Source organism: Kogia breviceps, chromosome 16, assembly GCF_026419965.1.
Source record: "Kogia breviceps isolate mKogBre1 chromosome 16, mKogBre1 haplotype 1, whole genome shotgun sequence".
Classification (NCBI taxonomy): domain Eukaryota; kingdom Metazoa; phylum Chordata; class Mammalia; order Artiodactyla; family Physeteridae; genus Kogia; species Kogia breviceps.
In genome coordinates this window covers 29,272,469-29,560,826 of record NC_081325.1, presented here as the reverse complement: position 1 = coordinate 29,560,826, position 288,358 = coordinate 29,272,469, and the positions used below count along the sequence as shown (strand labels likewise).

The 288,358-nt window shown below is 33.1% G+C and overlaps 1 protein-coding gene and 1 long non-coding RNA gene across 2 annotated transcripts; both read right to left on the bottom strand.

The window, feature by feature from the left end:
• Positions 1-49,777: 49,777 nt before the first annotated feature.
• On the bottom strand, positions 49,778-183,794 carry LOC136792758 (uncharacterized). The gene is made up of 3 exons (XR_010837109.1): positions 183,683-183,794; positions 144,355-144,476; positions 49,778-49,846 (listed from the first exon to the last, which is right to left on the bottom strand). It is a non-coding gene; the product is annotated as an uncharacterized lncRNA (long non-coding RNA).
• An 86,637-nt stretch (positions 183,795-270,431) lies between these two features.
• LOC131743214 (GTP-binding protein Rit1) lies at positions 270,432-273,629 on the bottom strand. The gene has a single exon (XM_059041754.2). The coding sequence runs from the start codon at positions 273,553-273,555 to the stop codon at positions 272,899-272,901; it is 657 nt and encodes a 218-aa protein (XP_058897737.2). The 5' UTR covers positions 273,556-273,629; the 3' UTR covers positions 270,432-272,898.
• Positions 273,630-288,358: the final 14,729 nt, after the last annotated feature.

Sequence of the window (288,358 nt, the reverse complement as noted above, 5' to 3'; positions counted from 1 at the left end):
GAAGGACACTATATAATAATGAAGGCATAAATCAAAGAAGAAAATGTAACAAGTGTAAATATTTCTGCACCCAACATAGGAGTATGTCAATATATAAGGCAAATACTAACAGCCATAAAAGGGGAAATTGACAGTAACACAATAATAGTCAGAGACTTTAACACCCCACTTACACGGTGGAGAGATCATCCAGACAGAAAATTAATAAGGAAACACAAGCCCTAAATAACACATTAGACCAGATAGACTTAATTGATATTTATAGGACATTCCATCCACAAACAACAGAAAACATTTTCTTCTCAAGTGCTCATGGAACATTCTCCAGGATAGATCACATCTGTGGTCACAAATCAAGTCTCAGTAAATTTAAGAAAATTGAAATCATATTAAGCATCTTTTCTGACCACAACACTATGAGATTAGAAATCAATAACTTGGGGAAAAAAACGTAAAAAACATAAACACATGGAGGCTAAACAATATGTTACTAAATAATCAATGGATCACTGAAAAAATCAAAGAGGAAGTAAAAAAGCACATAGACACAAATGAGAACAAAAGCATGAAAACCCAAAACCTATGGGATGCAGCAGAAGCAGTTCTAAGAGGAAAGTTTATAGCAATTAAATCTTACCTCAAGAAACAAACAAATTAAAAATCTTAAATAAAGAACCTAAATTTACACCTAAACCAACTGGAGAAAGAAGAACAAACAAAACCCAAAGTTAGTAGAAGGAAAGAAATCATAATGATCAGAGTAGAAATAAATGAAATAAAGATGAAGAAAACAATAGCAAAGATCAATGAAACTAAAACCTGGTTCTTTGATAAGATAAACGAAATTGATAAACCTTTAGCCAGACTCATCAAGAAAAAAATGGAGGGAACTCAAATCAAAAAAAAAAAAATTAGAAATGAAAAAGGAGAAGTTACAATGGACACCACAGAAATACAAAGGATCATGAGACTACTACAAGAAAATATATGCCAATAAAATAGACAATGTAAAAGAAGTGGACAAATTCTTAGCAAAATACAATCTTCCAAGACTGAACCAGGGAGAAATAGGAAATATAAACAGACCAATCACAAGTACTGAAGTTGAATCTGTGACTAAATTTTTTCCAACAAATAAAAATCCAGGACCAGATGGCTTCACAGGCGAATTCTAACAAATATTTAATGAAGAGCTAATACATATCCTTATGAAACTATTCTGAAAAATTTCAGAGAGAGGAACTCTTCCAAACTCATTCTAAGAGGCCACCATCATGCTGCTACCAAAACCAGACAAAGATATGACAAAAAAAGAAAATTATAAGCCAATATCACTGATGAACATAGATACAAACATCCTCAACAAAATACTAGCCAACAGAATCCAACCACACATTAAAAGGATCATATACCATGACAAACTGGGATTTATTCCAGGGATACAAGTATTCTTCAACATGTACAAATAAATTAATGTGATATACCATAGTAACAAATTGAAGAATAAAAACCATATGATCATCTCAAGATTATTATAAATGCAGAAGAAGTTTTTGACAAAATTCAACACACATTATGAAAAATATTCTCCAGAAATTTGGCATAGAGGGAACCAACTTCAACATATAAAGGACATATATTACAAACCCACAGGAAACATCATTCTCAAGGGTGAAAAAATGAAAACATTTCCTCTAAGATCTGGAACAAGACAAGGATTTCCACTCGTGCCACTATTATTCAACATAGTTTTGGGAGTCCCAGCCACAACAATCAGAGAAGAAAAATAAATAAAAAGAACCCAAATTGCAAACATTGAAGTAAAACTGTCACAGTTTGCAGATGGCATGGTACTATAAACAGAAAATCCTAAAGATGCTACCAGAAAACTACTAGAATGCATTAGTGAATTCAGTAAAGTTGCGGGATGCAAAATTAATACACAGAAATCTGTTGCATTCCTATACAATAACAAGGAAAGATCACAAAGATAAATTAAGGAAACCATCACATTTCCCATTGCAACAAAAAGAATAAAATACCTAGGAATAAACCTACCTAAGGAGGCAAAAGACTTGTATTCAGAAAACTAAAAGATACTGGTGAAAGAACTCAAAGACAACACAACAGATGGAGAGATATACCATGTTTTTAGATTAGAAGAATCAATATTGTGAAAATGACTATAATACCCAAAGCAATCTAGATTCAATGAAATACTTATCAAATTACCAATGAGATTTTTCACAGAATTGGAACAACAAATTTTATAATTTGTATGGAAACACAAAAGATTCCAAGTAGTTAAAGCAATCTTGAGAAAGAAAAATGGAGGTGGAGGAGTCAGGCTCCCTGACTTCAGACTATACTATAGGGCTACAGTAATCAAAACAGTATGGTACTGGCACAAAAACAGAAATATATGTCAATGGAACAGGATAGAAAGCCCAGAGATAAACCCATCCACCCATGATCACCTAATCTATGACAAAGGAGGCAAGAATGTAGAATAAAGACAGCCTCCTCAATAAGTGGTGTTGGAAAAACTGGACAGCTACATGGAAAGAATGAAACTGGAACACTCCCTAACACCATACACAAAAATAAACTCAAAATTGACTAAAGACCTACATGTAAGGCTGGACTCTATAAAACTCTTAGAGGAAAACATAGGCAGAACACTCTTTGACATAAATCACAGCAAGGTCTTGTTTTTGATCCACCTCCTAGAGTAATGAAAATTAAAACAAAACAAACAACAACAAAAACCAAATGGGACCTAATTAAACTCAATAGCTTTTGCAGAGCAAAGGAAACCATAAACAATAAAAAGATAACCCTCAGAATAGGAGAAATATTTGCAAACAAAGCAACCAACAAGGGATTAATCTCCAAAATGTTCAAACAGCTCATGCAACTCAATATTTAAAAACAAAAAACAAAAAACTAGTAACCCAATAAAAATATGGGCAGAAGATCTAAATGGATATTTCCCCCAAAGAAGACATACAACTGACCAAAAATCACATGAAAAGATGGTCAAGATCACTAATTATTAAGTAAATGCAAATCAAAACTACAATGAGATATCACCTCACACCAGTCAGAATGGCCATAATGAAAAATATCTACAAATAATAAATGCTAGAGAGGGTGTGGAGAAAATGGTACCCTCCTACACTGCTGGTGGGAATGTAAATTGGTACAGCCACTATGGAGAACAGTATGGAGGCTCCATAAAATCTAAAAATAGAACTAGCATGTGACCGAGCAATGCCATTCCTAGGCATGTACCTGGATAAAACCATAATTCAAAAAGATAAATTCACCCCAATGTTTATTGAAACACTATTTACATTAGCCAGGACATGAAAGCAACCTAAATGTCCATCAACAGAGGAATAGATAAAGAAGATGTGGTACAAATATACAATGGAGGGCTTCCCTGGTGGCGCAGTGGTTGAGATCCCACCTGCCAATGCAGGGAACATGGGCTTGTGCCCCGGTCCGGGAACATCCCACGTGCCACGGAGCAGCTAGGCCCGTGACCCATGGCCACTGACCCTGCGCGTCCAGAGCCGGTGCTCTGTAATGGGAGAGGCCACAACAGTAAGAGGCCTGCGTATCACAAACAAAACAAAACAAACCAACAAATATACAATGGAATATTACTCAGCCATGAGAAAGAACAGAATAATTCCACTTGCAGCACCATGGATGGACATAGAGATTGTCATACTGAATGAAGTAAGTCAGACAGAGAAAGACAAATATCATATGCTATTGCTTATGTGCAGAATCTAAGAAAACGGGTACAAATGAACTTATTTACAAAACAGAAGTAGAGTCATGGATGTAAAAAGCAAACTTAAGTTTACTAAGGGATATGCGTGGGAGGGATAAATTGGGAGTTTGGGATAGACATATACTAACCACTATATATAAAATAGATAACTAATAAGAACCTACTGTATAGCACAAGGAAGTCTACTTGATACTCTGTAATGGCTTATATGGGAAAATACTCTGAAAAATAGTGGGCATATGTATATGTATTAATGAGTCACTTTGCTATACACCTGAAACTAACACAACATTGTAAATCCACTGTACTACAATAAAAATTTTTAAAATTATATGTTTATGGCATGTTAGTGAGAATTGCAGATTTGTTTTTTTCAGCTACCTTACTCATTATACAGGTGAGATGATGATGATGATTTCAGTTAACTGTGACATAATAGTTGTACAAAAATCCACTATCTCACGTTAAGTGTGTCCAAGTTGCATGATGAATTGATGCAAAATCAAATATCCATCTTAGGATTTTTAATACTTGGAGTTCATTATACACAAAACTCTATAAACATATAATAAATGTTCATGACTTTGTTGGGTGGTGTGCTTTCTCTGTTTCCATCATGCTTTTTCAGTGGAGTCCTTGCCCAGCAAAGGATGAGAGCCGTTTTCACTAGTATAAGGAACAGAGCTTATCAGGTGAATGATCTCCAAATAGCTAGATATCTCCAAATTGCTAGACCTTATTGAGTCTAAAGAAAATGGCAGGTGAATAGAGACTCTTCGATTATGTAATATAACAATAATCATGTCACTTGAGCTGTGTCTTAGCTAAAATGTAAAATTACTAGTTTTGATAAGGTCAGTTCCTATATGGATTGATGCGGGTTACTAAGAAATCAATGGCACAAGAATTATTCAGCCAGTTAATGAATAATCAATGATGTTAGTCATGATATAGGACTTAAACCAGCTCTGTGTGAGATGGGAAATATTCCAACCTCAACAACATTAACATTCTACAATTGCAGTTTAAATTGACCAACATTTAAAATAACTGTCTAATATATCTGCCATCACTTATTTAATTTCCTCAAAGCATTTGACATAAAAAATTATACTGGATAATTTCAAAGTGTTAACAAGAGCCAGACATGATTCTATGTGCTTTACTGAGGACAAATCTATGAGGTAGGCAACATCAAGACTCCCATTTTCAAAAAGAGTTATATTTGGAATTTATCTATCTACATGTATTTCTTCTACTATAAAGCAATTGCTTTTCCATCAGGAAAATCTTAACTGGCAGATTTTATTTTGGCACATAATTTTTATCAATCTAATCTATTACTGAAAGATTCTTGTAAGTGTTTAGTTGAATTTTAGGGAAAAATAACTTTTCTGATCTCCAGGCATCTATCTGTGTAATATGTATCTCCTGGTTTAAAGGACATTAACATATATCAAAATAATCACACTTTATGGATATGGTAAAAATAACCATTTATGCAGATATAGAAGTAATAGCAATTATATTTTACATTTAAAAGCCTGGATTAATGGCTATCTGAATCTTACATATTTTGGAGTATAGTTATGCTTTAAAAACAGGAAGCATGTGATAACCTGGTCAAGTTTTCCCTAAGTCACTTACACATTTAACTTTAAAAAAAAGTGAAATTCTTTGTGCTGTGAATTGAATACCAGAAGATGTTACCAGAGCATAAATCAATAAAATTGGACAATTCAATGAGGAAATTCAGGGCAGCATCACTCTTTGCCCCCATGATCCAGGAAAAATGGTAAGAATCCATACCTAGAACACAGTTATAGATCAAACATTTCATACTCAAGCATTATATCTCTATTTATTATGTCAGACTATTTAAATTTAAATTATTTAAAGGTATATGTAAATTATTATTTTGATTCTATTTTCTTTAATTGTTTTCTTTATTTTTTTTTTTAAGTGAAGGATAAATTTGCAACATTTGTTACCAAACCAAACTCGGGTTCCCTTGCCCATGTGCAGTAAAGCCAATCTATGGACACTGAGTTATGGTGAAGGAAAGTGTAGCATTTGTTGCAGGGTGCCAAAGAGTCCAAGTGGCTAGTACTTAAGAGGTCTGAACCCCTCAAAGGTTTTCAGGAAAAGGTTTTTAAAAACAGGGTGAGGGAGGGGGAGTGTAGGGTATGTGATCAATTTGTGGACATTCTTCTGATTGGTTGGTGGCGAGGTAATTGGGAGTCAACATCATCAATCTTCTGGTTCCAAATGGTTTGTGGTCTATGTCCTTATGGGCAGCCTACATTTAATATCTTCCACCGTGGTAGGGGTTTGATATATGCCAAACAGCTCAAAGTATATGGCTCAGAATACTATCTATAGCCCTTGAGGAGAAACAAAAGGTCATTGACTGTTTAATGGTCAAAAACGTATTATTTATTCTTGCTTGACAGTTTTCTTTCCTTTCTGCATTTTCTCACTTCTCTGATTAAATTTACTCTGCAACTTGGGGAAGGCCTAGGAAGCTAAAGTTTTTCTGCAGAAAAAAGGCAGGCAGAGAATATTAGCATGGTGGTCTGTTGGGGAAAGCCCCATAGGGTCCTGCTTGGTTACACAGTTACCAAATTATGTGCCAAATTTCTAGTCAAGAAAATTTACTCTTACAAGTTTCAACTTATGAAAACCATAGTTTCCAGGTGAGAATAGAAGAGATGAAAGGGGATTTTTAGCGGGGCATTGTTTAGAATCATATTTACCAAATTAAATCAATAGTAATTTACTCAGCAAGAACCAAAAACATTTTAATTTCAAACAGTAAATTGCATTTTACTGGTGTGATTTTACTTGAGATGGTGAGGATATTTACCTGAAATTTAGTCAGTCTTATTTAGCCAAAACCAAGAGAAACCAAGAGAATCTACTTTAAATGTTTATTTTATAAGTATTTTTTAAAAGATCAGTGCAATTGTTACTGGTAGATTCAGAGATGTTTAATTGTATAGTGAAGTGCCTCCAGAAATGCATTTAGTCCTGCATGAAAACAATCTCTTCAGATACAAATACTGGATGCTATCATGGACCTTCTACCTGTAGAAAGATTTATTATTTCAATGGAATGTTTTAAAATTTAAATCTAAATTATCTCTTAACTAATTCAATAAAGTTCATGAAAATATAAAGATTATGACTAAAATAAAGGTACCATGTGTGACATGAAAAACTTAAAAATAAAATTTTTACTTTATACATATAGAGTTTTCTTTGAAGTTAGTACTGACAAACACATATAACAGCATTGCTTATTTACTTGAGTACTTGCTGCTGGACTAAAATAAACACAATTAATTAGGAAAACATTTTATAAATATTATCTTAATAATAAATAAATACTATTTGGGGATCATTCTGATGTTCATTAATCCACATTTTCACTTTTCTTTCATTAAAAATACACAGAATAGGAAGATCAAAAAAAAATCATTCCGTTATCAAAGTAATTAGTTTCACAATTTTTATGGCTTTAGTAAAGAAACACAGTAATTACATTGTGAAATTTCACTTCTGAAGGAGACATATTAATTTATAATTGCCTGTAATATTGATTTTAGAACTCCTGCATTCTGCACACACATTTATTTTTCTGTGAATATAATACATAGGGTAACATAGTTTGGACATAATACATTCTTTGTTCTCTAAAACCAGTTTATATTCAAGTAACAATTTAATTTTAAATCCAGCTTGCTAGCTAGCTATCATATATCCATCTACTACCTATCTGTATAACCCAATGGTTTTCTATTTGGATTCTACCTGAGGTATAAAACAAATTTTAAAAGTATAATATTTATGAAAAATTTATTATTGGTATTAATGCAAGATGGTATTCATGTACTTAAAATTCATAAGACAATATCCTTATAAGCATAAGCTAATATAAAATACACAAAAATATCTCTGGGTTCTCCTTTCCTGTTAATGGCCCCAAAGCACTTGTCTTCCACAAATAAAAGTATAATTTGAAAGATTTTTAAAATATATATTTGGGCTAGCAATAAGTAAGATGTAGACATTAAAAAGAATAAATACTATAATATCTATCAAAAATCAATAAGGATACTTAAAGTTTCAAACTTTCATGAATTTTTATAAGAATTGCATTGAAGTTTTAGCTACTCATTTATTCTATGTCTTTCACTGTCATGTAAGGAGAATGTTGATTTCTCCTGAAAATTGTTACATAAACAATCAGATGTTTTATAAATAGAGAATCTCCATTTACTGTTGAAAGATAGTGATGAATATTGGTCAATTCTAATATATTCATTTTACCTATTTTTCCTACATATTTCAGTTAGCATAAACATAGGAAGGAATCTTAAAAAAAACTTAGTTTAATATAGTGAATCTCTTAACTTCTAGTAAATAAATAATGATATACAGTGTAAGGTGTATTTATTTTGGACCAAAGCTGCTTCCCATTTTAATCATGTATCTTTTACAAAACCACTGTTCATTTGCAGTCTCCACTGTTTTCTGCAGCGTAAATTGAACCTCCTGCCAAAGCGAGTCAGCTTTCTTTAATGTAAAACCATGTGTATGCGTGCATGAGACAGAAAATCAGAACCCCTATGATAGGTATATTGTTTAATTAGTCTGGAGATTTTGATAAATCCCCAATACTTGGGATTCAAGAAACAACTGAAACTCTCATTATTTTGAAAAAGAATTCTTTTTACTTAGAGGCACTCTTTCATGATAGCTACTTATAAACTGCTGAAACTAGAATTAATAAGCAATATACTTGGCTGGAAAGAAGCACAGAAAAATAATTATTTTAGTTCATGGATATGTGAATTTTGGTATAAATATATAAAAGAAAGAAAATATCAGGCCTTGGGATATTGTACAATGTAATGCTTTCAGTTATCATTGTTTCCAAGGGGATGGAAACAGCAATTTCTGTGTATTAATTCAAATTAAAATGTCATAAAAAATCATGTATCCCAACAACAAACCAGTCAGATAGTACATAACATCATTGTTAGAACTTTTATTTAAGCATCTTCAACATACTTCATGAGCTACACGGCTGTTTTATTTATTTATTTATTTATTTATTTTAACATCTTTAGTAGAGTATAATTGCTATACAATGGTGTGTTAGTTTCTTTGTATAACAAAGTGAATCAGCTATACATCCTCCCTCTTGCATCTCACTCTCACTTTCCCTATCCCACACCTCTAGGTGGTCACAAAGCAGCAATCTGATCTCCCTGTGCTATGTGGCTGCTTCCCCTTATCTATTTTACATTTGCTAGTGTATATATGTCCATGCTACTCTCTCACTTCTTCCCAGCTTACCCTTCTCCCTACCCCTGGCCTCAAGTCCATTCTCTATGTCTGCATCTTTTTTCCTGTCCTGCCCCTAGGTTCTTCAGAAACAGTTTTGTTTTGTTTTTTTAAGGTTCCATATATATGTGTTAGCATACGGTATTTGTTTTTCTCTTTCTCACTTACTTCATTCTGTACGACAGTCCCTAGGTCCATCCACCTCACTACAAATAACTTAATTTCATTTCTTTTTATGGCTGAGTAATATTCCATTGGATATATATGTGCCACATCTTCTTTATCCATTTGTGTGTTGATGGACATTTAGGTTGCTTCCATGGCCTGGCTATTGTAAATAGTGTTGCAGTGAACATTGTGGTACCTGACTCTTTTTGAATTATGATTTCCTCAGTGTATATGCCCAGGAGTGGGATTGCTGGGTTGTATGGTAGTTCTAGTTTTAGTCTTCTGAGGAGCGTACATACTGTTTGCCATAGTGGCTGTATCAATTTACATTCCCACCAACAGTGCAAAATGTTTCCCTTTTCTCCACAGTCTCTCCAGCATTTATTGTTTGTAGATTTTTTGATGATGGCCATTCTGATTGGTGTGAGGTGATACCTCATTGTAGTTTTGATTTGCGTTTCTCTAATGATTAGTGATGTTGAGCATCCTTTCAACTGTTTATTGACAATCTGTATATCGTCTTTGGAGAAGTGTCTATTTAGGTCTTCTGCCCATTTGTGGATTAGGTGGTTTATTTTTTTGGTATTGAGCTACACAGCTGTATTAAAATAAGAAAGAACAAAAAATATAATTGAGTTATATAATTAAAAATAAAATAACACATGCTTTAACATAGCAGTGATCTTATGAGGGGATATCATGAAATTGTCAACAAACGCAGTAATTAGGTCTACTCTTAATTATGAGGGTACTCTGAGTTGTTTACTTAGGAAGACGTTTTTGCAGCAAACCATTAGAAACACATAATTCTTCACATTAAATGCTACCAAGGATTTTCCATTGATCATATTTTACATAAAATATTTTTAATTTTGTCACATTAATAAACATGTACATCAGCTTTAGTTCATAATTTACCCACAGGGAGTAATGTATATGGAATTTGCTGTAACATCCTAGCATATTTATACAGATTTTACTGATACCTCCCTGTTACTTAGTTGAAATGATGCTTTATTTTAAACACCACTGTTATATAAGTAATGCCATTTGGCTATGTAATTTTTCATATTTACTCTGTGAAATCAGGCCAGTACATGAATTTAGTGAATACCAAGCATTCTTGCACATCCAGCATTGAGTTTCACATGCTGATACCAATTACTGCATCCTGGACACCTAATAAGCAGAGTTAACTATACAGTCTACAGCCTCCACGATATTACATGCTAATACAGATACAAATACTTGATTTGAAAAAATGATACTGATTTTTAAGATTATATGTTTAATTTATACTTTGATGCATATTAAAGGGATAATTGAATTTTTAAAATTGGGGAAGGAAATGCAAATCAATAAAATATTCTGCTTTTAATTGAGATAGCATATACAAGAGCACAGACTCTGGAATCTCACTCCAAATTCTCTCTCACTTATAAGCTGTGGGTACTTTGGAAAGTTACTTAATCTATTTAGGACTCAGATTCTTTATCTGTACATTTAGATAAAAGAAGTAGTTACTGGGCTTCCCTGGTGATACAGTGGTTGAGAGTTCACCTGCCGATGCAGGGGACATCGGTTCATGTCCCAGTCCGGGAAGATCCCACATGTGGTAGAGCGGCTAGGCCCATGAGCCATGGCCACTGAGCCTGCACCTCTGGAGCATGTGCTCTGCAATGGGAGAGACCACGACAGTGAGAGGCCCGTGTACAAAAAAAAAAAAAAAAAAAGAAGAAGTAGTTACTTACATGTTATTATAAGTATAGATTCAGTTATTATTGGAAAAATATCAAGAATCTGGAGCATAATAAAGCTATATAGATTTTCATTAAATAAATAAATAAGATCAAGTTATATTTCAAAACAGGGATCATGCTTAATAAATTAAGAATAACCAATCTTTGGAATATTTCTGAGACATAAGTGGAATTGAGAAAAATCTATTTAAAAAGCAGATATGAGAAACATGCTTGGGGGAGGAGCTTCAAGACAACAGAGGAGTAAGATGTGGAGATCACCTTCTTCCCCACAAATACATCAGAAATACATCTACATGTGGAACAACTCCTACAGAACACCTATTGAATGCTGGCAGAAGACCTCAGACTTCCCGAAAGGTGAGAAACTCCCCATGTACCTGGGTAGGGCAAAAGAATAAAGAAGAAACAGAGACGAAAGAGTAGGGATGGGACCTGTACCAGTGGGAGGGAGTTGTGAAGGAGGAAATGTTTCCACACACTAGGAAGGCCCTTCATGTGTAGAGACTGTGGGTGGCAGAGGGTGGAAGCTTCAGAACCATGGAGGAGACTGCATCAACAGGGGTGCAGAGGGCAAGGTGCACAGAGGATTGGTACCAACCAGCACTCACCAGCCCGAGAGGGTTGTCTGCTCACCCACTGGGGCGAGTGGGGGCTGGGAGCTGAGGTTCTAGCTTCGGTCAGATACCAGGGAGAGGACTGGGGTTGGTTGCCTGAACACAGCCTGAGGGGGACTAGTGCACCACAGCTAGCTGGGAGGGAGTCTTGGATAATCTCTGGAGCTGCCAAAGAGGCAAGAGACTTTTTCTTGCCTCTTTGCTTCCTGGTGTGTGAGGAAAGGGGATTCAGAGCATTGCTTAAAGAAGCTCCAGATACCGCTGTGAGCCACGGATATCAGCACAGACCCCAGAGACAGGCATGAGATGCTAAGGCTGCTGCTGCCATAACCAACAAGCTTGTGTGCAAGCACAGGTCATTATCCACACCTCCCCTCCTGGGAGGCTGTGCAGCCCGCTACTGCCAGGGTACTGGGATCCAGGGACAATTTCCCTGGGAAAACACATGGGGCAGCTTCTGCTGCTGCAGGCTTCCTCACATAACATACCGCTTCCTCCCCCTGGCCTGAGTGAACCAGAGCCTCCTAATCAACTTCTACTTTAACCTCATCCTGTCTGAGTGAAGAACAGATGCTCTCAGGTGACCTACATTCAGAGGTGGAGCCAAATCCAAAGCTGAACCCCAGGTGCTGTGCAAACAAAGAAGAGAAAGAGAAATTTCTCCCAGCAGCCTCAGGAGCAATGGATAAAATCTCCAAAATAAACTTGATGTACCCTGCATCTGTGGAATACCTGAATAGACAAAAATTATCCCTAATTGAGGAGGAGGAATTTGGAGCCACTATATATATATATATATTTTTTTTTTTCTCTTTTTGTGAGTGTGTATGTCTATTTTTCTGTGTGTGATTTTGTTTACATAGCTTTACTTTTACCATTTATCCTAGGGTTCTTTCTGTCCAGTTTTTTTTTTTTTTTTTTTTTTTTTTTTTTTTAGTATAGCTTTTCATGGTTGTTATCATTGGTGGATATGTTTTTTGGTTTGGTTGCTCTCTTCTTTCTGTCTTTTTTTATTATTTAAATTTTTTTAAAATTTTAATTATTTATTTTAATAACTTTATTTTTTCTTCCATCTTTTGTTTGTTTGTTTCTCCCTTTGATTCTGAGCCATATGGATGATAGGCTCTCGGTTCCCCAGCCAGGCATCAGGGCTGTGCCTTTGACATGGGAAGCCAAGTTCAAGAAACTGGCCCACAAGAGACCTCCCAGCTCCACATAATATCAAATGGTGAAAATCCCCCAGAGATCTCTGTTTCAACACCAAGATCCAGATCCACTCAACAAACAGCAAGCTACAGTGCTGGAAACCCTATACCAAACAACTATCAAGACAGGAACACAACCCCACCCATTAGCAGAGAGGCTGCCTAAAATCAAAATAAGGCCACAGACACCCCAAAACACACCACCAGACATGGGCATGCCCACCAGAAAGAAAAGATCCAGCCTCATCCACCAGAACACAGGCACTAGTCCCCTTCACCAGGAAGCCTAAACAACCCACTGAGCCAGCCTTAGCCACTGGGGGCAGACACGAAAAACAACGGGAACTACAAACCTACAGCCTGCAAAAAGGAGACCACAAACACAGTACATTAAGCAAAATGAGAAGGCGGAGAAACACACAGCAGATGAAGGAGTAAGGTAAAAACCCACCAGACCTAACAAATGAAGTGGAAATAGGTAGCCTACCAGAAAAAGAATTCAGAATAATGATAGTAAAGATGATCCAAAATTTTGGAAAGAGAATGGAGAAAATACTAGAAATGTTTAACAAGGACCTAGAAGAATTAAAGAGCAAACAATGATGAACAAAATAATAAATGAAATTGAAAATTATCTAGAAGAGATCAGTAGAAGAATAACTGAGGCAGAAGAACGGATAATTGACCTGGATGATAAAATAGTAGAAATAACTACTGCAGAGCAGAATAAAGGAAAAAGAAGGGAAACAATTGAGGACATTCTCAGAGACCTCTGGGACAGCATTAAATGTATCAACATTTGAATTATATAGGACCCAGAAGAAGGACAGGAAAAGAAAGGGATTGAAAAATTATTTGAAGATATTATAGTCGAAAATGTCCCTAATATGGGAAATGAAATAGTTAACAAAGTCCAGGAATCACATAGAGTCACATACAGGATAAATCCAAAGAGAAACACACCAAGACGTATATTAATCAAACTATCAAAAATTAACTACAAAGAAAAATTATTTAAAGCAGCAAGGGAAAAACAACAAATTACACAGAAGGAAATCCCCATAAGGTTAACAGCTGATCTTTCAGCAGAAATTCTGCAAGCCAGAGGGAGGGGCAGGACATATTTAAAGTGATGAAGGGGGAAAACCTAGAACCAAGATTACTCTACCCAGCAAGGATCTCATTCAGATTTGACAGAGGAATTAAAATATTCACAGACAAGCAAAAGCTAAGACATTTCAGCACCAACAAATCAGCTATACAACAAATGCTAAAGGAACCTCTCTAGGCAGGAAAAACGAGAGAAGGAAAAAAACATACAATAACAAACCCTAAACAATTAAGAAAATGGGAATAGGAACTTACATATTAATAATTACCTTAAATGTAAATGGATTAAATGCTCCAACCAAAACACATAGACTGGCTGAATATATACAAAAACAAGACCTGTATATATGCTGTCTGCAAAAGACCCACTTCAGACTTAGGGACACATACAGACTGAAAGTGAGGGGATGGAAAAAGATATTCTAAGTGAATGGAAATCAAAAGAAAGCTGGTATAGCAATGCTCATATCAGACAAAGTAAACTTTAAAACAAAGGCTATTACAAGAGACAAAGAAGGACACTAGAAAATGATCAAAGGATAAAACCAAGAAGAAGACATAACAATTGTAAAAATTTATGCACTCAGTATAGGAACACCTCAATGCATAAGGCAAATACTAACAGCCATAAAGGGGGAAACTGACAGTAACACAATAATAGTAGGGGATTTTAACACCCCACTTTCACCAATGTACAGATCATCCAAAATGAAAATAAATAAGGAAACACAAGCATTAAATGATACATTAAACAAGATGGACTTAATGGATATTTATAGGATATAACATCCAAAAACAACAGAATACACTTTCTTCTCAAGTGTTTATGGAACATTCACCAGGATAGATCATATCTTGGGTCACAAATCAAACCTTGGTGAACTTAAGAAAATTGAAATTGTATCAAGTATCTTTTCTGACCACAGCGCTATGAGACTAGATATCAATTAAGGAAACAATTTGTAAAAAATACAAACACATGGAGGATAAACAATACACTACTTAATAACCAAGAGATCACTGAAGAAATCAAAGAGGAAATTAAAAATACCTAGAAACAAATGACAATGAAAACACGACAACTGAAAACCTATGGGATGCAGCAAAAGCAGTAATAAGAGGGAAGTTTGTAGCAATACAACCCTACCACAAGAAACAAGAAATATCTCAAATAAACAACATAACCTTAAACGTAAAGCAATTAGAGAAAGAAGAACAAAAAAGCCCCAAAGTTAGCAGGAAGAAACAAATCATATAGATCAGATCAGAAATAAATGAAAATGAAAGAAGGAAGCAACAGCAAAGATCAATAAAACTAAAAGCTGGTTCTTTGAGAAGATAAATAAAATTGATAAACTATTAGAAAGATTCCTCAAGAGAAAAAGGGTTAAGATTCAAATCAATAGATATAGAAATGAAAAAGGAGAAGTAACAAATGACACTGCAGAAAAACAAGGGATCATGACCAATAACTAATAGCAGCAATATGCCAATAAAACTGACAATCTGGAAGAAATAGACAAATTCTTTGAAATGCACAGCCTTCTGGTACTGATCCAGGAAGAAATAGAAAATATGAACAGACAAATCACAAGCACTGAAATTGAAACTGTGATTAAAAATCTTCCAACAAACAAAAGTCCAGGACCAGATGACTTAACAGGTGAATTCTCTCAAACACCTATCTTTCTCAAACTCTTCCAAAATATAGCAGAAGGAGGAACAGTCACAGACTTATTCTATGAGTCCACAATCACCCTGATACCAAAACAAGGCAAAGATGCCCCATGAAAGAAAACTACAGGCAAATATCACTGATGAACATACATGCAAAAATCCTCAACATAATGCTAGCAAACAGAATCCAACAGCACATTAAAAGGAGCATACACCATGATCAAGTGGGGTGTATCCTGGGAATGCAAGGATTCTTCAATATATGCAAATCAATCAGTGTGATACACCATATTAACAAATTGAAGGAGAAAGAAACATATGATCATCTCAAAAGATTCAGAGAAATCGTTTGACAAAAGTGAACACTAATTTATGATAAAAACCCTCAAGAAAGTAGGCATAGAGGGAATTTTCCTCAACATAATAAAGTCCATATATGACAAACCACAGCCAACATTGTCCTCAATAGTGAAAAACTGAAACCATTTCCATTAAGATCAGGAACAAGACAAGTCTGCCCACTCTCACCACTATTATTCAACCTAGTTTTGGAAGTTTTAGCCACAGCAATCAGAGACGAAAAAGAAATAAAAGGAATCCAAATCAGAAAAGAAGTAAGGCTGTGTCTGTGTGCAGATGACAGGAGAGTAAACATAGAGAATCCTAAAGATGCTCCCAGAAAACCACTAGAGCAAATCAATGAATTTGGTAAAGTAACAGGATACAAAATTAATGCACAGAAATCATTTGCATTCCTATACACTAGTGAAGAAAAATCTGAAAGTGAAATTAAGAAAACACTCCTATTTACCATTGCAACAAAAAGAAAAAAAAATATCTAGGAATAAACCTACCTGAGGAGACAAAAGACCTATATGCCAAAAATTATAAGACACTGATGAAAGAATTTAAAGATGATACAAACAGATGGAGAGATATACCATGTTCTTGGATTGGAAGAATCAACATTGTGAAAATGACTACACTCCCCAAAGCAATCTACAGATTCAATGCAATCCCTATCAATCTACCACTGGCATTTTTCACAGAACTAGAACAAAAAAATTTACAATTTTTATGGAAACACAAAAGACTCCAAATAGCCAAAGCAGTCTTGAGAAAGAAAAATGGAGCTTGAGGAATCAAGCTCTCTGAATTCAGACTAAACTAAAAATCTACAGTAATCAAGACAGTATGGCACTGGCACAAAAATAGAAATATGATCAATGGAACAGGATAGAAAGTCCAGAGATAAACCCGTGTACATACGGTCACATTATCTTTGATAAAGAAGGCAAGAATATATAGTGGAGGAAAGACAGCCTCTCTTCAATAAACGGTTCTGGGAAAACTGGACAGCTAAATGTAAAAGAATGAAATTAGAAAACTCTCTAACACCATAAACAAAAATAAACTCAAAATGGATTAAAGACATAAATATAAGTCCAGACACTATAAAACTCTTAGAAGAAAACCTAGGTAGAACACTCTATGACATATTTCACAGCAAGATCCTTTTTGAACCACTTCCTAGAGAAATTGAAATAAAAACAAAAATAAACAAATGGGACCTAATTTAAAAAGCTTTCCACAGCAAAGGAAACCATAAACAAGATGAAAATACAACCCTTAGAATGAGAGAAAGTATTTGTAAGTGAAACAACTGACAAATGATTAATCTCCAAAATTTACAAGCAGCTCATGCAGCTCAATATCAAAACAACAAACAACCCAATCCAAAAATGGGCAGAAGACTTAAATAGACATTTCTCTAAAGAAGATATACTGATTGCCAACAAACACATGAAAGACTGTCAACGTCACTCTACATTAGAGAAATGGAACCAAAACTATATTGAGATATCATCTCAAGCCAGTCAGAATGGCCATCATCAAAAAATCTATAAAAATAAATACTGGAGAGGGTGTGGAGCAAAAGGAACCCTCTTGCACTATTAGTGGGCACATAAATTGATACAGCCACTATGGATAACAATATGGAGGTTCCTTAAAAAACTAAAAATAGAAATACCATATGATTCAGCAATCCCACTACTGGGCATATACCCTAAGAAAACCATAATTCAAAAAGTTTCATGTACCACAATATTCATTGGAGCTCTATTTACAATAGCCAGGACATGGAAGCAACCTAAGTGTCCATCAACAGATGAATGGATATAGAAGAGGTGGCATATATATACAATGGAATATTAGTCAGCTATAAAAAGAAACGAAATTGAGGTTTTTGTAGTGAGATGGATGGACCTAGAGTCTGTCATACAGAGTGAAGTAAGTCAGAAAGAGAAAAACAAATACCATATGCTAACACATATATATGGAATCTCAAAAACAAAAACAAAAATTGGTCCTGAAAAACCTAAGGGCAAGACAGGAATAAAGATGGAGACCTACTTCAGAATGGACTTGAGGATATGGTTAGTGAGAAGTGTAAGCTGGGACAATGTGAGAAAGTGGCATGGACATATATGTACACTACCAAATGTAAAATAGACAGCTAGCAGGAAGCAGCTGCATAGCACAGGGAGATCAGCTCAGTGTTTTGTGACCACCTAGAGTGGTGGAATATGGAGGGTGGGAGGGAGGGAGATGCAAGAGGGAAGAGATATGGGGATATATGTATATGTATAACTTATTCACTTTGTTATAAAGCAGAAACTAATACACCATTGTAAAGCAATTATACTCCAATAAAGATGTTAAAAATAAATAAATAAATATCTATATAAATAAAAAGAAAGAAACATGCTTATGCAGGACATATAACAGAATAACTTACCAATGATACAAAAAACAACATGCAAAACAGTGCAAACCCATCTATCTTTTCTATTATTAAAATCTTTATCTACATACATATATAAGATATAGATCTTATTTGATAACAAATAAGCCATTTTACAATGACACATTAAAATAAAATTTAAGTTAGCTTTCCAAATTAACATATTCTTAATACGTCTGCTCATATTTCACTGTCAGCAGAGAGGGATTGCATATCTGTTTATATGAGATCAATGGAGAAGGCTTCCAAGCTATGTGAAATTAATTGCAGCATAATAATCCATACAAAAGGGAAGACACATGAAAAGGAGGATTACAGGCTAATGTGACCTGAAGAATAGAGTATGTTTTCCCCTGAAATATACTATATGTCAGACTATTGGTGAGAGGTAGCGGTGAACGTTTCCATTAAAAAAAAAAAAGAGAATATAAATATTAGATTCTGAAAACTAGCATATTTAAAACTTTGTCATAAAATCTAGCTCATTTTATAAAGCAGTTATATGTGTTGCTCTTAAGAAATTTTGTATAACACACTATGAACAAGGAAAGAAAATCAGAGAACCTATCTGGTATCAGTTTTTCTTAGTAAAATTTAAAATGTAGAATATCCTTAAGGCTATGCAGCATTTTAAAATAATGTGATGTTTTGATTATTAGTATATAAGGGCTCATAAAAATGGGTTATTCATAAATACTTTTATTTATTCAACCAAAAGATATTAATTACTGACAATATTTCATATAGTATCCTCCCATATTTCATACATACTGCTAGAATTTAAGAAACCTTAACTCTATAAAAATAACTATACTGTCAACAAAATGTGAACCAACATTGAGGTTAGCATTGTGTAGTGTTTCAGGAGCAGCATGCATGGAGGGAGTGGGCAAGTCTTATTAAATAGACTCCTGTATAAGAATAAGAGTCTTTCGGGCTTCCCTGGTGGCTCAGTGGTTGAGAATCCGCCTGCCGATGCAGGGGACATGGGTTCGTGCCCCGGTCTGGGAAGATCCCACATGCCGCGGAGCGGCTGGGCCCGTGAGCCATGGCCGCTGAGCCTGCGCGTCCGGAGCCTGTGCTCCGCAAGGGAGAGGCCACAACAGTGAGGCCCGCATACCACAAAAAAAAAAAAAAAAAAAAAAAAAAAAAAAGAGTCTTTCAATGAAGACAGTAAATTCAGTAAGGAAATCTTGTCATTTCTTTTTACTGTTGCATCCCCCAAATTTAGAATCGTTCTCAGCATATATTAGGGGCTCAAAAATTCTTTGACTGAAAAAATGAATGAAAAAAATGAATAAAGAAAGAAAAGTAATGGGAAAGTTGAGAAGTATATTTTACATAGACAGTATACCATGTTTAAATGTAAAGAACCTCCAAAGAATATCTTAGGATATTCAAGAAACGATTCATGATATAGTATAGCTTGAATTTAGATTACTGTTGAAGAAACAGATAAGATTGGAAAAGTGAATGAGGGTGACATCATGACTAAGATTTTCTATGCTTTGCAAGAGTCTGGATTCTGAATGATGGCATAATGATATTTTCACTTAAGAAAGAAAATGTATGAAGAAATAAAGAGCAAAATTGGGATCAGTTTCTCAGAATGTGATTGTATTTGGGACAGGACCTTAAAAGATATAAATAAGGTTACATGAAGTCCTATGAGTAGGCCCTAATCTAGTATAACATGTGTCCTTTTAGGAAGAGAGGAAGTGATACCAGGATGATAACAAACAAATAAAAGACCATGTGAGCATACAGTAAGCAGAAGGTCATCTGCAAGCCCATGACAGAGGCTCAAGAGAAACCAAACCTGCCAACACCTTGATCTTGGACTTCCAGCTTCCAGAACTTTGAGAAAATAACTGTTGTTTAAGTTACACAGCCTTTGATATTGTTATGGCAGCCCTAGAAAACTAATAAAAATTACATTTGATTATATCACAACACAAATTAGTGTAGATTGAAAGGAGAAAATGTCTGCTTTAAAAATATTTAGACATTTGACTGCTAAAATGGAAAAAAAAAGGTTAAGGAGCATGGATAATGGTATATAGGGAAAAATAGGAAAATATAGTATATCAGGGAAATATATGCTCTCCTCATATTTAATATTGAAAATGGATAAAAGAAAAATCGCCTATCTGTGCTTTGTAGAAGGGAAAAAATATGTCCAGTTGGATTTCACCACTGAGTCATTTCTGTTTTGAGGGATGCTGTGAAACAATCTCCTACTCTCTCCTCATTGAAGCAATTACCCTATGTGTTCTTCATTTACTTCTTTTGGCAATAGTAATAATTTCCACATTCAAAGACAAGTATGTCTATCAGAAAAAGATAGGCAAGATGGGCTGGTAATATCTGGCTATAACTCAATACTTTTTTTCAGTGGGGTAAAATACATAGTTGTAGAAAAGACAATATTTACTTGATTTCTTGATTATTGTCTCTTGTGTTTTGATGTTATAAATTTTTATTTGCCTCCATGATTGTCAGGTTGTAATAGGTTCTGAATGAGAAATCTGGGAAAACATAACATATTAATTAACACAGGTAATTATGTACCTCACTTCTTTATTACATTACTTCTGAAAAACTGATTATAAAACAGCCCTCAAAACACATGTAAACATGTTGGAATATTTTAGGGAATATATTATGCCCCCATTTTACCAAATTTTATAGATTTTGGCTTGTAGTCTGAACTTCCCTCATCCACAATCTTGCTTCTTGCCTCTGATTTATGAGTAAGGTGAACACTTGAGAAAACAATACTCAACTCACAGATCTGGTTATTTTACATACAAACTTCAGCATAGGGCCAGTTGCAAACTTACAAGACTAAATAACATATATCAATGGTGAGCAAAGCTTCAGGTGATGATCTCTTGATCTATGTATTTAGATATTCATGTATGCATGTATACATAATAAGCACACATCAGCAGGTACTTTGCGTACTCTTTTCAGTTCATATTACTTTTGCATTCTACCTTTATATTTAATAAATGAAAACATTATATTGAAATATTATATGTATACTGTAGAGTTATCTGCAAACATGAAAATTCTCATTATTGATTTTAGCTAAATATGGGAGCAATTGATAGTGATGTTTCAGATTGAAAGTTGACAATACAATAATCAAAAATATTCTGTAATTAATGTACTTATGTTTTTAATGAGTTTTAAAATTATACACATTTACTGTTAAGCTGATTTGCCTTTCATATGAAGTGTGGGAATATGATTCCTGAGTGTCAAGATAAAATGTTTGGAGCTATTCTTTCATGTGATTCTTCCCTTCCTTGTCAGAGTGTCTTTATCCTTATATTCATTCATTAATTCACTCATTCTCTCTTTGTCTCTCACTCACCCTTCCTCTCTCTCTTTCTTCTTGTCTCCCTTTCTCTCCTGTCCCCTCTGATGCTATTCACCTAATATCCTTTGTCCATTAAAAAAAAATAACAAATCAATATTCCTCATGGGAGACTACCCATGTGGATCAGAAAGGGAGAACAACTTCTCCCACAATTTTTCCTTTGGATGAAGAGGTTAGAACATGACACAAGTAGGCCAATAAGAATACTCCATTCCTCTGATGATGGTCAAACAAACTACTGCTCATTGCAAAGAAACCCACATGCTTCAAGTTGGACTAATTAGAGTCTGTTGTAGAAATTTTTGCCTGACGTATAGGAAAAGAGTGTCTCTTTCCATTACAGTGACTAAACTGGAAATCACACATATTAGCTTCCTATGGATGTTGTAACAAGTTCCCACTAATTCAGTGGCTTAAAACAGCACAGATTTATTATTGCATAGTTTTGGAGTTTATAAAGCCAAAATCAAGTTATTGGCAAGTCTGTGTTCTATATGGAGGCTTCAGGGAAAAATATGTTTCCTTGACCTTTTCAACTTCCAAAGGTCATTTGCATTCTTTGCCTCATGTCCTCTCCACCTTTTTGTTTCTGTCATCACATCCTTATGGGGATTCCCTTTTACACTATTTGTTGAATTTCCTTTATTGCTTGTAATATTTTTACTTTGTATTTAATTTTTGATAGTTTGATTAATATATGTCTTGGTGTGTTTCTCTTTGGATTTATCCTGTATGGGACTCTCTGTGCTTCCTGGATTGATTGACTATTTCCTTTCCCTTATTAAGGAAGGTTTCAACTATAATCTCATCAAATATTTTCTCAGTCCCTTTTTTTTTCTCTTCTTCTTCCATGACCCCTATAATTTGAATGTTGGTTCCTTTATTGTTGTCCCGGAGGTCTCTGATGCTTTCCTCAATTATTTTCATTCTTTTTTCTTTATTCTGCTCTTCAGTAGTTTATTTCCACTATATTATTTTCTAGGTCACTTATACGTTCTGCCTCAGTTATTCTGCTATTAATTCCTTCTAGAGAATTTTTAATTTCATTTATTGTGTTGTTCATTGTTCGCTCTTTAGTACTTCTAGGTCCTTGTTAAACATTTCTTGTCTTTTCTCCATTCTATTTCCAAGATTTTGGATCATCTTTACTATCATTACTTTGAATTATTTTTCAGGTAGACTGCCTATTTCCTCTTCCTTTGTTTAGTCTCGTGGGTTTTTACCTTGCTCCTTCATCTGCTGTGTATTTCTCTGTCTTCCCATTTTGCTTAACTTATTCTGTTTGGGGGTCTCCTTTTCCACAGGCTGCACATTCGTAGTTCCTGTTGTTTTTGATGTCTGGCCCCATTCAGTAAAGTTGGTTCAGTGGCTTGTGAAGGTTTCCTGGTGGAGGGGACTGGTGGCTGTGTTCTGGTGGGTGTGGCTAGGTCTTGTCTTTCTGGGGGACAAGGCTGTGTCTGTTGGTGTGTTTTGGGTTGTCTTTGAAATTAGTATGATTTTAGGCAGCCTCTCTGCTAATGGGTGGGGTTGTGTTCCTGTTTTCTAGTTGTTTGGCATAGAGCATCCAGCACTGGTGCTTGCTGGTGGAGTTGAGTCTTAGCATTGAGATGGAGATCTCTGGGAGAGCTCTTGCCAATTGATATTATGTTGGGCTGGAGGTCTCCGGTGGTCCAATATCCTGAACTTGGCTCTCTCACTTCAGAGGCTCAGGCCTGACACCAGGCCAGAGCTCAAAGACCCTGTCAGCCACACACGTTGGAATGACCCTTCACACCAGTCAGTAAGAATCTGTTTATGTGAAGGTCCCTTTCTTTTTTTTTTTTTTTTTTCTTAGTGCTTCATCTGGTTTCACTGGCTCACAAGGTGCTGTGTGTGCAGGGGCCTCACCCCCAGCCCTTTGACCAGAGTGCCTGATACAAAAGTCTAAATTGTTTTCTTAACTTTTAAACTTTAACATTTATTTTTATGTGTGGTTTTCAACTGTAAACTTAAAGAAAGGTCACCAAAAATTTTAAAAGTTGATTCTCAGTGGACAATATTTAACACATAAATATTGTATAACAGAAATATGGGTAATTCAATATTTTGAAGCTATTGGTCACTGGACATCCTCTCGCCATGAAGAATCGAATCTCCTCATCTCCAGCTACAGCCACTTATTCTGGCATCTGACAAGACAGGACTTTCACTTTTCTCCAAATGTGCTTGGGGTCTGCAGGTCTTGTAGGAGGTGGGAATAAATGAGCAAAGATTTGTCAGTATTGACTTCAGCACACTCAGGAGAAATACCAAATTTGGGTATTGAACTTTTCCTTACCTGTTGTCCCAACTCAGTGTTTGGGATCTACTCAATACTCTCTGGTTAAAAAATTCTAGAGGAGTATTTGAAGAGGTTATTGTCTGCCAGGAGGTAGTAGAGAAAATTTATCCCAATATTTAGTATTTACAGTTTATATGTAACTAACAGTGCCTGTTTATATTTGATCATTTTATATATGTCTATGTACTCCTATAGCAATTTATCATTTTCCAGTTTCATGTCTTATATTCTTAATCATATGGAAAATTAACGTAAATAATATTTATTCAAGTAATCAATTTGTATTTTATTTAATGTCTCCATAGTCTATTGTTAGGTTTTTTTCCTCCTCTATACCCCCTAATGTTAAGTGGTTTGAACTGTTCTTTCACATTTAAATTTGAAAAGATGAATTGTATTAATAAAAAATATCATCCTATATGGAAGAATAAACACTATTCTGGATCAATTTCTTTAAAGTTATGATATCTTTAAAGGTCAAATATGTCAATATTATATTTCAAACAGATTATTTTCCTTTTGTAAAATATTGAACATGGTTAAATTTAATACAATGTGTTACCAGTGTAAGTTAAATATTTCCACTTGATCCAATACTGAACTGATGGCCAAAATAAACACAGGAAAAATTTCCTACTTGGATAATGGTATCTATCTAACTGTCTATCTAATTATCTGTCTTTCAATAGTTCATATTCATGGACTTGGAAGGTGGAATACTCTTCACTTAACAATTGGCACATGAAAGTTTCCTGGTGTGTCCCTTTGGGTATCATATTTTAAGGATGACAACTGACATTTCTAACATAAATTATGGCCTTTCTTTTCATAGACAATCTCCGTTCAAAAAGGTGTTCTTTGTAAGTCTTCTCAATTTTTCTTTCTCCCTGATGATTAGGAAACCACATTTGAGGGACATCCATTAATTTATTTTCTATTCAGTAAATTCAAATTATAGATTCATGGAAACTTAGAGATGAAAGACTGCAAGGTCAAGCCTCTACACTAGACTAACCTCAAACTACTTACTTAATCTTTCTAAGGCTTAGCTTCTTCAAATATAAAATGAATAAAGTAATAGCTATATCCTAAAGGTGCTTGTGAGATATTTAATGAATGTGTCTTAGTGCCTAGGATAAAGTGTTAAGCATATTAAGTGCTCAACTCAAGTTATTTTCCTCTTTTGGTCAATCTCATTTATATAAGGCAATTGGTCTAACCTACTGCAGCAATGCCAAATGTGTCTATCTTGATTTTGAAGCTTCTAAGTGATGGTTAATGCAAACCATGTAAAAATACAACTAAATTAACCATTTAACAGGAAAACACTGTGTTTATATTTCGAGTAAGAGAGAAACTGCCTTGTCAGAGTTTAGTAGCATCTCAGAGATTGGAAAAGTAAATTTGATATAATTGTGAGGTTTCAGAGTCTGATTTAAGGTGTTTTATTTTTCAATCAAGGGGTTTGGTTGTGTAAGGATCATGATATGATGATTTAAAATTGGGGGAACATAAAAGTGAGGATTTTATTTGATGACTTCAAAACTTCTGGAAAGAAAACAATTGTCCAATGATGTCCTTTGTAGAGTTGAACAGTTTGATGTTCATTTTGGGGGAAGAGAAGAAGAATCATAGGAAGAAACACTAAAATTATTCTCAAAATTTCTTTTCTGAACAAAAGTTTCCTGAAATAATAAAGTGGAAAACCATTGTTGTATTAATGTAGACTGTAAAATATTTGCTTTTGGGGTACACCCTGATTAATATCAGTGAATACCTTTGAGGAAGGAATTAATTTATCAAGTTTGGGTCTAGTCAGCAGGTAGAAGCCAGTTGACTTTTGTGCCACAGATCTAATACCAGACATTGGAGGTCATTTATTTTTTGACCAAAATAACCCTAATTGGTTTGTTAAATAGTATTATAATGTTATAGTGCTACCCATTTAGAATGGTTCAGTACCAGGCAATTAACTTGTACTGTTGAGACCATTAGGTAGATCTAAAGTGAAAGAGAAGTTTGTCTTACTTGTGAGATCTGTGAAAATGAGACAGACTCCATATAGTCACCTTCTGTTCTCTCTTTCTCTTCCAAGTTTTATTTCTTAAAAGTTCAGTTACAAAAGTTAATTCCCATATAAGGTCCTCAAGTCATGTTTAACTGAAGAAAGAAATCTAGTTTTCTGTGGAAGATGTGATTTTTAGATTTTTAGACTTTGGGATGTCTGACCTGTTGTTGTGTTTGCCACCTACAAAGTCCTATATAGGTTGAATTCAGTTAACCAGGAAATTGACTGATTAATTACAAATAACTAGTATTAAGGGAAGCTGTGTTGTTCTCAGAAAAAAAAAAAAAAAAGTATGTGCACAAATCCAACAGTCATTTTGTTGTATGATTTACACAGTTCACAAGCCAATTGTAGCCAAGGATTGAACTCATATCTAAGGTTGGATAAAGAGGTAAAAGGCAATATTAAGAACAGAGACTTGCTTTATACCTATGAAAATGAACAAAAGAATGCAGATAAAATACAACAATCTGTTGTTTTCTTCACTGAAACTCCAGTGAAAGCTATTGAAGACAAACTGAAATTTAAATGTAGAAATCTCCATTCAGACATACAAAATTGGAGTTGGGCAGACAATGACAATCAGGTCTCAAGCACTTCTCTGCACCACTGAGAATTTCAACCTGCTTTAAACTGAATCAGACACCACAGGCAGTATTCAGAACACCTGCCAGCTGCAACCTTCTCATCTCAGGGTTTCCCTTTAAAACTATGCAAAAATTGCTGACCCCAACCAATACCTATGTAAAAAGCAACCTTACTTCTTGTCAGCTCCAATTATAATATTGATAACCAACTCATGTAACTAACTGTAACCTTGTGATTTTTGCTTTTTAAAGCCTCCCATGAGGAAACTTGCACAATCCTCTTAAATACACTCATCCACCAGAGAGCAAACAGCAGAAGCAAGAAGAACCACAATCCTGCATCCTGTGGAATAAAAACCACATTCACAGAAATATAGACAAGAGGAAAAGGCAGAGGGCTATGTACCAGATGAAGGAACAAGATAAAAATTACAGAAAAACAATTAAATGAAGTGCAGATAGGCAACCTTCCAGAAAATGAATTCAAAATAATGATAGTGAAGATCATCCAGGACCTTGGAAAAAGAATGGAGGCAAAGATCGAGAAGGTGCAAGAAATGTTTAACAAAGAACTAGAAGAATTAAAGAACAAACAGAGATGAACAATATAATAACTGAAATGAAAACTACACTAGAAAGAAGCAATAGCAGAATAACTGAGGCAGAAGAACGGAAAAGTGACCTGGAAGAGAGAATGGTGGAATTCATTGCTGTGGAACAGAATAAAGAAAAAAGACTGAAATGAAATGAAGACAGCCTAAGAGACCTCTGGGACAACATTAAATACAACAACATTCACATTATAGGGGTCCCAGAACGAGAAGAGACAGAGAAAGGACCCAAGAAAATATTTGAAGAGATTATAGTCAAAAACTTCACTAACATGGGAAAGGAAATAGCTACCCAAGCCCAGGAAATGCAGTGAGTCTTATACAGGATAAACCCAAGGAGAAACACGTTGAGACACATAGTAATCAAATTGGCAAAAATTAAAGTCAAAGAAAAATTATTGAAAGCAGCAAGGGTAAAACAACAAATAACATAGAAAGGAACTCCCATAAGGTTAACAGCTGATTTCTCAGAAGAAACTCTAAAAGAAAGAAGGAAGTGGCATGACATATTTAACATGATGAATGGGAAGAAGCTACAACCAAGAGTAGTCTACCCAGCAAGGATCTCATTCAGATTTGATGGAGAAATCAAAAGATTTACAGACAAGCAAAAGCTAAGAGAATTCAGCATCATCAAACCAGCTCTACAACAAATGCTAAAGGAACTCCTCTAAGTGGGAAACACAAGAGAAGAAAAGAACCTACAAAGAAAAAACAAAACAAAACAAAAAAATGCAAAACAATTAAGAAAATGGTAATAGGAACATAGATATCGATAATTACCTTGAACATGAATGGATTAAATGCTCCAACCAAAAGACACAGGCTTGATGAATGGATACAAAAAAAAAAAAAAAAAGACCCATATATATGCTGTCTACAAGAGAGCCACTTCAGACCTAGGGATACACACAGACTACAAGTGAGGGGATGGAAAAAGCTATTCCATGCAAATGGAAATCAAAAGAAAGCTAGAGTAACAATATTCATATCAGATAAAATAGATTTTAAAATAAGGAATGTTACAAGAGACAAGGAAGGACACAAGGACACAACATAATGATCAAGGGATCAATCCAAGAAGAAGATATAACAATTATAAATATATATCAACCTAACAAAAGAGCTCCTCAATACATAAGGCAACTGTTAACAGCTATAAAAGAGGAAATAGACAATAACACAATAATATTGGGGGACTTTAACAACTCACTTACACAAATGGACAGATCATCCAAAGAGAAAATTAATAAGGAAACACAAGCTTTAAATGACACAACAGACCAGAGAATTTTAATAGATATTGATAGGACATCCAATCCTAAAACAGCAGATTAAACCTTCTGCTCAAGTGAGCATGGAACATTCTCCATGATAGATGACATCTTGGGTCACAAATCAAGCCTCAGTAAATTTAAGATAATTGAAACCATATCAAGAGTCATTTCTGACCACGATGCTATGAGATTAGAAATCAGTTACAGGGAAAATAACATAAAAAACACAAACACATGGAGGCTAAAAAATACGTTACTAAATAACCAAGAGACCACTGAAGAAATCAAAGAGGAAATCAAAAGTACCTAGAGAAAAATGACAATGAAACATGATGATCCACAACCTATGGGAATCAGTAAAAGCAGGTCTAAGTGGGAAGTTTATAGCAGTACCAGCCTTCCTCAAGAAACAAGAACAATCTCAAGTAAAAAAAATCTAACCTTACACTTAAAGGAACTAGAGAAAGGAGAACAAACAAAACCCAAAGTTAGCAGAAGGAAAGAAATCATGAAAATCAGAGCAGAAATAAATGTAGTAGAAACAAACAAACAAACAAAAACAATAGCAAAGAGAATAAAACTAAAAGCTGGTTCTTTGAGAAGACAAACAAAATTGATAAACCACTAGTCAGACTCATCAAGAGAAAGAGGGAGAGGACTAACACCAATAAAATTAGAAATGAAAAAGGAGAAGTTCCAACAGACACTGCAGAAATACAAAGCATCCTAAGAGATTACCACAGACAACTCTATGCCAATAAAATGGACAACCTGGGAGAAAGGTTCAAATTCTTAGAAATGTATAGCCTTCCAAGACTGAACCAGGAAGAAATAGAACATATGAACAGACCAATCACAAGGAATAAAATTGAAATTGTGACTGAAAATCTTCCAACAAACAAAAGTCCAGGACCAGATGGCTTCACAGGAGAATTCTACCAAACATTTAGAGAAGAGTTAACACACATCCTTCTCAAACTCTTCCAAAACATTGCAGAGGAAGGAACACTCCCAAACCCATTCTATGAGGCCATCATCACCCTGATACCAAAACCAGTCAAAGATACTAAAAAAAAAAAAAAAAACAAAAAAACAAATTACAGACCAATATCACTGATGAATATACACGCAAAAATCCTCTACAAAATACTAGCAAACAGAATCCAACAACACATTAAAAGGATCATATACCATGATCAAGTGGGATTTATCTCAGGGTGGAAGGATTCTTCAATATATGCAAATCAATCAATGTGATACACAATATTAACAAGGTGAAGGATAAAAATCATATGATCATCTCAATAGATGAAGAAAAACCTTTTGAGAAGATTCAACACGAATTTATGATAAAAACTCTACAGAAAGTGGGTGTAGAGGGAACCTACCTCAATGTATTAAAGGCCATGTATGACAAACCCCCAGCAAACATCATTCTCAATGGTGAAAAACGGAAAGCATTGCCTCTAAGATCAGGAGCAAGACAATGATATCCACTCTCATCACTGTTATTCAACATAGTTTTGGAAGACCTAGCCACAGCAATCAGAGAAGAAAAAGAAATAAAAGGAATCCAAATTGGAAAAGAAGAAGTAAAGCTGTCACTGTTTGCAGATGACATGATACTCTACATAGAGAATCTTAAAGATGCCACCAGAATACTACTAGAGATAATCAATGAATTTGGTAAAGTTGCAGGATACAATATTAATGCACATAAATCTCTTGCATTCCTATACACTAATGATGAATAATCTGAAAGAGAAATTAAGGAAACACTCTCATTTATCATTGCAACAACAACAACAACAAAATACCTAGGAATAAACTGACCTAGGGAGACAAAAGACCTGTATGCAGAAAACTATAAGACACTGATGAAAGAAATTAAAGATGATACAAACAGATGGAGAGATGTACCATGTCTTTGGATTGGAAGAATCAACATTGTGAAAATAACTATACTACCCAAAGCAATCTACAGATTCAATGCCATCCCTGTCAAATTATCAATGACATTTTTTAGAGAACTAGAAAAAAATATCTTACAATTTGTATGGAGACACAAAGATCCTGAATAGCCAAAGCAGTCTTGAGGGGAAAAAACAGCTGGAGGAATCAGACTCCCTGATTTCAGACTATACTACATAGCTACAGTAATCAAGACAGTATGGTACTGGCACAAAAATAGAAATATAGATCAATGGAACAGGATAGAAAGCCCAGAGATAAACCCACGTACCTAGGGTTAAACTAATCTGTGACAAAGGTGGCAAAGATATACAATGAAGAACAGACAAGCTCTTCAATAAGTGGTGCTGGGAAAACTGGACAGCTACATGTAAAAGAATGAAATTAGAACACTCCCTAACACCATACACAGAAATAAACTCAAAATGGATTAGAGACCTAAATGAGAGACCCAACACTATAAAACTCTTAGAGGAAAACATAGGAAGAAGGCTCTGTGACATAAATTGCAAAAAGATCTTATTTGATCCATCCACTAGAGTAATGGAAATAAAAACAAAAATAAACTGAAACTTAAACCCTTTTGCAAAGCAAAGGAAACTACAAACAAGATGAAAAGACAACCCCCAGAATGGGAGAAAATATTTGCAAATGAATCAATACACAAAGGATTAATCTCCAAAAAATATAAATAGCTCGTGCAGCTCAATATTAAAACAACAACACAATCCAAAAATGGGCAGAAGACCTAAATAGACATTTCTCTAAAGAAGACATACAGATGGCAAAGAAGAACATGAAAAGCTGCTCAACATCACTAATTATTAGAGAAATGGAAATCAAAGCTACAATGAGGTATCACCTCACACCAGTTAGAATGGGCATCATCAGAAAATCTACAAACAACAAATTCTGGAGAGGGTGTGAAGAAATGGGAATCCTCTTGCTCTGTTGGTGGGAATGCAAATTTATTCAGCCACTATGGAGAACAGTATGGAAGTTCCTTAAAACACTAAAAATAGAATTATCATATGACCCAGCAATCCCACTACTGGGCATATACCCAGAGAAAAACATAATTCTAAAAGACACATGCACCCCAATGTTCATTGAAGCACTATTTACAATAACCAGGTCACAGAAGCAAACTAAATGCTCTTCGACAGATGAATGGGTAAAGAAGAATTGGTACATATATACAATGGAATATTACTCAGCCATAAATAGGAGCAAAATTGGGTCATTTGTAGAGACATGGATGAATGTGGAGTCTGTCATACAGAGTGAAGTAAGTCAGAAAGAGAAAAACAAGTATCATATATTAACGCATATATGTGGAACCTAGAAAAATGATACAGATGAACTGGTTTGCAGGGCAGAAATTGAGACACAGATGTAGAGAACAAACGTATGGACACCAAGGGGTTATGCCAAGGGGGTGGGGGGGTGATATGATGAATTGGGAGATAGGGATTGACATATATACACTAATATGTATAAAGTGGAAAACTAATAAGATCCTGCTGTATAAAAAAAGAAATAAAATAAAATTCAAATATTAAAAGGAAAAAAAAAAAAAGCCACCTGCATTTTGCAGGTGGAACACAATTCAGGTACATTGTGAATCTGTGTCTCCCAGGCTGCAGTCCTAACAAACTTCAAATAACACCTTTTTATTTCAATCAGGTCCCATTTCTGAAATTTTGGTTAACACCATCTACGTCTCAAGTCGTTATTGACTTGATCCATGTGTCTTGAGTGTAATCTTTCTCCTTACAAAGATCATATACTTCTGGAGTTTTCCAAATATTCCTCTTCTTGAAGTCTCTAGAAAGGATTATCTTCCAGTGGTTCAAGAATGCTATATATGCTTTTTAATTGGGATATATGGACCCCTTTCTATCAGAGTCCAAGGTCTGTATTTCTCTAATATCTTTGATACCTTTATGTTTCTAGAATAAGCCTCCAGGTATTGTTATGCGATATTTATTGTTTAAAAATTTGAGGAAAGCCTTCTCATAGCTATTGACGGCAGACCTGAGTACATTGATTTCTCTTGTAATTTTGGCAATGTATTCTTGCAATAATATGGTGTCTAGAATTGGAGATGCTACATCTAAACACATGTTTCTGCCTGTTACTATCACATAAAGGGAGAATTGATTGATGATACCCAGAAGGAGCTGATCTCATTGTCATTAATCCAATGGTAATACTTTAAATGCATAAAAGTTGGAGAATGTCTAAGATTTTTGCGACTTTCAGTTTCAGAATTACATTTGTTCTTTCTACTTTTCTCAAAATTTCAAAGCTTTGTAAAGTTTTTGTTAATTTCAATAAAATGAGCACCCCTGTCACTAGAGGGCACTTGAGGGACAGAATGAGTTTTCTTGTGTTGGTAAGACAAACTTGAGAAAGTGACATTTTTAAAATGTATTTTTAGTTATTTTTAATTTAATTTATTTTTGTCAAATAATTGTTATATTTTCAGGCAATAAAAAGATTCAATCTATTTTGAGAATATGAAAACAATGACAGACACATACACAAATGCTATTCAGGTATATGTAATTCATTTATAGGTAATCAAAGGATTACTTAGGTTTGGGTTCTTAAACCTTGTCCCTTACCTTTACAGTTTTACCAAAATTATGCTGGTGAAAGATGAGATATACACTATAGACACCATCAGAAATTTTTGTAAAGTTTTCCCATCAATGTTGATTGAATACAAAAGCTGCTTTTTCTTGTTGTAGTAAGAAATTTCATGTAGAGTTGCATGCTTCCATTTGTGGTACCATTGCTCCTAAGTGGTCATTTTTGGAGATTATTCTCATTCAATCTACATTCATATTTTCCTCAGTACCTTTTTCTCTGACTCTGGCATCAACTACTGGCATATTATGATAAACTTTTGAAGCTTTTTAAAGATTTAGTCTTTGGGCATATAACTAGGATATTAATGAGTGCAGTCTCTTTAGGAAAATGAGCATCATGCCATTTTCTGTAGGCTCCAGGTTATTCCTTTATGTCCATCTTGTAAGAACGCATTTGAGAGACAAAAGTTCATGTATCAACTACTCAGATGTGTTCAGGAACCCTCCTTATTTTTAAAAGAATTCCAAAATTATGGTCCACTCCCCAAAGTTTATCCATTATTATTGTTCACATAACTCTCTAATCTCTGGCTGAATGAACAGCTCTGGTGAGCACTTGGATTTCTGCCTTCTGGGTATATTTTGCCTCTCGCAGGAAGCCATATTCTGGGCGTGAAGTCAGATCTACAGAGGGACATTCATGATGTTTTTCTGGGCTCAATCTCAAAATACAGAAAATCAACCAAAAATATTAAGTCTGTATTCTAAAGGGTTTTCTAATAAATCTACCAGGAACATAGTTCATGAACAAGAGATTAGACAATTATGAATTTTCCCTTTTCCATGTAATGTAATAAAAGGAGCAGGGTTTGAAACCTTCCAGTGATTAATGGAAATGTGTGAGGGAGAAAAATAATTAAATTTCATAGCGTGTAAGCCTACTTGCTAAGAAATGTGTTTTTCAGTGAGCAACCATTTTAAAACATGATGGAATGATCTAGTTGAAAGGAGATGCTAAAATCAAATTGGCAGAAGCCTCTGATTATCTATCTGCTCTGGCTGTTACCTTTAGACAAAGCAGATGATATAGCTTGGGACATGGGCTCAGAGAGAAACTATAGTTAGCTATTGGTTTATGGTCATTCCAAAAATATTAATAAAGAACACTAAGGGCTTGTCTAAAGCTTTCATATATGAAGAGGTAGAAATGCTTATGATAATTAGATAAATCCATATCAAATGTTTGAAGATCTAATTTAACACACACACAGACAGACAGACAGACAGACAGACAGACACACGCACACACATACAAATCTTTCCCTCTTTAAGTTTCCAGGGCAAAGGCTCACCTAACAAGGATTTGATTAAGTCATATAGTGTGACGGTGATTTCAGAAATTTGGGATCCATTGCTGGTCGAATTCAATAAAATCAAGGAATTTCTTTTAATTGTCTTTTTGTTACTGGTCTGAGAAAGTTATGAGTGACTTGTACTCAGTCAGGAATAAGAGATCTATCTCCTTGGGATAAATTGTGATCCAAGTAATTAACTTTACTTAAGAAAACATTTAATTATCTTCAGAAATTTTATAACCTTTCTAAACTATAATAGTTAATAGATATGTGGAATCAGTCTTAGAATTTTCTTTATCTTTAAAACACAACAAGTAGTCATATAAATCTTGAATAAGAAAAACGTACTGTTTCCTTTAGGTATTGGTTGAGGATTTGTGAAAGTAGTAGAGTTCCTTACTAAATTCTTGGGTATTATCAATATGTTTTGTTGTTTGATTTTTTTCCAGGAGAAGGCAAACAAATATTACCTATATTGATCTAATTCTAAAGGGACACTAAAAAAAAGCAGTGCACCTGCGACTGCAAAATATGCAGAATTAGGAGGTACTGAGGGTAAAAAAAATCCCAGATTCATAATACAGTGAAATAAAATGAGCATGATATTTATTTACAGCTCCAAGCTTCCAAATAAACCTATATCCTTGTGTAGTGTATTTTAATAGGGAGGTTAGGAGTAGTATAAGAGTGAGTTAAGGTATGTTGTTGAGTCCTTTATTACTAGGATTTTAATGATTGAGTCTAGTCTAGTTTTGTTAGTTTGGCTAGAGGTTTAGGTGTTTCAGTGGGAACATAAATGAACTCAACTTTCAAGATCCAACCTATGAAAATAGATTTTTTTCCTCCACAAGAAGTCAGCACCTTGTTAAAGTCTTTAATTTGAACTTAGTTTAGGCACAAGAATACTGATAAGCCAGTGTTCAATACAGCCATTACTTCATTATGAAAAGAGGTGTCTTCAGAAATTTCAAGAAGACCACTAAGAGAGCACTTAAACTAGCAGTTCCATTTGCCCAGTAAAAAAATCTCATAATTAAGTTAGTGGATGTGGGCTCAGAAATAAGGAAGACTGTCTTGTGTAAAGGAGTGAGGTAACAGGTCTGGACTGGGACAAAGGGAATGTCTGAAGATTATGATTTTTAGAGGTACCCACTATCCCTATTAAAGCCCCACCTGTTTTTAATTTTAAGCAAAATGGCAACATAATGCTAAAATTCATATAGAAATGCAAAGGACCTAGAATAGCCAAAACTCTCTTAAAAAGGACAAATTGGGAGGACTCATCCTGCTTGAGTAGTATTGTCACCTTAACAATGTTAAGTCTAATCCATGGACATGGAATTTCTTTTATTTATTTAGGATATTCTGTCAGTTCCTTTCAGTGATATTTCATGGTTTTCAGTGTGTCTATTGTGCACTTTTTTGTTAAATGTATTTCTAGTATTTTATTCTTGTAGATGCTATTATAAATGAAATTGTTGTCTTAATTAGGTTTTTAGATTTTTCATTAGTGGATAGAAATACAATGAATTTTAAAGTTAATGTTATATCCTATCACATTGCTAAACTGGTTTGTTAGTTCTAATAAGTTTGACATATTCATTATGATTTTCTATATGTAATATCATTTAATCTACAAATAGAGCTAGTTTACTACTTTCTTTCCAATATGGACAGCTTCTACTCTTGGTCTTGCCTGATTGCCCTAGCTAAAACCTCCATTACTATCATTAAATAAAAGTGTGAGATAAGTTATCCTTGCCTGGTTCCTGATCTTGGGTGTAAAGCATTCCATCTTTCACCGTTAAGTTATGGCTTATTGGTAGTTGTTCTTTAACATATTGAAATAATTCCCTTCAACTCCTAGTTTAAGTGTTTTGTGGGGTTTTCTTGTTTGTTTTTTATTTTTGTTTTTACCATGAAAAGGTGTTGGCTTTTGTAAAATGTTTTCTCTGTGTCAATTGAGGTGATCATGTGTTACTTTTTTCCTTTATTCTATAAATGTGGTATATTACATTGATTGATTTTTTGATGTTAGATGAACCCTGAAATCCTGGAATAATTGCCACTTGGCCATGGTATATTCTCCTTTTTAATCATTGCTGGATTCAGGTTGCCAGCAATATGTTGATAAATTTTATGTATGCATTCATAAGAAATATTGCTCTGTAGTTTTCTTGTGTTTATCTAGTTTTGTTATCAGCATAATAATTGTCTCATAGAATGAGTAGGGAAGTGTTTCCTCCTCTTCTATATTTTGAAATAAAATTGTGAATGGTATTGATTCTTGAAATTTTTAATCAATATCACCATTGAAGTTATCTGATGTCAGAATTTGTCCTTGTTGAAATTTTTAAAGTTATTATTTCAATCATTTTACATGTTACAAATATATTCAGCCTATCTATTTCTTCTTGAGTCAGTTTTGGTACTTTGTGTCTACCTAGGAATTAGACTATTGCATCCATTTTATCTGATTTGTTAACACACAGATGTCCATAACATTATTTTATTATCCTTTTTTTATTTCTCTAAAACAAGTTATAATGTCTCCTCTTTCATTCCTGATTTTAGTAATTTGTATCTTCTCTTTTTCTATTGGTCCATCTAGGTAAATAGTTTTTATTTAATTTTTTTGACCTTTTCAAAAATACATTTTCTACTTTATTGATTTTCTAATTGTTACACTATTCTCTTTTAATAATTTTAATCTTTATTATTTTGTTTTACATTTAACTTTCTCATTTTCTAACTCTTGTGATTTAAAGGTTTATTATTGATTTTACGTCTTTCTTCTGTTTTTCAGTAAAAACACTTATGGCTATAAATTCCCCTGTAAGCACTACTTTTGCTGCATCTCATAAAGTTTGGTAGGTTGTGCTTTCGTTTTCTTTCATGTCACAATATTTCCTAGTTTCTCTTGCTATTTTTTCTTTGACCCTTGATTATTTAGGATATTGTTTTTAATTTTCACATATATGTAAGTTACCCAAATTTACCTCTGTTGTTGATTTTTTACTTATTTTCAATGTGATCATAACGCATAATATGTATGATTTTAACATTTCAATTTATTGAGGGTTGTTTTATGGTAGAGATTTTCCTAAGACTTCAAGTTCAGACAAAATATTGACTATACTCTGAATATAGTTATTTTAATAGATCTCCAAAAACTGTTAGTCCTCTCTCTTGCCTGCAGTGCTACTGGTTTTTGTTTATCACACCACTGAGCTGGGAAGGGAAAACGTATGGGAATAGTCCCAATTTAAAAATTACTGAACCAGCTGTCTTACTGAGGTTGTCATTTTATTTGATAGGTAATTTGATTAATTGCCAGAGTTCTGATATGTTTGATTTATAGTTATCTTGCCCATATTTTTGTCATAGCAAGTCCACTGAGATACTCACTCATCTGTTCTGGAAGTTGTTTTCTCAAGGTCGTCCTTATGTATATTAGGAAAATTATCCTTTTTGAGTTAAAGGAAACAAAAGGAAACTGAGGTGCTAAATTTTCTTAGTACCACCTTCACTGATCACTAAAATTTTATTTTACTTTAGCTAACACAAGAAACAAAAAAAAAAAATCAGTATCCTTTGTTATTGTACTTAGAGACCCTGTTCAGTGACTAGGGTGGGAAATTTATTTTTTGTTTTGTTCTAATCTGTAAAGACATCGTTTATCTGAGTTGTATTATGTTTTTGTTCTAAGACTCTTTCAAAATGTTTAAAATAAAAAAGTTAAAAAAATAAAATTAAAATAAATGGAAAGTTTTCAGTTTTTCAACGTTGGGTACAAAGTTAAAAAAAAAAAAATTAACAAAGTACTGGAGGTTTGCAATAGGATAATGTATGGTTCTAGTATTACGTTCCATATTAAATTTCTTACATCTGACTTAAAGACATTAGCAAAACTTGAGGAAAGATTTGGGGTCACATATATTTTAGGATCTACTCTTGCCTGTTGTCTACTTAAAATTGTGAGAGAGCTATTTCGAACGTCCTCCCAAAGATTCAACCTGTCCTTGCTTAGAGGACTGGATCATAGCAAAACTATTTCATAGGAAAGACTTTGGAGATATCCTCCAAATTACCATGTTTAATGTCTATAGTTTTCCCAAACATTTCTGATTTTCTGTTCAGTTTGGAGTCCTTTTAAGTCGCTCTGGAGCTTCTCATTCTGTATTTTCAATCCAATATTTTGCAGTTGAGATTTCCACTAACATTTGAATTAATTGTCATATATCTAACAGCCCTGGGTTATACATCCTTATAACTAATTTATATTCATCTGAAAATTTCTTTCGATTTTGTGTAAGTTTTGAAAAGTCTTTGATGGCTGTCAGTTCAGTGTAAGCCTAAATCTTAAAATGGTCCTTCCTTGTTCTAAGAATGATTTAACTTTAAGAAATAATTGGGTTTGGGTTTCTTTTTTTTTTTTTTACCAGGCCAAGAGGGAAGGATAGCAGTTCAGAGAGGATTAAGGGCAGAGAGAAATGATGGAGCAAAGAATTAGGGAAAAGTTAAGTAAGGTAAAAGCATTTAGCTTCTAGTTTTGAGGTAGATAATCTAAAAGAAGATAGTTTTAGGTTTATTTCAAATTTTTATTTAGTTCAGTCCAGGAATAGCTTAATGGAGTAATTTCTGGATCTGAATATTGTTAATGTGTTCTTATGCATATACAAATGTACAATTTTTTGTGTGTGTTTTTTTCCCCCTTTTTGTTCCAAGCAGGAGGTTCAAAGACTTGGTAAAAAAAAAAAAAAAAAAAAAAAAAAAAAAAAAAAAAAAAAAAATCCAAAAGAAATCAACCCTTCCCAACCAAAATATACAACAATCCTTTGATATTATTTATCAAGAAGTTGAACAGTTTCATATACATTTAAATGTTTTGTTTTGTTTTTTCCAGAAGTTCCTGGAAGAAAAAATAATGTTGCTTATAATTTGAATATTTCTGTTCAAATGATTTTAGGAATAAGAATGACATGTTGATGGATACAATGGAATAATAAAGTTACATTAAAGTGGACAGAAAATAAACTGTGTAGATATGAATGGTTTCAAGGTTTCAGTTCTCACTGGAAATATCCAGTGAACAGTTAAACATATAAATATATGCATTTTCCCCATAAACAAATACATTTTTTCATAAAAATAAAATAGAAAAGATTATTTTAGATAATTTAAGGAAATGGTTTAGGTAGCTTTGCTGTGTTCTATAACTTTTATCAGATAAGTGCTTTACTTGTAGAACTTTGAATTAAATAAATGTGAGACATAAACGTTTATTATGGTAATTTTATTGTAGTCATTCTGACTGTAAATGAAACTACTTATAGAATATATTGTTCAGTGCTATTTTGCAAGACAGTTGGTTAAACATAAAGATAAGTATGGTGTGAAAAGAGTTAATGGAGAGATAATAAGTAAGGTCCTCTTCAAAGATAGTATTGTAAAAATGAGTTCTTTTGAAGATTGCTACTCTTTTGCCGACTGACCTTCATGACACTGCTGATTGCATACATTTCTAAAAGTTTGAGACTACTCACATCTGCATGAACTGCAGGAACCAATGCACTATATATTTAGCTGTAAAATGAAATAAAGTATTTTGATATTCTTAGGGAATAAAACACCTGTAACATATTTCATCCTATCCAACACCACTCTAAGTTTCCACGTCTGTAAAATGCAGATAAAATAGTGCCTACTTAAGAGGATCTTTGCATTTAAGGACCTTAGGATAATGTCCGCCATTGTTAATTTCTTAGCTTTTACCTTTGTCATTGTCCAAATGAAAGGGATAATATCTTATGAAAACTTGTGTTATTATGAAGACTGTGGTTCCCATGGACCTTCTTAAGGAGGAGGGTCAAACTAATGTCTTTATAAGTTCATTGAGTGCAATTCTTACTCCTGGTTAACCTTAGAAATTTATGCATGGTTGACATTCATTCACCTAATTTGAGACTGTAAGAATATTTGATATAAACTAAAAGGAAAGCCAAATTCAAAGGTTTTCTTCAGTGGTTATTGTCCTTTTCTAATCTCTGAATCTGGGGATCTGTGCTGTGTCACACAATCTCTCTTGTTCTACAGTTCTTTTTTAAATGGAGCTTATAAACAACAAGTGTGGGCTAGCATCAGTTCCTATGTGCCCTTCACTCAGCCTCTCTCTTTCTCTCATTAGTATTTTTACCATCATCATCATTCTTAAACTTGCTGGATTTAAATGGCAACCTGCTTTGAGAATTTCACTTGTCCTTGCTTCAGTAATTGCTTGGTTTAAGTCTTAACTTCCTAGCCATCAACTTACACACACATCTACCAATAAATGGCACTCTTTACCAATAATATCTGACTTTTCATTCTTCAGCTTCTAAAGTTAAATTTACCAGAAGTAATGAGGAGTAAAAGAATAATCTGTGGACTTAATACTGGAAATCTTTAAGCTATCCTCACCTTCACAACTCAAGTGTTGTTATCTAAGTCAAGGAGAAAGTCATCTGAAACATTTCTTTGCCTTAATATTAGGACAATCTTGATATGTTGATGTTGTAATGTTGAAAGAGGAAGAAATATTTCTAGAAAGTAAGGCACTTGGAAGGATTTTGTTTCGAGGGAGAACGAAGTGAAAATCATTAAGAAGTGAGAACCTGCATATGATTCTCCATGGAGGTGTTATTGGTTTTTGGGTAGAATGATCCTTTACTAATTTGACTGTCCCATATTGCAGACCATTTAGTTTGTTCAGTCCCACCCCAGGTTAACAGTGACAGCTCTCTCCAGTCACTGTGACAACCAAAAATGCCCACATTTTTCCCTGGGATAAAGATAATTCCCAGTTTAAGAACTCCTGTTAAAGAATAATCGGAAAGTATTTACCAACTGAAATGGGGGTCTGAAAAGAGTGAAATAAGAGGAAGGATGAGTCTGGCTACTTGTTTATCCATTTTGTTTATCTTCTCAAATAATCAGCTTTTAGTTTTATTCATCTTTGCTATTGTTTTCTCTGTTTCTATTTCATTTATTTCTGCTCTGGTCTTTACGATTTCTTTCCTTCTGCTAACTTTGGGTTTTGTTTGTTCTTCTTTCTCTAGTTCCTTTAGGTGTAAGTTTAGATTGTTTTTTTGAGATTTTTCTTGTTTCTTGAGGTAAGCTTGTATAGCTACAAACTTCGCTCTTAAACCTGCTTTTGCTCCACCCCATAGGTTTTGGATCATCATGTTTTCATTGTCATTTGTCTGTAGGTATTTTTCGATTTCCTCTTTAATTTCTTCAGTGACCTTTTGGTTATTTAGCAACATATTATTTAGCCTCCATGTGTTTGTTTTTTGTTTTGTTTTGTTTTGTTTTGTTTTTTTACATTTTCTTCCCTGTAATTCATTTCTAATCTCTTATCGCTGTGGTCAGAAAAGATGCTTGATATGATTTCAATTTTCTTAAATTTACTGAGGCTTGATTTGTGACCTAAGATGTGATCTACCCTGTAGAATGTTCTGTACACACTTGAGAAGAAAATATAATCTGTTGGTTTTGGATGTAATGTCCTATAAATATCAGTTAAATCTATGTGGTCTATTGTGTCATTTAAAACTTATCTTTCCTTATTTATTTTCATTTTGGATGATCTGTCCATTGGTGTAAGTGAGGTGTTAAAGTCCCCCACTCTTACTGTGTTACTGTTGAATTCCTCTTTTAGAGCATAAGGCAACTGTTAGCAGTTGCCTTATGTACTGAGGTGCTCCTATGTTTAGATGCATATATATTTATAATTGTAGTATCTTCTTCTTGGATTGATCCCTTGGTCGTTATGTAGCGTCCTTGCTTGTCTCTTGTAACATTCTTTATTTTAAAGTCTATTTATCTGATATGAGTATTGCTACTCCAGATTTCTTTGGATTTCCATTTGCATGGAATATGTTTTTCCATACTCTCACTTTCAGTCTGTATGTGTCCCTAGGTCTGAAGTGGGTCTCTTGTGGACAGCATATATATGGGAGTTGTTTCTGTATCCATTCAGCAATCCTGTGTCTTTTGATTGGAGCATTTAATCCATTCACGTTTAAGGTAATTATCAATATTTATGTTCCTATGACCATTTTCCTAATTGTTTTTGGTTTCTTTTTGTAGTTCTTTTTCTTTTCTTGTGTTTCCTACTTAGATAAGTTTCTTTAGCATTTGTTGTAGGGCTGGTTTTTTGGTGCTGAATTATCTTAGCTTTTGCTTGTCTGTAAAGTTTTTTATTTCTCCATTGAATCTGAATGAGATCCTTTCTGGGTAGAGTAATCTTGGTTGCAGTTTCTTCCCTTTCATCACTTTAAATATATCATGACACTCCCTTCTGGCTTTTAGAGTTTCTGGTGAGAAATCAGCCATTAACCTTATGGGAGTTCCCTTGTAGATTATTTGTTGCTTTTCCCTGTTGCTTTCAATAATTTTGCTTTGTCTTTAATTTTTGCCAATTTTATTATTATGTGTCTCATCATGTTTCTCCTTGAGTTTATCCTGTATGGGACTCTCTGCACTTCCTGGACTTTGGTGGCTATTTCCTTTCCCATGTTAGGGAAGCTTTTGACTATAATCTCTTCAAATATTTTCTTGGGTCCTTCCTCTCTCTCTTCTCCTTCTGGGATGGCTCTAATGAGAATGTTGTCACATTTAATGTTGTCCCAGAAGTCTCTTAGGCTGTCTTCATTTCTTTTCATTCTTTTTTCTTTATTCTGTTCTGAGGCAGTGAGTTCCACCATTCTGTCCTCCATTTCACTTATCCATTCTTCTGCTTCAGTTATTCTGCTATTGATTCCTTCTAGTGTAGTTTTCATTTTAATTATTGTATTGTTCATCTCTGTTTCTTTGTTCTTTAACTCTTCTAGGTCTTTGTAAAACATTTCTTGCATCTTCTCAATCTTTGCCTCCATTCTTTTTCTGAGGCCCTGGATCATCTTTACTATCATTATTTTGAATTCTTTTTCTGGAAGATTTCTTGTCTCCACTTCATTCAGTTGTTTTTCTGAGTTTTTATCTTGTTCCTTTGTCTTGTAATTAGCCCTCTACCATTTCATCTTGTCTATCTTTCTGTGAATGTGGTTTTTGTTCCACAGGCTACAGGGTTGTAGTTCTTCTTCACTTCGTGTCTTTTTAATATGTTATCTATCCTTAATGGAGGGAAAAAAAAACAATGCATGATTAATGCCACCTTATAAATAAGAAAACTCTAAAAAGAAGGCTGTACCTGTAAAGAGATATCACTTATATTCTTAAAAATTTATCCATAAAAAATGTAAGCTTTTTAAGAAGTTTTATTTATTTATTTTATTTATTTTTGGTTGTGTTGTGTCTTTGTTGCTGGATGCTGGCTCTCCCCAGTTGCGGTGAGTGGGTGCCACTCTTCACTACACTGCACGTGCCTCTCTCATTGCAGAGCATGGCTTCTAGTTGCACGGGCTTCAGCAGTTGTGGCATGCAGGCTCAGTGGTTTTGGTGTATGTGTTTAGTTGTTCCACAGCATGTGGTATCTTCCTGGACCAGGGCTCGAACCCATGTCCCCTGCATTGGCAGGTGGACTCCCAACTACTGTCCCACCAAGGAAGCCTAGAAAAATGTAAACATTTTTAAACTATAAATGATAATATGAGACAGCCATAGATTCACTGCTCATACTTTAACCAAAGTTAACTATTTCGACAAAGTTGAAGAATGAGTAAGAGTTCACTAGGTATACAGAGAAAGGAAGGACACCTTAAGGAATGGCCCTGATGATTCACTGGTTTGTATAACACTCTTGCTCTGAGTAAAGATGGAAACTGTGACTTGTTTACAATCTATAAAACATAACAATGGTGAAAAGATGTCACTCCCTTGAGTACTTTTTATTGTTTAAGACTCCATCAAAGCAGAATAACAGAGAAACTCTTCTGTTGGCCTAGGAGAAGCAAGCTGCTATACCCTCTTTCCTTTTGGGAGTGTAATGGGAAATCAACTTAGAAATCAGTGTGCCATCCTTTCAGGAGTCTTTTAATGACCAAAAATATGTTGACATATTACATCATAATATTATAAATAATGAATAACAATGAATGCTTCTTGCATAACGTTTTATTTTTTGTCATCACTTTGAAACTATATTTATTGTGAATCTATGAATATGTGTTAAAATCAAGGCTGGAGAAGAAATAAAACAATGGCAACAGAAATAACAAAATGAGTGTACAGTGCTTGGTCTTGCAGCACATGATGTTCCTTCTATACAGAATATTCTTCCCCTGATCCTGAATGGCAGATTTACATTATTCATTCTTACAAAACATATATATTTTATTTTTTACTCAAAATTTCCTTAAATTTCTTCTTCTTGGCTCCTACCATCCCTTATTCTTTCATCATGATGTACTCTTAACAGTATCTGAGTTGTACTGAGTTGTGAATTTCTATAAGAATGTAAATTCCACAGGAGTAAAGACTGCATTTGTCATCATTGCTGTCCCAGTAGTACCTTAGACATGGTGGTCATTTAGGAATATTAGTTGAATGAGTAAAAACTATAAAAATATTGCTAAATTTCACTTGATGCTTGGGATAACTGTCTTATAAGTGGAAATAATAGGAAAAACTCACATGAATATCCCAATACCCAAATATAATTAAAATTGTTAAAGGAAAAAGTCTACTGGTGATAGAATATAATTCTGACATGAAAGTGAAGAAATCTAAGTTTTTTCAAAATACTAAATGTGAAAGAAAATATAAGGATAAATTATTTTGTGCCTGCTAAAACCTTCAATTTCATAGTTTAGAATGCTCTCTAGAGCCTTTAAAAATTCATTTTTTCATCTCCTATCTGCTGATATAGAAACAAACATGTATATAACTACTATATTAAATATATTTGTATTACACTATAACTGTTATATCAATTTAAGCATTTTATATTAGCTGTATTTATGACTATTAAATATCACTAGAAGTAATTTACTCAATTATTTCATAAAAAGGCAAAATAACACTTTATGATTGTGAATGAGAGATTTGGTGATTACTCTGAAATGTCAATGGGCATGGAACTAATCCATTTAAAGGGCCATCATACGAAACTAAACTATCTTGAAATGATTAAATTTTGATTATATCTGATTATTTTTATGTGTGTGTGAACACAAGAATAAAATTATTAATATTTTTTAAATTTTTTAAATTTTATTTTTAATTTTAATTTTCAATTTTAATTTAAAGTATTTTTCCTTTATGACAAACTTCCAATTATGTATCTAGTTTCCTTGAATACTTTCTTGTATGTAGCTGTCTCTTCAGACCCAATAAAAATATGTCCATAATAATAAAGGAATTGAGTTATATGAAAGCAACAAAAGGTGTCATCATATAATAAATATTTTGTTAGTATGTTCTTATGTTTAAATAATTAGCAAAGAAAATATAATTATATTAATTTCAGTTTAGTTTGTAATGATTTAGCCTTCTCTGGGTGTCCATAATCACCAAGAAATCAAGAAGCAAGATTGAGATCTAATATATTGAAAGAAAAAATTTTACATTATGCAATAACATTTTAACTTAAGCATGTGGTTGAATGTCTATATTTACTTATTGTATGACTGCATAGTTAGTAGAAATATTAGATTCAGTCAGGTTAGTTTGAACAATTAAATAACCAAAAGTCAATGATTCTACTTCTCATTTTGTTGTCTAATTATAAAACATTATATAAAATATTAGATATTGTATACTACTAATATATAATATTATAATAAATTTGAGAAGTAAATGACAGGCAGTTTTCATGAGTAATTCTTTACAATAATATCTATTCATTTCCTAATATAGGCAGTAAAACTCTTAATACCTCCATTCTCTGTTAAGTATTTTGATTATTTTACTGTCAAATCATTGAAATGCATTTTTAAATTAGATTTGATAATTAAATTGTAGATCAATATTCTTCATATGAGTAATTGTGACATCTTTGTTTCGGTTATTTCAAGATATAGCTCACTAGTTCCCAATGCACTCAAACTTCATGAATGAGTCAGCATAAGTTCAGCTGCACCTTTTATCAGCTTTGTTCTTGTCCATGCCATATTGAAAATATTTCCCAGTCATCCAAATCATAAATAAATGATGGCTAAAGATTTAATTTGTCTTGAGATTTCCAGCAAAGGGTAAAAGACATGTGTATCAGTTGGGTTCTATCGAACAAGTAGGATAAAAATTGGCATACAGAATTTTAAGTTCTGGTTAGGCAGTGGGCAAATCTATAGAGCAGACCAAGAGACTGGATATTCTGTGGCAAGAGTTGAAGCTGCAGCTAATGAACAGATTTCTTCTTCCTCAGAGAAACTTCAGTTTTTGCTCTAAAGGTCTTTCAAATGACTGGATGAGGCCCACTCACATTTTCATGGATAATCCCTTTTACCTAAAATCAACTAATTTTAGGTGATAATCACATTTACAAAATATCTTCACAGCGACACTTAGATTAGTGCTTAATTAAATACCTAGGTACTATAACCTAGGCAAGTTGATATATAAAACTAAGCATAATAATATATGAAAGAAAAACAGAACTTTTTCTTTCTCAGAACATATAGGATAAATAATTGGCTACCTATTTAGAATGTATTGGAGAAAAATTTTAGTGCAATCACCACATTTTTATTGCTTCAAAAATATAAAATTAATTAGGTTAATTTACATAAGGATAGTTTCACATTTTGCCATTATTAATGTACATAGATTTTTTAAAACTTCAGCTCAGTCATATGTAATGTATAGACATAAATGATGTATGTGCACTGTGAGCTTTTAGTTCTACATTTCTCAAAACAATCATTCATATTTCCAGTGATATTAAGATGAAATACCTTGATGTGTTATTTTGTGTTTGTGAAGAACAGTGAAACAAGATGGTATATGAAGGATGCTAATAATTATGTAACACTATTGAGATATAGTGCTATTAATGATGGGATGATAAAAAAGAACAGTATTTATCTATGTTGGTTGCAATAATACCAGTATTATTACTTTCAGAGTAGATGGATTATTTGTTTAAAGTTCAAAAACAGATTAAAGTGTTTTTAAAATTATTTTTTGAATAGGTTAGCCTTTAGAAACATTACAGCTGCCAAAATCAAATCATTAAAATTATCACCCAAAGCACTGGGAAATATTAAGTTCTCATGCAGGCAAATAATTTATGCAACAATTGTTTGAGAATAAGATTGATTTTAACTTTCAATTACTCAGTAAGTTATTGAAATTTTTTATAGATTATTTACTGGTTAATTTTTGAACCATTAGTTATCAGAAAGCATTTTAAGTAAAGTTAAACTGTCATAGCTCCACCAGAAAAAAACAAAAACAACAAAAACTATTGCTATTTTGTTACTTATGATAAGTTAATCAGATTGCATAGGGCAGGAATTTGGGGAAAAAAAGGTTATTTTGAAACTTATGGATCATTTATGGAATATAATACTTCCAGTAACAAAACATCTTCCAGTTAAAAAATAAATCATTTGTCTATGCAGGAAAAAGAAACAAAAATACCTTTAAATGTTAGAGTGTATTAAGCTTTCTAAATGATAATACTTAGGATTAACTTCAAGATGTCAAAACATGAACAGCTGCAAGAACAAAAGATTACCACACCCCTTCTGGGTCTGGCTGGCACCAAGAAGTCTGCAATAAACAGCCGCACCCCCTCCCCTTTTGGTATAAAAGAGCCTGAATTCTAAGTCAGGTAAGATGGCTCTTTGGGACACTAGTCCACCATCTTCTTGGCCATTGGTTTTCCAAATAAAGTCACTATGCCTTGCCCCAACACCTCATCTCTTGGTTTATTAGCCTGCTGTTGGATTAGCAGCACAAGCTTGTCAGGTAACAGTTCTGAAGAGTTACTCCTGGGAGGCGTCCTTCCCATTTCTGGCAACATGGGCATGAATACACACTCTCTTTAATAATTTAATTACTCCAGACTATATTCAGGGTACAAACAAATTAATAGTTTATAAACCTTCATTTTAAGTAACATGCATCAGGACACTTTGATTTTGTTCTTGAAAATAATAGTGCTGTTCATTATTTAACCTAAAAGATTTCCTTTTAATTTTATATTAAAAGAAGTTTTGTTTTGCCTTTCATACAACTGATAAAGAAAAGTTCTACAGTGTATTCATTTAGGTCAAGGAACAGTAACGTAGAATGAGTCTAATGTTCATTGAAGGTGACTGGGATGGAGTTTTAAGGAAATAAAAAATGTATACTTTTATATATAGCTCTATTTCTTCCCCTGGTGACAACTACACAGTGTAACCATAAATTACACTCCATTCACTTCTTCATTGCATAAGTAAAAAGCTGTGAGAATGTTCATTCAGTTGGGAAATCAAAATGACTTCATAACACCATAGTGAAATAGTGGGAAATGCTACATATTTGCTGTTTTGAAAATGTATTTAAATTTATGTATACATTTTCAGAAATATTCATCTCATTTCTCTATGCATTTAATAAAAGCAATTTATTTCAATATAAATCGTTTTTCTGTCATTCTGATATCCTCAGAAAATAGTTCAAATTTAATTGATGTACTATTATGGGAAACTGAGGCATCATGAGATCAACACTTGAGTTCAATTTTGCTTCTCCTATTTATTTTTATTTTTTTGGTAATGTATAGGAAAACAAATAACTTTCTGCCATTCTACGTTATTCGGTCCTGTTCAAATACACTTAAGCAGAAATCTATTTGAGAAAAGTCTAGGTGTCATCTTCATGTATGCTTTTATGTGTTAAGAATCTAGAATATAAAATCACCCAAATAAAGTTTAAGCAGTTTAGTTAACATATTTGAAAATAAACTCCTAATGTTTTTACTTAAAATCTACAGCACATAGTCTTTGTCATGTCTGTCAAGAGAAGGACTATTCTCCTGTTTTAAAGATTTTTTTAAAATTAAATTAAAAGATATATATATATATATATATATATATATATATATATATATATATGGCAATAAACCTTGACTCCTCTCACACTCCACATGTTATTATTCAGGAAACTGTGTTGACTATACCTTCAAAATACATCGAGAATCCAACCTCTTCCCACCACTTCATGGATAGTCACATATGTTCATCATTACATCTTTTAGAATCTGAAAGATATTAAGATGAACAAAATCTCACGTTAGGTAGTAGTGGGGCTCTGGATTTAAAAACAAGAAGTCTGGCAAGGATGGGGTGCAAAAGTAAAGTATAATTTCTATGATTATTCAGAAAATAAAGGGCATTCTCAAACATAAAATTTATTACTTTTTTGTTATTGGTATAACTTTAACTACAATGTAAAGTAAGATATAAAGTATTGGTATATTTTAAGTAACAAGACAGATGAAACTCAGAAAGAACTCTTCACATTTATATAAACACCTGACTAATTGACATTTGCTATGTGCTCAGTGTATATTGGTAGATAAATTTTTAATGAAAATTTTGTTAAACATCTATTGAATATATATAAACATGCACTAATATTGGCATTAAAGTGCTTTCACATAATGCATCTTCTGATAATTGCAAAATCCCTGTAAGTTTCCATTCTTTTTATTGTCCATAAAGAGGTTAACTTTTCTGCATGTACACATAATCCTCCATATGAAGGTTTGGCACTATTTTCTGGTGAAGGACCAGGTGGTATATATTTTTACTTTGCTTGTCATGCAGTCTTTGTTGCAACTACACAACTCTGGCATTGTAGAGACAACATACTCACAGAAAGTAAATGCAAATGAATGGGTGGGTCAGTGTTCCAAGGAAACTTTACTGAAATACGTGGTAGGCCAAATTTGGCCCATAGGTCCCAGTGGACTGATTATTCTATACTCTAAAGGATATGTCAATTCCAGTTATGCAGAAAGTGCTCCCCCAAACTTTATCACATTACATAATAAGTAATATTTACATTAGTTTAGTGGATGCATATAGTTTTACAAACCTGGAAGGAATTAGGAGTTTTTTTAAACAAGTTACAATTAATTTTTAATTAAATCAATAAGTATGAAAAAATACCAAATTTTTCTATCAGCCTTCTGATATATATATAAAATAATATATATTATAAGCATCTTTATATATAAGATTAATTGATGGAACTGAGTTTATAGTCCTTTAAATTTATTTCAATAGACATAAACATGCAATAGATTTATCAAAGAATCTATAAGTTGACCTATTTTCTATAATTCAGAAAAGCAAACAGATATACAAAAATATCAGATGAGTTTCTTCCATTGCATGTGTGGTTTAGAGGAAATATGATGCATTTTCATATGCTATGCTCAAGCCACACCTTTGTTCTATTTTTAAATACTAAGTAGAAAAATAGATATATAATTTTCTTGAAAATGAAAATTGATGGATGTTTTTAAATATTATTTTTCAATATATAATATTTTAAAATCACTCTATACTCTTGAATAGCTGTGTGTATTTCATATGTGTTTATTTATGTGTTTAATATGTTGTAACTAGGGGCTTGTATTTATGACAGCTATGTAGTTTTGATTATTAAGTATGTTATAAGCACCACATGTTGAAATGTAAAAAACAGACAGCTAAATTCAAAGGCTTATGGGTAGTGAAAAATAAACCAGCTGTTCATAAACCCTTGTGGCCATGGATTACTTACATGTATTTCAGTCCTTTACTTTTGGTATACTTTTGAAATGTACTGTATATGATTTGTATTGAAAATCTTGGGTGTTAGATTGATTTTATTCAAAGATTACAGTTCATCCAACTTCAAAATTGTTACCTTGGATATCTAAAGCTTCTAAAATTGCTTGCTAAGTTCTAAGAACAAGCTGTATAATCCCAGATCACACACTGTCTTCTGCATATTATTCAACAACAAAATTGGATAGAATATTGATAAATTGCTTCAAACTAAACATTTCAATGTACAATACAGATTTATAACATATTTAATTGTTAAAAAGCCTTAACCTTTAACAGTTGTTTTCTAATTTGACCTTTAAAATTCTTAACTTTAATAAAGTTTATGACACTGAAATTTCTTATTTATTAATTTCATAGTAAGTATTCATTAATTAACATAGTGCTACACCAGTAATTTAGATTCCAACTTTGATTTAAATTTGAATGTGGTTGAAAGATGAGAGTTTAAAAATATCTTAATGTAGTTTTATTCTAAAACGGTCAGACAAAGGGAAACTTGTTACACTCAAATTTTTCAATGTTTTGTCTAAAGTTTGCAGGATAAATATTCCCAACTCTTTTCATTAGAAACATGAGCAATGATGCTAGTTCTGCTGGTTAAAGGTAGATGCACAATACAGTTGATGTAAACATAGAGGTGAACAAGGAGAGCAATATTAATGTTCTTTTTATGTCAAGTTGTGTAAGGGAAATACAAGAATAGCAAACGAAAGGAATGAGGGAAGAAAATTGCCATGTAAGGTACTTTTCAGATTGTAGATGCTATATTTCTTATTTTTCTTTCTTTTTGTGAACTAATTAATTATTATTATGTATTGTTTAATATTTGTGAACTGAATTATGTAACCCCAAAATTAATATGTTATAGCCCTAACCCTTCCATATGACTGTGTTTGGAGATAGATGCTTTAAGGTGGTAATTAAGATTAAATGAAATCAAAACAGTAGGGTCCTACTCCAATAGGACTGGTGTCCTTATAAGAAGAGGAAGAAATACCAACAAGTGCATAACAAGAAATGGCCATTTGAGGACAGAGTGAGAAGATAGCTGTCTACAAGCCAAGGAGAGAGGCCTTACGAGAAACCAAACTTGCTGACACTTTGCTGTTGGACTTCTAGTTTCCAGAACTGTGAGAAAATAAATTTCTGTTGTTTAGGCCACTCAGTCTGTGGTTTGTTTTGGCAGCCCTGATAGACTAATACAATTGGTGAATAACATACATATGGAAAAGTAAGTTTTGCTTGATGAATTTTCATATAGAACTTAACCCATGAAACACTCCACACATTAAGATATATAAGTTTACCATAACCCCCAGAAACTCCATCAGACCTCCTTCCACTTACTACATCACCAATAGTAACCATTTGTATGCCTATTCTTGAAATATCCAAGTCATATATATGTGTGTATAAATATCAATATATATATATATGTGTGTATGTGTGTGTACTCCATATATATATATGGAATCAGTATACACTAAGTGCTATTTTATCTCTAACTTATTAACTCAACATTAAGATTCTGAAATTCATTTGATTTCTTGTTCATATTTACAGCTTACTCATTCTCATTGCTTTGTATTATCTGTTAGATGAATATAAATACATACATTTATTCATTTTACTGTTCATGAGCATTTGGGTAGTTTCCACTTTGGGAGTATTGCAAATAGTACTGCTATGAATATTCTTATATATCCTTAGAGGAACATATGCACACATTTATATCAGGTATATAACTGGAATTAAAATTACTGGGTTCATATATTCACAGTTAGGAGATGCTTCCTTGTCTTCCATATTGCTTCTACCAATTTGTACTCCCTCTAGCATCATATGAGAGCTCCCATGTTCCATACACCTGCCTGAACTTAGCATGGTCAAGACTTTTGATCTTTGCTATTTTGTGATTTTAATTTCCATTTTCTATAACCACTGAAGTTGAGAATCTTTTCTTATGTTTATTTATATGTTTCTTTTAAATAGGTTGAAAAATTTCATCCACTAAAGCTCTGATACAGACCTACTTTTGACTAGAATTATGGCATTTCTGCCTCATTTGTGACCATGAACAAAGCTGGAAGGGGAGACAGAGGTGGGAAGAATATAGTCATGTTATGTCAGAGTTTTACTGTAATGTTACTCTATTTCTTCTTAGGTCTTCTTCTGGTCCCACTAGTTTACATTTACTAGACATGATATTAGGTTTGCTTATAGAGAAATATATATATATTTGTCCCCACATATTGTATTTTAGATCTTATATTGCTGTGTCCACATAAGTGATTTCTAATTCTTCCAGGTCATCGTGCTACTAATATGTATAACCTTTATTGTATCAGTGTTTACATCAATGTTGCAGGATAATGTGGGAGGCAAGAACCACATCTAATAATTTAAAATTATGATTGTTTAATAAAAGGCAAAATTAAATATCCCATTGATGAATCTGAAATACTCCATAAAATCCAGCTTATCTTCTTTAGAGATATTTTTTATTTCATATCTTCATCATCTCATCTTGATTGGAATCATTTCCTTTCCAATAGATCTACCCTGAGTGTCTCTTCACCAGCAGGGTCTATCACATTTGATACTTGAGATCTTTTCTATGAAGAGCATTTTTTTTTTCACATTTTCCCTTGTCTCTATGTTGTCCAAAGGAATCTTCTTGGCTTCATACTTCCTCTGTAACTTCAGCTTGTGAAATCCACATTTTGCCTGACACCATCTACAGCCATGTCTTTGACATTGTGGAACTCCTTTTAGTATTTTTAATGCATCTTTAATTTTAAAATTTCTCTTAATTTGATTTAGTGGCACCTGGTTTTCTCATTGGTGTTCCTTCTACTGCTGTGACTTTTAAATTTTCAATATTGGACATTACCCAAGATTATATTTCGTGTTTCTTTCTTTTCTGTACCTGCAAGCTGTCTCTTGGCTCTCTCATCTGTTTTATGAATATAAATATTCCATCTATTTGAGAATATAAAAGTGGCTTCCAATTCAAGTTCTGACCTACACAGGTTCACATCTTTTGTTTGTGTGAAATGAAGCATTTTGTCAAATATATGGACGATGGAAACTGTCCATAGCACTAGGGTCATATCTAGCCATGGCATATAAAGCACACACATTTGTAGATCAACTACACTTGTAATAATTATAAATGTAAGAATTTAAAGCCAAATATGCTGGTGTCTTTTGCCACCTGACTCATTCAAAGAAAGTTAAGCTCCACAACTAAGTTCCATGTTTCTCTTTTGTGAAAATGGAGAAAATAACACTTAGTATAGGGTGATGGTATAATATAAATATGTGTTATTGCTAACATTGCAGAGTGGGAGCAGCAAATTCCTGAAAGTCAGGCTACAAGCACCATAAAAATACTTATTTTCTTTCTCTCTCCACCAACTTCAAAAATGCAAAAAAACACACCTGAGGGCTGCCTTATAGTCCAGTGAGAAGTTGGAAATAAATGGCCTTCATTTTCCCTACATCTTACGGAATTTATTGTTTAAAAAAATGCAAGGACTAGGGGTTGGACTGTTAGGTATATCTCAGAATGAATGCAAAAGTTGTCTTACATTCAGGCTGTGGCTCTGATTTGAGACACATTACAAGAATTACAGCATTATGTATTTCAGTATGCATTGTTTTAAGGACATTGTGGTTTTAATACATTTCTGAATACCTAGTGGAAGATTTATGTTTCTTTCTCATCATTTAATTTGAACTGATTTTAATCTTACACCTTTTAAATTTGAATGCACCTTATTTATAGAATTGTTATATTATGACAAATGATCTAGAAACTGTAAAACATCTTTTTTCTCTTTAAAAAAATTCTGTAGCTTAACTCTGACACATTTCATGATTGCTTGCCTAAAACTCTTTTTATTTTTAGATATTATAAGTATTGTTCTAAATTACAAAATTTTAAATCAAAAGTGATATAATAAAATGCATTTTATTCTTTATACACTTAATCTGTTGCTTTTGAAAAGAAGCATTCATTTTAATAAGCTAGCCTCCTAACTTGGAAGAAATGCTAAACATTTGAAGCCTGTTTTTTTTTTTTTGGGGGGGGGGATTGGGTTTTTTTGTTTGTCCATTTTGTTTATTTTTTGCTTTAATTTTGAAAGCTTCTCCCATATGCATGCTGAGATTTCAATCTTCTAAGTTAGCCAGGGACCTGAACTATCATTTATTGAAGCAAGATGGATGTTTATCTTTTCTGGGATGCACTTAATATGGCAGCAGTGCAAACAGTATAAGTGACCTCTCTCTGGGTGAAAGGGGCAAGTGTATACATAGATTAATGTACTTCTCTAGAGAGTGATCACGGGGCAGATTCTTATTAGTCAATTTATTAACTTGATTAAAGATGACTAATCATATTGCATTTTGAAGAACACTCTACGTTATTAATATGAGCCAAAGAAAACAGGAAAGCTAATTCACCTCAACTACTGAAATTGTGTGCAGAGAATTAGACACTTCTCATTGCCATGAATATGCACCAGCTAAGTATGGAAAAAGAACATAAACTTTTCACTGTTGTGATATACCTGGGTGCAAGTACAGATAAACCTTTGATCTTTAGGATGCATGGAATCTGCATTTAATTGATGGAAAATACACTTCTTCCAAAAATGTATTTTACAAAGTGATCGTAAAAGTTCTTGCTGAATGCAAAACAGATTTAGTAGATAATCTGGATTTTGTTGACTTTAGAAACATTGTGAGTTAAACAGAAATTATTCTAGCAGCATTAGATTTTAACATTATATTCTTTTGTGAATATATCTGTTGATATTGAAGTTTTTATTTTATACAGGAGAGATTAGATGTAACATGCTATGCTTGATTTGAAGCATAGTTATTTTTGCTGATAAGTACTTGCATAGAAAAACATGAGATGTATAAGATATAGATGCTTTAAATATAAAACTCTTCAAAAATAATATTTATTTTTTGTTAAATTTCTAACAAATTATGAGGTAAACCATTGTATTTCCAGAATGTTTTGTAGGTGTGGAATTAGGGCCATTATCTACAGGAAAATTGTTTAAAATCTGTGTTTTCTTAGAGTTCATATTGCTTTACTACTTAAGAGATTCAGAAAAAAATGTCTCATTTAAAAAGTATATGATTACTTGAAGAATTAAGGCAATGTAAGAAACTAACAGAATGGTATTTAAAAATCAGCCTAATTCTAACACTCAGAAATAACAATAGATGACATTAAATCAACCAGATATATTTTTATAAATTCATTCAGATTGACTAACAGAAATAATTTATAAAAATAAAATCATATTGTATATGCTATACTTACTTTAAAAACTGATAGACAGAGAAGACAGTTGGTGGAAGACAGCCTCAGCATCTTGAATGCATGCTTGCTGCCCTTCCTTGCCTACTGCAATCCTGAATCCTAGCATCACTTTGGATATGTCATCATTATGTGAACAAAGTCATGGGCTCAGCTCTAGACTGGAAGGAGACAATTGACACCTGATGACTAAACCAAGTGACCAGCTATGGAAAATCCTGAAGCAAGAATAAGGCAGCATTTTCTGTAGATGTTCAGGTCTTCAGACATAACAAAAAGAATGACTCTGGCCTGAGTGAATATCTGGAAGGACATGTTGATATCTGTACCCCAGTGACTGAAAAGCTGAGGACCAGGGTTATTCTTTCTACTCCTGCAGCTACTGCCAATGGGACTTTTCAGGTGAGGAGACAAAGGAACAAAGGCAACCATTTTCACTACTCTTTACAATTCCCAAAATATCAGTTCCAATGTGTGCACATGTTTATACATGTCTTATGATGCACATTTATGAGAGTTTATATGGGACATATATTTGGAAGTCAGTTACAGGTTCTTGGAGGGATCAGGATGGTAGAGTAGGAGGATTGGAAACTCACCTCCCCCCATAAACATATCAAAAATTCATCTACATGTGGAACAATTATCACTGAAAACTAACTAGACACTGACATAAATACTCCTGTATGACCAAGGATGTAGGAAAGATCCACATAGAATCAGGTAGGAAGAGAAATGATCAGGTCAGGCCCTGACACCCTGGGAGGGGATGTAGGTTAAAAGGGTGATTACATAGGCAGAGATCCTCCCTAGGGGATGAGCAGTTTGAGACACATATTGAGCACCAGAGTCCTGGGCCCTGACACAGCGAAGACAAGTCTCTGCTGGTTGGAGGGCCAGTGGGACTAATAAGAGGTTGTGGGAAGCCTGGACTCCACTCATGAGGTGCATCCACTTGCTGGTTTGCTCCTGAGACAGGGTGGATTGAAAACAGCAGGAGTGGCTGGTTAGTTTTCCATGACCACCCTGGTGTGCACATTAGTTTGCACCAAATGAACACTCCATCCCTGCTTGAGAGCTTGACCCTGAGATAGATGAGACTCACATGACTCAGAGCCAAATCAGCATCTGAGCAAGGCAGGAACAGCCATTGCTGGAAATAACACAGGCAGCTCATCAGAAGAAACCTCATTTCTGTCTTCAGCCAGATCACCACAACTTGCACCTCAACACATGCTGAGAGACCACCAAAGACCTACCTGCCCTACAACACTGCTCCACACTAGGATTGGGGGGAGAGCCCAGCTTTGAGAGACAGAGGAGACTTTGGCTGAAGATAGTGACTAAACAAGGTGGAGGCAGTCATTTTTAGTGCTTTCACAAGGAGAACATCAGAAGAAGTCTGGGTCTCTGACCCTGGATAGATGACAACAGCCCACAATCTGCCAAATATTGAGTACCCATGCCGACCCCTCTTGCTCTAGCACTGCTCCCCTCTGGAGTGGGGGTACTAGTGCTGGGATGAGGAAATGCACACACTTAAAGGAAAGAAAGCCAGCTTGGTCCCAAAACTCAAGGCTTTTGCTCCAGCACCTTGAGACCTGGACCCTGCCCCGAATAGGGTGTGGTGACAGTGACTGAGTAGAGGGAAAACCCTGGATCACATCTAGCTCTTGATTTAGTCCCTGCTTCTCTAGCTCCACCTCCTACTGAGGTGATAATTGAAGCACACCCTGAGGAAAGACATGAGCTGTTTTCATATCAAATCTAGCTCTCCCACCAAGGCACTGGGCACACACAGGCTGTACAGGGACACTTTCACTTAAGGACATCTGTTCAAGACTGCATTAGGTAACTGTTTCACCTAATTTCCTAGAGAAATGTAAAGCTAAGCAAAATAAGAAGACAGAAGAATTTGTCTCAATTGAAGGAGCAATAGAAAACTCCTGAGAAAACAACTAATGAAAAATAAATAAACAATTTACCAGATAAATTCAAAGCATTAGTAATAGAATGCTAACTGAATTAGAGAAAAAAAATAAACACTGGAAGAATTTTAACAAGGAAAATATAAAACAAAACAACTCAGAACTGGAGAAAAAAATAACTGAAAATGAAAAACATATTAGATGGAATTAATAGCAGACCAGATGATACAGAAAAACACATAAGTGGTCTGGAAGATAAAATAATGTAAATCACTGAATCAGAATAGCAAAGTGCAAAACAAATTTAAAAACATTTAAAGGATATTTGGGATAACAAGCATACCAACGTTCATATTATAGAGGTCCGAGAAGAAGAATAAGAGAGAAAGAAGGTGGTAGAAAATGTAGAGTAGGAGAGGTTCTCAAACAAGATGAACCGAAACAGACCCACAGCAAGACATATAATTAAGAAAGGCAAAGGTTAAGGAAAAAGAAAGAATTCTAAAGACAGCAAGAGAAAAATAGAGTCATATACAGGGAACCCCCATAAGGTTATCAGCTGAATTTTCTGCAGAAACTCTGCGGGCCATAATGGAGTGTCATGATATATTTAAATTTCTGAATGGGAAAAGTCTGCAATGTAAGATACTCTAAGCAGCAAGATTTTCATTTAGAATAGATGGAGAGATAAAGAATTTCTCAGACAGACCAAAACTAAAAGAATACATCAATACAAAACTGACCTGAAAAAAAAAAAATGTTAAAGGGTCTTCTCTAAGTGGAAAAGAAAATGCTGTAAGGAGAAGTATTTATAGGAAAGGAAACATCTCACTAGTAAAGGCAAATATATAGTAAAAGCTAAGGATCAACCACTTACATAACCTAGTATAATGATCAAAAGACAAAAAATTGTAAAATAACTATACTGTAATCAGAAAACTGATAACATGAAGTTGTAAAATATGACATCAAAAACACAAGCTAGTGGAAGGGAGTAAACAATGTAGATCATTTAAAATTCATTTGAACTTAAAGGACTACCTGTTTAAAACAAGTAGATATAGTTATAAGTCAAAGTATATGAACCCCATAACCACATATAAAAAAAAAAAAAAAAAAAAAAAAACTATGATAGACACCCAAAATCTAGAGAGAAAGAAACAGAAGTATACCACTAAATAAAATAATCGAATCACAAGGGGTAAAACAAAAAGAAGAGGAAAAGAACACAGTAGTACTTCAAAAACAATTAGAAAACAAGTAATAAAATGTAAATAAGCACATGCCTATCAATAATTCCTTTAAATGTTAATAGGCTAATTGTTCCAGTCAAAATATATAAGGTGGCTGATTGGTTTAAAAAAAACAGGACCCATCTATATGTTGCTTGTAAGAGACTCACTTCAGAGCTAAAGACACACACAGACTGAAAGTGAAGCAATAACAAAAGAGACTTCATGCAAATGAAAAGGAAAAGAAAGTGGGGGCAGCAATACTCATGTCAGACAAAATAGGTTTTAAAACAGTCTATAACAAAAGGTAAAGAAAGTCATTATATAATGATAAAGTGATCAACACAAGAAGATATTACACTCATTAATATCGATGCACCAAATACAGGAACACTTAATATATAAAGAAAATATTAAGAGAAATAGGAAGAACTTGACAATAATACAATAATAGTAAAGGATTTTAACACCTCACTTACATCAATGAACAGATCATCCAGACAGAAGATCATTAAGGCAAGAGTGGTCTTAAATGACACAATGGGTCAGTTGGACTTAATAAATATCTAGAGGACATTCCAACCAGAAACAATAGAATAGAACATTCTTTTCAGGTACACATGTTAGTTCACAAAACAAGTCTCAACAAATTTAGGAAGATAGAAATTACACACCAAACATTTTTTTCCATCACAATTATATGAAACTAGAGGTCAATTACAGGAAGAAAATGGGAAAAATACAAACATGTGGAGACTAAACAATGTGGTACTAAAAACCAAATAAGTCAATGAAGAAAACAAAGAGGAAATCAGAAAATACTGAGACAAATAAAAATGGAAAACACAACTTTCTAAAATCTATAGGATGCAGTAAAAAACAGTCCTAAGAGGGAAATTTATAGCTCTACAGGCATACCTGAAGAAACAGAAAAATCTCAAGTAAACAACCTAACCTGCCATCAAAAGGAATTGGAAAAAGAAGAACAAACAAAGCCCATAGTCAGCAGAAGGAAGGAAATATATATCTGAAGATAATGAAAACACTAATATAGGTACCCCAATGTTCATAGCAGCATTATTTATAGCAGCCAAGGTATGAAAGCAACCCAAATGTCTATAAACAGATGAATGGATAAAGAAAATTTAGTATATTTTTAAAAAGGAATATTACTCAGCTATAAAAAAAAGAAAACAAATGAAATTATGCCATTTACAGCAATGTGGATGAACTCAGATAGTATTATGCCTACCAAAATAAGTCAGATAGAGAGGCACAAATACTTTATGTTATCACCTATATGTGGAATCTAAAAAAAGAAAACAAACAGATATGATAAAACAAAACAGAAACAGGCTCACAGATATAGAAAACAAGCTAGTGGTTACCAGTGAGGAGAGGGAAGGGTGTGAGGGGTAAGATAGGTGTATCAGATTAAGAAGTACAAACTACTACATGTAAAATAAATAAGCAACAAGGATGTACAGTACAACACAGAGAAATATAGCCATTATTTTTAATACCTTTAAATGGAGTATAATTATAAAAATATTGAATCACTATGTTGTACACCTGAAACTAATACTGTATTGTAAATTAACTATACTTCATAAAAAAGAAGTGAATTACAGAGATCCCTATTTATCCTTCTAGTTATCCTATCCTAGTTACCCTCCTTCTTTTAAGGTAAAATCAGAATTCCTGATATTTAGCTGGACACATGGTCTCTCAGAATAAATGTATAGTTTAGCCTAATTTGTATCCATATGTAACTAAGTACTGGCCAATGAGAATGAGGCATTATATTGTATTGGTTAGTCAAAATATCTTAGACAAATCAGAAATCTTACCTAGTATTAAATTTTACCAATAATTTCAATTCATCAAGTGATCACAAGGAATCGTGAAAAAATGGTCCAGTACTTCCAATGGGATTCCTGGGCTCTTTCTCACTGAGTCAGACTTCCTCTGGTCCCAACTTAAATGTGAGGTATCAAGTGAAATGAGCATCTGCAGTATTTATGCAGAAGAGAGTAATCTCAATTGTAAAACATTTCCATTTTATATTAAGATAGTGATAGCTCTTCAGTGACATTTTCCAGGGAGACTTTCCCTGCAGATCCATAGAATTTATAATTGTTTCTTATAAACAATCTTAGACAATCTGCTAATTATCTCCTGCTAAATATGTCCTGTAGATACAAACTCTGCTGCTAGCAAATATCACTAGTTTACTTGCCAGGAAATCTGTGATTAGCATGCCTAAAAGGACATTAAAACTAGTCACCAGCCTTTTTTCTTTCCTTAAATGTAGATTTTATTCTTAACCTTTCTCTTCCAAGATATATAAGTAGAAAGAGTGTCTCTAACTTCTAGGCAGCATCTTTAACATTAGACAGCATTCTTCTTCCCTTAATTCAAATATAATGTGGATGTAGTGGATTGAAATCCAGCAGACATTTTGGCCTCTGATATGACCTTGGGAATAGAAATTTGCCAAGAAACAAGATTAAGGAGTCTTGTATCCTTGTAGATATGGAGTGGCTACTGGTACTAACATGCCTACTTCCAGACTTTTTCAAGATCAGGGAAAAGAAAACTTCTATCTTGTTTAACTCCTGTTATTTTGTATGTTTTGAAACTCTCATAAGGTGATTTGTGATAACTAAAATAATTGGAATCTAGAAGATTTCTGCACATGACAGAACTAAAAGTATGTGACATTAGAATCATAGCAGATGTGTCACATGTGTTAAGTACTCAAATATCGAAGGCTGACAATCTGATGATGCTTGTTATAAAATGGAAATCGTGTGATTCCATTTTCAGATAGAGTCAAAAGCAGCATTAAGAGAAATAGTTGAAACTTTAAAATGTTGGTCTTGTTCATCCATTTTTGCCATTTCTATTAAGGTCTTTCAAGAGAGAAGTACTCAGCAAGAATTAGCCAATCAGTCTTCAAGTAGGGATAGAAGGGAATGAAGCTTTGCTAAAGGAAGCATATTCAGTGGCTAATTACCACAAAATTTGGAGCCTTGACAGATTGGAAAAAAGAGTGTCTGTTTCCCAAACAATATTCTTATAATTTTTTTCTTGTAAATCAGAAGGCTTAACAGATAGTAAGATTAAATATTTATGACTGACTTGCAACTAGGTGTGGCCATACTATTAAATTTGTTCAAAATGTAATTTGATGTAATGCGTGCAATTTGGGGGAACTAATCTTGAATGAAAAGGACATTAAAATGTCTTTTCTTATTTCCTACTGGCTGAGTATAAATATAACAGCTAGAGCTCCAACAACAATTTGGAACCTAACATGGCCTTCAGGATAGGAGCTATATATGGTAGAGCATCATGGCTGAATAAGCCTGGCACTCTGACCAAGTAGAACATTCATGGCAGTCCTGGATTTCCATGCTTCCTGAATGAGAGAGATTAAGTTCTAATGAGAATGTTGGTGAGGATGTAAATTGTTTCAGCCACTATGGAAACAGTATGGAGGTTCCTTTAAAAAACTAAAAATAGAACTACTATATGATCCAGCAATTGCACTTCTGGGTATATATGCAGAAAAAAAAAAAAAAAAAAAAGAAAGAAAACTCTGCTTCGAAAAGATACATGCACTCCATTGTTCATAGCAGTACTGTTTACAATAACCAGGACATGGAATCAACTCAAGTATCCATCAAGAGATGACTGACTTTAGAAGATGTGGTATATATACACAATGAAATAGTACCATTTGCAGCAACATGGATGGACCTAGAGAATATAATGCTTAGTGAAATTAGTCAGAAAAATATAAATACTGTATGATAGCATATATATGTGGAATCTAAAAACTAATACAAATAATTCCATATTTAAAACATAAACAGACTCACAGATATAGCAAACAAGCTATGGTTATCACAGGGGAAAGGGAAGGGGGAAAGGACAAATTTGGAATATGGGATTAACAGATACAAATTACTCTACATAAAATAGATAAGCAATAAGAATTTACTGTATAGCACAGGAAGTTATACCCAGTATTCTGTAATGAACTATATTGTATTATAATCTGCTAAAAAATGAATAACTATGCTGTACACCTGTAAGTAACACAATATTGTAAATCAACTATACCTCAATAATAAAATAGACTTCTATAATTTGGTTTGCTTCTGATACTCATAATAAAAACCCAACTACGGAATAATTGTGAGAAGTAAAGTGCTAACAAAACATTGACATAAAGGAAGTCAAGGGACTATTAAGAGAAAGCAAAAAATAAAACATAGAAATACACACTTCATTTATATACATGGTAATTTTGGGTTAAAAAATCAAGATAGGGCTTCCCTGGTGGCACAGTGGTTGAGAATCCGCCTGCCGATGCAGGGGACGCGGGTTCGTGCCCTGGTCCGGGAAGATCCCACATGCCGCGGAGCGGCTGGGCCCGTGAACCATAGCCGCTGAGCCTGCGCGTCCGGAGCCTGTGCTCCGCAACGGGAGAGGTCACAACAGTGAGAGGCCCGCATATCACAAAAACAAAAACAAAACAAAAACAACAACAAAAAAATCAAGATAAAATAAGATAAAATTATATTTTAATGAAAGGTCTAATTTCTCCTCCTCAAAATTAAGTCATAAGCAAATGTACACTAAACAGTTAAACATTTAAGATTGGAATTATTTGAAATGCATGCTTTCCATCAGTATATTTGATTATGCAATCTGAAAAAAATGAAAACTTTTAAAAATCTGAGGGATAAATAAAATTATAAGAGATTTAAAACAAAGGGAAATTAGACATTTGGGGAGAAAAATAAGCACCACTTATTTTACACTGATTTTACACTGATGGTGTCTGCCGACCCCTGGGTATGCTGAGCTTTCATTTTCAAGGTTCCATAGGGTACATGTACATGGCTGCACAGGAGAAAATGTATAGTGCTCACTCAGGTTTGGAACACTAATTGGAAATTAATCAGAATTTAAGATCCAATGGGATTTACTCCTTGCAAAAAAAGATAAATTAGAAAAAAACATCCACAGTACAAGGCTAGAAGATGAGCCATTTCTGATCTCAATGGCTCTGTATGGATTAGTGCTGAAGAGAGCATCTTCCAGGACAATTTATAACCACAAGTCAGTCCTTACATAACTTTGTGTACTTAATCCATATTATCCTTATGTTGTGCTAAAAACATCTCATGGGGAGAATTTAAATGAAAAGATTCCTAGGTTAGTAGTGCTTCAAATGACTGGTAATACTGAATGCACAATCCTTCTGGAGGAAGACAGCTTCACCCCATTGTCAAAAATCACAAAATCAGCATGGCAGCAGGACATCCCACAAGAGAGTTAGGATATTATCAGACATGAAAATGAGTTCCATAAGGTTTTAGTTACATAGATCATCTGATAAAGATATAAAATATGCATGTCTAATATTTTTTAAAAAGTTAAAGAGTGGCTTTAAATATTGAGCAAGAAATTAGAGATAACAGTCATAATGAAAAATAGTACATTTAAAATTTTAGTAAACATTGTTGTAGTAATTGAAATAGAAAACTAATGGAAGAGTTAGAGAGTAGATGAAAGTCAGCAGAAGACAGAATTAGAGCATTAAAAGTTGATTCAAATAAATTTTCCAGAACACTTTATTAGGGTGAAACAAAGACATAGGTAACAATAAGATACTGACTCATTGATAACAGAATGGGAAGTCCAATATACATAATACTGATGTTCCATCAGAGATAATACAAATAATTAAAAAGAAAAAAATACCCATGTGGTAATGGATGAAAGTTCTCTAAAGCCTAAGGCACTATGAGTGTACCAAAGAAGTTCAATGAACTTCAAGCAGAATAAATTAAAAGAAAACCAAACCTGGACATTCATAACAGTAAAACTTCAAAAAACAAAGACGAAGACAAGCAGAAAGAAAAGAGGTAACTTATAGAGGAATAACAGTGGGATCCATGGGTAACTTCTCAGCATCAACAATAGCAGTGAAAAGACAGTAGAATAATAATGTCAGTGTCTTGAAAGAAAATAAACATCAAGTAACCTTATCCTGTTTATTTCTTTTTTTTTCTTTTTCTTTTTTTTTGGCGGTATGTGGGCCTCTCACTGTTGTGGCCTCTCCCACTGCGGAGCACAGGCTCCGGACGTGCAGGCCCAGCGGCCATGGCTCACGGGCCCAGCTGCTCCATGGCACGTGGGATCCTCCCAGACTGGGGCATGAACCTGTGTCACCTGCATCGGCAAGCAGGCCCTCAACCACTGCGCCACCAGGGAAGCCCTGTTTATTTCTATTTTTATTTTATGTTGATATTATAGGAATTATAGTAGAGTTTAATAAATTTAAATTTAATAAGATCATAATGTTTTATTCCTTTGGTGTATACAATGAATCATATTGATAAATTACTGGGTTGGTTTTTTTTTTTTTTTTTGCTATAATACATTGTAAGATTCAATTAGCTAAAATATAATTAGTACTTTTTCATAAATAATATGGCCTAAAGTTTCCTTTTCATTTATTTGTTTTCTTTATTCTTTCTCAAGTTTTGGAATTAAAGTGAAGTTGATGTTTTAGATGTTTTGAGATTTTCTCCTTTTGTTCTATGTCCTGGGGTGGATATGATAATGATTGTGCATAATGCAATAAAAAGATCATTTTTCCACTACTTAGCCAGATACAGTAAAATAGTTGTTCTTCAAATATGTTCTCTTGCCTACTTTGCACCTATTCTACATGCACTTTATACTCCAAATGCCCAAAATAATTCTATCATTAGTCCATGACTAGAATACCTGTGATATCTTGCTTTATTGCTAGTAAGGCTTGTATTTTAAAGAATCATTCCAAAGGCCATCTCTTTAATAGTATCTTCCCTAAACATTGCACCAAGATGCACGTATACAGCCCCAATAGCAAATAACATATCTTCCCATTAGTATACCCTATTGGAGTGATTTGTTTACATGTCTGTTCAATCCTCTAAGCATTAGTAACACTATTGGATTCCCTGTGGATTTTTGATTGAGAAAAACTCAGTAAATAGAACATAGCTTCAGACACCAGGAAGTCTAATATATTCTTTCATTACTGGGCTTCTGAGGTTATGAAACCAGAGATACAGAGAAGAATTGAGAAACACATTCTTGATTAACAGAAACTGACTACTTTTACAGCATCAACATTGTTTTTATTGCCCCATATACTTTGAATATCACTGAAATTGAAGTGTTTCTGAATTATGATATAGAAACTCATATCTTCGTACAAGTTCCGATGGACAAATTGCTAGAAGTGCTCATGGAATATGCCTTGGATATCCCAATAATGCTTCAAGTACCCTGGCTTAATAAGAGTTCTCAAAATTTGATCTCTGATCTCATAATATTTCTTATTGTGATATTTTTGTAAAGCTCGAATGTCAGCATTTTTATAATTATGTTTCAAAGTGTTCATTCTCCCAAGTGTTTGTGAAAATAAATATTAATACTTTCATTTGAATACATAAGTAGAAAAAACTGAATAAATGGAAAACATTTTATACCAGCTCTCAAAGCTGGTAGTATATTTCTTATGAAAAGCACATTGTAACATCTAATTTTTATTCATCCACATATTAACTAGGAAAACAAAGTGCATACTAAGAAATCTTTTTTCAAATATCAAATCGACTCAGTGTTTTCCTGCTTAACTTGATTAAAGAAGCAAAATTATTCTAAGTATATTATTTTTAGGGAAACACTTCTTTTAAGAATTAATTCACGTTTTAAAATTAAGTTTCACACAAAGTGCTTGTTTTTTCAGTATTCTATGCTAAACATGCAAGGATGGTGTTAACTCCATTACACTATGGAAAAAGCACCAACTCAATGATAAAGATTTGGAATCAAGTTTTTCTATTTACCACTGGAGTGGTCAAGGAAATATTACTTAATCCTTTGAATACAATTTCTTGACTTTTAAAATGTAGATAGTAATAATAACAAAAGCTAGAAAAAGACCTCAGAGGAAATAAGTATTGAGTAGATTATGATGCTACCCATCACATAATTTAAAACTAAAACTTATATATACTAATCAGAGAACACATGCTATCAGATCAGGAACACACACACACACACACACACAAAAACAAAACAAAACAAAAAAAACCTCATATCTTCTTTGTTCAAGTCTCATATACTCATTTTGGATAGGCAGTCATTTAAGAACATTTCATCAGGGTTATTTTTTATATTAATGTAAATCTTCACTACTAAGTAGGTAAAACTGGCTCTCTTACTTGATTTTCTAAAAAGATTGGGATTCTTGAGATTTTTAAGTGATGAATACTGAAAACAATTACAGACATGATTTATATATTTTCACACTAGTGAAAGGTGAAGTTTAAGAAAGTGGTTGTTAAAAAAAAAAAGATAGTGGTTGTTGTTTATATGTCAAATCTTAATGCTTAGAAATAAAAGGAATCCAAATAGGAAAAGAAGAAGTAAAGCTGTCACTGTTTGCAGATGAAATGATACTATACATAGAGAATACTAAGGATGCTACCAGAAAACTACTAGAGCTAATCAATGAATTTGGTAAAGTAGCAGGATACAAAATTAATGCACAGAAATCTCTTGCATTCTTATACACTAATGATGAAAAATCTGAGAGTGAAATTAAGAAAACACTCCCATTTACCATTGCAACAAGAAGAATAAAATATCTAGGAATAAACCTACCAAAGGAGACAAAAGACTTGCATGCAGAAAACTATAAGACACTGATGAAAGAAATTAAAGATGATACAAATAGGTGGAGAAATATACCATGTTCTTGGATTGGAAGAATCAACATTGTGAAAATGACTCTACTACCCAAAGCAATCTACAGATTCAATGCAATCCCTATCAAATTACCACTGGCATTTTTTACGGAACTAGAACAAAAAACTTCACAATTTGTATGGAAACAAAAGACCCTGAATAGCCAAAGCAATCTTGAGAACGAGAAATGGAGCTGGAGGAATCAGGCTCCCTGACTTCAGACTATACTACACGGCTAAAGTAATCGAGACAGTATGGTACTGGCACAAAAACAGAAATATAGATCAATGGAACAGGATAGAAAGCCCAGAGATAAACACACACACATATGGTCACCTTATCTTTGATAAAGGAGGCAAAGATATACAGTGGAGAAAAGACAGCCTCTTCAATAAGTGGTGCTGGGAAAACTGGACAGCTACATGTAAAAGCATGAAATTAGAACACTCCCTAACACCACATACAAAAATAAACTCAAAGTGGGTTAAGGACCTAAATGTAAGGCCAGACACTATCAAACTCTTAGAGGAAAACATAGGCAGAACACTCTATGACATCAATCACAGCAAGATCCTTTTTGACCCATCTCCTAGAGAAATGGAAATAAAAACAAAAATAAACAAATGGGATCTAATGAAACTTAAAAGCTTTTGCACAGCAAAGGATACCATAAACAAGACCAAAAGGCAAAACTCAGAATGGGAGAAAATATTTCAAATGAAGCAACTGACAAAGGATTAATATCCAAAATTTATAAGCAACACAGGCAGCTCAATAACAAAAAAACAAACAACCCAATCCAAAAATGGGCAGAAGAACTAAATAGACATTTCTCCAAAGAAGATATTCAGATTGCCAACAAACACATGAAAGAATGTTCAACATCATTAATCAATGAAATATGAAATGGCAAATGGAATTGCAAAATGTTGGCATTTCAGCTCTTTTCAAAAAATAAATATACAACCAGAGCATGTAAACTCACTGTCACTTCATATAGTAGCAATCTAGAATAAAGTGAAGATGAAACAGCTTTCCTGGCTGGAATGAAGATATCAACTGCATTAAATTAGATTTTTCACTACTTAAGGAAAGACAGTTTTTCCAGTACCTGAATTACCTGCCTCACATCACTTCATAAATTGGACTAAACATTATTGAATTCTGGGTTTTTTTTTTTTTTTATTCCCTTTGGTTGACACAAAGTTCAGTGCTGCATCTCTTCTTTAACTATGAGAGAAACTGTAATAACAGTATATAAGTAATGTAGAAATACAATGTTTCAAATTGCATTTGTATCCCCAATGTCTACTTCAGACTTGTTCCAAGAAAAGCACATATTTTGAAGAAGTTTTAAGGGGCTCTCTTTTGAATTGATAATAACTTATTTAATGACATAAACATTTCTCTTTTGAAAATAAGAGGAAAATAATTCTTCCTTGTTCTCTTTTCAGTATAATTGTCTAGAGAATGTTTGGTACTTATATTGATCACCTCAGTTTCTGCAGTGTTAGAATATATATTTTAACTGCAAGTACTTATATGTGTATATATACAAACATATATGTATATATCTATATCTATATCTATATCCTCTTACCATTAATCTTAATATTACCATGGTGATAGTTTCCTAAATGCAAGTTTATTTATCTGTATATAAGGTAAGGAGGTGAAAAGAAATTTCTACTGAAAATCCTCTTATTGTGATATCATTATATGTACACAGGGAAACAGTTGTAAATATGCCCACGATACACAGATAAATAGATTAATAAAAATGAGAATATGGCAGGAAGTAGGGTAAACTAGTAATTCAATATTTATATTTTCCTCTAAGCAATATAGGGAAAACAAAAATGAAGTGCTTAATAAATGTATTTTGAATAACAACAGGAATTTAAAAGTTCTATTATTGATGTATTATTAAATCAATTGTAACTTTAATAAAAATCATTTCAAAGGGAGATTTATTGAGCCCCTACTCTGAGCCAGTCTTATGTCATAGGAACTAAAAGAGTGTTTCATTATTTTAAACACTGTATTTTCGGAGTCTGCTAATCTAGTTGGAATATACAAGTAGTAGTTATTCTGTTGAATTGAATTTATAGTAAAATGGCTGTTAGTGAAATTAGACAGTTACTACTAAACTGTACTGATTTTGTTTTTGTTTTGCCATGAGTGCAATACTAACTTTACAATTCCATAAATTACACCTTTTATTATTTTTAAAAATAAATCTTTTAAATTTAAGTTAAAATTAATTCTAGGTTTTTAAGGATCTAACCAATTGATCTTAAGTCAGTTTTTTCTTTCCCTTACATTTGAATTTACCAAAGTAAAATCAAGTTACCTGAACATTCGACTGTATCGTTATTGGATTCTATAGAGTTTAAAAGAAGCTATTGGGTCTTCAAGGCATTTAATCAAAGCTACATTCCATTAGCTAGAATAATCAGAACTTGGGCTCATCTATTGAATCATTTTCATCATTTTATCAGATCATTCCCTTATGGAGATTGTTGATTTACTTACTCTTACACATTACACTTTAATGACAGAACATCAAACACTTAATCATTATATACCTAGTTATAAAACACATAAGAAAATGAGAAAATTTCCTTGTCTCATTAATGGGTATATGTAAATGCACACACACACACACACACACACATAATTTATTTCTGAGATTATAGATATTATTATTTTCAGTATCCAATCTTCAGCCCTGTATTTTCTCATAGCATGCACTGACACGTGATAATTTTTCAATAATGACTATAGCAATGATGGCAGTTACAATTTATAATGTAATGGCTATGTGTCAGACACTGATTAAGACTCAACATTAAGTACTATGTTTAAGTTAATTGTCATTAGGTATTGTGTATGGTAAATTTTTAAGATAATAAAGTAGTACATATTTATGGAATAACACTTAGAATAAACAGATTAGTAATAACAAACAAAATAAAATGCCACCATCTGGAAACAGCCACAGTAGAACTGTTTTCTGGGTTTTGTTTTGTTTTGTTGAGCATGTGGTGTGTGTAGTTGCCTTATTACCACATGGGCCAGATCTTTTTCTCAAGGTTTTCTCTTTTCTTAGGTATTATATTTTTGTTATGCTTTGTCAATCAAGGGGAAAAAATAGAAACTTGTTAGGTTTTCTTTTGTTATATATATAGATTATTGGCTTTTTGCATTATTTTCCCCTAATTTTCTATTCCTTTCTCCTACTAGTTATGTTGCCAGTGTCATGACTTCATGTATGGCTTTTGCAATGATATGTTGAAAAAAATCACCCTAGTGTCCAAAAGGATTGTACAAATTGTACATTCATTTAATAATTTATAGTTAGATACATATTGAATGATAATCATATGTAAGACACTGTTCAAATAAAAAAGGATCAAATAGTGATCATAATAGATATGGTCCCTCCAAATGTGGGGCTCACAGGTTGGTGGAGGAAGTGACATTATACATTTATAAATGACAATAAAACAGTCTTGAAGTCAGAAAAAAATATCAATTCTAGGAAGATACAACTCCAAACTATTTGATGATTTTCTTTGTTCAATCTTAGAAAGTATTTTTCAGCAAATTTTCCAGAGTTCATTTATAATTGCTAGTATATTTATGTTAATAAATATGGCCTTCCTAGTGAGAAAACAAAATGATATTTTAAAGAAACAGTAAATTACTCACCTGCTCCCACTTCCCTTCATTTTCCTACTCAAGGTTATATTTGAAAAGAATGCAAAGGAATAAGTACACATTCTTTATACAGTAAGTCCCCTACATATGAAGGAGTTCCATTCCAAGAGTGTGTCTGAAAGTCCAATTTGTTTGTAAGTCCAACAAAGTTACCTTAAGTACCCAACTATCACAATTGGCTATATAGTATTGTACTGTAATAGGTTTATAATACTTTTCACACAAATAATACATTAAAAAAACACAGAAAAATAAAGAAAAAAAATAATCTTACAGTACAGTACCTTGAAAAGTACAGTGGTACAGTACAACAGCTGGCATAAAGGGTCATATTCATATCTTTGAAGTTTCACAACTTGAAGGTTCATATGTAGGGGACTTACTGTATAGCTATTTGGGGAACTTGGCATAAAACTATGTTTGTTTTCTAATATTTCACTCCAGGATTAAGTTGACTTATTTGTTTCCTAGAAGAGCCATTACAAATTACTATAAACTGGATAGCTTTAAACAACAAAAACGTTTTCTTTCAGAGTACTGGATACTAGTAATCTGAAATCAAGGTGTCAGCACAGTCATCATGCTTCCACTGAAGGATGTAGGGAAGAAAACTTTCTTGCCTCTTCCTATTTGATGGTGCCACCAACAATCCTTGACATTCCTTGACAATTGCTGCATCACTTCAGTTTCTGCATTCATCCATCTTACCTGCATATTTCTCCAAATCTCCTTCTCCCTATGAAGACACAGTCATCTGATTTAGAGCCTACCTTAATCTAGTATGACCTCATTCTGACTTGCTTACATGTACAAAGATCTCCTTTCCAAATAAGGTCATATTCACGGGTTCCAGTGGACATGATTTTTGGAGGAGGTACTATTCAACTGAGTACATGAACCCACTTAGTCACCAGCAGAACTAGCAAACCATATTTTCTAATCGTATAAGAATGTAAGAACTCTATAAAAATAAGAGGAAGATGTTAAATTGTGTATGTCCATCTCAATGTAAATCCATCTCAATCTCTCCCATTAGAAAACATATTCCTTGTCCTTGGTAAGGAGTATAAAAGGGAGAAAGTGAAAGTACTTTCTCATTGCTGTCTTTGCTGAATATAATAGCCTGAGATGGGAAAATAAAGAGGAGAGAAGGGTTTAGCTTATAATACCCAATAGAAAATTGAGGAAAGAAAATAATTCAAATGGTCAAACAATATTCAAAAATATTAATAAGAACAACATAACAAACTTTGCTTGACTGACAGAGTAAGAAGAATCTTAATACAGTCATCTTCATTATTTGTTGATTACATATTTGTGAATTTACCTGTTCACTAAAATGTATTTGTAACCCTCATATTAGACCCATAATGCTTTTACAGTCATTGGAGGACATGCACAGACACCTGGAAAATTGGAGTACTCCAAGGTGCGCATTCTTCATTGAACAAGGTTTAATAAGGCGATGCCCTGCCTTTTTGTTTAAGTTCTCCTAGTATAAGCAAGTGTTGTTTTTTCAGTCTATTTAGCACCTTGTGTGGGGGGGGGACGGGGGCATTTTGTTCCTTTTTTTTTTTTTTTTTTTTTTTTGTCTGTGGTTTTGCTGTTGAAAATGGTCCTCAAATGTAGTACTGAAGTGATGTCTGATACTCCTAAGCTCACGACTTTGCCTCATGGAAAAAAATAAGTGTGGTTGGATAAGCTTAGTTCAGGCATGAGTTATAACACTGTTGACCATAAGTTCAATGTTAATGAATCAACAATGTATATGACGTTCTTAAACAGAAGTGCACAAGGTTATGTCTTGTATTTGTTGTTGTGATTGGAGCTTCACAGGAACCTAACCCTATATTTTCCCAGCAGCAGTACTTTAGTATTTGCTAATTTAGTGTTCACCGTGACTTTACAGAACATAATTATTGTGAACAGCAAGAACTGATTGTATCTAAAATAAGAACGTCTGGAGAAAAGGGACAGGCTTCCTGGTAGTAAGAAAGAAACTCAACCTGTTATGTGTCTAAAAAGATTCAGCAGTCCACCAAATGCTTGCAGGACTGCTTACAGAAATTGGTGTTTTATTTTACTTCCTTTCATTTGCTTGTCTGCTTTCTCTAATTTTTATTACATAAATATATATAGTATTTATCTAAATAAAATTAACAATATATAATATCTAATAGAATTTACTTAAATAAAATATTTAATTTAGGTGCCATATCAGTGTCTGTCAAACAGTGGTCATTTTAGAAAGATAACTTTTCAGGAATTCCCTGGAGGTCCAGTGGTTAAGACTCAGCATTTTCACTGTGGGTGCCAGGGTTCGATCCCTGGTTGGGGAAATAAGATTCCCGTATGCTGCACGGTGCAGCCAAAAAATAAAAAAGATAACTTATTTTTTATTCTCATTCTGTACAATAGCCCAGAATGAAATGAATTCAGTCAACAATGACGTAAGTGAGCTTGGAAGCAGATCTATTTTCAATCAAGCTATAAGATATTTTCAGCCTCGGCTGATGCCTTGATTGTAGCCTTGTGAGAAACACCACTTTAGAGGATCCAAGTAAACCATGCCCAGATTCCTAACCCACATAAACTAAGATAATAAATGTTGTTTGTTTAAGCACAAAGAATTGTAGTAATTTGTCATTAAGCAATTGCTAATACAAATAATATAAGAATGAATTGTTTGCTGGATTAAGCAATTATAATGCAATGCTAAGCTAATGCACATAGTTTAATAGGAAGTGCAGGAGCAAAGACCAAATAAAAGTGTACTGGAATATAAATGGTCAGTTAGGACACAGAGACAAGGAATAGGAGAATATTCTTTCAGTGGCTGTGAACTTCTGGAGAATGAGAGCAGTAGCACAAAGGAGCATGAGAGCTTAGAAAAAAGTAAGTAGAAGAGTCAATTATAAAGTTATAATGGGTCTTTTTTATACTTCCTTCTTATTAGCTAGTTCTTAATGAAAAACTCTTACTATAATTGTGTCCCATCTAGAGATATTATAATATTTTGGTAAATAAAGCATATAAGTAAAGAATAAGATAGTAATGAGAGAAATAAAACAAAAATAAAGTCTTAGAGAAAGCCAATACATATGTATGAATGTGTTTGTTTTTGACCATGTCCTTCAGCTAAATGAATATAAAGTTTCAAATACCTTAAGTCCAAAAAATAATGGGTACTATTTGAGTATTTTCATTAAAAGATGTAATTTTCTTTACTTTTACAATAGGAAAATTAGACAATTTTATCAGCGTTAATATTTGAACGTTAAAGGATAAACATTTACTAAAATTGTAAGAAAATGCTTTAACATCAAGAAAAAATTATTTTAACAGAAAATTTTAAGCAATGTGAAAGAGATAAATAGTTCATACATAAACGTTTGTGTATGCATCTTATATATGTAGTAGGCCACAGAAAGCTACAATGCTACACCAAATACAACATCATACTTAATATTAAATATATTGGCTTTTTAATATCTTATTTTTTTATTTATCCTGAGAAATCTTTTTAGAAAATAGAAATAAACTTTTGAAAAAAGGAATTAATTTAAAATAATTGTTAATACCATTACTTAAAAACAACCACTATGGTCCATGAAGATAGTTTTGAAGTGGCATAATATTAAATTCACAGAATAAAATATTTTATTTTTTCTACTTTTGTTAGAAAATAAACTGTGCCTAAATCAATTGTCCATATTTAAAGTTAGTTAGAGAGTTTCTGTTAAATTTATCAGACTCTTCTTGACATGGAAAAAAAAGACATTCTGTAATCTTATTCCATCATTCTATACGTAATTGAGTTACAAAGAAATCAAGTCATCTACACTTATCAAACTAACCTCTGAATCCCAAATTTGCTACTCATTAGGCCAGTGGCCTTGGGCAAGTTGTTTCATCCAAGAGTGTGCCTTCTATTTCCAAACATCATGCATCCCAGACTTTACTCAAGCATACTTCACAGTTATATCTCTGATGATTTCTAAAAGCCTTTAAACCCTAAAACTCTTAATTGTCACCTGAACAACGGTGACTGAAAGTTCTACAAGAATCTTAAATTTAATACCATCCAAACTGTAAGTTCCATCTTTTCAGCTTGAATCTCTACCTTCTCTCATGTCTCTTAAGGTAAGGACATGCCTTCCTTTAAGGCTTAAGACATCAGTTTTTAATAAGCCCGATCTATCAATTTCCTAATAATCTCTTTTGATTATATTATTAATAATTTTGATATTGAAATAGCTAATATTTAATGAACATTCTCTACATGTCAAAAACTATTCTAAGCAATATTGTATATGTAAGCATATATATATACTACATATATATTAATATGTATTACATTTAATTCTTGAAACAGCCTCATGAAGTATAAATTATTATACTTCATTTTATAGATGGAAAAAACAATGCATATAAAGTCTAAGTCATCTTCTCAAGATATACATCTAGTTAGTGAAAAAACAAGATTCAAATTTGGGCAGGATTTCTCTTCACAACTGGAAAACCAAGTAAGAACGCCTTATGCTGGTATACTAAAATGTATTGTTCTTTGTTAATTTTCACTTATTCCGAAATTCTATCAAATGAATTACCTATCACTTTCTGTATTAAATATACATTTTCTTTTATGTTTTTACCCATGCTTCCTTCACTTTTATCACTGATAGTCCTCCACTATATCTACATATTCAAATACTTAATGTCTTCTTCAGCCATGAATTGTTCTTATCCCCTTATCTTTCCCCTTCTCTGGAAGCTATAACTTTTCCTCTGGACTCATAACTCCTGCTGTAGTATATTGTATTAACTTGCATTGTAATAACTAAAATGCATGAGATACTAATTAACATATATTCTAATCACTATGCTCAACCTTCTGCATATGTTTGTTTATTTAATTCTCACCCTATATATTAGATACTATAAAAATTTCACAATTTGTTGCAGCTGGAATTTACTGCCCAAGAAACCTTGTTTAGCCTAAGGGCATGTGACAACAATGTGGATGACACAGCCATCCATAGTACCAAGTGCAGAGAGGAACTGACCAAATAAGGAAAGATGACAAAGAGAAGGAAAGAAGCTGCAAGGAGAACGTAAACTCTGAAAGGAGTGGGCTACTCCACTCATGCAGCCAAGAAAGGCCCTCTATCATGCCAGCTGGAGCCTAATCAAAGCCCTGAGGTTTCTTCTCAGTTTTCCTCAGATGTAGCGGTGAAGTGATTCAGATCCTGAAACCAACAACCATCAAGAAAGTCCTCTGGAAAATATTAACCAACTGGTGTACATGGACTTTGACCTGGTAGCGCCATAATGAAATTCTAATTTTGATAGTTGTATATTCAAGGCCAAAACTCTTCAAGAGTTTCCTTACTTCAAGTTCCATTTTAAAAAATATTAATTTTTAGTCACTTACCAGTAGTCCCTCCTTATATATTTAACTTTGTCATCTTAAAAAATGGTAAAATAATCATAAGCAGTTTATCTCTTTCAAATCCATGCCTTTTATTATGTATGGCAAAACTTTGTGGTATGTTTAGCCAAATGAAGATTTTAAAACATGAATATTTTGTGGGAAATAAAAATGCAAATAATACTTGAATCAAATTATGATTACTTCTAATGAATAAAGATTTTTTAAATGTTAAAAGTTGTTCATCTAGTTTGTATGTTGGCAATAAAAATGAATAATTTATATTTGCTGCTGAATTTCAATGTTTAGTGACTATAATAAATTACTATTAAATAATTCTCCATTTCTAATTTATAGTGACAGATAGAACATAGAATATAATTCATGTATTTTTATTCACTTATCTATGTATTTTGATTCTTCAAATTCATAATATTTTAAAATAATCAGAACAAAATATTAAATAATAGAAAATATCTTTAAAATATTTATTTTCATTTTATGCACAGAACTTGTTTAAACTTGGAAATTGTATGCATTTAACCCATTATGAAAGATGGGAATTTTTAAACTATTATTTTAAAATACACAGGCAGGCCTCAATTAAGAATAAGTAGGATTCTAAAGCAACTCAATTGTGTGAAAGTTACAGCATATGAACACATTATCTTTTTTATTTATTTATTTTTGCTGTACGCGGGCCTCTAACTGATTTGGCCTCTCCCGTTGCGGAGCACAGGCTCCGGACACACAGGCTCAGCGGCCATGGCTTACGGGCCCAGCCGCTCCGCGACATGTGGGATCTTCCCAGACCGGGTCACGAACCTGTATCCCCTGCATCGGCAGGCAGACTCTCAACCACTGCGCCACCAGGGAAGCCCGAACACATTATCTTATTAGCAGTCTCATACACAAGATTAACATTTTCTTGTTTTGCCCATCAAAGACTAGTTTTTTCAATAATGACCTTGAGTCATAGTTATGCAGAGTGCTTTGAAATCTAAATAACAAGAATGAGTTTATTTCTATGAAAAAATATATTCATAAATTCAGGAAGAATCATCATAAATTCAAACTCTTTAGGCTCCTTAATCAGCTCTCCCATCTGCCAAGCCCTAAAGCTTCTTTGCTGACCCTCTGTTCTAGGTTAGGCCTTGGCTAGTAAAGTCAGATACAGATATTTTGGAAGAAAATGCAGAATTTTGAATGTAGGAGAAGACTGACAGAGAAAGGAAATGTGAGTAGATGTTGTGACTAGATCTCTTCCATCTTTCTGAGAGTATCTCTTCCCTGACCTCTCTAATCACCTCCTTCCTCTTCCTTTCCACCCCTCCTCCCTAAGAATGACCACCAGAGTTTCCGTCGTGGTCACAGATATGCTCCTATTCATTTTAGAACTTTATTCAATGCAATTGTCATTGAGTTTTATTTAAAATTTCTTTCTGAATGCTATGTAATGGCCTTTAAAGTTTGTTTTATTTCATCTTCTATTTTAATAAATAGCAGAGGAAATAAAAATGGTGTATGCTTTTAACACGGATTTAATCAGAAAATCTGTATATACAAAGTTATCAACTGTCTTTGCAAAAAAAATGATTTAATGCAATTTTATTGAGCACACAAGCAATTCTGGGCATTTCCCTATGGGGGTTTTGGCTAATCTCAACTGTGCTCCACATGCCCTTCATCTGTCTTTGGGGACTAGTAGGCTAGTGCAGGGATATTCTTCTCATGGATTTTGCTGTAGCACAGGATAGAAATCCCAACTGCACATGTGCTTTTCTAGCCATTGGTCAACTTACTCTTACTAGCATTCAATAGGCTAAAGTCAGTCATTTGCAAAAGTCAAGGTCAAGATGTGGAAAAATATATTCAACATTTTAAATGGGACAAACTGTAAAGTCAAATAATAGACTGTAGTGGTATGGATGTGTAAAATAGTGAGATCATCAATGTAAACTACCACAGTCATTAGACACTAATTTTCTGGCATGTTGAAGAATTCTGAGATTTATGGATTAAAAAAATGTTTTGACCTAGTCATTCTGAAAAGTTTTAAGTTTCCTGGAAAATTTTCCAACTTACTTTTACTTAATTTCTCACACTCTCCAAACTCCAACTTATTTTCAATATAATATTTTCTGTAATATGATCTCTTTTTTACTAAGATATTCCACACATTGCTTCACATTGCCTTTAATGGGAGGCTCTGTTAAAATGCAGAGCAGAGATATATAGTGCAGATCAGATTGGGAAGAACTGATGGTGTTGTTGAGTTCAACTATGTCTCTACTGATTTTCTGCCATTTCCGATAGAGGGGTGCTGAAATCTCCAATTAGGACAGTAGATTCATCTATTACATCTTGAAGTTCTGTTCATTTTTGCCCTATGTAGTCTGGCACTTTGTTAGGTACACACACATTAAAGATGATTATGTCTCCTGGGAGAACTGACACTTGTATCATTATATAATGCCTTTCTTTCTCCCTGATAACTTTCCCTGCTTTGAAGTTTCCTCTGTCTGAAATTAAACTCTTGCTTTCTTTTGATTAGTGGTATATTTTTTTCCATACATTTACTGTTAATCTATATGTGTATGTTTTTATATTTCAAGTAAGCAGAGATATATATTTTAACAAAACATATTGAGTTAATATGGAAAAAAAAAATACCTAATCCTATTACACTAAAATTTCCCCTCTAGCCTTCAGTAGATTAAAAAAAAATTTCGGGGCTTCCCTGGTGGTGCAGTGGTTAAGAATCTGCCTGCCAATGCAGAGGACATGGGTTTGAGCCCTGGTCTGGGAAGATCCCACATGCCATGGAACGGCTAGGCCCGTGAGCCACAACTACTGAGCCTGCGCGTCTGGATCCTGTGCTCCACAACGGGAGAGGCCACGACAGTGAGAGGTCCGCGCACTGCGATGAAGAGTAGCCCCCGCTTTCCACAACTGGAGAAAGCCCTAGCACAGAAACGAAGTCCCAACACAGCCAAAAATAAATAAATAAATTTATAAAAAAAAAAAAAAAAATTTCAAGTGGAAAATGGACAATAATCTTTTTTCTTCTAACCACAGGGGAATCAATGAGAATTTGGAAAAAGATTGATTCTAAAAGATAACAAATATTCCTTCAATGAATGAGAAAGGAAGAAAGTGGTTGGAGAAATGATCAGATTGGTTTAAAAAGGCCAAATAGTGTAGAAACTTTGTTCTAGGTTTTGTACTAAAAATCTAGATGAACTTGTATTTAATTTTCTATATTGCAGTAAGCCTATGAATGGTTTTAAACAGAGTAATAACATACTAAGCTTACCGTTTGAAAGGAGAATACTGGCTGCTATTTTGAGAAAAGAATCTAATAAAGCAGTGGACATTCTGGAAAACCAGTCTGAAAGCTTGTGATTATGTCAGGAATTGTTGATAGTAAATGGACTTGGGTGATACTAAAGCACACAATATTCATGACACTTGTTAAAGAATGGTGAGACAGATCTTATTCAAGGGGTTACTATAGTGGGGTCTTCTAGTAGGGGTGATAGATTGGGCTCAACTCTGAACAAAACACGGACAAAAAGGGAAAACTGAGAATGTGTAGTCAAGGAAAAGTGTGGGGTGGGGTTTAGTGGATAGAACATTATTAAAAGGAAACATCAGGGTTGGGAGGAAAAATGATATCCTTTATTAGTCATTTGCTTTTTTTTTAGGGTAAGAAATAAAATTTATAGGATGTGGTCACCTAATTGGAATATTTTATATTAACTCCCATACAATCTAGGGCAGCTGCTGAAAGATGGAGTGCATGTTAAGAACACTGAATCTCATAAGCAGTAGTATACAACCTTATATCTTTAACATTTTATGGTCATATATATTTTTATGGATTAGATCATGATATTAAATAGCACATTCAGGAAATTTGCTGAAGGGATGCTTACTAAAATATGGTACATGTAACAGTAATTTCAAATGAATAATGGCTCTTATTCATGATGTGAAATATTAAATGTAAAAAAATTGTTATATAATCTGATTGCCTGAGGTATAGTGGCACATAAGATTGGTTCATGTCACTAGAGAAGGATCTAGTATTATTACACCTACTTGTTTTGTTAATCAGGTCAGCCTTGTTAAGGGGAAGTCAATGTTGGACCACCCATAATGTTTGTCCCTGCCAATACTGTCAATTGGTTCATGCATCCCCTATGTGAAAACTGGGTAGAGGATAAGTGGGTAGTTGACATCCACAGGCTTCTCCACAGCTGAAGCCTTTGTTAAGCATTCACACGGAACAATCATGCTTCTGGACTGTTTACTTAACTCTTCCACAAATTAACCATATGAACTCCAATATTATCCTTAGTAACTCACTTAAAATATATTCAAAACATTAGGCCCAAATGGTAGAGATCCTTATCTCCAGCTATTTCTTCTTTCTAATAAAGATGGCAATGTGATAATAATTAACATCTCAGTACAAAATGATTTCCTTTCTCTGCTATCATCTCATTTGAGCTTATATACCAAAATATTCCACTCATTTCTGGTCCTAGACAATTTTAAAGGTCTCTCTTTAAAATAAGCTCATTATATTTTTCTACATAAACTATATATGTATGCCCATGAAGCCATAAGTGTAGATTGAGGGAAGAGTGGTAGGGCAAGTATTTTAGGTTAATAAGTTATATGTTATACAACTTACCTGTGCCTTCAAAATCTGTTTGAATATGGTCACATCTATAATACTCAATAATGAATATTTCTGGGTATACCTGTCTTCAACAATCAGATAACATCAAGTCATAAGGACACTCAAGTGGTATGATCACCTGGAGTCTCAGAGTAAAGCATGCAGTTTCTATCAGAGCCCAGAAAAGCTAAGAGCCTCTTTTTTAGAAGATCCACCTTTTCTTTTGTCTCCTAAAGAGGTCGTGGTCCAAAATTATAGGGGAATCTACTTTGGATTTCCCATAAGATTTTATCACAGACTTAAAGAGAAGCCTACTTTTCCATATAATTGTCAGGGCCATTATGTATAATTGTGACAGTTGGATGCTCCCTAATTTTAGAGGCATCATTCACATTTTGATCAACTTTGAATGGTGTTCCTGGAATTGCACAGTGAAGGAAATTTTGTAGCCTGAACATTGTATCTGTTTTCTCAAGTGGTCAAGTAATAGAGATGTTTATGCCACAGTCTGGAACATCCTGACAACATTTATTGTTCTAATCCCTCATATAGGGAGAAACATTCTAGGTTTCCTAATATACAGTTCTGGGTAGCATACTCAAATGTTATGTATGTTGTGTCCAAATTCCTAAAGTAAGCAATTGGTATCTTTTACAATAATAAATGATTCTGAGGGCAGGACTTGGTTCTTTTCCTTGGAAATTTTATTTCAATATATCCTAAGATCACTAGACTTCCAGGAACATCACTGAATTGGGTAGCTTATCTTTTTTTGTTGTTTTTTTGGCTCATAACGGGATATTTTGTGTCATCTAGAATGTTGATTCTAGCTTCCCAAGTATTAGCAGAATGATGTTACAGTATAATTGACAGTGTGACATCCTATGGTATGGAAATAAGTTCTAGGTCACTTTGGACTAACTGGCCCATCAGGGCCTTGACTTTTTGGGCTTGGCGTGCACTTATGTCATTAGTAGGTGAAAGTTCACAGTTTCTGAGAGTCTTTGCATAATCAGATAGGTATAAAAAGACATTGAAGATAATGTCTACATACAAGTCAAGGGCTGTGTTAATTTCCTCAGTAAAAGTAGACAGCTGAATTAACAGGTGAAATTGAACTGATTTAGTTTATAACAAGCCTAGTGTATTTCTAAAAACCTGTCTCATCTATGTTCTGTTTAGTCAAACAGAAATTACAAGTTAATGAGATTGGAATCACCACCTTTCCTTGGTCTTCTTAAACTCAACAGTAATAATGTTTATGATGCATCCAAGAATATGTTTCCACTTTTAGTTTACTATTTTGGAAGAAGAGTACACTTCTAGTGGGTTTCATTAGGCTCTTCCTAACATAAATAGTGTTATTTGTGTGTAACTATTTCAAACATAAAGTCAGGAACCAGGGATTTAACAGCCCAAAATGGCAATTATGTGCTGGGTGAAAATTCCAATTATTACCTAATATCTATAAGTTCTGTATGACCAGTGGGCAAGAGTGTTGTCCTGCACCACAGAAATTAACATTAGCTGAGACCCAGTGTCCAATCCAATCAATTTCCCAAATGTTGGCTATTTCCCTTTCAGTGGTGAATAATGATCTTGATAAATGTTTGCTGGTGAATTTCAGTAGTGATAATAGAAATATTTATAGTTCATATTTGTATGTTATTTCTCAAGATTACCTGCCATTATCTTAATTCTAGACACTGTAAGTCCATGAAGTAACAGGTATAGAAATCAAAAGTAGGTATGGAAAAAATTGTCAGTGCTCTATTTGCCAAATTTAGTACAATTTTTGGTTATTAATAATAACAAAGAATCTATTTGGCAAAATATTAATCTCAGTTTTATAGGTTCCATGAAAAATTAGCCACCCTCAAAGATTCCTGTTTATCAACTCTGTCTGATTATTTCTCTAGTCCTATTCCTGTAATTTCTACTTTGAATCTGAGATACATATCAAATGTAACATTATCCCGCATCAGTAACACACCCCCTGGAGAATTGCCATTCCTGGTCTTTTTACAGATGCATTTCCTCTCCTCAATAGAGGTGTTCTCAATGCTTTGGTGAGGGGAATATTTTCTGGGCCTTCCTATTTTAGGGAATATTTTAGGATATCATACCTAACAATACAACCCTAAGTCCTTCATTTCCTTCCTCTACATATTCAAAAGAATTTCTAGATTGTCCACTAATGTTAGTGTGAATGACCTTGGAATCAATATTTCAGTAACCATCCAAGTAAATGATCATATCTATGCAAGCCAGCACAATAAACCCAGAATCTCTTTCAGTACACCCATATCTATAAGTTCATCTTCACTTAAAAATATGTTCTTCCTTCTTTTTCTTTATCTAGTACACTTAAAATACATTATCTCATATAGATCCCTGTTTAAAAATATGTAACAAAATCTTGTATTCTTCTTTTGAGTATAAGTTTTTTTCTCATGTGTTTTAATATGTAATTTTATGCATCTGCTGGAATTTGACTTTAGTTAGTGGTCTGAAGACAATAAGACAGCTCTTGAGTATGGAATATGGGAAGGATTAAATTCTTTCGTACAAAACTGCTTTGGTCAAATAATTTTAAGATTTTTGAATAGGATAGGGATAGTCATATCAGACAGGGGTAATGTCTCAGTTGGAAATATAGGTTGATTTGGAGTTTGGTTATTTGGTGTATTTTAAAGTGTCCAAATCTCTCAACATGCCCTTATACCTACATTCAGTGTTTTATTCTTTCCATATCAAAGCTCTATCACATTTGATGCATTGTCAGCTTTTTAATTCAACCTACATAAATTGAAAACCCTTAGAATCAAGCTTTTAGTTTGATATTCATCTATCTCAGATTAGAAGCAAAAAGAAATGAAAGACACTGAAAATCTTTGGTTGTCTGTATGAGTTTCGAACTGCGAATTTAGAACTGTGAGCTTGTTATGCATTGTCTTTAAGCTGTCCAGCAAAATAAAAAGTAACCAGCCCACCCTAGAGACTTGAATTCCTCATGCCCTTCACTCTGTTCTTTTTGAGAGGTGACTCAATCTCTCAAAGCCTTGTCATTAATAGACAATTCATTCTAGGTGACCACAGGTAATAATTTCATTAGCTGTTTGTCACTGAATGTCATGGGCTTCCAGAATCCCATATCTTAATCCAACCTGAATGTCCTCTGCCTTCAGCCACAAACAGATCAGAACAAATATCAGCTCTCTATAATGTTCCTAAAGTTTTCTTGCCAACAATTAACCCAGTTATTAATCTATGTATCAATCAATGATCTTAGTTGTAAATAACCAAAGCTTATGCAAGTATGATTAAACAAATGTTTATCAAACAATAGGTAACCCAAAATATTGTCAAACATTGAGGATGTACAGTCTACACTAAGATTCCAAAAATAATGCCTCCAAAAGTGAGAAGTTCCAGGATTTCAATTATACTGTAATTTCTGACAACTCTCTGTCAGGAAATTGACCCAGGGACCACCTCAATTGTCACTGTTGAGAGAGAGAGAGAATATGAGTGAAAATCATTCCTATAGAAAGGGTTCAAATTATGAAGAACAAAAATGATTGAAAAATGCTTATTATACTGGCAATCCTTGTTCAAATTTAAGCCTAAAACCTTTAAAAAGTTGCTTATGAGTACTGTATATGTTCGTTGGCCTTTTGGATTTTTCTATTTAGATTGATATGGTGGGGAACACACTTCTATATCAGAGGTTAGCTGTTACTATCGTCTGCAAGGGGAGTGAATGAAGAAGGGTTGGCAGGAATTATCTACTCTTTCATAGAGAGATCTTAATTTCATCCTTACTTTCTGCTCTGCTCAGTATTGCTCTCATTCTGTATTTGGTATTTCTAACTCCTAAATCTGTCTTGATCTGCAAGTCCCAAGGGCTCTCTTCCTGAGTGACTCTCCCTATATTCATAATTTTGGTAGCATTCATTCTTGCTATAACTATAGTGGGACTTTGAGGGCCTTGTGTGTTAACTCTGTAATCTTGACTCAAAGGAAAAAAATGGAGTTAAGAACCTAAAATTCAGCTGTGAAATTTAAAATGGCTTTACAAGGCAGAAAGACACAATGAAGAAAATCAAATCAATGATGGTCAATATGTTATTAAGTTACTCTGTATTCCAAGGTTTCATGTCTTATATCATCATCTTATTTTACATTTAACTTTTAAAACTTTCACAAGGATTAAACAATATAAATATTTCCATGTCTAAGATTAATTTTGTTCTTTTTGAGAAAATATGTTGTCACCATTTATGCTGCTCCTCCTACACTAAATTTGACCTCAATTGACCCTGGAATAAAATGGGATGGCCTGATGTTTAAGGTGAAAGAGATGAAATTAACCTGTGGCAATAAACATCAAGACAATGGTTGACTATCCACTATCAGGTCACCATTTTTAAGATTATCATTTATTAGATTACCATTTTTAAGATTATCAGTAATGTTTATAAGATTAAAAATCTTGTAAATTTCCCATATAATTGTATCATGAGTTTGTTCAATTAATAATTTTTAAACTCTTTACATTTCAAAGATTTATTTTCTTATTCATGACTCAAGTCATCTGTCTCTTCTTCATCCATTTTCTAAACTTATCCAATAAAAAGTATTTTTCCTTAATTTACTATGTTAAAATGCACAGCAGTTTCAGAGGTCTTTCTGAAAGTTACCCTTTCAAAATAATCATTTTTATGGCTGTCATCAAAAATCCACAAACAGTAATGCTGGAGAGGGTGTGGAGAGAAGGGAACCCTCCTACTCTGTTGATGGGAATGTAAACTGGTACAGCCACTATGGAAAACAGTAAGGAAGTTCCTTAAAAAACTAAAAATAGAGCTACCATATGACACTGCAATCTCACTCCTGGGCATATATCTGGAGAAAAATATGGTATGAAATATTACATGGACCCCAATGTTCATTGCACCACTGTTTACAATAGCCAAGATATGGAAGTAACCTAGATGTCCATCGACAGCAGAATGGATAAAGAAGATGTAGTATATAAATACAATGGAATATTACTCAGCCATTAAAAAGAAGGAAATAATGCCATTTGCAGCAACATGGATGGACCTAGAGATTGTCATACTGAATGAAGTAAGAGAGAGAGAAATATCATATGATATCCCTTATATGAGGAATCGAAAAAGAAATGACACAAATGAACTTATTTACAAAACAGAAACAGACTCATAGACTTAGAGAACAAACTTATGGTTACTAGGGGGGAAGAATGGGAGGAAGGGATAGTCAGGGTGTTTGGGATTGACATGTACACACTGCTGTATTTAACATGGATAACCAACAAGGACATATTGTATAGCACAAAGAGCCCTGCTCAACGTTATGTGGCAACCTGGATGGGAGGGGAGTTTGGGGAAGGATGGATACCTGTACATGAATGGCTGAGTCCCCTTGCTGTGCACCTGAAATTGTCACAACATTGTTAATCAGCTATACTCCAATATAAAATTAAAAGTTAAAAATAATTTTTATATATCTATATTTAGGAGCCACCTTATCTATGGAGGCATAGATAGATTTAATTTTATCAAGTTATCTATCAAACTATCATCTATTGAGCTACATATGCACACAAAATAGTATTTTCATATTTATATTATATTCACTATTTTTTTTTTTTTTTACAGTTATGCCTTTCCATGCTGTCTGGGTATCTCTGTAATAAAATACTTTTTAATGTTAAAAATATACCATCATAGTATGTATCATAGTACATCAGGCTTTCTTCTAAATCATTATCTATCACTATAATAAAATATTTTCTGATTAAGAAGTATTCTAATGGGAGATTTACTAATTAGTAAAAAATTTTCTCTCTATATATACTTTTCAACTTTAGAAAATGTTGAAATCATCAATGAACTCTAAAAGATGAAATGTGTTACTAAGAGCATTGTCCTCTAAACAAATGAATTTCTAATATCAGTAAATTACTTGTATTATTCAAATTAGTTATGATTTTTCTCCAAAGCCTGGACGAGGTACAAGGTACACGTGTGCCTTACTTTACCTTCAAAAGTGATTCATAGTAGACTGCCCTGGTGGTTCAGTGGTTCAGAATCTGCCTTCCAATGCAGGAGATGTGGGTTTGATCCCTGGTTAGGGAACTAAGATCCCTCATGGCATGGGGAAACTAACCCTGTGCACCACAACTACTGAGCCCACGCACTGTAGAACATGCGTGCCACAACTAGATAGCCCATGCACTGCAAATGCTGAGCCCATGCACTCTGGAGACCATGCACCACAACTAGAAAGCCTGCGTGCTGCCACTACTGAGCACGCGTGCTCTGGACCTCATGCACTACAACTAGAGAGAAACCCACATGCCACAATGAAGAGCCTGCACACTGCAACAAAAGATCCCACATGACGCAACAAAGATCCCACGTGCCACAACTGAGACCCAACACAGCCAAATAAATTTAAAAGACATAATTTTTTAAAGTGATTTCTAGTAGTATACTCAATTCTTCTAGGCGAAACTAATTTTTCTATCAGAATATAGATTTACTTGATTGTTTACATTTTGCTTCGGGCTTGATGTAGATGAGTTCACTGAGGGCTTTGGTAGAATGATTCCACCAATCTCACTTCTTTAAGCCCTTTCAATCACTGAAGATGTCTAGTTGTGTATCACCATTGGCACACATCTCTAGAACATTTAATGAAACAGATCCCTCATTTCTTCTTGAAGTACTGTCACCTTCCTTTTTCAAGAGATCAATTTCTTGCTTCTACCCTCTTGCCATAATGGTCATTCTTATTCTCTTACCTTGCTGGCTTAATTTTTTCTTACAGAATCTCTTAAATATTAATGTGCCTCAATATTCCATGTTCAATAACTTTCTCTTTCTATTTTTCACCTGGATGAGTGTTTGTATCCACTAGACTAGCTTATATTGCAACTTCTGAGCTGATAATTTGAAGTACTTATTGTAACTTCAGGCTTTGTTCTGTTTTTGAACCAGCTATTCAATGACTTACTAAACATCTCCACTGTGATGTCCAAGAAGCACCTCAATTCAACATGCTCAAAACTGAACTCTGAATACCTCTGCCACTGTCTGATTCTGTAATAGCTGAGTTTCTTGAGGCACAGTTTTCTAAGTTGTTAGACAACACTGTTGAAATTATTCAGACCCTCTCTCTCTGATTCTTTCATTCTAATGTGATGAGAAGAAGATATTGGCTAAAGAAAAACTTTTATTTTGTGACTTCACAAAAATTATTGATGTTCGGCAATGCTAAATTATTTCTAATAATATAAAGAAATATAAAGCTTTATAAGCACTATCCTGAAAAAAAATATATATATACATATAAACTCAACAAAAGAAAGGGCTCTTTACCAGATGTCTAAACTCAATAGTAATACATGGGAATCAAAGCAAAATAAAAGTGTGCCCAGTTTCACACCTTATAGTTCAGTCTTTCAGATAGGTGGAAAAGATACTCAAAATAAACTTTGAAAGAGTATGTAGAGCATAACTGCTTCCAATAATTACCATGGTGGCATGTGTGCGTGTACATGCATGTGTTAACGTGTTCTTCATAATCAATTAATAGCAAGCAAATTGTTGATTTTGTTTATACTCCCTAAGAAGAACATTATTTGTTTTTTCTATTTTGTATGGGAGAATGGCTCTTCATTTCTCTCTATAGTGTTTCCTTTTCTGTTTTTGCTCCTCAAAAATTGATTCATATGATTGTTTTGCAGTTCTTGAAGTTGACTCACAGTTCATTGCTATCTAATTACATGAGGAAATTTCTGACTACATTTGAAAAGAAGATATATCATAATAGAGCATGGTCAAGAATAACGACTAAAGAAATTGTTTATGGATGTGGAAATTTAAAATTTACATTTAACTGTTGTGTATAATATGGGTGACTTGAAATATGGGATATTTTTTCCAGCTTTTTCCAAACAATTGGGGTGACACTTTAGACTACAGTGATGCTCAGCTGTATTTCCTGTTGTGTAAACTCTACTAGCATAAATATCTGAGCATATTCTTTAAAACACTGACAAATACCTGTAGTGACAGGTAATATGTATGATATATTTAAGCCTTCTAGTAAATACTAATAAGGAACTCTAAGTAGGTGGACCTACAGTAGATGATGAGTTAATATTGATCTTTAAATTAAAAGTAGCTTAATATGAAATAGTCAATCTCATTGCAAATACATATAAATGATTGCTGAGGTTTTTAATGGGGTTAAGGAGAACTTAATCAGCTCAGGTGTCATGAACAGTGTTCTCTAATAGCATATCATTTCTAATAATGGAGTATTTTTATGTATAAATAACTTTCCAGTGTGAAATATAAATGACTATAACTGAAACATCAAGGAGGAGAGTAATGTATGTTTTGTATATTTAATAAACAGCAATATATTTTTCATAGCCATTTGACAGCTTAAGCTATAACATACCCTAATTAAGACTCTTTCTTACTTCAGGTGCTGGATGATTCATCCCTATTTTGAGAGAAAAGGTTTATAGTCTCTTACTTCTGGGGAATAAGCTTAAATTGAAAATGAAATGCTTTCTGCAATGATCTGTCACAAGGGCAAAGTACTTCAAAATTTCACCACTTGAATACCAATAGAACATTAAAATTAGGTTCTGGAGACATGTCAATACCAAATTTGTCAAAGCAAGTCTACAACAAAGTGTGTTTTTAATGTAATTTCCCTTTATCTCTATATATTCTTTTGCTTTTGAAAGCAGTTTGGGAAGATTTCCCTGCCTGTTACTTTAACAGTTACTACCAATATCTAAGACTGAACACACATGAAAATAAAGTGGTTACTTTGTTTTTGTTACTTGGAAGACATAAGGAACTATTTTATTATTATTTATATACCTTATTGAAAATGTTCTATGGGTGAGCAGAGGGGATCCATTTATATTTTAGTTTGGAACTGAGCTGATATGCTTTTATAGCTTTTTCACCTGGACTATCATTCCATTTGGTGAAAGATAAATAAAATTACAACAAACAAACTCTGGCCTAGTTTATTTGCTGACTAGCCACAAAAGTTTGGCTAAAATATGAATTCTCTTTCATTTAAGACAGGACTACTTAACATAGCAAGCAATTTTAGCAGTTAAGAAATAATTTGTTACTAGTTAATTGATGACTTTTTCTCTTCTTTTGAAATGATTATTTGGCTTCTTATTATAATACAAAATAAAAATTTGATATAAACTTTATAAGTGAATTTTGGTATTAATTTGTGTTAGAACCTGGAATATACATTCTTACTAGTTTTATTATAGCATAGATTCTTTTCATTTTTCAATCTATTCATTGAAAATCTATTCATTTTTCCAAATAAAATAATAAATTGTTCAAAACAAATTCAAATAGATTAGAACTCTTGTGCTATTTAAACTATTTTGTATATATTTATTTCATTTGCATAACAAGGATAAGTGGACATTTGACTTGAAGTTCAAATGTATGCTTTGTGTTTAAGTTGGGTGTCTGAAATAGAGTTTATCCCAACATGAATTCTTTCTTTTCTACAAAAAAGAAATGTGTTAGATTTAATAGACATTTAGTGGGTATTAGGATAAAATTATTACTTAAATCGCTTGATCTGCCAGGAGTTAATGGTAAATACTAAAAATACTTGTGTGACTTCTAATTCATCTTTATTCTCTCATCTTCATCAGCTGTAGACATAATTAAGGGAAAGCCTTTACAATATATTTTTCCACATAATTACAGAGTAAGTTTTAACAAGTTTTTTCTTAAAATTATATGTATTTACAATTGACCATTGAACAACATGGATTTGAACTGCACAGGCCCACTTATGCATGGATTTTTTTTCCCCACTAAATATGTATTACAATACTACTTTCTCCACGATTGGTTGGATCCACCATCATAGAACCACGGATACAGAGGACCAACTATGGAACTTGAATATCCATGGATTTTGGTATCCAGGAAGGTCCTGGAACTAATCCTCCCACAGATACAGAGGGAATACTGCAAAGTTATACTTGGATTTTTGATTGTGTGAATGTTGGCACCCCATCCCTGTATGGTTCAAGGGTTAACTCGTGTTTTTTTTTTTTTTTAATTGCTTATATTCTACTGATGTCAGCGTCTCATACCTCTGTTTAATATATTTTATCTTCAGTAGCAAAGGAGAATCATTTCTTATGGGAAATGAGAAAAAGTCTGAATATATAACTTCTTTTTCCTCTTAATTCATATCACACTACAGAATTTTAATAAAGTCTGGCTGCTTTATTAGTCATTATTAATGTTTTCATATAAGCAAGCTAAATACAGGTACCCTCTGCTTTTTGAAAGTTCCCTTTATGCAACTTCACTTTTGTAAAAAAAATTACATTAATATGTGTTTTCACAACCTGAAAGAAATCCAAAAAGGATATTTGCTTTTATGAAAAAAGGCAAAAATTGAAAATAGAGTTCAGCATTTGTTTTGCAGAGAGCAATTATAAAGGTAGCAGAGGTGTAGAGAGAGTGGCACTGCCAAGCTCATTCCTCGGGAATTACATTCAATATTTCAGCAACAAGTTCCCATGGTTTTAAACTGTGTCTGGGAGCATATGTCCTTTGTCTTTATTTATTTTGTGCATCCACTAGCAAGGTATGTCCTTTATGCAATTTTGGCTTATGAAAAGTTTCATAGGAAAGCACTACTTTCAGATAACAGGGGAAACCTGTACTAACTCTAAGCTACTTTATGCAACGTATCATTTATACCACCAACCAAGCCACAGCTCTGTTTTAGTATGAGTTGCTTTTATGCACATACATACACCATGATGAAATAAAGATGAATTTTACCCATAATAGAATCAAAAAAAGTAGCGAAGAAACATTCTTTGATTCATTTAATAGGTTTTTATCAAGTACCTAAGGTAAAAAGATATTGTGCTAAGTGTTATGAGTAATCAGGATAAAAGGAATGTACAGACTAACTTGGAATATGACAAGCTGGACTATTTGAACCAACTATTTCACTGAAAAGCAACGGATAAAAATACTATAGAATGAATTTCTAAAATATTCTTCACATGATTAAGAAAATGAGAAAATTTCCAACAAAATATTAAAAAAAAAATCCATACAGGAAACAGAGTAAAAATGATGTTTGTTGTCCAGACAGCATTAAATCTCCCCAAAGCTGGGAATTTTGACAACTTTGCAGGATGAAGAGAGATATCAATCAGCATGTGGAACCCATTAAAAGAAGAAGAGTCTAGAGTATATCATCGGCATATTTAGCTGGATCTCCAAGGGACTATACTTACAGGTTAAAGGTCAGAAATAAATCTGACTCTCATCCATATCCAGTGATTGTGAGAGAGGTGACATAGTCCTAGGCAAACAAAGGAAGAAAAGTTGTAAATATGAGCTAGCTCCCTCAAATATTTAAAAGGATAAATTCATAATAACAGGGTCTTCCTGGAAAAAATAAACTGGAAAAATCCTTTAACTCTGATAAGCCTAATAATCTCCTACCTTAGCTAGCCTAATAACGAGTTGGCTGAGCAGAAAATGTCAACGTTGAAGTGATACAGTCATCATTCCACAAGAGATTGACATCCTTAGAACTGGCAGGTTATTATACTAACCAGAATTTATAGAGTGAATACAAATCCTTTCTTGAATACATTATAAATAGAAAACTGAAAAAAGGTTGGTTACTTATCCTGGAACACTATCTATACTATTTCAATTTCAATAAAAATTCAAGTATCTGTTTTTTGGAGTAGAAATCAGCACGCTGATTCTAAAATGTATAGCAAAATACAGAAGACCATGAATAGCCAAGAAACTCTTGATAAATAATCTTAAGGTGAAACGACTAACTCTCCTGGAATTTTGGAGAATATTCTGAAAGATATCTTAGGAATTATCTTTCTAATACAAAAATCAAGTATTTGTGGAACTCATGAAAGACAGACAGACCAATAGATCTAGGTTCAGATCTAAAATACATTGGCTCTTAATGTATGACAAAAACTGAGCAGAACAGAGCAGAACAGAGTAGTGGGATAGAGAAAGAACAAATCTTTAAGTAGATGTTTCTAGGTTAATACATTAATTATGTAAAAAAAATTAAAGTGACAGTTTATGCATAAGATACAATAAAATCAAATCTGATGGCTTAGAAACTAAGTTTGAATAAACTGCAAAGCTTATCAAAACTACAATATGAGAATATTTTCATGGCCTTGAGGTAAAAATATATTAATTAAGAAACACAAAAAAATTTCTAACCATAGAGAAAAAAATTGATAGCTTGTAGTATGTTAATATAAGAAATTGCAGTTCATCAAGAAATACTGTTAAGAGAAAGAAAAGATGAGCATATGGAGACCACTGCAAACTGTTTGACTAGGATGTATAAAGTGATCTCTTACTGACAACTGTTAGAAAACCTGAAAATGATATTAAAAAATAATGCAAATGAAACATATTGAGTGAAAACATTACAGATTTGTCAAAATAACAAAGAAAAACAGGGATATAACCTAGAGGAAAAAGAAAATCTAGGGGAGTGAGTGGAACACACAGAGCTGCTTTTCCTCCAGAAATATTTGCACTATAAAAAAGACATTTGAGACTATAAGAAAATAAGAGAACTTTTGGGAGACTCAGCGTTAGAGAAGGTAAAATTATAGGCCAGGGTCCATCATCCTGGACAAATCCAAGACTGGGGAATGGGATTGGGATAGGGACATCAAATGGCTATACTATAAATGTAAGATATAATTTTAATATGTGCATTCAAAGAGTTTTAGCAATTTTGGAGTTGGGCAACTATCATGATAATCCAGAAAAATCATTCACAATATACATTCTCAAATATATTGAGATGATAATATGGTTATAAGAGAACTGTTGGCAAACCTTCCCAACAAAGGCATAGGTATAGGTAATGCATTTGTCACCCTCTAGCTGTCCTCAAGATGTTCTCATTAATCTTTGTCTTTTATTGCATTGATTTTGTTTTTTCTAGTTGTGTCGTTGCTGTTATAGTTGTTATTATTATTAATGTTCTCTTGTGTTCGCTGAGCTTTTTGGACCTAATATTTAACGTCATTTATTATTTTTGGAAAACTCTCACCCATTATTTTCTAAAATACTCTTCTACCACATTCTCTTCTTCTGGAATTCCAGTTACACATGTGCTACATCATTGGAAATGGTCCCACACCCCTTGGAAATTATGCCCTGTTTTGGGGGTTTTTTTGTTGTTGTTGATTCCTCACTTCTTTTTATTTTTGTTTTTTTTCAGTTATTTTAATTTCTATAGACTATTTTCAAGTTTACTGATTATTTCCTCAGTTATGTCTAGCAAAGGCATTCTTCATCTTTGTTACCAATTTTTTAACTTTTCATAGGACTTAAAATTTATATATACAAAAGACTGTGGAATTCATATTTAGATATTACATGCTATTTTTCATTTAACAAAATAGGAAAACAATTCTTGTTTCAAGAAACAGAATTGCTCTTTAAAAATTATAACTTATGAAGAATTTCTGGAAGGATGAAAACTAGGCTGAAAGTTTCTGAAATGAAGAGCAAAATCTTCCCAAGTATAAGAACACTAAAGAAAGAAATACCTTGATGGGATGGGGGCACAGAAGTCACCTATTTCCTTGTTAGGACATTTAATGGAAGCTGAAGGTGAATAGGGTCATAGGCTGAAGGGTAAGGCAACGTTGAAAAGTTGCACATGGACCATGTCTGCCCAACTAATACTGTGGGATAATCAGTGTTAGGGAAATTGTGTGCATCTGCAACTTCCCTGTTTTTACTTCCCTCTTCTGCCTCACAAAATCTATTATATATGCAAGTGAGCCGTGCTAGTGGTATGCGTCTGTGACCCCATTGTATGACAAATCTCACAAATATAATACTGAAGAAAATATCCAAATACAAAAACTATGTCTTCTTTTATATAAAATCAGATAAAACATCTATGCTTTTACAAGTCACAGTAGTGTTAATGCTAAAGGATAATGATTAGAAAGGATCAGAGGTGACATTTCTTCTGGTGCTGATAATGTCCTATTTTATGAGGATTCTGTTTATCTGCATTGATTCAGTTCACTGAGTTTCAAACTAATGACACTTAGGTGCATTTTCTGAAACTGTACTTCAGTATTTTTTTAAAAAACACACAAATGTATCATCATCAGGAACAGTTCATTGATTTATTCATTTCACACATATATATTCAATATAGATACATATTTATTCATTTCATATATATATAGCATTTTTATATTTCACACTAAGTGACAAAGTTAGATGACTTCAGATGAAAACAATTAATTTTGGATAAGTTTATAGAAATAATATGTCTAATAACTAAGTATAGTTATTTTAAATATATTATGTTTTCTGTAATAAATTTTTGAAGACAAATGTGTTATTTTGGCTTAAGATTGAACATTTTTTAGACTAGTAAGGTTATGTTAATGCCTAGTAGAGCTTCAGTGAGAAGGCTAGCTATTAGAGAGGTAGATCAAGTTGACATTAGGAATTTGAAACTGCTCTGAGCATTTATAAACTTAAGTCTTATTGAATGTCCTAATATTTATTATGTGGGAAAATGGTACATTTAATCAGTCAGTATACAGAAGAGAAGGGGCTCTTTGAAACACAGATTTCCTGTAGAGACTGGCATAACTCCGTACCATTTGCAGATCTATTTTGTAGTGTCTTTAATATGCATATTGAAGTTAAAGCACCAGTTTTGTCATCACATAAAAGTTTATGTTCTGTCAATCATTTGTTGGGCCACTCTATACCAGTTTTTTCTCACCTTTTTGGCATTAAGTTACATCATTTGTGAAGTAGTTATAGGAGTTAAAGAAACTGTTATTTATATAAAAACCTGAGTTATTTCAAGGGCTTCAAAATGGTAATTGTTTATCAAGCAGATCAGAAAACTTTAGAGCATTGGACATTATATGCTGTAACGGTTACATCTATAAAATTGAAATATTTGTATTTAAATAATCCTTATGATAATTGAGGAACTATTGAGGTGCTTTTTGTATCCATAACAGGAAATGATTCCAGTAATTATGACCAGAATATATATGTGGAATAGAACTATGCATTAACTATTATAAGCAGCCATTTAAAAAGAAAATGAGAGTAGTTATTTTATATAAATATATTATTCTTAACTTTTTGAAAAGAATAAAAATGTTTAGTTATAATTTATTCATTTAAAATTATTCAGTTTGGACAGTAAAAATACACATTTGTTTTCATCTATTTCTAAAATATTGACGAATGGATTGGATTAATTTGGTGTAATACAATATTCTTTGTTAAACATACTTCATTCACATTGAACAAATTTAGAATACTCTTTTTTAAAACAATACTTTGAGATACTATTACTAATGGTTAAAAGAATAAAGCAGTGGAAATGGCATATTAACCTTAAAAAACCTAAGCATTTTACTGAAATTAAATGTACACATGAACTAATTAATGAATATTTTATTCTATCTCAGGTTGTTATATAAAATCTGAAGTTACCTAATAAAATGGATAAGGGTTATTAACTTGTTTGCAAAGTTTCAGTAAAGTGTGGTTATAGATGAAAAGGAAATAAACAGGATTTAAGAAATCAGAGAAATATATTTAACTATTTACAAAAACAACTCCTTCCTAATTATCCTTTTTCATCTATAAAATGATTTACAAACTTTAGAACAGATTATAAGTAACATCTTTATTATTCCTTGTTAATATTAAATTTAGAAAGCATAAATTCAATGTACTGTGGTTGATTTATTTTAATAATACAAGTATAGCAGCAAGATTATATATTTGATTAGTAGAAATTAGTCATTAAAACAATATAAGATGAAAGTTCTAATATGACTGAAAATTCAGTTATTAAGGCATGTAAACAGTTCAGAATATCTTATTTACTCTGAAATGACACAATCATATTTTTCAAATATATTCATGAACTGGATGCTTAATTACCAAGAAGCTTCGCTTAGTGACTCTAGCCCTAATTTATTGATTGGAATCTCATAATGGTTTACTATCAGAAGTTGCTAAAATTATTTTTTAATATATACAAATAATCACTAATATATTTGTTTATATGGACTTTATCCCCTGATGATAAACCTGTTTTTTTTTTTTTTTTTTTTTTTTAGTCTGTCAAATTTCAACAACAGAATTAATTTAAAGCATGGTTCATCATAAATTGAAAATAAAATTTCTGGAGGAATAGAAGAGGGACAACCATTGAAGGGGATTCTTGATTTTTAAAATTTGCCATTCCTCTGGAGTCTTAAATGTTTTGACCTTCATGGTATGATAAAAATCCCATCTGTTTATCCAAATCTTTACTTGAAAGTGATGATTTAAAATAAATTTTTTTGTAGTTATTTATATTGGTTAGGAGATTTTATCATGTAATTTGATATTATAAGGGGATTGCTATCACAATGAAAGAGGGTTTTTTTAATTGTATGAAGATTTTAATATTTAAAATAGGTAGATGTTAGTAATTAAAGGAAGTATATTAAATTATTGAACACTGAATGTTATTTTATGTATACTTGTAACACTTGGGTTCCATTAAAATAAGCATTTGAAGTATGATTTGCTTGGATATAAAATTGTGGAAAATTAGGGAAATCCTAAGATACTTCAAATTTATTTAATGAAAGTGAAATTGCTTATGTATGTCTCATTAGTAGCTTTTTGACTTATAATAAAGACATTAAAGATATATAATAAAATGTTATTTTTTAAAAGCATAATTATCTATATTTTAAAAACTGGAACCAGCCTTTAATAAGGAGAGCTATACGCAAAAGTGTTTTTAAAATTTGCGAGAAAATCACTTATATCCTTTTTATTCAAACATTGGATTAATTTTTAATTTTATAAATTATCTTAGATAATGTCAGTTTCAACCATATGAATTTAGAATTGAGAGAATTATAATACAGAAAGATAGAACTAACTAGTGGTTCACTTGTGTTTGGAATCAAACTTTTGACTGAAGATTTCTGAAATTTCAGATTAGAGTAAGTTGAAACAAACTCAAGTTGAAAACAAGATAATGGATGAAAGTGAAAGCAAATTTCAGCTAAGAAAATGAATTATTCATCTATGCATTTATGGTATAAACTATTGAGTAATATGAAGTACAAATATGAATATGCCATATTCCAGAGAGTCAAGGACTTAAAATTCTAGTACAGAAGTTTAAATATTGCAGAAATAATTCTGATATAAAATATCACTCAATAGAAGACATATTTTTTGAGCCCTAATTTTGTTCCTGGAAATATGCTAGGCATGGTTTCTGTCTTAAGGAACAGAAACAGTGTGTGTTTTCAAAAGATAATATGTGTTTAAAATAGTGAATATTCATTCTCATGATACTGAAAAATTTCCACAGAAAATTTAGAATTTGAGCCAGAACTAAAAAAGATGTGAAATATGTATGAAGGAGGTAATAAATGGAATTCAAACCAGTCTTTAAGAATACTCCAAGCAAGTTTAAGGGATATGGAAAAAAGTCTAAGTGACATTTGAGAAATAAGTAGCAGTCTAGTTCAGTAGAAGACAGAGTATGCATCAAGGATATGAGCTGAAGAGAAGCTAAGGTTAGGCAGTGATGAGATCTTGGAAAATGCTGAATATGAGTCCCCAGTAATCTTGGGAGAGAAAGATAAACCTATAAATCAATGGAATATAGAGTCCTGAAATATGAAATGGAATAAAATGGAGAATGAAATATGAATGGAACGAAATAGAGAGTCCTGAAATATGAAATAACCCACACGTGTGGCAATAGATTTTCAGCAAGAGTACTATGGTATTTCATTGGAGGAAGGATGGTCTTTTCAAAAAGTAGTACTGGAAAAATGAGTATTTTTATACAAAAAGAAACAGAAGAAGAACAAATCTCTAATCATGTGTACACCACACACAAAATTTAACTCACAATAATGATAGACCTAAAGGTAAGAACTAAGTTATACAATTTGTAGGAAAAGAGAGGAAAAAAAAAATCTTGTGACCTTAGGTTAAGTAAGCTATTATAGGTAAAACACACAAAGGCAAAACCATACAAAAAAGAGAGAGAGATTATTGGACTTTATAAAAATTAAGCATGTGTGCTCTGTGAAAGACATTGTTAAGGGAAGGAGCAGACAAGGCAAAGATTAAAAGAAAATAGTTGCAAATCATATATCTAATTAAAAAGTTGTTTCTAGAATAAAAGACACTCAAAACCTGACAAGAAAAAATGAATTTAAAAATAGGCAAAACATTTTAATAGACACTGCATCAAAGAAGATAAATATGAACCAAGTAAAAATCTAAAAATATGCTCGGTATCATTTGTATTCAGGAAAATACAGATTAAAATCACAATAAAATGTCACTTCACACTTTAGAAAGTCTAAAATTAAGAAGGCTAACCATATCAAGTATCAGCCAAGATGTACACCAACTAGAATATTCATACACTGCTTCTGGGAATATAAAATTGGAAAATAGTTAATCAGTTTTATAAATTGTTAAGTGTACACTAAATTTTTCCATAACTATGTATTTACACAAGAGAAATTAAACTACAAGATCATAGAAACTCACACATAGAAATGTTCATTGGAGCTTTATCTGGATTAACAAAAACAATCCAAATGTACATCAACAGGTGAATGGACAAATAAATAATCATTTTATATACTTATGTAAAATATTTCTTTGCAATAGAAAGGAATGGCCTATTGGTATACACAATGACATGGGTGACTATCACAATATTTATGACACGTAAAAGAAACCACAGAGAAAAGAACACATACTGGACCATCGCATTTCTCTATATATAGAAAATGCAAACTAATTAGTAGTGACAGGAAAACGAATCTGTTTTTTTCCCCCTAGGGATGGGGGAATGAAAATATAGAGAGGCAGAGAAAAGGGGTTACAAGGGGCATGAGGAAACACGTTTTAGGGGATGCTATATTCCTTAACTTGATTTTGGTGATTTCTTGGGTGTATACATATATCAAAACTTATCAGATTATACACTTTAAGTATTTGCAGTTGATTGCATTTAAAATTCAAAAATTTGTTTTGAAAAAGATATAATTTATTAAAATGTTCCTGAAATATGTTAAGTGTTGAAATTACATACTCTGGCATAAAGTATACAGGAGATATTTTCCAGAATAGTTCATTGAATCAAACCTAGTAAATTTATTTAAAGAAAAGAAAGAATACTTTAGTTACTGTGTCAGAAAAAGGACAGATATTAGCAACAGTCTCTTGTGAGATAACCATGGAGCAGCATATATATCTTTATTTTTATGTCCAATATATTTTTATATTTTTTATCCAACTATGATGTCATTCAGATTTGGAAATTGTATACACAGATTTTTTTTTTCCTTGGTTTTGACAACAAACATTTATTTCTCACAGTTCTAGAGGCTGGGGAGTCCAAGATCAAGGGGGCAGAACTTGTGTGGTGAGAGCAGTTTCCTGGAGAGGTATTCTCTGGGTGAAGAGAAGAGAAAGCAAGCTATCAAGTATCTTTTCATAAGGACACTAATTCCATTTATGAGAGCTGCACCCTCCTGACTTAATTACTTCCTGAAGTAACAACACATAACTTCCAAATAACATCACATTGGGCATTGGGCTTCAACATATTAATTTTCAGGAAAAAGAAATATTCAGTCCATAGCAGGGTCTTATTTTTTAATCTACCAATGACAGTTTTTGAGTATTGGGTCTTACTCCATTTCCCCACAAGCCCTGTGGTTACTTTCACAACTGTTTTCCATAGTGGCTGCACCAATTTATATTACCACCTAGAAGTTCACAAGGATTTCCTTTTCTCCACATTTGAAGTAACACTCATTCTTTTGTCCTTTTGAGTACAGCCATCCTAACAGGTGTGAGGTGATATCCCACTGTGGCTTTGAATTTTTTTTTAACAACATTATTGTATCATAATTGCTTTACAATGGTGTGTTAGTTTCTGCTTAATAACAAAGTGAATCAGCTATACATATACATATATACCCATATCTCTTCCCTGTTCTGTCTCCCTCCCTCCCACCCTTCCTATCCCACCCCTCTAGGTGGTCACAAAGCACTGAGCTTATTTCCCTGTGCTATGTGGCTTCTTCCCACTAGCTATTTTATATTTTGTAATATATATAAATCCATGTCACTCTCTCAATTCTTCACAGCTTAACCTTCACCCTCCCTGTGTCCTCAAGTCCATTCTCTAGTAGGTCTGTGTCTTTATTCCCATCCTGCCCCTAAGTTCTTCATAATATATATATATATATATATGTATATATATATATATATATATACATATATATATATATTCTACATATATGTGTTAGCATATGGTATTTATTTTTCTCTTTCTGACTTACTTCACTCTGTATGACAGACTTTAGGTCCATCCACCTCACAACAAATAACTCAATATCATTTCTTTTTATGGCTGAGTAATATTCCATCATATATATGAGCCATATCTTCTTTATCTAGTCATCTGTTTATGGACACTTAGGTTGCTTCCACATCTTGGCAATTGTAAATAGTGCTGCAGTGAACATTGTGGTACATGTCTCTCTTTGAATTATGGTTTTCTTAGGGTATATGCCCAGTAGTGGGATTGCTGGGTCGTATGGTAGTTCTATTTGTAGTTTTAAGGAACCTCCATACTGTTCCTTATAATGGCTGTATCAACTTATATTCCCACTAACAGTGCAAGGGGCTTCCCTCTTCTCCGCACCCTCTCTAGCATGTACTGTTTGTAGATTTTTTGATCATGGCCATTCTGACTGGGGTGAGGTGACACCTCATTGTAGTTTTGATTTGCATTTCTCTAATAATTAATGATGTTGAGCATCCTTTCATGTGTTTGTTGATAATCTGTATATCTTCTTTGGAGAAATGGTTATTTAGGTCTTCTGCCCATTTTTGGATTGGATTATTTGTTTCTTTGATATTGTGCTGCATGAGCTGCTTGTATAATTTGGAGATTAATCCTTGGTCAGTTTCTTCATTTGCAAATATTTTCTCCCATTCTGTGGATTGTCTTTTTGTCTTGTTTATGGTTTCCTTTGCTGTGCAAAATATTTTAAGTTTCTGGGCTTCCCTGGTGGCACAGTGGTTGAGAATCCGCCTGACGATGCAGGAGACGTGGGTTCGTGCCCCAGTCCAGGAGGATCCCACATGCTACAGAGCGGCTGGGCCCATAAGCCATGGCCGCTGGGCCTGTGTGTCCAGAGTCTGTGCTCCGCAAAGGGAGAGGCCACAACAGTGAGAGGCCCACGTACCACTAAAAAAAAAAAAAAAAAAAAAAAAAAAAAAAAGATTTTAAGTTTCATTAGGTCCCATTTGTTTTTATTTCCATTAGTCAAGGAAGTGGATGAAAAAGGCTTTTGCTGTGATTTATGTCACAGAGTGTTCTGCCTGTGTTTTCCTCAAAGAGTTTTATAGCGTCTGGCCTTACATTTAGGTTATTAATCCATTTTGAGTTTATTTTTGTATATGGTGTGAGGGAGTGTGCTAATTTCATTCTTTTACATATAGCTGTCCAGTCTTCCCAGAAGCACTTATTGAAGAGGCTGTCGTTTCTCCATTGTATATTCTTGCCTCCTTTGTCAAAGACAAGGGGATCATATGTGAGTGGGTTTATCTCTGGGCTTTCTATCCTGTTCTATTGATTTATGTTTCTGTTTTGTGTAGTTTTGTAGTATGGTCTGAAGCCAGGGGGCCTGATTCCTCCAGCCCTGTTTTTATTGTCAAGATTGCTTTGGCTGTTTGGGGTCTTTTGTGTCTCCATACAAATTTTAAGATATTTTGTTCTCGTTCTGTGAAAAATGCCAGTGGTAGATGGATAAGGATTGCATTGAATCTGTAGATTGCTTTACATAGTATAGTCATTTTCACAATGTTGATTCTTCCAATCCAAGAACATGGTATATCTCTCCATCTGTTTGTATTGTCTTTAATTTCTTTCATCACTGTCTTATCATTTTCTTCATACTGGACTTTTGTCTCCTTAGGTAGGTTTATTCCTAGGTAGTTTACTCTTTTTGTTGCAATTGTAAATGGAAGTGTTTCCTTAATTTCTCTTTCAGATTTCTCATCATTAGTGTAAAGGGATGCAAGAGATTTCTGTGCAATAATTTCATATCTTGCTGCTTTACCAAATTCATTGATTAGCTCTAGTAGTTTTCTGGTAGAGACTTTAGAATTCTCTATGTATAGTATCATGCTGTCTGCAAACAGTGACAGCTTTATTCTTCTTTTCCGATTTGGATTCCTTTTATTTCTTTTACTTCGCTGACTGCTGTGGCTAAAACTTCCAAAACAATGTTGAATAACAGTGGTGAGAGTGGGCAACCTTGTATTATTCCTGATATTAGTGGAAATGGTTTCAGCTTATCACCATTGAAAATGATGTTTGCTGTGGGTTTATCATATATGGCCTTTATTATGTTGAGATAAGTTCTTTCTACGCCTACTTTCTGGAGGGCTTTTATCATAAATGGGTGTTGAATTTTGTCAAAAGCTTTTTCTGCATCTATTGAGATGATGATATGGTTTTTATTTTTCATTTCTGAAATATGGTGTATCAGATTGATTGATTTCCATATGTTGAAGAAACCTTGCATTCTTGGGATAAAATATACTTGATCATGGTATATGGTCCTTTTAATGTGCTGTTGGATTCTCTTGGCTAGTATTTTGTTGAGGGCTTTTGCATCTATGATCATAAGGGATAGTAGTCTGTAGTTTTCTTTCTTCATGACATCTTTGTCTGGTTTTGGAATCAGGGTGATGGTGGCTTCATCAAATGAGTTTGGGAGTGTTCCTCCCTCTGCTATGTTTTGGAAGAGTTTGAGAAGGATAGGTGTCAGTTCTTCTCTAAATGTTTGATAGACTTCACCTATGAAGCCATCTGTTCCTGGGCTTTTGCTTGTTGGATGGTTTTTAATCACAGTTTTAATGTCAGTGGTTGTGATTGGTCTGCTTATATTTTCTATTTCTTCCTGGTTCAGTCTTGGAAAGTTGTGCTTTTCTAAGAATTTGTCCATTTCTTACAGGTTTTCCATGTTATTGACATTGCTGCTTGTAGTAATCTCTCATGATCCTTTGTATTTCTGCAGTGTCTGTTGTTACTTCTCCTTTTTCATTTCTAATTCTGCTGATTTGAGTCTTCTCCCTTTTTTTTTCTTGATGAGTTTGGCTACTGGTTTGTCAGTTTTGTTTATCTTCTCAAAAACCAGATTTTAGTTTTATTGATCTTTGCCACTGTTTCCTTCATTTCTTTTTCATTTATTTCTGATCTAATCTTTATGATTTCTTTCCTTCTGCTAAATGTGGGTTTTTTTTTCTTCTTCTTTCTCTAATTGCTTTAGATGTAAGGTTAGGTTGTCTATTTGAGATGTTTCCTGAATCTTAAGGTAGGATTGTGTTGCTATAAACTTCCCCATTTGAATTGCTTTTGCTTCATCCAATAGGTTTTGGGTCATCGTATTATCATTGTCATTTGTTTCTGGGTATTTTTTGATCTCCCCTTTGATTTCTTCAGTGATCTCTTGGTTATTAAGTAGTGTACTGTTAAGCCTCCATGTGTTTTTATTATTCACAGATTTTTTCCTGTAATTGATAACTAGCCTCACAGCATTGTGGTTGGAAAAGATACTTGATACGATTTCAATTTTCTTAAATTTACCAAGGCTTGATTTGTGACCCAAGATATGATCTATCCTGGAGACTGTTCCATAAGCACTTGAGAAGAAAGTGTATTCTGTTGTTTTTGGATGGAATGTCTTATAAATATTAATTGAGTCCATCTTGTTTAATGTATCATTTAAAGCTTGTGTTTCCTTATGTATTTTCATTTTGGATGATCTGTCCATTGGTGAAAGTGGGGTTTTTAATTCCCCTACTATGATTGTGTTACTGTTGATTTCCCCTTTTATGGCTGTTAGTATTTGCCTTATGTATTGAGGTGCTCCTATGTTGGGCACATAAATATTTACAATTGTTGTATATTCTTCTTGGATTGATCCTTTCATCATTTTGTAGTGCCCTTTTTTGTCTCTTGTAATAGTCTTTATTTTAAGGTCTATTTTATCTGATATGAGTATTGCTACTCCAGCTTTCTTTTGATTTTCATTTGCATGGAATATATTTTTTGCATCCCCTCACTTTCAGTCTGTATGTGTCCCTAGGTCTGAAGTGGGTCTCTTGTAGACAGCATATATACGGGTCTTGTTTTTGTATCCATTCAGCCAGTCTATGTCTTTTGTTTGGAGCATTCATCCATTTACATTTAAGGTAGTTAGTTATATATATGTTCCTATTACCATTTTTTTAATTGTTTTGGGTTTGTTATTGCAGGTCTTTCCCTTCTCTTGTGTTTCCTGCCTATAGAAGTTCCTTTAGCATTTGTTTTAAAGCTGGTTTGGTGGTGTTGAATTCTCTTAGTTTTGCTTGTCTGTAAAGTTTTTAATTTCTCCATCAAATCTAAATGAGATCCTTGCTGGGTAGAGTAATCTTGGTTGTACGTTTTCCCCTTTCATCACCTTAAATATGTCCTGCCACTCCCTTCTTGCTTGCAGAGTTTCTGCTGAAAGATCAGCTCTTAACCTTATGGGGATTCCCTTGTATGTTATTTGTTGTTTTTCCCTTGCTGCTTTTAATATTTTTTCTTTGTATTTAATTTTTGATATTTTGATTAATATGTTCCTTGGCATGTTTCTCCTTGGATTTATCCTGTATTAGTCTCTCTGTGTTTCCTAGACTTGATTATTTCCTTTCCCATATTAGGGGAATTTTCAACCATAATCTTTTCAAATATTTTCTCAGTCCCTTTCTTTTTCTCCTCTTCTTCTGGGACCCCTATAATTCGAATGCTGGTACCTTTACTGTTGTCCCAGAGGTTTCTGAGACTGTCCTTTATTCTTTTCATTTTTTTCTTTATTCTTCTCTGCAGTAGTTATTTCTACTATTTTATATTTCAGGTCCCTTATCCATTCTTCTTCCTTAGTTATTCTGCTACTGATTCCTTCTAGAGAATTTTTAATTTCATTTATTGTGTTGTTCATCATTGTTTGTTTGCTCTTTATTTCTTCTAGTTCTTGTTAAACTACTCTTGTATTTTCTCCATTCTATTTCCAAGATTTTGCATCATCTTTACTGTCATTACTGTGAATTATTTTTCAGGTACACTGCCTATTTCCTCTTCATTTGTTTTGTCTGCTTGGTTTTTACTGTGCTCCTTCATCTGCTCTGTGTTTCTCTTTCTTCTCATTTTGCTTAACATATTGTGTTTTGGGGTCTCCTTTTCACAAGCTGACGGTTTGTAGTTCTTGTTGTTTTTTGGTGTCTGTCCCCAGTGGCTAAGTTTGGTTCATGTACTGTGTAGGCTTCCTGATGAATGGGACTAGTGCCTTTGTTCTGGTGGATGAGGCTGGATCTTGCCTTTCTGGTATGCAGATACATTTCCAGTAATGTGTTTTGGGGTGTCTGTGACCTTATTATGATTTTAGGCAGCTTTTCTGCTAGTGAGTGGGGTTGTGCTCCTGTCTTGCTAGGTATTTGACAAAGGGTGTACAGCACTGTAACTTGCTGGTTGTTGAGTGGAGCTGGGTCTCAGCATTGAGATGGAGATCTCTGGGAGATACTTGCTGTTTGATATTACATGGAGCTGGGAGATCTCTGATGGACCAATGTCCTGAACTCATCTCTCCCACCTCAGAGGCACAGGTGTGAAGCCCTGCCAGAGCACCAAGACCCTGTCATCCACATGTCTCAGAATAAAAGGGAGAAGTAAAGAAACAAGAAACATTAATAAATAAAATAAAATACGGTTATTAAAATTAAAAAATAATTATTAAAAATTAAAAAATAATAAAAGAAAGAAAGAAGACAGCCACCAAACCAAAAAAAAAACAAATTCACCAATGATAACAAGTGCTAAAAACTATACCAAAAAAAAAAAAAAAACCGACAGACAGAACCCCAGGACAAATGGTAAAAGTAACTCTGTACAGTCAAATATCACACTCAGTAGCATACACATACACACTCACAAAAAGAGAAAAAGGAAAAAAAAATATATTTTTTATTCTCACAAAATCGACCACCTCATTTTTGGGATGATTCATTGTCTCTTCAGGTATTCCACAGATGCAGGGTACATCAAGTTGACTGTGGAGATTTAATCCACTGCTCTTGAGGCTTCTGGGAGAGATTTCTTTTTCTCTTCTTTGTTCGCACAGCTCCTGGGGTTCAGCTTTGGTTTGGTCCTGGCTCTGTGTGTAGGTCACTTGAAGGCCTCTGTTCTTTGCTCAGAGAGCATGGTGTTGAAAGAGCAGCTGATGAGGGGGCTCTGGGACACTCAGGCTGGGGGAGAGAGGGGTATGGAAAGCGGAGCCAACCTGTGGTGGCAGAGGCCATCATGACCATTGCACCAGCCTGAGGCGTGCCATGTGTTCTCCCAGGAAGTTGTCCCTGGATCATGGGACCCTGGCAGTGGTGGGCTGCACAGGCTCCCAGGAAGGAATTTGTGGATAGTGACCTGTGCTTGCACACAGGCTTCTTGGTGGCTGCAGCAGCAGCCTTAGTGCCTCACACGCATATCTGTTGTCCGTGCTGTTAGCTGCATCTCACACCCGTCTCTGGAGCTTGTTTAGGTGGTGTTCTGAATCTCCTCTCCTCACGCACTGTGAAACAAAAAGGCAAGAAAAAGTCTCTTGCCTCTTTGGCAGTTCCATACTTTTTCCCAGGTTCCCTCCTGGCTAGCTCTGGTGTACTAGCCCCCTTCAGGCTTTGTTCATGGAGCCAACCCCAGTCCTTTCCCTGGAATCTGACCTCCGAAGCCAGAACCTCAGCTCCCAGCCCCCACCCATCCCAGCGGGTGAGCAGACAAGCCTTGGGCTGGTGAGTGCTGCTAGGTACTGATCCTCTGTGCGGGAACCTCTCCACTTTGCCCTCTGCACCCCTGTTGTTGAGCTCTCCTCCATGGCTCTGAAGATTCCCCCCTGTGCAACCCACCGTCTCCACCAGTGAAGGGGATTCCTTGTATGTGGAAACGTTTCCTTCTTCACAGCTCCCTCTCACTGGTGCAGGTCCCATCCCTATTCTTCTATCTCTGTTTTTTCTTTTTCTTTTGCCCTACCCATGTATGCCCTACCCAGGTATGCCTTTTAGGATGTCTGAGGTCTTCTGCCAGAGTTCAGTAGGTGCCCTGTAGGAGTTGTTCCACATGTGGATGTATTTCTGATGTATTTGTGGAGAGGAAGGTGATCTCCACGTCTTACTCGTCCACCATCTTGAAGATCGTCCCCTACACAGATATTTTAAAACTCAAGGAATATTTTCTCATGAATTTCTCTTTAGAAAAATGATCAGATGTATTAATTTAAGAGGTGATTTAATGTCATCTCAAAAATCTAATTATGAGCATTAATACAACTAAATGTACAAGTAAAACTTAAACAATGGAAATTATGTTATTAATCAGAATTTTAAGTATTGTATACCTTATCCATGCAGAAATTATATAACTAACAAGAAATGCAAAGATTATATAAAAAGAAAATAGGAAATCAGATAAATTCTCTGTCTCTTTGTTCTAAGTTAAGTCTTTGATTATATATAAAGTAATTTGGGGGTAAGTGCATTTTTACAACAAACTGAAAACTAAGAAGTTTTTAAAAATTGACTTGTACACAGATAGATGAGGGAAGTGAGAAGGGAAAAAACAGGATACCTACTAATTTAATAGTGACTCACTGCTTAATAATAAGAGATATTTTGAAAAAAACCCACCAGACTAAGGGTTTTATAGAAAGTTAAAATTTTTTAAATGGTGAGCACTACAACAAAAATGTAAGTATTTTTAAATATCAGAAAATTCACATACACACACAAACAAAAGAAAATGAATCCCATAGTAAAACATACTTAAAAATCTCATAAACAAATATAATAGAAAATACTGTTAATCCATACTGAAAAGAAAATAGATGTCAGAGAAAAATCCTAAATTTATGCTGTATTCAAGAGACAGACCTAAAATAAGAGATGTATTAAGATTAACAATTTAAGGGAGAGATAAACATATGGCAAGTAAATTCAAATTAAAAGAAAGCAGGTGTTGCTAATATGACCTCAGCCATTTTAGAATTTACATCCAAAGTATTAAATAAAACAGAGAAGAACCTTTATAATGCTAAAAGTTATACCTCATAATGAAGATGTAAATTTTAGGAATATCTATGCACAAAAACATAAAAGTACAGAAGCAAATTCTCTTTTAAAGAAATTATAAACCAGGAGAAAAAGAGAGACAAATATTCAGACAACAAAAAATTTATTTCTAAAATAAAATTAAAAATACAATAAACTATTTGGCCAAATCAAGTAAAAGAAGGAGTGAGAGATCGTGATTAACTCTCCCATCGTTGTCTGCCACTAAAGCTTTACATAAACCTAATTCGTGCTGTGCCTGTGCTTATGTATTTCATTCAGTCATCTAACAGGCTTTATGCCTCAAACACTTGAGGGTACAAAGGGAAGGACAGGACTCTTTCCCAAATATAAATACTGTCATGGCTAACTCTGCCACTAATTTCCATTTCATATAGTTGTTAGGCATAGACTCCCAGACGATCTTGCCAGGAGTGAGTTCAGTAACTACACAACCATGAAACTTGAGCTGGACATACAGGCCAAAGGAAAGCTTATGCTGTATCATATTGCTGTTAAATGATGGTCCCTATTCATACCAAGAAGGAGTGATGCACCCCAAATGCAAATGCAAGTCTTCACAGCCATGAGTCAGGTTCCCTTTCTTGAGTCTGAAATAAACACTCCTAGACACTTTTGTGATGCCTTACAGTGAATGGTGGATCTGCAGACTTGTTACTGATTCACTATTTATCAGTTTTCTTCTATGAACACTGTTCAGTGTTTGGTGTATATGCTGCTTGCATAATTTCTCTACAATACAGAGTGAATGTTCAATAATGAAAAAAAATATATATGGTAGAAGTAATGTCATACAAAAAAGAATCTGACACAAACTTCAATCAAGTCTATGCAAATTAATATGAAATATGGTTTAAGTTCCTTAAATAATTTCTAAAATCAAAATTCTCAAAAATGATGACTAGAGAGAAAATTTAGAGTAATTTCTTTTCCGTTGGAATTAAGAAAAGTGTCAAGTGTCAAAGAGTTTCTACATCTCTTTGACACTAGTTGGCAATAGTATCAAATGTGGTTACAAGGTAATTCCACCTAAGCTTTTTAAAAGACAAATGATGACAGTTATCTTAAAAAAAAAAAAAAAAAAAAAGAGAAAAGAAAAATGAAAACAATACAAGAACTTGTTAATATATTAATCAACAAGAGAATTCTACAATCAAATTCTTAAGTACTGTAGCAAACATCCTACATATTAACAAACATAAATTAGCAGTGCATTGAAAGAATTGGACATCAGGATTGATTAGGTTTTATTTAAGGGATACCAGCATGTTTCCATATTAGGAAAGCTACAAATACAGGCCATTATTTTAAAATCATAGAACAAATGTGATATGATTATCTCTTAATATACTAAAACATATTTTAAAAATCATTATAGCTCTTGGTTTTTAAATATCAACAATAATACAAATAAATGGTTATGTCTTTAAAAGATCAGATCTACTCCTGCTGGGTGTCACTTCTGCGAACAGAACAAGACCGAGTTTGTTTCAGAAGCAAAGGACAGTTGTATTCTTTGAGCAAAGAATGGAGTGTGAGGTCATGCTCTAAAGTACATGCTCTTCCCAGCAAGCCGTTGGCTGGGGAGCTTTATAGGGTTCTTGTCAGCAGAGAAGTAGAGCAGAGTCCTTGAAGGTTGGGCACAGTGTGTTGCATCCAGCACATCAGATCAAAGTATCAGGTGCAGCATCTCTGCACACGGCCCAGCATCACCATCCTGAATTGAGGTGTTATGTTCTACGCTTCACCACATGGCTCTCAAAGTTGGGGTGTTCGACACAGCAGTTCTGCACTGGGAACTTTAATCCAACATGTTACGTGCAAGACCTCTGCCCATGGGCCCCTAAAGTCAAGTGAAACTAGTCTAAGTACCAAAAAAGATGTTAGACCTTATCTTATCACCTAGATTCCATCTTATTTTTCCCAGGGACCCCGGTGGGCTTTGCAGGTGACATATTTATGTCACCAAAAGACAGCATTATGTTTAATGTGGAATTAAACATAATGTATATTTTTATATAAAGAGCTCTTAGAAAATTATAAATTAAAAAGAGCAGCAGGGCTTCCCTGGTGGCGCAGTGGTTGAGAATCCGCCTGCCGATGCAGGAGACACGGGTTCGTGCCCTGGTCCGGGAAGATCCCACATGCCGCGGAGCAACTAAGCCCGTGAGCCATGGCCGCTGAGCCTGTGCGTCCGGAGCCTGTGCTCTGCAACGGGAGAGGCCACAACAGTGAGAGGCCCGCATACCGCAAAAAAAAAAAAAAAAAAAAAAAAAAAAAAAAAAAAAAAAAAAAAAAAAAGAGCAGCATACCAACGAAAAGGAGCTAAAGAATAAAGAAATCACAGAATGGAATCAATAGATGGTGATAACCCACGCAAGCTATAGAGATAACTCCAACTCACAAATAGATAAATTATATGTGATTAGCCACAGTGAAATGGGATAAAATAATGAATATGTAATATTTAAAATTATATTTATTCATCATCACCCATTTCAACACTTCCTCCCCAAAGCCTGGTATAGATTTCCTAAGCCTTTATTGCCTTCTAAAATATTATATAATTTAAGATTTATTATATTTCCAGTTTGCTTTCTCAGAATGTAAGGTCCATGATGACAAGGTTTTTTTGTGTTTTTTTTTTTTTTTTTAATAGATCTTTATTGGAGTATAAGTGCTTCACAATACTGTGTTAGTTGCCTGCTTTGCTTACTAATATGATGCAATTGTTCAAAAAAATGTTTGCAAATTTAACTGAAAAATAATTAGGAGGCAAACAAAAATCTCATGATGATAAGGGAATCTATTTTCATTAAGATAAATGAAACTCTAGTGGGTTACATCGATGTGAATTCTTTCATAAAGTTATTTCACAAAAAAATTATGATCTATTCTGTAAGATGCAAATAGATGACCTAACAATAATAACTTTACCTTTAAATGTTATTATATGAGTCTCTGAAAAGGTATTTGAAAATAAAACATATTAATTGCATATTGTTTTATAAGCAAATATTAGTCACAATTTCTCTCTTGTGCAAGTTGGATTACCACACACAGAGAGAAAATTAAGGCATCATTCTTGCTGGTTTGAAACTTTCACATATTTATTTTATATTTTTCTACCCGTTCACCTCTAATTAGTTTAAAAAGCTGTACTTTTCATCTTCAAACATATCTTTGTTTCTCTTTTTAAAATTTCTGTTACTAGAATTATTAATACGTTTTATTGTTTCACACTTTGACTCATATAATAATTTTATATCCACTCTCTTTTCACAGTTTTCTCTTTATTAAATAGCAAATGCTTTTGTGCTAACAAAAAATAGCACTTTGTCTTGGAACTGTGGTATCCACATATTAAAAAATTACCCTTTTTCTAAATGAGATTCACAGAGAAATAGTCATATTTTATTTTCTACATTAATGCCTATAGAAAATGTGTGTTTTCGTCAGATGTGGTAGTATACTCAACTTTAGACAATGTTATTCATAAGAAAATCGTAGTAGTTTTATTTTTCTGCCATCCTAAAACTATTTTATAAAAAAGAGATTTATCTTTAAGAAATTTTTCAATATATCATTACTCAAAAAAATATTGCATATCACCATTTTTCCCGATGCCACATCATAATTCAACTAATACATAGTGTCTTTTAATTTTAAAACAGCTACAATTTATGTGTGTTCCAAATTAAGAAATGTTTTCAATTGTATTAAAAAAGAAATATTTTAATATTTTTGATAAAAGATAAAATGTTTATAGTAATGAAAACAAGGCATTGATGTATTAGATATTACTTTAAGTTTATTTAATGGTCATCATGGTAAAAGTTATTAAAATTAAATTTTATTTTGATTTTGCATAGCAATAATCAGGAAATTAAGAGAGATGATAAGATGAGGTTAATTTTCAAATTACTATTTTGGATAAATCAAAAGACTCATAACATTAATAGCATTTGAGAAGCAGATAACATAAATATAATTGTGATTGTAGAGAATGATGGGTATAGTTTAATTAATTCATGTAATTTCTTTATTTTATATTTCTCTGTAAGTCTCAACAGAGGACAACAACAGCATTTTACAAAATGTTAGCGGAAATCCACACAGCAGGTAACAGATGAAACCATTAATATTTTAAAATTAGAACTTAGAGCGATCACTCTCTACCAAAGCCTTTCTATGACAGAGAAGAGGAAATATGATTTATGCATTTGAAAGGCAAATGTAAATCAAATACTGACTTTCTGACATTGTATGCTGCTCAAACTTGACTTTATAATTTAAATAAAATCAATTGTTTGGAGGATATTTTTTAAACCATTATGTGTCAACTCATCCTCAGTACATTTAAATTTTGCATATCCAATGTTATTGGATATGCAAAGTCCAATAACAGTTTACTTGATTATATGGTTAAGGAATAAGAAAATTTGGTATTATCCATTGCCTTTTTTATCCACTTCTGTCAAATACTTTATTGTATTTAATTATTTAATTAATTGTTTTACAGAAGGTATCTGCTTTTCAAGAAATACTAACATAAACATACTGGGGAGATTTGAAACAAATATGAAGTTGAAATTAATAATGATCCAGGATTACTCCAATACCATAGAAATTCAAATTGAGATTACTTTGTTCGATCCTGAAAAATAAACAGTTTAGGGATGGTCTCTGAATGAATGGTTTTATGAACCATAAACTCTTAAATGTGACATTTTACATTAATTCATCAGCACACAAATAATACAAGCTTTTCAAAGTATATCATCATCATCACCATTACTATCATTTAGATATGTTAACATCAACTGAGGTTTGGAAATTAAAATGGAACATGAATGGGACACTATTTTTATAACAAAGAATTACATTCACCTCTGTCTCAAATGTTGCAATTTTAAAGAAACAGAAAACTTCTGTTTAGCTATTAGACTTAAATTAAAATATCCAAACCATAATACTAGTCTACTATCTGCTTTAAAGTTAATATATTAAATAGAATTCAGGCTAAGAGATTCTAAGATATATTAACATAAATAAGACAGAAATTTATTTCTCTCTCTTTTAATTATTCAAATGAGCTGATGGTTCAGACTGGTGGTTTGTTTTAGCTCCACTAGGTTTTTCAAAGGCCCAGGATTCTTTCCACCCCCTCTTTCCTTCTTCCCTCTCTCCCTCCTTTTTATTTCCTCCCTCCCTACTACCATCCTTCCTTTCTTCCTTCCTTCCTTCATTCTTTCCTTTTTTTTCCTTCACCATACACTCTTTAAAAACCAGGATAGTTTTCTAATTTGACTACCAAAACAAGGCCAGCTACAAGATTTTATTCCTGCTTACAGCAAGAAGGATAGAACCATTTCTTCTTAGCTAGTGATGTTTACATTGTACCCATCATTTCTGCTTATCTTTCATCAGTAATAACTGATTCATATGAACATATTTAGATACTAAGAAGACTTGGAAATCTATTTTCCATTGAATAGCTATGTGCCTAGTTAACACTATACAACTATGGAAGAAAGACAAAATGTATTTTGGAGACAGTGGCAGTTCACCACATTTAATTAAAAATGAAAATATTTTTTTCTTTTATTTTAAAGCTATATTATGATGATGGTAACAAACTTTAGTTGATTAAATTTAATTTTAATAACTCATAAATTCTGAACTTATTTATCAGTGTTTTGTCTATAGAGCATAAATATGTGAAATATGTATAGTTATATTTATCAAAGTAGTATGTATGTATTAGATAATACAGAAAACATCAAAGAGATTGCTGTTTAAATATTTCAAAACTAATGCCTGCTTAACTGGTGGAAATTTGTTTCTTCTCACAACATTAGATTTTTCAGCTATAATCATTTATTATAAATATCAAATTTTCATGAACACTGGCTTATATATTCATTCATTTTTCTACATTTAATAAAAACAGTGGTATTTTACATTTTATGTGTAATGTTGCCCTCATATGAATAAAATACTTCACATTGTAATTCTGTTTTGTTCACTCAATGTAATTAATATACCACTATACCAGTGATATATATATATATAATAAAATGATTAATAAGCCTATTTAAAAAATCATTCAATAAGAATTCTGCTTCCAGAAATTTTGAACAAACTTGTTTTGGAACTACTTATCTGATGATACCATCTAACAGAATTGAATAATATGTAGAAAACATCTATTTGAATCCATCAAATGCTATCAACCCAACAACAATTATAGAGCCAAAAGTCCTGGAAAGAAGGAAAACCCATTCCAAATGTCAGCATCACATTTGGCAATGCCTTTTCTCCTAAGGCATTTCAAAGTCTGTGGCTATGAGGATGCAACAATTGAGCAAAAAACAGTAACAGAAAGACTGAAAGGATAAGTACAACTTTCAGGAATATAATAATGTTGGATGACAAAAACTGAATTTCCGTGCCCAGGAAAGAAAAAAGCTTAAGTAGGCACCTTGGAATCTTAGTTTGGACTCTATCATAGAGGTTAGAGTAGATGACAAATAAAACAGGTCCCCAATTGACCACAGTCTGGTTTAAAATATGATCAAAATATGCTGAATTCAATTGGAGTAAACTATTCTGTTCCTTTTCTAACTTTTGTTTAGAAGTATTTCTTGAGGAATAGAGAATCACACAGAGCTGAAAATCATTCCTACATACTTTTTCATATTCAATATCTCACAGTAAATCAGAAATAATGAGGATATTAAAAAAATAACTAAAACCAACAGAAAAACAGAGACTGTAAAAACAAACTGAGGAGATACAGATATTGCCATTATCAAATGTCAGTACATTATCAAACTTAATTATACTTTGCTTAGTATGTTTAAAAATTAAAAAAAAATTGGTAAGGAATAAGAATTTAAAAATAAAACCTCATGACAATTCTAGAAATGAAATTTGAAAACTGAAATTAAGTACTTAGTCGTTAGTTTCAAGATCAAATTAGAAACAGCTCAAGAGAAAGCTAATGAGCTGGGAATAGGTTAGTAAAAACTAGTTAATTGAGTCATAGAACAGTAAAAGGACAGAAAATGTAGGAAATTATGTAAGAGATAATTTTTAAAAACTGAAAGAGCCAATGTATTTGCATCTAGAGTTCCAGTATGAGAGAATAGAGATGATGAAATAAAACCAAAATATTTAAAGTTAATGGATAGGCATTTCCAAAACTGTTAAAATAATTTATAACAGAAATTCAGGATAATCATAAAAACTACCCATAAGGATTTCTTACTAAAACTTAAAAATCAAAGTTATAGAGAACATTTTAAAATAAGTCAAAGGGAGGAAATTCGGGGCTATAAAACAGAAATCTCCAATAGAATTTAGAGTACCTAACAATATCTTAAAATAACTGAAAGATCATATATATATATATATATGATCTTTATATATATATAATATATAATATATATTAGAATATAATATATTATATATATTTATAAATATATATATTTATATAAATATATAAATTTAGAATTCTATATCCTATAGTAGTATATTTAATAATGAAAGTGAGAGAAGTATATTTCTTGGTAAGTATAGGAGTTTGTGGTAGGTCCATGCTCCTACTGCAACAATTAGAAAACAAGATTTACTTTAAAAATTATATTTTCTAAAGACAGTGAAAGAATGAAGATTATATAAACTAAAATAATAGAAAAGATGAGTCTTTTCTAGGCCAGCAAATAATCACTAGTTATTTTTTTCCTGGGAGAACTTTCTAATTCTGGGCATAGAAAAAAAAATTCAGGATTTTCCCAGTCAGAGAGATTTTACTGATAGATGGAGATATCAGTGGAGCTTTTGACGAGAAACAAGAGAATGCTAAAGCCCATGGACATTTTTCCCACAGAATTTATGCTGACATTCAGGATTATGTATAAACCAGGGGAAACTGAACTATAAATCTTGAAGAATTATAGTAAATATTCTGCAGTCTCTTGGTACATAAGAAAGTAACAGAGAAGGAAAAACCTGACTCCATGCTGGAACTATACCTTTAGCTCTAAACTTTGTGCTCTGTTACCTGTGCTTAGTCATGCTGGCTCTGCACCTTTGCCTCCTAAAACAGAAAAAGGAATGTTGCCTGTAGCCTGAAATATACATAGTAGCCTTTCTCAAGGCTATGCCTCCCAGGCTTGACATTTAAGGGCATAACACTTTTCATTTCTATAGAGATAAAAAGTTGCAGAACAGAAAATAACATTTGTCTTGTTGAATGTTTAAAGGAGCATCTTGACCAGGCCTACATGGACAGCTGCAAGGACAAAAAATTATTAAATCTCCTCTGGAGTCTGGCTGGCCCCTAGAAGTCGGTAACCACTAGCCACTCCCCTTCCCCTTTTAGTATAAAAGAAGCCTGAATTTTAACTCGGGTAAGATGATTCTTTGGGACACTTGTTTGACATCTTCAGGTCTGATGTCTTTCCAAATAAAGTTGGTATTTCTTGACCAAAACCTTGTCCCTCCATTTATTGGTCTGAACTGTGGGCAAGCAGTAGGAGCTTAGACTCAGTATCATTATTTGAGGAAGGGGATCTCTTCACAGCCTGTTTCCTCCTTAGACATTTGAAAATTTTTGAACTTCATACAATAGGAGGTTAAAGTTTAAATTTGAAATCTCTGATGTGTAAATGTATGCTCCTGAACTATTTTGCACTGATTTGTAAGGCACACAGTCTTGGAAGGTAAATGCTAAGGAGGAGAGACAAATAAGAGATGAACTGAATCTTACTAAAATTGCAACCTGATTCCAATCTAGCTCAGTCACCACATTGATTAATTTAGTTTTCCAAGTAAGAGCACAGATGGAGATTTTTGTGCAAGTGAGTAAGTGCTTTTCCTCTTTAATGAGGAAGTGCTTTTTGTATAAATCTATATCAGAATGCACAAAGAATGAGAGAGTAGAAAAGGTAAAGAGATAGTTTCAGGAGAGTCTGCTCTCAGCCTGTTGCCAAAGAGAGTTCTGTAACATAAATTGTATCACAATGATTATCCCAAATACAGGCTTGTCTGTAGTATCACCAAAGAAATTTGCCAATTTTCTCATGCTAAGATATTATGACCTGGGAAAGGTGATCATAATGTCTGGGACATTGCTGGAAGAACATCTACAGTTCATAATGTTTCAGGCAATTACATTGAAAACACCAAATACCTGGTAAGAAATCAACTAAATATTTGCAGGACATCTACAAAAAAAAAAAAAAAAAACAGCAGAAATGAACAAATAATTCTTATATAAATATAAAAAAATAGAAAGTTAAACAGAAATATGTTCAAACAAACAGCAAAAGTAAGAATTTGTCAACAGCAGACCCACTAGTTATTTATCTTTAGTTAGAAGAAAATTAATCTCAAACGGAATTATGGAGATACAGGAAAAAATAAGAATGTAATAAAAGTAATAAATTTGGGTAAATCTAAATAAAAATAAGATGTAATAAAAGGTTATTCATAATTTCCTATGACACGAACATTTACATATGCTCAAAATGTGTGAAAAATTATTGGAAAATCATGATGACAGCAACTATAAATAACATTCAAATGTATTACATGAAGAGTGGAAAAGGTACTAATTTATATTGAGCTTTAAGGTCAAGAATACAAAAAGAAATTTTTAGGATTTCCACTAAGATAATCATAAAATCTATAAGAGTATTGTGGTTATAGAGGGTGAAAAGGAATAATAAAATATGTCATATAGTAAATAAATAGTAAGATAATAGATTTTAAGCCCCAATATACCAACAATTACATTAACTGTAAATGGGATAAATATTCCAATTAAAAACAAATGGTCAGATTGGATTTCAAAACTAATGTTTATAAGGAATGACTGCTTTATATATAAGGATATAGAAAGTGCAGATAAATCTGTCAGAGAGGTCTTGTTAATATAGAAATGTTGGAGTAGTTTTTCACTGAGAGGTATAGTAGTTTGCTTTCTATGTCATAGTAAGTCAGTCTCTTAGTGAGAAGACAAAAATTTCAATTTGAGTGACAGCAGTAATGGATTCTTAATCTCTCCTTTCACTGAATTTAACTCTGGAAAGTATTTCTTTACATAGAATTACATGAACTGGATCTTTTTTCAAATAATATTAATTATATTGCATGGAGTGCTTTCTCTAATGAATGAATACAATCATCAAATATCATGCTATCTGCACTATAGTTTGGTTTCCTAAGAAATTCTGATATTTTGTCTCCACATTAAAAAAACAGCAATATAATTCTGGCTCTAAATAATAGAATCAGGCTTTTTGAGGCCAGATTTAATTTTTAAATTGAAATCAATTTTATTCTAATTAATATGTTTGAACAAATCACCTGAAAACAGAAAATGATATCTATTGACTTTCTCACATTTTGGAGAAAATAAGAACCATAGCTAATCTAGATGCTATTTGGAAAACTGTTCAAAGTATCAAGAAAAAAAAACAAACAAAAAAAACCCACAGAAGTTTAATGTTATGATCACTTTCTATGTATTGTTACCAATAGTACACTCCCAAATGGTAAAAGCTGGGACAAAATTATCTACTTTATGCCAAATTAGACTAAAACTCTTTGTGTTCAATCAATATTATTTGAAAGACTGAAGAAAATGGAAGGAAAGCATGGTCACTTATGGCCACATTTTTTTTTTCCAAAATGCTATGTATAAAAACAAAACCAGGGCTTCCCTGGTGGCGCAGTGGTTGAGAATCCGCCTGCCGATGCAGGAGACACGGGTTCGTGCCCTGGTCCGGGAAGATCCCACATGCCGCGGAGCAACTAAGCCCGTGAGCCATGGCCACTGGGCCTGCGTGTCCGGAGCCTGTGCTCCGCAACGGGAGAGGCCACAGCAGTGAGAGGCCCGCATACCGCAAAAAAAAAAAAAAAAAAAAAAAAAAAAAAAAAAAAAAAAAAACCAGTAGAATTTATAATAGTTAAAACATAGTGAGATTTTAATAAATGAATATTAAACTATGAGTTTTTAATTCCAAAACCCATGCTTTCATCCACCTACCACCATTCCCCTTCCTCATCCCCCAATATGGATTCTCTATTTTTAATTTGTAGGAGGGCAACATTAGTCAATTTGATTCATTAGAATGTGTCTCTCATTCTTAAGAGGGAAAATAATTTTAGATACATTGTAAACTATGTTGTACAATGAAAAGCAAAATATAAAACTCAGACATGTATTTAAGTCTCAGAGGTGCCATTTATAAGTTCTTAAGCAACTTTCAAGGCTGATTTCCTCATCTACATAATGGGTATAATCCTTTCTCCCCCAGAGGATTCTTGTGAAAATTAAACAGTGCAAGGCATCTATGAAGAACTTAGCCCAGAATAGGTAAGTATATGGTAAGCATTACTTCCCTTATGGTTTCCCTTATAGTTATTTTTTTGTTTCTCTTTTTACCCAAACACAGCTTTCTTGCATAAGTTCTTTACTTATTTAAAGTTTTTTTCTTGCTTTTTATTTGAAATTTGAATTACTTATGCCTATTTTAGCATTATTTCTTGTATAGTTTTATGGTCACATGGGTACTTGTGACCCAGTAGTTTTACCCTGCTTCTCTTGGGACTAACCAGTGTGAGGCTAAACCTGAATACAAATTCTTGAACACAAGGCCATGGTATAATCTTGATATTATTCCTTAAATCTACACTGTACCAAGGTTATTCATCAAATGAAAAACAAAAACAAAAACCGAACACATGGATATTTGACAGGATATGTCTGATTTCCAAATTCTTTATTAAAACAAAGTGGACAGTGATGACAATGAAGGGAGATAATAACTGTATACTTTCTTCAGGTTTTTGGAAATGTCATTACGGGATTTTTGTTTGTTTGTTTCTATAGGCTAAAAAATAGATGGAAGGTGGCCAATATGTAACAATCTTGAAGTCTACATTTCACTGTTTTTGTTATGATAAAATAATCATGTTGAATTCAATCTACCATTTCCATTCTAGTGTTTAATGAAAAATGCAAATCCTCTGGCCTGTAGCGTTTTAATCATACCCATATTCAAAAATGAAAAGCTGAAAGCATTTCCTCTAAGATCGGGAATAACACAAGGATGTCCACTTTTATTCAACATAGTTTTGGAAGTCTTAGCCATGGCAATCAGAGAACAAAGAGAAATAAAGGGAATGCACGTTGGAAAAGAGGATGTAAAACTGTCACTGTTTTCAGATGACATGATACTATACATAGAAAATCCTAAATATGCTACCAGAAAAGTACTAGGTCTCATCAATTAATTCTATAAAGTTGCAGGATACAAAATTGATACACAGAAGTCTGTTGCATTTCTATACACTAACAATGAAAGATCAGAAAGAGAAATTAAGAAAACAATAATTTACCATCACATCAAAAAGAATAAAATACCTAAGAATAAACCTACCTGAGGAAGCAAAAGACCTGTACCCCAAAAATTCAAGATGCTGGTGAAAGAAATTGAAGATGACAGAAACAGATGGAGGGATATATACCATGTTCTTGGATTGGAAGAATCAATATTGTCAAAATGACTATACTATCCAAGGAAATATACAGATTCAATGCAACCGCTATGAAATTAACAGTGGCATTTTTAACTGTATGGCAGTGGCACAAAAACAGACATATAGATCAATGGAACAGGATAGAAAGTCCAGAAATAAATCCTAGCACCTTTGGTTAATTAATCTATGACCAAGGAAGCAAGAACATACAATGGAGAAAAGACAGATTCTTCAATAAGTGGTGTTGGGGAAATTGGACAGCTACATTTTAGAACATTCTCTAACATTGTACACAAAAATAAACTCAAAATGGATTAAAAATAACACTGGATAATATAAAAATCTTAGAGGAAAACATAGGCAGAACACTCTGGATTAAACGCAGCAGTATCTTTTTGGATCCACCTTCTAGAGTAATAGAAATAAAAACAAAAATAAACAAATGGGACCTGATTAAACTTAAAAGCTTTTGCACAACGAAGGAAACCATAAACAACAAAAAACTAGAGCCCACAGAACGGGAGAAAGCATTTGCAAATAATATAGCCTCCATTTAAAGTTTCTGTTTCATTCTTGTCATCAGAACTGTGGTGTGCTTCTAATTTGTCCACTGCCAAAGTTGCTATATCACAGTAAAGGTTTTCATTCCACCCTTAAGCTGCCACAAGAAGCAGGGACTTAGCATTGGATCAACCAATCTTACCTTTTAAACTTCAAAAAAAATATGTAGCAACATCAACAACTTAACATTTTTTTGGTTTTCTGCAGATTTTATGAAATCTCTCTAGAGATATTATTGCTTTATCAAATACTTAAAATAAATAAATATATTAGTATATTTATTTTCATCACCTATCCAAATAAATTGGTAACCAGAAACAGAACTATAACAAATAACATACCTTATTATGTGAGAGTCTCTACTCTTTCATTGGGATCATAAATCACAATTTTCTTCAGAGGCAGTTATTAACTGGCAGCAGAGTGAAGTCTCACTATCAGTTACAGACCATAAAGTAATACTTTTAACCTACCTTGATGTACTCTAATATAAATATATCAGTTTACTCATTTATTAATTATTCATTTGATTGTTATTTATTGAAATCTACATTCAACAAGTTTTTGTTTTCTGAATACAATGGCAATATAAGCATTACTTTATATGCAACAAAAACAGTTCTCAAAAACTTAAGTAAAAAAGGCAAATAATGCCTTGTATAATTAGTTGCAATAGAGGCACTCAGATCTCTTTGATGTGTCTTTTATCCATACCATTTTTTGTATTGTTGCTTAATTTTCTTAAACGCATTTTCTCTAGATGAGGAGCTATTCAGCTAGCAGTTGCAGAAGATTTTCATGTTTAAGTATCACTATAAGTATAAGTTAAATTTGCAAATTGCAGAATGGACTCCGACTAGTTTAGCAGTAAATATAAATATCAAGAATAGTTTAGTTAATCTCCATAAGAGCCCTTCAGTTGGGCTTTGAAGCAGCCAGGTAGTGGCCAACCAAGGCGCCATTTCCTCCACTGCTGGTCATAGATATCAAAGCTTTCAAAGCTGATGTAAAGAATGAAGATCGGTATTTCTGCCATACCTACGACTGCTCTGCTACACTAAGGGCTAGAAAATAGCTTCTCTGTGGCAGAAGCATCCTCAAAGTGTTTGCTTTTGATTGACATCTCCCACGGATGAGCCTGGCTGACAAACCCCTAAACATATTTCTGTGACCTAATGCAAGTAAGGCTGGGGAAGTGAATTCCTAACTACAGCTTTTGGGAAAATGTTGTTTATTAGGCAAGAAATTATCCTAACACAAGATTCCAAACAAAGCATAATCCACATATTTATGGCCCTTCAAATGGCGAATGTTGATTATATCACCTGTGTAATCAATCTATCTCTGTGGCAAGAGAGTATTTGTGATTCACAGTCCTCAACACAACATGGTTTGTTCTAGTAGAAATTCTCCAAATGTCAAGATGCTATTGTTACATAAATATCACATATATAGATGTGGATATTTGCCAACTGAGGAAAAAATATGTATGTTCTTTCTTATTATCTATGTATAGATAATTATTAAATTATGTATTTTTTCTGGTGTAAGATGGCTATATTTAGGGTAAATAGGTTATGAAAAAGGAAAACAGAGAGCTCTAAATTCCCTGTCATTATTAAATATTATGTAAAACAGAGTTCTTAGCTTTTAAAGTTTACAGCAATGAAAAACTTATAATCACCACATTTAGGGAGCTTTCACTTAACTTTTCTTTTTTTGCCTGCACTTCACAGCATGCAGAACTTCCCTGACCAGGGAACAAACCAAAGCCCCCTATGGTGGAAAAGCAGAGCCTAACCACTGGACACCCAGGGAAGTCCTACTTAACTCTTCTTGATAATATTTGCTGTCAAGAGAAAACATAGCTATTTTGGCAGTGTAAGTAATATCTGTCAATGAAAATATGACAGAATTTCTTTATAAAAATTTTACCAAAATATGAAAAATTTTCTCTTTGTACTGATCATTATTGCAAATTCGAAATATCCTTTGTTGACATAAATTCTGCAAAATAAAAGCCACCTTGACCACTGAGATTCCACTGTTTTAAATGACCTTAAACAATTCTAATGAAGGTAGGATCCTGCTTTAAGTAAGGCTTAGAAGACTCACTAAGCTGTGCAAAGATGTTGATTGAAGGACTAATGAACTCCTTATCATCAAAGTTTCTCAATTAGTCTTTCTGAACACTTGATGGGGATGTTGTAGACATAAGGCAGATATCAGTTGGTGAGACTCAGATCGTTTCCGAATCTTAGAGTGACAAAATTTAACTACTTCATAGAGATGATCTGAAAGCTCTTTGAAAAAAGGCATGATAATTTACAAATTTAGATGCATTTGGTTTTTGTTCTTGTGATGCACAGCTTTAGACTAATGGTTTTACTGTGGTCTTAGAGACTTCTGTGCAAGTTCCAAGATATATATTTGTTTTTCATCATTAGTTATTGTCCTTTACTACACTATGTAGAAATAGTAACATCTTGACAATAGTAAAGCCAGCAGTGTAAATTTGGCTTTTGTCTTCTGAACCTAGAACCTTTAATTACAAAGACATTCTGAAACTTAAATGAATACTTCAACTATGCAAAGTTTTAAGCTTAACGTTTTACTTTCCAGATCTACTGTCATTAAAAAATTAAGATACTATCCCTCGAAGAAATATTTTTAGTAATTCATGGATACTTCCTTTATTACTTATATAAACGAGTATTAAAGAACTAAAGCCATTTAGTATGTTGGCAATTTTTTCTACTATTTCAAGGTAACAGAAGTTTCAAAGCAGCATGAAAATGGAAAATAACTAAAAGGAATGTTAATCATATTTTTACTAACCGCAATGTAGTCTCATTTCTGTTTGGTTTGAAAAATGAACAAAGATGTAATAAAGTTATTTTATCCAGATTATATATTTGATAATTTTAGCAAAAAAAGAATATTATGGTGGTTAAAATAATTATAAATACCAGTGATTTTTGAGAGCAAGGAATAATGTTATAGGAAAAAGTAATATGTAGTTTTTTGGTAAAAAGTGAACAATGAACTTACAGGTTTAAATGAAAAAATAGTTGAAGGCGTATATTTTAGGAGGGAATACAGAAAAATGTCTTAAATTTGGCCGAATAAAAAACTGTAAGACAGAAACTGGCAAATGAAAGGAGAAAAAAGTCAGAAGGCAGAAATACCACAAAGGAAACACCAATAAATATTTAAGGGAAAGTGGAGCAGTCATTCAGAGTTATCAATTGTTTATGCTGCCAGGGAACAAAAGAATCAACAAGAATGAATGAAATATTCAGGTATCTTTAACATCCTTTTTTTTAGAAAAGTATTTTCAGTGAGTTAAATATAATTTGCTAAATACAAGACAATATAGCATATTTACTAATTCACGCTGTAAATCAAATTCATTCAAAAGCTAGTTGCTATACAACTCTTTATACTATAAGAATATGGTTATTTTCCTCTAATACAGAACTCCAAATAATAAATTTCTTAAACTTTTAATATCTCTCTACTCATATGATTTAAGAAGAGTCAAAATTTAATTGATCTCTGTTACCTATTCATATTATACTTACTGGCAAGATTACAAAAGAGAATATTATGTCTCCATTAGAACAGAAAACACTGCTCCATCCCTCTTACAGAAAATAATGCCAAAGCTAGAGCAAATAAATCGAACTGAAGAAGGCTAAAATACTTCCTGATAAAGACAGGGAGAGGAGAACGGCTTAAAGATGGCGGAAGAGTAAGATGCGGAGATCTCCTTCCTCCTCACAGAGACATCAGAAATACATCTACACGTGGAACTTCTCCTATAGAACACGTACCGAATGCTGGCAGAAGACCTCAGACCTCCCAAAAGGCAAGAAACTCCCCACATACCTGGCTAGGGCAAAAGAAAAAAGAATAAACAGAGACAAAGAATAGGGACGGGACCTACACCAGTGGGAGGGAGCCGTGAAGGAGGAAATACTCCCACACACTAGAGGCCCCTTCGCGGGCGGAGACTGTGGAGGGCGGCAGAGGGGGAAGCTCCGGAGCCACGGAGGAGAGCACAGCCACAGGGTGCGGAGGGCAAAGCGGAGATATTCCCTCACAGAGGATCGGTGCCGACCGGCACTCACCAGCCCGAGAGGCTTGTCTGCTCCCCCGCCGGAGCGGGTGGGGGCCGGGAGCTGAGGCTCGGGCTTCAGTCGGATCCCAGGGAAAGGTCTGGAGTTGGCAGAGTGAAAACAGCCTGAAGGGGTTAGTACGCCACGGCTGGCCGGGAGGGAGTCCGGTTGAAGTCTGGAGCTGCCGAAGAGGCAAGAGACATTTTATTCCCTCTTTGCTTCCTGGGCACGAGGAGAGGGGATTAAGCGCACCGCCTAAAGGAGCCCCAGAAACGGGCGTGGAGCTGCCGAAGAGACAAGAGACTTTTTCTTGCCTCTTTGATTCTTCGGGCGTGAGGAGAGGGGATTAAGAGCACTGCATAAAGGAGCTCCAGAAACGGATGCGAGCCGTGGCTGTCGGCACAGACAGTAGAGACGGGTGTGGAACGCTAAGGTTGCTGCTACCGCCACCAAGAGGCCTGTGTGTGAGCACAAGTCACTCTCCACACCGGCCCTCCCGGGAGCCCGTGCAGCCCTCCAGTGCCGGGGTCCCGGGATTCAGGGACAGCTTCCCCAGGAGAACGCGTGGTGCAACTTGGGCCTGTGCAGTGTCCTGTCGGCCTCCGTAGCCGCGGACATGCCCCGCACCCGTGCCACTCCTTCCCCCCAGCCTGAGTGAGCTGGAGCCCCCGAATCAACTGCTCCTTTAACCTCCTCCTGTCTGAGCGAAGGGCAGACGCCCTCGGATGACCTACACGCAGAGGCGGCGCCAAGTCCAAAGCTGAACCCCAGCAGCTGTATGAACAAAGAGGAGAGGGGGAGGTCTCTCCCAGCAGCCTGAGAAGCAGCGGATTAAAGCTCCACAATCAACTTGAAGTGCCCTGCATCTGTGGAAAACCTGAATAGACAACCAATCATCCCAAGTTGAGGAGGTGGATTTTGGGAGCAAGATATACTATTATTTTCCCCTTTTTTCTTTTTGTGAGTGCGTATGTGTGTGCAGCTCTGTGAGATTTTGTCTGTATAGCTTTGCTTTCACCATTTGTCCTAGGGATAGACCGACCCGTTTTTCTGTTTTTTTTTTTTTTTTTTTTAATAGAAATTTTTCTTCTTAATAATTATTTTTTATTTTAATAACTATACTTTATCCTACTTTATTTTGTCTTCTCCCTTTCTTTCTTCCTTTCTTCCCTCCTTCCCTCCTTTCTTCCTTCCTTCCCCCCTTCCTCTCTTCCTTCCTCCCTTTCTTACTCTCCACCTTCCTTCCTTCCTTTCTTGCTTTCTTCCTTCCTTCATTTCATCCTTCCTTTCTTCCTTCCCTCCTTCCCTCCTTCCTTCCTTCCTTTTCTTTCCTTTCTATTTTTTCTCCCTTTTATTTTGAGCCGTGTGTATTAAAGGATCTTGGCGCCCCAGCCAGGCACCAGGGCTGTGTCTCTGAGGTGGGAGAACCAACCTCAAGACACTAGTCCACAAGAGACCTCTCAGCTCCACGCAATATCAAACGGCGAAAATCTCCCAGAGATCGCCATCTCAACACCAAGACCCAGCTTCACTCAAGGACCAGCAACAAACAGTGCTGGACACCCTATCCCCAAAAAAGAGCAAGACAGGTCTACAGCCCCATCCATTAGCAGAGAGGCTGCCTAAAATCATAATAAGGCTACCAACACCCCCAAACACACCACCAGATGTGGACCTCCCCACCAGAAAGACAAGATCCAGCCTCATCTACCAGAACAGAGGCACTAGTCCCCCCAACCAGGAAACCTACTCAACCCACTGAACCAACCTTAGCCACTGGGGACAGCCACCAAAAACAACAGGAACTACGAACCTGCAGCATGCAAAAAGGAGACCCCAAATACAGTAAGATAAGTGAAATGAGAAGACAGAAAAACACACAGCAGATGAAGGAGCAAGAAAAAAACACACCAGACCTAACAAATGAAGAGGAATAATAAGAATAATAAGAATAATAAGAATGATTCAGAATAATGATAGTAAAGATGATTCAAAATCTTGGAAATAGAGGAGACAAATTGCAAGAAACAGTTAACAAGGACCTAGAAGAAATAAAGAGGAAGCAAGCAACGATGAGCAACACAATAATTGCAATGAAAAATACTCTAGATGGGATCAATAGCAGAATAACTGAGGCAGAAGGACGGATAAGTGACCTGGAAGATAAAATAGTGGAAATAACTACTGCAGAGCATAAGAAAGAAAAAAGAATGAAAAGAACTGAAGACAGTCTCAGAGACCTCTGGGACAACATTAAACGCACCAACATTTGAATTATAGGGGTCCCAGAAGAAGAAGAGAAAAAGAAAGGGATTGAGAAAATATTTGAAGAGGTTATAGTTGAAAACTTCCCAAATATAGGAAAGGAAATAGTCAATCAAGTCCAGGAAGCACAGAGAGTCCCATACAGGATAAACCCAAGGAGAAACACGCCAAGACACATAATAATCAAACTGTCAAAAATTAAATACAAAGAAAACATATTAAAAGCAGCAAGGGAAAATAAACAAATAACACACAAAGGACTCCCCATAAGGTTAACATCTGATCTTTCAGCAGAAACTCTACAAGCCAGAAGGGAGTGGCAGGACATATTTAAAGTGATGAAGGAAAAAAACCTACAACCAAGATTACTCTACCCAGCAAGGATCTCATTCAGATTTGATGGAGAAATTAAAACCTTTACAGACAAGCAAAAGCGGAGAGAGTTCAGCACCACCAAACCAGCTTTACAACAAATGCTAAAGGAACTTCTCTAGGCAAGAAACATAAGAGAAGGAAAAGACCTACAAGAACAACCTGAAACAATTAAGTAAATGGTAATAGGAACATACATATCGATAATTACCTTAAATGTAAATGGATTAAATGCTCCCACCAAAAGACACAGACTGGCTGAATGGATACAAAAACAAGACCCATATATATGCTGTCTACAAGAGACCCACTTCAAACCTAGGGACCCATACAGACTGAAAGTAAAGGGATGGAAAAAGATATTCCATGCAAATGGAAATCAGAAGAAAGATGGAGTAGCAATTCTCATATCAGACAAAATAGACTTTAAAATAAAAACTATTACAAGAGACAAAGAAGGACACTACATAATGATCAAGGGATCGATCCATGAAGAAGATATAACAATTGTAAATATTTATGCACCCAACATAGGAGCACCTCAATACATAAGGCAAATACTAACAGCCTTAAAAGGGGAAATCGACAATAACACAATTATAGTAGGGGACTTTAACACCCCACTGTCACCAATGGACAGATCATCCAAAATGAAAATAAATAAGGAAACACAAGCTTTAAATGATACATTACAAAAAATGGACTTAATTGATATTTATAGGACATTCCATCCAAAAACAACAGAATACCCATTTTTCTCAACTGCTCATGGAACATTCTCCAGGATCGATCATATATTGGGTCACAAGTCTAGCCTTGCCAAATTTAAAAAAATTGAAAGCACATCAAGTATCTTTTCCAACCACAATGCTATGAGACTAGATATCAATTACAGGAAAAGATCTGTAAAAAATACAAACACATGGAGGCTAAACAATACACTACTTAATAACGAAGTGATCAATGAAGAAATCAAAGAGGAAATCAAAAAATACTTAGAAACAAATGACAATGGAGACACGACGACCCAAAGCCAATGGGATACAGCAAAAGCAATTCTAAGAGGCAAGTTTATAGCAATAGAATCATACATTAAGAAACAGGAAACATCTCGAATAAACAACCTAACTTTGCACTTAAAGCAATTAGAGAAAGAAGAACAAAAAAAAAAAGCCAAATTGAGCAGAAGGAAAGAAATCATGAAGATCAGATCAGAAATAAATGAAAAAGAAATGAAGGAAACAATAGCAAAGATCAATAAAACTAAAAGCTGGTTCTTTGAGAAGATAAATAAAATTGATAAACCAGTAGCCAGACTCATCAAGAAAAACAGGGAGAAGACTCAAATCAATAGAATTAGAAATGAAAAAGGAGATGTAACAACTGACTCTGCAGAAATACAAAAGATTATTAGAGATTACTACAAGCAACTCTATGCCAATAAAATTGACAACCTGGAAGAAATGGACAAATTCTTAGAAATGCAAAACCTGCCAAGACTGAACCAGGAAGAAATAGAAAATATGAACAGACCAATCACAAGCACTGAAATTGAAACTGTGATTAAAAATCTTCCAACAAACAAAAGCCCAGGACCAGATGGCTTCACAGGCGAATTCTATCAAACATTTAGAGAAGAGCTAACACCTATCCTTCTCAAACTCTTCCAACAGATAGCAGAGGGAGGAACACTCCCAAACTCATTCTATGAGGCCACCATCACCCTGATACCAAAAGCAGACAAAGACATCACAAAGAAATGAAACTATAGGCCAATATCACTGATGAACATAGATGCAAAAATCCTCAACAAAATACTAGCAAACAGAATCCAACAGCACATTAACAGGATCATATACCATGATCAAGTGGGGTTTATTCCAGGAATGCAAGGATTCTTCAATATACGCAAATCAATCAACGTGATACACCATATCAACAATCTGAAGCAGAAAAACCATATGATCATCTCAATAGATGCAGAGAAGGCTTTTGACAAAATTCAACACTCATTTATGATAAAAACCCTACAGAAAGTAGGCATACAGGGAACTTTCCTCAACATAATAAAGGCCATATATGACAAACCCACAGCTAGCATCGTTCTCAATGGTGAAAAACTGAAACCATTTCAACTAAGATCAGGAACAAGACAAGGTTGCCCACTCTCACCACTCTTATTCAACAAAGTTTTGGAAGTTCTAGCAACAGCAATCAGAGAAAAAAAAGAAATAAAAGGAATCCAAATTGGAAAAGAAGAAGTAAAGCTGTCACTGTTTGCAGATGACATGATACTATACATAGAGAAACCTAAGGATGCTACCAGAAAACTACTAGAGCTAATGAATGAATTTGTTAAAGTTGCAGGATACAAAATTAATGCACAGAAACCTCTGGCATTCTTATACACTAATGATGAAAAATCTGAGAGTGAAATTAAGAAAACACTCACATTTACCATTGCAACAAAAAGAATAAAATATCTAGGAATAAACCTACCTAAGGAGACAAAATACTTGTATGCAGAAAACTATAAGACACTGATGAAAGAAATTAAAGATGATACAAATAGGTGGAGAAATATACCATGTTCTTGGATTGGAAGAATCAACATTGTGAAAATGACTCTACTACCCAAAGCAATCTACAGATTCAATGCAATCCCTATCAAACTATCGCTGACATTTTTCACAGAACTAGAACAAAATGTTTCACAATTGGTATGGAAACCAAAAAGACCCCAATTAGCCAAAGCAAACTTGAGAAATAAAAAAGAAGCTGAAAGAATCAGGCCCCCTGGACTTCAGACTATATTACAAAGCTACAGCTATCAAGACAGTATGGTACTGGCACAAAACCAGAAATATACATCAATGGAACAGGATAGAAAGCCCAGAGATAAACCCACACACTTATGGTCACCTTATCTTTGATAAAGGAGACAAGAATATACAATGGGGAAAGAGAGCCTCTTCAATGAGTGCCGCTGGGAAGGTGGACAGCTACATGTAAAAGAATGCAATTAGAACACTCCCTAACACCATACACACACAAAAAAAAAAAACCCTCAAAATGTATTAAAGACCTAAATGTAAGTCCAGACACTATCAAACTCTTAGAGGAAAACATAGGCAGAACACTCTATGACATAAATCACAGCAAGATCCTTTTTGACCCACCTCCTAGAGAAATGGAAATAAAAACAAAAATAAACAAATAGGACCTAATGAAACTTGAAAGTTTTTTCACAGCAAAGGAAACCATAAAGAAGATGAAAAGACAACCTTCATAATGGGAGAAAATATTTGCAAATGAAGCAACTGACAAAGGATTAATCTCCAAAATTTATAAGCAACTCATGCAGCTCAATAACAAAAAAACAAACAACCCAATCCAAAAATGGGCAGAAGAACTAAATAGACATTTCTCCAAAGAAGATATACAGATTGCCAGCAAACACATGAAAGAATGCTCAACATCATTAATCATTAGAGAAATGCAAATCAAAACTACAATGAGATATCATCTCACACCAGTCAGATTGGCCATCATCAAAAACTCTAGAAACAATAAATGCTGGAGAGGGTGTGGAGAAAAGGGAACACTCTTGCACTGCTGGTGGGAATGTAAATTGATACAGCCACTATGGAGAACAGTAAAAAAACTAGTAAAAAACTAAAAATAGAACTACCATACGACCCTGCAATCCCACTACTGGGCATATACCCTGAGAAAACCATAATTCAAAAAGAGTCATGCACCAAAATGTTCATTGCAGCTCTATTTACAATACCCAGTACATGGAAGCAACCTAAGTGTCCATCAACAGATGAATGGATAAAGAAGGTGTGGCACATATATACAATGGAATATTACTCAGCTATAAAATGAAATGAAACTGAGTTATTTATAATGAGGTGGATAGACCTGGAGTCTGTCACACAGAGTGAAGTAAGTCAGAAGAGGAAAAAAAAAAATACTGTATGCTAACACATATATATGGACTCTAAGGGAAAAAAAAAATGTCATGAAGAGATTAGTGGTAGGACGGGAATAAAACACAGACTTACTAGAACATGGACTTGAGAATATGGGGAGGGGGAAGGGTAAGCTGTGATGAAGTGAGAGAGTGGCAGGGACATATATACACTATCAAATGTAAATTAGATAGCTAGTGGGAAGCTGCCACATAGCACAGGGAGATCACATCTGTGCTTTGTGACCACCTAGAGGGGTGGAATAGGGAGGGTGGGAGGGAGGCTGATGCAAGAGGGAAGATATATGGGAACATATGTATATGTATAACTGATTCACTTTGTTGTAAAGGAAAAACTAACACACTATTGTAAAACAGATATACTTCAATAAAGATGTTAAAAAAATTAAAAAAAAGACAGGGAGAAAAACGTGCTTCTAGGTCAATTCTCATCATCTTCTTCTATCTCCTTGCAAAACTGTGTAAATGAATCAAAGTGAAAAAAAATAATTTTGTACTTCACTTTAAACAAGCCTTGTAGTCAGAGAAAATCCTTACATTCTATCCATTATAGCCCTTAAGAGAGTATCACTAACAAGTAATGCAAAGTATTTAAAAACACAGTAAACAATGTGTTTTGGAAAACCTTCCCTTACCACTAATTTTAAATGTCATGACACTTTGGCTGTGATAGTATGATTATAAACATTTTCAAAAACTAAAAACAGGGGCTTCCCTGGTGGCGCAGCGGTTAAGAATCGGCCTGCCAATGCAGGGGACACGGGTTCGAGCCCTGGTCCGGGAAGATCCCACATGCCGCGGGGCAACTGGGCCCGTGAGCCACAACTACTGAGCCTGCGCGTCTGGAGCCTGAGCTCTGCAACAAGAGAGGCCGCGACAGTGAGAGGCCCGCGCACCGCGATGAAGAGTGGTCCCCGCTTGCCACAACTAGAGAAAGCCCTTGCACAGAAACGAAGACCCAACACAGCCAAAATAAATAAATAAATAAATAAATAAATTTATTAAAAAAAAAACAAAAAAAAAAACTAAAAACAAATGAACAGTTTTAATCCATTTATAAAACCTTATAATTTGTCCACATGTTTAAGAAGTCTTTGTGGTAGAGGACAAACATTGGGAGACAATTTTAAAGAAAATGATAACAAATATGTTCCTACATTTACATGTGCTCCTACATCCCCCTTCTCACACACCACCCCTGAGGCACACAAAACTTTTCTTGTCTTCTCATGGTTTAATCACATTCTGGTAGGATATAGAAACAAGGAAGCACCATAAACTGTAGGGCTTAACCTAACAAAGTTTGAGAGATGTATTTTGTTTCTGATGGACAGACTAGTTCCTAAATGACTAACAGTGATACAGATAATGAAAAGCAAATCAAATAAGTAGAATTCTTAAAAAAGAGAAAAAAACAATTAACTGAAATGAAATCAAGAGAGAAGAAACAAGAGAACAACAACAAAAAGGGGCAAAGCCAAAACTGTCAGTTTAATAATTACATAAAATCCTGCTGGACTGAACACTAAAAATCTCCGATTGAAAGCTCAATGTAATTAGAATAGATTTTTTTTAATTCTCCACTATTTTTTAGAGGTTTAAAATAATAATAATAGGGACTTCCCTGGTGGTCCAGTGGTTTAGAATTGGTTTTGCAATGCAGGGGATGCTGGTTTGATCCCCTGTCAGGGAACTAAGATCCCACATGCCATGGGGCAAATAGGCCCATGGGCCAAAACTACTGAGCCAATGTTCCACAACTAGAGAGGTTGCATGCCACAAATACAGAGCCCCTGCACAGTAACTACTGAGCTTGCATGGTCTGGAGCCTGTGGACCACAACTAGAGAGAGGTCTGTGCACCACAGCAAAGAGCCTGTGTGCTAAAACTAAGACCCGACACAGCCAAAAAATGAATAAATAAATAGATATAAAGAAAAAACTAAAATAGTAAAAAATAAAAATAATAATAACAATAATCAAAAAAAATTTCCATACGTACCTTCATTTTAACCATTGTCAGAGATCTTAGTTTTCAGATAGACACAGACTCTTAACCGGTATTGTAATACTTCTGAAGAAATATCTACAACACTTTTGTACAGCAGGCCTGCTGGTAATGAATTCTCTCAGTTTGTGTTTTTCTGGAACAGTCTTTATTTCTTATTCATTTTTGAAATATATTTTCCTATGGGTTAGCCTTTTGAGTGTATGTATGTCTGTGTTTCATTTTATATATTTCAATATTCTGTCTCATATTTTTAAAATGAGAAATATGCTATATTTCTTATCTTTGTTTTTCTCTGTGGAACATTCTTTTTTTATTGACTACAGCAAAGCTATTCATATTACATGGATTTTTAGCTGCTTGAATATAATATAGCTTCATGTGCTTTTGGGGGATATTTATTCTACCTGGGTCTCTGAGTTTCTTGAATTGTATTTTGAGGATTTTCATCACTATTGGAAAATCAGAACTGTTATTTCTTCCCATGTTTTCTGCTTTGTTTTTTAATTTTCTTTTCATTTTTTGTTTTGTTTCTTTTTTTGTTTGTTTTTTTGTTTTCTGTTGTTACATTTTTCCTTTAACATCTTTATTGGAGTATAATTGCTTTACAATGGTGTGTTAGTTTCTGCTTTATAAGAGAGTGAATCAGCTATACATATACATATATCCTCATATCTCCTCCCTATTACATCTCCCTCCCTCCTACCCTTCATATTCCACCCTACTAGGTGGTCACAAAACACTGAGCTGATCTCCCTGTGCTATGCAGCTGCTTCCCACTAGCTGTTACATTTGGTAGTGCATATATTTCAATTCCACTCTCTCACTTCATCCCAGGTTACCCTTCTCCCTCCCCGTGTCCTTAAGTCCATTCTCTATGTCTACGTCTTTATTCCTGTCCTGCCTCTAGGTTTTTCAGAACCACTTTTTTTTTTTTTTTGATTCCATATATATGTGTTAGGATACAGTATTTCTTGTTCTCTTTCTGACTTACTTCATCTCTATGACACAATCTAGGGCCATCCATTTCACTACAAATAACTCAATTTCGTTTCTTTTTATGTCTCAGTAATAATTCATTGTATATATGTGTCACATCTTTTTTATCCATTCATCTCTCGATGGACACTTAGGTTGCTTCCATGTCTTGGCTATCGTAAATAGAGCTGCAATGAACATTTTGGTGCATGACTCTTTTTGAATTATGGTTTTCTCAGGGTATATGCCCAGTAGTGGGATTGCAGGGTCGTATGGTAGTTCTATTTTTAGTTTTTTACTAGTTTTTTTACTGTTCTCCATAGTGGCTGTATCAATTTACATTCCCACCAGCAGTGCAAGAGTGTTCCCTTTTCTCCACACCCTCTCCAGCATTTATTGTTTCTAGAGTTTTTGATGATGGCCAATCTGACTGGTGTGAGATGATATCTCATTGTAGTTTTGATTTGCATTTCTCTAATGATTAATGATGTTGAGCATTCTTTCATGTGTTTGCTGGCAATCTGTATATCTTCTTTGGAGAAATGTCTATTTAGTTCTTCTGCCCATTTTTGGATTGGGTTGTTTTTTTTTTTGTTATTGAGCTGCATGAGTTGCTTATAAATTTTGGAGATTAATCCTTTGTCAGTTGCTTCATTTGCAAATATTTTCTCCCATTATGAAGGTTGTCTTTTCATCTTCTTTATGGTTTCCTTTGCTGTGAAAAAACTTTCAAGTTTCATTAGGTCCTATTTGTTTATTTTTGTTTTTATTTCCATTTCTCTAGGAGGTGGGTCAAAAAGGATCTTGCTGTGATTTATGTCATAGAGTGTTCTGCCTATGTTTTCCTCTAAGAGTTTGATAGTGTCTGGACTTACATTTAGGTCTTTAATACATTTTGAGGGTTTTTTTTTTTGTGTGTGTGTATGGTGTTAGGGAGTGTTCTAATTGCATTCTTTTACATGTAGCTGTCCACCTTCCCAGCGGCACTCATTGAAGAGGCTCTCTTTCCCCATTGTATATTCTTGTCTCCTTTATCAAAGATAAGGTGACCATAAGTGTGTGGGTTTATCTCTGGGCTTTCTATCCTGTTCCATTGATGTATATTTCTGGTTTTGTGCCAGTACCATACTGTCTTGATAGCTGTAGCTTTGTAATATAGTCTGAAGTCCAGGGGGCCTGATTCTTTCAGCTTCTTTTTTATTTCTCAAGTTTGCTTTGGCTAATTGGGGTCTTTTTGGTTTCCATACCAATTGTGAAACATTTTGTTCTAGTTCTGTGAAAAATGTCAGCGATAGTTTGATAGGGATTGCATTGAATCTGTAGATTGCTTTGGGTAGTAGAGTCATTTTCACAATGTTAATTCTTTCAATCCAAGAACATGGTATATCTCTCCATCTGTTTGTATCAGCTTCAATTTGTTCATCAGTCTTATAGTTTTCTGCATACAGTCCTTTGTCTCCTTACATAGGTTTATTCCCAGGTATTTTAAACTTTTGGTTGCAATGGTAAATGGGACTGTTTCCTCAATTTCACTTTCAGTTGTTTTGTCATTAGTGTATAGTAATGCAAGAGATTTCTGTGCATTAATTTTGTATCCTGCTACTTCACCAAATTCATTGTTTAGCTCTAGTAATTTTCTAGTAGCATCTTAGAATTCTCAATGTATAGTATGATGTCATCTGCAAACAGTGACAACTTTATTTCTTTTCCAATTTGGATTCCTTTTATTTCTTTTTCTTCTCTGATTGCTGTTGCTAAAACTTCCAAAACAATGTTGAATAAGAGTGGTGAGAGTGGGCAATCTTGTCTTGTTCCTGATCTTAGTTGAAATGGTTTCAGTTTCTCACCATTGAAGATGATGTTGGCTGTGAGTTTGTCACATATGGCCTTTATTATATTGAGGTAAGTTCCCTCTATGCCTATTTTCTGGAGATGTTTTATCTTAAATGGGTGTTGAATTTTGTTAAAAGCTTTTTCTGCATCTATTGAGATGATCATATGGTTTTTATTCTTCATTTTGTTGATATGGTGTATCACATTGATTGATTTGCATATATTGAAGAATCCTTGTATTCCCGGGATATACCCCACTTGATCATGTTGTATACTCCTTTAAATGTGCTGTTGGATTCTGTTTGCTAGTATTTTGTTGAAGATGTTTGTATCTATGTTCATCAGTGATATTGGCCTATAGTTTTCTTTCTCTGTGACGTCTTTGTCTGGTTTTAATATCAGGGTGATGGTGGCCTTGTAGAATGAGTTTGGGAGTGTTCCTCCCTCTGCTACAGTTTGAAGAGTTTGAGAAAAAGTTAGCAGAAGGACAGAAATCATAAGATCAGATCAGAAATAAATGAAAAAGAAATGAAAGAAACAATAGCAAAGATCAATAAAGCTAAAAAATGTTTCTTTGAGAAGTTAAACACAATTGATAAACCATTAGCCAGACCTATCAAGAAAAAAAGGGAGAACACTCAAATCAATAGAATTAGAAATGAAGAAGGAGAAGTATAACTGAAACTGCAGAAATACAAAGGATCATGAGAGATTACCACAAGCAACTCTATGCCAATAAAATGGGCAAACTGAAAGAAACTGACAAATTCCTAGAAAAGCACAACCTTCCAAGACTGAAGCAGGAAGAAATAGAAAATATAAACTGACCAATCACAAGCCCTTAAATTGAAACTGTGATTAAAAATCTTCCAACAAATAGAAGTCCAGGACCAGGTGGCTCCACAGTTGAATTTTAACAAAAATTTAGAGAAGAGCTAACATCTTTCTTTTTTTTTTCTGTTTTAAAAAAATAAAAATTAATAGATCTTTATTGGAGTATAATTGCTTCACAATGATGTGTTAGTTTCTGTTTCACAACAAAGTGAATCAGCTATATGCATACACATGTCCCCATATCCCCTCCATCTTGAGCCTCCCTCCAATCCTCCCTATCCTACCACTCTAGGTCATCTCAAAGCACCGAGCTGATCTCCCTTTGCTATGTGCTACATCCCACCTGTCAACTATTTTACATTCAGTAGTGTATGTATGTCAATGCTACTCTCACTTCCCCCCAGCTGATGACCTTATGGGGATTCCCTCATATGTTATTTTTTGTTTTTCCCTTGTTGCTTTTAATATGTTTTCTTTGAATTTAACTTTTGTTAGTTTGATTAATATATATCTTGATGTGTTTTTCCTAGGGTTTATCCTGTATAAGATTCTCTGTGCTTCCTGGACTTGGGTGACTATTTCCTTTCCCATGTTAGGACAGTTTTCAAGTATAATCTCTTCAAATATTTTTCAGACCATTTCCTTTTCTCTTTTTCTTCTGGGATCACTACAATTTGAATGGTGGTTTGTTTAGCATTGTCTCAGAGGTCTCTGAGATTGTCTTCAATTGCTTTCATTCTTTTTTCTTTATTCTGCTCTTTGGCAGTTATTTCCACCTTTTTGTCTTCCACCTTAATTATTCGTTCTTCTGCCTCAGATATTCTGTTATTAATTCCTTCTAGTGTATTTTTCATTTCAGTTATCATGTTGTTCATCTCTGTTTTTTAGTTCTTCTAGATCTTTGTTAAACATTTCTTGTATTTTCTCAATCTGTGCCTCCATCATATTTGTGAGATTCCAGATCATCTTTATTATCATTACTCTGCATTATTTTTCAGGTAGGTTGCCTATTTCCTCTTCATTTATTTGGTCTTGTAGGTTTATATTTGCTCCTTCATCTGTGACATAATTTTTGCCTTTTTTTTTTTTTTTTTTTTTTTTAATGCGGTATGCGGGCCTCTCACTGTTGTGGCCTCTCCCGTTGCAGAGCACAGGCTCCGGACGCACAGGCTCAGCGGCCATGGCTCACGGGCTTAGTTGCTCCGCGGCATGTGGGATCTTCCCGGACCAGGGCACGAACCCATGTCTCCTGCATCGGCAGGCGGATTCTCAACCACTGCGCCACCAGGGAAGCCCTTTTTTTTTTTTTTTTTTAATGAGTGAGCTTGTGTTCCTGTCTTACTGGTTGGTTGGCCTGAGGCTTCCAACACTGGAGTTTGTAGGCTATTGTGTAGAGATGGGTCTTGGTGCTGAGATGAGTAACTCCATGAGACCTCACTCTGATGAATATTCCCTGGGCTCTGAGGTTCTCTGTTAGTCCAGTAGTTCATATTTGGAGCTCCCACTGCAGGAACTTCAGCCTGACCCCACACTCGTGAACCAACATCCCACAAGCCATGTAGGGTGGCAAAAAAAAAAAAAAAAAAAAGAACAATAACAATGTGAAAAATAAAATTAGACTAGGAAACTAACAGATATGTTAGAAAGAATATAAAAATTAAAATATAGAGGAATCAACAAACAGAAAGTACATCAGTACCACAGTAATGAAAAAGAGTAGGAAGAAAAAGAAAAAAAAAATTGGGGAAAAGGCCTTGGCTGTGGAGGCCAGGGCCTAAGCAAGAGTGAGGTTTGGGCAGTCATGGTCACAGAGTGAATGCTCAGGACACACAGGGCTGTAAAAGTCCCTGCGGGCTGTGGGGGTTGGGGCTTAGGCTCAGAGAACAGAAGAGGCCCAGGCGTGCCCCCACCCCTGGTCTCAGAGGGAAGGGAACCTCACCTGAGAGCATAGCAGGCTTCCTGGGCTCAAGTGGGTGGGACAAACACCCTCTACTCTTTTCATGCTCCTCCTGGGTGGCCCCTCCTGCCAGCCTATCCCAATCTCCCCAGCCTGCCTCCTATGCACCCAGGATTCACATGGCCTGAATGGGGATTTGGAGGGGGGTACCTACTTGGTTGTTCAGCAGGCTCCCCGGCCCAAGTGAGCGGGACGATCGCACTCCACTCCTCTCCCACTCTTCCCAGAGAGTCACTCCCACCTGCCTCTCCTGAGCTCCCTTGCCTCAGGGGCGCCAATCCTGTCTGGCCTCCATTCTCCTCCCTTCCAGTCCCCCTATGTCCTACCTGTTCACTTTGGGGCTCCTCTTGTCTTCTTGGGCATCAGAGTCCTCCCAGCTCTGACCAGCATTTGCCCTAGTTGTGGGGAGACACTAACTTCGTGTTTTCCCACACTGCCATTGTGACTCGACCTCCTGTTTTTTTTTTCTTCCCTGTTTATGTTCTCCTCTTGGGATTCCAGTTTCATATATGATAGACCATTTGACATCATTATATCATTACTTGTTGGAATCTGTTCTCTCTCTCTCTCTTTTTGTTTTTTATCTCTCATTCCTTTTTGTGTTCCAATTTGAGTAATTGTTATTGTTCTATCATTAAGTTGACTTAGTTTTTCCACACTGTGTCAAGTCTACTGAGGAACTCCTTCAAAGACTTCTTTACCTCCATTACCAAGTTTTGTTTGTTTTGATTTTGGGGCATGTCCTTTGGACCCTTTCATACAGTTTCTTTTTTTTTTTTTTTTATTTCTCTGGATTTAATTTCTCTGTTACTTTCTGAAACATGCAGGTGTTCCTTTCTTTCTTTTTTCACACACATACACACACACACACACACACACACACACACACTGTATTTTATTTTTACAAGAGATAAATACACTGACACCAAGCACTGTACATGGATGATCACAACAAAAGCAACAATGATTGCAATTACCAAACACAAAACACACTCATACTATGTCATAATATTGACATTCAGTCCAGTAGTCCTCCACTGTAACAGGTCCTTTACTTTGCAGTGAAAATTGATTTGTATATTTTTTGCCTCTGAGTTCTTGTAGGATTCTTTTTTTTTTTTTCAAAAGAAAGTCACGAACATTATAATCATCCTCATCAGTTCACTCAGTCCCATGTAATTAATTTTTTTTATCTTGATCATTTGTTAGCACTTTTATGAATTCATCAGTTTTCCATTAGAGTTCTGAAAATGCTTATTTGTTCAGTATAGTCAGTTACCAGAAACCTGTACTTGTCAGTCTTTTCCATGAATTACTTGAAGATGAAACCCTTTTATAGGAACATTTTTGCAAAAGCATCAGAGTACACCCAGAACTGTCTGTAAATGACAAAAGACTTAAAAAAGATCATGGTTAATGATTTGATGAAAGTTCATAATAATGCAATTGACAAGGAAATTTAGTTATTTCTGAGATATACATTTTAAAATAATAACTAGAATTATGACTTATAACATTGTACCAGAATATATAAGATTTTTAGGAATTTCATGTAATGTCTGAAACATTTATATTAACATACAAATAACCCAAAGAAAGTTTAGTATTAGTTGTTTTTGTTTGTTTGTTTTTTTATACTGCAGGTTCTTATTAGTCATCAATTTAATACACATCAGTGTATACCTGTCAATCCCAATCGCCCAATTCAGCACACCACCATACACACCTCACCTCATATAGTTTTTTTCTTAAATTCCCCACCTGTTTTGTAAGGTGTAAACTTTTCCCACTAGATTTTATACACATGCGTTAGCCCACTTTCAGCCTTTAGAAATTTGTCAAACACATTAACTGGCTTCTTCTTACCTGTTTGTAAGGAGGCTTCCATTTTCTTCCCAGCCAAGGATGAGCCAGTGTTCATGCCCTCTCTTGCCTTGGATTTGTTACCAAAAGCTCGGCCTCTCTGTACACCAGTGCCAAATCAAATCCTGGAGACAGAATTTTGGGTGAAGTAGAAAAGGATAGCTTTATTGCTTTGCCAGGCAAAGGGGAACACACCAGGCTTCTGCCTCAAAAAACGATGTGTCCTAACCCCAGAGAATTTGATGAATGGTTTTATAACAGTCATTCAAACAGTGGGGTCTCTGACAAGAATAGCATATGAGCAGGGCTTGCACTCCCTTAATCTCAGGTGTTTGTCTCCTAATCTTGATGAGCTTCTCTGGTCCCTTAACCTAACCTCTGGTGGTTTCTTGGCTGCTCCTTCCTTGATTAGCAGCTGTTCATATCACCCTTTGAACTCAGAGAATGTCATGGAGGCTGGAGTCTTGCCTAAAAGAAATGTGGGACAGAAGGTCTTCTGTTCCCAGGATCCCCACATGTTTCATATTTCCTTAGATTTCAAGCTAGTTTGTTGTCTTCTGAACATCCTAGTGAACTCAAGAAAAATAATGATTTTTTAAATTATCACACTTATTCTTAGGCTGTTAGAAAAATCTCTTTACAGCTTTCTATTTCCTGGAGTGAAGCCAGAAGTCTCCTTCCTTAAATATTTTAATATGCTTTCTAATTTATAAAACCTAAGACTAAACATCATCTTTATCCTCTCAAATATTACAGGGACCTAAATATATTGGCTTCTGACATTTATATTTGCTCATGAGAAGTCTGTTTTATTTTTATCTTTTTTAGCTGTTTTCTTTTAAAATTTCTACTTTCTTTGGTGTTCTACTGTTTTACTATGATGTTAGGTTTCAGTTTTGATTGTTATGCTGTATACAATGATCAAATGTGGGGTTTTAATCTATATCTTTCATTAAATCACAATTTATTATTATTTTTTGGCCAGTTGACTAGATGTTTTCTAGTGTTCTTTCAATGCTGTGGATACTTTTTTAGGTTCAAAATTCCAGGTTACTAGCTTCATATACATAAAGGGGGACTATAAAAAGTTTCATGCTTTTATTAATCCAAAAGCCAAAGGTTCTATCCCTCTTGGACATCAACAATTCCAACATGCAGCTCTGAGGGCTAATTGTGATTTTAGCTAAAAATTATTACTGCTTTACACTTAATATTTTTACTTCCGTTTTTGATTTGGGAGAATTCAGGTTTATTTTAGCCAACTGTATATTAAAAGTTATTTAACCTTAATTTTGTATTTTTCTCTGATTTTTAAAACAGGAGAGGATGTTGGTCTTTTCAGTTAAGTAAATTTTCCAAACAGTAATCCTTTTGGATAAATTATTAATCTATGCAATTATGACTTTGATTTCTACTTTCCCAGAAGTTATCTGTGAGAATATATGTGTTTGTGTTTTCTATATTTATATATTTTTATGTTTGGTCCTTAATAGTAGTTTTTTAGTTGTACATATGTATTTCATCTTTCAATTTTTTTTCCAGAAAATTTGTGGCTTTTACTATTTTTGCTTTGAGTTTTTATTGGAGATGTAAGTATAGAAAGTTTGGAGTTATCTTTTGTTACCCAAAAGAAATGTGTTTTTTTAGGGATTTAATTATAATAATGCAATTTATTAAGATAATGGGCCCTGCTTTGGGGTTCCTGGATTGAATTCTTGTCTCACAACTTTGTGCTGTATGATGGTTTGCTTAGCCCTATTATTCCTCTGTTTGGGGGTATTAACTTTGAATTAACTTTTATTGCTGCCATAACAAATTATCACAAATTTAGTGACAACCAACACAAATATAGTACCTTATACTTCTTTAGGTCAGAAGTTGGACATGAATATAGTTGGCTAAAATTAAGATACTGGTAGGGCTGCTTTCCTTTCTGGAGGCTTTGTGAACATTAATTTACTTATCCATTTGGTTTATTGGAAGAATTCAGTTCCTTGCAGTTGTAAGACTGAGGTCCCCTCTTTCTTACTTGTTGTAAATTCAAGGCTATCCCCAGTTTGTAGATGCACCTACGTTTCTTGGTTCATGACCCTCTTCTTCCATCTTCAAGGCTAGCAAGGGCAAGTCTCTTCCTTCTAATGCCACATCTCTTTGATTATTCTTCCATCTTTTTCTGACAGCAGCCAAGAAAGGTTTCTGATTTTAAGGATTCATGTGATTAGATGATGACCACCCTGACAATCTAAGATAATCTCACCATTTCAAGATCTGTACCAATAATCACATCTTCAAAGCTCCTTTGCCATGTAAGGCAAGTTAGTCCAGGTTCCAGGAACTAAGATGTAAATATCTTTAGAGTACCATTGTTCTGCCTACTACAATCACTTTGCATGCTGATTCTCAGTTTTTAAAATTATTTTTTCAGAAACTTATGTTAGGTACATGTTTTCTCTTCAGTTCTGTCTCCCAGTTCCTTAAGCTCATTTTCATATTCTTTAATTCTATGTCTTTTGACAACACTCCTGCCACCACAAGGTGCTCTCAGAGTCCTGAAGAACTTGGCATATGGTCTTCACCAACTCACCAACTCCTGCACAGAAACTATCATAATATTCTTCACTTAAATGGTCCATTTTTATTCCAAAGGATTCACCTCAAGCACCACCTCATCCAAAGGGTCTTCAAACATGCTAATATATGTGTCATGGTCACATGTATTGTACCTTGTTTACTTTATTTGTTGTCTATAATTACTTAGACATCCTAGTGTAATGTAAGTTTTGAAAGCCAGAACCACTGTCCTAAACATCTCATGTTTACAAGCATATCAACACCATTACAGGCACTGAATGACAGCTTAATGATTGAATGAATGAATGCATTGGACAAATCAATAAATAAATCATCACATTCAGTGAATTTAATGGGATTCTAGAGTAAAAATAATGATAATTAAAATATGGCCAAAGTATTCTTAGCTTAGGTTGATTTTTAGCTACTTTGTTCCAAAGTTTGGACCTTTCCAAAAAAAGCATCTGTTATACGACATGATGATTTTACCTAATAAATGAATTTTCAGGAAATAATCTGATGAATTTTCATTAGTACCCAATAGAACTCTAAAGTCATATTAAATGTGATTGTAAATTCTGTTATTGTTGTTGTTTTAATAAACTTTCAGTAACAAATTAGGGAATAAATCATAAAAAGAGAGTTTCAAAATTAAGAGAATCATGGAAAAGTTAAATTTTTAGTTAGGAAGAAAAACAGATTGGGTTATTTATAAATATATGTTAAATACATCACTAATACTCATCCTTCGTTTATAAATTCACACCTTTCAATATGATAACCATATAAATGACAACTGCATTTAGACAAAACTTGGGACTATATATTCTTTCATTCTATCATCACTCTGCTAGTATATAGCTGAATGGTTGAATCAAGTTACATAGTCTAACTTAGTTACCTCATCCATACATTAAGAGGCTTCTCCTAGTTAACAGCTATATTCTCTATAATAGTAGAATTCTTTAATTTCTGCGAGGAGTGATTTTTTTTAATATGTCATATTTTATTCAAATGTCACTTTGATGTATTAAATGAGGAACAAGAGTGTGATTCATCTTTCAAGTAATATGTCAAACCATGACATTTCTAATGAATAAAAAAGAAACACTGTTCCGTCTTATATCCTGTTGATTGAGATTATATATGACTATATAAATAATGATAAATATATATATATATATAGTTTATCTAGACCATATGTTTATATCCAAATGATTAAAACATCCCAATTTTATGAAATTACAGCTAGCAAAAAAATATAAAATATGGTGATAATTCACTTTAGGAGATACAGACATTCTTTAAACCTCAAAATTTAGCCTGCATTTAAATGTATAAAAAAGTCAATAATTAGGAAATTTGTCTAACAATTAATTAAGGAAATTTTAATTTGCAGACATGTCTTACTGCTCTTTTTAATATTGCACAAGTACATTTCTATTATGTATTATTTTCAGTAACTAAAGTTATCATTTTCTATAATAATCTATGTTTACTTGATTTTAATTTTTAAGAGTTACTTTGAATGACTCTATTTTTTAATATGATTATGGGATGATTTGAAACTTATATTTAGTAATCCTTCATTTCTCACAGAAATATTAACTCTTTCTTGATATGACATTTTATTTGTTTCTTTCTATTCTAGAAATTCTGAAAACTCTGGGCCTTATCTACTAAAATAAGGCCAAATCAGCTAAGCCCTGAGTTATCTTACTTACCAGTTGAAATAATTCAATTGAAATAAGTCTAAACTGGATTAATTTAATTCAGTGTGTGTTTCTCTCCATGGGGGTGATTTTAAATCACATCCTGCAAGAAAATATGCTATTATGGATAGGAAATATGAAGTCTCAAGAGGGTCTTTCATTCCATTTCTAGTATGTAATAAAAGCAAATTCATGTAGATTTACAGGGCTTGAAAATGATATCTTTCAAAGTAAACTTGAGTGCTAATATGCAGGTCAAAATGATTGCCTTAGTGATTGTCTTCTTAACCTAAAGCTGCCTCATACTGTATTCCACATATATTTCATATATATTATTTATTCCAATAAAATTCCATATTTAGGAAGAAATAGCACATACCTGCATTAGATCTGCTACAGAAATATCAGGATTTTTTTTTGATAAATCAACTATACTTAAAGAAAAAAAAAAAAAGAGAAACAAGAACTCCTACCGTTTTTCTCAATTATTTGATGTTTCGTGGAAAGAAGATGTCTAAGGAACTAGTATCTACCTTTGTGTTGTTAGGTTCCTATGGCTGTTATTCCCTATCAGTATCTCTATTCCTATACTAGATAATCACTCTTAACTAAGTTATCTTCTTCAAACATCAGAAAATAAGGTATTCACACATATGTAGTGCTTTAAATGGGATAGTTTGAAGCTTCTATTTTTATTGAAAAAGTGTAAGTAGAAGAGTGCTGAAGATACTTCTGTTTCATTGTTAGAAATACCTGATATCTTAGAAATATGTTATTTATTTCTGTCCTCCAAATTTGCCACTGGCTATGATCCTACCTCTTACCCTAATTTTGGGGCATCTCTCCCATAATTTCTCTACAGTTGTTTTAAATTTTCAATTTGGAAAGGTTTTTCTCCTTTTTATACAGGGCAAGAATTATACCAAATATTTGAAAAAAGACAAATGAGGCAGAGTTCATCTCTTTTCTTCCAAAAGTAATAGACACTAAGGTCGGAAATGGTGCAAAAGCTAAATAGGAAAAAAATCTCACTACAATGAACTCTGCAGGGCACTTTGCATAATTTTAGAGTTCTTAAAAATATTACATAAGTGTCCAGCAATGTGTTGATTTCAACTGATACATTTATTGCACTGGATTAAATAAAGTATTCAGGTTTGGATTTTGTTTGCATTGAAAGAGGTGACTTCAGTGACAGTGTTTTCTTTAATGGTGTTTGCTCTTGGTAAAGGTTTTAAGTGGATTAAGGTAGTTAAAGGTCTTGGTGGAAGTGGTATGACCCTAGACTCTCAAATCAGAATGTCTGGGTTTGAATCCAGGCTTTGAAACAAGAACAGTTGCACCTCACTTAGCTTGGTGTGAGGATTAAATTAGTTCAGAAATTAAGCACTTAAGAACGGTGCCTAGCATAGAAGATACTGGTTTTTGTTGTTAATATTCTTTTTAAAATTTATTTATTTATTTTTGGCTGTGGTGGGTCTTCGGTGCTTCATGCTGGCTTTCTCTAGTTGTGGCAAGTGGGGACTACTCTTTGTTGTGTTGTACAGGCTTCTCATTGTGGTGGCTTCTCTTGTTGTGGAGCATGGGCTCTAGGTGCGTGGGCTTCAGTAGTTGTGGCTCACAGGCTCTAGAGTGCAGGTTCAGTAGTTGTGGTGCACAGGCTTAGTTGTTCCGAGGCATGTGGAATCTTCCCAGACCAGGGCTCAAACCTGTGCTCCCTGCATTGGCAGGTGGATTCTTAACTCTGCACCATCAAGGAAGTCCACTGTTAATATTCTTAAACATAGCAGTGACATGTTAAAAATATTTCACCACTGTCCTAAAATGTTTATATAAATAGCTCTAAACACACTACTCAAACTCAGAAATAAAGATTCTGTAACTTATTTTCATAGAACATATAAATGGTGGTAGGTGGTACTCCATTTAGTGAGGGGAAGAAAGGAAAGACTGTGGCTTAAACTACAAAAGAGGGGCTGAAAAGAGGGGCTTATAAATATGGAAAGACTGTATAGTGGGGGAGGGCAAGAAAAGCATGATGATGTGAATTACAAAAGTTAAACTTCCAATTATTGATTTAGAAAAGATGAACACTGTCACAAAGCAATGTTCACTCTTTGTTGTAAGATAATTCTTCATAGAAATTTTGTGTTTAAAATTTTCTTCACAGATTTGTATTTTGTCATATTCTCAATATTCCTGTTTTTTTTTTTCTTTGAGTAGTTGGTGCAGTCAAAAATAAAAATCAAAAAATCAACTATGACGGCAATGCAGAGTAATAATTGCCAAAATATTTACTCTTAAACCAATCATGTTGACTTAAGTATCTCCACTTTAAGAATAAAATACTATTACATTGTAAGAATGAAGGTACATTTTTCCAAAATTGCTTTAAACAATATATTTTCTTAAAATGCTCTTACCTCTCTGAATTGTGCTCAAATTGAAAGTTTCTATAGTATTTGACCATCTGACCAAATTTGAATGTAGAAAGAAGCATTACCCTTTTTTTCCCATACTTTAAGGTGGATTTGCTTTAATAAATAAATGAATAAAAACTGTAACATCAAAATCCACTCCATGGAAAGTAATGTCATTAGATCGTTATCACAGTTCTTTTTACTGTGCTAAATGAGCTGAACCTTTTTGAACAGAAAAGTCTGTGTTCTTTAATAGGGCAGAACTAGGAAGCTTCAGCCACTGCTTGTTGCCTCTACAGTGAGATGTCTTCACTGTGTTTTTTCGTGTCATTATAAGATATTTGGATTTGCTCTCACTTCAGCATCAGAAGTAGCCAGTTGGAACTAATTTGCCATATCGGTTTTATGGACTTAACTGCCTTGTTCAATATAATGTACCAAAATGGAAACTCCCTCAGTTTTACCTATTCTTTCTATTTGAATTGTGTACAATATTCGAATTACTTCATTGTTGTGGTTTTTTAAAGCACATACAGCCACTATGGAGAACAGTATGGAGGTTCCTTAAAAAACTACAAATAGAACTACCATATGACCCAGCAATCCCACTACTGGGCATATACCCTGAGAAAACCATAATTCAAAAAGAGTCATGCACCAAAATGTTTATTGCAGCTCTATTTACAATAGCCAGGACATGGAAGCAACCTAAGTGTCCATCAACAGATGAATGGATAAGGAAGATGTGGCACGTATATACAATGGAATATTACTCAGCCATAAAAAGAAATGAAACTGAGTTATTTGTAATGAGGTGGATAGACCTGGAATCTGTCATACAGAGTGAAGTAAGTCAGAAGGATAAAAACAAATACCGTATGCTAACACATATATATGGAATCTAAAAAAAAAAAAAAAAGTCATGAAGAGATTAGTGGTAGGATGGGAATAAAACACAGACCTACTAGAGCATGGATTTGAGGATATGGGGAGGGGGAAGGGTAAGCTGTGACGATGTGAGAGAGTGGCAGGGACATATACACACTACCAAATGTAAATTAGATAGCTAGTGGGAAGCTACAGCATAGCACAGGGAGATCACCTCTGTGCTTTGTGACCACCTAGAGGGGTGGGATAGGGAGGGTGTGAGGGAGGGTGACACAAGAGGGAAGAGTTATGGGAACATATGTATATGTATAACTGATTCATTTTGTTGTAAAGGAGAAACTAACATACTATTGTAAAACAGTTATACTCAAATAAAGATGTTAAAATAAATAAATAAACTAAAAAAAAAAAACACCAAAAAATAAAAAATAAAAAAAATAAAGCACATGTAATAAGAATATTCTAAAGTTCTACTTGAGCAGTTGGCATACGTTTAAACTCCACAATTGTTGAAGAATAAGCTCTGGGTCTCTGAAGCATCATGTTTAATTTTTGTCTCCATGATACAAATATAGTAATAGATTTGCCAATTCAACCAAAGGATCATCAAGTTTTGTATTGTTTTGTTTTGTTTTGTTTTTCAGTATTTACTTGCTTTACTAAGTTAAGTAAAATAGAGGAATGCTTTCACTGCCTCTATAAAATTGTCTTGATTTTAATGTAAGACTAAAAATATGTATTAATTATGTTTTATCTGGAACTGAACAGTCAGTAAACAACCTTAAAGTACATGATCATGCTGAAATGCTTGAAACTACCATACCTTACTATAGAGAACATGTTGTGATCGTACATTACACTAAATGTATTTTTGAATGCATTGAATTACTTGATTCTCCCATAATCACTGTAGGGCAGTACAGCAAGAATTATCTCCACTGTACAGAAAATTGAGGCTCAGACTTGTGACTTGACTTTACAGTGCATCAGAATAATCTAGAGAATAAAAATAAAAATACAAATGCCTGTCCAATCCTAAGATCAACTGAATGAGAATCTCTGTAGAAAAGTCCTGGGTTTGCACCTTTAAATTATCTCTCTAATCAATTTTCAAGTAAGATTGACAACCACTCTTTATACTGTGTGGCTTTAGGCTAAGCACTCTGCAATAAAGCGATGAGAGCACTAGGGGGGGCAACTGTGAACTTCGTAGTGCATGAGTGAAGGGAATCGCGCTCAACTTTTAGGAAAGATACTTTAATTAGACATCAGCACTTGAGGACGCAGTCGACTCTGCTTGCATCCTTGACAGATATACCTTAACAATTGTTCCCTTACTGAAACTTTTGAAAAAGTAGAAAGAGAATGAGGAGGGGAAAGGGTCACTTCTGGGAAGTGACACCAATATCCCCAAATCATCTCTCACGCTCTCTCTCTCTCTCTCTCTCTTTTTTTCTTTTCTTTTTTTTTTTTTTCTGGTTTAGTGGAAAAGTATAGAACCTTTGAAATACTTAAACAATCCAAAACCTATCACAGTCAGAAAAGAGCGTCGAAGAATGATGGTATCCCTGGGCCTGGTAGACCTTAAATACTGATAATGTGAATGAAGGTAGAAACTTCTTCCCCTCCAGCCTTAAGCACACAGTTTCTTTTTACCTCTTATTGGTGTATTCTGTTTTGTTTGGAGACAGAGATCATTTAGGTAATCTCTAAAGAAACTTTGAGAAATACGATTCAATAGTCTGAGGTAATATTTATTATTTCCAGACTGATTCAAGTCTGGATAAAATTTCAGATTTTTTAAAGAATTGTGTACATTCATTTTGATGAAATATAAAAAGTACAAAATACACTAATCTCAGATGTCTTAGAGATGGCATGTCCTTTTTTCCTGCTTACTTTTCTAGCCTTTATGCTTTGGAATTATAACTCAAAGCTTTATTGTAAAATCTCCATCACCACGTTCCAATGCTTGAGAGATTGAATTTTGTATAAAGGTTCAATTTTGGGGGTCTGATTTTGATTACACATAAATGAGCACAGAGCATTACCTCTGCAATTGGAGATTTACAAGATAGGAGGTAATGCATGGCTGGCTATCTGAATTAAAAATCTAAAACAGCCAGATAAAAGCCATCTTAATCACCTCACTTTGGCTCACAGCATACTTTTTTTCTTTTTACACAAAACTTTTATATTTTTCCATCAAAGATTTAAGTGGATATTTGACTATTGTTTTTCATCTATGCCTTAGGCTAGGGAAGATTGTCTTATTTCAGATAGGAAGCAAGAAACCTAGATCCATTTGATACAAGTATGTTCAGAGTCAAAGTAGTTAGACTTTACGTTTTCATAAATAATCTGTTTTGACTTAGAGTTCACTATCACAAGATATTTCGTAAACATAAATAAATTTGCAACAATAGAGTTTTGGCATGGAGAGTTTCTCTGGATACATAACATAAAGATTCATGAGTACTGAGTGTATACTTTTCTAAGAAAACACAGAAAGATAATATTATTGCTGTTTCTTAAGTAGTTCATGGAAGAAGCCAGAGACTTGTGATCTCCAGAAATACAGGAATTTTATCTGTTAATTTTTGTACCCTTAACACATAAGAGATAATAAATATTGATGAAAAAGTAATTGATTGAATGATTGTGCTCTTGGGGATATTATAGAGTTCATCTCCAAATGAATTTTCATCTATTTTGAAACATTATGAGTGCTAAATGAGTTAGAATATACCTGGGAACACACCATTCAAAATGTGCTATTATGTATATTATTATGAATATTAGTAGTAGTTCTATTATAGAATAGCAGAATAAGCTAGTTACTGTTTGAATGCACCTGTACTTTCAAGATGAATCAAAAAAGTATTTTTATACAGAACATTGATCTTAGTAATATAAGTGTAAATCCCTGATATTTAAAAAAGATAGCTAGTTTTCCAAATTCCTAATTATACTTTGTGACATCAATCTGATAAAAAAAAAAAAAAAAACTTTATAAGAATGTGAAATATATTGTTCTATTTCATAGGCAGACAACCTTCAACATGGAATTGAAATCTTACTTCTGACTAGATGTAGGGTATTTTCATCTTTGTTGTATTGCTATTCTGTAGATGGGCAAGAAGGACATTTTACGTTCTGAGAATGTGGAGTACCATCTCCTATTTTACCTTGAGAGACCAAGCTAAACCTACTTCATAATATGGACTATGGATTTTTTCTTATATTTTTTTCATATTGAGAATGAATATCTCAGTGGGCATTTAGAGGTGCATATTATAGAAAAATGTAAAATTATCCATATAAAGGCAAATAGTTTGGATACAAGGTAACAAATGCATTTAATTTGGATGTACTAAAAATGTTATGTTAATAGCCACAGTTTAACATTTAAATTTAGCCTACTTTTCAGGTGTACCCGAAAGACTGCACTGAGTGAATGTTTCCCTTGGTGTGGAATGATTCCAGCTGATTAAAAACAGTTAATGTAATATGTTAAGTTTCAGTTCTCCCAGGCACCTAAGCGGGACTTATGATTGGTTTACAGCAGGGATCCCCAACCCCCAGGCCACAGACCACAACCAGTCCGTGGCCCTTTAGGTACTGGGCCGCATAGCAGGAGGTGAGCGGCAGTAGAGGGAATGAAGTTTTATCTGCCTCTCCCCATCCTCCTTATTGCTAGCATTAGCAGCTGAAGCAGCCCTCACCCCCCACCCTCATCCATGGAAAAATTGCCTTTCACGAAACTGGTCCCTGGTGTCAAAAATGTTGGGTACCACTTGCTGAGGGGCAAAAAACAGCCTCCAAGGACTTTCTTTTTTGAACTATGTTATTTGCTTTTTTAAAAAAAAATTTCATCTGCTTTGCTTTAAATTTGTAATTGCAGGCTAAAGAGTTACTGTTTTATAAGGTTCATTTATTTAAGTTTAAGATTTAGGAATCTTGAGAGAGAGATTAGTAAGTCTTACTTATATGGACTATCACAATGACACCTGAGTTTAGCCAAAGTTTTTAAGATACAAGAAATCACTGCAAACTCAATGTCAGTTTATGTTAACAGTGTTGAACCTACCCAAATGTGAGGTATCAGAGTTTTTTATTTGCATTAAAATTTTTGTGTTTATATGTATTCCCTGAACAATTGGATAAACCATCATTATAGAAAAAAGATGGATGCACCCTAGAATCCTTTGCTATAAAATTGAGATAGGAACAAGTTCATTTGTGACAAGCAATTCCTTAATATCTTATAATTTATAAGGCCTAAAATCAGCAATGAAAGAGAATTAGAAGTTAGCAAACATAATATTTAGACTATTTTCCAATTAATGAATTAGTTACACAAATACTTACCTCTTGCTTAGTAAGGCTAGGACTTCATGCTAGGATATGGTAAAGTAGAGGTATAAATTAGAGGTATACTGAATAAGTGTTTGGACCAAAAGCTAAATGCCCAAAGGATAAAAATCAGTATTTATCTGAAGTTCATACTCATCATCTTAGAGAGATATTTGCACAAATTTGAAATTTTATTTGAAACATATTTTAAAATTATTAAATCTTTAGATTTTAGTTATTTAGAAATAACTAAATTATTGACATTATAGTGCAAGAATAAGAATTACTTAAAATGCTAAATGTTAGATTGATCCTTCCTTTACTGTAGATTATTATTATGGTACTGTACATTTTCAATTCTAAATAGATTCACACAATCCTATGATTTGTACAGGAGCAAGATAGTTTTTGATACCTCTGCAAGAAAGAAAACAAGAAAGAACTTTAATTTTTTTTCTTACAAGACTCATGACCTAAATGGAATTAAATAGCTAAATATGAATTATAGTCTCAGAGGGGAAAAGATGGCAGATTGGAAAGATCCTGGGCTAACATCCTCCCATGGACACACCAAAACTACAACTGCACATAGAATAACTATCTCTGAGAATGTCCTGAGATAGCAAAACATATTTTCTACAACTAAATATTAAAAGAAAATGCCACATTGAATTGGGTAGGAAGGACGGAGATATGGTCTGGCCAAACCACTTCTGGCCAGACTTTCTCTGAGTAATGATGTGCTGGCAAACACCAGGTTTTGGTTTTCTTTTTGTTGTTTTGTTTTTGTTCTTTGGCTTACCTTCTACCTACCTGACCGAGCACTGATGAGCATCATTTCTGCTTCACCCTATCTAACTAATTAGCATCACTTACTACACCTTGGGTTTTTCCGTGGGCCTGCCCTAGTTAGCACATCTCTAAAGCATATTCATACCCTACTATAACTGATAGGCAGCCTCAGCTGGCACCAGGCCACACTAGAGTGGCTCCTGCTACTTGGCATGGAAAAGGCTTTCTATAAGTCTTCAGATGATTGTGTTGGTTGAGGCACTTTGACTAAGAAAGCAAACTCATATATGGAATATGTATGGTTTTCTTCAGATGGAACGGCCAAATATAATTGCCTTGCCAAAACATAACAAGGTGGTATTCCCAAGTAATTATGCTGAAGGCTTAGGGTTGATTTATGCTTCTGGAAAATTGCAGGCACAGCAGTGGCAGTAAGTAGAGAATCTCTGGAGAGGTAGCCCATGCAGTTGGGAATCTGCATAGCCTTCATCTTTGTTACCATAGATTCTCTATTCATGGGACTACACAAAAGCTGAGTTTGCCTAGATATAGATCAAATAATATTCACGTAACCACCTAGTTGTTGAGTGGCAACGTTTTGATGGGTTATCTCCAGTACAAATTCACTTGAGACACAAAATTTCTAATTATTTGGGTCCGTAAATCCATCTACATAACTTGTACCCAGAACTCTTTGTCACTGAACTTCTAGTTTTACTGTCAAGACGCAGAAAAACGTTCCCAAGTACTTGTCATTTCCAGAGAATTAGTGAATATCTCATACTTGAGGTAAATCCTTCCTCCATATAGAGTAGATAACTAAATGTTTGCTTGTAGTTCTGTTCACCAGGAGGATTACTCTTTGGGAGAAGAGTTGTAATGCACCTTGGAATTAATTTCTGGTTCATGTCTCAGTAGGCTGGTATTGCCTCCTTGATGGAATAAGTTCTAAATCTACTACAGTTTTTTTTTTTGTTTGTTTTTTTTTTTTAGTTTCTGAGGCTCTAGCAATAGCTGGAGAATGTTCTTTCTTCAGTAACCTGGATTCCTAGCTCCCAAGATCATGAATTACTGATAACCACTTATTTAGAGATCTGAGTCTAAGTTTTATATGATCAATTTCTCCATACTGCTTAGTACTATTATTCTCAACATCATACATTTGTACCCTCAGGTATAAGTGTGTTATCTACTTCCATACTTTCTACTTTTGTATAACCTCAGTGTTTTCTTTTTGCCTGTTCAATCTTCTTAATACTTGTTTAACATGTTTCAAAGTTCTTTCTAGAAATATTTTCTCTGTAGGAAATACTGGTCTGATTTATCTTCTGACAGGGACTGACCAGTAAACTAATTAACGGCAGGAGTAAGCTCAGGAAACAGGCACTCAATAAGGAATTTGAAATGGATTTAAATATCTTGCTAATGGGAAATGGGATTCTAGCAATCCTCAGCATGTGGGAACATCACCATTAATCAAATTATCACCTGTGGTTGACTGTGATTAAGTGCTTATAAGCAAATGCCTTCAGGGAACAAGTTGCTGCTCACTCAACTGTTACGGAAATAACGATAATTACAAGGATTATGAGAAGGGATGGCTTTTTTTAAGTACCCTGGAGTGCTTACATAATGAAAATGACAAGCTCAGGTTTTTAATTTCTCAGCTCAAATCGTGACATGAAACTAGAGACCTCCTCAGGTGACCTTAAAAGCATCTCTTATTTACTATAGGTCCAGGTCAAGGATGATGAAAATTGGATGCAAAATATAATCACATTGTACAATTACGATGTCATTTGAGTTAACAATCTCACAAAAATTATCATGTGAGATTTAGGACATTTTTGTGAAAAAGTGAGCCTTCATACTTGGAATGGGGATATTCTTATGATCTCAGATAAAGATGGAGCAGTGCTTGTACTTTCCCATTTGGTAATACTGAGACCTAAATCTGGCATATGTCTTGGAGGCAATGAGCGTGGTTAGAGGGGATATGTCTTGTGAAAAAAGAAACTTACTCCATGACTTTTTTCCTTTGGAAACGATGAAAAAGTTGTTTTTGCTTATTCTGACATTTCAGGATATTCTCAAACTAGTTTAACCAATATTATCCCTGCAGACATCTACTTTCAAATGAAAAAATCTATAAAAACTTTATATGAGGTGCATTTTATAGGGTTGTTAGGTTTATAATCAGATGTTGAGGCTGATTATCAGCATAAGGCTTTTTGTCCCTGCTGGAAAGAAGACTTATTTGAAAGATTTATGAAAAAGCAAAGTAGCACATAAAGTACAGAATTATAAACATGTCCCATGTTACTAAGGTGGTCACTGCTTCATGAGATATGAAAAGACATGACCCATTGCTGGATCATATAAGAAGCCTCTTGTACAGAAAAGCCATGTCTCAGAATTAACTATTGAAGAAAGAAAAAGAAAATAATTAATTTTTCAGTTCTCTCTTCTCTGCTATTTCCACTGATTATAATTTGTTTCAGAGAGAGCCAATTCTTCCACACTTACAGATTTCTGTTCCCTTTAGGAAGTTGCTAGGGAAGCCAGATCTGACACATTTTAGCATAGTCCTACATCTAAATATAAAACATATGGGAGGAGCTAAAGTTTCTTGGGTCTGTTTGGATCAACCCCAGGCACAATGTGTATTACAAAAACCATGCAAGAGCTATATCAGTGGAACCTGTAGCAGACTTTCTTGCTAGATGTGGCTTCAATAATTCTAGTGAGTGCAATGAGAAAGGTGGTGACCTGTGACTGGGAAGACAGGTAAGGTTGAGAGAATCTATGTAATGCATACAATGCATCTGATAAAAAGATTTATGGCATTTTTTATATAAATTGAAATAAATATATTTCTCAAAAAATTGTCACACTCTTATGACTTGTTCAGGAGTATACATTTACCATGACTGTAAAATTGCTGAATGTGTGGTTTCAGAGTTATGACATTATTACTAGTATCTACCTAAAAGTAAAATTTTAAATGTGGAATCCACATTTGAGATTCCTCTATGAGTTATTAAGGAAAGTCTTTGAGTTTGCATATGGCGGGCGAGGTAAATGCTGTTCTACATAAAATTATTTCAATGATAAGTTCTAAAATATTACAAAGTGGCCCAAATTATGTAATTAGGATTTAATCCAGCCTGACATATGCATAATTTTATAAGTAATTGTAGCCTAACTTCATAAAATTAAAATGCTATCAATAGCAGATTTTTCATGGGATGATTCTGAATAACTAACCTACAAAGTCTACTGAGAAATAATCTACTAGAGATATAATTGCTGTGGTTCCATCACTCAAATAAATACCAGAGAAGCAAATCAAAGCTATATGATAAAATAACTTTGGGATTGATTTGAAAGTATAGTCATAATGACTAGAGAGAAGTAATTTGAGTAGTGATTCACTAGCATTATTAACATGTTCTACATAATGTGGACCTAAGAAGCAGGAAAAAAATCAGAAAAGGACAGTATTCAGGGTTAGTATTCAGTATGTGAATTCTCTAAATTTTCCACTAATCTGTTTCTGATAATGAGTGACTTAGAAAACTTGTAGAGATATTAACAATAAAAGAGTTCACAAGATTGTTTTGACAGAAATTTATTCTTTAGAAGGGAAGAGAGAAAAACAAACTGAATTTCTGTGGACTATGGAAATTTTTCAGCAAACCATAAAGTGACCTGTTACTGAGTATAACTTTTAAAATTAAGCTAGTCATACACAGACATAATTCTAATAAATATTTGACTCATTAAAGAATACAGTAGAACCCCAAATTACAATTCTCATTAATCCTATATCAAAGAAAAAGAGATAGATTTAATACGTATTTTCAAACAAGCAGGTGTTAAAGTGATCAAATAGGACACCAATCCAAGTTCCAATCAAGATTGTATTCACTGAGATAGTACAAGCAAGAGTCAAAAAGAGGCTCTTGCTCCTCAGTGTTCTGTTTTCTCCCATGGAATCGTACCAGGTGAGGTCAAGTGGATGCAGTGCAGACAGGGGCAATCACCTCAGGGCCGAGGATCCCTGAATAAAGAGCTTTTATCTCTTTATGGGCCCATGGGTTAAAGGAAAGGAAGGGGGAGAGGCTAGGGATGGAAAGGTACTGAGTCAAAGTAGAGAATAATGCATCGGTGAAACCCTTGTTACCTGGGATAGGAATGCATATATATGTCTGAAAATGGCTGGTTTGAGGGCAGAAGACTGAGTTCTTGACTGCAACTCTCTCCAAAAACTGCAATGCACTGTCTGTATATTACATCTGATGTGAGGAGGGCAGCTTCCCACCATGAGGTCTGCCAAGTAAATCTCCATACTGCCTAGGTTCAGGCTTGAAATATCACACATAGGTGTGACAGAACTCCTCAGGTATGAGTAGCTTACCATACCCTCCTCTTGTAAGGTAAATCCTCAATAATCTTGGTCATAAAGAATAATATTAATCATGTTCCATTTTTGTTCACAATATGTTCCAAAGTACACTTGTGGAGAAATTTTCTTCCAGAATATAAATAAGCTACCATTATCAAACAGAGGGTGCCATGGCATTTATTCCCTGGGATATATTAGGATAGAGCATATGAGAGAAAATTCAGGAGAAAACAAATAATTATTTTATGTCACAATAAAGCTATAAAAAGTATCTGCTTGTTTTAATTAAAATTGGATATGTTATTCAATGAATTACTGACAACATGATTAACTTGATCTTCTAAAATTCACGTTCAAGAGATAAGTGAACTATCTTGACCTGACTGAATAAAAATCTAAGTAAACAAGAAACACTATCTACTGTCTTTAAAGGAGGAAGAGGATGTAATTCGTGGAGTTAAACTTAGCAATGTTAATACAAGAGTATTCCTTCCTAAAGGCAAAGTGGTAAGTATCAAACTAGAATTCAAATTCCAATTATTTTTTCAGTCACTTAAATTTCTCTGTTTGAGTGAATGGCTTTTGTTTATTCTTCAATTACTTAGGTCACCTAGATGTTTACTGCTGAAAATATGTATATATGCTGAGAGAAATACATCAAAATGCCTGAGTAAGGATGTCTGAAAGTTTACTCATCCATGAAAGCAATGAGAAAAAATGGTAAAAATTAACTTTTTCGGAACACTGAAAATTAGTAAAATAATACAGACTTTACAGAATTAATTAAGAAAAGTCCTTAAAGAAACAAACAATAGTAACAACAACAGCAGCAACCAAGAACAAACAAACTCAGTACTGGGATGCTTGGTTCTGATTAATAGAATTGTCACATTAGATTATTTAAAATATGTACTTTTCAAAAATATATTATGAAAAACAAAAGTAAACACTAAAGTGTGACAAATAAACAGAAAAATATGAGCCTACAGAAACTAACACTGAGGAAACTCAGATATTGTACCTGCTAGACAAGGACAATAATCAGCTACTATAAATATGTACAAAATGTAAAGAATATTATGTTTACAAAATAAAGAAACAACTGACAATGATTAAATCTTTAAATAGAGAATGGCAGTAAAGAGATCACATTTTTAAAAAGAAAAAACCAAATTCTTGAGATAAAAATTGTAATAATAAAATGACAATTTCACTATAGGGACTCAACCTCACATTTAAGTACAAAGAAGAGGGAATTAGCAAAACTGAAGATAGATCAATTGGGATTATGCTCTCTAAGTAACAGAAATAATAAAGAAGGAAAATAAAATGAAGAAATTCCCAGACTTGTGAGACACCATCAAGCATTCCCCTACACATGGAAATACCAGAGGAGAAGTGAGAGAAAAAGCCTAGGAAATATTTGAAAAATAATGGCAAACTCCCCCAAATTGAAAGCTTAATTAACTCCAGGTGGGATAAAATAAAAAAGATCTATTCCTAGATGTGTGATAATCAAACTGTCAAAAGCCAGGGACAAAGAGAGAACATAGAAAGGACCATGAGCAATATGATGTATTACATAAGAGTGATCTTCAGTAAGATAAACAGCTCATTTCTCATCAGAAACCACAGAAACCATAGGTCAGTAAAATGTCATATTCAAAGTGCTGAATGAAAAGATAGTTAACCAAGAATTCTACACCCAGAAAAATACCCCTTCAAGAGTGAAGAAGAAATTCATACCATTCACAGGTAAGGAAAAACTGAGATGTTACTAGTTTACCTGTCCTATAAGTAATACTAAAAGAAAGTCTTCAAGTTTAAAAGAAAGAACTCTAAATAGTAAGTTGGATCCATGAAGAAAGAAAAGGCAATAGGAAATAACTACAGAGGTAAGTATAACAGAATATACAAATGTATTTTTCTTTAGCTGGCTGAATAAAATGACAACTGAATAAAACAAATATAAACCTGCATTGATGGGCACACAATGTACAAAGAAATAATTTGTATGACAAGAACTATACAAAGGAAGAAGGAGGAAAAGGGCCTATATGCAAGCATAATTTTTGGAGATTATTGAAATTTAATTGGTGTATTAGTTTCCCATTTAGGCTGTAATAAATTACCACAAACTTAGTGACTTAAAACACATACATTACCTTACAGTTAAGTAATTCAGAATTCTCACTGTACTAAAATCAAGATATCAGCAACTTTGCATTCTTTCTGGAGGTTTTAAGAAATTTTTTTTTTTTTTTTTTTTTTTTTTTTTTTTTTTTTGCCTTTTCCAATTTCTGGAGTCTCCATATTCCTTGGCCCAAAGTTCCCTTCCATCTGCCTTTTTTTTTTTTTTAATGTTATGAGGAACCTTCTGATTACATTGAGCCCTACTGGATAATCAAGGATAATATATCTATCTTAAAGTCGGTTGATTAGCAACTTTTATTCCATCAGCAAACTTAAGTTCCCTTTGTCATGTAACTTAGCATATATACAGGTTGTCAGGATTACCATACAGACATCTAGGGGGTGGCATTATTCTGCCTTTCATAGTTGATATTAATATGAATCTAGATTTTTATAATATAAAGTGTTCATTGCAATTATCAGAGCAACCTCTAAAAAAAATAAATAAATAATATGACAAAAGAGATGACAAGGGAATTTAAATGGCACAGCAGGAAATAACTAACACAAAAGAAGGCAGTGAGAGGAACAATAAAAACAACAACAAATACATACAGAAAAGAATAGCAAAAAGACAGATGTAAATCCTAACTTTAAAAAATAAATTTATGTGTAATTAGACTAACTACTCCAATTATAAGACAGAGATTACCAGAATGGATGAAAAATAAAAGAAGAAAAAGAAGATCAAATAATGAAAGAGAAAATATTTTCTTTCAAAGATATGAATAGACTGAAAGTAAAATAATGGAAAATATATAGATCATTTATTCAGTCCCCTAAAAAGAGCTAGACTGGCTATTGTAATATCAAACAAAATATACTTTAAGATGAAAACTGTTATTATAAAGAAAGAAGGACAGTTTAAAAGATAAAAGGGTATATTCATGTTCTTTTATCTTTGTAAACATAACTATTTTGGACATAAATGCACCAAACAACAAAGCAATAAAATATTTGGAACAAAAATTAACAAAAATTAAGGGATATGTAAACACATAACAAATAATAATTGGAAATTTCATTACCCCACTTTTAATAATGGATAGAAAACTAGATAAAAGATCATCAAGGAAGTAGAAGACTTGAGCAAGAATATAAATTGGTTATACTTAACAGCATCTACTGATCATTACACCAAACAACAGGTGAATGAACACTCTTTTCAAAAGTGTACATGGAACTTTTCCATAATAGAGCATATGTTAGACCGTATAACAAGTCTCAATAAATTTAAAAGAATTGAAATCATTCAAAGTATATTCTCTAACTACAATTGAGGGAAACTAGAAATTAATACCATAAGAATATTTAGGAAACTTATAAATGTGTGAAAATTAAACACACAATAATCAATGAGTCAAGGAAGAAATAGCAGGAAAATTAGAAATTACATTGAGATTAATAAAAATGAAAATGCATCATAGTAAAATTTATGAGATGCCATTCTCCATGCCTCATTCCCAGGTAGATTTTTAAAAAGAAAGAAAAATAAAAAACAAATTAAACAATACTACACCACCACCACCAACAACAAAATCCTCCCATATCTAACTGATTTATGTGCTGAGATTATTTATAGGTGAATCACTCCTGGTTTCAGTATAGTTTCCTACCACAGTATTTTGAGTGCTCTTGTCTTAAGCAATTTTAGCTTCTTGGAATATTAATGGAGAACAAATGGATATGTTTGGTGATATATATGGAAAGAATATATGAAAACCTAAACATATGACCCTGTATATGTATAGTTACTTCTTATCAGAACATAATTATGGGCTTTATAATCAAACTTTTGAGTTCTCATACAGGCAATGTTAAGACTTGTTCTCTTAATGTGAAATTTATATGACAATAGTAATTAGATATACAGGTATTTGTGAGGATTACATGAAAAAATGTCTGTGTACAACTGGACTTAAAATAAATAATAAAAACTATTACTTATCAATTTGATTAGTTATTAATTAATAATTACTAATAATCAAAGTTATTACTGTAATCTGAAACTTTGTTTTTCAAGCTTTATATAGAAATATTGGTTCATCTGGCTCAATTTTTTTCTGAAACCTATATATGACTAGACAGTTCTAAAATAAAAGCAAGGATATAGCCAGTGTAAGTGCTTTCTATTGAGACATGATTATCAGATCCCCAGACAGTGTGAGGAAGGACCAATGCAAATTCCCAGAGAAGAAAAGGAGACGCCACATCTGTGAATGCTTCATCTTCCTATTTTCTGCTATTTTGAAAGCTTTATCTCCTAAGAAACAATTTAATACAAACTATGCTATGTATGGATTTATTTCAGATTCTGAAGTGTTCTGAACATTTCCCCCAGCTACATAGAGGTAGAATTCCAAAGTGATTTATCTGTGGCAATATATGACTCTAATTGAATATTTTAAGATTGTTCTATCTACATTTAGCTATAGTGGTGAGAGATAAAAATGACAGGTACATAACAAACACCTTAGATTAAAATATTTCCCCGGGTCTTTTCCAGTCTTTTGGAATTTTAAGATGGAATAAAACATAATTGCCTAGGACTAATGTCAACACCTGCTGGCAAAATGGAAAACAAAACAAAACAAAACAAAACCTTGGTTTTCAGTTGCTTTACTTAGTAGATAGATTGCATTTTCTTCAATATTTTGGCTTTTATTTACATAATTTTACACCTTTACATATCCACAGAACTTATACCACGTGAGTATAAACTCTAGGCTGTATTATGTCATTAGAATGTATGTAAACTAAGAACTCAGCTTAGATTAATCTTATAAAATTATATTGAACATATTTAACTGTAATAGTATCTTACATAGAGCTAGTAAAATGAAATATTTTAGGAATGGTTGATGTACTAGAAAGCTTTGTAGCAGGAGAGAGTTTTTAAATTAATGTCAAGAATGTTCACCAAATGCTTTGTGTTAAATGAGAGGTTACCTGTTTATTATCTTTCTTTCTCTCATGGCTATTATTTTAGTCAGCTGATGGGTGACTGGGCTCATTGTATATTGGAAGTATAGTCATCTTTTGACCTCTCATTTATGGATCTTATTGTATGTATTATAGCCATTTGGTTTCTTAGGAAAAACTCTCCAAAATATTGGCAAAATATCTTAAATTCTTCTACATAATTGTGAATATTAATTTGCATTTTTTGTAATGATAGCATGATTTGCATTAAACATTTTGTTTTAGAAGTTGTGCTGAGAATTTTTAATCATTTCTCATTGTCCATTAATATAGAATTCAATAGCACAAAAAATTCTCAATACCTTTAATTCTCAATTTATATCATCATCTTTAAACATTATCTTCACAGTTTGATTTATTCTCTATTTGACCCTGGTTTTCTTCATGGTTGCTTTTATGTGTAGATGTAGTTAGCTATTAGACTATTCTCACATTCAGTAAAGTAACTAAAATGCACAGCTATTTTCCTGAAGAATTTTATTTTAGTGTGATCATGAAAATATAGTTCCCTGTTACAACTTCCTTAAGTAAGTTATAACTATTAAATATGCTCCATTTGATAAAATAAAGTACAAGATTCTAATCATATGGTTATTTAATTCATTTGTGATTTCACTGGACAGAATAGTATTATCTAAGTAATGTCTCCACTGATGTTTATTTTCTTTGTGGGAATAGATAGAAGAGAAAGAAAAGTGCATGATACAGCACTATAGTGACTACTGTTTCAACTACAGCAGTGTGATTTTAAACTTAGGTTCAATTAGACCTAGTTTTACTTGCCTATAAGCCATCACCTCAATTGGTATTATTTGTGTGACAGTTAAAAGGAGGCAATTATTTTCAACTGTATTAATAAATAGCCTCATTTTTGAAAAAGAAAATGAGCTCCTGCAATGAAAGCTATTCTAAGATAACTTTAATGCCTTTACATTTACCACTTTTATCTTCAAAAATAGTTTCTCAATAATAAAGATGACTTTAATTGGTATAGTGTAGAATTCACATTGTGCTTTTATATTGGTTTTCCAATTGGAAACTTCAAAAACAACTTCAAATATGTCAGGAAGATGATTTCTATTATACACATGTAGAAAATACAATCCGTCTTAATAAAAACAAGCACATTTGGGCACTGATAGTAAATGCCTGAACTTGATCTAGTGTCTTGTTTTCATAAATCCTTTGGTATGAACAAATATTTATGCTATGTGATAACTAGACATAACAAACCACATTTGAATAATATTTTGATAATAAAAGTATAAATGAGTAGATAAAAATAATAAAAATTAAAATGTTAATTCTAACTAATTAATGGTTAAAAAAATAAAATATTATTCTGTATTTATTATGTATCAGTACTTTGCTATTCCCATTACATTTTTATTTCTTGTAGAAACCCTCCACATAAGGTAAGAATATCTCAATTTATAAGGAAAAAACAGCAGTCCTGGCAATTACTTAACCTTCTCAAGATTACAAAATATTCCCATTAATTAGATTAAACAATACAAATAGTCCAACATTAAAGATTACAATGAGCTTATACCTTCTGACTAGGTGAGCCTCAACTAGGTTTGGGCAACCATCCAGCAATGAAGTGTGACTTGGGAGAGGAGTCCACATCATGAAAGATGATCGTCTTCATTCCAGATCCCTGACACATTTTTTTCCTGATTAAATTTCTGCCACCCATTTCTCTAACCTCTACCCAGTAAAGAAGTTAGACTTTCAGTGAAACAGAATAAGTTAGAAGCCAAACTTAAGTCATCCCCCTCTGTAAAGCAAAAAATAAAGTTTTGTATGTGTGTAGAACTGATTTAGAGTTTATGATAATCCATGTGAACTTTAGAGTGGACTATACCTACAAAATAATGGTCATAACTGTTTTTATATTCTAACAACAACAATATCATGTGTACTCCTGTGCATTAGAAACATTTGGAAAATGTGTTTATTAACGGGTCAGTGTTTTCCAAATATGATTATACCTACAGTTCTTTATTTTTTCCAAAAATATTTACTCAGGTTGCCCTTTTAACTGTAACATTTCATTTATAATTTTGCCTATGGCAAGAGGTTAATCATATAAGATAATTTATATTTGCATAAAATATGTTCAATCTTTAAAACAAAGAACCTATGAACACTAAGTAAAAGGTCATATAAATTATTTGTGAATAATATTTTTATTTAGCACTTTATTTTTATTAGTCTATTACTAATTATTTTAGGATATAGTATTTGGGTCCCTTTTAATTATTATGTCAAGAGAATGTTGTTTTCAGATTTTCAAAGCACATGACTCTGCTTGATCTGATAGGCTCCATTAGGTCATTGGAGATACTTTCTTGTTTCCAGCATTTATAATCATTCCATTGCCAATACGTTTTTAATGTGAAAGTGTATATGTGTGTGTGTGTGTGTGTGTGTGTAGTACTTAGGGATTGAATAAGATTTATCCATATAATGTACTTAGGTTAATGCCTATAACTTGGTAATGGTAAGGACTCACTTGATGTTATTGTAGTTGTCATTATTATGCCAACCTCCAGCTCAAATTACTCGGTTTTCCCCTGTTAAATAAGTAATTTCAAATACTTGATGTATAATAATTATTTTCAAATCTGGCTATCCATCAGTATCATCTAACTAGCTTTTAACAAGCAAAGCATGCTAGGTAGTCATTCTTGAGGATAGATTAAGATTGTGTTTGATCCCAAAGTGAAACTGAGCAGGACTCTATGGAATCCTCCCAAATACAAAAGCCTTTCCATGTCCCCTGCTTCTTGTTTGTAAGAAAAAGGCTTCAGCCTCCTAAACCTTCCTCCAGTTCCAAATAGCAGATTCAAATAGTTACTAATTAGGGGAATAAGGAATGCAGAAACAAAGGAAAGGCAGTCAAGACACAATACTGAAGTGATAGGGCAGGGTTCCTGGATCCTACTCTAGGGATATACATAAAATCTGATACATACTTCTCAGTTCTTCTACAGAGACTAAGGCCCCCACCTAGGTGGAGGATGGTAACTTCAGGGTGAGCATAAGCATGTGGACCCCAGACTGGTCAGAACCAGAAGGGTGATGACTGAGATTCCTGAAACACAACGCTGTTACCTCAACACCAACCAATATGAAGAATGTTACACAACTGAAACCCACCCGCCAAATTTGCCTTTAAAAAACCCAAACTTTCCGGGCTTCCCTGGTGGCGCAGGGGTTGAGAGTCCGCCTGCTGATGCGGGGGACACGGGTTCGGGTTCGTGCCCTGGTCCTGGAGGATCCCACGTGCCGTGGAGCGGCTGGGCCCGTGAGCCATGGCCGCTGGGCCTGCGCGTCCGGAGCCTGTGCTCCCCAACGCGAGAGGCCGCAGCGGTGGGAGGCCTGCGTACCACAAAAAAAAAAAAGACAAAAAAACAAAAAACTCAAACTTTCCCCTGAAACCCATCGGGGAATTTGGGTTTTCTGAGCATGAGCCATCTCTTCTCCTGGCTTGACCCTGGCAGTAAACTTTTTTCTGCTCCAAACTCTGATATTTTGGTTTGTTTGGCCTCACTGTTCATCAGGCACATGAACTAGGGTTAAATAACAAAAGGATGGATATTTAAAAACATGAACTTAAGTTTATTTTGAAGGAGCTGGGCCTCTACTTTTATGGAGCTGCTTTTGCTTTTATTAGTTTATTTGGATTATCTTATTCAAGGATATAAGCTCATTAATATAAGAAATATATCAGTTAATTAATCAATGGTGATAGAATTCTAGTGTCTGGCTTTCATTGACCAATATGTTTGATAATTGTAAATATATATGACCATTGTTACATTTGCCATATTATTCTATTTAATGATTGTTTTAAATTAAGATAAAGTTGTATTTTTATTATTTTATAGTATCAAAAGAATATCATTAAGAAAAATTAATTATTTGACATTATAATAGCTGAATTATTGGATTTTCTTATGTTTTCTGGTTTTATGTTGCTGTTCTTAACATTAATCTCTATCCAAACCATCTTTTATATGTAGTTCTGCTTCTCTTTATTTTCGTTCTGTTTTGGAAATATGTACATTATAGTTGAATTTACATTTAAATCTTATTAACCTGAGAATGGCATTTATTGTCTATTTATGTATAATAGAAAAAAATAGCATGATATTAAGTATCTTTTTAAAACATTTATGCTATTTACCAGATTAAAACATCCTCTCTTATTGCTCAGCTACTATATATTCTGAAGAAAAATAGAAATTAGAATTGATGAAAACTGTCATAATTGATTATTTTTATATTTAATTTTGTAAAATAATGTATAATGCACCATAGCCACGAGCAACAAATATATATGTTTCCAAAAAATTACCCTCCCATGCAACCAGAATTTTCCCTAATTAATATAAACTTTGCTTTTAATCTCACACCTAGGGAGGGATATACAATTAAAAACTAAAACTAAGAAGTCACTGAAGACCATAGGAATACATAAATATATATATAAATTAAATTTTAAAATGTTTGCTTAACAAATGAATAAACACAACACACATTTTGTTTGTCTCCTCAGGTTACTTTTCTTCTTTTCTCCTTTCCATGAGCTTAAACTCTTCATTTGAGTAATCTGTATTGCAGTAAGTAATGTCTGCCACAGCTATGGAAGTTGAACACATAAAACAAGTTGAGGCACCTTATGTATTCCTTCCTTCTGGGTAAAGTTAGAAATACTCAGAAAAAAATATTATCTCCCTAATAAACATACATATGGATCTGTAGTCATTTGGGAAAAATAAGTAACTGAATTTGGTAGAACGCCAACCAAAGAGGGCAGATTAGACCAAGGAATGAAAACCAGAACTTGCTGAAAATTTGTATCTATTAGATCAAGTTATGCTAAAGGTAAGAAATTCCTTGAGAATTTCTAGTAATGAAGACCAATAATACCAATTAATTATATATACAATTAAAATTGGTGTATCCATTAATTACAAAAAAAATTCTAATTGATAATTCTAATTGCCAAGGTGCCAAAAAGAAAATAAAAAAGAAAAGACGAGAGACTATTAGTGTCAAAGTTAACTGCTTTAACGTCACTAGAAGGTAATTCATGAATCTGTCTATGCTTTAATTTCACTAGAGGGTAATTAATGAATCTAAATTTTTTCAGAACTTTTCATAAAATTACATATATTAAACTTTTAGGTTTTATCTCAAAATTTATTTAGATATAAGTGCAAATATATATGTACACAGTTTGTTTACTGACAGTTTGATTTAAAGAAGCAAGTGCCAGACAATAAAGAATATGTTAAATATTTTTGTATACTTTGAAGAAAACATACAGCTATCAAAAATTACATTGTGTGCTTCTTTAGAATGCAGAACATATTTGCTCTATTTATGCTAACATACTGTTTGCAATATACAATATAAATATTTAGAGTTATAATCCCTAGTAGAAGAGTGATCTTCATTTTCTTTGGTGATTCTTATGTATTTAATATATTTTCTAAAGTAGATATAAATAATCGTATTATCAAAAATATTAACTCTATATAGTATATGTACATAATATACCCACGAATATGTACTTATTTGTATCCATAAAGCCTTTGCTGATAATCCCCAAAGAAAGGTTTTCCTTCCTTTTGAATTTATTTTTATTGAAATATAATTGACATATGACATTATGTAAGTTTAATGTATACAATATGTTGATTTGATACAGTTACATATTGCAATGTACTAAAACCTCTATCATGTCACATAATTATCATTTCTTTTTTAGTGATGGGAAAAATAAGATCTGGTCTCTTAGCAACTTTGAAGTTTATAATGCAGTATTGTTGTCTATATTTACTATGTTGTGCATTAGATCTCCAGAAATTATTTATCTACTTGTTCCAGTTTTGTGTCCTTAAACAACATATCTCCTATTTTTCAACCCCCTTAATTGCCATACAGCTCTTTATTTTTATGAGTTCAGCTTTTTCAGATTCCACATATAAGTGATATCATACAGCATTTGTCTTTCTCTGACTTATCACACTTAGAATAATGTTGTGGGCATCCCTGGTGGCGCTGTGGTTGACAGTCCTCCTGACAATGCAGGGGACATGGGTTTGTGCCCCAGTCTGGAAGATGCCACATGCCGTGCAACGTCTGGGCCCGTTGAGCCATGGCCACTGAGCCTGTGCATCCGGAGCCTGTGCTCTGCAGCAGGAGAGGCCACAGCAGTGAAAGGCCCGCGTACAGCAAAACAAACAAACAAACAAAAAGAATAATGTTGTAAGTTCCATCCTTGTCACAAATGGCAAGATTTCCTTTACGGTGGAATAATATATGATATTATATATATAATATCATATAATATATATCTCACAACTTCATTATCCATTCATCTGTTGATGGACACATAAGTTGTTGGTAATTGTGAGTAATGCTGCAAGAAGTATGGGAGCATATATATAATCTTTGATAGCCTATTTTCATTTCCTTTGGATAAATATCAGAAGTGGAATTACTAGGTCGTCTGTTTGTTCTAATTTTAATTTTTTGAGGAAACTCCATACTGTTTTCCATAGTGGTTAAATGCATGAGACTACAATTATATGCTTACAAATTGGATAACATAGAAAAAAAACAGATAAATTCCTAGAAATACACAACCTACCAAGACTGTATCAGGAAGAAATAGAAAATATGAATAGGCCAATAATGAGTTAGTGATTAAATTAGTAATTCAAAATCTTCCAACACAGAAAACCCCAGGACCAGATGGCTTTACTGATGAATTCTACCAAACATTTAAAGAAGAATTAACACCAATCCTTATAAAACTTTTCCCCAAAATTGTAAAGGAGAGAATACTTCCAAACTCAGTTTACAAGGGCAGCATTACTCTGATAGCAAAGCCAGATAAGAATGCTACAAGAATAAATAAACAAAAAGTATAGTTAAATATCCCTAATGAATATACATGCAAAATTCTCAACAAAATATTAGAAAGCCAAATTCAACAACAAATTTAAAGTATGATATACCATGATCTCTAGAGGGATTAATCCCTCTGATGCGAGGATGTTTTAACATACACAAATTAGTAAATGGGATACAACACTTTAGTAGAATGAAAGATAAAAATCACATGGTCATCTGAATAGATGCAGAAAAACATTTGACAAAATACAACATTTTTTTAATGATAAAATTCCTCAACAAACTGAATACACAGGAAACCTATGTCAACATAATAAAGGTCATGTATGACAATCCCACAGCTAATATCATACTCAATGGTGAAAAATTGAAAGTTTTTTCTTTAAGATCAGGAAAAACACTTGGGTGACCACTCTTATTTAACATAGTACTAGAAGGTTTAGCTAGGGCAATTAGGCAAATCAAAAAAATAAAACTTATTCAAATCAGAAAGGAAGAAGTAAAAATTTTGTTTTTACAGATGACAGGGTCTTATATATAGAAAATTCTAAAGACTCAACCAATAATTTGGAACTAATCAATGAATTCAGTAAAGATGAAAAATATAAAATTAACATATAGAAATCAGTTGCATTTCTATACACTCACAACAAAACATATGAAAAAGAAATTAAAAATAAATAACTCATTCACAATAGCATCAAAACCAGAATACTTGGAATAAGTTTAATCAAAGAAGTGAAAGAGCTGTATGATAAAATCTATAAGACTTTGATGAAAGAAATGAAAGAAAACAGATGCTAAGATAGTGCATGTTTATGGATTGGAAGAATTAATATTATTAAAATGTCCATACCACCCAAAACCATTTATAGATTCACTGCAATCCCTATCAAAATTCCAATGAAATTTTTCTTAGAAATAGAAAAGAAATCCTAAATTTTTTATGGAATCACAAAAGACCCTGAATAGCCAAAGCCATAATGAAAAAGAGAACCAAACCAGAGGCATCACACTTCCTGATTTCAAACTACATTACAAAACTATAGTAATTATAACAGTATGTTACTGGTTTAAAAACAGATACATACATCCTTGAAACAGAACTGAGAGCCCAGAAATAAGCCCCCACATATACAGTCAACTAGTATTTGACAAGTGAGTCAAAGAACATTCAATATGGATAATCTTTTCTACAAATGATATTGAGAAAACAAAGATAAACACATGCAGAAAAATGAAATTGGACTCCTATCTTACATAACTCATAAAAATTAGAGACTTAAACAAAGGACTTGATACCATAAAGTTCCTAGAAGAAAAAATAGGGTAGAAGCTCCTTGACATTCATTTGGGGTAATGATTTTTTTTTAATTTAACCAGAAAAACACAGGAAACACAAGGAAAAATAAAAAAGTAGGACTCCATCAAACTAAAAAAATTCTGCATAGCAAAAGAAACAATAAAGTGAAAAGGCAAGCTATGAAATGGGGAAAATATTTGCAAACCATGTTCTGATGAGGGGTTAATAAAAAATATGTAAATAATTTATACAACTTAATATAAAAATTTAATTTAAATGAGCAGGAGAAGTAAATAGACTTTTTTTTTTTTCAAAGATGACATACAAATAGCCAACAGGCACAAGAAAGATGTTCAACATCATTAATCATCAGGGAAATGCAAATTGTAGTCACAATATCACCTCACACCTATTAGAATGGCTGTCATCAGAAAGACTAGAGATAACAAGCATTGGTGTGGATGTGGAAATAAGAGAAAATGGTTTTTCTTATCAAATTTGATAAGGCTTCAGATGAGTTGCCTTTTGAGAACCTGATAGCTAGCATGATGACATATCAAAGTAGGAAATGCTTCCTCTCTCTAGGAATTTTGGGTAAAATTTTATGATAAAAACCTGTTTACCTGGTCATTATATTGGTTGGATGGGGGATATCTGGGCAAATAATATCATTTAAGAAAAATTGTCATAAAATTTGAACTGTGGACACATTTTTATTTAATAGTATATATAATGCCTGCCAGTTACAACCTCCTTGATTCTGGTCTTCATTGTGGTTTACCTAGGTTGAACATGTAATTGCTCCTACGAAGGAGGACACTTATGAATGTAAAAGGAGTGCTAATCAGATTTACAGTAGTAGAAATGGCATAAATCAGGACTGTTGTCAGCAAAACTAAATGTAGGGACACATAAATGGTAAGACACCACAATATTTCTTACAGTGTTAATGTTTTTTTTTTTTTAATAAGAGATTGCTAGCTTACAGAAAGAAAAGGCTTTCTCAAAATATTTTGTATCTGCCTTAGTTACGGGCTCAGAGAAGAATGAATTTAAGAAATATTTGTGAATAAATTGATGAATAAATGAAAGAATGAATCTTCTCAGTTTGTCTCTAAATCTTCCTTTCTTCAAAATTACCATAAAAAATGTTTAAGGGAAATGAGAAGATTTACAGAGAAAGTAGAACACCATAATTATAACTCAAACGATGTTAGAGGAAAAATAGAAAATGCTTTGTAATTTACACCTACATTAACTATGAATGTTAACAGATTAGGTGTTCCATTTTTATTCACATAAATAAGAAATGATTTAAATTATTAATAATACGAAGATTAACTAAAAAAAAGAATACTGATTTTACCTAACTATAACGTTTTGACAGAAATGTAGTAAAACTTCTAATAATTTCCATCTTCATATTGTATAAAAATGAAACCTTAAAATAATTTCATAATAGTTATTAATTCCCTTGGAATTAATTATGGAATTAATCGTGCTAATATGACTCTCATTATTACCTCACTTGTTATAATTTCATATATACTATAACATTTGTTAAATTACCTTGAATATTTAATTAACTTATGTGATTTTATAACGTTTTCCCCTTATCACAGAGCAGATTGAAAAGAGACATTATTTGTGGGTCTCTGGTTGCAATTAAATGAAGATTTTAAGGAAAATAATGGAATATGAGAAAACACTAACTGAGGTGAAAAGTAAAATTTCTTTTCTAAAGGGCTTCTGGAAAAAGTAATTTGTGTGTTATTTATATAGTAGTGTTATTTAAGACAATTTTCTATCTTTTTTGAAAATTAATCAACTGTATAGGACTCTATTTTTCTTTACACATAGGAATATGCAAAAAAAACATCTTCTAGGATACAGTGTAATTGAATATATATGAGGGAAATGGAAAATCTAGATTTATGATTTTCATTTAAGTAATAAATTATATATATATATTTTTTTGGGGGTGTGGCTAGATTAAGTAGGAGGAGGAACAAAAGAATGAAAGAGCTTAAATTAAAAGGAAGGCAACAGTGGCAGGTCAGAGCTGAAGTAGGAGCAAGATGAAGAAGAAACAGATAAAAAGTGCATAATGAGTTAATGGTGAGGAATAATCTGTGAGGCAATGAGACAAATATGTTGTAGCTAGAACAAAGAATAAAACTTAAAAATATCATTTGTGACTTCCGAATTATTATTTTAAAAGTTTTAATTACAATCATTGAGCTTTAGAATTGAAAAACAGGTCATTTTTATAATGCTATTTTTCAGCTGGGTACAAATTACTGCTTATTTATAGTTTATCTTAGCTGAAGAGGAGAGGCAAATGTTAAGAGGTGAGATAATATTTTCACTCCAGAAAATAGATGATGAAAGAGAGTACTAGATTTAGGAAACTGTTCCTATATTCCACAGTGCACAGGCTTTTGAATAATCAGGAAAGGTAGTGGCAAGTATTACTAATTTAGATGAAACTAACTTCATATACTTTTTGCATGGTGACATTAGATATATCATATTGTTTCCATAAAACTCATTTGACTTTTTTGTACAACGAAATTAATTCATTATACCCATTTAAAAAGGAATGATTTAGGCTGAATATTCTTGATGGGAATATTCATAACACTAGAACGGTCAAAGATTAATTGATTTTAATCTAAAGTCTTTCTCTAGAGATGATCCATGATCATTGACCTCTTCTACTGATTTATCGGCTTCTTGGATAAGGACATAAATAGCTTACTTCTGTAATGTGAAGGATATGCAAAGGAGAGAGAGAGAGTGAGAGAGAGAGAGAGAGAATAATGTGTGAAGAGCTTTGAACCAAAAGTAAAATGCCAGCTGTGGAGAATGGTGTGTGATGGAACTGGTTTTTGCTCAGATATTTTAAAAGATACCAAGATATTTAGTTGACTGTAGGTTCAATATGCATTAGCAGGGGGCCAAAATTTCCACCTTATAAGATACTGCATGAGAAGAATTATTGATTTCAGGGGGAACAAATGACCATAGATAATCTGCAAATAACTGTATCCTAAGATTTGTATGTCACAGTTTAATAAGAACATGATGAAGTACAAGAAGATTAGGGAGATAGAAATCTACAGAGTACATCATAGGAATGATTGAAGGTAATGAGTGTGTTTTACTTTATGAAGGAAACTTAAAAAGTGAAATAACAGTTAAACTCAAATAGTTAAAATATGAAGGAAGCTTATATTTATTGTATGTATTTTAATAGGAATAATAAGAAATAATCTTTGGAAATTAATGAGACATATTTCAATGACAGCATGAGGAACAACTAGAGTCGTTTCTGAGCAGGATGAATTTCCATATGACATAAAAATATCCCCTGTGTGGAGACTTTTATACACAGGTTGGATGTTTACTTGCCAAAGATGTCATAGAGCAGGTTCTTCCTTGGTTGGTCCATTTCTTCCTATATTTACCTTTGCATAATTAGAACACTAATAGGTAAAAATTATGAAATGATATTTGATTCCTTAAGATTTTGAGGATACAAGCTTTTTTTTTTTTTTTTTTTTTTTTTTTTTGTGGTATGCGGGCCTCACTGTTGTGGCCTCTCCCGTTGCGGAGCACAGGCTCCGGACGCGCAGGCTCAGTGGCCATGGCTCACGGGCCCAGCCGCTCCGCGGCATGTGGGATCTTCCCGGACCGGGGCACGAACCCGTGTCCCCTGCATCGGCAGGCGGATTCTCAACCACTGCGCCACCAGGGAAGCCCGAGGATACAAGCTTTTATGAATGAAACATTTCTGAAGAAGAAGGAGAAAGTAAGGAGGAGGAGGAGTGGGAGAATAAAAATGAGAACAAGAACAAGATCAGGAAGATGAAATAAACCACATTTAAAAGAGTCATACATTTTCTGCATTGTGTAGAGTGCAACAGGAAAAAAGGGAATGCAAACCTGGACATAGAATTTTTTTGGTCAAAAATTATGTGGTCAGAGAACTCAAAGGAGAATGAATCCATACTTACATGTGGAAGAAGCCCTGACTAAGATAGTAAAATTCCATTACTTATTTAATTCTGTAAGCAATGAACTGATTATGTACCAATTTTATCATTCAACTTGGTATAGTCCAGCTTAATAAGCTACATGTGAAGTGTGGAGTGTGGGGTGAGGATGGTAGTTAAAGAGTTTGGCGTTTATTTTTGTGATTATGAAAGTGTTCTAAAGTTGACTGTTGTGATGATTGCACATATATGTGAATATAGTAAAAATCATTGAATTATATACTCTTAATGGATAAATTAATTGGTATGTAAATTATAGCTCATTAAAAACAAATAAATTGTATGTCTATATTTACACATGTGTGTAAAACTTGACTTTAATAATCACTTGAATGCATAGCTTTTTCCATCTCATGAACTACAATTTTCTTTTTGAAAATGAGTCTTATCTTTTAAGCTATATTATAAATTGTGAAAAATACATTATACAGCCTTATTGAAACCTTCAGATTGCTACTGTAATGATATTTTTGTAAACATTTGTATTATATGATACATCCTCTCTTCATGCTGACATAAATATGGTGAAGAACACTAATAAGAGGGATTTATATGATTGAAACAGAGATGGTGGCACTTTGAATGACTTTGAAGAAAAAATGAATTTTTACATTTCCCACACTTGTGTCTTAATAGTGTATGCATTTATCAACCAGAATTTGATATAATGCTTTTTAAAATTTATTTTTTTAAATACTTTTATGTAGGGGCAACATTATTTTTGAGATGAGTCTGTGTATTAGTCAGCATTCTCCAGAGAAACAGAATCAATAGACTATATACAGATATATAGAAAGAGTTTTATTTTGAAGGATTGGCTCACATGATTATGGAGGCTGAGAAGTCCCATGATCTACCTTTTAAAATATAGGACCAGTGGTTTATTTCAGTACAAAACCCAAAGTCCTGAGAACAAGGGGTGGGGTGGGTGGTTAATGATGTAAGTCCCAATCTGAATCCAAAGGCCCAAGAACCAGGCTAATGATGTAAGAGTCCAGGTCTGAGGCCAGAGGCTTTAGAACCAAGAGATCTGATGTCTGAGGAAGGAGAAGATGGATGTCCTAGTTCAAGCGCAAGGCAAATTTGCTCTTCCTCTGCCATTTTGTTTTACCCAGGCCCTCAACTGATTGGATGATGGCCACCTGCATTGGTAAGGGTGATTTTTACTCAGTCTACCAATTCAAATGCTAATCTCTTCTGGAAACGTTCTCATAACAATGTTTTACCAGCTGCATGGGTACCCTTTAGCCCAGTCAAGTTGGCACATATAATTAATCATCAACAGTCTGTGTACTTGTTAAACTTTGTTGTTAGTAAGTAAATGAGCTTATGATCATCTCTCTTGAGATGTCATTTTCATCTCCTCTTAAGCAACAGTTCAGAATCTCTCTGATCCTTCTGCTTTTTATTACATTATAGTCACCTCTGTGGAAACCACCTGGGTAGAGGTTACAACCTCTCCTCAGACCTATACCATCGGCTTCTCACCTCCTCCCTCAACATTTCTCAGCCAACACAGTGGTCTGGGGCACTATAGGAGTTTCATTGCCCATCCACATACAACTGATAGGTGATAAGAAACACCTAAGATTTTTTTAAAATCCTCAAATTCTTGAGTAGCTCACTACCCATAACACTGGCCAACTTATCCTTGCATTTGTTCTCCCTTTTTCCCTCCTTTGCACTCTTGTGTCCTATACTGTTGCTCTTGGGCATGATATTCCCCCCAAAAAATCCTCACACCTAGATCCTTTCTCTGGTCCCACTCTCTAGAAAACCAGGGCTAAAACGGTTGTTTTTCATACCTAACCTATTCAGGTTTATTACACTAACCTTGTTCTAAGGAAATTCATTCTAGTATGATATTCATTCCATATTCTATTCATTTTATATTCTAATTGATTAAAAAAACATGGCTACTTCTTGAGATTTTTCACATTACTTCTTTATAGATGCAATTTTCAAAAAAATTTTTCTCATTTTTCTTCAGATTGATTGAGGTATAATTCCCATATAACATTATATATATATTAGTTTCAGGTGTACAACATAAGGATTCAGTGCTTGAATCATATTGCAAAATGATGAAGTGGCACTTATTTTAATATATCCCCTGACATGCAAAATAAGCATTCGAATGTCGCATTCTATCAATGACAAAAATAGAGTAGCAGTGTTTTTTAGTAACTTTGTAATGTCTATACAAGTATGTTATTCCTGTTTACATCCTGTCAGAGGATTTTTGTAAATTTTAATTATGGATAAGCAAGAAACAGTTCTACTTTCGGGAAAGCTATTTTTATAAAATTATTAGTCAGGAAAAGGTCACATATCTACAATTTCTTTATTTATGTATTTATATGTTAATTTAGTATCAAATATTTATGATGTGCCTTCTATTTGCCAGAAAGGGTTATCAAATATTATCAAATTTTGATGTGCAAATGTAGAATAATTATTTTATTTAATATTATCATCTGAATAGAAAATACACTCTAAAATGCATTACTTTGTGAATAAATATAACTAATGCCTCCCCTCCCAAAATTCTGGCCACTGATTGACCAAAACACCTACACCAATATCTGATAGATGAATCCATGAATATGTGAATGGCACTTGCTCAACTGGGCAATCCTAGATTTACAGATCCCAGACCTAGCAAAATAATGACATAAAATAAGAATTTTACAGATATTCATTCTTTTGTTTGCCTTTGTAGCAACACTATCTCCCAGAAGGTCAGAGGAGAAACCTCAGTTATTTTTTACTCATATTTCTCCTCTTTTCCCTTTCTCTACCATATTCAATAAATTGCTCAATCATTTGTGTCTTTGTGTAAAATATCCTTCTAGCATCCTCTTCTTTCATTCTATTCTGAACACCACAGTTTTAATACATATCTTTAGCATTTAACACTTGGACCATTTTATCCACCCCACAGTATTCGTTGCTTTCAAATTCTTGTCCTCAATCTATTCTTTATCCTTGTAAAATAGTTATTATTATAGAATAAAAAAATTATCATTATCCTTCCTAGTTGAAAAATAAAATTGCCTCCCTCTAGTCATTACAAAATAAAATACAATATTCTTAGCATAACCTGAAGCATTATATATTTTTAAAAATATCTTTATACTTGACTGATAGTTTGGAGGGATATAGAATTATTGGTTGGATCTAATTTTCTTTCAGGGTTTTTTTTTAATATATATATATATATTTATTTATTTTTGGCTGTGTTGGGTCTTCATTGCTGCGCATGGGCTTTCTCTAGTTGCAGCAAGTGCGGGCTATTCTTCATTGTAATGAGCGGGCTTCTCATTACAGTGGCTTCTCTTATTGTGGAGCATGGGCTCTAGGTGTGCAGGCTTCAGTAGTTGTGACATGTGGGCTCTAGAGTGCAGGCTCTGTAGTTGTGGTGCACGGGCTTAGTTGCTCCATGACATGTGGGATCTTCTGGACCAGGCCTCGAACCCTTGTCCCCTGCATTGGCAGGCAGATTCTTAACCACTGCACCATCAGGGGAGTCCCTGAAGCATTATAACTAATGTGACTAAAGACTACTTCTTGACCCATCTCCCATTCCATATCCCATGGTAACTTAAATTCCAGTCACAACTTTTCGGCTCTTTAAATTTTCCTTCAGCTTGGAATAGCTTTTATCCCTGGGTAGAATTGTGAAATCCTAGTGTGTGGCACTAAGATCAAATAGTCCATCTTTCTAATATTCAGCCTAACAGTCCAATTTTCCCTTTGTCTAATAGATTTATTCTATTTTTATTTTCTCATAAGATATATAGATATTTGGTTATTTAAAAGCTGATGATCTAATTGATTTGTCCAGTTCTTCCATAAAATAGAAGTACATTTAAATTTTATTAAATAACTATTGAATAATAGCATTATTATTATTCTAAATCAATAATGAAAACAATTTTATTAATAATAACCAATCTGTGTAATATGTGTTATATTATAGAAGATATTTAAGCATTTTATACATTAGTTTATTCAGTCATTACAACAACACTAAGATAATATTATTGTCCCTGTTTTTCAGATGTGGAAAACTGGAAACAAAGTTTAAATACTTTACTGAAGTCTCAGATTAAGTGCCAGAGTGGTATTTGAACCTGGACATTTACACTCTAGAAACCATAGTCTCAATTACTACTGTTACTACCAGATAGGTAATTTTAAAAATTTCTTGTTTTGACAACAACATATATCTATTTATTTTCCATAATTGGGGACTAATACTTTATCTTATTGCTTGCATTTTTTAAGATAAGGTACCACCTTCTTTATTTTAAATTGTCCAGAATTATTGAAGAACATTTTCTGTTATCATAAATTCTCCTTACAATACAATTTATTGGCTTTGTCTGTAACTGAAAACTATTTTATAATGCTACACTAAATTCCCTATTTTGGGGAGTCCTAGCACTCAAATATTTTTAATTTGCTCTAGTCAGTTAAGATCTAAAGAAGTGAACACTGACATTTGCTTTGAAATAGATCTTATAACATTCAAACACTGACGAGTTTCAGAAGAACAACATTGCCAACATTTAAATAAAGAGAATCACTCATTGCCCATATGCTCGGAGCTCAGCTGAACTGGGAGACAGAGCTGAACTGCCAGGCTTCAGAGCAGCCTATTAAAGCAACAAGCCAAAAAAGAAAGAGATAAGCCTTTAATCACTTACCACTATAGCCTAAGCAAGAGTCTAAAATCTGAGAAAGTGCTGACTCTCCCCCCCATTCCATTTTTCTGTGTAGAATGCTGGACAGTGGAAGGTCAGGTGGATCATCACAGATGTGGGAGTCATCTTGTGGTTGAGGGAGACTTAAAAGGATCAGGCAGTTTTATGGACTTTGGGATAAAAGAGGAGTGTGAGGAGGGAGGAGCTAAGAGTGGAAATGTACTGGTGCTGAGTAAGAAGAGGAAAACGGTATCCATGGTTTCCCTTTTCTCCTCCCAAAGGAGGACTTGGACAGAGGTGCTTAAAAAAGACCTCTGGGCAGAAAAGAAAAGAAAAGAAAAGAAAAGAAAAGAAAAGAAAAGAAAAGAAAAGAAAAGAAAAGAAAAAGGCCTCTGCACAAAGCCTCAAATAAAGAGACATAGGAATAAAGGCACCAGGGCTGGGAGTGTGGGAAGCATGACCAACCAGGGGGCCCTGAGTCCTTGACTGAAATGCGTGGGTGGTGCAATAAACCTGTCGTGGGGGAGGCTGCTTTCCCCTTGAAGCCTTTTAGGCAAAGCCTTTCTAACTGCCTATGGTTAGACCTGAAAAATCACATGTAGGGCTTAACCAGGAGCTGGATTCCTCATGGTAGTAAGGACAGTAATAATAGCATAAACGCATGCATTACTCATTATACTCCACGTATTGCCTTAAGCATTTCAATTATATTAACTCTTTTAGTCCTTTTTACAACTTTTCAAATGTGTTATTGTTATTAATTCATTATCACTAATGAGGAAACTGAAAAACTATGAAGAAAAGTAACTTGCTCAATCAAAGTCACACAGCTAGCAAATAGAGGCACTTAGGGATCAGACTTGAAACTTCTACATAGTTTCCTCTAAGTGTAACCATTCAGCAGAACCTATTGAACCAAGAGTAACCTGAATGGTGAAAGAAATTTTAAAAATAAACCAGTGGGTCTTGAAAACATTATATTTATTTCAATCTAATCCACTTTACAGCCATAGATACACAAGAAAGGACACATAAAGAAAAATGTGTATGGTAAATTTGGGAAAGATGAATGCGTAACTTTTTATTTTTATAAGATTCTTCTAGCTGTGATATAATTTTCTGATACAGTTCCTGATAAAATTTTCTAAATAATAGCCAAGTGTTTTCCTTAGTGAAATGGATGTCCAACCATGTTTTTGTCATATTGGGTATACTAGTTTTTTACCCTGATCAGGACTTATTGAATATGGCAGTATTGGGCATACTATCTGGACCAGAAATCCAGTTAAGCTGAACAGCAGATATCAAAGACAAAGATAGCAAATATTTTACTTAGAATAGCAGATACTATAAGAAAATGGCACATGTATATGTCAATTGTCAGGTTGAATGAAGTATAAACCAAAGGATAATATAAAAAAGAAATACTATTTTTTCATGTCTGGAGGTCAGGCCAGAATTCCTTAGAAAAACATAGCAAAATGAGTAAGAAAAAGTTTCATCCACCCCCCCACCCCCAAGAAACATGTGGATCATAATCTAAAAATATATACTATGGCGATCTGGAGCTTGGAGAATATAAGTGAAGGAAACCAATGTCAGAGGCACAGCTTCCAGCCAGCTGGTTTGGAGTGTGGAGATGGTCAGAATGACCTTGATATTGTATCAGTTTCTTCAAAGATAAGAAGGAGCTTCTTACATATTCCTTATACAGGAACAAAGCTAATGGAAGACTGAGATAATTTTCTCATAACAAAGTGCAATTACATATAGCATTATGTATGGTGACATTCCTTTCCCCACAAATATAACATTGGATTTTATTCATCAATGTAAAAATATATTTATGTGTTAACTGGATTTTATTGCCTTAAGATACTTAGAGAATTATAATATGCATCTCCCAGATAAGGAAGTCAAATCAGAAAAAAAATATGTATGTGAATACACACTCAGAAGCATAAATGTATTTTTCTAATTTTACATAGATTGTTGCTAGTAATTCACACTTTAAACACAAGATTCTGAACATTTATTTCTGTATTTAAGGAATGAGGTAATAAGGAAATGGAAGTAACATTTATTGCACATCTGTTATGAACTGGTCATTATATAAGTTGCTTGGTGTATGTGTCCTTGTTTAATTCTCCCCCAAAAAACAGTAAGACCTGAAACCAGCATTACTCCCTGAACTTGTTACTTCCTAAACTTAAGACCCGGTATTCACTCTAACCATGTGTTACATAATACTGAGATCAAGAAAAATTAACTTAGCTATATGCTTCAAGAAATGCTTGTGGAAAAGGAGACTGCAAACCAATAAACACACTACTTATGAATATTAATCTCTTTCTCATCAAGACACACTTCAAGTTGCTTGTCATACTATGGCCACCAATCTAAAATTATTATGTCGTGAATTCTGGGAAACCTCCACTACCTCCTCTCCTTGTAAGATCCTTCTTAAAAGTAACAAGTCCAGGACCCAAAACTCTATAAAGATAATCATCTAATTTCTCAGATTGAAACTGTACTAAATTTTGGTCAAAATGGTGCTTACCCTAACTGAGTAGTGTTAATTTAGTTTTGCCTGATCAACATATTTTAATGATGGTATTTGGGGAGTCCAGTATTACAGCGATGAGATGATTTAATTTATTTTAATTAGGGAATCTATGGTTCAAAAAACTTTAATGTACTTGCTTAGGGTCACAGCTATAGTGAGTTGAAAAGCCTGTGTTGAAACTATGATCTTTTCATTTTCCAATAGCCATCGCCTTTGCATAACTTGAAATTGGCTTTGTGTAGAAACATTTCAACATTTGCTTTTTCCTGGTACGAGTTCTATCATTTTTCTAAGATAGAAATTTTTTAAGTTTCTGAGAGTTTAACACATTTAAGCTTTTGTAATATAGATTTATTTAATGACTTTTGGATAGGTAGAACTATTAAGCTACATATTCAGATGTAATATTAGAACAGAAGATAACTGAACCAAACAAACAAACAAAAATAAAAAAGAAAGATAGAGATAGATGTATTAAACAAGAATAATGATCTCAATATTTTGATATGTATAGAAGATAACTTTGGCTTCACTGTGTGTCTTGTGCAACACTATTTAAAACATAATTTGTATCATGAAAATTATTGTCATATTTGGACATCTGATGACATTAGCTGACCTCAGTTTTAAGTTGAGAGATCAGAATAACCTTTTAATGGAAGCTTAAAGCATTCATACAAAGACTCTGAATAACTTCAATTTGTTTTGGAACACAACCTTTTCAAAAAGAACACAAAAATGTTCCCAGGCTCCCTTCCTATCCCTTTGTCATGGATGAATAACTTAAAGATCACAACATCACAAGCGTCAGAAGCATCCTTTAACTGAGTGGTGGATAAAACCACTAAAAATGTTCCCCTCAATTTTTATGTGAAGTATGCAGAACTTTAATTGATTTCAGGGAATAAATGCGTTATTTAAATGTTAATTTTACCAAAAAGGTGACTAAGAGATGGAGCAGATTCAAATGGATACATAGGATTCTTCTTTTACTTATGAAAATGTAATGTTTTCCTTGATTTTCAGATTTCAGTCAACTCAAAAGACTATTTAATATAAAAGAAATGCCACTATTGAAATATATTAATGATAAATTATATAAAATTAGACAACATATTCAGCATTCTGTATCTGTAAATATTAAGGTTTATGTAAGTTAAATGTTTTCTATAATAAATATATATGTATGTTCATCATAATTTTCATAAAGACAGTGATTCTGGTGCTTTTCACTTGTGAGTTTGTTTTGTTGTTGTTTGTACACACTTGTAATGCCTAGCACTTAAACTACACCTGGAAAAGAGTAGCCCTTTAGAAAAATAAATTCTAAATTGTATGAATTACTTTGAAAATATAATAAACAGTTAGTGTATTTATATTAGCTAAATAAAATATTCAAGAATGACTGATTAAATATAAGCTTTTACTCTTTTACTTTCCTTTTAGGAATAAAGAAAATTTGTCATTTTGCTAGACTTTTATGAAACAACATTAATGTAGAATTTTAATTGAGGATCAGAATCTAAATATAAGTACTTATTTTTCTTGGTGTTATTAATATTTTAATATATTTTCTATCAGAGAAAATCAAATAAAAAAATGTAATGGTCAACTTACATGTTTTGCAAGAAAAAAATGTGAAGAACGAAAAAATACAAGAGATAAAAGTGTGCAGGAGATGTTTTCATTGTTGAATCCTGTCTAAAGAAAGTGGAATTCTAGCAGACTATGAAATTTTAGAGCACAAAACTTTAATAAAGATTTTGAATCTTGTCTGTCAAGAATGTATTAGAGGCCTTTGTTTCTTCCTTCTGAATGTAATTTACTTAAAAGAATAAAACATTTAGTGTGTCTAGTTCAGCACTGTGTTATTATTTATATCAATTCTAATTTATTTTTATTCTATAAATTCATTATTTAGATATGCAGAATATTTTTATTGTGATTAAGATACCTGATTTCATTGGAAGTAGCGATTTCACAGTATCATGTAGTAGCTGAAGATTTTGGAAAGAAAACATTTTAAATCATCTTGGATTATATTATAAAGTACCTATAATCAGTCCTGAGAAATCTAAACATGCGCCTCCAAGAAAAAATGATGAGAAAAATTACCCACTTTCCTTGGTATGGTTTAAGGTAATGAAAAACATTTGCATAATTATCCTTGAAGAAAATAAATACAAAAAGTCTTTGGTCATATGCAGCTGCAAAAATTTCAAAGTATGTATATTTGACTTTTCTAAGTATTTATGTGCTCTTTATTAAACTAATTCAAAATTTACATTACTATTAGCACTTTCATGAAAAACGTTGAACTCTAAAATAAATAATTTTCCATTAGGAAACATAATTCCAATCATTTACAAGTCCATTAAACCATATAAAGAGAAAAATTCCTTTTTTTATTGTTTCTTAATTTTTACAAATTTATTTATTGGAAAAAAAACGTGTGTTTGTTTACATCTTGATACTTTTTGTTTCCAAAGGTGTTGTGTAGACCCTTAACATCCATGCTTAATGAATGAAAAATTATTTTTTCTTACCTGTGTTAATGTAATCTGTCAAGTCACATTTAAAGAATAAATAATTGTTTTACTTTCATTATTAAGGAACCATCATTGGAAAATAAAAGAGTTCCTTTTGTGTGTAGTGTGCGTGTGTATGTATATGTGTGTATGTATACATATTTATGTGAATGAATATATGAATATACATGTATATATATATATATATATATATATATACCCATTGATATACTCACCAAGTAGAATAACACTTGTATTTCAAATTACTTCTTCCAATATTATATAAAAATAATTTTACAAATTATAATTCTAGGAGAGCTGCAACTTAATTTGCTGTCATATATAATCTCATAAATATTATTCTATCCTCCTTAAGGATATATAATAGCTTGTTTAGAGAATTGTTTTTAAGATGCATTTGTTTTTTCAGCATTACAAATAAAACCAATAATGTTACATTAAAATGATTGAATTTTTAAAAATCTTTTACCTTAATATAGACTCTCAATATTAGGGGTGTTTTTGTTAAATTATATTCCTCAGAAAGTGAATAGCTTAATACATACTTTACCAACTTGAAGACAATCAAACAAATAATAAAATATTATAAATGTACAGTTTTCAACAAGCATATAACACCTTTACTATTCAAAGTATAATAAAAGTTACAAATATTCCCTTGATATATGCAAATGAAAAGATGTGTGCATATCTTACATATCATATATATGTCATACATGTGTGTACTATCTCTCTATTTATCCATCTACATTAACATTATATGTATATTACACTAAAAAGAAAATGTTGCCTTTTAAGTTTACATAATTTATTTTAAATAATCATACCCTAATTTTAAAATAAAGCATTTCACACAGTTGAAATAATGCAGGTAACAGTTTCAGGATCATTTCATCAATCAATATATGAATAACCACTTAAATAAGAAAAAAAAAAAACTTTGTAATTTTAAGTTTGACTTCAGTAAGTAATTTTGGGTTAAAAAAAATATTAAAATATTAACCTGTATTGGATGTAGACAAAGCTGTGCTCTGAGGTAAAGTCACTATCTTTTTCTGTCTCTAAATAAATATGATATTTTTAGTTCTTTATATTTTTGCAACAACTCATCATATTTACCTGATAGGAATGTTATACCTCTGTTATTATTTTAATTAATTATATTTCTTCTCTTTTATGCTTCTCTATTTAGATTTTTTTAAATCTGTAAATATATGACATAGGACCTAAAACATTTAATTATTTTCAGGATTTTCAGATAAGAAAATACACACAGTTTTGATAAGTATGCTCCAGGATGTTTTAAGATTTCAATACATATTTGTTATTATTAATTTTAATTGAAGTAACATTTATATATACATGCTATATTTAGCTACTTGCAATGCTGATTAAATGCTCTTTTATACCAACTGTAATGTATTCTAAATCCTCCTGTAACTATGAATGTTTTTGTCCTCATGAATTAAATCAAATTTGAATAAAATGGGGACTAATTTGTTTCTTAAATGTTTACAATGGAAATTCTGTAGATGTTATGATTATGTGAATATATACACATATATACATGTATATAGACATACATATATATATGTATATATACACATACACACATAATATCATAATGTTCAGAAGTCAGCTGGGGCTTGCTTTTCTGTAAGTAATTACATTTTTTATGTCCATGAGTTTTTTAGATTTTTAAATGTATATTTTTATTCAAAATCATTTAGGATCTATCTTGGCATTAGCTTTATCTTTGTAATTGTGTCTTTTATATGGACAATTTTGTGTTTAGACTATACCTTTATATATATATATATATATATATATATATATATATACCTTTTTATCATATATATGATGGTGATATGATAATGATTATGATGATGACAGTAACTACATTATATTCATTCATCTTTATGCTTCAGTCTATTTTTTCAAAACTGGTAATTATCTGTAATTTGGAAATTTGTCCTCTGATATTCATAACTATTATTTCATTCATCATTAGTTTTATTGCTACTGTCCCTATGATATCAGGAGAGCTTCTTTGGTTTGTCTATATATTGCTGATTTGAGCTTACACTGAAACAAATTTGTTCTTCAATCGAGATTTAAAATATTAATAATGTTACTAAAAATCTGTCATTTTTCTTTATATTATAAAATTTCTTTCAATTAAGTCTTTATTTTATTACAACTTTTGAATTTTTTAATATCTTTTGCTGTAGTAAGCACAGAGATATTTTTCCAAATTATATCTTACCGATGTATGTTAAAAAAAAAGCTTTTGCATGAACCTACTTTCCCTTGGTTAGTCAAGTCATTAGGAAACATAATTCCAATCGTTTACAAGTCCATTAAACCATATAAAGATAAAAGTTGCTTTTTGTATTGTTTCTTAATTTTTACAAATTTATTTATTAGAAAAAAACGTGTGTTTGTTTACAATGACTATATTTAATGAAATATGACTAATGACTATATTTAATTAAATAATCAAAAGCCTACAGTTCTGTCATGAAGTATAATGTGGTGACTACTCAGTAGTTTAGACAAGCTAAAGAGGTATGTGTCTCTTCTTCTGCATATTGATGATAAATAAAATCTTAATTCCCAGTCGCATCCATCCTCTCTTATGAAGCAACCCAGATTTCACAGCCCACACTAGACATATTTCTTGCAGGCATCTCTCCATACTGCCTCTTGAATAATCAGTGTTATCATCATTCAAAATGACTGATGACTAACTATTGTTGAACAAATGTGAGTGGCAGCTTTATATATATTTCTGTGAAAAATTTAGTATAGGAAAAATGCATTGCAAGAGCATACAAACTTATATGACAATTATCCTCAATGCATCCTATTATGATCTCTATTTTTTTCCTGTAATCTGGAAGATGGTTTCCTGACATATGAGAATACATGATCCATAAGCTTCTCCCTGAGCTATATGATTTGCTTACCAATATTGACTTCTTATGGTAGCTTCTTACCCTTTGTATTAAATGAAATAAATGTCGACTTTTAAAAGTGACAGGTGTTTGGCAGTTTTACTTTTTTAGTTTTGGAAAATCTATAAAAAGAACAAAATTAAATCATGTGTTAGGAAAAGAGAAAATACGTGATACGTTTAGGATAGGACTCTTAGTAAATAGTGAAGATTTAGTAGAAGAAAGCAATGCTTTTGAAATATGAAACTTCTAAGGTGCCAAAGTGGTCGGTTACATCCTGATAAAATGAGAAATTTAAAAAATAATTTTCTCTGTTATATGCTTTCCAACCTCTATCTTAGTCTTTAATATTATATTCCATTTATTCTTTTTATCTCCCCTCAGTCTTACCTTTTCATAAACCCAGTGTTGTGTTTATAGATATTCTTTCTTTTACACTTTTTAAAAAAAATCTTGAAGAAAGGGTGATCTCTCGGTAGAGAGTCTTAACAGAGAGAATACCTCGCTATCTTTTATTGTGTTAACACACCAGTGTGCTAATGGAATTCCATTTTCAGATATACATCTGCAAGACAAATTCAAACACCTAGCTCAGGGTTCTCTTTTCAGTGTTTAATAACATGCATCCAATACTGGTGTAATGAATTACAGGTCTGTTTTTTACCCTGACATATATCTCTGCCATGGTGAGTAATGGGGTATTGATAAAACTATAACTCCTAGAATGTATTCCTTCCAGGATATTCATTTTTTGTTTCTTTCCCAGAATATTGTTTGGGGCCACAATTTCCAGGTTATAGCAAGTATATTCTAGTTCCTTATCACATATATACACTACAGACATATGATTTTATGCTCTGCTAATTGTATTTACAAGAATGTAGGATGAGAGACATTTAAGATTATGGGGAAATATTTCTTAATAGTTACGTAACTGGATGGCTGAGAGGGAGGAATTTTTCAAACACTAATATAGGTAGTAATTCATCATGCTCTCCTTGTTAAGTTCATGATCTTGTGTGTATAACACCCAAAACTTCAGAGAGATTTATTAATCTAGATAATTCTAATGAGTATAGAAAACCTGATAGACTTCAAATAATATTTTTAATAATAGAGATTTTCTTATCAATTGTCTATTTTAACAGAAAATAAATTTCCTTTTTCAGAAAATAGAGTGACAACATAAAACTGTACAAAATATCTTACTATTTTTTAAAAGTTTTCAAGTACTACTAATATGAAGATATGAAAAGCTCTAAGAGATGAATACTGGAGGATGTTAAGATAGAGATAAAAAGAGGAGTGGTTAATGGCAAAAATTGAGGAACTGGAAGCAACTAAGACAATCTTAGAAAATGATGAAGAAAGAAGAGGCAATTTTTCTTTCCATCCAATCCTGGAACATCTTGCCATGTGTGTTATGTAAAGGGTAATTTTAATTTAACTTGTGTCAGTAGTAAGTCTTTACCTAAAGCCATTCCACTGACTTATTTTCTTAGAATGATAAACAGCGAAATATTTATCTTTAATTGGGAGACTGGGATTGACATATACACACTACTATATATAAAATAGATAACTAATAAGAACCTAGTGCATAGCACAGGAAAGTACTCTGTAATTACCTATATGGAAAAATAATTTAAAAAAGAGTAGATATATGCATGTGTATAACTGATTCACTTTACAGCAGAAACTAACACAACATTGTAAATCATCTATACTTCAATAGAAATTAATTTTTTAAATTACATAATAAAAAAGAGCTTTTTTCCCCATTTTTAGTCCCTTTTAGAAATGCTGTTATTTAGGCACCTATTTAATTCAACTCAATTGCCACTTTTAATTTGAAACTTTATATATATTTTGATTGTTCTCTATTGTATTTGTGCATGTAGAATTCACTCTAATTCAGATAGTAACATATTATAATAAATCCTGTACATTACAAAATATTTGAATTTGAAGGTGTTTGATATTAATTTTAAAAATTAAAAATATTAATGCTGAATCACATAGCTTTTCTGATCATGTGGATATATAGCTTGAATAAAGCTACAGTTAATCTGTATTATAAAAATATCTCACACTACGTAAAAAATCAATTATATTACATGTAATATTTACTTATATGCTGAAACAAGAGGAAAAGAAATAACAAAGATTTTCATCAGGATTTTTATCTGTGAAACAAAACTCATTCCTCTTTGAGTATATCAGAAATATAAAATATTTAAATGTACATTTACATTTTTTCAGGATAATTTTTAATAAAATTGACTACCGAAAGGTTTAAAACTTTTACTGTGTTAGTATTCTATACAAAATTTAATTGACAACATTTAACTTCTATTTATATGATTGTAATTTTAATAGTTGTGAAGAACACATGAAATAATATTGTCATATGAGTCCTTTATCCTACTGTCAGATTATCTGCACAGTGTAAACAGTCAACAATATTTTGAAAAGTTACAAAAGGAATATTGATTCTTTCCCATTCCCCCCACCCTGGGAAGTTCAGATGGTATATTCTCCAATATCAGTAGGAAAAACTCCTGGAGAAGAGAGATTCAAAATTTTTGTTGGTTATTGTTGCTCTGTTTTCTTAGATAAATGCTTACTGTGATCTTTTGTTGAAGTAAGACTTTTATTCAGTCAAACAGAAAAAAAAGTTTGGAGTCAGGGAGGGAAGAAGATTAAATAAAAATGGAATCTTCAGGGCAGTTTTCTCCAGTACACATGTAGAAATAAAGGCTTGTCCAGTGTATCTTGTGTGCTTATTGATTATTATTCCATCTGGAGCTTATTTCCAGTTGATTTGTTCCAACTTTTTCTCTTTTCCTATGAATAACTTGTTTTAACAGTTGTCTTTCACATTTACCTGCTGAGTTTTCTGCTAGTTTATTTTTACAGCTTCTTGAGATGTTCCTTATGTCCTGGCTCTTCGTGCTTTTGGTTTTACCAAGCCTCCTACAACATTGAATTTTCTGGGAAGACTTACTTGTGCTTATGTGTACTAAGGCACATGTAAATGTGTGTGTGTGTGTTTGTGTGTGTGTGTGTGTCTAGAAAAAAAAATTATAGCAGTTCAATACTTGCTGAGCATAGTAAAGCATTCCTATTTATTATCTTCTACAACATTTAAGATGAAAAATGGTATGGAATGTAACAAAAAATGTCTTTGTTTTAACATTATGTTGCTTAAAATAACCTGTTAGATGCCACAGATTTCTATTTATATAGTGCTTCTATTCCCAAACAAGTTTTATAGGCCTTATTTATTTCCTCATTGTGAAAACCATGTTAACTAAGTAAGGTTAGAAATGATAACATTATCTATGTTTGAAAGACAAGGAAACCAAGTCAGAAATCAGTAAAATGGTATTCTGAGCATACCTGAGGAACTTAATGACAAGGTTTAGATTACAATATATGTTTCTACTTTCAAAAACTCTGGTATGGTTGTAAACAACTGTCCTGAGTCAATAATAATAACCAATAAAAATAATACTAAATTTAAAAACTAATTTGGAAATATATAAGATTTTAATTTTATTTAGAAGGTAAATGAGAGCTGCTCTTTTTGAAAGAAAATTCCTTAAAAAACACATTGAAACAGAGACAATAGAGAGCAAAATTAAATACTATATATATATATTTTTGTACCAAAGTTTTCCAGCTATTTGTGAAAAATGATCAAGCACCAAATACATTACTAAATACAATTAATGATGAAATGAGTGACTATCCAGGTATTAAGTGAAATTTTTAAATAAACTAACATATGTTGACACAAAACTTGATAAATATGTACAATATATTTGTCATAGTATTAATATCTTTACAGATCACTTAAATCTATTACATTTATTCTTAATTCAATAAACTCATAGAAATGTGGACAAAAATAACAGATAGCTAGAAATGTTTAAATTTCCTATTTGGTTCTGTTACATAGAACCTTTTTTTCTGTTGGAATTTTTTATCTTTTCATCCATTATATGCATGTTTTCACTTACCTTCCTACTTTCTTGCACACAGTTATAACAGCTGCTTTATATTCCTTTTCTGATCATTTCAATACCTGTATCTTCTTGGGTATGGCCTTTGTCATTTCCCTTGAACACATATCAATTTGCTTTGGGTGTATTTGTGTGTATGTATTGCAAAATTTCAGATTGCAACTAAATAATACTGCAATAGAGTTAGACTCTAGACTCTGTTACAGTTCTCTGAAGAAATATTTTTTATCTTCTAATAGCACTTCTTTTATAAAATTATTGAGGTATAATTGTTATATAACATTATATTAGTTTCAGGTATAAAATATAATTATTTGACATTTGTACATATTGGGAAATAATCAGTACAGTAAATTTAGTTAACAACTGTCCCCATACATAGTTATGCATTATTTTTCTTGTGATGAGAACTTTCAAGATTTGATCTCTTAGCAACTATCAAATATGCAACACAGTATTATTAACTATAGTCATGATGCTGTACATTACATCCTAAGACTTATTTTATAGCTGGAAGTTTGTATCTTTTACCCCCTTCACCCATTTTACCCACCCCTCACTTCCAGCATCTGGCAACTATCAGTCTCTTCTCTGTAACTATGAGCTGTTTTGTGAGTTTGTGAGTGTGTGTTTTATTCCACATATAAGTGAGATTATATGGTATTTGTCTTTCTCTGTATGATTCATTTCTCTTAAATAATGTTCTCAAGTCCATCTATATTTTTTGCAAATGACAAGATTCCATTCCTTTTTATGGCTGAATAATATTCTATTCTCTCTATATATGTATATATATACATATATGATATATAAATATTTATCATATTTTTAATCTATTCAAACATCAATGACATGAGTTACTTCCCTATCTTGGTGAATGTAAGTAATGCCAATAATGTAAACAACAAAAAAAAATAAGTTTTGTTTACAAGGCAGTTAACCTGGTTGGAATCAAATTGCACTCTATGTCTCTTCATGGTGTTTGGCAAGTAAAAAAATCTGTTCTGGTTTTCATTTTGTTTTGCTTTGTTTTCCTTAGTTGTGAGCTATTTTTAGTTGGACCTACTCATAGGTAGTTCAGGAATCATCTGGAGACTTTGGCAGTATATGAAGAGAATTTGGGAGTCTTCTTTTCACCTTTTCCAGCACAACCTCCCTCATTTTTCAGTAGTTATATTTTCCCACTCTTTGTCCTCTAGTTCTTCAGGTCAGTCAGAAATACTATAGTTTTCTATTATAAATTTTGCCATCATGTGACATGTTATGACCATAGACTTCCCTCAGCCTAAAATCATAAACACAGGTCACTCACTCTGTCCTGGTCTCTTCTTCCAATTCTCCTCACTCTGACAAAATAAATGCCTGCTTTTTTCACCTTCCCTGTCTTTCAGGTAGTCCTCCCATCCCCAAATATGATTTTTGTCATCAGTGGGGAGTTCAGCCTGTTAGAAGATGACTCAGGCATAGTGAAAGTAAAATTATTCACATTTCAATTTTAAATTTCCACTAACCTATACATATATATATATATATATATACACGTATACATAATACTTATATATAAATATATATACTTATATATATATATATATACTTTTAGGCTGAAAGATATATGCTTATAACTATGATTAATATATAAGGTACAATAGACTATCAGGGGTTAACACATTTTCCAAACTAAGTTTAGTAATTATGCGAAAGTATGACATCTGTTGTAAAGTTTTTATTCATATGAGTGCCTTTTTAGATTAAGCTTTTTAATACAAATAAAATATATGTCTTACATGTAGGGACTACATTTAGAAACCTTTAAGAAAATTATATGTGAAAAAAATCAGAGGCAAAAATGTTAACAGTATATTGGTCATGGTGATTACTCTCTTTCTCTTGGTAACTATTTAAATTTTCACTGGAGAGGCATCCTTTATCCATAAAGCCTATGTGGTTTAGGAGAATGGAATTCTTCCTGTGCTCTAGGTCTAAGCAGTTCAGTATAATTTCATCAGTAATGTTTATTAGGTCTGGAATGGGCATGTGACCCAATTCAATCAGATAAAGTTGTAAACATATGCTAGGAAATTCTAAGATTAAAGGATCACTATTCTGGCTAAATGGTGTGATATTCAAAGGTACAGCAGGTACTGCTACAGCAATTTGCTCACTACCACAGATCATAATTTTAGGATGAAATAGGAAGCTCAGGTAGCAGAGTACAATAGAGAAAGAAGCTGGATTCTTAGAGGTTTAATTCAGCTTCTGACTCGTATACATGACACTTTAGCTTCCCCTACTTGGAACATTCTTTGTAGAGCAGATACTATACCTCTTTTATTGTCTCAAAAATTTTGAGGGATTTTGTTGTTTTTGTAAATCACAATGTATCATATTTTCACTGACACAAGTTTTCTTAAAAGGTGAAGACAGCAATAATACATTCAGTTATATGGTATTTTTATGTACTCAAGTGTTTTTCTGAAATATTTTAAAAAATATTGATCAGAGAAAGAAAAGTTATTATTACATTTGCTTATTTATTTGTTTTTCTTCATTACTAACACAATTTGCATTATTTTTCTATATTACAACACCTAATTACAATCCCTAGTACATAGAGAGTGCCGTCAAAAGTTCACTGAATGAACCCGTAAACTGAGGAATGACAAAAGTCAGAGAAAACGGCCATGAGAATGCATGTTTTCTAGATGTGGTAGACTAAATCCTTGTTCACGAATATTCAGTTCCCCATTTGTGGGAGGATTACACAACAGTGTCCCTTAAACTTACTCTTAGTTATGTGACTTTGTTTGGCCCAGAAAATGTGTAAGTGTCATCTCTCTACTCCAGGCAGAAATTTTCAGAGCTGGAGTATGATTTGCTGTGGTATTGTTGTCTTGCTGTGATCATGGAAACATGTGTTTGGATGGAATCACTATCAGCTTGGGTCACTGAGGGACAAAGATGAGCAGAGGTCTCATTGGCAAACTGTGTCGGGCATGTAACATGAGGGAAAATAAACTTGGTTTTGTTACCCAATTCTATTTGGGGCTGTTTGCTACCACAGTGTTCTTCTAGGCTATCATGACAGAAACATGATAAAGAACAGATAACTGCCCAGTGAAACTCTGGTGAAAGATTATCTGAATAAGAAGGTACAGTTATTGGAAATTTATGGACAGTGCCATTTTTATTAATTAAATGTTTAAAATATTAATAATGTGTATTCTTATAGCAAATAAACCATTTAATTGTAGAAATAAAATAGAAGCTAAAAGTTTTTTATGTATTCATAATTTTTGTGTCCACTTAAATCTATTTTTTTCTAATAATTATTTAATTTTTTCAATGATGATTATGCTGTAACATGGGTTTTCAGAAATATATTCTACAAAGTAGGGAGAAAATTCTATACCTTAATTTGTAATGAAATTGCATGTTTTAGGGAACCAAGCTTTCTCACATATCTGATATTTAGGCATCATCTACACTTCTTTTTATTGTTATTTGCTATGGTTTGGATATAAACAGAATCTTGACAATCTAGAAACTTTAGTCCTTTCTTTCTCAGATTTTTGCTTTAATTACCAAAGTTAAGGATGTACAGAGAATTAACAGCTGCTGAACTAAAATAATAAAATCCTCAATTAAGCTTATGAACAATTAGGTTTTGCTTTGATACCATTATGTTTACTTACTAAAATTTTATTAATTAATCATATGTAAATGTCTGTCTTATCAGTTGCTGAATTACATAGCTATGCAACATACACATATGTATACATACCCCCTACCTATGCACATACAGGAACTCTTGAAAACTGACAAGATGGACAAGGTATTACAGATGTCTCCTCAAAAATCATGCTGTCTCTATGTATATGTATGACTGATTCACTTTGTTATAAAGCAGAAACTAACACACCATTGTAAAGCAATTATACTCCAATAAAGACGTTAAAAAAAATCATGCTGTCTCTATTCAGAGCAGCTAATTTAAAATATGAGAGAAATCAAGGCTCTAGGCGTATAAAAATACACCTCCACTTACAACACACACTACATTACATTAAAGATAAGTATATCAAATTTCGCAGAAGAGCTAGTACCTTAGAGATACAAATTCAACAAACAATCATAAATATCTGAGGAATTACCTGGGATCCCATGGAAACACATGTTGAGTAGCCAGGAATTACCTGTGGTAATGAGTTTTTCAAAATTCCTACTAACAGACTTCTTCAACCTTGTACCACAGATAGTGTACCTGCTACCACCCACAACTAATGTGAATGTCTTGATGTTATGCACAGGAGAGCTAATCAATATAATAGATTTTTCTGAAAAGAACTAGTTATTAGAAAACTCAGTAAGGTTTGCATTTCAGTAAGTGTTCTGTGGTCTCTGGTGAAGCTACAGGTCCACAGTAAAAATTGAGATTGACATGTACACACTGCTATATTTTAAATAGATAAACAAGGAACTACTGTAAAAAAATAAATAACATTTTTAAAAAAGAAATTGAATAAAAGTTGTCAATTAGTCTCAGAATAAAAACAAATAAAAGGAGATGGAACAGAAGAAAAGACAATTTTTATAATACTCTTTAAGTTAAAGTATTAAATAAATTTGGTTTCTCATCTATTTCTCATATCATATTGCATAATTTTATAACATTATATTAGTTTCAGGTATACAGTGTAGTGATTTGATATTTGTATATATTGCAGTGTGGTTACCACAAGAAGTCTAATTAACATCCATCATCACAGTTACACATTTTTCATATTGCATATTAAGTTCAAATCAATGGAATCAGTTATTTGTGGAGATGATCTTCAACAATGATCTTCAAGAAGTTATATAAAATATATTTATTGGAAAGATGAGGATACTGACATTCAGCATGTTTAAAATCAATTTAGATGGTCATCTATCTAATTAGGAAGATTTAAATTCCAAAGCATTGGTTTTTATATATCCTACCCAGTGTTTTAAAATATAAATAATACTGTATTTCAGTAACTGTGGTAATTGACAATAAGAGGGAGAAAACATTTCACAAAAGTAAAGAGGTTAACTCAAAAATGTGGGTAAGAATAACATGTTAAATACTACACAATTGAAAGAATGAGATTATAAACTCATCATTCTGTCCTAAATATGCATTCATTGGCATGGGCTAGTTAAAAGAATACTATTTTATATCAAAAATACTGCTAATTCTCTTACATCCTAGGTCTTTTGGTAAGTAATTTAACCTCTCTGACTTAATTTTTTTTTTCTTCTATAAAAGGTAAATGAGAGTTTCTGATAAACTGAGAGTGCCTGGTGCTGAGTGAGTCTATGCATTTCAAAAATAATGATAATGGTGATGATAATGATTATGCATAAAACTGGATCATACCATTTACAAATTTCATATTATTTAAGATTTTAAATGTTGTATAGAGATTTGTCATTAGAATTTGATAGGAGAAAAGATATAATCACCTAGGTTGGGTAAAGGGAAATATGGAGAAAACTAACATTCATTAACTTCTATATACCAGATAGGTTGCTAGGCATTTTATATTATATTGCTATTTAATAATGACAATGAATAAAACAATTATAAAACAATATGTGAAACAATATGTATTCAGGAAACATGTGAAAAGGTAAGGTTGAAAGAAAAATCATTCATCATTTATGGAAGTAGTCTATTTTGAACTGGGAATTTGAATCTTTCCAAAAAATGTTTTTATCATAACACCACCAGTTAAACATAGTCATTTCAACTGACGACCAGTATCATTTAAAAATGTTTGTCATATTATTTTACATCAAAATACATTATATGATTTGACATCTAGTCCTAGAAAGCATGGAAAGAGGAGATTTTATATAAATAAAAGTTGAATAACAGATAACATTCTATAAAGCTATGAGTCTATTTCTAGAAGGAAATAACAAAAGAAGAAGCAAAAATAAAATGGGAATAAGGCACTCAAAGTATGTCAGATGTACTGGCAGGAGGGCTACAACATATTGGAATACCATTTTCAAGACTAGTTGCTAGGCTCAGATTTAGCAAAATCAAACAGACAATAATTAAAAGTAAATAAAAGAATGAGATATTGTTATCTTTATTAATTTTTATTTTTTTAAGATTTCAGGAAGGTAAAAATAATCTTATGAATACATGTATGTCTGTATCTTTTCTACCTGTATCCTCATTGGCAGTAGGGATCTGAGGAGGTGAGGCTCACCTTTCAGGATATCTGCCAAAGGCCACTAATTCTGCTAATACTGATGATGAATAACCTTGCAAAGTCGTCTAATTCTACCAATGGACATGTGTTCCTTTGTTGTTGTTGTTTTTCCCCCTGTGGTAGCTAAATTGATGTTTTGTAATTTATACATGAGCTATTCCTTTTTTTTTTTTTTTTTTTTTTTTTTTTTTTTGCGGCACGCGTGCCTCTCACTGTTGTGGCCTCTCCCGTTGCGGAGCAGAGGCTCCGGACACTCAGGTTCAGTGGCCATGGTTCACGGGCCTAGCAGCTCCGCAGTATGTGGGATCTTCCCGGACCAGGGCATGAACCCGCGTCGCCTGCAACGGCAGGTGGACTCCCAACTACTGCACCACCAGGGAAGCCCCCTGAGCTATTCCTTTTTATCTGTTTCTTTTGGTGCTTATTTGTTTTTAGTTCACTTCACTTAATTTTTATTCTTAACATTTTCAACAACTTTTAGATGTGGGGATCATAAAATGACAGGGTAATTAGGGAAAGGATGAGAAGGTTTTATGACCCAAACAAGGGAACAAGTTGGCTGTATTTTATCTCCTACTTAGCTCTGTAGAAATCCTTCTAGTTCCTGCACTGCCTAGCCAATATCCTATTTAGTCTCAGGATAACTCCTTGTTAGTAATAACCTCTTAATAGGAGAGAATGTTACAATTACCATAAATAAATCAGCAAATTTGGTGAAGCAGGGAAAACGGAAACAGAATCTCTAATTCTATTCCAGGTTAGTAATAGACTGTCCGTGACAATCCAGACAATATGTTGGCACAAATATTGTTGCTTGTTTTTTAAGAAATTCATTCTCTATGGAAGAGGTAGAAAAAATCAAATCTTCAGCATATGTACATAGAATGTTTATAAGAAAATGCTCTAGGGTAGCTCACACTTGGGAAGCAGAAGGAGGGAAAACAGTCCTCAAGGAAGGTTTCCCATTGTGTCCCAAGAAGTTTAGCTTGGATAACTTTTTATTCCTTCCTAAATATATGCTCTCCAGACTGAGCAGAACTTCTCATCATTTTATGAGGACAGATTAGTGCTGACATCCCTGCATAGTGATCATTATGGATAAAAGAGCAAAGATTTTCTGATCACTAACTTGGCTTTATTTATCCCATGGTGGACAATGATAGGCAGTAATTACTGGCAGTCCCCAAAAGGCAGGGACTGAAAAATGTCAGTAGCTGATGATTGTAACACAGGCAGAAGCTTAGATTTTGTAAGGAGTGTTTTCAATTTCAGTTCAAATATTGATAACATAACTCCTGGGGGGTGGTTAAAGACAGGTTCACAGGTTCTTTGATATCTGTCCTCTGAAGAGGTGGAGCTAAATTCCCTTCCCTTCGCATGTTGTCTAGGTTATGTTACTTGCTTCTAGTGAATAGAATATAGTAGAAGTGATAAGATGGCATCTCCAAGGTTAGGTTATCAAAGATTTCAACTTCCTTCTTGAGTTTCTCTCTCTCTCTCTGTCTTCATAGCTCACTCTGAGGGCAGTCAGCTGCTATGTTGCAAGGACTCTCAGGCAGCCAACACAAAGTCCACATGACAAGGAACCACATATATATGAGTGAGTTTAGATGTAGATGCCTTGTTGCCTGCCAGCAAAAATGTGAATGAACTTGGGAAAGTATCCTTGAAGTAACCGCAGCAGTGACCAACAACTTGATTATAAACTTATGAGAAACCCAGTTCTAGAGTGACTCAGCTGAGCTAGTCCTGGATCTCTCATAACAGAATCTGGGAAATAATAAATGTTTACTATTTTAAGAGCAAATCTGAGGTAATTTGTTATGAAGCAATAGATAACTAATACTACTTTCAGAATATTCAAGCCAAGTAAAAGAGGGATTGTCTTGTCTTAATATCAGGATTTGCAAGTTTCAGAGTTATCAAGGTTTAAGTGAGATGTTCTGGCAAGGTTAATATTTTCTTAAAGCTACGAGAATAGAGTGATAAGGATATAACAACAAATAAACTCTTACTTATTGGTATTTTAATATGTGGCATATATCTAGTACCTCATCTAATTAATATTTATGTGAAAGTAAAGAAATATGCTTGGACAGAATATTATTTATAAATATATATATATATATATATATATAAAATTAAAGTATAATCTATTAAATTTAAGTAATCCACTTGGAATTTTTCTGGTCTTATAATCACAACAGAAGATTATGATTTTATCTTATCATAAACATTATTCCCTGTATCTTGTGTATCCTTATTCCAATTTCAAATTTTCCTTTATATTTGATGCCTTTAAAAGAACTATAACAAACAATTATTCTTTCTTCATTTCTATCTTTTCACTAAGTGAATCTAGATCTCAGATAGAATATTGATTGATAATAAATCATAGATTATTTTATTTCATTATAGTGAAAGGGCTAGTTAGTATCTTTGAGGAGATGAATGAAAAATAAAAATAATAATTCAGTAGAATTAGTGACATGGAGTCCTAAGTGATAATTAAAATTCAATACCAAAGAAGGATTATTTGAGATAAAAATGCTAATACTACCTTAACCTATATTTCCAAGAACATTAAAAAGAATAAATAAAACTAAATATAAAAAAACAAAAAATACCATCTTTAAACTCTATGTGTAGAGTTGTGTGCAGAGATGCTTATTATGCTGAGCAGACAAAACAGGCATACAATTTGCTTATCTCAAGATGGATTTAAGAATGGAGAGTTTCATTAAAAGAGAAGTTTTGTAGCCAGGGTCCTTGAAGCATTGTGGGTGTTGATTTTCTGTTCATGGATCTGTTTTTTCCATCCATTCTGTGTGTCTGTGGTTTCTTCCCTCCTCATTTATGTTTTGTCACTGTTGCTGAATGCTAATGAGACAATACTTGATGTAAACATCCTCAGGCAATCATTTTCAGTTGAGAAATTTAAGATCTGAAACCTTAAGCTCTATTTTATTAGTGCAATCTGTGTTAGGGTACCCAATTACACGTGGTAGCTGTGTGCTTCTGAGGGTTTTTTAGGGGAGAAACATCCATGTTCTGCCAAATTTTATGGGTTTAGGGGAAAATAATGATAAGTCATGGAGAAAAATTCAAAGAGAACTTCCAAGTAATTTCTATGAATTTTAGAAAAATCAAACAAACAAAAAACACATGCAATGTTATAATATTATGTTTAATAGAAAATAAAAGCTTAAATGAGAGAAAGTAAATTTTTCTATGTTGAATAGAGTGAGTTACACTGGAAAATAAACAATATTATGCTGAAAATAAGCAATATTAAACATTGCCATTGATTAAATATGTCTTTGAAATGCCACGTGCTTTCCAAATATCTTCAGCATTAAAACAGTATCTGCCCTTGCTCAAATTTGTTTAAAGGATCAAATTATGTAATTTATAAAATACAAAATACTCTAAATTTTAAGTGACAGTGTTAACCCAGATGTCAGGTAAGGTCATTCAGTCCAATAACATTAAATTTTTTTGAAGTTATAATTAAAATGTTATATGCACATAGTTTAAAGATCATACTGAACAAAAAGACTGATGATGAAAAAGGGCAGAACCCTAATCTGGTACTTTTCTCCCCACTCTCCCTCCCTTATCTTCATATTTCCAAGTAACATAAGATACTGCTGTTCTGCCCTTTATTAACTTAACATTATATTCAACATCCTATATCAAAGAATAGATGTTTTACATGTTTATTTGTCTGAAAACACGTCCCCTCTTTTCATTCTTTCAATGTTGTTTTATGACAATTGTTAGTTAAATCAGTGGTCAATCTGTATCTTTTTAAATAATTATAGTTTCTTCTGAGCTAAAATGTCACATACTATTTTCTTTATTATATATTTAGTTTCTTCTGCAGTTAGTATTCTCCTTACATACTAGTTTTATTTATAAAATTTCTGTTGTTATTTTAGCTATTTCACCAGATCTGTCAAATACCTGCCAATATTTTTCAAATGTTCAAATGTGTAAATTCCATTTTTCTTTTCCTAGCATCCTGTCTCTTGGAAACATCATATTCTGCTTCAATTTGGACTCTGTGACCTGATGCACTGCTAATGTCATGAGACTGTGCTTTAATTTTGGAATTTCTACCCATGTTCTCCTCTGTTGGAACTCTTGCCCACTAGGTAGCTTGTAGTACTTTTTCTTGGTTAATTTATTGTCTGGTGCAACCCAATCTCGATTAAATTCCAAGAAAGAGTGCAATGGAGGTGAAATTTCTAGTAATTGCTTATACAAAAAGCCTTTATTATATACATGGTTTGCTAGGTATAGTGGGCTAAACGATTGTCCCCCAAAGTAAGATATGTCTGTTTCCTAATACCCATAACCTGTGAATATGACCTTTTTTGGAAAAAGTATCTTTGCAGATGTAATTAAGTTAAGGATCTGGAGTTGAGATCATTTTGGATTTAATATGATCTCTAATTCAAGTGTGAAAGTGTCCTTATAAGACAAAGGCATAAAGAAATTTGAGATTCAGACCCAGAGGAGAGAAGACCATGTCAAGATTGAAGCAGAGATTGGAGTCATGAAGTCCCAAACCAGGAATGCCTGGACCCACTATAAATGGAAGCGTCAAGGAAAGATTCCACCCTAGAGCCACAGGAGGGAGTGTGTTCAGAACACCTTGATTTTTGAACTTCTGGCCTCCACAATTGTGAGAGAATACATTTCTGTTGTTTTAAACCACCAAATTTGTACAACCCTAGGAAACTAATAAAGATGGGTAAAGAATTTTATGTAGAAAATATTTTCATCTAGTGTTGTATTTTAAATTATTTCTTAACTTTGATTTTCAACAATTTTCATGTAATAACTTTTCACTTATTTCTCTCTAAAAGCTTAAGATATTCTCTAAATACCTTATGTTTAGAGATTTTATACTGATACCTTGGTATCATCATCATCATCATCTTCATCATTATACATTGAGATTGGCACTCATTGTATCCTTCAACTAGTAGACTTATGTCCTTCAGTTCTGTGAAGTTTTTGTTTGTTTATTTTAATACAAAAATATTCCCTAGTTTTTTTCTATCATTATTATTAATTGATTGCTAATTGTTTCATTGCTTCCCTCATTTTTTTTTTCCTTAAGAAATTCTGAGTTTTATTCATCAAATGTGATATTTTAAAATTCTTACCATTAAAAAAAAATAGTTTAAGGCTACTTTCTTGTTCTACATTTTTAATAGCTCCCAATTCTTTGTTCTAAATGATCACTTTCTATTAAATTTCTGAAATACAAAGCATAGATTCTAGCAGTCATTTCTCTTATTTCCTTCTACTTTTGTTTTGTCAGAGTTCTACTTTTCTGTTATTTATTTTGGTCTCTCTTTACTATTGGAAGGTTCCCTCACATGTCCTCTGTTGGCTTTTCAGTCATATTTACTTGGAAATTCTATGCTTTGTTAACTGCTGCACCATTCTACCAATCTATAAATGAAGATCAGTTAGTGACTTACATAAGTTCAATTCAAATATATTAATAGTTACAGGTCCTTTCCCTAAGACATCTCAGTTTTTCCCAGGAATAAATCTCCAAAATCCTACAATTATTGGTCTGAGTAAAAGCCAAACCACAAGAGGAAGTGTGGTTACCCATTTCTCTGTGTGATTATTTTCCCCAGTATTTCAATTCTATACTTCACACCCACTTTTGCTTCCCCCAGAGAAATTAAGCTGAAAAATGTTCCAGAAAATATGTCTATTCCTGAAATGCAGTTGGGAAAATTGAAGGTTTCAAGCTGGAGGGAACAAAACTTGTAAGCTTAACCAATATGAAAGCTGATTTTTTCTGTTTTCCTGTTCTACCTGATATCATATGCCTTGAACTTCTGGGACTTTGCAAGTATCTGCTGGTCGAATCCACTTGGTTTTCCTTTGAGATCTGCTCTATAAGAACCAAGGTTCAATTCATATTCTTCTCTCATTCATAATCTTCTCTGATAAGTCTCTAACACTCTTGTATCCTGTCAAAGGCCAACTTGTTTCTCATTCTCTGTGGAATCCTCAAAGCCCAGCACAATTTTTGAAGCATAGCAGATTATGTATAAGTGCACAATGAACTGTTAAAATATAATATTTTATAGTCCATAAGATTTTAAACTAGAAAAAAAGTATGATCATGACAGAAATTATAAAGCTTATTATTAATTTTTATTTTTAATTTAATAATAGACGATTCTATGACTAATATGGCATCAAATGAAAGAAAATGCATTTTAATAATAATATTGAAGAAATAAACTTACCTAAACTTTTTCAAAAGAAAGAAACATTGCATATTATTAAGATTCAAGATGAATAAATGGATTTAAAATTTGGGAAATCATAGGAGGCTGTATCATTATGCAAGTATAAATTCAATTTCCAGATAAACAACCTCTGTGAATAGGTTAAAATCTGAGCAAAATCCAACCAAGTCATAAATAATATGGTTAAATCTACACAAAAATGTATTTTAAATGAATATAAATTATGATCAATAATGAAAACCATGTTTGCTGGTAAATTAGCAGATATTAGACTTGGAAAATAAATAATAAAGGAATTATGGAAAACAACAATAAATTAGCACAAAAGTGTATGATGAATCTTGCTTTAATGAATCTAGATATCATGGATGTTTTACTATGAAGAAAATTATCAATCAAAAATTTATTTTTTTGAAAAGAGATATAGAATTAGAGATAAATCTACATTTTAAAAAAATGGGGGTTGTATCAGAAAAGGTAAAGTTGAGTAAAATACTTAACACTACTATAATTAAATAAAAAGATTTTAAGAGAAAAATATCTGGGGATTTTTCTCTTAAAATAATCATACTTCAAAAATTCATAATTTTTAAATAACTCCAGACTACTTCAACCACAGAATGATTGCAGAGTAGTCAATGATGTCAAGGATATGGAATATATCCACTTAAGAATAGCAAATAAAATATTTTGTAAAGTGTCATGGAATAGTAATAAAAAATTCAAATTGACTTGGATAATAGCAGAGCCTTGTGAATATAAAACTGACTGATGTATAACAAACAAAATGTCAATGTATTTAATGGAGTGCCACAGGGATCAGTGTTAGGACTGATCTTATTTAACAGCTTAATTAATGATCTGGAAGATGGAGAAAACAGTATGTTAATGAAATATGTAGCTGATATCAAACTGGAAGTTTTGTCAACACCAATTAACATAGAAAAATTATTTTAAAAGGGAAGTTAGAGAGGTTAGACTTATTAAGAAGAAAAAATTAAATTGTTTTTTTAATTTGTTAGAAATAGAATTACCAAAAAACTTTGAGGGGAAAAAATACACTGAATAATGTTTGCATATAAAATGGTGGGAACAAAATGTAAATATAAGAGAATTTTACAAACAAACTACCCTACACAGTAAATAGAATTTGCACATTTTTAGAGTGCAAATATTCTAAAATGTGTAATGCATTTTTTTAATGCAAGGTTGGCCTGCAAATTTTGACATTAGATTAGAGAAAACAATATAACTAAAGTGAGTTTAATAGTAACAATAACGCTGAAGTGCTGAAGTTCTGAAGTTTTATGGTATTTATGTCTGCATGACTGAAAACAACGAATTGGGAAAAAACAGATTACACAATTCAGTTTAATATAGTCATTACAATGTGATCTGAAGTTGTAAAATAAGTATATTTCCATAAGTGAGTGGTTTGGTATACACTTCAGTAAGTTGACTTGATAAGGATCCTAATATTTAAATTTGCCAGAGTAGAGTTTTTAACAACTAAAGTTGCATAATTCAATGAGGTATTATAGAAAGATTAAAGACTTCAAATTAAGAGAGTTGTATGTCGATTTGGAAGTCTGCTTACCTTTACAAAGCATCATCTTCCTTGGTAAATGGGATAAATACCCAGTTTTAAAGAACTATTGTAGGAATTATGAGACACATTTTTTAAATGCCAAACATCATGCCTGTCATATTGTAGATGCTCAACAAATGCTGATTCATTGTTTCAAATTTGTCCCTTGCAGCAGTGCCAATGACCCTTATAGATTGGAAACTGATAACAAAATTACTTGTGTAAGCTAGTTGTAACTTAGCTAAAACTTAAATAAGTCTTGAGATATTACTGATGCATGTGATCCACAGAAGCTTTCAACTCTGTGGCCAAAAGTTAGCTGTTTCCACCCATTAATAAATATATTTCTGCTACTTGTGGAGGCAGAATATAATGATATAGGGCATAAAACCAAAAGAAGAATAGTTCTTTCAGAGAGGCAGTGGAGGCAATTCTACAACTTCATCAGCTACAATCATATTTCAGAATGATATCATTGGAAGAAATTTCTCTCAAGAACACTTCACTCAGGTAGAATAAAAATGAAAGTATATCTGTTTGTTCAACAGATAATCCTTGAGCAGATACTCAATACTCAGGCATTGTTTCAGGCACTGGAAACTGCAAGGAAATAAAAAGCCAAACGCAAAACAACCCCTGTCTTCCCAGAATTTATATTTCAGAGGAAGAAATCAGACAACAATTAAATACACAGATTTAATATGTCAGGCTCTATGTGCTATACAAAGGTACAATGTTTGGAGGATACTCAAGATGATAGTTGGCAGAGGCCTGGAGTAAATAAGTAACTCTGCAAGCATTTAGAGAGTGCCATCCCAGGCAGAGACCAGACAAGACCAGGACCTAGAGATGGACAACGTGTAGTATCTTCTATAACTGGTAAAAAGGCCAGTGCCCTAGAGCTCATGGAAATGGGAGGAGAGTATCAGATATGAGGTAAGAGAGCCTTTGATAAAACTGATGACAATTATCTATTAATGATAGTTATTTCTTACTGTTGATGATTAGATATCATTTTGAAAACAATGGAAAGTCATTGGAAGATAGTAAATGGAATAGTGAAATTGGTTACTCAATTTTCTTTAATTGAAGGCCTCAGCTGCCTGGTGAATAATTACAGAAGTAAAAGTTCTAGCAAAGGGACCATTTATGAGTCAACCCCAATAATACAGGTGTCAGACAATGATGAAGGTGGGAAGGAGCAATCAAACCTTGTAAACATTATTGAAAATAAAACTCAAATAATTTACTTGTTTAAATTTAGCCTGAATAAATAAGGAAAAGAGGTTTTTTTTTTAAGAACTAAGTAAGAAAAGGAGCAGGTCTGTTGCTTACAGAAGAGTATAAATAGACTTTGGTTTTGGATACATTGATTTTTTAAGTTACCCAACTAGATAAGCAGAGTAGGAAGTAAAATATGCAACTCTGGAATCCAGGGCAGAGCAAGGCTAAGTAGATTTGCAAGTCATCAGCACATAGAGAACATCTGAGGCCTCCAGCCTGACTGACCCTGGATAGATAAGAGAAGAAGTCTGGCCTGGGGACCCTCCAGGGTATGCCCATCAGGATGTGAGGAGGCACTATGAAAGGGAATCAAAGAGGTGACAAAGTTTGACTCTCTGAAAATATATTTTCATTATAAATTATTGTGAGAATTTGTGTTGTCTGAAAAAAAGTGGAGGAATAAATGATCAAATGTTGGATTTTAAGATAAAATTTGAAGAATGAAAGTACAGAGAGCAACTATACTACATTTTTTAAAGAATGATAGCATATTTATTTATTGAAGTATAGTTGCTGTAAATATTATATAAGTTACAGGTATATAATATAGTGATTCACAATTTTTAAAGGTTATATTCCTTTTACAGTTATTATAAAATATTGGCTATATTCCCTGTGCTGTACAATATAGCCTTGTAGCTTGTCTTATACATAATAGTTTGAACCTCTTAGTCCTCTACCCCTATACTACTCCTCCCCTCTTCCCTCTCCCCACTGGTAACCACCAGTTTGTTCTCTATATCTGTGAGTCTGCTTCTTTTTTATTATAGTCAGTAGTTTGGTGTATCTTTCAGATTCCACAAAAAAAGTGATATCATACAGTATTTGTCTTTCTCTGTCTGACTTATTTCACTTAGCATAATGCTCTCCAAGTCTTTCCATGTTTCTGTAAATGACATTATTTTATTCTTTTTTATGGCTGAGTAGTTTTCCATTGTGTATATATACCACATCTTTATCCATTCATCTGTTGATAGGCATTTAGGTAGCTTCCACATCTTGGCTATTGTAAATAATACTGTTATGAATATTGGGGTGCATACATCTTTTTAAATCAGTGTTTTAAAAACACTAATAATAAACTTTTAAATGTTTTTGTGCTAAAAGGGAACAGGGAGGTAGGGGAGTCACTAGAAGGTACACAGAGTCAAGAGAACTTTACAATATGCTGTGACATTACAGAGAGTTGAATGATAAATAGAATGATTCCTTAAAGAGGGACTATTTGATAACTTAGGTGAAAGATGATATAACTTTTGGATTGGATATGTTATATATGAGGGAGACAGGATTCAGGGAGATATAGGGTAGAAAGTAGGATATATGGCTAAAAAGTTCAAATATGTGTGTAGATATGGGGGTGAGAACATGTAGATATTATTATCAAAAAGTTAAAATGTTGCAGAGCGTTGGAGGTTTGAGGAGGGAGGAGGTGTAAAATCTCATCTAGAATAAGAATCATCTAAGGAAATGAGATGCAATTGTTTGCCATACAACCCTTTATTTGGTGACACAAATTTAATTTCCAATCAGCATGGCTTTTTCATTTTTCTACAATCTTGTTTAGTTGCCTAGGTGCAGATTCAGAAAGAGCTGGATCTAAACAGGAATGCATGAGGGGTGATAGGAGGGTCTGAAATTACATACATATTCAGAACAGTTTTTGTATTGCAATACAAGTTGTAATTCTAAGCAACTTAAAAGAGAGGCATAATGACAAATATAATGAGGCTTCTGTACTCTTAGTAAATCATATTTTTGTTACTGTGCAGGTACATATGTTTTCAGTAACAAATGTATAGTAAATATCTTCAGTGTTATTCAGAGTTGAAGCATTTTGGGTAAGCCTTTATAACAATATCCCATAATTTATAATACTGCACATGGACATGTTATTAGGAAAAACAACCAGAGATCCCACAGGTGGTTTTTAACCACCACTACCAAATATCCCAACCTGGTTTGCTCCAGACACATAGGAGTTAATTTACTGCTAAGAAAATAAATGGAGCAGCTCTAAAATGCAGATGCACAGCATGACTGCTATCTGGAATTTCTTTAATATTCTTATATCCCTTGCTGTCAAATAAACCACATTTCACATAGTTATTTGAGATTATGTTAATCTTTCATAACCTAGTAGATGGGCTTGAGGAACAGAACAATAAAAGCAGGCTCATTCAATGTGTTGGAGTTTCTTATATGGTCAAATAATTTTGGAATTGAGGAATGAGAGGGGATGGTTAGAAAGCCAAGTGGCTTTGGAGGAAGAGAGGAAGACAATGTTTGAAACTGAAGGGGCACATTCACCGGTAATGATAATTCTACAATATAACAATAGCATCTGATGGCAAAGAGGTGAAAGAGACTATTGGATGTGAAAAGTTCAAGAATGGATAGGTATTAAATACAAAATGGAAACTGGATGTGAAAATTCCATGAGCAGATAAAGCCATTTAAGCCATGTAAACAAAACTAAATCTAGCTTATTTCATGAACATAAGGGAACCTTAGGTTATTTCTTATAAATGCTTCCTATAACCATAAAAGAAATTTAAGTCATCTTCCTAAAATTGTGTAAGATAGTTACTTTTAAACAATCCCCTGTCATCTGGAAACCTCCATTGTAATAATCAATCACTGTAAAGGTTAAACAACTTCCTCATTTTCACTTTATAAGCCATCCTGTAATGTCAGGTCCCTGAGTCTCATATCAGTTTTGAATGTGAAAGCTCCCAGTTCGTGAACTTGTTATATGCACAAGAAACTCTTACTAAATATTATTTATTGATTTGATGGTTTTAATTTTGTTATTTCTGGATTTTTGACAGAGGTTAGGTTATAGTAAAGATCAGTTACAAAGATATTGAAGTCACCCTCATTTTGATAGCAGCTTTTTTGATAGTAATAATGAACCATATTTTAGAATAATTAGAAGGAATGATCTAGTATTTCTTTTTATGACTACAGCAAAGAAGGATGACAAGGGGTAGAATCTAATAACATTGTTTCAGTTCGGGGACTGAGGATTGAGTATAGAAAATCATTTGGAAATGGCAAAGACTAGCAGGGACATCACCTATGATATAAGGAAGGCTGCAGAGAAAACAGATACCATTGGAAAGGACTCTAGAGAAAAGAATGCTCTAAGGGAAAAGAAGATTTTTAGTCAGAAAAAGATATTGAAGAAACCATTCAGAAAGGAATTTGAGAATATAGAGAATTTTGCTGCCGGTGGTCCATAAATTACAAACGATTCAGGGGAAGACTTTGAGGAGTTGAGATGGTGAGTGACATGGAAGTTGCAGGGAATGCACAAACCTTATGATGAAGGGGAATTTTTTGGAATTCTTGGGCTTCTTATGATGACTGGAATAAAAAAGACTTAAAGGTATGATGGAATTAGACTTTTGGTCTGTTCTGTGTATATGTTTAGTTATATGATAAAGTGTACTATATTTATAAGGAATTTCTGATATCACGGGTTAGATTATTTGGGAAGCCAACTCTGAGAATGAGATCAGAGTGTACAACATTTCATCCCTAGGGGTCAAAACCTGTGGAAGTGAGGGGAAGGAAACAGGATTGGACAAAAAGTGAAGCTTGGCTGCAGTGTATGTCTACCAAATGTTGTACAAATGTACAGCTGTATGAACCCTCAATATTATCTAGAGGTGGGGGGAGGGGCCAGGCCGTTATATCTGACCCTCTCTTGGTGAGTCATTGAGTGTGAGGCTGCCCTGGGAAGGGGGTGTGAATTGGGCTAGGCTAAGCTATCCCTGGAGAAGGCTGACAGCTGAGGGCCATGGGCTGACAGAATGTCCAGCAGCTGAGGGAATAAATTCTTTCTCCAGAACGGAAATCTGTGTGGGGCAGCATAATATCCGGTTCAGCTTATTTCACTGGGTAATTCCCTACCCGTCCTTCTGGGTGTGATGAAAAAAAAAGAGAAAGGAAAATGGAAAACTGAATACTTGCAAATTGTGACACCAGGTTAGTAAATGGCAAAACTAGATTCAACCTGAATTCCTGTTGGTTTTGAGGTTTGCATGAGAGAGAAGTATCTTCACTAATAAATGTGTTGTTGAACTACTTGTTACCATGTTATTGGGAAAAATATTAGGTGACAGCAATTAAAAGTACAACTAATTTAAAACTACAATTGTATGTTTTCACCAAAATTAGAAAAAAAAATGTGAATATAAATTTGACTTTAGTATTAACACAACTCTGCCCCCTATTATACCTTTACATTGTTTTTTTCTGTATTACATTTTTATTTTGCTTTTATCTGACTCATATAAAGTTATTCATTTATTGCAGCTTCTATCTGTTGGTACCAATAACTATCTTTTTCAATGATAAAAATGCAATTTAAAATATCTTTAAGGTTGATAATTATGTTAATGACTTCCAGATGCTAATTTATGGTGAAAATATGGTCCAAATGCTACTTTTTATTTGCACATCCGAATTCATATATTTAACAAAAGGAAAAGAAAATATTGGATATCCTGAGCATTGGATCATTCTGCAGATTGCAACAGACATTAGACTGCTGTGTGTTTATATACACTTGTGTTTGCATTGCATGTGTTTCCTGAAGAAGCAGAACATAAAATTTAAAGAGATGAACCACAATTGTTTAATTGTTCTGAAATACAGAAAAGTATACTTATTAATTTTCTCTTTGCTCTTCAGTGAAAATAGCATTTAAAATTAAAATTGCTTTCTTCAATGATGAAAATATTCCAGAAAAAATAACATCAAATTTAACTTCAAATTATCTATGGAAGGTGTTAAGATAAAGCAAAATGAAATTTTCATTTGCAGTGAAATACTCATCTATCTGAATTAACTTTTCAGCTAAAAAACTACCATTTAATCAGTGTTGTTTCTGAACATCTGTCCAAGTTGGCTTGTTATACATTAGAATTTTATCCCTGCCTACAATTGAGGTTGCAAGCTCATCTTGTGGCTATGCTCCAGATACTCGATTTCTTGCCTCAGCTTCCCATGCTCCCTTTGCTTTAATTTCACTTACTCAAGTAAGTGTTCCCTATCTGGATTTTCCTGTTTGTCTCAAGCCCTTTGGATCAATACGACTGTTAAGGTTTTGTCTTCTTTTGGTTTACTCCAAATGCAAATCCCTCCTCTGTGCCCACAGTTGGCCCTGTCAGTTTAGACAATAATTTTTCATTTGTTATACAGATACTTATGACGAGCAGTGACAGATGTAGACAAAATTATTTCCCTCAGGTTATGGGAATGATGGTGTGACAATAAACCTTCTGATGGGAAATCCTTCTCAGGTAAGTTTTAAACCCATGGGTCCTGACTCTGAACAGAAAAGTTGAAAGTAGAAAGGCTTTTCCCTTTTTCAAAAAATGTTTATTACCTACTGATTTTTCTGAGATGACCTATAATTGAAAATAACAACATTAGCAATACTTTGGGTATTGTCACTTTTGCCTTTGCTTGGGAAACATTTTTATTAATAGGAATTAGGACTTATTTAATAGTTCAAAATCATGATCAAGGATTTTAAATGTTCCCTTTAGATCTCTAAATGTTCTATATGTGGGAATAATGCTGTAATACTCTTTGAAAGGCTAGAGAAGACATTCCTGAGGCTAGAATAAAAATAGCTAATCTAAACTGGGAAGTACTGTGGGTAAAAACCAGTTCCATTCAAAGAAGTTCTGGACAAAGACCTCATAGAATAAACCCAGAATTCTCCATTTGTCAGTTAAAACTCCCAAGGTATGCTGTTACATTTAAAGAAGTGAGCTACCTCTCTGGTCCTAGGTTAACTCATCTGTAAAATAAGAACATTAATATCTAGGTTATTGTTATGAAATGTTATAAAAATATATGATAGTAGATAATAAATTTATCTTGTTGCTTGATTCATAAGGGATGTGGGATATATTTTAATGTTTATCCCTTTCATGTAATAGCTGAGCAACTCCAATAAATAAGTTATAAAATGCCAAAATATTGAAAGTTAGAGAGGTAAAAACACTCAGAATACAAAGAAAGGCAGTGTAATTGAGGATAAATCTAATTAAATGGCTAAGTAAAAGTGCTTAAGAATATGAGGCAAACCATGAGGAGCACGTAATGGCTAGACAAGGGGAGGGAAGTATAAAAACAGGAGAAAGTCAAAGAAAATGGGAGAAAGGACACAAATTTAAACATTCAACTCTTACTAGAATTCTAAATAAAGGCATAGATTTTTCTTAGTATTAAGCCCTCTAAATTTCTCAATAAAATATTTTGATAGTTAACAGAAAAGTACAGAAGTTTAAAAATCATTGTATTATCTAAAATTAAAATCTATTAATATCATTGCTATCTAAAGTTAAAAAAAAATCTTCTAGAAATCCAGTTTCCTATTAACACAGACAGACATAGATTATTTTCTTTTTTATAATTCACATTTATTTTGTATACCTGTCAAATGTGTTGCTTTAACCATAGGCCCCTTCTCCTGCACCAAGTGACTTTCCACTTGGAGGTAATGTCTGCAGATGCTCAAGTTGTCAGGGCTACTATGAAAATGTGTTTTCAGGGTGTCATTCGCTGACATTAACTTATGTTGTGATATTTTCTGCATGTTGATCTCACAACTTGCTTGATATGCATAACACTTTGGTCTGTCTTTAAAATTTGTTGCTTAAGAATGCCCTTGTCTCCTGTCCTCTCGCTTCATGCAGTGTTGGGATGGTAGGTGCATTATTCTTGTTGATAGGTTGCTGAATCTCTTGATAGGTGCTATGAATTTGTATGCTCATTTTGGAATACTGTCTAGTCCTTCCCAACTCTCAGTGACTAAGCTCACTGACACTCATTATCAAGAGCAAATGCTGTATTTAAATGTGTATGTTTATTTGAATTAGTGAAATTGCTCCATTTTTTGTTACTTTAACTGGACACATTGCTGCCCTAGACAAAATTTCTTACTCAAAAGTAGAAAAAAATAGATTACTGGGAAGCAAGTACCTGTATCTAAAAAATGTTTTGCATAATATTTGGTTATCCCATTGATGTGTATGGCACCAAATCACTTAACAATGTCAGAATTTTCTTTCATTTTTTAGATAGTTACTTATTAATTGTTTATACTATATCATGTTTTTTTCTTCATTTTATTCTAGTATATTTTCTTCTTCTAAAATTTTACTATCACACACCCTGGGTTTTCTTTAATGCTATGGCATTTTCCATTTGGTTCAATTGTTTATATTCTACTTGTCTGTTTTCTAAAAGAGAATAATACCTGTAGGTAATATAATGAGGTAAAGCGATGAGAGAATGAATGAATGATTAAATTAATTCTTGAATGACTACATCCAGACCTATGATATTCATCATAAAATTTCTAAGTCAGATGTTAACCCCTTGAGTAGATAAGCTCTATATGAGTTTTTATACGGACATGAGCCAATACAACTTAATTTCATGGTTTTACCATCATTTTAATAAACGAGATTCTGAAATGACTAGTATAAATAACTTCAGAGGAAGCTTTGAACTGCTGGCAACATTTGTTCTTTCCTTATGAAGTTCAGCAGGCATCCTTTTGGCTCTGAAGTCTCTACCCTCTTAAGGAGAAATGCAGCTTGAATTCATGTAGCAGCTAATGTTGGGCACCACCAATTTAATTTGTTTAACCACTTGAGTCTTGCTGAATAAACCTAATACATGGGGTTAGTCACTTATCAGTGGGAAAGGATATGAACACATGTGTAGCACTATCAGCCCTTAGGTAATAATCTGAGTTACGCACTCTGCCTGGCCCACTGGGTGGCAGAGCCAGTGAAGCATTCAGCCATTGAATTTCCTGGCAGCTAAAATCATTGACATACTACTCGGGACAATTAGCTTTGAGGATTTCTTCTGCTACTTTTCCTTAAATGAATGCATCCTTTTCTTTTTAAGATGTTTTTTTCTCCCATATTTTTAAAGGCACTCATTTTACTTTTTCCATTGTCCTTAAAATAAAATAACAAGATGATGCTTGTTGGCCCCTAGAGGAATGTTAAAAAGGGCATTTACACTGGTATTTAATTCCTACTTGTCAACAAATGCAAATATAGGATAATACATTTGATTTTAAGACTAGAAAACTACTGAATCCACTGAATTTTTGAAACATTTGTTCAACTCTTTCTCACAATACACCAATTTTGGAAAATATGACAGTTTTTTTTATGTTCTCTAAAGCATTTAATTAAGTGTTTTATGGCTAATTAGGGTAGTTTGAATGAGAAATAAAAAGTTGATCAAATTCAGAACAGTTATCAGGTATAAATTCTAACAGAGAGAGCCTAACACTGTGATTAATTAAGAAAGATTGGCTAATATCTGATCAAAGGAATTCTTCATTCTAGAATTGTTAAACCTTTTGTTACCAAATATATATCATTTTAAATATGAATATGCAATAATTAACAATATAGCTAAGAACTTGAGAGAAATCATGAACTCTTAATTTTCACTAAAATATACATTTTGTCAATCCTGGCTGTGGCAAAATAATTTTGTCTATGGATAATTTTGTCAACTAATTGGAAATAAAGCTTGGGATGATAAGTGTTATGACTTCTTTCAGCTTATCACAGAGAGAGAATATTGACTGCAGTTAGATAGAAAGGTTTTGTCTTGAATATGTTTCACAGTTCTCCCATTTTTTTCTTATTTGCTTGTACAAACAGACTAAATAATTCATAATGAAGTGTTGGAATTTCTCACTTGAAATTGAAATAGATTCAGGATGATTTTCCAAAATGTGTGTCCCTTCTGAGAGGAAGCATTTAATTTTTGATACTTGATTTTTTTCACCTCCCTTTCCCTGATACTTCAACTGGAAAGGTCATACATTACAGTCAATTTAGTTACAGTATGTTGGAGCCTCCATCAGCCTGGATCACTGACTCATTGCTGAGAAAGCTGTTGCCCTGGACATTTTCCAAGTCCACAACAGACTTTAAGCCACTAAGAGATAAACATTTTTTTTTTTAAATATGACTAAATTTTTGGACTTTTGTATATGTGTTTCTGCAACATACCCTACCCTATCTACTCTGACTGATAAACTACTATCAACTCTCTCTCTTTCTTTTATTTTTATTTTTTTGACCATGCTGAGAGGCTTGCAGGATCTTAGTTTCTTAACCAGGGATCCAACCCTGGTCCAAGTTTCTTAACCAGGGATCCAACCTTGGCCCATAGCAGTGAAAGCACCAAGTCCTAACAACTGGACCACCAGGGAATTCCCTCAACTCTCTTTTTATATGAAGCTTTTTATTATATAGGGATAAAAACAAAACAAATATGACATTGTTTTCACAATAATTGGGAATTTTATTAGGAAATTCCACCCTCCCCCTAATTTTACCAGGATATGTTTCAAACTGAAAAATATGGCTCCAGTTATTAAAAATTATTTACAGCTGTATATACTACCAATATTCAAGCACATGAGACATCCTCTGAATGCCATTGCTGATAATATTAACTTCCTCTCAATACGGCAGAAAGTAGTAATGCTTGATAAACCATCCATTGCAATTTAACTTGCACGAACAAGTTGATTTTTTAACACTAATTCTGATGTATTTGATTGAAAAATACCTTTAATCAAATCAAGTCAATTCTCAGTGATTCCTCTTTAGATGACTTTAATCTTCTCATTCATTCATTCAGTATTCATCAATATTTATTGAGATCCTCTTATGTATCACGAAGTGTTTGTAACTCAAAATACAACAGTGAAAAAGATTGACAGTCTCAAATTTCATGTGCTTGTGTGGAAAGTTTGCCTTTACATACCAGAGCTGTGCCAAAGCATTAGAACTTATTGCAAGCACTCAGAGAAGGAATGACCACCTTGAGAGAACATGAGTTTCGGTGGTAAGAAGTCATTCACCTGGCCCTTAAAATAATGGTTTTTCTATTCACTGTTTCTGTACACACAGATCTGAAGCATTCTAGAAGCCTCAGCCATCTATTATTGGAAAAGTTTTGTAATCAGGATGTTGCTTTGGAAAGCTTTCAATACTCATTCATTTTCTACCCTAGGTAAAACTGAAATTACACATTAAGAACTCATTATGCTTTCAAGGGACTGCGTTACAGTATATATTCAGTCATTTCCTGACATTCTCTTCCTTGAATTTTATTCTATCATATTATTAAATTGTTTGTAGTATTCTTTTTCATTTGTCTGTATTCAGGCTATCATCACTTGTTCTATACTTCTTCTTAGGCTTTTATCATCTTAACTTTTGAATCTCATATCTATGTACTCTCCCACTAGAAGTTTGGCTTAAACATATAGGAAGAGCTAGTATCCTTTGCTATGTTGCTATTGACCCCTGAGTATACCTTTATCACAACACTAATATATATATATATATATATATATATAAACTTATTTATTTATCTGCTTATTATGTCTTCTTAATAAGAACTTTAGAAAAATCGTTTTATAAAAACTATCTTCCTGTTTTCAATAATGAGAATGCCTAGGCATAACTGTCAGTCAATAAACATTTTTGAGCCATTGCTTGATAAAGTCCTTGTTCTATTAAAGGTAAAATATCATCTGGGTACAACAAATTCCAAGGCCATAATTATCATTCATATATAGAAACTCTAATATAACCAAAACACACTCTTACCAAGTTCTGTTATCCTTGAAAGATACTGAGTTGGGGGTGGAAAGGATGCCTATTGCAATAATCAGATCTAGTCTTTAGTGTCTATGTTTAGTAACCAATCTTTAGAAATTATGAAAAAAACACTACTTGGATTTAAAAAACTTGGCAGCATTGCATCTGTTTATGGTGTACCTTTTTGGTCATATATTGCAAGAAAGATTTAACTGGTGAAAATGTTAATTTGGGGAATTAAATTTAGGTTGTGATGAAATGACAGCAGTAATAGGGAAGATTCATCATAGTATAGGTTATTACTTTAGATGGATAATAATGGACAGAATGGGAAAGCTTTATAAAACCTTAAGGGACACAGGTAATTCACAGGGACTGGTATAAGTAACAGCCACTAGAACAGAAAATTCTGGAACCTGTAAAGTATGACATTCCTCAGCAGGTAGTAAATACAGAAATATGTATTTAAGAGATGTGGAATTTAAAACAATAAAATGTATTTAATAAGTTAATAGATAATTATGAAAGGGTGTTACATCGTGTTTTGTTAATTTTTAACCATTCCATACATAAACTTAATAATATGTAGTAATGTTAAAGTATTAATCTTGTGGTATAATTATATATTCACCAGTCATAAAAACAAGAGTGCTTTATTTTCACTTTGTTTGAAAACATATATATGTGTATATATATACATATATATGTGATCCTTTTTATTATTCATTAGAAATTATATTACTATAATGATATAAATTTTTAGTAGTTGATTTATATTGGGCATATCATAAGACTGAAGGGAAAATTATTACAAAAATTATTTCTATTTGAAATATGCAAAAAAACTCTAATATTTCTCATTTTACTCAAAAATAAAAACTCAGCTTAGGTAAACAAATTTTAAAATCTGCTTAATTTTGAAATATTGAACAAAAACATTCTAAGTAACATGATAATGATATTGTATTTTAATGTTTTAAATACAATACTGCCTCCTATTTTAAGTATTCACAGCAATAAATGTTTACCTTATGTCTTTTATATTCAGATATATGATGTTATACTTTCATAAGGCTATAACATTTATTATTCTAGAAATAATTTTTATTTTGAGTAAGCTTATTCATAGTACATAAAAATTACACCAATGAATAATTCAAAGAAAACATCTTAATGGAGCTATTAGGAAATAATATTTGGAATTGAATTTTTCACATGAATGTATTATAGTAGAAATGCTTTAATATTTCATAACACAAGATTCCTATGAAATTTTGAAACTTGGAAAATCTTCTGAATTACAGATTCTGTATTGCATATTTGTAATCAAACTTTTAAAATTGACGCTATTAAGATATGTCAGCTTGACACAGTCTTTAAGCCAGTATCATATATATAAATATAAATTTTGAACTATTGACAAAATTATTCCTTTGACATACATAAAACTATCAGCCCTGAAATGTTTTTGTATACCCCCAAAAGACATCAAGGAACATAAAGTAGGGATTGGTAAAGAAGGCATTGTCTCCATCAGTTAATTATCTCACATTTGAGAGTGTGTTTTTCTCTGACTTCCATTACTTTATCAGATTTCTCTTGTTCCCTTTTTACTCTTGCTAGGAATTTCTTTTGCATGAACTATTCTCTAAACATTGACCATTAAAAACATTAAAAACATTGACCATTCCTCATGCAGGGTTGTTCCACTTCATATATTATCCCTCTGGAAGATATCACACATTTTCAGAGTTTTAATTACTATATCTATAAGATTGAAACCCTCACTTATACCCTCATACATGGCTATTACCATGAGCTGAAGTTTCCTATCTCTTGCAGGACACTTCTATTTGAATATTTTATTCCCAAGTCAAAAGCATATGAAATCTAAGTTAAAATTTTCATCCCAAGCCCACATCTCCGTCTCTTTTAATATTCTGTTAACAGCTGTGTAAAATCTCTCTAAGGGTATCATAGGATCGTGAAACATCATAAAGTTAAATCCTCCACTGCTTTTAATTTCATCTTTAAGCAGTCAACAAATTCTTTCATTGTTTTTTTCTTTTTAATGCTTCTTGAACAGTTCTCATGCCACTAACTAAACTAACAATTTTAATATACTATTTTACTTTGAAAAAACTATTAGTAACTATCTAATGCTTATATAATAAAGCTAAATTTATGAAGTATAATTTGAACCTAATAGGATAATGATAGGTAATTTTCTCCCTCAGAGAGTAGGTGAGAACCCCAAATCTGTGGTGAACACTTTTTATGAAAGTGACAGTTCAACATAGTCCAAAATCTAAATCATTGGTAAGGGAAACATTCAGTTATTAGAGATGTAGATATTGAAAACTGAAAGTTTAATTTGTATCAATATATAAATTTTAGTTATTATGTGTATGAAGCACACTTTATTTATTGTTTAGTTTATTCCAAATATAATTTTATTAACAATGAATTATATGCCAAACACTCTTCTAAGTACTGGTGATACTATAAAATTGAGAAAACATAAAATCTTGTCCTCATACAGATTACATATTTCAAATTTCTAGAAATCAGGCACATTTTTAAAAACTCATAAAGACACACATTAAATTAATTTTCAAGCTTCTATAATATGAGGATGTTTTTAAGTTTTAGTTCATATTTACAATAAGAAAATACCAGGACCAGTAGTAAATACACACATAAACACATGCACATACATAGGTGTATGTATGTATTTACATGTGTGTGTATTTACTTCTTTATATGGTTAAAATTTTATGTCATTTAAGTGTATATTATTTTAATTTTATAATTTTACATTTTGATGTGAGTGAATTTCTATAGCAATGAAATTGTTTCCTAAATTATACACATTTATGTATTACAATCATCCTGAAAGTTTGTTCTTTTACAAAGCTGAATAATATTGAGATAAAGTTTTCAGTTTAATTCCTTATGTAGATGAGTAAGGTTTACGCCGAGAAAATTTGCTTTTTAAGGGCAAAGAATATATAAATACCTGTACATCATTTATTATAAAAGAGGTAGGCCAAGAGATTCTGCTTAACTTGGTGGACTTCAGAGGATTAAAACTATTGGAAAAGTAATTGTTCTAATGATAGTGGATCATTGTTTTCTTCTAATTGTTGAATAAAATACATGAGAGGAATACTGGTAAGTAAAGCTTTTTTCAAATTCAGAATATAGAACTATAAAATATGTAAAATTAATTTTATGATAATCATGTTAGATATAAACACATTATAACAAAAAATTATATATTCCAATGACAGAAATTTAACTTAATTTTCCTAACATCCATGTGCAAAATACTTTTCACTATAAATGCTCACATCAAAACTAAATAATAAAATGCTAAAGATAAATAGTACATGTGTATGTGTGAATAATTTACTAGAGCCTCAATTTTGTATTAGACCAATTGCATTTAAAAAATAAAAGCAACATATTATTTTATAATCCCTTCATTTATGATAACCATAGTCTAGTCAATTTTAGATAGTACTAAATAAAAAATAATGAAACATTTCAATAAATCTGTAATAAAGAAGAGAAGAGAATTCTCATCTTGCTATTTATTGTTCAAACTTGTAAATTGATTCTGAACAATAATCACCTTCACAAGAAATAAACTAAAAACATATTTTGTAATAGATTTTGTAGAAGAATATTCTTTTTATTTTTAAAAATGACAATTTTTTTTACAGCAGTTTTAGGTTCACAGCCAACTTGGGAAGAAGGTACAGAAATTTACCATACATGCATAGCTTCCCTCACTAACAACATCCCCCACTAGAGTAGTACCTTTGTTAAAATTGATGAACCTACATTGACACATCATAATCACTCACAATCCATAGTTTACACTAGGCTTCCCTCTTGGTGTTACACACTCTGGGGTTTTGGACAAATGTATAATGACGTGTATCTATCATTTTAGTATCATATAGTGTGTTTTTCTGCCCTAAAAATTCTCTGCGCTCTGCCTATTTATTCTTCCCTTCCCCACAACCCTTGTCAACCACTGATCACAGTTTTGCCTTTTCCAGAATGTCATATAGTTGGAAGCATATGCTATGTAATCTTTTTAGATTGGCTTCTTTCACTTAGTAGAATGTATTTAAGTTTCCTCACATGTTTTCAAGGCTTAAGAGCTTATTACTTTTTAGTGCTGAATAATATTCCAATGTCTAGATGTATCATAGTATATTCATCCATCCACCTACTGAAGGGCATCTTGGTTACTTCCAAGTTTGGGTAATTATTAATAAAGATGCTATAAACATCTACATGTAGGTTTTTGTGTGAACATAAGTTTTCTATTCCTTTGGGTAAATGCCAAGGCGCTCAATGCCTGGATCATATGGTAAGAAGATGTTTAGTTTTGTAAGAAATTGCCAAATGTTTTCCAAAGTGCCTGTGCCATTTTGTATTACTACAAACATTGAATGAGAGTTTCTGTTGCTCTACATCCTTATCAGAATTTGGTATTGTCAGTGTTCTGGATTTTTCCCATTCTAATAGTTGTGTAGTAGTATCTTATTGTTTTAATTTGCATTTCCCTGATGACATATGATGGGGAGAAACTTTTCATATGCTTATTTGCCAACTGTATATCTTCTTTTGAGAGAAGTCTGTTAAGGTCTCTGGTCCATTCTTTTAATATGTTTAATTTAGACAAACAGTGGAAACTAAATTCCTTTAAATAATTATAAGATAATACTTAAAGTGAGAATAAATTAAAATATTGGCGATTGAGAATTCAGACACCACCTAAAGAGTAGATGAGAGAACAAAGAGAAGATAACATTTACCACAAGAGATATTTTTAATATCTTGGGAATGAAGTAAAGTTTCTAAAATGTCATATAAGTTTGTTAAAGTAACTAGTGCATATTTTCTTATGTGTTGAATAGTTTGATGCAGATTTATTGCCCTAGCTTCTGGGAGTACTCTCAGCAGATAAACTTCAGCAGCTATCTACCCTTTCAGTGTTTGCCTTGGTTGAAAAGCATTATGTGACCCAAGGTGCATCCTTCCAGGGTGACTCATATCTATTGAATTTGTATCCATGTGGGACTGGACTCTGAGTGTGCTTGATCGATGGTTACTTTTTGGTAACTGAATGTATAATTGGGATAGAGGTACTGGTAGTTGATTTCACACCCCCACTGAGTCCTTGGTTTATCTGGTAAGGGCTACCATACTGAGGAAAGCCAAATAGAAACCTCTTAAAATGTCCCTCTCATGAAAGCCAAGGTGGTAAAGCAAAAATCAATATCACTTTCTTGAGAGGGGGATGATGCACAAATGAAGATCGTCCTTAAGTATAAGAAGAATGCAAGATTAGTGGTCCTTGTCATATATTCACTTAATTCATCAGTAGATGAAGGACTATTGTCTCAGATACTGGGAGACTTGTTAAAAAACTTTTAGCCATCAGTCTCTGTAGGTTTTGTCTAAATCATAAGAGTGGGCCTCCTGTAGAACATAATCTAAAACATTTGTGGATAAGAAAATGCTGAGAACAGGGGTGTGCTTGTGTGTGTGTGTGTATTTATATATATATATATATATATATATATATATATATATATGAAATCCTTAATCTAGTGTTTAAAGTACAGATTTATCCAAGTATATAAATATTTCTTTAATTATTTTAATAAAAATTGCATGGTATATATTAATGAAGTACAACTGTTTTAATAAATACGAACTCAAGCCAATGTGTCCGGAAAGCAGGTGTATTATTTTACCACCTGCCAATGACAGTGAAAAGAGTGGAAAATATATTGGAAAAATGTGTTTTAACATGTTAAAACCTAAAATAACATCACTGCTGCTATTAACATGTACCTGGTAAACCAGGAAATCATAAGCAGGATGGTAACAAATACAGGCATACCTGGTTAATTACTCTTTGCAGATATTGAGGGGTTTTTTTACGAATTGAATGTTTATGGCAGCCCTGCAAGAGCGAATCTATGGGTGCCATTTTTGCAATAGCATCTGCTCACTTTGTGAGTCTGTGTCATATTTTGGTAATTCTCACAATATTTCAAACTTTCTTCATTATTATTGTATTTGCTATGGTGATCTGTGAACAGTGATCTCTGATGTTACTACTCTAACTTGGTGAAGGCTTAGATGTTACTACTACAACTTGGTGAAGGCTTAGGATTTTTCAACAATAAGAATTTTTAAGTTGTTATGTACTTTTTTTAGACATAATGCTATTGTACATTTAATAGACCATAGTATAGTGTATACATAATGTTTACATGCACTGGGAAACCGAAAAAACTTGTGTGACTCGCTTTATTATGTATTCACTTTATTGGGATGGTCTGGAACTGAACCTGTAGTATCTCCGAGGTATGCCTGTGTCATATTTGATTAGATAATTGGCACATTAAGGATGTACCATATTTATAAATTGACAAATATGAGAGACTGTGATAGATCCCATTTGTGGCACATCAAATAAAACAAATCCAGACTTAGATAAGGAAAAACTTTAGTCAAAAGGATCATTGTCATAAGGGGAGATGAGGAGGCTATTGCAGTAGGGTGAATGTCCTAACCATAAGATCTGCAAGTGTCTCAAAGGGCAGGTAGATAAAGGCTTTTTTTTTTGGGGGGGGGAGGCAAGCAAACAAGGCTAGAAAGAACCTGGTGTTGTGGAGTAGCTGGTGTTATTGGACAGTTGATCAGGAAATATCTTTTCCTGAGATCAGCTGACTTTCAGGAGGGCCTTTAAGTGGAAGCTGTTATATCTTCTATTGCGCAAGGATAGGCCAAAATTCTGGAGCGTGGGGAGGAAAGAAGCTTAATGACAGTTCTAAGTCAGATATTTTGTCCAGATTGGTGTGTAAGTACAAACAGTTCAGCTAATCATTTATGAGGCAAAGGATGCTGTGGTTTTGGGAGTATTTTAGCAGAAGTCACCTAGTTTCCTGGTTATTGAGAAACAAACTCAAGTTTGAAAATACACACAGACACAGACACACACACACACACAAATATATACACATTTTGTGTCATAAAAAAGGGAGAATTGGTTTTGGATATATAATGATCTCAGCTGTGATTAAACCAAATGTTAGGATTCCTTAAAAAATTCACCAAGAAAAATTAAAGCCATATGCGTAAGCTTAGCTGAGAGTCAAAAGTGTCATCATCCATTTAATCCTATGCATCAACTTCTTCAGACAGATGAGAGAACATGTCTTTTTCCTTTATCTCTCTCTCTCTCCCTCTCTCTCTCTCTCTCTCTCAACTAGCCATTTCTCTAATATACAGAGGTGTCCTACGTTATAGCAAACTCTTTCATATATTCCACTAACAAGCAACTTATGATTCTTATTTGTTTTTATTAATGTGAACTGCTTTAGTTCTTAACCAACCATCATAAACTATTCATTTCCCTGCTTCTGCTTGATCAGTTATGTTTCAACAGTAATAACAACACACATTTAATATTTACTATAGGTGCCAAATGCTATTTTAAGCAATTTATATATATTAACTCATTAAATCTTCACAAGAACTCTGTGAAGCATTTACTCTCATCTATATTTTACAGATGAAGAAGGTAAGGTGCATAATTCATGGAAGGTCACTCAGTAATTGGTGAAACTCAAATTTTAAAATATGTAGATTGCACCAGAATTTTTACCTATAACTGCTACACTACTGAGCACAAGTAAATTTTATCTATTAATGAAGAGATCAACACAGCACATGACAGTTTATCTTACTTAAAAACCTCAGAAAAACATAAATATGCTTTAAATATACCTTATTTCATACATGTCCTCAGTTCTCCTCTGCCTTCATTTCAAAGCCAAACATACATATCAAATATTCCAAATAAAAGTAGTTAATTATTTTCTCCATAATTGTTACATAGAATAACATGGATCTGATATATTCCACATGCCACTGATTTATCAATTCTGTTTTTATTTCCCTCCAATTTTGTCTTAATGTACAGTAAAATTCATTAACATCTTTTATTAAATGTCTCTGGATCAATTTCTAGGGCACAACCTTTCCTAGAAAATTATTTACTGTCAAGAGCAGCACCCCAGATAGTGAAGAATTTAGGACCTGGGATCTCTCTTAGTGTGCAGACATTATGAGATGGAAACGGCTGATGTCAAAATGACAAGAGATGTAGTAAACACATTGAAAGTCAATGAAATGAAACATATGTCCCCAAACAAATATATCCTCTGAGATTATTTCTGATCATCTGAAAGTATGACATATGAATTTTGAACCTTTGCTGTGAGCTAATAAAATATATATTTGAATGACCCTGCTAAGATAGAAGTTACATAAAGACAGGCAAATCAAGGACATTGTAACTTTAATTAATATATTTAAATCATAAGTTAGAACCTTAAAATGCTAAAATTGAACCCTGTTCAATTTTTCTCTGACTTGCTTTGAAAAAAATTAAAATATCTGGATTTGGAAAATAATTGCCCTGTGTTCTAACACATTTAGTTCTGTTGTGTTCAAATAACACACTTTGAATTATTTAAATCCTCTTAAATTTATTGAGACTCTTTTATTGCCCAACAGTTGGTCTATCATGGTGAATTAACCAAGGGCACTTGAAAAGAATGTATATATTATGTTCTTGTTGGAAGTAGTGTTCTATAAATGCCAACTAAGTAAAAAAACAAACAAAAAAATTATCCCTGTTATGCACTAAATGTTTTTGTCCCCCACCCCATTCATAGGTTGAAGCGTTAAGCCCTAACATAATGGTATTTGGAGATGGGGCTTTGGGGGTTATAATCAGAGTTAGATTAAGTCATGAGAGTGACCTTTGTGATTGGATCAGTACACTTATAAGAACTGGAAGGTGAATTGCTCTTTCCTTGCCATGTGAGTATATGGCTATCTGCAAGCCAGCAAAAGAGCCTCACCAGACCCAGCCATGAAGCACTCGCATCTCAAAGTTCTATTCTTCACAACTGTGAGAAAAATGTTTCTGTTATTTAAACCACCAACTCTGTACTATTTTGTTATGGCAGCACAAACTAATATATTAGCCATCAAATAAATGTATATGCACTCTATCATGAAATAATGTAATCAACAGAATTAAAATACATTAGAACATGAGATGATTATACGTGAGTATATACTTATATTTATTTGTATAGTTATACCTATACCCCTTTTATTCAACAGATGATTTATAATTCACAATTATATAAATTACTTAGATAATTATAGAATATACAGCATTCTTAATATATTCAGCAAGTATCTACAATATCATCAATACAGATTAGTAGAAACTCTTTGTTTCCATAAAACATAAACTGATAATACTTTTTTATCTTTAGGTGATGTATCAATTTTAATTAAATTACATTGACATTAGTAATATTTTCCATCTGATTTCTTACCATAAGAATATCATTGCTAAAAAAAGGTTGTATAGATATTCTCAGACAAATCTAAGACAGAAATCTAAGATTCACACACACTATTATAACTTTTTTGGGTGAGTTAGGCAAAATCCATTTATCAATTTTCTAACCTTCATAATGAAAAGTATAATTTTACCTATTTCCAAGTGTATTAAGAAAGGATTGAAGGTAGATAATGAATATTTGTGATAATAATCATGTTACTTCTACCATTTCTCTAACTGTTCCTTTCCTCTCTTTAGCTCAGTATTCGATGTTTCAGAGGTAATCTTTCATATGGCAAGAATGCAATAGAGGAAAAAATAACTTTACTAAAATCGATTATTGAAACAAACTATAATCATACATGAGAGGACATCTTGAGCATTTGCATTTTACAGTCATAATGTCTTCCTCCTAACTTCTCAGCTAGTATTGATAAATTTTAGAATGAGAAGATTTATGCTGATTTCTCAATGGAAGATAATGGGAAACAGTAATCCCCACTACTCTGACAATGTATTCAGAATGACACTGGAGCAGTGGAGTAATCCAAGTTTCAGGAAGTGTCTAGGTTTGTAGAGTGAAAGGAACTTAATGGAAAAGGGAAATCATAGAAAAGGTTCTGTACCCAGAGAAGATCGTGTAATTTGGGAGAGGGAGATGGTAAGCATCCCAAAGAAGTCTTATGATTATGACAAGGACCCCCTAAGTATAGTTTTGTTTCTTGTGCACTGAAACTATTTAGAAGTCCCCTTTAACACCACAGACTAAATTTTAGGAAAGTATTAAATAAAGATATAAATAAGGTGAAGGAGAAATTATAGGTGATAGTATCAAAGGAAAGTATTTTTCTGTGAGGTTGAATAATTGATGGTGTTGGAGCATTAAAGGGCATGAGCAGGAAAGATAAATGGTGGTTGAATAGTGATATACCTAAAATCAAGCTTATACAGGGATTTCCATTGCTGTTAATAACATGTCCACAGGGATGACCACGGAAGTGAGCAAATGAGTCAGAGTGGATGACAACACTATTTAATCAAACAATGAGGAGAAGGAGAAAAAGAAAGGAAAGAAGGAAGAGGAAAAAGAGAAGGAAGAGACAAAGAAGGAGAAGAAAAGCCAGGGATTTTGAAAAATCAATTGGATATTAAAATTTGGCAAGACTTATGAAGAAGTACTAATGGAGAATTATAATGAAGCAGGGATAAAATTATTTATCAATAAGGAAAAATGACTCAGTTTTCATTTGATGAATCTTTAGGAAGGCTTTGGTATGTTGTAATAAATTGGATACTCCTTATTACTCCAAATTATTTGATGACTTCCCAGCAAGAAGAATGTATAATCGCCATTTGCCGTGTGACTTCCGCTGTCTCTCTCAGTAGGAGAAAAAATTCTTCCTAACCCATAGAAGTCAAGTTGAGCTATGTGACTAACTTTGGCTAATAGGATGTGAATAATAGTGGTTAGAGCTCCAAAGCGGTAGGCTATTTCTAGTGTTGTGTCCTTCCCTTTAAGTGAGACAATAACATATTTCAGATAAGAGCTATTATTTCATTGTCAATTTAGAATAAAAACTAGGAATATAAAGACAAATTAATAAATCTTAGAAAAGATATATTTGAAAACTCAAGTTAACATAAAATTTTATGGTGATTATTTTCCCTAAGATAGGGAACAAAGAAAGGATGTCTATTCTTGCCACTTCTATTTTTTTGAAAGACTCAGTGAATTATATAAAAAATAAATAGCACTAGAATTGTAAAGAAAGAAATTGAACTATTTTATTCACATGCAACATAATTGTATTCTTAGACCATTCAATGGAATCAAGAAACATACTACAAAAACTGAAGTAAATTTAACAAATCCATGAGCTACAATCTCAATATTGGAAAATTAATTATGTTTCTATATACTAAAAAGAAAGTACTATAAAATGACTCTCAGGGATATATTGACAAGGTAAGAATGAAGCATACTTTCTGGGGGTAATGGGACTGTTGTATAGCATAATTCACATGATGGTAGCATAGGTAGATGCCTTTGACAAAATTTTTTGATATTTTACACTTAACTTGGTCTCATTTTACTGTAAAATATACCTAAATTATTTTTATAAGTTTAAAAAAATCTGTGAAGAGTAAAATATAATTATATTACATAAAGTGACTATTATATTAAACATAGAAAATAGATTAGAAGTTAATGATCTCATTTACAGCACCAAAGAAGAAAACAAAATATTTTGGTTCAAATTTAACACCAATATCCAAGAATTTGATAATGATAATTTAGAAAATTTTCTAATCAAACTGAAGGAGATTTGGGTGAATCAAAATATATACTATGCTCATGTTTGGTACAAATGCACACACCTCCCAAAGACCACCCCATTTGTCCAATAGCATTTATTTTAGAACTTGACAAAAAGTACAAAAACTCATCTTCCTGGAAAGTAAATATGTAAGTATAGACCACAAGAAAATTCTGAAAAAAGAATAATACTGAGGTATATCTGGATTTTAAAAGGCAATACTAAACTGTTACAAATGGTTGAAAACATTTCTAACATAGTAGTTTATGGGGTGAAATGATTAGAAACTATTGGGTTTTTAATTCAATTTTACAATATAATTATACAATAGGGTTATCATGTATTGATAATATGTTTTACACTTTACCATGTTTTACATTATATCCTCAGAGCTTATTTATCTTATAGCTGAAACTTTGTACCCATTTACCAACATTTTCCTATTTTTCTCACCAGCCTGCCAGACCCCAGCAACCCATTTTCTACTTTCTGTTTGTATGAGTTTCACTTTTGAAAACCATTTTTTTAATTGAAGTATAGTTAATTTACAATGTTGTGTTAGTTTCAGATGTACAGCAAAGTAATTCAGTTATACACACACACGTACATATATATATACACACATATATAATTTTTCAGATTATTTTCCATTATAGATTATTCCAAGATACTGAATATAGTTCCATGTGCTATACAGCAGGACACTGCTGTTTATCTAGTTTATATGCAGCAATGTGTTTATGTTACTCCCAGATTCCTAATTTATCTGTCTCCCCACCCCGTATCCCCTTGATATTCATAAGTTTATTTTCTATGTCTGTGTGTCTATTTCTGTTTTGTAAATAAGTTCATTTGTACTTTTTTTTAGATTCTACATGTAAGTGATATAATATGATATTTGCCTTTCTCTGTCTGACTTACTTCACTTAATATCATAATCTCTAGGTCCATCCATGTTGCTGCAAATGGCATTATTTCATCCTTTTTTATGTCTGAGTAATATTCCATTGTGTGTATATATTACATCTTTATCCATTTTTCTGTCAATGGACACTTAGGTTGCTTTCATGTCATAGCTTTTACAAATAGTGCCTCTATGAACACTGGAGTGCACATATCCTTTCAAAGTAGAGTTTTCTTCAGATATATGCCCTGGAGTGGAATTGCACGATCATATGGTAACTCTAATTTTAGTTTCTTAAGGAACCTCCATATTGTTTTCCACAGTGGCTGCACCCACCAACAATGTAGGAGGATTCCTGACTTTTTTTTGGTTTGTTTGTTATCCATATAAGTCATAGCAGGTAGTATTTGTCTCTCTCTATTTGGCTTATTTCACTTAGCATAATGTCTTCAAGTTCCATCCATGCTGTCACAAATGGCAGGATTTCCTTCTTGTTTGTGGCTGAATACACTACATCTCTTTATCTATCCATCCATGGATGGGCTCTTAGGTTCTTTCCATTATCTCAGCTATTGTGAAGAAAGTGATTTATTTAAATGCTTGCAAAGTGTGGCAGGCTGAATAATGCTCTGCCAAAGATGTCTATGTTCTAATTACTGGAACTTGTGAATGTTAACTTATATGTCAAAAGGAACTTTGCAGATACAACTAATTTAAAGGTATTGAGATAAGGAGATTTTCTGGGTTTTCCAGGTGGATTTGATATAATCACGAAGGTCTTTATAAGAGGGAGACAGGAAACTACAGTGAGTAGTAAGAGATGTGATGATGGAAGCAAGAGGTAGTAGAGATATAAGGAAAGGACCAGATGCAGATGTCCACTAGAAACTGGAAAAGGCTAAAACTAGAAAGGCTTCTTCCCTGAAACCTTCAGAAAAACTGAAATAATGCCATTTGCAGCAACATGGTTGGACATAGAGATTTTCATACTAAGTGAAGTACGTCAAAGACAAATATCATATGATAGCACTTATATGTGGAATCTAAAATATGATACAAATGGACTTACTTACTAACTAGAAACAGATTCACAGACATAGAAAACAAATTTGTGGGTACCAAAGAGGAAAAGGGTTGAGAGAGGGATAAATAAGGAGTTTCGGATTAGCAGATACAAACTACTATATATAAAATAGATTAATGATAAGGTCATACTGAATAGCACAGGGACCTATATTCAGTATCTTGTAATAAGCTTTAATGAAAAAGATGGCAAAGAATATATATATTTATAGATAGATACATAGATATAACTGAATCACTTTGCCGTATACCAGAATCTAACACAACATTGTAAATCAAGTATACTTCAATTTTTAAAAGTTAGTAAAACTAGAATGAATATTAGAAAATTAGCAAAATACCATAGTTCCAAGAAAACATCTGAATTCTGTTTTTCCTTGTATCTGATTTTTGTTTTTTTTTTTCATTTAAAACTTATATATATATATATTTTGGCATTTTTTACAAGTCTTGTTACCATGGCATTTTGTTATTTATATAAAATTTAAATATTTAATTTTATCAGATAAAGTTATATTAATTAAAAATAAAAGAAAGAATGTGATTTGGGCACTGCCTTGATTTTAGATGTCTGACCTCCAGAACTGTAAGGGAATAATACTTTGTTGTTTCAAGCTTCCAATTATCTGATAATGTGCAGAGCAACAGCAGTAAACATACAGAAAGTTTACACGTTTTAATGTATCCATAGTCTAACAATAACAATAATAAGAATGATATGGTTTTGTTGAAATTTCTTTTCTGTGTGTAGTAGCCTACAATAAAACATTTAAAACGGAAAATAGCCAAAGCTATTATGGCAAAATTTGCAAGTTTGACAAAGTTTTGTTGTATCAAGTGTAGGGTTTATTAAACAATGTTTTATTCTTTTCTATTATTTTAATGGAATATTATATATTAAATGGTGCAGTCATGTATCAAATGATTTCTATTATTAAGGAAAATGGCAGGCTTCTGATAGAAAATAGGAGTAAGAATTTACATATCTTTGTCAGGGTCAAAAATACCTTTTTGAAGAATGACAGTTAAGTTGAAGGAAGAGTGGGAACGATTTTCTTAAGCTAAAATGAATAAAAGAAATCCAATATTCATAGGGAGTAATGCAAAAAGCAAAGCATAACCAATATAAAAATGGACAGATTATCAAGGGCCAGATACCACTGGGCCTTGAAGCCCATAGTAAGATATTTGAATGTATTTGAAATGTGTTGTGAAGTCACTGGTGAGTTTTAAACAGGAAGAAGAGAGATAGCATGATTTATGTTCTATAAATTATTGTACCTGATATGTGCCCTGCCATGTATGAAGTGATGTGAACGGAATTTAGTAGTCTCTTGCAGCACTCTAATTAAAAGTAGATGGTGGCTGATTTAAGACTATGGAGATGATAAAATTGAAATCTGTGCACATGTGAAAAATTTGACAGGCTTTGCTGATGGATTAGATTTGGGACTGAGGGAATGGACCAGGAATAATCTGTCTCTGCTGAGAATCCTGTGTTCTTCTTTCTTTAATAAAAATATAAGTGAGGCATTTTGGTTTATTGAGGTGTGTTTCACTTTGCATTAAAAAGCAGAAGAGATTTATTTTTGTTTGTTTTTCTTTATTTTTTTCATTTAACTTGTTTATTTTATAATTTGCTGTATATTTTAACCAGAAGTCTCTCATGTATTTTGCCCCTGTCATTAGTTCATTTCTAAAAAGTTTTTAATAAACAAATATTTTTGATTGATTACAGTTCTCAAGAAGACATAAAGATAAATACAAGACTCGGTCTCTGCCTAGAAAAACCATTCACCTTTGGTTAATGATTTGGTGGATCATTTGAAGACTTACTTTGATTTTAAAGTCAAATATGTTAATATATGAGTGGTATGTAATACATATATGAAAGCTATAACTAGATTTAATAACATAAAATTTCCTGATTTTTATCATTATTTTCTAGAGGAGTCCTAGTTTCCTGTTAAAATTAAAACTAATTATTGGATTATTTAAAATGGCAAAAAACTGAAAATTTAAAAATGTTCAATGTAAACAAAAACTTTTATAAACTTTAGATAATACATATAAAAATTTTAGATATGACATATCTGTCACATTTCTATGACTTTTGTCTTTATGACATTATATTCACAAAAACTTTCTCTCCTAGTATTAACATGTATGTTGCTTTCTTCAGCATTATGATGACAAATTTTTGTCAGTATTTTCCAAATTTTTAAAGAAAAGCTAATCTTCCTGTCAGCTTCAATACCCATAAAATTAAATGAAGCAACAGTTTATAAATTAAAATATATTAATACAGGCTATTCATGGAAGTTCCTAGTTCACATTAGTGCTCTGGCTCATTTTCTATGGGGAAAAATGAAACCAAAGGTGAAAGTGTAGTTAAAATGATAACCACAATTATGTAAAATAATTTTAAATGACTACAGATTACTTAGTTAATAAATATCATTACTGTGTCAGTAAGTTGAACACAAATCTGACATTTATTTAAACATTTTGAAAAATTTGATTGAAAATTCTTGAAGTTAACTGTCCTCGATAATACTGGACTGAGAAATGATGTTGAAATCTAAAAGATAATTTTCCCTACTTTACTACAGGTGGCTCTGCCAATGAGAAATTACAAATAAAGATATAGCAAAGATGTGCATCCTCGTTTCTCCCACACAAAAGGCAGGTGCTGCCTTTAGTCTGTTAATTTGTGCTGAGCTAGGCCAACCAGGAGCATTACTTGGATATGACCACATCTAGAACATACTTGTAACAGCCTATATTTATATAACAAGAAGTGTGTTAACTTCTTGCTGAGGTTTATCCATATATATGGATAGATGGATAGATAGATAGAGAGAGAGAGAGAGAGAGAAAGGTTATCAAGTCATTAACATTCACTTAATGTTCCTAAGCAGAACACCATTTCCTCTCACAAACGGTAACCAGAATAGATGAGTTTCATGAATTTTAAAAAATATTTTCTAGAAGTGGAATCACACAATACATGTTCTTTTATGTCTGGCTTCTTTTGTTCACTATTAACCTTGTGAAATTCATTCATCTTTGTGTTAATTCTCTCATTCCTGTTGCTCTATACTATTCCAGGGTGTGAATATGCCACTCATTATTTGTCCATTCTACAATTGGTAGGCATTTGGGGAGGTATAAGTTATTTTCCATTATAAATTGTCATATTTGAATGATTCTAGAACCTAGCTTTTGGTGATTATATGAATATAAATCTAGAAGCATAACAGTTGCGGTATAGAGTATATCTATGTCCTGTTTTGGTAGATGAATCTGGAAACATTTTTCAAAGTGATTATAACAATTTGCTCTTCTACCAAACAGTGTATGAAAGTCCTGGGTGTTGTACATTCCTGCCACACATATTTCCATCTTTTAGTTTTAGACATGCTGGTGGATCTATAGTGCTACTCATTGTGGTTACATTTTTTATTTATTTATAACATTTTCAGCATTTTTCATATGCTATTATCCTTTTGCAATGTAATTTTGGAAAACATTCACAACTTTTAAAGTGCTTCAATTTTATTGTCTCAATTTTCTTATTGATTTGTAAAGGTTCTTTATATCTGTGGATATTAGTCATTTGTCAGATATATGTATTGCCAGTAAGTCTTTCCATTATGTCAATAGCTTTTTCATTCTTTTATTGGTATCATTTGTGAACTGAAGTTCTTAATTTTAATATGGTTCAATTTATAGTTTTTTATTGTTTTATGGGTAGTACTTTTTTGGTCCTATTCAAGAAATCATTGTATGTGCTAATGTCATCAAGATGTTCTACGTACTCTGAGATTTGTGTGTTTGTTTTTCCTTTTCAACTGGAAATCATCTGAAATTGTTGTTGTGTATATGGTATAAAGTAAGAGTTAAGATTTTTTTTTCATATAAATATACAACTGAATTGCTACCATTATGAGAAGAGCATTATTTTCTCTTTGATGGTATTACATTTGCCCAAATCACGTGGCCATTTATAAGCAATTGTGTTTCTGTAATCTGTCTACTATTACATTTGTCAGTTTGGCTAAACTTACAACAATATCATATCCTTTTAATTAATATAGTTTGATGGCAGATACTGATATCTGATAGTCCAGCTTTTATTCATCTTCAAAATTACTTTGACCATTCTTAGGTCTGTATTAATATATGTTAATGATGTTTTGTAGTTTTCTGTAATGAAGTCCTAGACATTTTTATTAATTATTTTCACAATTATTTGTTAAATTTAATAATATTATAAAATGTAACATAAAGTTTTAATTTTAATATTAATGACCTATTACCTTTTATGTATTGCTGGGTTTACTGGCTAATATACTATTTTTATATTTTTTTTCCCTATGGTAATCCCTTTCTTTTCAGTATTTTTTACTGTTTTTTTTTTTTTTTTTTTTTTGGTGGTACACGGGCCTCTCACTGTTGTGGCCTCTCCCAGTGCGGAGCACAGGCTCCGGATGCACAGGCTCAGTGGCCATGGCTCATGGGCCCAGCCACTCCGTGGCATGTGGGATCTTCCCAGACCGGGGCATGAACCTGTGTCCCCTGCATCGGCAGGAGGACTCTCAACCACTGTGCCACCAGGTGATGGTTGTAATTAAAGAACAGAATGATCATAATTTATATTGACTAGTAACAAATACTTTTGAAAATTTGAATATAGCTAAAAATTGAAAAAAAATTAAATGTAAAATAATTTTAATTTTAAATATATAATAAGATATTAGAATAAAACATATGGACATATGATATTGAAAAGCAATTGAGGTTTAAAATTTCAAATTGATTAGACATAAAGCATGAAATATCTAACTTTAATACAGCTAGAAAAAATGCCTGGGGAAACTTGTAAACTCAGCAAAATGTTAATGTTTTATTTATGAACATGAGGGTAATTTAAAGGAAAAAGTCAAATACTGTACTATAATCAGATTTAGTCAGCCCCCTTTATCATGATTTATAATTTCAGTTTCATAACTTAGAGTCTTTAGAAATACAATTCTATTTGAATTCAGTTTACACTGCAAACAATTACCTAGTTAAATAACTTACTCACCACTTATAACTCTGTCCTTGATTTGTGAACTATTGTGTTAACTGGGATTATATTAATACATGTAATATATTATGTTTTCTGAGAAAGTATTAATTTATATCACAAGTCTGGCTTGGAAAACAGATTTAAAGTCCATTTTTCCTTTGGGTCCTTTCTCTCTCTCTCTCTCTCTCTCTCTCTTTCTCTTTCACAAGCACACACATACACACACACACACACTCACAAACAGACCCCCCCACACACAGAGAAGGTCATGTGCACAATTCTACCCATCTAGCCCCCCACCCTAGGCAAAGAAGAAACTTTTTCTAGTCTTAAAAGAAATTTTCCATATCCATATTTCCTCATTAACTTTTTCTTATTCTCCTTTGAATCATGCTACCTTCTGATGCATATACCTTAAAAATTTGATAAAATTTATTTTTTATAAAAGTTTTAGATTTATAGGAAATAAATATAGAAAATAGTACCGAGAATTTTCACATGCCCTAAGGTCAATTGTTTCCCCTATTATTAACATCTTATATTAGTATGGTACATTTTTATTATTAATAAACCAATATACACATATATTACATTAATTAAAGTTCATAGCAACTCTATTCATATTTTCTCAGTTTTTCCATAATGCTTTTTTTCTAAAGAGTTCCATTCAGGATACCATGTTCCATTTAGTTTTTATGTATCCTTAGGCTCCTCGTGGTTGTCAGAGTTTCTCAGACTTCCCTTGTTTCCGATGACTTTGACAGTTCTGAAGAGTATTGGTCGTATATTTTGTAGAATGTCCCTCTATTAATGTTTGTCTGGTGTCTTTCTTGTTATTGGTCTGGGTTAGTATATTTTTGGGAGGAAGACTCCAGTGGAAAGTGCATTCTTATCGTAACATGTGTAGGACACATACTATCAATATGACTTACTACTGTTGATGTAAACCTTGTTTACTTGGTTGAGGTACTATTTTTCAGTGGAATTTTCCCTTTTATTCCTTCCTTTCATACTGTACTGTTTGGAAAGTCCCTGTGAATAGCCCACCCTTAATGAATGGGCTGTTTGTTACCTCTCATTAAGGGTAGACTACATAAAGTATATTTGAAATTATTTTGCATGAGATTTGTCTCTTCTTCCACAGTTATTTATTCATTCATTTATTTTATGAGGGGATATTTAATTTATACTTTGGGTTATAATACAAGGCTCTTTTATTTATTTTATTTCTCAAATGGTTCTGTACATGGCTGTTGGAAATATTTTATTTGGCTGATTTATCCTTTTGACGTACTCCCATCAATATAGGTTTATGTTTGTTCTCTTGTTTTACTTTTAGTACTTTTTTTTTTTTTTAACTTCCTAGCACTGCACGATGTTCCAGACTCATATTGTGTATCTCTTGCCTCAGTCATAGAACTAGTGATTTCTCTTAGGAACTCTGATTCTTTTTATTGGAGAATGGTATTAGAAATCAACATCTAGATTCTAAGTGTGCTCATTGTTACTCATGGCTCATTTTAGGCAACCTCACCTAACAAAAAGAGAAATACATATATGTATATATTAAACTGCATATAAACAAATATGTATAAGTTTTCTGTATATAATCATCTGTAATTAAGGAAAATTGTTGTTTCACTGATGGTTTCACTTTTAATCCATTTTTTAAAATGGATCATTTTAGCCTCCTTCCCTTGAGGATCTGTTAGTTTCTGCTCCCAGAGTGAGAAAAGGTATTCCCACTATATGGTATCCATATAATTGTTTAATTCCAGTATACATGTGTGGAATTATTTAAAGAAACCTCAGCTAAAACTGGACTTAGGACAGGCTTGTAAGGGGAGCTCTCAAACCCTGTCATCATCATATATTGATCCAAATAGGAAGAGATATACATCTATATCTCCAACAGGAAGTTGTCTCTACTTTACTATCCAGCAGGAAGAAAAATACTTCTCTCAGCCCCAGGAGAGCCTAGCCAATCAGAGACTGTAACAGCCCAGCCAACCAGAAGCCTCCATACTTTGGACTCCCGGTTTCCTCCAATAGACTGCTTGGTTGTCACAGCTCTGCCTCTTAACCTTTTCCTTATAAAGGCAAATCCCCCTTCTTTGTTCTCAGTATTTGCCTGTGGTCTGTCTTAGCTTGCATTTCCTGAATTGCAATTCTTCTGGCATAAACCCTCTTTTGCTGGTAAAATAACGGGCTATTATATTATTAAAGTTGACACATATATAGCACTATCAGAATTGTTACCAACACCCCTAGAGAAAGCAACTTTATCAACTAGTTTACAATACATATGTGTGTTTGCTTCTACCTTCAGTCTTACAGGCTCCACTCATTTCCAAAATTACTTAGATGACCATCTTTCTCCCCACACTGCCCTTATTGTGCTTGTTTCATGCATTTGCAATACAGTTAAATTCTCTCCACATAGTTTGCATTATTCCTGAGATTCCCCTCCTCATAAATGATTTAAAAAAAATTGGCACACAGTAGGGTGCTTTTTCTGCTGTAAAATCATATTGATTTTGAAAAATATATAATATCATGTATCCACCATCACAGTATCATAAAGACTATTTCTACCACCCTAAATCTCCTGTGCTTCACTTATTCATTCCTCTTCCCTCCCATTCCCCTGGAAACCTCCAGTCTTTTTACTGTTACTATAGTTTTGACTTTTCCAAAATATTATATAATTGGACTCATACAATATGTAGACTTTTCATGCTGGCTTTTTTCACTTAGCAATATGCTTCTAAGATTCCTCCATATTTTTTTGTGAATTGATAGCTCACTCATTTTATCACTGAATATTACATAACTTGTATGTACCAGTTTGTTTATTCAGCTATTGTGGATATCTTGTTTAATTTCAGTTTTGGAATTATGAATTAAATTGCTGTAAACATTCCTTTATAGGATGCTGGCTTGTATGGTAAGTACAAGTTTAACTGTGTAAAAAATTCCCAAACTGTCTTCCAAATTGAAATTATTTTATATTTCCACCAGTAATGAATGCAAATTCTTGTCACTCCACATTCTCATCAACAATTAGTATTGCGTGTTTTTTTTTAAATCTAACCATTGTAATGGGTGTTTAGTGGTATTTTATTGCTGCTTTAACTTACAATTCCCCAATAGTGAATAAGTTTGAGCATCTTTTCATATGCTTGTTTTTCATCTGTACATCAGGATCTTATGGGGACATTTTCCCTAGTTTCTCACCATTAACTTTGTTAGCTGTTAGATTTCTGTAGATGTTCTTCACCAAGTTGAAGATGTTCTTCCATATTCATCATTTGCTGAACATTTTTATTATAATTGGAATGGCATTTTGTCAAATGCTTTTTGTGACCATATGATTTCTCTTCTTTATCCCATTGTTAAGGCCAGTTACACTGATCATTTTTTCAATGTGTGACCAGACTTGAATACCTGGAATAAATTCTATGTTGTTATGGTGTAAATTTAAGTTTGTACATTGTTAGATCACTTCTCTTAATATTTTGTTGAAGTAGTTTTTTTCTGTTGTTGTTTGTGTTTGGTTTTTCATTTATTGCATTTTGCATTTTTTTCTGTTGTTTATATTTTTGTTTGTTTATTTCTTTTTTCATCTGTGTTCATGAGAGATATTGGTTTGCACTTTTTCTTTCTTGTAATATCTTTATTTGGTTTTGATAGTAGGGCAAGGTTGGCCTCATAGAGTGATTTAGGAATTATTTCCTCTATATCTATTTTTTGGAAGAGATTGTGTTGAATTGGTATCATTTATTTATCTATGCCATTTGAACAAAACAAAGATTTATGTTTCTGTTCTGAGTATGCTCCTTTCTATGGCAGTGTTTACCACCTGGAATCCCTGCCAGATGGCTAGATTATATTAAGGAAAAATTAGTTTTGTTTTGTCCATCATTATTTACATTTTAAAATATATTTCTTGACTACTCACCAAATGTAAGCATCTATATATTTTATAAATCCGCTAACATAGGCTTTTCTTGTTTATTACTATATCCTCAATGAGTAGCTCAGTGCATAGTAGATACTGAGAAACTAGTTGCTGTCTCAGCATGGAACACACACAACACAAACGCATTTAGTAAAATGTTTGAAGAACTAAAAATCAAGTATATCACTTAGCACAAAAGGAATAATTTTATGACTTTTTAATGTTTAATAAAAGCAGTAGGAGATTACTACTTGCAGACAGATGAGGCATAGTGAAATATCTTATTTGAATTTGCCTCCTGCAAAGGAACAGGCTGAGAAAATTATGGAACTGAATTTCTCCCACATCCTATGGTGTCTAAACAGCTATACACCTTTTTAAGATGTCCCTGTGTGAACTAGGTCATTGAAAATGATGGGTGAACATTGGCATATTAACACCATAAGAAGAGCACAATTCTCAAATTGTTAAAATCCTCACTGTCATACAAATAGATAATGAGCATGTGTCAATGTCACATTCAATTCATTAATGAGGGAACTAGCAGGATGGCAGAGCTTACTAAAATTGGATATGAGGAACTAGGACTTATATAGTCAATGTGGAGAGAAATGCTGAAACATGATTGTTAGTTTCAAGAACTGTGAAGAGTCTAATAATTTTATCTTACTTGCAAGCTAACAACTTAGCTTTGCTACAGTTTCACAAATACTTGTAGAACAGATGAGACTCTCTGGTCAAAGACAGAGGACAGTTAATTACTCACAGAAATATCAGGAATCAGAATAAAGCATTTTTTAAAAACAATTCTAAGAGCTCCAATACCAACCCAAGGCAATATGATAAAAGTTGGATGTGTCAAAGAAAAATAGCACTAAGTAGGTTTAACAGGCAAGGCAGACTTTATTCAAGACTATTGTAAAAGGGGTAGAAAAAGTGGATTCCGGGCACAATCTCCATATGGGAGCCAGAGGTTTTCTTCTTTGCAATCCTTCCTGAGGAGCCAAAATAACATCGTTGCTCAATCCCAAGACAAGGTGTCGGGAAAAATAACAAGTCTACTGCAATAGGGAGAAAGATTGAACTCTATTCCACTGAAAGAAAAGGGATGAGAGTTTTCAAGTGCTGTGGTAAGTTGGTGGGAAAGTACTTCAGGACATTACCTGGGAGGTGGCAATGTGATGAGGCCAACCCTGTTTGTTAATTGGTGTTTTCTAAATCAGCCTCCTACCCTCCCACAGTGACTGGGGAGATAGGGGGTCTATCTTTCAGATTATTCCATTTTCAAAAGGATGTCTCCTAGGTCCTTGAGAAAGATGGTTGTAAACCTGGAAAGATACTAGAAGATTTACATTTCAATGGGGCAAAGAAAGAATTTAGTTTTCTAAACTAAATTTTCTAATAAAAGGGAGATCTAGGGCCTAGAGTCTGGAAGAAGACTGTCTAAAGTTTAGCCAAGGTGAGGGGCACCTTAAGGCAGTCTTAGATCCACACAGAGGGTTACATGACAGAGAATTTTGATATAGAGATCCCCAATCTTTTGATAATGGGCAGTAATCATGTCTGCTCTTTGCTACAGAGGGAGACACCATCATTGCCTTTCAAAATTGTTAATAAACAATCCCTTTCACTTTATTCCAGAAAAAAACACTATCTCTGTCTTCCAATCTGTGTGATACACAACTCCCTGGAAAAAAGAATCTGCCACAAAGTGTGCCTTTCTCTCAAAGTGTGTAGAAATGGGAAAGACTAGATGGATAATAATCTTCCAAAGCTAATTTAGATACAAACCTGGATAATGTGCAACAGACACCAGAAAACTAATGTCTTGGTATCTTCTATGTTAGACAGGAAAAAAAAATGTAAACATATTAAGCCTTCTTAAATTAACCTCTCTCTCTCTCAGTAGTTTAAAATTCATACCCTATAGTAAGTATTGAAAAAAAAATTGCATTTCTTGAGAATCAGATGACCCTTTGCTGGGCTTAATAGAAAATGCTGAAGAATAATTAAAGGGTCATACATTAATATATTTGCCTTTTTCCCACCCAGATTTGGTTTATCCTCAATAATGAAACCTGTGATCTTAATAATACCTAAGCATTATTCCTGATCACAAATAAAGTGGGTTTGTTATGTTCTTGTGCTAAGAACATTTAAAATATTTCTGACTTTACCTTTTCTTCACCCCATTTTAATAGGTAGTGAAAATTAGACATAGATTCAATTAATAGTATACATGTGAAATTAAAATTACCAACAATAATTCTACAAAAACTGATAATATTACACTAATTCAGCAGTGTCTACTTAAGGTAGTCTGTGAATTTAAGCAATTTATTGTGTCTATTCTATTGTATCTGACTAATTCATTTACATAGATGCAAAAAGTTGTGTTAATTAATATGCTTTGCATTGTCAGTAAGTATAAAGTCATGGGATATTAAGGATGCAAGGTTAACTTCTATCTTGTGGCTTTACAAAGCAGTTATTTATATTTTTACCAGCTCTAAGGCTGGGACTCCACTAGCAATAGAGCATGGTGGTAAAAATGAAGTTGTATCCTTTAAACATATGTAAATAACCATATTGTCATGAAAATAAAGGACCTGAGTAAAAGCTTTGTGTGTATTATTGGTCACTATTCTGAGGTGTTGGCAGATAAGGCCAGTAAATTAATTCTATAGAGTCATTTCTTTATGTCCCTAAATGGTTTTTTTAATCTTATAATCTGCATTAAGAATTCCCACAGCCATATTTCATGAATCCTGAGATATTTGTTAAAATGGGATGCTATCAAAAGAAGATTTTACTCCAGTTTTCTGTTTCTACTATCTGATAAATTGAGGTAAAGGAAAGAAAACAAATATTTTTTTCCCAAATGTTCATCAGAAAATAGGGTATTAAAATCCTATCTCATCTTTTCTTGGGTCTTTGCTTCCAAGTTGACAAAAAAGAATAAAAGAAAAAGAACAACAGCCATGTGAGAAAGCACCTCTGCCTGCCTAAGGAAAGGTCCTTAAGAAGTTCATCATTTGAAACATAGTAGAGGCTACAGCCATCGGGGATATTCCAAAATGAGTATCACTGATACCTGTGTGCTTCTCAAGCTGTTTGTGATGCTACATTACTGTATGAGTTGTGTCATTCACAGCAAGGTATTCAGGAACCAACACCTCAACCCAACTTAGACCTTCAGGTGCTACCCCACAACTTCTGCCAAAGACTTTTGTAAGGAGTTGAGTACTTAAAGACTGAAGAAAAAACTACCCTCTGGGAAAAAATATAATGAAAATTATACTTTATAGCAAAAAAAGGAACCACATTTCAAAATAAATGATCACCGACAATTTCCCTAAGGAGTTTCATTCATTCCTATATGATTAATCCAAATCCACTGGATCTTGTATCTTGATTCTGCTTTCACAAAGTCATCTGCTTTTGGAAAAGAGTCCTGTAGGTCTTGAGAAACTCTTTTGCCCCTTTTCTGTTCTCCCATTTCTGTTCCCCTCTAACTGTAAAAGAACCTAACTATAGGAATGAGATCACTAATCAATTGAAACTAACTCCTGACTTATGCTCTCCTGAATGCACACCATGCCTTGTCTAAACTGTTGATTGTTTTCCTAGATAAAAAGAAATAAGAATGAAGAATTAAGCAGTTAAAAAATGACTAGCTCTGTATCCCTAACCATCCGCTTAGCAATCCTGCAGACAGGTCATGTAGGCAAGATAACATCTGAAGAGAGTCAGCCAGTCTGCACTCAGTAGAGAATGATGCAGAACCCAAACTCCTGCCTTAATGATTCACTAAGATTCTCACTCTCCCACCAGTTTTTCCTTTTAAAAACTGTCATCGCTGAGCAGAATCTTTGTAGTTGCTCTCTCGACATGAGTCCACCACCTCGTCAGACTTCTAGCTTTTCTGATTAAAGCACTTTTCCTTTCTACTGACACTTGCCTCTCAACTGATTGGTTTATGAGTGGCAGGCAGCCTAACATGGGTTCTGTAACAATGCGAGAAATCTGTTTTTTGCAATATTAATAATCAAGGGTACTTGCTATAGTACTTTTCTCTGAAATTCTCTTTTGATATTTCCCCCCGTGGAAACCCCAATTCAGAAGGTAAAGTGATACAACATGACAGGAGAACAGAAACAACCTGTTTATGGAAGAAAAAAAAAAAAAGTAACTGGTTGTTATTATTTTTTTCAGACCAACTCTTAATATCAGTTTAAAGAAAATGGACTCCCATGTTGATATAATAAATAACATTTTTAAAATTATTTGGTAGATAGATACAGTGAGGCCCTTACCAAATCTCCTGGGTCTGTTAGTTAAAACTAACATATATGTTATATATATAATACATTCTTATTAATATCATTTTTATAGGTAAAAATTGATGAGCTTTATAGGATGAGTTTCTCTTTTTTTATTGATACCTTTTTAATCCCATTATGGCTTAAATAAACAGTGTGGCTAAATAAGAATTAGAAAATATACTACATCTTTCTAATTTTCTTCTTGCTTCTGTGTACCAAGCTAGGGTTTACAGGCTGAAGAACAAGCCTTTCATATTTTGGCCGCTTCGGAGAACAAAAGATTACTTTCAGTGTTAAAAACTCCTCCACCTCAGCGGTTTTACTTTCCTAAATGTAGAGTGGGGCAAAAGAAACAACAGAAAAAGTGAATGGTTTGGCTTTGTAACCTCATTAAAATAACATCAGCTCTTGCAGACATAAGAAACTTCCGTTCATATTTTTCAAAAAAGTACTTTAAAACATGATAAATATAAGCAAAGTCATTAGGCTTTTGAAATAAGATATTATAATGAGAAAAGAAACTTCTAAATGGGCAGATTATACAGACGGTAAATAATGACTTTTTAAAAATTGTGGTAAAATATACATAACAAAATTTACCATCTTAACCATTTTTAAGTTCATTGTTCAGTAGTGTTATGTATATTCATATAATTGTGAAACAGATCACCAGAGCTTTTTCATCCTGCAAATCTGAAACTCATGCTCATTAAATAATAGCTACCCATTCCCAGCTACCCCCATCCCCTGGCAATCACCATTCAAACTTTCGTCTCTATGAATTTGACCACTCTAGATACCTCATATAAGTGAAATCATACAGCATTTGTCCTTTTGTGAATGGCTTAATTCACTTAGTCTAATGTCTGCAAGGTCATCATATATGTATGTCGTGTGCTATAGTTTCCTTTCTTTTAAATCTGAATAATATTCCACTGTATGAATATACCATATTGTGTTTATCCATTCATCCGTTGATGAACACTTAAATTGCTTTAAACTTTTCCTAATGTAAATATGCTGCTATGATCATGGGTGTACAAATATTTCTTCAAAACCCTGCTTTCAATTCTTTTTGTGTACACCCATAAGTGGGATTGCTAGATCATATGGTAGTTCTATTTTAATTTTTGAGGAACCACTATAGTGTCTTACATAGTAGCTGCACCATTTTCCATTCCCACCAACAGAGCATAAGGGTTGCAATTTCTCCAAATCCTAGGCAACCTTTGTTATTTTTTTTGATAGTGGCTATCCTAATAGTTGTGAGGTGGTATTTCAATTAGGCAATAATAATACTTATTATTACCATTTATTAGACGTAGACTAACTATTCAAAGCCCAGTTCAAACTGCTTATCCTTTTCTTTCTATTATACATTTTTTTAAAATTATTAATTTTAATAAGATTTTAAATTGGTATTTTAAACATACACATACATAAGTGCATACAAATATAAGTGCATATACAAATACATATATATAAACACACAAATATATGTAGTTATTTAAAGCTTAGTTTCAAAATCAAATTGACCTTATATTTATCATACAAGGACAGGCATTCATTTTAATACATGTACTATCTATAAAAGGAAGTAAAGGTCCTTCTCCATGATCTATTATTCATTTTTTTTTATGATTTTAAGTTTCTTTAAATGTTTTTCACCAAACTAAAGATGATGTGTTAATTAACTGATTTAAAATATTAACCCAAGATTTTAAAGTGATTAAAGGATCTAGGAAATCATATTTAAGTTTACATTTTACAGCATCATGATTCTTCTACATGTTTGTAATAGGAATAACTATGACAAATTTTGCAAAAACAGCTCTTGAAGTAGCTAAGTTAACCAGAAGTAATCAGTTTGATATAGACATTGATTTTTGTAAGCCAATTTATTTGAACACATATGTTTACATTCTCATGACTTTAAATGTATTGTGGAAACACTGATAACTTCTCTGACCCATGAATTCAATGTAGGAAAACTGTAGGAAGTTCAGAACAATTAGGTTTTTCATTAGGAAATAATCTCAAGGCCTATATAAAATTAAAGTTACATAGCATTATATTTTAAATTCTGAAGAAAAATAAATTTAGTGCATTTTAAACAAAATTTTCAATTGAATCTTATTTGTCCAATAATTCACCAGGCTTAAGGTTATTATATAAATTTGTATACAGATGTAAATCTTCATTTATTAATCATTAAAAATGCTTGGGCTTCCCTGGTGGCGCAGTGGTTGAGAGTCTGCCTGCCGATGCAGGGGACACGAGTTCATGCCCCGGTCCGGGAAGATCCCAAGTGCCGCGGAGCAGCTGGGCCCATGAGCCATGGCCACTGAGCCTGCGCTTCTGGAGCCTGTGCTCCGCAACGGGAGAGGCCACAACAGTGAGAGGCCTGCGTACCGCAAAAAAAAAAAAAAAAAAAAAAAAAAAAAAAAGCTTTACAGAAACGTCCTTAGCTCGATTTTATTACATTTAGTTGCTAACTTGGTACCCATTTATATTTTTTCTTCTTTATGATGAAGAATCTCTCTATTTAAGATAACTTGTTTCTTTAGTATACAGGAATGACAGATTTGAATGAATAAGTAATTTCCAAGAATGTCCCCCAAATCTGTCCACAGTTACATATGGTTGCAATTATAAATACACCAGTGTAATTGGCTAATTACTCTGCTTTCTTGAGAAAGGGGTAAAAGCTTTTCTTCTTATAGACAAACAGAGACCTGGCAGCAACTTCAACCCACCCAGAACATATATGTGTACAACACCTGTAAGAAAAAAGATAATAAACACCTGTAAACAGAAAGAATGGATTGTTGCCCAATGTTTTTATATGAATAATCTCCATTTGTCACATTTTTCAGAAAGAGGTTGTAGATTTCTTATATTTTATCTTGCATTTTCTCTGGACTTTGTAGTGCTCAGACCCTGGAATATGAAGAATTCTTCAGACAAGCTACAGGAAACACAGTAATAAATCTACAAGCATATTACGCTACTTTGGTGTTTTTCAACTGTGGGTTGTTTTGCCCAAAATCCTCCTCCCAGGGATATTTAGCAATGTCTTAAGAAGTATTAGTTGCAAAAACTTAGCACAACTGAGGAGCAAGCAGGTAGGCTACTACTGGCATCTAGTAGGTAGAGGCCAGAGATTCTGCTAAATATCCTACATTGCACAGTACAGCCTCCCAAAGAATTATCCAGCCCCAAATATCAATAGTGCTGAGATTAAGAAACCCTGCTCTACATAAATTAAGTTTTCTAAACTTTCACAGACATTCAGAAAAGCAAGCTGTTTTTTCAAACCAAAAGACTTTATACCTGGTGTCTAGTACGTAATTGAAAGACCAATGTCAGTGCCTAAGATTCTCAGTCTTAAAGACAGTATCCAGATCTTATCTGTTCTCAACTAGAATGCATGTAAGAAACAGATTTCTGTTCTTGATTTTGAAAGACAAAGAGGCCTTAACCAGATCAGACAGATTGTCAGCTTTTGATACAAGAGATTCTGAAAATAAACCCAAATTTCTGTGTCTCTGCAAAAATCTCATCCTTTGGTTATAGCAGTTCTGAAACAGGACGCTCAGGATAAGCCAAAGGATCTCAAAGTTTTGTTCTCTGTTTCAGTGGATCACAGTTGGGTAAGCCCATCTAACTCATTACTACTTACAGTCAAATTACTGAAGGCCTGGATTGCCTTTTAGATTCTATATAAGATACAACGCCTAAGGAGCACAGAATATGAGATCTTTCATATTAATTCATTGTAAGGTTTAGCCACCTTCATTATTATACAGGGTAATGATATAGCAAAATAAGGGCATGAGAAGAGGAGGCTTAAAATATAAAAATAATGGAACAGTAGGAAATCAGTACAGTTCCAAGGGTCAAAAAAACTATAGTGTTGCAGGAGCATAATTTAAATGTGCAGGTTTAATGGGAGGCAATGATAAGCATAAGTTTAGATGAGTTTGTTCTAGAAATTGATGGAGATGGCAAGAAATTGGCACAATATTTTTATGCTAGTTTTTCTGAATTTTTCTTCTGAAAAATTGTGCTGACATTTATTTTGCCCATGTTGATAAAAGTTATATGCTATACAAACACATAAATATAACATAAACCTTGTTAGACAAAATCCATAATTATTTATAATTGATGTTTCTGGGACTTCTAGCATTATTTCCTATTATTTATAACACAAATGACCCATGAGTATAAAACATTAACACTTGTAATATTCTTTGCTACATTTCCTGTGTAAAGGAAGTTCAAGTGTTAATCTGTTCCTGTCTTTAAGAATAAGAAAATAGATAGTATGCCAACTATATGGTGAATTTAGTAAATATAAGAATAAACTTATTCTAGAAATATTAATTTATGAAATATTTTAAATGGTAAAAATTTGCAATTCATAATAAAGTATCCTTTTACATTAAATTGATGCAAACAGGAGTGAAGTAAGATGTTTTGCTGTGATCTGCACAGATTTCCTCACAGTGATATAAAATATAGTTCAAAATAATCCATTTTTTCAAATCAAAGAGACACATTTTGCTACCATTAAAAATCTTATAGGGGCTTCCCTGGTGGCGCAGTGGTTGAGAGTCTGCCTACCAATGCAGGGGATAATCGGGTTCGTGCCCTGGTCCGGGAAGATCCCACATGCCGCGGAGCAGCTGGGCCCATGAGCCATGGCCGCTGATCCTGCGCGTCCGGAGCCTGTGCCCCGCAACGGGAGAGGCCACAACAGTGAGAGGTCCGCGTACAGCAAAAAAAAAAAAAAATCTTTTAGTTAAGCTGGACTCCTCCTACTCAGAATAGCAAAATATCTCATTTTCTATTCAGTTGAGCAGATCTTGAATACAGAAATTAAATTTTAAAGTGTGACTAATGCGCTAGATTCTCGGTTCTGTTTGAGTCTCAGACACAATTATTATCAGTGTGCTTGAGATTTTTCATATCTAAGTATAGCTTTAAATGCATTATTATAATTTGCAGGAACAATTATTTTTATTTACTAGAAAATATTTAAAAATAAGGGTAATTAATGATTTTTTTTCTGATTACTGCTCTTAGTAATCATTTCCTTTTGGGCACTGTTATAAGGAATTCTTACATGATATGCGGTTAATATGACCCTTTTAAACAGTGCCAGAAAAATCCTCATCATTCTTCTGTTCTTTTTCACATGTAAAAGACAAACTTAAAGGGAAATTTTCTGTTGTTGTTCACATGCTTTTCCTCCAGTTCTTAGAAATGTCACTTAAGTTTTAGTGTTCAGTGTCACACCTTCTCTGGAACTCGCCGAGTCTGGCAGTCTTTGCAGAAATCCTTGACAGCTTGTCAAGCCCAAGGCAAATGCATGTAATCTTTCCTCCCAGTAATTAATAATTAATTATTGCTCATTAATCTTTAATGAATGGTAGTGGGGAATGATCTAGTCTTTAAGACAGGAAAAAAAACACAAAGACATTGTTATTTCAAAAGGAACTTTTTTAGTTCAGGACTTTTACAAGTCAAACTAATCCTGGGGCTAATTGTGAAAAATCAATGAGATAAAAAGACACGCAAGCATGCACAGATGCAGTCACACCTGGTCATAACACCTCTAAACTCTTTCTCTTGAGATAAATTCTCAACTCCTGAGGTTTAAATCACAAGGACACACCTCTCTTCCAAGGTAGTACAAAAGAACACACCCCAACAGCAGTTTGTTTTCTAGAAAGGCAGGTTTTCTCTTAGAAGCTGAAAGAAGTGACTTTCTGGAACACTGACACATGATTGTTATTATTTACCCTGTCAGAATTTTTTTTTTTTTTTTTTCTGAACAACAGAAAGAGTTATCTGGTAAAATAAAGAAGAAAAGGCTGATGGAATCATTTTAATAAATGTGAATCATTAGATGTTATTTGTATTCAGCTTTGTTCTTCAGGTATTCAGTGTCACCAGTTGTAATGGCAATGTGTTGAGTACTCACTTGATGGGGAAAAGCTAAAACATCTTTTACTTGGCATTTGTAGAAATGGTAAAAAGAAGGACAAAAATGTCCTTTAAAACTATTGAAACTAATGATAGTCTCCAGTGCTGGGGGGTAGATAATGCTCCTGCCCCTGTAGAAATCATTCCAGAATTTCTCAATGCGGGAGGAAAATAAATCCCTTTACAATCACTCTGCAAATAATAGAAGAAGTAACTAAGCCCGTTACACATATATGAATATGGATCAAGCCTTGAAGATACAAATATGCATTATTATCTATATCTTCTCTTGCTAACATCTTATAGAATGCTGTATTTTCAGGGATAATTATCTCCAGTCATGTTTCACCAAATGGAAGGATTAAATCTTACAGGCTCCCCTTCATCTGTTCCCTATTGACTACCTATCAAATCTTAGTCCATTAAGTTTATGATGCAATGTTGACTCTCCCAGATTTGCCAAACTTGGTTTTGTTAATTCCCATCTTCAAATCTCCCACTCCCTGAAAATCTCCAAATTCTTTTATCTCTTTAAAATATGGATCAAAACAATTTTTTCTGTTTCTGTTCAGGTGAATTTAAGCATAGAAACATATATTTTTATGGCTTTAGTATATAATGAAGTAAATAATATATGTTTTTTTACCCTATATTGCTTTTAACTTTTTGCAATAAGGTCATTTTATTTTAATGTGTATTGTTGTTTCTTCTTTGGGCAAACCCTGTGTGGTATAGAAGCAAATAACAGATTTAAAGGGCAGTGAGTATGTTTTTGGTGGTTTTTTTAAATCATGATCCCAGAAAATATTTCCTATTTTATAAAGTAAAAATCATGTAACCTTTTTAAACATATCAATTTGTGGAATGACAAAAATTTTTAATACTACATGTGATGAAATCACATAATGTATATTAAAACACTACATAGAATGAGAAGCAGGAAGAAATTATTATCACCATACATTTTATCATACATCATTGTCTATGATATTGTTTCAAGGCTTACCTGTTAAATTTCCATGAAGTTACATAAATCAAATATACAAATCTCTAAAATCCAATCAAAATATAAAAGACCTAAACAAAGGAGACATTTGACTCACTTAAAAAAATTGCACCTTTATCAAAGACAGAAGAAGCATATTAGCAACAATTCAAGTCTTAATTGTACTTTGTATTATGATTAGGCTAAATAAGTTTTGCAAATGTTTATTAGCAGTATTTTACTTGGTTAATTTGATGTTTGGTTGAATAAACATGACATCAATACTACAGCTTAGTGTGCGGTTATTCTAATCTTTTTGTAAGATTATATATATATACATTGCTTGTAGAAAATATTAACAAATAACTTTATGATTAAAAGTAGGCTAGGAGATAATATTTCCAATATAAATATATTGTTGTAAATTATAACTACATTTAAACATTATAAAAAATTGTTAATCGGGATGGTAAGAGTATTTTCATGTCTTAATTTTGCATCTGTACTTACAATTTCTGCATAATGAATGGTTATTATTTATAATCACAAACACAAGTTAGAAACAGGATTTTGATTTTTGTTATAAACATTTCCAACAGGCATATATATATATATATATATATATATATGTGTGCATGGAAACATTTAGAGTAAATTATCAATAGAAATTATTCCTGTTTATTGGTAGTTCTTATGATCTAGTTAGTGTAAACTATTGACAACTTGATATTTGATTTTTAAAATTTTATTTATTAAGACTAATTATTTAGAGAAGTTTTAGATTTAATGTTTGATATATTAAAATTAGAAAAATCAATAATTATGTCTTTTTAAACTTTTTTTCAAGATCATTGTACATTCTTTTTTTTTTTTTTCCAATATTTACTGATTTATTTGGCTGTGCTGGGTCTTAGCTGTGGCAAGCAGGATCTCTACTTGCAGCATGCATGTGGGATCTAGTTCCCTGACCAGGGATTGAACCCGCGCCCCATTCATTGGGAGTGCGGAGTATTAGCCACTGGACCACCAGAGAAGTCCCAAATAATTATGTTTTAATGGAGTTTATGGGTTAAGAGTTGTAAATAACTGGGAGATTATGTAAATTCACTTGTTAAAAATTGAAAGCTTTGAAATGAGGCTGAAAATTAGAAATAAAAGCAGAGTTCTATCTATATTTGCATACACAATGTGCATATAAAAATACATTATACATTCATAAATAGGCCATGTAAATAGCAATCAAGTCACTAGAGAAAGAATGATTAAAGAAACCTTATAAATGAAGGCATTTAAGGAAGTAGTTCTAATTACATTGTAGTCTTTTTTGCACTTGTGCATTATGTCTCATTTTAAAGTACAAGCTTTTCAGAAACCTATCATGCCTACGACCTCAGTGTTTTGCATCTAGAAGATGCTCAATTTTTTGTACTCTTGTGATTTCTTTTCTTTTTAATTCTCACATACTCAACCAGACTCTGTCACATGAATAAAATTAAAATAAAAAGTAATTGTAAATTTGTCTCTGAAGTCTTCATATTTAACCCTTTGTGATCTAGACAGGACAGGTGCTACTAGCTCAACTTTTTTTGGGTGAGAAAATTTATAGAGATTATGAGATCGAAGTAAAAGTATTTAACTCATATCATTCATAAGAAATTAGAAGTTATTACAAGTTTACACTCTTTCCCTTCAACATGTAGTAGCTTATATATATTAACTTGTGCCACTATTCACAGAGATTTACATTCCATTATTCACTCTCAATTAATAATAAAATTAAGTATAGGGACCACATGTTATAAGATAAATTGAATGCTATTTCAACACTGAAATTTATACGACTATTTGAATTGAGAGACTTATTGTTAATAATGTTAGAAACAAAACACACTAATCATTTTGTAAAGAATTATACTAACACCACATTAAATCTTATAATGCAAATTGAACTGAGGAATTGAAATGGACATTAAAATAGTATAAACAAAAGAATATTTTACTCTACTTGTATATTTTGATACCCATCTTATAAATCGTAATGACAAATCTACTTCCTCAGGAATTGATCCATTGGAAGAGTTAATGAATACTGGTATTCAGAGAAACAAAAACTAATACATCATCAGAAGTCAGAAAACAATGAGTGATTTCTCTCTCAATAGACAGATAACTGTTTAGAAGACAGTAAATACTTTTTAGTACAAGGATAATTAAAAATATGAAATATTTAATTTTATATCTTCTATTTATAACTTTGTTAAACTAAGGTGTTTTTCCTTTGTTAAACTGGAAGATAAAGTCAAGAGAATAGAAAGTTTAAAGCTACAAAACACATAGAAAATTAAATGTGATATATTATGAAATATTAGATTTCCTAATGCAATAAGACATTTATTTATCTTATATTACATTATGAATTATATATACTATATATATACAACTATACTATAAATTTTTCCTAAATTTAGATGGGCAAACAACGTTGCCCTTAAAAAATTATTTCTGATAAGATTTTCTCATACCAGTCTGTTAAATTTTCAATTATTTTTTCTATGTGATCATGTTGATTTTGTGTAAAATTATTAAAATATGATATCAAGTTCTATTTCTATTTTTATAAGAGAAATTATTCTTAAAAGAATGATTGAAGAGCCCTGTGCAGCACAGTAACCCAGGGCACAGGCAGGTGTTCAGAAACCCAGGCACCAGGCAGCTGCAGGTGGACACCCACCCCAGGGCAGGGCTGGCTAAAGAGTGCCCTGCAGCTCCCAATACTGGACACATCCCCACTTCCCTGGTTGTAACCAGGTGCAAGGCACTGCTCCCTCTGCCTGATTTTAACAAGCTATGAAAATGGCAGTTTCCTGTTGAAGATGCGCCTTTTATGGAGGCACACGCTTGCACAGGACATTACTCAGGATGAAGCCACAGGGCAATGTGCCCACAAGCGTTTCCTAGGAGTCAATCACAACAGTCACTGCATGGAAGAATGGTTTCCCCTTGACATGAACTGATGGGTTGGGATCACTCAAGCAGAACCAGATCACCTGCTCTCTCATTCCTTGCTGCTTAAAATTAAGACACGCACAAGGGGCAGGAGAGGAAACAGATTGTGTCCTGCTGGAGATGCCCTCCCTCTGCAGCTCCTCCAGCCTTGTCATCAGCTCATCGAAGTGATTCTGCAGGTCACTGAGGGACTGTTCTCTGGTCGGCGGAGTCACTGGGGTCAAAGTGAGCTGCTACATCAGGTTCAAGTATTCCTGCTGCTAAAAAGTTTCAATCTGCTGGCCTGACTGATGCAAAGTCAACTTTACCTGAAAAGAGTAAAAATTCAATATGGCTGCTTTTGAATAAAAATAGTGCCCCACTCCAGGTATTTATTTATTCTTCCATGTTCAGAAAGATTTTGTTAAAAAATTGATGGACACTCCAAAAATGAGTGAATCAGTATGTCCTTAAAGGGAACATTGAATTTTTTAAAACATTTTTTCTTGTAATTCACGTAACCACAAAAATTATAGTAATTTTGCTTTACTTTTTAATTTTGACATAATTATGGAATCACAAGAAGTTGCAAAAATAGTACAGAGAGGTGGCTTGCGACCTCCATCTACCTTCCACTAAAGGTAATATCTTACTTAATTATGGTATAGTACCAAAACCAGAAAATTCATATGGGCACAATACAATTAACTGGGGGATAGGCATTACTGATATTTCACCAGTATTTACATGCACTCAATTTTTGTGTGTGAGTGTTTGTATGTGTGTGTGTGGGGGGTAGAGTCTATGTAACTAAAACATGAAGATGATTACATGTCACAGAACTATTTTTTTAATTATAAAATAAAATAACCTGTTAAGAATCATTACCTTACACTACAATGTGAAATTCAATTTAAAATTTCAGAGAAAGATTCTAATGAGGAATAATAATTATGTTGAAAATAACTTTGTGTTTATTTTGGTGTGATAAGGGAGTTATATTTAATATTAAATAGTCTACAAACAATTACCTTTAATAGTATAGGTACTTTATTACATTAAGAAATAAAGTAGGGCTTCCCTGGTGGTGCAGTGGTTGAGAGTCCGCCTGCCGATGCAGGGGACACGGGTTCGTGCCCCAGTCTGGGAGGATCCCACATGCCGCAGAGCAGCTGGGCGCGTGAGCCATGGTCGCTGAGCCTACGTGTCCGGAGCCTATGCTCCGCAACAGGAGAGGCCACAACAGTGAAAAGCCTGCATACCATCAAAAAATAAAAATAAAGTACTAATTTTTGTTGCTGTAAATATGGTGGTTGCTGATTAAAATTGAAACAATGCAGAAACAATGAAGATGAGAATTTTGTAACAAAGAAATTTTTTGAGATGTTGAAAATTCTGCATATTTCACCACCCTTCCTCAAATCTACTGAACGGAGTGAATATCAAATTCTAGATCTCAAATAATAGAGGAAAATATATTAAAATTTGTCTTATAAACTTGGTAGCTTAAACTTTTCCAGGCATCAAAATTTAAGGTGGATAATTGTGTGGCAAATGATCATGAACTACCAGAGATTTTAGATTGTTCTAAAATAAGGACTAAATTTGCCTAAGATATATCATTTTGAATACAAAATTTGTACTTTTTTCTAACTATGATATTTGATTGTTTTGTTTTTGGAGAGGGTAACAGTAAAGATAAATATTTTAGTGTCTATTATTTATATACCTAAGACTATCCCTAGAGTCAAGTCTATTTCAAAAACCATGCAATGGAAGCAACCTAAGTGTCCATCAATAGATGAATGGATAAAGAAGATATGGCACATATATACAATGAAATATTACTCAGTCATAAAAAGAAACGAAATTGAGTTATTTGTAGCGAGGTGGATGGACCTAGAGTCTGTCATACAGAGTGAAGTTAAGTCAGAAAGAGAAAAACAAATACCATATGCTAACACATATATATGGAATCTAAAAAACAAACAAAGCAAAGTTTCTTAAGCACCTAGGGGCAGGACAGAAATAAATACGCAGACATAGAGAATGGACTTGAGGACACAGTGGGGGGAAGGGTAAGCTGGGACGAAGTGAGAGAGTGGCATGGACATATATACACTACCAGATGTAAACTAGATAGCTAGTGGGAAGCAGCCGCGTAACAGAGAGATCAGCTCGGTGCTTTGTGTCCACCTAGAGGGGTGGGATAGGGAAGGTGAGAGGGTGACGCAAGAGGAGGACATATGGGGATGTACGTATATGTATAGCTGATTCGCTTTGTTATACAGCAGAAACTAACACACCATTGTAAAGCAATTACACTCCAATAAAGATGTTTAAAATAAAAAGGTAAGATTTTTTGGGTAGTTCTGTACATAAATATGTATTTATTTTTCACCTCCAATTTTATGTTGATATATCTCTGACTTGCTGATTATTAAAAGCAAATTCCACTTTCAATTTTTCAGAATAACTCATTATTCCCTGACATCTTGAATCTTTATGAGTCAAGTTTCTTTATAAGAGTTTGCAGCTTTTAGATTGTGGATACATATAAAAACATTGGCTTATATTCCTTCTCCTTGAATGTCCTTTAGAAGTTAACTCTATTTATCTTCTAGCATAAAATAATTCTGTCAAAAATTATGACAATGATTTGCTTTTCTCTCCTTTATATTTGACTATTTTGCCTGGAGGCCAAAGAAAAGTTTTTTCTTTAAAATTCAATAATTTTACCATCATATTTCTCACTATTTGACTTCTTGGTCAATTTTATCCAATAATGGGATACTGTTTAAATATGTAGTATACAGTAATTTTTCATTCAGGATTTTTTCTTGAATCATAATATGTAGTATTTGTTATCTTCCATTGCATTAATTTCTGCCTTGAACTTTCTTTCTATAAACATATATAGTATTTTCTATTTTGTGTATATATTATTTTCTTTCAAAGTATTTTCTTCTTCTACATTTATTTTTGAAATAGATAAGCATAGTGGAAACAGCAATGAGAGAGGAAGGGGAAAATGAGCACCAAATGATGGGGAAAATATGTGAATTGGAAGACATCTGTGTATATTTTTAAGGGAATAGAAGAGTTACCAGACAAGGAGAATTGTAGACACAGGAGAGAGATGAAATAATTATTCAAGTCAAATTTCTGGTTGTGATAGCAGGAGATGGGCTTCATATCTCATGAATAGGGTCTGCCTGTCTTAAACAGGAGGAGAAGCTAGCATACCTGAGACTGAAGGGGCGACACTAAGAATGTGTATGTATATACATAAATTTCTACAAATCTATTTAATCTGGGTTTATTTTGTCAGCAGATTATTCTAGTCAAAAATGACTTAAATAGATACACACATATTAATACTATATTTTATTTCCCAAAGAAAGGAAATTGTCTAAATCATTATTCGTATGTCTTTATACAGCTTTGTAGGCTAATTATCAAATGAAGCTATTAGAATTACTTCATCATATCTTCAATTTTCAACTGCAAATTGTTCTATTACAGGTTAGATATAAATACAAGTTTCATTATGTAGTTATAATCCCACTATATATATCTATAGAATTATAAATATCTTTGTGAAATTAGCACAATTATCCTTCCTTAAGGATAAGTATAGAAATTCTCATTTAATCTATAATTAACCAATAAATATGACAGAAGACCATTTTATTTGAGTACCAATGATGTAATTTTTTATTTATAGGATTTAGTAAATGAGACAGATTATCTTACTGCTAGTGATAATTTCATTCTGCAAATTGGGCAAGTTCAGAATTTTATAGCTCCTTCAGAGTCACTAAATTCTACAGTTTATCACTTTAAACAATGCGGACACCAGAATGAGAGGATCTATTGGGAGAGGTGAGTTCATTTTCAAGAGATATCTATGCCATTTGGTTAATAAACCTAGGAAAAAAATGAACTTACTTGGTTTCTCTTTTCACCTATGTCTCTCAGCTTCATTCCTATTGGGAAAAGAAAATCCTCACTCACCTTAAGATTGATGATTATATATCACAACAGTATTTTTCATTTCATCCCATTTTCTAGGCAGAGAGTCTGAGAACTGTATGAGTGCTCTTGAATTCTAAAATAAATATGTCCTCTGTGTAACACAGGTTATTTCGCACATTCAAAATCTTGTCAACCTAAACATGTTATATTATTCCAGGAGATAATGCTGCCCAATTGCTCAGCTAAAAATAGTGAGGAGAATGATTCAAGGTTACCAAAAATTATGTATTTTCCTCTGGGTTATGTGTGTTTCTTTCTCGTTAAGTGTCCACCGTATATGTGTATAACATAGCTCAGTTTTAGAATAATTCTATTTAGATTCATATTTTGCAACAGCTCTTTGAACTTAACATCTCTAAGCCTTAATCTCTTCACTTGTAGTGAGAAGAGAATGACCTATACTCACTGTTAGCTTGTGAAAAATTTTAAATCTCATGCCTAATCCATAGTTACCACTCAGAAAATGTTAACAATAAACATCAATATATATACCAGTCAGTAAATGGCATGTTTTTAAAACAGTATTTTCCTCTTCATCTTTATTCAATGTTATTTATTTAATTTCCATGTAAAAACACTGAATCACACATGAATAAGTGATGTTTTGAAGGACAATAGTGACCATTTTTTCTTTTCTATAAATTTAGATGAATACCCGTATACTTTCTACATATGCTTCTATAATCTACATAATATAGAGTATGAAATGGTTAAAAAGACTTCTCACACTAGCTGATTCAGTCAGAAGGAATATATAATCTTGTGTAGCAGTCAGTAAAGTATTGTCAGAGTGTGGAAACGAGTGCTTACAGAAATGTAGGAGTGAAACTTTGGAAAGGGGGTGAGGTGAATTGGAGTAACAGTCATTGGATCTTCCTGAAGCATCAGCAGTGGTGGATAAGATGGAACTTGTAAGAAAGTCTGAGAAACCCTGCATATCTGGAAGCTGAGGTGGTGCTATGAAGGTGAAGCTTGTGAAGATCTAGAATATTTGAGAAAGTTCTAAGAAATCACCTTTACATTCTCTTCCATTATAGGTTATTACAAGATCTCAAGTTCCTGGTGCTATACAGTTGGTCCTTGTTGGTTATATATTTTATATACAGTAGTGTGTATATATTAATCCTAAACTCCTAATTTATCCTTCTCCCTTGCTCCCCTTTGAGAACCATAAGTTTTTCTATGTCTGTGAGTCTATTTCTGTTTTGTAAATAAGTTCATTTGTATCATTTTTTTTAGATTCCACATATAAGTGATATCATATATTTGTCTTTCTCTGTCTGGCTTACTTCACTTAGTTTGATAACCTCTAAGTCCATCCATGTTGCTGCAAATGGCATTATTTCCCTTTTTATGGCTGAGTGATATTCCATTGTATATATGTACCACATCTTCTTTATCTATTCATCTGTTGATGGGCAACTCAAGCTAACACAACATTGTAAATCAACTATATTTCAATAAAATAATTTTTAAAATAATTTTAAAGAAAGAAGCCACCTTTAAAAAAGCTGCTTCCTCTGAGAAGACCACTGCATCTAGGGGAAGTGGCACTTTTATAGTTCTAGATGGCATTGTGCTATTGTTGATCAGCTCTAGTGCAACTGGGAGGAAATATGGCATAGTTGCCCCAATTTGTCATCATGTATGTGTGCCGCCAGCCGCGGCGGGTCCTCAAAGTGTAGCAGCAATCGACGAGAGGGGGTAGGGAACTGAACGCACCAAGGTATGGGATCAGAAGGGCACAAGCAACTGATGGTTGCAAGGCAGGTTTAATAACAAAGCATAGCCATATATATACCCCTAAAGCAGGGAATTTGCTTAGTCACCATCTTATCGGCATCAGCTGGTTAATTGGCTTCTCGGCTTAGTCACGCCTTATCAGCATCAGCTGGTTTATTGGCTTCTCGGCTTCTCCCTCAAAGGCACCAATTTCCCCTCCAGGGTTGCTTTTCCTAGCTTTAGGGAACAACCAGGGACTCCCAGTAACTGAGCAGGTCCCTGGACTGATTTGGCCAAAGGCCATCTCCTTTTTTACGTTCATACCATAAAGTCCAGGATGCATACCAAGGAGAGTACAATCGGGCCCTGAGGCTTATGAGGGTCTTAATGGCGCCTTCCTCAGAGGGCAATGCTCGCCACATATGTGTACCACAACCTACCAAGAGTAATGATTTTTGCTTCCTTTCTGCCTTCTAAATCTTGCTGGTTTCCTTTCTTGGCTAACTCTCACCTGGAACAATATAGGGAGTATATTATAGGAAACAATTTCACTGACCTTGGGTGGGAGTAGTAGTTCCAAAGTGACAACTTGCCATCCAACATATTTTATTAAGAGGAGGAATCATCTACCCTCATACTTCTGACAATAGTGATCTGAAAATAAAAATAAAGGAAGTTACACTCTCCTAAAGCAATGGAAAATGTACACCCTTTCCCAAAAGTCTATATAAAATACCTTAAGAGATCATTTTTGGTCAAGCAATAGGTAGAACCCTTAAAAAGAAGTTGTTTGATCTTCATAGGATACTGACAGAGACAAAGCTGTCTTATGTGTAAAATTGATTAAAATTATATTTTTTTGACTTTTAACAATTACATAAGCAGAAACTGAATTATATAGGTCTTGGTTAGAAACTACATACACATATTTTATCTTCATCTTAGAATTTTAATTAGAAATTAGATTTTATATGAATTATTACAGCCCACTAGTATAAGAATAGCTTAGAGACAGATTAGGACCAGTATTAATTTTAAAAATGTAACCACAGCCAGATGAAAAGAGACACTGTTCTTATGTCATAAGATTTATTCACTTAAAAATTAAATTACAATTATTTATATGATCATCTGTTATTTTATTCTTTATATATGTACAAACATTAGTATAAAATATATTACGTGTATAGCTTTACTTCTAAAATATTGCTCAGCTCATTCTCAAAAAAAAAGTTTAACCCATTGAGCACCCCACACTATGCTGGTCTGGGTTACCATCATTTCTTTCCAAAGTTGTTGAAATATCCTCCTAACCTTTCTTCTTGCTTTTACTTTTGTGTTCTCCTGCATGCCTATTTTCAGCACATCAGCCAAAGCACTCTTAGTAACTTAAGTCAGTTCATGTTATTCCTTTGCTCAAATTCATGCCATGTGCTCCATCTCACTCACAGTAAACAACAAACTTTACAATGACCTATTTTGTCCTCTTCCATCTAACCAATTGCCTCTCAGATGTATTTTCCTAATAATCTTCCACTCAGTGAGCACAAATTTGCCTCTTTGAATTTTTCTCAAACATAACAGGCATGTTCATGTTTCAGTGCCTCTTGCAGGTCTTACTTAAATATCTTACTTAAATATTAGGTACTTACTTAAATATCACCTCTTCTCATGTAATCTAATCTGGACCCTCTAACAAACACCCCAGTTGCTCATGACTACCTGTCGCCTCCCTGATTTATCTGCCTCATTCACACATTTCACCAGCTAACCAGCTATCAGTTTTTGGTGCTTATTTTGCAGATGCTAACTCTAAAAAATAAATTCCCTGAGTTCATAGACTTGTTTTTCTTTTGGTCATTGTTGTATCCCCAACAGTTAGAAAAGTGCCAAGCACAAAGCAGGTGCTCAATGAATATTTGTTGGATGAAAGAATAAATATCAATAAAAATACAGTATATTTTGAAATTTTGGTAAACTTTAGTATCATCATCTTAATAAATATTTTAAATATTTTCACAATAAAACCTTTAAGTATGAATTTGGTGACAGAATTGCCATCAAATTATGAACATTAAAAAAGATGATTATGTATGATGGTTTCTTCACCATCATGTTAATAATGAAATTCAATGACTTTTAGGAAAAAAATAACTGCTCACACAGGCTCTCTCAACACAAATCTGAAGGCCATCACATATTCATTCTGCATACTTACAGAGATAGACATTTCTTCCATATGAACATTTACATAAAAATATTTTGTTTGTGTTAATCAAATTACATTCCTTTTTTTTTTTTTTTTTTTGCGGTATGCGGGCCTCTCACTGTTGTGGCCTCTCCCATTGCGGAGCACAGGCTCCGGATGCGCAGGCTCAGCGGCCATAGCTCACGGGCCGGGCCCAACTGCTCCACGGCATGTGGGATCTTCGCGGACGGGGGCACAAACCCGTGTCCCCTGCATCGGCAGGCAGACTCTCAACCACTGCGCTACCAGGGAAGGGAAGCTCTCAGTTAACATTCTTATACGAAGGCAAATGTGGATAAGCCTTCAACTCAAAAGTAAAATGAAAGAATTGAGCAAGAACGGTTTTCTGACACAAAGAAATGTTAACAGTGCTAAATTCAGTGGAAATTTTCTATTCGAAGCATTAAGTTTTGATGTATAAATTATATGAAAATTATAATAACTTTAGTTGTTAAAGAATAAATAGTAGATAAAAGCCTCTGTATTACCTGAATACTAAACACTAAACTGTGAAATCTTTTTTTTTTTACATCTTTATTGGAGTATAATTGCTTTATAATTGTGTGTTAGTTTCTGCTGTATAACAGTGAATCAGCTATAGATCCCCATATCTCCTGCCTCTTACACCTCCCTCCCATCCTCCCTATTCCACCCTCTAGATGGTCAAACTGTGAAATCTTGAGAAGATAAAAATGTATCTGAATTTGTTTTATTCTGTTGTGAAAAACATTACTACATAATTTAAACAAAAACTTACTGGATATTTTATGTCTATTTTATAGACAAAAATTCTATGAGCCAAAGAAAGCATTATATTTTAACTCTAATAATTTAAAAAACTATAGCATAAAATGAAATTTAAAATGTTCATTAGAGGACACATGTAGATGTGTCTTTTGCAAAAAAAATTAATTACATTTTAAATTATAACATAAGGCATGAGTTTACTTATGTATTTACGATGACTGGACATCCTCAAAGATGAATAGATTTTATTTATGAAGAAAATGTTATCATCCTAAATATTGATATTTAATAGAGTAATTGAATATTGCTTTCCTATTAGTTTTCCAGATTTTCTAAAGTACTTTATTGAAAAGAGAAAAAATAAAACATAATAATTAAAATTAATTTTTGGAAAGTTACCTTTATCATACATTCTTCACCAAAAATTACATGAAATATATACAAGCATTGTAAGTTTTATATTTCGACAAAAAGAAAAACAAAATGCATGTGAGACCAAATTACTTTTAAAACTCCTATTAACTGATGTAATAGTTGTTACAGATAAGAGATTACCAACTTGTATATAACTAAAACTGCATCAAAATCAAGTTCCCTTATACCCCTGTCCCCACACATGCACAACCCCCCTCACTATCAATATCCTGTACCAGAGTGGTACAAATATTGATAGTAAGAGAGTTTGTGCACCTGCTTGTGTGTGTATTTTATGCTTAATTTTGTTGTGAAAGTAAAACTGCTCTACAAAACAAAGTCTATTTAAATGGTGGGGAAATCAATGGTCAATGGTTACACAATAATGACAGAATAATGAAGTATATAAGTTAATGACAAAAGCTGAAATGTTGTGTTTATATAAGAAGAGTTTTTCCTCTTGTTATATACTTGTCCTAACTTAAAATAACTGATCTCTATTAAGGTTGATAGAGTAACAAAAATTACTATATGGCCTTTATACATGGTCTTCATTAACACTGTAAATTTATTCTGTGAGTTCTTGAGCTTGACTTATATAAAATTGTATCTAGATGAATGATTTCATTTCCTTCTAATGCTTGAATGGTTTGCAGTGTTATTTGGCACTTGACAAGCTACATTATGTCATGTTATCAGCCATGTATTAGACAGAAAACTAATTATTTCAAAGAATAGCTACATGGAAAAATAAAGGATGTAAAATATGTAAAGTTGTGTTTTCAGGGGTGGTAGCAGAGGAAAAAGAAGAGATTTGGTAATAGAGAAAGTTTAAGTTTAAAAGATTTAAAATAAGTTTAAAAGTTCTCTCATTGATTGTTATCTTTATAAAATATAATTATAAATAAAATAAATGCAATTCAAGAAGTGTACCCAGAGTTAGAACTTGCATGAATATAAGGATATTTGATGTCAACATATATATCTATATATCTTGGAATTAATGAATTTTTTAAAATGACAAGAAAAATCATACATCCCATGGATTTTAATTGAAACACATGATTTGGAATTTTTACCTATAGTTTTGTTTCAATCTGGTTTGTTATCTTCTTCTATTATAAATAGGTGTCTAAAATGAAATCAGATTTTGGCACTTCCAAATTTCATACTTAGAACAAGAGAGTTCATTGTACTTATTCTAAAGCTATATGTTTTTTTTTTTCCACTTAAAAATTGATTCACAATTTATTTGATTAGTTCTTTGTTAGTGCTGCTTGGTGAATCTAGTTTGCCACGTGTTTTACTATTAAAAAAAAACTTTAAGACATCCAATACATTATGTTGTATTTCATTCAGCTTTTCTGTTGGGATCATGATTTTAATATGCTGCTGTATTTGCTAATTATCAAAAATCCAACAAAATAGTGATGTTTAGGAAGTGGAAATTCATTTTAAATAGCGTCAGTATTTTTCTGCATCATATAGTACAAAGAAAATAGAAAAAATATATTTTTGTGTGGCTATACAAGATTATTCAAAATTATAAGTTCCAGAGTTTTTCTCCCAGGGGCCACTAAAGGCTCACATCAATTTCCTTCACCTTACTTTGTTTAATTATGAACTTCTTCAAGGGCATACTTAATTCATCATTCTATTCTCAGTGACTGGCCCAATTTCTGATAGAATAGCTGTTGAATTAAATACTTACTATATAAAGTTGAATGGCTCTCAGTTTCTTTGGGAAATAATTTTCATTTAAGTGATGTGTATAACTGAAGGTGGATCAGAAATGTTTAGAATTCTAAACACGCATTTTTAAAAATTCTTAACAGCAGAATGGAGAAAGTATTGGAGGTGATAAATCATCAAAATTAAAAATTATATTAGTTTAAAAAATTGTATTAGTTTAGTCTGTACTTACATAAAAAATTATAGCAATACGTTTGAAAGTGCTTTAAACCAGAGATTGAAAAGATTGGAGTGGCTCATTATATGTATATATTTGGAGATATCTATCTATCTATATAGATATAGATATATTCTATTTCCATAGGTAGAGTTTGAAAATAATTACAAAATAAGAAATAACATAGGTTTCTTGGTATTATTCTTTTTTGTTTTTTAATTAATGTATAAGCAAGTAAACTTTCAGGCTAATCTCTAGTTTGTGATGAGATTAAAGCCATATTATTTCAATGTATCATGCATATTTTTAAATAAATGCATTAAAGAAAATGCACCAATAGTGATTAGAGCCTACCATTCTTTTTTTTTTTTTTTTTTTTTTTTTTTGTTTAAAAGTTTTGTATTGTGTCATACAAACTGTCATCATATACAAGTGCATAAGTGAAAAACTTTTCTCTCCTCTCTCCTCCCCAAACATTACAGTAGACCAATTCTTGCTCATATACCACAAAGTTAAAACATATATCTCTTCTGGAATTCTAAACAGTTAATTCTAGATACCAGCTTCCAAATTTTGTAACTTACCAATCTGGTATGGACATGAACAGTTCCAGTGCTTTTCAACTTGTCCCTGAATTTTTCTCTCCTCAAAGTTCCAGGCAGTAATTGATTTTAATGCCCTCAAATTAGATAAAGCTGACTATTTAGAGTTTATAAATTATTTACACTATACAATCACTAAGAATAGAGCTATGACTTACACATATTATACCCCTCAAACTATTTAGCACCATGAATAGAATTCTCAATACTAACTGATGGGTTAAGTAATCCAATGATCAAATATATGACAGTGATAGTCTTAAAAACACCCATTTGTTATTTTTCTTATATACATTACAAACTCCCTCCTGTCTTATAGATATAATTACACAGCTGTCAACTTTTTGCTTGATGCTAATAACAATTCCCTAGGTTATTAGTAATGAGAAGCTAAGGCATTAAACCTAACAGGCTCTAAGCTAGTTTAAATGTGGTGAAATACTGTTAAAATAGAATTGCACTGCACTTCTTTTCTAATTTCACACTTCTCCAAAGTGCTATGGTTCCTGTAAGATTTTTGTCCTGCATAGATTCAAATTCTGCATCTTTCAGTTTTGGATGGCTTGAGTACCATAAACCATGATTTATTTGGTAGCAAAAACATTTCAGGAGTTTCAAAACGGATCACTACTCACCTAAAAAAAGTTGCAACCATCACTTTCCTTTAAACCTAGAACACATACCATTGACTGGAATAAAAAATACAACAACCCTGTCCTGACTGTAATAAAAACGGAAAACAGTGAATTGAGCTGTGCACTTTTTAAGAGATTCTACACAGTCATGTTCTTAAGAGTTTAAAGTGGTCACAAACACTGCTTCAGTGACATTTAATGTTCAACATATGCTACATTACTCTTAGCACTTTTGTGCTTAATCTCCACACATAACAAGTTCAGGTATCAAAATAATCCTGATTCTAAAAGAAAGAACTCACCACCAATATTTAAAGCTGATTCTTCCCAAGAAGATAGGATAGTTTCTCAAATATGCAGTTATCAAAGTGGTACTGTCTTAGGCTAAGCTTTGTCAAGGCTCAGGCAAAACCCTGAGGTGAACTTAGCAAGGTCCTTGTAAAGAAATCTTCAATGAGAAACTCAACATAGGGGAATTTTAAAGCTTCAAGACTGGCTCATTACACAGAAATGCCACAGGCTTTCTTAGAACACTGAGTCTAGTGATTGTCTATGTCAAGGAGGCACATATACAATTTTACTAACTCCTGATGTCTCTTTTTTTTTGTCTGGAAAATGCAGTCAGTCTGACGAAGGGCCTAAAAAACATTCTGCCAGGCCAAGCTCTTCTAGAGAGCACAGGGAAGCTAAGGGAAAGCACTAGGAAGCAATTAATGTAAATGTATTGGTGTGTGCATCTCTGAGGAAAAAATAAACCTGTACAAGGCAATGGCTGTCCCAACCAAGGATTTAGATTAAACAACACTTTAGTAACCCAGGAATGGTTCCCAAAATGTTTACCTTTCAAGGTAAAGAAGGGCAAAACCCTGAAAGGAAGAGTAAAATAACCTTGTAGGAGAAAGCTTCATTACATTTTATATGTTTCTGTTTGCTCTCATCCATCCCAGTGCATTTGGGTCAAATGTGTACTTCTTAGAAAAGACAGGCTCCTCTGAGGAGCACTGTTCTAATCCTGACTTTTTCTAGCCAAGCTCCTGCAAAAACATACAGCCTGATTTCCCCAATCTCATCACTCCATAATCTGCAACAGGAGTCAGTTCCACAGCTATTTACTGAACTTTAGCACCGATCTCTTTAGAAGTGATTTCCCGATGATTTTTGTTCTGTCTCCAGGAAGCACAGCATGAAAAGACTGATAGTCCTTCCCTGGGACAGTCCCAGGAAATTGCAGTTGAAAGAGAATGCAGAATAGTGCATGGCAAAAAATTCCTCTTGTGAGCTTAGTCAAACACGTATGGTATGCATATTCCCCCAGGTATAAAAAATTTACATTAATTAATATCAGCAACAGAACCCAAAACATTGGTAAATTGAATTCTAATGTGACAATTTAAAAGTAGACAGTGCTCCACTGGGTTAATAGAATCAGAATTAACTAAGAAACAATATTTTAAATACCACATCATTGAAAACTCCTAGTGGGCATGTCCCCTTCATCAGTTATTTTTAAAATAACGGTCATAACAGGAGAAAGAACAAGCACCATGCTCACTAATGCAGGTTACTGGACTGCTCTGATTAAGCACTGCAGTTCACAGATAAACACTTCACATCTTCCCTTCAAGTTACTGAATCTTTCTTCTTCCGGAACGGTGATTTTAGCCTCTTCCATACACTGTTTTTGGGTTTAGATTTTTTCTCCATGGCCAGTACTGCCTCCTTTTCTTTCCTACGTATCTCCCGTACAAGGGCATGGAATACATCATCAATGTAGTAGCGGTATGCAGCAGATGTCTCAAAAAAGGGGCAGCTGAATTCTCGGGCCAAAGCCAATCCTTCTTCCTTGGTGACCTGTCTTAGCTGCTTTAGGTCAGACTTGTTTCCCACAAGAACCACAGGGGTATCATCAGTACGTCGAACTCGATAAATAAGCTGTTTAAACTCCCGAACTTCATGGAAACTTCGACGATCGGTGATAGAATAACAGATGATAAACCCTTCTCCTGCCCTCATATACTGATCCCGCATGGCTGTAAACTCTGCCTGTCCAGCCGTATCCAAAATGTCCAGATTGGCAGGCTCATCATCAATACGGATCCGGATTTTATAAGCATCTTCAATGGTGGGATCATGATCTTCTGGAAACCGGTGGCTGATGAACTGCATGGTCATGGCGCTCTTCCCTACACCGCCAGCACCCAGCATCACTAGTTTGTATTCCCGTGACAGCCCTGCAGGGCTGCTACAGCTACCAGCTGGGCGAGTTCCAGAATCCATTGTGCTCTTGGAGAATCCTGGGCTGCCCCGAGGAAAAGGCACCTCGCCCTCCTCACTCGCGGCGAGGATCGGCACTGACCTCTAGAGCCTACCATTCTTTGAATGCTCTGTAAAAATGCATGTGTGTTGTTGTGAATGCCAGTGAAAATGGCAGAGTAGGCAGCTCCAAGATCCTGATTCATTATAGACAACTGAAAAGTCAAGCAATCACTCTTAGAATTAACTTGTTAGGAACCGTGGAAAATAGTCAAAGGTTTATAGCAACCAAGAAAATGTTAATCAGAAAATGGTGACTTAAAAACAGTAGGAAACTTTGTAACATTTTTACTTGTTCTTACACCACCACCATCTTTTTCTCAGCAGTCTTGAAGATTGCAACCGCTGTTCCCAGTGTGGGATTCTTATTATTGGTTGTGGAGAGAAAAGTGAAGACCTTATTATCAAATAATTGTGCCTGTTTTAAACTGTCTAGGAGCTACCTGAAGGAATGATATAAAGTGCTTCCCTTTGTTTCACTTAATTCAGAAATCTATCAGAGCAGAATGACAGCTTTAAAGAGGACATCCCTTGTAAATATTGTAAGGTAAATGAACTATCCCCTGCCTGCTAGGATAAAAGACAGTTGAGGCAAACAACAGGCACAGAAAATGCCTAGGAGGAAAAAGCTAGGAGAGAGTTTCTCTGGAAATTAAGGCATTACAAGTTTTCATGTAATAGGGGGAATTTAGAAGGCTGTTAGCATGCATTGGCCAGGACACATGCTCAGAAAAATCCTGAGAAGACCCTATGTTGACATCTCTGGCCTGTATTTAGGCTAAGTGCACACAGGAAGTGAAGACTAAAGCACAGTAGTAAATAGCCAGATAAGCATTGAAGGAGTATCCCAGCATAAAGCAAATCTGTAAAGAGTTGGATAGCTTTTTCTTTAGTCTTTTTGTTTGTTCATTTTAGCTCCAGGAATTTAGGGAAATCTCTATCAAAACACTAGCTGACCAAAACCTAAAGAATAAAGATGTCAGAGACCACACATGACAAATAATACAGACTTAACAAAATTATTTTTTAAAAGTCTTTAAACAAACAAAACACTGCATCTCAGAGCAAGAAACAGAAACAAATCTTGAAAAGGTGGAGGCAATCTGACTTTCAGAGTCACCAATTATGTTTTCCAAAATGTCCAATTTTCAATCGAAATTAAAAGCATATAATGAAACAAAAGTTTGTGAACAGAAATTATTCTTGAGGAAGTGCAGACTTACTAACAAAAACTTTAAATGTACTAAATATACTTATGAATCTAATGAAAAATGTGGGCAAAGAACTAAAGGAAATCAGGAGAATGGTGTCTCAACAAATAGAGAATACTGATTAAAAGACAGAAATCATAAAAAAGGTATCAAATAGAAATTCTGGAAATGAAAAATACAATAAATGAAACACAAAATTTTACTAGACAGTTTTAACATCAGATTTGAGCAGTCAGAAGAGAGAATCAGCAAACTTGAAGATAACATATTGAACTTATCTGGCCAGAGGAACAGAAAGAAAAAATAATAATAATAATGAAAAGAGGTTAAAATACCCATTGTGCACCATCAAGCTTACCAAAATATCCACTAGAATGGCTGTAATAAAAATATTGAATTAAAAAAGTAAGAAGTGCTACATAGATATGGAGAAATTGGGATCCTCATACATTGATGGTGGGAATAAAAATCGTGCAATCATTGTGGAAAAATGTTTTGTGGTTCCTCAAAAAGTTAAACAGAATTATTATAGAGCCAAGCATTCTACTCTATGTATATACCCTAAATAACTGAACAGATGTTGAAACCAAAGCATATTAACTAATGGTGATAGAAGCACTATTTACAGTAGCCAAAAATTGGAAACAAAATGTCCATCAATAGATCACAGATAATCAAATTTACTATGTCCATACAATGGAATATTATACAGCCATACACAAGAATGGAGTACTGATGCATGCTACAATGGAGATGAGCCTTAAAAAACATTTTGCAAAGTGAAAAAAAAAAAAAACAGACTCAAAATGTCATATGTTGTATAATTCCATTTGTGTGAAATATCTAGTATAGGTAACTCCATAGAGACAAAAGTCATCTGATGGTTGCCAGATGCTTTTGAGGAGGTGGATACGTCAATGTTTTTTAAATTGATATGTGATGCTTGCACAACATTGTGAATGTCACTTAATTTTAAACTTTAAAATGATCAATTTTATGTTATGTGAATTTCACCTCAATTTTAAAAATTTATTCATTATTCTTATATTAATACTGTAAGATATCTAAATGGAGATCTGACCAATAGTCTTAGAAATTTTAAAAAGATTGTATTTTCTATTTATGGCTCTCTCATTGATAGACCAGGTGGCATAATATTGACCAAAGTTTTTTAACATTTTCTCTTTTTTCTTAATCTACAGTGTATTGATATTTAAGAAAACAATATGTAACAAAGTATTCACCTTTCATTATATTTCATAATAATTTCACTACCTGATATTACATTATATAATTACTTGTTTATTGTATGTCTTATACTCATGAAAACAGGGTAAAACACGTAGACAATATAATCATAAAAGGAAGTCCATTTTTACATGCTTCTTCCTCCATAAAATAATTGAGCATGTTTTAAGACCTCACCTGGTCTTGTCTCAGTAATTCAAAGTCTAAGACTGTAGCCCAAGGTAACTTAATTTCCCATTATTAGATACTGGTCAACTTCCATCATGAGGTAAAAAATAGAAGTTGCTTCCCAGTGGAAGTAATAAGATCAAAATCAGAAATATTTGTTCAGATCTATATCCTTAATTAAGAGGGTTGGTTTGAAATCAGTAATGAAGGTACATGACTAAAACAGGAGGAGGATGGTGAGAGTGTCAGAATCTTACCAAAATCAGGAAAGATTAACAAATTTGGGCTAGAAGTAATTTTCCCTCTATATAGTAGTCAGGATACTAAGATATAGAGACCAATTAGTAGATATTTCTCCCAAAACCTTATTATCTGTCCAGAACTATATTAAGCTTAATAAAATATTACTAAGTGAAGTAAGTCAGAAAAAGAAAGACAAATACCATATATATCATTTTAGGTGGAATCTAAAATATGATACAAATGAAGTTATTTACAAAACAGAAACAGATTCAAAGACAGAAAACAAATTTACAGTTCCCAAAGGGGAAAAGTGTTGGAGGAGGGATAAATTAGGAGTTTCGGATTAGCAGATATAAACTACTGTATATAAAATATGTAAACAACAAGGTCCTACTGTATAGCAAGGGAACAGTATTCAATATCCTGTAATAAACCATAATGGAAATAATATGAAAAAAATATATAGCTGAATCACTTTGCTGTACACCAGAAACAAACACAACATTCTAAATCAATTATATGTCAATACTTTTTAAAATAAAATATTAACAATAATTATTTTTTTCTCAAATCTTCACAACTCTTTCTTGAACCTCTTCTGGGAGACTTAAGCATGTTTTAGATACACTGAGGGCAATTTTTTTTAAATAGAAAAGATGTTAGAAATAACTTTATTACATTCCTTGGGAGACAAGTAATAAGCCTTGGTTGCAGCCGGTCATAATACTTTTATCTGATTTGAGGCAGGTTCAAAGGACAAGACCGATTCTGCTCTCTAACAACATTAGAAGAGTAAGCAAGTAAGCAAGCAAGACATGCTGTATTGCTCGCAATATGTGTAACTTATGTTCTTGGGAAAATGCACATATGCCTTGCTGTCACTTACGTATTGACTATAGTATTTCAATTTTACCTTTTTTCTCAAAAATAAAAGCAACTGAACTAAGAGGTTATATTGGGAAATTTTAGCATAGAATGTCCAAGAAGAGGATGGTAGAAACCAAAAGAGGCAATAGAAAAAGAAAACACAGAGAGATGTGAAAAAGCTTAACATTAAATCTGAAGACAGAATAACAATATCTTCTATGTGTCTAGAGAATGCATCAGAAAAATAAGTTCCTTTAAAAGTGGAATGTCAGATCTATGATTGACTCATTGCTGCTTGCTATTTTAATTTGATTTTTATCCTTATTAATTATTCTAGATCTTTATCTACTTCATTAAATCCTCTGTCAAATTAATTTTAGCCTCCATAGGTGAACTAAACTCATTTTCAAAGTAAAAGCTGTGAAGTAAATATTCCCTGAGTTTTCTTCCTCTTCACACCCTAATTTACAAATAAAATAATTTTCTGATGTCCTCTACTTCCAGTCACGAAAGTGATAGGTTGGAAAAATTCAGAATTGGTCAATGAACTAGATATCATTCCTTACTGTCACCTTCTGGACAAACAACTACAGAATATATGAAATATTTCTTATATCCTTCAATACCTTTATCATTACTGACTCTATAGTTACTCAGACTACAAACATAATAAAAATACTCTAGATAGCCTAAAATATTTGCATTACATTGATTGGATTTTGTTTCTGTCATTTTTTTCTCTGCTTTCATATTGTTTTCTGTTTATGCTTGATTTGTTTTATCCCAATTTTTAAAATTTATGTTTTTATTTATTAAAGGCAAATCCAAAAAATATAGAAATGTTATTTTGAAAGTGTTTCTTAAAATTATATTATTAATAATAATTGCAATTAATTGTTTGGTATATACTACCAGACCCTTTCTAAGTGTATTAAAACATGAAATATATAATTGTTGCAATGTGTTTTAGTATTTTATATATACATGGCAATTTTTCTATGTAATTAAAGTAGATATAACTCATTTTTTCTGTCATTAGTCTTTTAAATATATTCAATATTTTTAATAATTTTTAAAACATTATTACAAATACAAAGCCTATGGTTCTCTTTTTTGATCTATCCAGTAGAGATAGCCACATTCCTAAATGTATGTCATTAATATGTCTTCATTGTTTTCATTCTCCTGGCTTCTGACTTTTGCCATAGGAATACATTTCCTTGATTAAAAAAGATTTAGAAATAATAAAGCAAGTGGGAAATAAGAAGATAAGTAAATGACATTATAATGCAATTTCTTACATTATTTATGAAATAAAATAATGTTAATTCAAGGTAGACTCTGATAAGTTAAGAATACATATTATGCTGTCTAGAGTAACCACTATTAGCACAAAGAGGTATAATCATAAAACTAATAGAAGAGATAGCATAGAGTCCAAAAAACTTTTTGATCATCTCATTAGAAGTCATGAAAAAAACAGGGGACAAGTGAAGAACAAATAACAAAATAAAAAACTTAAACCTAATTTCATTAGTAATTACATTAAATGTGTCATTAAATAGACTAAAACTAATTACAAGGAAGTGATCATTAGCCTGGATTTTTTTTAAGGGTCCATTGTATCCTGTTAATAATAGATATACTGTGAATGTAAAGACAGTCTGGTTGAAAGTAAGAATATAGCAAAACATATTCCATTGCCAAATTAGGCAGAAAAAAATCAGGTGTACTTTTATTAATGTCCGAGCAAGTAGACTTCAAGACAGAGTATTACCAGAGATATAAAATAACAATCAAAATTGGTAAAATTAACAAATCTTTGAAAATATATTGCAATCATAAATACATATGCACCTATTAACAAACCTTAAGGTTACATGATAAAGTTCATAGAAGTAACAAGACAAAAAGACAAATCCAAAAATATAGTAAAAGTTTACCAACACTTTCTCAAAAAAGAAATAGAACAATTAGAAAAAAAAACAGAAGAGATATAGCAAATCTAAACAGCATAATCTGAATTGACCTAATTCCTATTTATAGAATAAAACATTCAAAAAAGAAGTAAACCTTTTCAAGTGCCCATAGGACTTTTGCTAAGCTAAGTCATAGGCTGGGACATATGCTTAATAATTTATTTAAAGTATCAAATTCATATATATATACATACATACATACATATTTAGCCATAACAAACTTAAATTACAAATCATCTGGAAACTAAAACAGTACTTAAAGAAAACTAGCATCAAGTAATTAATCACAAGGGAAAACAGAAAACATTTTGAACTGAATGCTAATGAAACAAACATATCAAAGTGTGTGATTTGCTGCTAACTGTCTGTAGTGTGAAATTTATACTTTTAAATACATATATTAGAAACAAAGAGAGGTTAAAGATGATCAAATTGCCAATCTTAAGAAATCGAAAGAAAAAAAATCAGAAAAAGCAGTAGTGGTAAACTAGGAAACCGGTGAAATATGAAACAAAATAATATAGAATACCAATGAAACAGTATTTGGTTCTTTGGAAAGATAACTGAAATTGACAAGTGCTAGGCAAGTACAATCAAGAAGAAAAGAGAGAACACAAACAACCAGTGTAAAGAATGAGAGAGGGTACCATTACAGATCTTACAGTCATTGAAAACATAGTAAATACATATTATGAGCAACATTATGACCATAAATTCACCAAATTAGATGAAATCCACAGATTCATTGAAAAATACATCTTACCAAATGTACATGATAAGAAATCAATATTATTAATAACTCTATATATGTGAAAAGATAGTCTCTAACTGAAAATATTTTATTTTTGTAATTATTAATTTTTAAGGTTTTATCTTTCACTTTTTCCAGTTGTATAAGATATAACTGACATAAAGCATCTGCATAAGTTTAATGTGTATAATATAGTTATTTGACTTACATATATTGTGAAATGAGTACCACAATACATTAATATCCACTATCTCATATAAATACCAAAAAACAGGAAAAAAGGAAAAAAAGTGTTTTTTCCTTATGATGAGAACTCAGGATTTACTCTCAACAACTTTTCTATATACCATACAGCAGTGTTAACAATAGCCATCATGTTGTACATTACATTCATAGCACTTCATCTTATAACTGTAAGTTTGTACCTTTTGACCACCTTCTGAAAATTTTAAACAAAGAAATCTCCACACCATTTTTTAACTGGTGAATTCTAAGAAACATTAAAGGATGGTTACACAGGTCTTTAAGAAAACAGAGGAGGGAAAACATCCAAACATGTGACTCCCTGTGTTTAACTGTCTGTCTTGACAGTCAGGTTTGCACTGTCCTCCCCTCTCTTACAGATACCTGAAATGTTGTACAGTTTTCATTCTGTTCAGCTTGCAACTTGTTAGAACAGATGGAGTAATGATTCCCAAGCTCCTTAAATGTAGAACCAGAAACCTGAAGTCCTTACTTTCCTTTTTATAATATTTTATTGCATCTGTACTTATTCTTTTATCATGTAGATATTTAACCCAAGGCATGGAGAATGGTTCTGTGTTAGCCTGGTACAGTTTAAGGAAAGGGTGTTTCAAACAGAAAAGAGTACAAACTTTAGAGGTAAATAAGTGAATGACATGTTCAAGGACATGAAGGTGTTTCAATATGTCTGGGGTACAGAGGTACAGTAGTAGGTATGAGAAGACGGAACTGGTAATGTTACCAAGTGACAAGGTGAATGATTATAGACTGTGGGTAAAAAAAAGGAAAAGTGAATTGTATCCCAAGAGCATTAGTGATCCACTGAGGGCCCCTAACTATAGGGTTGGAAGCTAAGATATACTGGTTAGAAAAACCACTCTGGCTGCAATACAGAGAAGAGACTGAAAAGACTAGAAATGGCAGAATCATAGGGGAGGCTATTATAATAGAGGTGGAGAGAGGCAAGCAGATTATATTAATGGATTGGAATTCACAGGAAATAGGACTTGTTTTAAATTAAACATACATTTATTGAGAACTTAAAATTGGCAGATTTTGTGCCAAGTGTCCAGAAGAAATGTAATGAGATGTGATCTCATCTGATAGAGCCCCTAATCCAGTGGGAAACAAATACACAATAATGAAGAAAAAGCTCTAAGAGCAGTTTTATATTGCACATCACAGGAAGACAGTAATCTTACCTGTGATTTCTTTAATTGTACGTGTTGGGAAGGATAATTCAAGTGCACCAATCAAGCCACTGATTGAATCATAAGAATGATGGTTTCACATTAACAGAGACAGGAATCTGATTACAAGAATCAAATTTGGTAGTAATTTTCTCTTGAAAAAATCAGAGAGTACTTTTCAGGGGGTTAAAACAGAAATAAACTGCAGTCCCTATTCTTTGCCATAAATTCCTGAAAATTTGCTACCACTTTAGGATGAACTGATGATATGATGTTCCCAAATGGAAAATAGCTATGTGTAGATGACGTTTGAAAAATCATTAATTGCTTTCTTGGACTACCAGTGTTCTTCTTTAACAGCATCTACAAGTGGTTCTATGCTATTCTGAAATCAAAGTCATACATCTTTGGCCGTTGTCCATCAACGGTGTTATGTTTAATAACACCATATAGAAAATGACATTATTTCCTTATCTAGATCAATATTTTTCAAATTCTTTTATTTTAAAGAGTACCATTACTGTGGAACATTACAATGGTCACAGATTCATGTTTTATGAACACTTTAGTGGAAATTATTAATGTCTGATTTTGTTTTATTATACTTGTTTTATTATACTTCCAAGATAAATTCATTTCTCCATGTGACATAGAAATCAAAGATGTTAGCATTCCACGTGTCTCAATTTTAAAGTAATACTGCAAACATATTTGAGAAATTTTTAATCTTCATATCATTTATATTTTTCTAAATAAATATGTCTTTTAGGCTCTTTAATGTTTTTTTTTTTTTTTTCCTTTTTGCGGTACGCGGGCCTCTTCACTGTTGTGGCCTCTCCCATTGTGGAGCACAGGCCCCGAACGCGTAGGCTCAGAGGCCATGGCTCACGGGCCCAGCCGCTCGGCAGAATGTGGGATCTTTCCAGACAGCGGCACGAACCCGTGTCCCCTGCATCGGCAGGCGGACTCTCAACCACTGCGCCACCAGGGAAGCCCTAGGCTCTTTAATTTTTACAAGAGAATTATCAACTTTATATCAGCTAATGGTTAAAGTACCTGATTATAGGGCAACATAGACTAGTTGTATTCTAAGTACTTGTTAGGTATATAGTCTCTCAATTACTATCTCCTAATGCCTTTCCATAGCACTACTGGGAGAACTACTATTTATAGACGATTACCTAAAACATTAAATCCAGCCATTTTTCTTGATACTCTAAAATCTATTGCTAGATTCATCTAATTTATATAAAGCAAAAGGTTAGTCTTATTCCTATGGACTTTGATTTATTTACTTTGACTGAACGGTACTTTGAAGCAATGTCATACACCTATATGTTAAAACACTGTAAAAATTTTCTTATAAAAGTTGTTGCTGTGTTACTTACAAGGATGCATATAAAGATATATTTTATACATGACACAGATTTTGATTTATCGGTACTCACATAAGAATGTTTTCCACTGGTTTTTGCATTATAAATAAATGAAGTCTAGAGAAAATACTATGTTTTTACACATTTGACTCTAAAATTTTAAAACGCTATGTTTCTGAATTGAAGCACCTACTACAAATCTTGAATATATTTTTGCAGGTCACTTTTGGAAGATATAAGAACATTTAATATTTTATATGATAATTTGGTGCACACACCCATCTTACTTTTTTGAATGCATGTTCTTTTCTTGATCTCATTTTCTTAAAAATTTTAAAATTATGTAAGTTTGATTTATTCTGTTAATTTAAATCTTATATGATATTTACAAGACAGCAGGCATATGAAAATAAATTATATTTTGATATTTGCAATGAAAGATGACTGGTTCCTAATTTAAACTATTCTATAGTCATATCTGATCATGTTTTGATATTACTTCTATTGCTACATGCTTATAGAATACATTCTTATTCATTCATTTGGTTATTATTTCAATAAATATTGCTTGAGTAACAAACCATGTATTATGTTAAATGATGAAATGCAAAGTTGGAAAATACACCCTTCTTAGATCTTGAAACTCATATGCTAGTTAAAACAATACACATGTATATAATACAAGGTAAATGTGGATAATGCAGTGATAAAAATCTGGAAAAGATTATTAGTGGAATAGAGATATCAAATAAATATTTAGTTATGTTCAATATCTATTTGAGAGGTTAGATACATATCACGTTTTGTTCAATTGGTTTTTTTTCCCTCTAAAATGAATGTGTACATAAACCACTTTAATTCATTGGAAATATATTTTATTTTATTAGATAATTTTTTAAATATATAAATTATTTCTCTAATAACCATATCTTACATCTATATATTGGTAATCTTAATAATAGCATTGGTATAAAGATTTTGACATTTAATTTAATATTTTTTATAGAACTCTTTTCAACTTATAAAATTACTGCAAATACAGAGAGTTGCTGTAATCCCATATCCACTTTCCCTTATTTTTAACATCTTACCTTGGAAGGCTGCAGTGGTCACAGCTAGTAAAAAAATTGATAATTCTTACCAAAAATAGTTGATGCATTATATAGGAAAATATAAGGAAAAACTAAATCCTTAGTTTTTCCCTAATGTCTTTGTCTGTTCCAAGATCCCACTGAGGGTAACATATTTATTAATGTCTTCTTAGGATACTTTAGGCTGTGACAGTTTCTCTGACATTTCTTGTTTCTGCTGACCTTGACTTTTAAGAAGTACAGATCAGGTAGTTATTTTGTAGACTAGCCCTCAATTGGAATTTGTATGATTTTTTTTTTTCACATGACTAGACTGGGGCAACAGATTTTTGAGAGGATATCATATCATATCAAGGGGAAATATTTACAAAATAACTCAATATAAACTTTAATCACACAGCATAGGTAGTGTTTGTCAGCCTTCAATACTATAAATTTACTCTTGTTTATTCATTTTCCATCTTGTACTAGAAGAAAGCCACTATGCACAGCCCACACCTAAGGAGTGGGGAATTTTGCTTTAATGGTGGAGGATCCACATAAAATATTTGGAATTCTTTTGTAAGAGAGATTTGTCTTTTCTCCCTCGCTTATTTATTTGTTCAACCATTTGTTTATATCAGTATGGACTCCTGGGTATTTATATGATATTCTGGGTTATGATTCAGTACTATTTTATTTTATTGCTCAAGTCATTCATAGTTGACATTGGGGCTATTCTGATTGGCTTCTTTTTTTTTTTTTTTTTTTTTTTTTTTGGCGGTACGCGGGCCTCTCACTGTTGTGGCCTCTCCCCTTGCGGAGCACAGGCTCCGGACGCACAGGCTCAGCGGCCATAGCTCACGGGCCCAGCCGCTCCGCAGCATGTGGGATCTTCCCGGACGGGGGCACGAACCCACGTCCCCTGCATTGTCAGGCGGACTTTCAACCACTGCGCCACCAGGGGAGCCCTGGATATAAGTTTTAAAATCTAACTAGAAGTACAATTACTGAATCACATGGGAAGAGTATGTTTAGTTTGGGAAAAAAAAATAGGATAAGTTGCCTTACAAAGTGGTTGTAGCGTTTTACATTTCTATCTACAAACTAAGAATTCCTATTGCTCTGAATCCACTACTAGTTAGTGTAGTTAAGATTCTGGATTTTGACTATACAGAGTGTAGTAGTACCTCATTGCTTTAAGTTCCAGTTCACTGATGAAAAAATTTATTGAGCATCTCTTCATTTGCTTATTTTTCATCAGCATATCTTTATGGTGAGTTAACAATTTGGATTTTTTCCCCATTTTTAAAGTGAGTTGTTTGTTTTCTCATGGTTGAGTTTTAAGTGTTCTTTGTGTATTTTGGATTAAAGCCCTCTATCAGGTGTGTATTTTTGCAAATTATTTTCCCAGTCTAAAGTTTGTCTTTTCATTAATTGTGTCTTTCACAAAACAGAAGTTTTTTTTTTTTTTAATTTTAATAAGTTCAAATTATAATTATTTTTCTTTCATGAATAATATTATTACTCTCATTTTTTAAGACAGTCATATAGATTTTCTTCTATGATTTCTTCTTGAAGTTTTATAGTTTTTCATTTTCATTTAGGTCTAAATCTATTATGAGTTATTTTTTTAAAGAATAATGTCTATATCTAGATTCCTTTATTGGTATACAGGTGTCCAATTTTCCCAATATGATTTCTTGAAAAGATTAGCCATTCTCCATTGAATTCTTTGTTAATTTGTCAAAAATAAGTTTATTATATTTCTCTTGCTTATTTCTAGCTTCCACATTCTATTTATTTGATCATTGTGTCTTTCTCATCAATACCAAGCTGTCTTGATGGATATAGTCCTAGAGTAAGTCTTGAAACAGATAGTATCAGTCCTCCAATATTGTGCTTCTTCAGTTTTGTTTTGTCTCTTCCAGTGTGATGTTAAATAGTGGTGCTGAGAAACAACACACTTGCCTTTTTCTTGATCTTATGGGAAAGTACCTATTTTCTCATCATTAAATATGAAGTTAGCTCTACGTGTTTTTATAGATGGTCTTTAGCAAGTTGAGGATGTTCCCCCACGTGCCTAGTAAACTGAGAGTTTTTATTAGAAATGGTGGTGTATTTTGTCAAATGCTTTTTTTCTGAATCAATTTATAATATCATATGATTTTTCTTCTTTGTTGATGTGGTAGATGATCTTGATTGTTTTTTATTTATTTAATTAATTAATTTTAAAAATTTATATAGTTTTAAAGATTACATTCCATTTACAGTTATTGCAAAATATTGGCTGTATTCCCTATGTTGTACAATATATCTTGATCCTATCTTACAGCCAGTAATTTGTACCTCCCATTCTTCTACTCCTATTATTAACCCTCTCCCCAAACAAACCACCAATTTATTCTTTATAACTGTGAGCCTGCTTCTTTTTTGTTATATTCACTAGTTTGTTGTATTGTTTAGATTTTTAAAAGTTGAACCAGTCTTACGTACCTGGAATTAACCCTAAATTTTCAGAGTATATACTTCTTTTTATGCATCATGAGATTTTGTTTGCTAATATTTGATTGAGGGATTTTACATTTATATCCATGAGAGCTATTGGCTTATAATTTTCATATAATGTTGTAATGACCTTTTAAAATTTTAATTAATTTATTTATTTTTGGCTGTATTGGGTATTTGTTGCAGGGCGTGGGCTTATTCTAGTTGTGGCGAGTGGGGGCTACTCATTGTTGCAGTGAACGAGCTTCTCACTGCAGTGGCCTCTTTTGTTGTGGAGCACAGGCTCTAGGCACTCAGGCTTCAGTAGTTGTGGCTTGCGGGCTCTAGAGCACAGGCTCAGTAGTTGTGGCATATGAGCTTTGTTGCTTTGTGGCATGTGGGATATTCCCGGACCAGGGATTGAACCCGTGTCCCCTGAATGAGCAGGTGGGTTCTTAACCACTGGACCACCAGGGAAGTCCCTGTAATGGCATTGTTTGTTTTTTTAATTGCTAACTGAAAAACACTGTCAATAATTCTTTGGAAGCCTACTTGTAGAAAGTTTAGTAGTTATTATATAGAATCAAGGGAAGGAACTTTGCAGTGAAAATAAGTTCTTTTCTAGGCTTGGCTTTGCTTCTACTATCTGATTTGGGGTATTTACCTAATATCTGTGGCATGTTTTAATGGCTATAATAAAATAAACCTTGATAGTTTCTTATTAGTAATAAATATGTTTCTATATATAAAACACCTAGCATAATGTCTGATGCAAAGTAAGTACCATGATTATCTCTGTTCTCTTAACTTTTATTGACACAGGAGGTACTAGGGATATGGTAGCTACTTTAGTGTAACGAATATATTTAAATCTTCTTTATGATGCTAGACTGACACTTATTTGTAGTAGAAGATTCTGATTTCAGTTGAAATTGCACTCAATTATGGAGCACAGAGAGTATTAATACTATATGAAATATTAGAATGCTTATACTTTACACATCTGCATAAATATATATATATATAATTTTCTGACATAAGTTTCTAAGTGGTTATGAAATTAAAACCCTTGATGATTCAATAGAATTGTTAAGTCATTTGATGTCCATATATTGCCACCAAAACTTTTCAATTATTTGAAGAGTCAGAAAAGTTTTATGGAGGATGTATAATAATCCATTATTTCACCAAGGGTAATCTCTACAAGATTATCACCTTTTAAAAGCAATGTATTTGGTAATATATGGGGAGTTTAAAATAAATCAATGTGTGCCTAGATTGTATTTAAATCCACTCTAGTTATAAGAAATCTAGATATGTCCTTTTTAAGAAAAAATAACTTTCTTTGAGTTAGAGAAATGTTATAATTTATAGTAAAGCATAATTAGTTTTCTAAATTTAATAGTTCTCCTGAGGAGTATAGAAGTATTACTATTCAGAAACATGTGAAATTTGGCTGCATAATCATTTGTTATGTGTAAACTGCTTTTTGTGTTATCTTAAAAATCCCTTAATGCTAAATAGAAAACAGACTAAAAGATATTTTCTGCGATAAATGATTGTAGACAAAATTGTGATGACAGAAGAATTATGCACTGAATTTGACTTAGTGTCTATAGGGAACTACAGAAGATATTCTTCTTCTTCTTCTTTTTTTATTTTTATTTTTTTTTTTTACTTTTGGCCACACCACATGGCTTGCAGAATCTTAGTTCCCAACCAGGGATTGAATCTGGGCTGCCAGTGAAAGTTCCGAGTCCACTGGACAGGACCACCAGGGAATATCCCAGAGGTATTCTTCTTATAAAGTAACTAAGAACTCAGTGTTGACAACAGAACTGTTAATTGACAAGGATACCAAGAGACTGAGAAAAAAAAATGGAAGTTTATTTAATTACGACTTAGTATTTAAAGAACATGTAATGCTAAAAGAA

Bases quoted from the DNA above. Each gene is read 5' to 3' on its own strand.
- LOC131743214 (XM_059041754.2), bottom strand. From the start codon at position 273,555: ATGGATTCTGGAACTCGCCCAGCTGGTAGCTGTAGCAGCCCTGCAGGG.